Below are 260,127 nucleotides of genomic sequence, written 5' to 3'. Positions count from 1 at the left end.
GTCTGGAACGTGCAGGAGGCAGTGGGGGAGAAGGGCACCCTGAGCAGAGGGGACAGCGGGAGCAGAGGGGTGGCTCCTGGCTCTGCCCCGTGGGAGCAGACACCTGAAAGCATGTCTGTGCGGCCCGAGTGCAAGGCGAGGTGGCAGGTCTGGAGATGAGTTGGAACTGGTCTGCCTGCGTCAGTCACGCCGCTGCTCCGGCCATACCCTGACGTTCTCGCTGCCCCTGTGGTACTCCCGAGCTGCTGTCTGTCTGTCTTCATGTCCCCTGTTTCTCCTCGTCACCCCAGGAGACAATGAATGAAGCCCTGCTCATGGGACCAGGCCTGAAGAGTCGTCTCTATCAGGCCACTAGAACCTAACAATGCCTCCAAAGACCTCCATCTTCTAGAAGCTTCCCTCCCGATCCTCCCTCATCCTGTTAGGACTGTCAGGGGCTCTTTGCTGGGTGAGGAGGAGCAAAGGTGGGGCAGCTTTCCTTCCAAGACCACAGGATTTCCACCCCAACGTGGCTGTGCCCACCGGCATGCTGCACGGCAGCCCCAGGTCCTTCCTTCCCCGGGCCCACAGGAGGGACAAGCGCTGGCATCCTTCTCCAGCCTCGGCAGCTGCTGCGGTCATTCGCACAGTGATCCTTGGAGGAGGGGTTCGGGGAGTGCATCGGAATGATACGTCACCAATTCCTCAGTATTTGCTGTTTGTTTGCTCGTGGCCAGCATAGGCTGGGAACTGGTGACAACAACTAACAGATCTCATTCCAGCCTTGGCAAAACTGAAAGTAAAACACAGGAAAAGACAAAAAAAAAAAAGACCAAAAAAAGTGAATCCATAATTTGGATTATTGGATTATTTTTGTCATACATACCCTTTTAAAGTTAGTAATGTCTAAAATAATTGGAATTGATCTGCATAACGGCATGCTGTGGGCATGTAATGGTGTTATGTAAACAAAAACGCTGCAGCAGCCTTAGGAGACGGAGGAGGGAAGGAGAGAGGAGGGGACGCGAGAGCTCTTCTGCACCCTCGGACCAGGCTGCCCCACACCACGGCCAGAGAGGAGGCAGATGTGCCAGCAGGAGAAGAACCTGCACGGTTTGCAGATCACTTCCCAGCTGCCCCGCAGACAAGATTTCCTCCTAATCACAGTGCCTGCGGTGTAGGGACTGCTTTCCTCCGGAGAAGCTCTTCCATGTGGAATGACCCATCCTCCCCACAGCCCTGGTAGGGAGAGGGCGCGTTTCTGTAAGTCGTCTTGCCTAAATGCATCAGAAAGAGGTATGGAAGCAAAACCGGAGGAAACGGACGCCGTGTTATTCCTTTAACTGCCCTGAGCTCTGGCAAGATGCCATGAAATGTACAGGTTGTTTAAAAATCATTTTTATTATCCCAGACTGACAACAGGCATTTGCAATGTCCCTATTATGATTTTTTAAGCCTTCTGAGAGCAGATGATTTTGGAGGCTCGCTCTGAGGGTTGGCGGAGCCTGTGGCCCTCCAAGCCCATCTGCACTGCACGCCGGGCAGAAAGCCTCAGCCTGGCCCCAAAACGCCTTCTTTACCATGTCATCAGCATCTTCAGGGCAAAGCCACAGGAAGGCAGTTTTGAGACCATTCTCTGCGGATTGATACTTCAAGACAAGAATTTAGTCTCAGAAGCCATGTGATCAGCTCTTTCTTTAACTCTTTTTCAAGAAAAAAATGCACCTCTTTGACCTTGATCTTATAAATTTTTTCTAGCTGTTCACTCCTTAATTTAAAAATTATTTTAATTTTTTAAATCACCTCTTATACGAGCCTGTGTAATAAGCGATCTCAGTTGCTTTAGGAAAAAGTCAGGATATAAATTATCAATTGTGTTACATTTTATTATATTACTATATTATGTATATCATACAATAACATAAATAATATATAGTAAATGTAAATAATGCATATTTAGATAATCAGGATTTTATATTATATAATTTTATTAAAATATAATTCTATTATATATTGTTATATATTACATAAATATTTAAAATATATAAATATAAAATATATATCATATATAAATTGTCTTAATTTATCTTTTAATTAAATGTGGTATGTAGGTTCTCAGAAACCAGTCCTATCCAATCTTTACTGGGATATTCACTCTCCAAAGGTATGTCTCCAGGTATCCGTGGCTTTCTGGAACCCTGCAGGATTTCAGGCCGAGGCCCGGCTGCTCCAGGCTGGCCATGTCCTCCCTTCCCCATAGGTTCAATCTGGGGCACCACAGGGCTTAAGGGGGTCTGCTTCTATGCTCTCCTCACCCTTTAGGGGGTCCACACATCCGAGCCCAGGCTCCCAGGCTGACTCCAGGCTGACACCTGCCAGATACATATAGGTACGTGTGTGTGTGTGCGTGTGTGTGAAGCACGTACATATGCATTTATAAACTTCCCAGAGACCAGTTTGGGGTCCCTAGGTGCTTCCTTCCTCTCTCTGGCCCCACCCCTCTCGGAACCCTCTCCACACCCCATTTCTGTAGTTCCAGGTGGTTAAGGTGAGGTGGGAACCACAGGGCCTAAAGACTACACCCCACTGCCCTGCAGGAATGCCAGCCCAGGATGGCCAGAACCTCCCAGCTTTTCAAGAGAAGCTGGAGATGTCCCATCTTGTGGGACATCTGCATTTTAAAATGTGGGAGCAAATTTTCTTTGAAAACTAATGTGTCCTGCAGGCCTCAGTCATGACCTCTGTCACGGAAGGGGGCCAGCTGGAGTTGGCAGACCCGAGGGTGGACCCCAGTCCTGCATGGCTCACAGAGCCGTGCCCCTCGCAGCCTCTCCCCAGCGAGGGGACAGGGGCCAAAGCCCTCGAGTTGCCTCCCAGCACCACGTTCCAACTCCTCTACTCCACCCACCCCAAAAAAGATTCTGACTTACATTTTCTAACCACCTCCCTGTGTAATTTATTAGAGCATTAACTAAATTATAAATATGTGTATTCAAACAGGGTCCTGGCCAGTGAAATTTTAAGCAACTACCAGATTTCCAACTGTTTTCCACTGACCCATATATTAGAATAGCAGAAGCTATTGGTTTCACGGGGCTCTGGACAGCCCTGGGTCCAGCCGGGTGACACTGCAGTTGTGGAATTTCACTAGGCAACAGGCCCCAAACAGAAAATGTCAGCACTTCTGAGGAATAATATGCAGTGTTTCTGGTACACTCTTTCCCAACCCCTTTCTTCATCCCATTTCTGCTCTTTTATTTTTACCATTCTTTTTAAGTGTGTGCCTGAGTTTTTATGACTATCATTTCAGGAATACTTACCTCCCTAAAATGCCCCTTTCTGACTCATCCCATCACCTAAAATCACCATGTGGCCCCTTCCCTGGAGCAAGGCTCTGCCCTGTTGAAATGCCCATTTTGAAAGGGCAATGAATTTGTGTTCCATCACCGAGGTCTGGTGTTCTAAGAGCAATGCATGGGGCTTTCAGGGTGACATTCAACAGCCAGACAACTAGCCAACCCCAGAGGAAGGCCAGCCAATGGGGAGCAAGGCCCATGTGAAGGTCCTCAAGCTCAGAGAAGGAAATTGGCCATGCAAAGGGATGCACACCCAGGAGAAGCCGGTCTGCCACTGTACCCCTTCTGTGCCACGCAGAATGTAAGCATCTGTTAAGTGAGTAAAAATTGAGGGCCACCCTCCTTTGTACAGCTTTTTACCCCTCTTTCAGTGTCATGGAGCAGAATGGCCCCTTGGAGATCCACACCCTCTTGTCTCCTTGTGTAAGACTGCAGACAGTTGCACCATCTCCGCCCTTCCCGGCGGCCCCTCTCAGAGCCCCTCTCTGTGGCCTGGGCCACTCCACCGCCGTCATAGTCCGTACGGGCATCACGCCCTCGGGATTGAATGCACTGCCTCCTAGAAGCCGGTCAGCCTGATTCTTGAGTCTCCTTCTTTGGGGGTTCGTCCTCCCACAGCTTCCCAGGGGGAGGTGTGCAGGAGGCAGACTTCCTGAGATCTTAGGTGTATGGAAATGTCTCTGCTAACCTGTTATCCCCTCGCCCTTCAGCAGTCACTGACCTGGGTGTAGAGCTCTGGGATGAATCGTTTTCCCTCAGAACTTTGAAGACTTCGCTCCATTCTCTTCCACATCTGATGCTGCTGGTGAGAAACCTGCTGCCAGTCTGATATTTATTTCTTTGTAACTTTTTGCCCCTCTTTTCTCTTTGGGAAGGCCATCCCTCACTTCCCCTGTCCTTGTCAGCTTCTCGAGGCAGCGGAGGAAAAACGAAGAGTAAACTGAGAAATGAGACGCAGGGAGCCAGTGGGAGGTCAGCAGCAGCCCCCACGGTGCCAGAGGAGGCCAAGGCGACGGTGTGCCCCACGGCGACCACCGAACCTGACAGCTACCACCGAATGTGACGGCGACCACTGAACGTGATGGAACGTGGCTGGCCTGCCCACCCACTCACAGTGACGTGGGGCCACAGCAGACACCCAACCCGGTGACAGAGCAGGAAACACATGCCCGGCAGGCAGTTCCCCTCCCGAGGAAGACAGATGGGGCCGCCTGGCCCAGTCACCTCCCCAAACTTACCAGTGAGGACAAGAGAGAAGTGGGCAGCAGGTCACCCCGGTGGTGTCCTTCAGGAGCAGAAGGGACTCTCCCCAGCAGTACTTTCAGAAACCAGACATTGGGCCTCTTGAATTGATCTGCTGTGGCTTTTCTCTATAATCCCTATTTCTTAGGTTTTTGAATACTATTTTCTGGGTGATTTCTTCTACTTCCAACACATGTGTTAAATATTTTCCTCTATTTTTTACCTCACAGCACTTTCTTGTTGGGACCCTCCTATTTTCATAGCCCTGTGTTCATGCTGCATGACTGTGTTATCTTTGTCTTTAATTCATTGAAAATACAAGTGAATCTGGGTTTTGGTTTGAGTTTTTCTTTTTTTCATATTGAAGGTTTTTGTTCTTGCCATTTTGTTTCATTCATTTTCTTTCATTGTGTTGGCAAGACCATCTGCAAAGCAGACCTGAAGAGAGTTGGAAGCGAATGGGACTTCTTGGCAGAGGAGACTGTGGTGATTAGAATCAGAGGGACAGGGAGTGTTTCCAGCTGCCGCCAGATTCCAGGCGCAGCCATCTGCAGAGCCTGGCTCTTCCTCCTCCGCAGGTCCCTCAGCCCCACACGCGTGGCGGAGACGCCGGCTGGGGGAGGGACACGGGTCCACCGGTAGAGGCGGCATGGGGGTCCGGACCACCTCATGCAGCTTCCCTGGGCCCTCGGGTGCTGCTCAGGCTCCAGCCCAGATGTGCCATCCCCGTGTAAGAACGGCCTGGCGGGGCGCAGCCACCTTCACGACCTGCTGGGTGGTAAGCAGAGGTGTGAGAGGGACCAGCGGCCCTGCACTCTTAAAATCCTCATGGGCCGTGCTGATCGCACCAACGCACCCGCCTTCCAGAACGTGCTGTCGTTCTGGTCACTGCTGGCAGAAGCCGGGGGTGGGTAGGCTCCAAGGCTCCCCCTTGGTCTTCCCTTCGTGGTAAGTCCACACTCAAGGATCCGGCACAGGGTGACACTCTGCCAAATACATCCTTCCCGGTGACATAGTCAGGAAGTGGGCACGGTGTCTGGTGCAAAGCGATGAGAACCAGCCGTCTCCACTGTCTCCACGGGCTTGCTGCCTCCCTGTCTGCAATAGGCTGGATGACCACACTAGTCAGGGCATCCCTTTCACGGGGACAGTCTTCCAAGTCAACTCCATTAAAATTGTTGGCTCTGAGCCACTCATTTGTGCCAGGGATTATCCACAGCCCACATGCCACTTGGGATGGGGTTCCCTTGCCAGCCAGGCTGTGAGTGATGTCATCTCTAAACCCAATTCTTGGGCCTCTGCAAAGCAGAAGACAGATGCAAGAGGTGTATTGGTCATCACACCTGTGAAAAATCAAGGGGCAAGGACAGGAGGAGGCGGGGAGAGCCTTCAGATGTGGTGCAGACTGGCTCCTGGGAAGGGAAGCGGGCTCAGGGGAGAAGGGAAGGTCTGCCGTGCAGCTCTGAGCACGTCCCCACGGCCTCTTGGGAGCGCGTGCACAGGGAACATTCCTAGTGGAGCCCCGCAGGCCAGGAACAGTGAACCTGGGGCCTGCTGTTCGCCCTCGCTGTCTGGGGGCACATGTGGCCTCAGCTTGAAGGCAGGGCAGGGCCTGGAGGCCCCCCAGGCAGAGCTGGGCGAGCTGCAGGGTTTCTGGGAGGCAGATCAGGTGGCACACCTCCATGGCTGCCACGTCCGTCTCTGAATGCTCTTTTCTTCTGCGTTTTTTTTTTTAGTGTTTTTCTTTGCTCTTCGCTTCACATCGCCAGCTTTCCTTAAATGACTGCTGGCAACTGCTGCCTGTGCGCTCACTTATTGGAGCAGGCGGCTGAAGCTGCTTGGGGAAGGGGCCGGCGGCTGGCAGAGCTCACGCTGGGGGAGGAAGTCGGGGCGGGGCGTAACTCGGGACCTCGGGCACAGGGCCACCAGGGCCCAGCTCCGGGTACCCAGCAGGGGCCAAGCCAGCTAGGCCTGCCGGAACAACTCAGACTTCTTTAGAGCAGAACCCTCGCTTGGTCAGCTGGTTGTTTGGTGAATTTGCAGGGGAGGTGGGATTGTCTGGGTGGGGGAGCAGTGTTTAAATGCCACATAGTCTGGAGGGGAGGGAATCAGATGGTGAACTTCGACATAAGCCCGTGACTCAGGTGCACAGCCTTCTCCACCCTGGGCGCTCCAGCCCCTGAGGACTGACACCCCCTCCTTGGCTCTGCCCCCGTAAGTGCCCGTGTGACACTCTCCAGCGCCCCCCACATGCACTGAAATCCCTCATCCTCTGAAGGATCCTCTCCCACTCTCTTTATTTTTGTGTTTATAACTGCCAGCAATCGCTTTACTATTGTTCAGTGAGGCCGCAGGCTGGAAACAACCGAAGGCGTGCGGTCCACCTGCCATCTCCCCCTACTTTAAACATGGTTATCATGAGTCATCTCAAATCCCGTTTTGGAAATAAACAAGCCCTGTAATTTATATTTCTATGGCTGCAGAAATCATTTATATTTCTATGTTCCTCTGGTGGTCGCTTTCTGGTTCTGGGCTCTCGGGCCTGCCCCTGGCCTCATGCTGACCCTGTCCCCACGGTCAGCAGTCCTCCTGACCCTGAAACGGGACCGGGACCCTCGGGCTCCCTGCTCTGCAGAGTCCCGTCTGAAGGAACACCCCGGCTGCTGAGGCATCACAGGAAGCCGCAGAAATGTTCTGTGCTGCGTCCCTCAGAATGGCTCCAGAGAGGACAGGCATACTCTAGGAAAACTCCCTGAAACACTCGCTGGGCCTGCTCCCCCACAGTCCCAGCAGGAGGGCCTCCTGTCCTGCCTTCTGGCCGTGCAGCCCCCACGGTGCTCCTCCCTCCTGGGCACCACCCCACTCGGGTGTCAGCACCCCCACTGCTCACCACCGGCCATTCCATGAGGAATCAGACACCAAACCCACACCGTCCCACTTGTCCCAGAAAGACATCCTGGCTGGGGCACCTCGGAGACACCAGAGATGCCAGGGCCCTTCTGACTCCTCCAGGTCTCCAGCTGGAGGCTGCTAGTGAGGCCAAAAGTGACCGGTTTCCCGGGAAAGGGCTGTGACCACAGGGCTGGGAAGACATCCAGTGGCAGCCCCAACACCCACCCAGAGGCAGGGCCTGGGAGAACAGCCCTAAGGGGCCGGGGACACCGACACTCGGTGCTGCTCCATCCCACCCCTCTCCCATCATGGGCCCCACTGTCAAGGCAGGGGTAAGATTCACACACATAAAACGCTGAATGCATGCGATGTTTTATGCCTGCATTGAAAGGGGCTGCATCCTGATACTTCGCTGAATTCCCAAATTTGCATTTAACTGTATGGTAATTCTGCAGTATACGATTCATTCCACCAGCCAGTAGGACTTGGTGAACATTCCAGCGGTGCCATTGCATCCATAATGAGCACATTCCGGAGGAAAGTCATTCCTAAAACCAATTCTGGCTGACCACCCCCTTCCCTCCTCACTGCCTCTTCACTCCACGACCAGCCCCAGCCCCAGCCCCAGCCCCAGTCCTGCCCCGCCCTGCCCAGCCCTGCCCAGATGCAGCCCCAGACCCAGACCCACACCCAGTCCAGCTACAGCCCCAACCCCAACCCAGCCCAGTTCTGCCCCAGACCCAGACCCAGACCCAGCCCCAGCCCTAGGGCTTTGCTCTTTTTCACAGAGAAAAATCTGTGCTACTGTGTGGGAGTGACTGAGGCACCCCTGAGGGGAAGGGATTTCTCAGCCCTAGGAAACACAGACGCCTGCCCTGGGCAGCCATGTGCGCACCCTGCCACCCTGTGCTTCCAGGGCAGGAAGTGAAGGGTGGGGGACTCTTCAGTGTGAGGCACTGGCATGATCAGGTGCTCAGAGCCACTGGCAGAGCTGGGCATGGTGTCCTTGCCCAGGACTTGCCTCGGCAGCAGCAAAGGAAAGCGACTGGAGTGGCAGACCTAGCCTGGAGGTTCAGGTGGGCAGTGGGTGAGGCTCGCCCCGGGTGCCCCTGGCTGCTGCAGCTCCTGCAGCCCCCTGAGAGCCCGGAGCTCCCCGCATACCAGGCCTCTTGCTGAGTCTGACCCTGCCTGGCCTCTCCTGGCATGGCCCTGGACTATCGGCACCCCTTCCCCAGCATGGGCGCCTCACACAGCTGAAGGCTTGGAAGCAGGGGGAGCGTGATGTCTGTGTGGGGTAACCCCCCGCTGGGAAGGGTTGGGGGGCAGGATGGGCAGATCCGGGTGGGGATCCCCAGCAGGGCTCAGTGATGCTGATGGACGCATGGCCATGTGGATTGAGTTCTTTGGAGAAGGAAATGCTACATTTTTTCCACATATTGAGCAACACCCAGTCCTGATTCTCCAGCTAAGATTTCCACAGATGTTCTCTGGACTTGGCCATGATGGTGTTGTAAAGGCAGCTGAAATAGAGCAAAGGTATTCAGGGCTCGGGTAGGGAGCTGGTGACCCTGCAGGGAAAGTATCTGGAAGCAAATTATGAATCACAGTGAGGGGTGGGGGAGGAAGGGAGGGCGCAAAGAGGGAAGGAGGAGGGAGGGAGAAGGAACAGAAGGCTTGTGTTAGGGCGCAGTCACGATACCACAGGGAAACAGCTGGGAGCAGCCTCCGCTAGTGAACTCTGGCAATGGGTAGGGGGCAGATGTCCTCCAACCAGAGCCCATTTTTCAGTCCCTGCCACAAGGCCCCTTTTAAATATTCATATTTTATTCTAACAGGCTCTGTTGGTTCAATCCTTTTAAGAAATCAAGGCCAAGAAGAAATTAGACGTGTAAGAGAGCCACTGGGGGCTGCCACCCAAGACAAGGGAGGGCAGGAGGAGGTGGCGAGCCCACTGCCCATCTGACCAGTGAAAGAAGGGGAAGGAAGGGCTCAGACCCCAGCACAGTTCCAAGGAAGCAGCAGCAGGTGGGCAAGAGTCCTTGTGCCAAAGCCTCCTGTGGAGGGGTTTCCACAGCTCCCAGGAACAGAACCCCAGTGCTCCGGGTCTGCCTGGAAGCAGCCCGGGAAGTGCCACCTTGGGAGTGAGAACTCCCCATGGGACGGAGCCCCCATCCCTACTGGGAACCCTTAGTCACTATTAGAAAGTACCTTGTTGAAGCAGTTTGCGACATTGATCAGCAGCCTTCCCTCCAGATCAGCAACCCCAGGGCAGGCACTCTGTCTGTTGTAACCTCTGGCCCCTAACACATATCATAGGTACTCAAATATCTGTGGAAGGAAACAATGCATGGGGGGAGATCTCGGCTGCACGAACTGTGATATTGAACGGGGATTTTGGAGCTATGGACGTTTAACTGATCAAATTAGAATAATAAATATGCAAATGATTTTCTTGAGTGACAGCTCCAAAAAACTTTTTTGGGGGTATTAAAAATAAAATGGCCTTCCACCCTCATGATGAACATAGCCATAACCTACCCTGGTTATGATGCTCTCAACTGCATTCTTTTCAGCAGAGGGTCTGTGATGTGCAGAACTACACATGGTATTACTTTTATGCTTCCTCTGCTATCACGCCATGCAGCCTGTTTTCTGGCCAACAGTACAGAAGTTGTGCAGATGAAAGCTTATCTCAGACATCCAGGAAGCCCAACCCGAACCTGAGTGATGTCACACAAACAGAGCCCTCTTCACACCAGGGCAAAATATAAAGACACACTGGAGCAAAATCACTGGGAAAACCTGGAAGCATTGTAATCAGAAATGCCCTCTGAGAGTGCTTAACTTAAAGATTTAAAGGTTTAGGTTAGGGATTTGGCAAATAGGTGTCATTTTCCACTTAAGAAAAAACTCTAAATGCAGGTGTTAGCAGCTCTAACAAAGTTCACACTTCTTCATAACACTTCAGTATATGCATTACTCCAGAGGGGACACAGAGCCCTTGAAATGCAAATGACGTGGGGGAGAACAAACCAGATCACTAAGCAGAGAGAACAAGGGTAAGCTTGGAAGCGAATGGCTTTGATGACTTGCCTGGCTTTTAATTTCACAGTGGGAGGCACAGCAGAGGCCGTTCCCTGACCTGGACCTGCGCCCCAGGCCTCCCTGTCCCTCTTGCTGCAGGTCAGCTGCGGGGACACCTCCCCAACGCTGCCTTGGAGGGTTCAGCAGCTACGTGCACGGTCACCTCCTTTCCCACCACAACTCGCAGCAGACCTGGCTGATCGCACATCACATTGGGTGACAGACAGGAGCTCCGCTGAGGCTCAGCCCCACTACTCCTTCCCTGGAGGAAGCAAGTAAGCCTGCCGCAGGCCCTCCTATTTATCCCACCCCTCCCACCCCCAACCCCCTCCAGCAATGTTTGTGCCGCCACTTAGTGTTCCCATGGGGAGACTGAGGTCCAGAAGGTCAAGTGTGAGGTCTGGAATCAGCAGGCAGGAGGCAGGGACAAGGGACTCTTAGCCCTCCAGGAAGGGCTCCCAAGACAGGCATTTCTCTGGGCTGGCAAGGGGGCCGTTTCAGGCCCACCCTTGGGAGAGGCTGCTTGAGAAAGTGGGTGGAGGGCAGAAACAGGGTGCTCAGGGCCCCTATCACAGCTTCATTCATTACCAGCAACCCCCCATCTCCCTGTGACATTAGAATTACAAGCAGAGAGGTAGCCCAGGAGACCCCGACCGGACAAAGGGTTATGGCGACTGCGTGCCTGCAGGCCCAGGCCCGGCACAGCTTGGGGCAGCCTGGGCCGAGCAGCACACATGGGCAGCGCCCCGGGGCCCCCGGGCACAGCAACGGGGGAGGCCAGGCTGGGCCGGATGGCAGAGGAGGGGCACAGGCAGCCCACTCAGCCCTGCAAACGGAAGCTTCTGCACTCATGTGGCCTTTCTTGCCCCTGACCCAAGCAGGCTCCCCAGACTGGGAAAGAACACCCAGAAGAGGAGGAAAAGACCTCCCCTTCCGAATGCCGAGCTCGGAGAGCTAGCTTTGTATTTAAAGAAGAAAAATCTGGAATAACATGATATGCCTGTGGCCCACTTTTGAGTGGGAAGTTGTATTTATTCAACTGTTTCTTGTTACCTCCCTTCCCACCATGACGGGGCAAACCCGCTCTGCTGGACCGTCGGAGGCCTCCAGGAGGGCTGGGTGGGGCCCAGGCCTTGACGGTCCTGGGCAGCGCACCGCACAGGCTGCCTCCCCTTCCCTCCCCCTCTTCTCCTCCCCCCTCTCTCAGCCTGCCCCACCCCCACCCCGCAGCCCCCAGGAGGGTGTTTGCACCCTGGCTTCACCGTCCTGTTTAGACCTCAGCTACGGAGCTCGTCATGCCCGGACACTCGTGTTCCTGCAAACGCGCGTGTGCCAGGGCTTCCCCAGGACCCTCAGCATCTCGCCACCGATTCCCGGCACACCCAGATCCCCTAGGTCAGCACTTTTGCCGAAGATAAAATAAGCATTTTCAGAAAACCCGAGTGTTTCCCGGCGCGGGCCTCGCTGAAACATCCCACCGGGAGCGGGGGCTTGTGCTCAGAATGCTGCAGTCCGTGGAAGGCGCGGGAGGAGGGGCAGGCGGGGGCTTCTGGCCCCTGACCCCGTGCCCATCCTTTCCAGCTCCTCGGCCGCTGCCGCTCCCTCCATACCCCGGCCGGCCGGGAATGCTGTGCTCCCGGGGCCCTCCAGCCAGGGGCACACGCGCCCCACACCTTTCTGAGGCAGGTCAGATGGACTCTCTGGTGCCAAAAATTGCTGTGTGGCGTCACTTGTTCCTTGCACCTACATTGAGGACCTTGTTCGAGTCAGACCCTGCTCCTGACCTGGAGGAGGTCCTCAGTGCCCGGGACACGGCAGGGGGCCAGGCCAAGACCCCGGCCCCCGCAGCTCCTCTCCAGACTGGGCTCCAGACCAGCATCTAGGTCAGTAAGCGAGGGCCTGTGATGGCAGCGTACCCTGAGCCAGGAAGATGAGGCAGGCTCCTGTGGAGTCCCGAGGAATGGCATTGACTGTTCCAGAAGCTGGGTCAGAAAGGGGAGCCGGGTCTCAGGGCCCTAAAGCCGGGCCTCTACTCTGAGTGAGAGGAGGAGCCCTGAGGCTCGTGGGCAGCAGAGGCTCGGGGCCCAGCCCTCACGAGGGGTGTGGCTATGGACGGTCCAGTGCCGTGAAGTGACCGTGACCATCTGACCTGGTCTCTAGCGGACAAAGGCTATCTTTTCAAATCCCAGAGTGAACACGCTCAGGCCATTTCTACATGGCCAATGCATTTCTAATAAAAACATTTCTTTGAGCAGGTGTCGTGCTGCTGGGGAAAAGCATAAGCTTGACCACCAAACAAACAGTCCAACATAATTACAGGTCAGGGGCTGACTGGCCAGGGCGAGCCCCAGTTCCTCAAGTTCAAAGAGGGATGGTAAAGCCAATGCCAGAGAGAGGGCTGAAATGAAGCAGGGGCCGGGCACCTCCTCAAGGCCCCTAGACGTCCCTTCCCTTCCTAGGCCAGGCCTTCATCCACTCCGACTGTGCCCAGAGACCACCACAGCAAGACCAGCGAGAAGAAGCTCAGCCCACCCAGCCAGGCAGCCCTCCACTCCCCCACGTCCACGTGGGCGGCACTGGAGGCAGCAGGGCTGTCCCCGTTCCTCCCCATGTGGGTACCTCAGCTCACTAGTGGACCTCCTGCACGTGGCTGCAGCCATGCCACCGGCATGCAGCCCACACTGCCCTGGAGTCACTGAGAAGTAGGACAGAGCATCTCTGTCAGCTCCCGTTCAAATGTCTTTGAGCATGTGGGGTGAGCTCGGGGGTCCAGGCTAGGGTCTCAGGCCAAGACCCTGGGCCAGGCATCAGCTTTAGGCCAATCCTAGTGGCCAGGAAGGGGAGGCCTAGGTGGCTGCAGCTTCCATATTCAACGGTGCCAACAAACATTTCCCTCAGCGCAGAAGGTTCTGGACAGCGCAGGACGCCGGGCTCCTGGCGCCATCATTCTGCCGGCAATCTCTGCTGAGCTCCCCGTGCATCGCAACACTAGGTCTTTCCAAATGTTTTCTCTCAGGCTGTAGCCTGTCTTTACACCTTCTTACCAGGGCCTTTCACATGGCAAAAGTTTTTAATTTTGATGAGGTCCAGCTTATCAGTTTTTCCCTTCATGCTTTCTGATGCCAAATCTGAGAGTTCTTCACCTCGAGTCCCAAAGGTTGCCTTCTCTGTGTTCTAAGCGGGTCACCATTCTGCGTCTTACATTTACGTGTGTGGTCCGTCGTGAGTGAAATTTTGTGTGAGGTGTGAGGACGGGTCCATGTCCGTTTCTTGTCCGTGATGTCCAGCTGGTCCGCCACTTGTTAGAAAGGCTGCTGTCACTCCCTTGTCAAGAGCAGCTGGCGTACCTGTGTTAAAGCTTGTCATTAGCTCACAAAGCTGCTGGGCGTACTGAGCGTGGGCACTCGGCTCAGGGCCCACTAACAATGGGCACACCTTAGTGTGACTGCAGAAGAAAAGGTCAAGTCCCCCACAGGCCTGGGGGTGCCCTTAGCAGCCCAAAAGCCATTTCTTCTGCCATCCAGCGCCACCATGTCCTGCAGGGGCACACACAAGCCCTGGATGCCCCCCCAGGGCTGGGCTAAAGCTCCGCCCACACGAGAGTGCCCGGGCGTCATCACCCCTTTACACAGGACCCACTGCTGGTCTGGTGGCAGAGGCACAGGGGGAGGGGATGGGACGTCCGTGACTTCCTCCTGGGTCGCACAGGTGTGGGCTTCCCGCCATGAGCTCTGATGTCAACCAGCTCTGGGGCTCTTGACCCTTCTCCACGGAGCCCACATCAGTAGGTCCCCAAAGAGCCCCTCCGAGCATCTGTCTCTGGAGCAGCCTTGGCACTTTGGCACCCCCACTTTTAACACAGGACCCCTTCTGCTGCAGCGGAGGCATTTCCTCTTCTGGCCGCGCAAAGGCACAGATGAACAACAGCTGGGAAACATCTCTGCGAAGGCTCAGGGCGCCGCACCCCTGCCTCTGCCCAGCTCATCGGCCTGCCAAGCACAGAAGGTTCTCTCCCCAGCAGCCCGTCCTGCTGCCCAGCTGAGCCCTTTCACCCGCCCCTTCTTGTCACGAGGAGATAAGCAGGCAGCCTTTTGCACATGGGGTCAGCTCAGCCCCTATGTAGCGTACCTGCTACGTCCCTGGCAGGCTGCTCTGTGCTGTGGCCACAGAGTGACGGTACCATGGGGCATCTCCCCTCCCCAGGCCATGGAGCAAGGCCTGCCCTGCATGTAGTGGGTACAGGACCCAAATGCCACAGGACCTGGGGGCGGGGAAGCCCAGGAATGCTGTCTGAAGCATCCGTTTGTTCTCTGCCAGAGGGAAGGAGGCCTATCAAACTGGGAGAAGGGAAGGAAGAGCCAGGGGCTGGGGGATGGCCACAGCAGGGCATCGTCCAGGGAGGGAGGTTCTGTGCGACTTGAGGGGCCCAGGCCCGCCCCAACTTCCCAACCCTTTGACGTGGGCCTTGCTTGTGGCACTGGGTCCTCGTCACCCAGCGGAACTCTGCAAGGTGTGACTGTCACACCAGGGTGTTACTGGACTCAAGGACATAGCAGGGAGGGTGCCGGGCAAGTAGATCACAGTCACTGGAAACGCTTTACAGTAAGTGAAATGGGGACAGATTGTACATATACTTCACGGATGAGGTTCCACCAGCCCACGGAGCCCACCTCCTGACATCGGGCTGCTCCGTCTCCATCCCCCCAACCCCGGGCTCTACAAGGGAAAGGGTGAGCATTCCAGGCTTTACCAAGAAGCTGAAAATGTGCACCTCGGAGAGGCCACCTATGCAGTCACCAGGAAACGAACCACAGACACCAGCAGACCTGGTAGCTCTGAGGCACAGGGGGCAAGGAGCCAGGCAGGGCCTTGCAGAGTCCAAGGTCAGAGCAGCAGCTGCAGATTCTGGCCCCACGGGATGCTGGGGTCAGATGGGAGGATCCTGGCAGACATCTCGCAGAGCATCCCCCATTGTACCTGGGGTGAGTCCAGCCAGCATGGGACGCCCCCCCATTCTGATGTCTGATGCTGGTCACGTAGTGGCTGCTCTGAGATCCTCAATGGCAGCAAATATAACCCAGCCAGGTCTCTGTCCTTTGCAAACTCTATCCCAAGTTAGAAGGGCTCCCCCTTCAAATCTCAGAAACCCCAGTTCCAGTGGAGTAAAGACACCTCACAGGAGTCCGAGCTCTCTCCCCGCCATCTGGCTCTACTTGGGAGTGACTGCCAGGGGCCATCGGCTCATAGTCTCTTCCGCTAGGTGCCGGAGGTCTTCTCTCAACCCCACATGTCAATCCCAAGGAAGACCCAGATGAGCCCTGCTCGGGCCACGCCCTGCGACCAGGAGGCCAGGACACCCCATTGGCCCAGCTTGGCTGGGGAATAAGCAGGGGAGTCATGATTAGCAGGTGCCCAGGGTCCCATGGAGAGTAGGCCTATAAGGGAGGGAGGCGGGCAGACAGAACTCATCTCCGCACAGAATCTTAGAGGTCTTTGGAATCACCAGGCATTCCCATAGACATTCCTCGTTTGGTTCTCACCGCAACCCCTCAGGGGAGCAGGGTGGGACTGATGGCTGCCAGGGAGGCTGGGTGGCTACACCCACCAGTGTGCCCAGCGAGGCAGGGGCATGAACCCAGAGTGGCACCCTTTCTCCATGACACTGTCAAACTGCTCTCCTGGGGCAGATGCTCAGTGCCCTGCCCATACCCTGGGCATTCCCCTCCTCGCTTGCCACCACAACTCCCTGGCTCGGGGCCTCGGGCTCTCTGGACACAAGAACATGCCACCCCCCGCCACCCACGGCAGACAAAAGTGCTGGGGCCTCTGACCCAGGGGCAGCCCCCAGTCAGTGAGTGCCTGGAGATGCAGAACGCATGCCGCCCTCCCTCACCCCAGGGAGGTACCCCTCTGGGCACATTCTACACAGCCTCCAGGAGGTCCGGCGGCCCTCGGTGGTGACTGGGGCGTCCACACACCTGACTCACTGTCCCACTGCCCTCCTGGTTCCCCCTGGACCACCTCCCAAACAGCAACTTGCAGCCCAATTAATGCAGATGCTCTGTACAGCCTAGCAAACTGTTGTCACTAAGGCAGATGTAAATACATTCCCTACAATGACTAAATCATATACCACTACTGTCCAACCCAGAAGGTAAATAATTCACTGACTCCATGCCTCCCTGCCCACACCCTCAGAGATGGTCCCTGCTAACTGATCAAAGCCCCTTTCTGAGGCTGTGCCCAAGCCCAGGAAGGGGGAGCCTCATGATCACTTAGTCATGTCTGTCACCGGCAGAATAAATGGGGGGTGCGGCAAGCACCTTGTTGCTGTTTGCCATCCCTGCTCCAGCCCATTGGCTTGCAGAGCCCATAAAGCCGTTCGGCAAACATCACTGTATAATGTCACCAGTTCCCAATATAGCTAATTTTCCTTCCCTCCATTGCCAACCTTGCTAAGAGTCAGGTGTACATAAGTACTGGCTGGAAAATGCCAAGTCCCCGGCTCATCTAGTCATTCAACAAAGGAAATGGGGATGCCAAATACAGAGAACAGTTAGTGGGAAACCTGGCCCACCTGGTGAGTGGTACTGCTAAAAATAGGCGTGACTCACGCTTGGCCGGGAGAGCCGAACCGCAGCTCCAGCAAGCCCTCCCCCGCCTCAGCGCCGCCAGCCCATCCAGGGCACAGAGCCTTGCGTCCTGTATGTACAGCTCGGTGTGTGCCAAGCACACAGCCACACAGCCCCCAGCCCCCGCAGTCCCCAAGAGCCACGTGGCTCTGGGAGGGCATCAGGGCTCCGCTCCTCATGTCACACGGGGCACATCCGGGACCATCTGGCCAGGCTCTGAGCCCACGCAGAGTCCCTGCATAAACATGACCCGTCACTTAGGAAAACAGAGTTACATTTTCCATACTGATGAAATAAATCTCTAGGGGGAATTTACAAAAATGTATACTCTGCTAAGAACAAGGTGGTGTTTGCCATTTAGCTGGAACAGGAAGCCCAGGGTCTTTGCACAGCATAATGGAAAGAGAAAAGTGAAAAAATAAGAGAAACAACCAGAGTGAGGAAAAGAGAGTCCAGCTAGGTGCACATTCAGAGTGAGCAACGTTCACAGTTACAGACAGTCCCTGGCCTACACACGGCTGGCTGGGTGCCGGGACTGTGTCCAGGCCAGCTGCTCGGAGCTCGAGACGAGTTGTCCCAGGGATGCTCTGTCATCGGTCATAGTTAGCCCAGTGTCTCCTCTGATGCATAGGAAAGGACAGCCGTTGTCATTTTTCCAGTTCTCTCAACATCATCTCTAGGAGAAACGAGTTCTGATGTGTAGAGCAGGGCAAAGGACCCTCTCTCTTCTTGGGGGGCAGAGGTGGGGAAGGCCCCGTGATGGGGGACACCGCCCCCAGGAACATGGATGGCAGTAGCAAGACTTGGTGGGTGGCCAGCAGCTTTGGGTGTGAACCCCAGCACCCCTCGGGCTCTGGCAGATCTGTAACCTCACCTCTGAATGCCTCCCACCTTCTACTGTTATTGGGAGATTAAGGGCCAGAAAGGATGTCAAGGACAAGTTAGAGGGTTCGGCTCCAAACAAGAGCTTAACAAACAATGGTTGTGATCTTCACTGGTACCTTTCTGTGTGCAGGAAAGAACTTGATGGTGAAATCTGAGCAGGGTTGAGGGGTTTCACTATGTGTTCCCAGAAAAGGACAGGAGCACATCTGTTTTATCCAAATATGGTCCCCTTGCCTAGCCCATGGCAGGCTCTAACAGGATTGGGTGGGTGGGTGGATGGATGGATGGATGGATTCAGATGAGTGGGTGGGTAAATGGCTAGGTGGATATGTAGAAGGATATGGATGAATAGATGGATAGGTGGATGAGTGGTGAGGAGGTGGATGGATGAATGGGTATGGATGGGTGGATGGTGGGTGGGTAGCTATGGATGGGTGGGTGGGAGGATATGGGTGGACGAGTGGGTGGCTGCCCATCCTCACAGTCACAGGCTTGAAACCTCAGAGCCACTGTCTCTTCTCTTGTTCCCCCCATCCAATCAGCCAGCCAATGAGGAAGGGCACTGCAGTCTCCACACACACCCCCAGGCTTTGTGACTTCACCTATGTTCGATTCATGCTGTTTGCCTGAAACCATCCTGTTTCAGTCAGGGAAATAAACACTGGCTGCTCCAACAGACATGCCTCGAGTCACAGTGGCCAATATGTCAGAACCTTCTCTCACCACATTGGTTATCTACTGCTGTGTGCAAACCACTCCAAGATTTAGTGGCTCCAAAGAGCAACCACTCTATCACTGCTCGTGACTCAGAGGGCTGACTGGGTTCAGCTGGGAGGTTCTTCTGCTCTGCATGATTTTGGCTGGCATGCAGTCATCTAGGGCCTTGATTGGGCTGGAATGTCCAGCATGGGTTCCTAAGGTGTTTAGCCCCTTAGGAGGGCTGGCCGGAGCCTGGACTCAGCCGGGAAACCGAGGCAGCTGAGTGTCGTTCCCTCTCCATGCAGTCCAGGGGCTTCTCCCTCTCTACTTGGCAAGTGCAGCAAGGTAGCTGGGCTTCTGATGCGGCATTTTTAGGGTTCCCCAAGTGGGAAAGCACCGGCTGCCAGGACTCCTTAGGGCCTGGATCTGTAACTGGCACGGGATCCCTTCTACCACATTCAGTTGATTCAAGAGAGTCTGGGGTCAGCCCAGATTCAACACGGGAGTTGCACTGGGACATCACTGTGGACTGACTGTCTGATCCGCAGATGATGGTGTCTGGCAGTGGAGCCTCTCAAAGGCAGAGCCCTCATGTGTGGAGTCGGCACCCTTGTAAAAGGGACCCTAGAGAGTGCCCCCAGCCGTTCCGCCATGTGAGGACAACCAGCCAGCTATGAACCAGGAAGCTCTCCCCAAACACGGAATCTGTCAGCACCCTGATCTCGGCCTTCCCAGCTTTCAGAACTGTGAGATGTGAATGTCTGCTGTGCATAAGCCACCCAGTCTGCGGTGTGCTGTTGCAGCTGCCGGAGAAAACCAGCGCAGGTGTGGACGTCAAGAAGCGCGGCTCTAAAGGCGAGCCGGCGCAGCCCTCAGCTGGTCAGTGGCTCCCCCCGTCCTGCAGTGACATCCTCTGCCGTCTGCGGTCTGCAAAGTGACCATGGCAGAAGAAGAGAGAGAGAGAAAGAGAGAGAGAGAGAGCGCTGGCGGAAGTGCAATGGCTTTTAAATGTCTCTTTGAAAGTGAAACATCCATTCCACTCAATTTCATTGGCCAGAACTGATCCTATGACCCCCAGCCTGAATGCAAGGGAGTTTGGAAATGTAGGGGCTGTGGTCACTCTTGGACTGGCCGTCGGAGTCGGTGCCCATCGTCCATCCCCTTGAGCGCATGGTGCTCCCTGTTGGTGGGCACAGGCAGAGGCTCCCGCTCACTGCCGCTGGACGTACAGACAGGGCGGCCTCTGCCGGAGGGCAGCGTGGCCCACCCAGCATGTTGCTCGCTCCTGCCTGGGTGTGGAGAACACGCCATGCATGGCCCCCGTGGCGCTCAGAGCCCGTGGGTGTTCCTGAGCCACGGGAGGCGAGGGCTGAGTGTCCTCACAACACCAACTCCGGTCTCCTTTCCGGAGCGTTTTGCGGTGTTGGCCAGGATGGAGAGGAATTCGTTCCTCTCGAGGGTGGAGGCTGCTGTGTGACCCTGCGGCTCCCGCCTAGTTGAGGAGGAGAACACACAGTATCGTTGTGGGAGGCAGAATCGGCCACATCGGGCAAGTTGATTTGTGCACCTTTCCACAACGCCCTGCGCGATTCAGGGCGCCCTGCGAGCGCCACGGCAGGAAAGCCGAACGGAAACCCGAGACCAGCAAAACCACTTGTCCTACAAGTGAAGGGGGACGGGGCTGAGATCAGCTCCCCCAGAAGAACAGGAAACGGGTCAGTATCAAAGGCCTGCGAGCAGCAGCCGCAAGTGTGGACACGGATGCCGAAACGGATCTGGCGCGGAGCACGGACTCCGCCACTCACTAGCTGTGGGGCGTCGGTGACGTCGCTTGCACTCTCTGAGGGTCACTGTCTGCATCTGTAAGGGGGCCCAAATCACTGCACCTCCCTCGCAGTGGTTTTGTGACCTTTAAATTAGATCACGTGCCTGCCAGGCTTGGGAAGCAGCTGGTAAATGTGGGTGTTGGAATAATGTGCCAATTTCTACAAGTTATTAGGCTGATTGAGGAGGGGAAATCCTTAAAAGCCGTCAGTGACGCCAACAGATCCTCGGAGCGGCGGGGCGAACCCTCCCGGGCCAGCCCGTCGAGCTCTCCAGCGGGATCCTACCTCGCACTGCACCCGCTCCTTGATGAAGGACGTACAGTAGGAACGGGTAGTCTGGACGAACTTGAGGGAATTCAGGCAAACTGCGGATGTGCTGAAATCCAAGCAGGCACCAAAGAAGGGGGACTCAGGTTGGGCAAGAACCAGGCAGCTTTTGGGGAAGGGAGGACCGCCAAGGCCATTCTATGTACTCTGAGTTTCAGATTCATACGAAAGGCAGCCTGGGCTCCCAGGGTGAAAAGTGGCCGGGATGGTTAAAGCGCAGTTCAGGAAAGGAGCTGCTAGGAGGGGGAGGGCCTAGCGAACGAGGAAGGGGCGGTCTTCGGGCATCTGCTTAGCACAGGCCGATCGGCGTTGCCTGAAATGAGGTGCATGTGCCGTCGGAGCACAAGGGATGGTCTCTGAGGTCTTAGGCACAAGCATGTTTTATTTTGTGCTAGAAAAATGCCTGATGAGCACACCAAACTCTTGGTTTGGTGGGGCTTACTACTTAGGAAACTTACAAATAAGGTTTCATTTTAAAAGAATCCATGTTAAAAGTTTTAAGCAAATAGAGGTGGCACATGGATATAGCAAGTCACAAAGGGGCTTGTGGATTAAAGCAGCTCCAGGAAGGTGGCCTTAAAGGGATGGTGGTACAGAGTTCATTATAATACAAGTGTCCTAATGAATCCAGACTCCTAAATGCAAATGTTTTCAGGGACAAGACAGGAAAGCAAAGTGAGTAGAGTGGGCCAGGTGTGGACAATAGGGAGCACTGGGGGCTACGGCAAACCGGAGAGGGCATCTCCACCTGGCTCAGCAACATTCAACTGCTGTGGAGAAATGCCAGCCCAGTGTTGTCAGGTCTCGTGTCCAGAGAAAAGTTGTATATTTTAGATCTTTAGGAGAATTTTTCAGTTTTTTAATGTGACTCACTAACTCAAAAGTTGTAAAGCAGTGGGTGAATGTGGATAAAATGAGAGTTCCTGTGGCCAGGATTCTCACCTGACCCTGGTTGACTAGCTCACTGCACACCTGTCAGCAATACATGGCTGTTGACTCTATATAAAGAGATCCACCCAGTGCTCTGGGCATGACACGGTGGCACAGCTGCAAGGCTGCAGGAGAGCAGAGCAGAGGCTGGGGTGGTGGCAGTGCCAAGGATAGAGGCCTAGAGGATGGCTGTGTGGGATGGCTGTGCAGGCAGAGAGGCCCAGAGGACAGCTGTGCAGGCAGAGGGGCCCAGAGGCAAGGGGAGAGACCAGCTTGCTGCCTGCAGACTCAGTCTGAGTGAATGGGATACTATGACTGACCTGCCACCTGGAAATAAAGTTGGGTATAACCCTTTCACCCCAAAGAGCATTCTGCTGTCAATTTTCTTTGGTCACAGTGAATCCATAGTGAACTTGCCCAGGGCTGAACCCATTGGCAAGACAGTGAGCCATGCAGCATGTCACAGACTGAAGCCTGCCCATGGGCGTGCAACCTCTGGCCCCACCAAGATGGACGACAGACACCCCTACACCCACACAAATGCTGCAGACTGAGGGGTTACACCACTCCTGTTCTCTTAGCAGAGAGAAAGGAAGGGCTGTGTAACCGTGCTCCAGGGAGAAACGGCTGTGCCGGAAACTTACCTGCCTCTCCCCCATAAAAGATGAACATTTTACTGAAGGAGGGTATTTCTTATATTAATAACATAATAATATAAGTTAATACAAAAATATAATATTAATAATGTAAGTAAAAGTATATTTTCCATAAAAATGTTCAAACATACAGCAAAGTGGGAAGAATCTTATAGTGAATATCCAAGTATCTCACCACCCAGATTCTGCCCTGTCGATTCACCGTACCTGCTGTACCACGTATTGCTGCACCCTCCACCCCTCCACCCCCCACCCCCCACCCCCACCCCTCACCCCTCCACCCCTCACCCCTCCACCCCCCACCCCTCCACCCTCCACCCCTCCACCCCTCCACCCCTCCAACCCCACCCCCCACCCCTCCAACCCTCCACCCTCCACCCCCCACCCCTCCACCCCTCCACCCCCCACCCCTCCACCCCTCCACCCCCACCCCCCACCCCTCCAACCCTCCACCCTCCACCCCCCACCCCTCCACCCCTCCACCCCCCACCCCTCCACCCCTCCACCCCCACCCCTCCACCCCTCCACCCCCCACCCCTCCACCCCTCCACCCCCACCCCCCACCCCTCCAACCCTCCACCCTCCACCCCCCACCCCTCCACCCCTCCACCCCCCACCCCTCCACCCCTCCACCCCCCACCCCTCCACCCCTCCACCCCCCACCCCCCAACCTCCACCTCTCCACCCCCCACCCCCCACCCCTCCACCCTCCACCCCTCCACCCCCCACCCCTCCATCCCCCACCCCTCCACCCCCCACCTCTCCACCCCTCCACCCCCCACCCCTCCACCCCACCCCCCCCACCCCTCCACCCCTCCACCCCCCACCCCTCCACCCCCCACCTCTCCACCCCTCCACCCCCCACCCCTCAACACCTCCACCCCTCAACCCCTCCATCCCTCCACCCCCCACCCCTCCACCCCCCACCTCTCCACCCCTCCACCCCCCACCCCTCCACACCTCCACCCCTCCACCCCTCCATCCCTCCACCCCCCACCCCTCCACCCCCCACCCCTCCACCCCTCCACCCCTCCACTCCCCACCCCTCCACCCCTCCACCCCTCCATCCCTCCACCCCCCACCCCTCCACCCCTCCACCCCTCCACCCCCCACCCCTCCACCCCTCCACCCCTCCACCCCCACCCCTCCACCCCTCCACCCCCCACCCCTCCACCCCTCCACCCCCCACCCCTCCACCCCTCCACCCCTCCACCCCTCCACCCCCACCCCTCCACCCCTCCACCCCCCACCCCTCCACCCCTCCACCCCCCACCCCTCCACCCCTCCAGCCCCCACCCCTCCACCCCTCCACCCCCCACCCCTCCACCCCTCCACCACCCACCCCTCCACCCCTCCACCCCCCACCCCTCCACCCCTCCACCCCTCCACCCCCCACCCCTCCACCCCTCCACCCCTCCATCCCTCCACCCCCCACCCCTCCACCCCCCACCTCTCCACCCCTCCAACCCTCCACCCTCCACCCCCCACCCCTCCACCCCTCCACCCCCCACCCCTCCACCCCTCCACCCCCACCCCTCCACCCCTCCACCCCTCCATCCCTCCACAAGAATCTTATAGTGAATATCCAAGTATCTCACCACCCAGATTCTGCCCTGTTGATTCACCGTACCTGCTGTACCACGTATCGCTCCACCCCTCCACCCCTCCACCCCTCCATCCCTCCACCCCCCACCCCTCCACCCCTCCACCCCTCCACCCCCCACCCCCCACCCCCCACCCCCCCCACCCCTCCACCCCCCACCCCTCCACCCCTCCACCCCCCACCCCTCCACCCCTCCACCCCCCACCCCTCCACCCCTCCACCCCCCACCCCCCACCCCCCACCCCTCCACCCCCCACCCCCCACCCCCCACCCCTCCACCCCTCCAGCCCCCACCCCTCCACCCCTGCACCCCCCACCCCTCCACCCCTCCACCCCCCACCCCTCCACCCCTCCACCCCTCCATCCCTCCACCCCCCACCCCTCCACCCCCCACCCCTCCACCCCTCCACCCCTCCATCCCTCCACCCCCCACCCCTCCACCCCCCACCTCTCCACCCCTCCACCCCCCACCCCTCCACCCCTCCACCCCCCACCCCCCACCCTCCACCTCTCCACCCCCCACCCCCCACCCCTCCAACCCTCCACCCCTCCACCCCTCCACCCCTCCACCCCTCCACCCCTCCATCCCTCCACAAGAATCTTATAGTGAATATCCAAGTATCTCACCACTCAGATTCTGCCCTGTTGATTCACCGTACCTGCTGTATCACGTATCACTCCACCCCTCCACCCCTCCACCCCTCCACCCCCCACCCCTCCACCCCTCCACCCCCCACCCCTCCACCCCTCCACCCCCACCCCTCCACCCCTCCACCCCCCACCCCTCCACCCCTCCACCCCTCCACCCCCCACCCCTCCACCCCTCCACCCCTCCACCCCTCCACCCCTCCACCCCCCACCCCTCCACCCCTCCACCCCCCACCCCTCCACCCCTCACCCCTCCACCACTCCACCCCTCCACCCCCCACCCCTCCACCCCTCCACCCCCCACCCCTCCACCCCTCCACCCCTCCACCCCTCCACCCCTCCACCCCTCCACCCCTCCATCCCTCCACAAGAATCTTATAGTGAATATCCAAGTATCTCACCACTCAGATTCTGCCCTGTTGATTCACCGTACCTGCTGTATCACGTATTGCTGCACCCCTCCACCCCTCCATCCCTCCATCCCTCCACCCCCCACCCCTCCACCCCTCCACCCCTCCACCCCTCCACCCCTCCATCCCTCCATCCCTCCATCCCTCCACCCCTCCACCCCTCCACCCCTCCACTCCCCACCCCTCCACCCCTCCATCCCTCCATCCCTCCACCCTCCACCCCTCCATCCCTCCACCCCTCCACCCCTCTACCCCTCCACCCCCCACCCCTCCACCCCTCCACCCCTCCACCCCCCACCCCTCCACCCCTCCACCCCTCCACTCCCCACCCCTCCACCCCTCCACCCCTCCACCCCTCCACCCCTCCATCCCTCCATCCACCCGTCCACATAGACTCCTACAGAGATTTCTGGTAAATTAGCAGGGGTGTAGCTTTGGAAGGTGTCCTGGTCATTTGCCTGTTTTCTTTCAGATTCATAGGCTGGCTTCTGCCTCTGCTCTGTACTAGGGGGAAACAGAAATCCCAGGCCGCATCGTCTTCTAGCTTCTGGAGGGTCAAACAAGGGCAGAGAGTGGCAGAGGGACACGGGCAGGGGAGGAGTCAAGTCATTTCTACTTCTCTCTCTCTCTGCCTAGGTGGTCCCCAACTTGATGACAAGGGACCTGCCAGATCCATCCCTCCAGGTCCCAGCTCCACCTGACATGCCTGAAAGGACCCCAGCATCCACCAGGTAGCCTGCCATCTGGGCACCAGCAAGACCTCCTCCTCCTTGCTCTGTCCCTCTAGGCCCACAGGGGAGAGTGACTTCCCGCTCTCGCTGGTGCCCTGATCGCCTGAGCACCCTGTATTTAGCCTCTCACCTCCTCCCACACCTGCAGAAACACTTCCCTGCCGTGCGTCCTCCATTTGAAACAACCAGCATGGATTCTGCTGTCCTGGTCAGACCCTGGCTAAAACAAGAGGTCAGCGAGTCTGTGACTCCCCATCTCCCGGGAGGCAGAGACCATGACATGGGTAGATGTACAAGGTGCGTGCTGTGGACAGCACGTGTGAAAGGAGGAGAGGGAGCAGCCGCCGGAGGAGAGAGCCTGATGCCAGGGAGTGGGTGGGGGCGGAAGGAGCCGCAGACTGTGGCAGCACGCTGGGGATGCCTGGCCGGCTGTAGGGGGCCCTGCCCCAGGCGTGGCCAGGCCCTCACGGCCCCTGGGCCCAGAGCCAGTCTGCGGCTGCCAGCAAGGGGCAGCCGGGCCACACACAGGAAAGGGCCCTGCAGCGCGTTCCGGCTAGAAGGGAGATCCAAGTGGCCCCCCTCCAAGCTGCAGCAGCGAGCGGCTCTTCTGCAAAGACCATCCAAACTACATCTTGATTGTGTCCTGAAGGAACGCTGCCGGAGTTGAAAGCAAACAATGGGGGCTTTGTCCCGAGAGACCGGTGTCCGTGGTTCCCAGACCAAACTCTCTTCTCCATGGACACTTTTACATAGATGATTAATCACATGAGTCACAGCGGATGGGATGCTTGGGGGTTAGGGCCCAGCTGGGATGAGTTAAATGATCTACAGAATGCAGGGAAATATTTTAAGAGATAAATCTCATCCAGTTGTCAATTGGAACATGGGAAACTATGCTCTAAAATTGATGTCAGCCAGCTCTAGCCACTGGGCCAAAAACCTCCTGCTCAGATGTAGGAAACCCACTCCTTTTAATCACATATAATTTATATCCAACAACATGCACTCATTTTAAATGTCTCTGCCAATGATTTTTGATAAATGTGTTCACCTACATATATTAAGTAGGCATTTTGATGCCTTTCAACAAATGCACACAGCCATGTAGCCCCCACCTCAATGAAATATAGGACATTTCCATCACCCCTAAAAAGGCCTTTATGTCCCTTTCCAGTCAACTCATACCCTGAGCTCCAGACGACTTACCTAAACTAATAGATTTGTCTGCTACGGAATTTCACATAAATGGAACCACGTTCTCTGTGCTCTTGTGCGTGGCTTCCTTTACTCAGCATCATGTCCGTGAGTCACTCAGGTCACTGTGCCCCATCAGTTTCCCACTTTATACTGAGGGGTAGTTTGTTTTCTGTTGCCCAGATGACCTCATTTTGTTTATCCATTCATCTGTTCACAGATATTCCATGATTTCCAGTTGTGGCCAATTATGCCATGAACATTTGCATGCCATGTTCATTTCTCTTTTAACCCATTCCTTTTTTAACTTTTTACTTTGAGATCATTTTAGATTCTCATGTAGTTGTAAGAAAAATACAGATTCTAGACCCTGAATGCCCTTTACTTGTTTTCCAACTTTATCAGTCGACCTTGATACAATTCACTGAGCTTACTCAGATTTACCTGTTCTATATGCACTTGTGTGTGTATGTGTGTGTGTGTGTGTGTGTGTGTGTGTGTGTGTGTGTTTAGTTCTATGCAGTTTTACCACAGGTACAGATTCCTCCTCACCACCACAGTGAGGATGCAAAGAAGCACCATACAAAAACCCCTTTAGAGCCAGAGCCACCTCCCTCTCCCTGCCCCCTAATCCCTCCCAACCACTTATCTGTTGTCCACCTCTATAAATCTGTTCCTGCAAGAATGCTATTTAAATGGAATCCTGCAATTTGTAACCTTTGAAGACTTTTTTCATGCAGCATAATTGCCTTGAGATCCATCCAAGTTACTGCATGTACCAACAGTTTGTTCCTTTTTATTACTGAGAATTAATTCAAAATATCAATTTGTTTAACGTTGTGCACATTGAAAGACATTGCATTGTTCCCAGGTTAGGGCTAATGCACCTCAAGTGTCTATGAACATTTGTATACAGATTTTTCTGGAATAGACACCCCATAGTGCAAACAGCAGGGCTGCTTGGCAAGGGTATGTTTAGTTTTGTAGGGAACCACCCTATTCTTTTCCAGAGGGACTGTACCATCCGACATTTTTACCAACAAGTTTGGTGATCTAGTTTCTCCTCATCCATACCAGCATTTGGCATTACCACTCTTTTTTGTTTTAGCCATTCTTACAGGAGAATAATGGTATCTCATTGCGGTTTTTATTTCCACTTGCCTAATGACTAATGATGGTGCACATCGTTCATGTGCTCATTTACCATCTGTGTGTCCTCTCTGGTGAAATGTCTGCTCACATCTTTAGTCCATTTCTTAACTGGATTGTTTGGGGTTTTTCTCACTTGGGATTGTTTGGGTTTGAAGGGTCCTATATACATTCTAGATACTAACATTTTGTTGATGGTGTTTGCAAATACGCCAAGTGTGTAGCTTTTCTTTTCACCCCTTAACAGAATCTTTCACAGAACAAGGGTTTTAGGTTTGTCACACCCAGTTTGTCCATTTTTTCCTCTTACAGGCAATGCTTTTGGTGGAAAGTCAAATACTCTGCACCTGGTCCCTGGTCTCCTATGTCCTCCCCAGAACTCAAATTGGTGGGAACCTTGATCTTGGACTTTTAGCCTCCAAAATTGTGAGAAAATAAATTTCTGGTGTTTAAGCTGCCCAGTCTTTGGTTTTATTATGGCTCCCAAGTACGCTAATACAAGCAGTAAACAGAAAGGGAGGGAGGGAAGGGAGAGAGAAGGAAGGAGGCTGGCTCATATACTAGCGATAAGTCTCCTTAACACAATACAGCAGAGACAACGACGGAAATCTTTAGAAAGGCCAGAGCAGGGAGTTCTTAGCCTTGATTGTCACTCACAGGACTGAAGGAAAAGGGCCAAATTAAGCGGCAGTTAGAAACTAGAAAGGCTTCACTTAGTATCTGAAAGGAGACGCGTGCTATGGAGTTCCGTCATCCTTCCTACCTCTGTGGAATAAACTCTCAACACGTAAGCTTCTGTTCAGTTTCCCGTCACCCCTGCCTGCGTGAGGCAGAGGGCGAGGCGCCCCGGGACACACGCCCCACCTCCGGGACTAGTGCCACCTGACCGGAAGCTGGTGTGCCCAGGTGGGGGTTGGGGGGAGGCGGCAGGAGTGCCCCCCAGGCTGGCAGGCGTCCATTCCGGGTCCTACACGAGGAGGCCTTGGCAGAGCCATTGCTGACTCCAGCATCCAGGCATCTGAGAGCAGTCGGCCTGCAAAATCAGGCTTAGACATCGTAAGATTCCGAAGACCGTCACGTTGAAACCAGACACCTAAAGACGTGGGAAGCCGTTCAGCAAAAGAATATAAACATTAAAGCGCTAAAACATGCCACTTAGTTCTGCTCGGGAGAATTTGTTATTACAGGTGCCGCAGACACTAATGGAGAGGGATGGGGCAGCCTCACGGCCGCCCAGGCTCCTCAAGCTGGTGGGCTCACCACGGGTCCAGGTCAGGGCGGGTGGGTACGTCAGACGGGCAGGGGTCTGCAGCGGGGCTGAAGTTAAAGCCTGGGCCGCGCGTGGCTGCTTTTCCTGCTTTTTCCTGAGTGATCCTGGGTCCCTCTGGGTCCCCGTCCGACCCACCCCGGGCTCCCTGGTTCTGCAGGGCCAGCCGCAGTAACAGCATCTGGCCAGGAGAGGGCACCAGAGGGCAGCTGGAAGGCCCTGTTGCCAGGTCCCCTCCGCAGGGCCTGGGGCTTGTCATTAAAGGGCGGGGGCCCGGCGCAAAAGGAAGGAGGCCTCCCAGGAGCCCGCTGAGGCAGCTGAGCAGACAGGGGCCAGCAGGGTCGTCGGGCTCCTGCAGCGCTTGCCCTTTGGCACAGTGGCTTTTCCTCCGTTCCAGGATGAGCCACCAGTAGGCACAGACCTGAGGGTCAGGCCTACGGGGACTGAGGGGGATGCCAGCTCCTGGAGGGTGGGCAGTCTGTGCTACTGCAAGGCCAAAGGGGCACCAGCGAGATGCAGAGGGACACCTTCCCTGAGTGGCCCCGGGTGGCCTTCTAGGAGAAGCCCCACAGCAGGGAACACAGGCCACGCTCAGATCTCAGACAGACGCGCGGGGGGAGCCCCAGGTCCACCCACACCGTCCAGCAACCTTTGGAAAGTCGCTTCAACTGACATCCAACCCCCCTGAGCCTCCGTGTCCTGATGCATAAAATGGGAATATTTATAGCAGTGTCCACAAACACGCTGCCACATGCTTGCATTTGTTTACATATATGCCTGCATGTATGTTTATATATGTGCTAGGTGTTTGGAGCACTCCTGAGGGGACAGATCACGTAAGTGACACTTATGCAGGGCCACACCCAGGGTAAGGGCTCCATATCTGGGAGCCATGATGGGCATCACATCGTTGTCACTGGATATTCAGTGGGAGCAGGTGGCTGTCAGCTGGGCCCTGGGTGCAGAGGTGGGCTTCTCCAGAGGCCAGGGCAGCACCCCCACTTGCAAGGCCCTGAGGACCACTCTTGGCACTGCACCCATTTCCCAAGGGGCCCAGGGTCACCCTGCCCCACTCCTGAAGAGGTGGCCTTTTCTTAGAATTAGCAGCCAAGTCCCCGGACCCCACTTTTTCATTCACTCCACAAACATTTGCCGAGCTCCAGCTGTCTGCAGATGCCTTTCCAGGCGCTCGGCATGTCGCTGGGAACCAAGTCAGGCTGCGGTTGAGAGGCAAAGGGATGAGAAGGCTGTGCCCTCTCTGGAGGATCCTCCCAGATTGCCTGCCCAGAAGTGCACGTGGTCGGGGTGGTCAGGTGGCCCCGGAGGAGGTCAGGATCCTGTCACACCACCAGCTGCTGCTGATTAGGGACCCCAAGGAGTTTGGCACAGAAAGGGTGCTGGGAACTCAGAAGATGCTCCAGGAAGCCCAGGGAAGTCTGGGGACAATCCTTGCAGGGCCTCTGGCTGCCCCCCTGGAGGCCCTCCTTCCCTTCTCCACCTGCTCTGGGTCCCAGACACAGACCTGCATCACCTGAATCCCTGCCTCTGGCTTCCCAGGGGGCTCAGCCAAAGGGTACCAGCTGGGGCCTAGAGAGCAGGGAGAGAGGCCACAGTCCCCAGCCCCACCCCTGCCTCCCTGCCTGCAGTGGCCCCACCATGCTGGTGGCACAGCCTTGCAGCTCCAGGTTCCAGAAGGCCTACGGTGCCAGTGGCTTTCCCTACGGCCAGTTCCCGGAGCGGCCGGCCTGGCTGCCGGCTGCCTCAGCTCTGCCCTCACCTCCACCAGGGCTCCCGGGGCAAGTCTCCCCCCAGACCCCGGATCCCAGGGAGAAGGCGTTTAGGGGAGCCCGTGGGTCTGCCGCCTGGAGACTCCCGAGGTCCTGGGAGGGGACTGTGGCTCTGTCCTCAGGCTGGCAGCTTCAGGTCACCAAGTCCTGCTGGGTGGGGCAAGATGGAGCGAAAGCCAGGGCGGGGGACAGAGGGCAGAGGCACCAGGGCTGCCCAGGCTCACCGTCCTGCTGAGTGATCACCAGGGCAGGGGGAAGCCCCCCCAGGCAGGAAGCGCCCATGTGAAGGGACACTGGGGAGCTCTTCCCAGCTTCTCCATGGGGCTCTCACTCAATCATCTGGAACCCAGGGCACATGTTCCCACAGCCGCAGCGGCCCAGCCCCGCGCCAGGAACCGCATAACCCAGGACATGACTAAGCCGCCAACACAGCCAGCCAGCTTCCCATTGTTCCCTGGGAAGCAGTAAACCCAGGGCCCACCCGTCTGCCTCCTGAGAGTTAGAAATAATGCCTGGCGCCTTCTCCCACCAGCCCTCGTGGCCCACCCACCCGTGCCCCTGCCCTGCGGCTGACAGGACCCACGCCCCCTTCAGGTCTGCCCCGTGGGGAGGCAGGGCTGGGCCTCCGCAGGTGGTTCCGCGCCAGAGGGGGTTGCTGGGAGCTGGGTCTTCCCTGCAGTAGCTGCCAGCCGGGTCAGGAGAGGAGGAGCGGCCCCGGGGGGAGGGCACCGGGTGGCTGTGGGCGGGTCCCCAGGGGCCTGCAGGCCTGGCTGTCCCACAGCCGCGATGGGCCCCAGCCAGGGACCTTGACCCTGTGTGTGAGGATGGAGGGACCTCCCTGCACCCCTGCACCCTGGCCCTCTGGAGGCCCACCCACAGCCGGAGTCTGGGCGGAAGCCAAGTGAGTGCAGGGCTGGTGTGGCTCCCTGTAGGTCCTGAACGACCACCGGCTGGGAAGTGATTTCCCAGAGGGTCCAGTGAGCGGGGAGGGCCGGGACCACCAAAAACCCAGGCAGGGGCACTGAGAGAGGAGATCTTTTGTTAATTTAATACTAAAAACAAGTCACACACACACCAAAGCCCCCAAGTAGCTGCTTTGGTACCAACTCTAGGCTGAATGGGCAGGGCTGGGTGCCATGACTTATTTTTGGTGTGATCTGGCTTATTGTGAATCACACGGTGCACGGGACAGGCTCACCTGATGCATCATCCGGTGTTCTGGGTTTCAAGGTCATAGTTGTCACGGACTCTCCTAAATTGCATGGTTTTTGATGAGGATCTTCTAGTAAAAGGGTGTGAGGCTGGGGACTCGCTCCAAAGAGGAGGACACGCGAGGTTGGAGTCAGAGGCCCTGGGTCCAGAGGACTGGACAGCTGTGGGCCTGAATTCAAGGATTCTTGCCACCTCTGTGCTCCTCCCGGCGTGGGGGCTGACGGGGCCACAGTCAGGCACCCCAGGGGACAGACGTGCGCAGGAGGGCGCCTGCATGCTCGTAGGGGACTCGCCCTCCAGCAGAAGCCACATCCCTGGCTTTAATTTTGCATTTGGTTTAGGCTGGCTGGAAGCTCTGGCCGCAGTGGAAAGCCTCTGAGGCCCCAGCCAGATGCAGATGGAGGGGGGAGGGGGCGCTTAGGGGAAGGGGGGTGGGGAGGGACCCCTGCTAGGGAGGGAGTGAGATACAGTTCAGCTGCCCTGCCCTGCCCTGCATGGGGACCCCATTCACTCCACGTGGAAATGTCACTCCCACTGTGCGGGGACCTCATCCACACTGCCTGAAGGCTCACCCGTGCCCTCTGAGCTCAGGCTTCAAAACTTGAGAATGTGTCCCTGTGTTGAATGTAGGGAAATGGAGGCAGAGACGGGCAAGAGCCTGGGATCCAGCGTCAGTCAGCCTTAGTGGGTTTCCGGGCCTGGCCCTGCCACCCCTTTAGGGCAGGAGGTTAGGCACCGAGCACCCTGGGTCCACCAACCTCGGCTTCTGTGGCTCCTTCTGGGAGCGGTGGTGCCTCGGCAGGAAACACCCAGAAGCCTCTTGGCTGTGTGGTACAGGCTGAGACACTGCCCCGCAGGGCCCACCGTGCCCATCCCCAGGCAGCACCTGGAGCAGGATGCCAGGTGAGGCCTGAAGTTTGTCGGGAGGCCTGCTCCAGTCCTGCTGATGTCGGGGGTCGGCCCTGGAGGCAGCCTCCGGCCATCATCCTTTTGCTGTGCCCACAGCACTTGGCAGAGGGGGGGCCCAGTGTCAGGATGTGGGAAGGAGGGGCAGATGGGGGAGGAGGCGATGGGGTTGCATCAGTGTGATGAGCACGTTCTGAGGGTTCTCACACAAACCCACACAAACCCTTTAATGGGACCATCACAGCAATAAGGGAACTATCCACATCAGCACTCGGCAAGCCCGAGGCCTGGCGGGCGTGGCATCGGCCCGGCCGCTCCACTGCCTGCCTCCTTGCATCTCCCCCCCAGCGCCCAGGCTTCTGCTTAGTCGTCTCCGAAATGCAGTCGGTATTGTCACCTACCTCGTGGGTGGTGGTGAGGAGTAAGTGTGGCTGAACATGTGACCCTTCGGAACAGTGCCTGGCACCAAATAGAAGACCAGCCAACCTTCTCCTCCCCATCTTCTTCATTAACTCAGTTGGGAATGTGTTCCAGCAAGCTCAGAAAGCCCGGCTGGCCACAGGCTAAATCCACGGTGCTGGTTTTTCTCCCCCATGCAGGAGCGTGCAGGCTGACTCTCAGCCCAGAGCACAGCCCAGCGATGCCTCCGGGCACCAGGCTGTCTTCCCACGCAGCATCCTCAGCATGTCGCTTTCACCCCTTGCCTGTCTCCTCCTGGTTGCCAGACACCTTCTGCAGCTGCAGGCCTCACCTCCAAGTTCCAGCCAGGAAGCATGAGGCGCTCCTGTTTTGTTCCAGAAGAGAAGATCTCCCCAAGAACCTCTACCCCAACATCTCCATTGTCTGGAAGTGCCTCTTGTGGTCCATCCTAGCTGCAAAGGAGGCTGGGAAAAGCCACATGCTCTTAGCTAATGTATTTCTTCTCTCCATGAAAACAGGGTTCTGTGGGTACAGAAGGGCCATGGTTTTGGGGGGGCCACCAACAGTGTCTGCGGCATGCTGCTATTGGTTCTCCTTCCCTGCCAGGTGAGACATTATTCCAGCTCGCAGGGAAATCTAGGCTTAGTGAGGTTGAAAATCTTCTCCAAGATCACAGAGCTAATGGGTGACATCCTGGTCTCCTGATACTGAGTGTTAATGTTTTATAAATCAATGATTTGTAATTGATTGCTGAGGCATTGCAGCATTGACTTTGATTTAGGAACTCCTATGGGAGGATGGAACCGCCCTGGGGCCCGGCTGTGGGGGGACTGGGATGACCGGGAGCCTGGGTGCTGTGATGGCTCACAGATCAGACGGCCTGCTGGGGCCCAGGCTGTGGAGTGGGGACTGGGGCTCCTCACTAAGTCTCTCTGGGGCGGCCCCTTTCCCAGTCCTTTGGCCACAGAGTGCAGGCCTTCCCTGGTTTTTCTTGATCTCTGCCTGTTGGAGGTTCAGGTTGCAGGTTTCTCTGGCACCCAGTCCAGGGCCGTGAGGGAGAGAAAAAGAAACGCCAGGGAACACTCCTCTTGTGGTCCTGAGGTCCCCAGCCAGTCCGCCTTCCACCTCCCAATCTCAGAGTCCTTTGATCATCGTCTATTGAATAACTTCCAGTTAAACCCCGGGCCTGATCATCAGCAAGACTGCCTATGGTGGCAGGAGATGTGGAGTTCTTTAAGCACTGCCACGGGGCCTCCTGGCTTCACGGTGAGCCCTGAGAGCCAGCTGTCCACTTCCCAAGGATGTGTGAGGTTTTGATTGCAGTTTTTAAACGGACTTAAAATACCTGAAATTTCTAATCGAGTGTCCCCAGAACCCTGAAATGCATTTATGAAGCTAATTTAAATCCGGTGGCCTACCCAGACTCCTGAGCGGGCAGCATCTGAGCCAGCTTTGAAGGTTAGCTCCGCAGGGCAGGACGAGTGGAAGCAGGGTCGCGGCTGACACACGTGTCCCCCGTGAGCTGCAGGCGTGGCCTGTGCTCCAGGAAACAAGCATGCCCGTTTGAACGGTGCCGTCGGGAGGCTCTGGGAGGTGGGGCTAGACATTTCAGCTGGGTTTGGGTTCAGGTGGTGGCGAGGGTGTGGGTCACCGGACAGTTAACGGGAGGACTGGGGTGAGAGTGAGGAGGGCTGAGGGTGGCCGTGGGGACGTTGTTGTCTGGCAAAGGGCTCTTGGATCTGGCAGTGGGTGGGGAGGACTGGGGGAGGCCGACTGGACTCGTCCCTGCTTCTGGGCTGGCTTCCGGTCGGTCTGGCCTCCAGGCCCCGCACTGGCACAGGGGGGCCTGAGAGGGGGAGGATGGAGGCAGCTCGAGTGGTCTCGTGGCAGGTCTCACCTCGGGGAAGGCCGTTCGCTACACTGCAAACATTCCGGAGCATTTGTACAGGAGTTTAAGGGAAATGTGAAGTGCGACTTGGGCTGTTGGCGGTGAAAGTGTGTCGTTCTATGAACAGTGGAAGTGAAGACAGGGTGGGAAGAACTGTCCCCACGGTGCCTGGTGTACCTGTCCTGATTCGGGGACAGCTTGCCCACCACCCGGCAGGACGCGCTGGGGGCTGACTCTGCTGCTCCCCGCTGTGTGCTCTGCCGGGGGGACCACCGGGGTCTGCTGTGAGCTGCTAGGTGGCTCTGCACAGCCTCCCTGCCCATGGGGGGCCCTGGGGTGCCACCGAGCTAGTGGGAGCCCACCCTTGGTAAAAGCCTAGGCTTTGAGACCCTCGGGCCTGGGTTTGGACCTGGACAGATGTATGGCTCCCGGCAAGGGTGTCTGCTTCCTGACCTGCGAAGCCCAGTGGGTACTGTACAGGTCAGGCACCCAGCACAATAGATACGGTATAAATCAGCGCCCAACACAGTTGATATTGTATAGGTGAGACTCCCAGCACAAGGGTCACCACTTAGGTTAGGGGCCCTGACAGAGCTGGGCACTCAGTCAGTCCACGGTGAGGACCGGTTCCCTCATGAATACACAGTCGAGATTTCCAGAGGTGGGCCTCCCGGAGTGGAGCGTCAAACTTCATTGCCCGAATTCTTCCCCTTCAGTTTGAACCACTTCTGCTCAGTTCCTGAGTCCCTGAGAGCGAGAGCTCTTAGTGAAGCTGATTGAGGGAAAGACAAGTGCTCACTGGCCCCTGCCTCACATGGCCTGAAGCTTCTGGAACCCCAGGAGCCTGAGGGGTCTGATTGTTCCAGAGGCAAGGGCTCCATTCTTCCAGAGATTTCTCATTCTTCTCGGCTGGCCTTTCTGGCTAATTAGCGGTCCTTCTAAGCACTTACCCAAATCTGCTTCCTTATGAGTTCAGGTGAGGGGGAAGCACAGACTGAGTATGCAGACCTCACATTTCTGAGTCCTTGACCATGGGGCAGGAACAGGCAAACGCAAGTGCTAGGCTTCTGGGTCCTGCCCCCTAACACGTCGTCCTGGGAGAGAAAGCAGGTGACCTCAGACCAACCCAAGACAGCGGGGGTCTGAGCTGAGCTGGGTGCCAGTGTCTCTGAACACAGTAAGGGCCTACGAATGGTGAAAACACAAGCGGGGGGATGGCCCAGAAGAAGCAAAGCTCTCCGTGGGGCGACACAGCCCCTCTGAACCCCAGGCCCGCTTTCCCACGGCCTCTTCCCAATGATCCTCCATCCCCAGAAGGAGCGAGAACTGGGTGGTGGGGGCAGGGCTGGAAAACACCCAGCAGTTCAAGTGGAAATCAAAGGCTTTATCAAAATACATAATTATGATTACTGAATAGTATTTATTGTTGATGGTGTCCTTTGCTGTACAGAAGCTTTTTAGTTTGATGTAGTCCCGCTTGTTTATTTTTGTTTTTATTTCCCTTGCCAGGGGAAACGTGTCCAGAAAAAAATCACTCATGCTTATGCTTATGAGATTTTTGCCCATGTTTTCTTCCAAGAGTTTTATAGTATGGTTTTATGTCTTATATGTAGGTCTTTAATCCGTTTCAAGTTTACTTTTTTATATGGTCTTAGGGAGTGAACCAGTTTCATTCTCTAGCCGTCCAGTTTTCTCAACACCAGTTATGGAAGAGACTGTCTTTTTCTCATTGTATATTCATGACTCCTTTGTTATATATTAATTGACCATATATATATGAGTGTATGGGTTTATTTCTGGGCTCTCTATTCTGTTCCATTGATCTTTGGATCTGTTCGTGTGCATATACCATATTTTTTGTAATCACTGTAGCTTTGTAGTATAGCTTGAGGTCAGGGAGTATGATACCCCTAGTTTTGTTCTTCTTTCTCAAGATTGCTTTGGCTTTTCAGCGTCTTTTGTAGTTCCATATAAATTTCAGGATTATTTGCTCTAGTTCTTTGAAAAATGCCATTGGTATTTTGATAGAGATTGCACTAAATCTGTACATTGCTTTAGGCACGATGGCCATTTTGACAATATTAATTCTTCCTATCCATGAGCATGGAATAGATTTCCGTTTATTTGTGTCTTCTTCAAGTTCTTTGTCTACAGTTCATCACTGTCTACAGTTTTTGGAGAACAGATCTTGCAGAGTATAGATCTTTCACGTCCTTGGTTAGGTTTATTTCTGGTATTTTATTTTTTTTGACACAGTTCTAAATGGAATTGTTTTCTTGATTTCTCTTTCTGGTAGTTTGTTGTTAGTATATAGGAATGTAACAGATTTCTCTATATTGATTTTGTAGCCCATAACTTTGGTAAATCCAATTATCAGTTCTAGTAGTTTTTTGGTGGAGTCTTTATAGAGTTTTCGATATATACTGTTACCATAATAAAGGTCATATACAACAAACCCACAACTACTATCATACTCAATGGCAAAAGGCTGAAAGCTTCTCCTCTAAGATCAGGGACAAAACAAGGACACCCCCTCTCACCACTTTTATTCACCATAGTGCTTGCAGTCCTAGCCATGGCTATTAGACAAGATAAAGAGATAAAAGGCATCCAAATTGGTAAGGAAGAAGTAAACTGTTACTATTTGCAGATGACAGGAAATGCCTTTCTGAGCTGAGATCCAACAGGGTGTAGGACCAGGCCAGGCGAGGGGGAGGGGGGACACCAGTCAGAAAGGGCTGGAACTCCAAGAGCAGGGAGGGGGCGGCAGGATGAGGTTGGGAGACAGTGGGTGGGCGGTTTGGGGTGGTTCTGACCCTGGAAGAAACCCAGCTCACGGTCAGCATGTGTCCTCCCACATGGAGGGCAGTCACATGGCCCTCTACACTGAAGCGCTGGCCGGAAGCAGGTCCGGTGACACCTCCTCAAAGGCCCTGACTAGGATTCCTGGCCCAGCTGAACAGCCACAGAGCCAAGACGGTGCTTGCAAAAGAGGGATTTTTCTGAATGTTCCAGATTCATAAAATAAAAAAGTTATTCAGGATCTGATGAAAATATAATTTCTTGTAATTTACAGATAGCTTAGAGGAGATGGCTGAGATTTGGGGCAGTATTTTCCATGTGTTCAATTTCCTGTATGTTCATATCAAAAATCCAGTTGCCCTGTTTGCTGCATGCCAAACTTGGCTGAAGGATTTAGACAGGGGAAAATGAGGGTGGCTTTGACTGCTGCCTGCTGGTGAGCTACAGGACCCAGGAGGGGACAGGGGACAGGGGACAGCAGGCCTTTCTGCACTAATCCTGGAGTCTGTATCCAAGAGGAAGCCGGTAGTTTCTGACAATGGAGGGTGCTCCCCAGTGGGCCAGAGACCTCCTCTTCCCTGGGGTTCTCATCTGTGAGCAGAGATCAGGCTAAGTCCAAGCCCAGCCCTCATGGGATTTGCCTGCCCAGCTACCCCTGGAGATGGGGGACTCTCAAACTGTGAAATTAAAGGACCTTCCTCCAAAGACATCTTCCATGGTGAGCTTCCTGCTGGCACGGCCCACACAGTGATGCTGCCCTCCTCCCTGTATCTGCCCCTAAGTCCCCGCAGTCAGGGGCTCCTGGCAGTGACTTGAAGACAAGGTGGGGAGAAGTCCTCTACTGCCCTCTGGTGTCCACCCATCAGACAGATTCTCCAGAGTCCCTGATGGCTGAGTGAGAGGCTCACTACTGGAGAGGAAAGCCCCTGTGTGACCTTGGGTCTGCGCCACCCCCTCTCTGGGCATGAGACCTCCTCATCTGTAAGAGACAGGATTGAACCACACAGTCTTAAGAAAGAGAATTCCAGCCCCAAGCAAGTAAACAAGAAGGATAGCCTCAGGGGCAAGGGCAGAAGTTAGGGAGGCAGAGGTCCCACCAAGGAGCATGCTAGGAGCCCTGCAAAGCTGGGGAGGGGAGAGGGGGTCAGGGCCCCAAGCATAAGGCCCAGGAAACCAAGAATGTCAGGGTGAGGAGGAACAAACCCCAAATCCTGGATAGGAGCTACCCCTCCCCACTACCTACCCCCACTTCTGTGTCCCCTCCTAGTTCTCCTGAACGAGCTAAGTTAAAAAGTCAAGATATTCTGAACTGGATCCTTTGCAATAGAAGACATTATTGAGAAGATTGGCAACATTTGGAAGAGTTCTCATAATTAGATAAAGCCATCTACCCGTTACTGATTTTGATGTTCTGATACAGTTTTGTAGAAGATTGTCCTTGTTGATGTGAAATACACACGGCACACCTGCAACACACAAATGGAGGAAGAGTTCTTTGTATCATTCCTGCAAATTTCTGCAATTTTGAGATTGTTTCAACAATTTAAAATTCCTTAATTCTAAATTTTCTCTTAAACAGTGCATGCATCCTTTGACTCAGCAACTCAATTTTAAGATTTTATTCTACAAATATATTGGTGTAAGTATGTATGTACAATGATATTGATGTATCATTATAAATATGTATATGCCGATGATATTAATTATTATCTACAATACAACTTATGGCAGAAATATTTAAAGTAGCAAAAAATCAAAAGCTAACTGATAAAATAATTCCAGTAAACTCAGGCAGTGGATACTCTGGAACCATTGAAAAGAATGCATCAGGTCTCTACTAATAGTAGTTAATATTTACCAAGCACTCACCCCCGGGTGGGTCTTATCCAAGTGCTTTATGAAAACTGATTCAGAGCAATCCTGTCATGTAGCTCCTCTTACTATCTCCACGGTGTAGAGAGGCTTGAGCCTGGGGGACGTTAAGTAACATGCTCAGGACCACATAGCCAGGAGATAATACCCCTGGCTGGAAGTCCGACTCTTGCCGTTGGTTCCAAAGTCTGTATACTTAATTGACCACACACACAACAATTGGGGAAGAATATGCTAGACACATTAGTAATACTTGCCTTTGGGGAGTGGGGTCAGAGTAGGAGTAAAAGCAGATTTGACTTTTCATTTTACTGTTCATATTCTTTACCATATATAATCATATAACAAACACCATCAATTGGTTTTGTGCATTTTTTAAAACCCACTAATTTAAATAAATAAGCACTGAAGCATAAAAACACTAAAAAAGAAAGACAGTGGGGGAGGGAGAGAGAGAAAGGAACAACTTCTGTCCTTAAAGAACCTACAGTTCTGACACCAACTTTTAAGGGATTTATTAATTTCATAAGCAATAGTACAATATCTGGTAAGGAAATGAAAAGCGTAAAAACCAGTTAACGTGGCAACTGGTTGAGTGTCCTTCTGGGCCTTGCACACCCCAGTTGATAGTGTTTGGTGAGATCCAGTCCTTGGGCGCCCAGGTTCCTGACGTGTCCCATTCGCTTACAGGGCTTCAGGGGGCAGGGCCAGGCAACCCCCACCCCGCTCCAGTCCTACCCTGCGCAGCACTCTGTGGCTCCCTCCCAGTCGTCTCCTGTGACAGATGAGATGTGAGATGCAGTTTCCTCTGCTGTAAAATGGTCAAGTATCTCTATTCACCTGGTAACATTGATTGCTTACGCACTTATTCATATTCCGAGCCTCGTTTTGCAGCTGGGGAAACTGAATTTCAAAAGGTGGTCCTCGGGGAAAGAATGCACTTTCTGTTTGGTCTTTAAGGCAAGTGAAAGGGAGGAAGAGAGAGGTGAGACCGCGACCGCCTGAAGTCCACGGGAGTTCGGAAGCGCAGGTGCCTGGATAGGCAGGCGCGCCTGGGATGGGCGGGGTCTCAGCGCCCCTGAGCGCCCCGCCCGCGCTCCGACCTTGACCCCGCGGCTGCGTGACCCGCAGGATGTTCTCTACGCCCTGGCGCCGCGCGGGATGAAGGCGCTGAGGCCCCGGGACCTGCGCCAGGGAGCCCTTGGCATTCCCACCTGCTCGATGGCTCTGGGCAGGGCGCTTTCCTGAGCCTCGGTTTCCCCACCTGGAAAGCAGGGGTACCCGGCGATCTCCCTGCAGAGCTGAGGTGGGAAGTGGAAAAGGCCCCGCGCTCCGAGGGCGCGCCCAGAGGCGGCCCCCAGCGCGGGAGCCGAGGTGTCCGCCCCGCCCCCTGCCCCCACCCGGAGGTGCCGGGAGCTCCCGGACCTGCGCGGGGCGGGGCGCAGGCCTCCTGACCCGCGCGGGGCGCACCCGCCCTCGCCCGCTGCCCGCTGCCGCCACCGGGCAGGTCCGAGCCCCGCCGCTGCGCCCTGCGCCCTGCTCCCTGCCCGCCTTCCACCTGCGCTTCCCGGCCTCTCCCAGGGCGCCCAGACCAGACGCCCTGCCTCGAGTCCCTCAGGACCGGCGAGAGCGGCCCCCGGGTCTGGGCCACGGCCTGCACGCCCCCCCGGAAAGGAGCCGGTGAGTGGCGCGAGAAGGTCCCCCCAGAGCAGGGGACCCCGGCTTAGCGAGTGTCCGAGGTTATGGGTGCAGCTCCAGGAGTCTGCAAATGCCCCCGGTGGCCGCCTGGCCTCGGTGCAGGCTGGTGAGGAGGGTGCACCCTTAACGCAGAACCCTAAACCCAGGCTTCGCGGATACCCCAGTCTGACGGCTCTGCGTCCTCAGGGAGCCTGTTTTGTGGTGTGATCAAGGCCTGCTGCAGGTCCCCATGCAGGCGGAGCTGGCAGCTGACCTCACAGGACACTCGGGCTGGCCACCCGGGGCCCATGGCTGTCTGGGGGGACCCTCCCTGACTGCCATTCGCGTCTTGGGGGACAGAGCCCAGATGATGTCTTGGTGTGGGAGGAGGTATTCTGGCCCCAGTTCTATTGGAATCATATGTTGCTTGCCTGCAGCCCTCCCCACCCACCGCCACAGTCCTGGCCCACCCACCCTGTAGAGATGTAAGAAGGTGGGTGGGCTTTGGGTATCCTATGGTGGGCACTGGCCCCAGGTCTTTGCCTGAGCTAAACCTCACTTTTAAATCCCCTACGGTTTCACAGGCTCAGACTGTTTCCTACTAACCTTAGCCAAATATTGGAAGCTCCACTTCATTTCCAGTTAGTTTAGGGCCTTTACATTGTCTTTCTTATGTGGCATGTGTTCACAAATCTGATTTACATATTTCTCCCTCAGAGGCTGGAATGCTAATAGGGGAGGTGAGGCCCCACCAGCCCACTCTGGGTGCTGCCCACAGCTGTGAAGGCCCAGACAAAGGCCCAGAGCTTGCAGACCACGGGCAGCTGAGCAGAGCAGTGGCACCTGGGTTCAGCTCACTCACCTCTGACCTCAAAGTCTGTCCCTCCACCTGACTCTTGGCCTGCTCAGCGGACCTCAGCAGGGCCACTTTCCTGGGCAGTAGCCCATGCCCTCCTGGATCCGCAGGCCTAAGCTCCGAACACCTGTAGGTCCCTGTGCTTCCCATAGCCAGAACCAGGCCTGCTGGGAGCCACCCCAAAGGACTGCCTGCGGGGAAGCCATCAGGGGTCTTACTGATCAAGACATTAGTGACTGAAGAGTTAGAACCAGCCAAGTGGGTCTAGTGGGGGGCTTAGGGTGGCAAAGAGGGTTCAGAGCCCTGACGGGAAGGTGGTAGCTTATGTGCCCTGGGATGACAGTGTGGTGACCGCTCGTGTGTGAGCTCGTGTGGTCGGTCAGCCTTCGAGGGCTCTCTTGTTCTTTTAAGAAGCAGCTCCTAGAGGAAGGGCTCTCCTCCCATCCTTTAATTCTAACATCCTGGCATCATACGGGTCTGGACGGCCCCAGTGGGGTCATGGAGCCTGGCTGCTGCCTGTGGTACAGGTGGGAAAGCTGAGACCAGAGACAAGGGGAACCTGTCCCAGGTCACAGAGGTGGCTAGTGCCACACTGAAACGGGAAGCCAGCCCCTGACTCTCAACCCCATCCTGGTCCTGCCACCTCACCCTGGGACCCACCCTGGCTGCGGAGACCAGAGCTGAGGCTTCAGCTGCAAATGTAGAAGCCACATCTGTGCATAAATGTGTCTTACCGGCACTCCCCAGACCAGCGAGGAAGCAGGCAGCAAGCAGGTATGGGCAGCTGCACAATGCCCTCCAGTGCCGTGGCTGCTGGCACCATTCCAGGGCATGCAGGCTGCACCACAGGCGTGCCTGCTGCTCCTGCAGGGTGGGGGTGGGTGCGGGCGGGGGAATCACGTGCTCATTTTGCAGCTGACAAGGGCTGGGGGGGTTGGTTTCTGTCAATGGGTGGCAGGCCCTGCCTGCAGAACTAACCACATGGGCAGCTCTGGGGGCAGCCCCGGGGAAACAGCCTCGGGGTAACAGGGTAGGCAGCAGAACTGGCCCCTGCCTTCCCTCAGGAATGTGCCCCACCTTTATCAGCAAGAGCAACACCACCCGCCCAGATTCCGAGTCTGAGAGCATTCCTGCCATTGTGAGTTGGGTATTTAATGAGCAGCTTTGACCTGCTTTCCAGTGTTACTTGCCCCGATGGGTGACCACTCATGATTGCCATTGTTCCTGGGCTCAGGGGCAGCCAGCCCCAGAGGGGGTCAAGCCAGGTTTCTGTAGGAGGAACCCTTACCCAGATTTCCCTTCAATTTGGCCAAAACATGAACTCCCATCTTTAGCAGATGAAGATGACATTATGTTCAGTGGTCTGGGTCTGGAACGTTCATTTTGTAATGGATTTATATTTATAACTAGTTCCACTGTCTCTCCAACTGGTTAACCTCCATGTCACCCTCCTCTCCATTATAATCTTAAATGACCGGGAAGGCTAATAGTCTCAAAGCCTTAAAAATGCAGTTAATTCTGAGCAGCGGCACAGGCGCAAATTGGAAGTTTTGTTCAGGAACCTCATGACTAGGAGTTATCTACATCGAAATAGATGAAGCAGATAGAGCCTGGTGCCACAGCCCTGCCCGACGCACAGGCACCGGGAGGCTCCCGCAGGCGGACTGCAACACAGCACCCTGCCCCTCTGGGGGCGCAGCAGGGGCCCTGCCCACGTGGCCTCTGGGCGCTGTGGCTGGAGGCGTCTTGGTGAGCAATCAAAATGGGATGTGATGGGGGAGGAGTGAATGACCCTAGGCCGGCTCCTCCATGAGCCCACAGGGGTCCCTGCCAGAGGGGCCCCCCTTCCACCACACCCCAGTGCCCCTCTCAGTGCACCAGCTTGAGGTAAGCCTGAGGGGTTGCTAGCAACACATCCTCAAGATGCCAGTGACTTTGGGTTGTGCATTTTAAATGCTAGAGTCAAACATTTTCTCCATTTAAGATTATTTTCTAAAGATAGTTTTTAAAAAGCTTTAAGCCTCTGCATTTCAATAATTCACTGAATGGGAAAATTCAATCACACTAGATAGAGAACCACGGCACGGACCATTGGCTCTCTACCCCGGGCTGTCCTGGGAACACACTCCCTGCAGCCTGGCACAACCTCCCTCAGCCCCCTGCACCTCCTGCTCACCTGAAAGCAGGACACAGCTGGTTAAAAAATGTTCAGGTAACGTCTGTGTGTGAAGTGCCAATACTCTCTACTTGGTTTAGCTACGGGGGATGCATGTTTCTCAAAATCTGTATGACATCATTTCTGGCTTTAGCAAGCAAAGCCTAGAGAACTCATATCACCTTCCTTAATAACTCAAGAGTCGTCGCCAGAAACTCCATGGTGCTAAGCTGAGATGCAGGGCTACCGCTGAAACAGGGCGGGGAGGTCTGTCCCCTGACTCTACTGGTCTCCCCTGTTGGGTCTCGGCGTGCTTCTGCTGGGCCTCATGCCAGGCAGCCAGCGGGATCTCCTCCCCTCTCCATCCTGTCAGGAGCCCCCTCCCCAGAGAGGCCACAATCCTCCAGGGCCCTGAATGCACCCAATCCTGGACCTCAGTTACCTTTGCTTCTGAGCTGGGAAACCAAGTAGCTCTATGAGAAAGAAGAAACAGGCTTGGAAGGCGGAGGGGAGCTGGCATCCTGTGTGCGAAGGCGCAGCCTCCAGGCGTGGCTCTCCCGCCCTAATGGCCTCTCCACCCATCACTGACTGAGCCCTGAGAGAGCTGGGCCTGCAGGGTTAGATCAGGTCACTCCTCGCCTTTTGTTCTGTGCTCCTCCTAAGCACCTCAGGATTTAAGTTCCCTGCAAAGGAGGCCTGGAGTTGCGAGCTCCCCGTTAGGAGAGGAGGGGAATGGGGGGCACTCAGCTGACGGGCACTGTGCTTTCATCTGTCCTGAGAACAGAACTCCAGTGAATGTGCTACTTGTGATGCAATGTGTTTTTTTCAAAAATAGTAAAAAATGAAGATTAAAATTCATAGACCCCAGTCATCCATCAAAAAAGAACGTTCTGTTCTGATTTTTTTTAAACCAGAAACTATGTGCCCTAGAGGAACATCAAGAATGAGTTTTGTTTTAATGTTTTCTTGTCCAAAATCTAAATTCAACTGTAAATGAAAGCAGTTTGAGTGATTCTGGCCCCTCACAGCCACCCATTAACGTGTCAGGCACAGTCCACATTTTGCTTGAGGGGGAAATATTGAGGGTTTTCTGCAAAAAGGTATTAAAAAATTATTTTTCATCGATTTTAGTTGACAGTGATGGGACTTCTGTGGAAATTTTCATTTTAAATGTCATCTGGGTTCTGTCCAGAAAATGTCCCTTTTCATAATGAGCAAAAGGGAAGTATAGTTCTAGCACAGATGTTTTGTTAACATTTCCACGGTGAACATGTTTGAATGGTCCGCAGACTGAGAGATGCTCCCCAGAATCCAGAAGCAGGTGGAGGCTTTCGGCCGCCAGGGACAATCCCTGTGAGAGCAGCCAGATTGGACCCCGTGCCTGCTGGGCCTGAGAGGCTGAGTTTCATCCTCAGTGACGACGTGCTGAGGTCACACAGTGGTTCTCAAACTCCCTGTACCCACAGCAGAACCCGTCCTGCAAACTGCATCTTGCCCCAAGCCTCACCCACAGCCGCGCCTGGGGCGAGGGTTCCCAGGGAACCGGGAGCACTCCGTGTGCCAGAGAAAGACCAAGTGGCCGTCCTCACGGAGTCAGTGATGACTAATGTGACAGCAGCAGCTGCTAGGAGGTGTGAACAAGAGTCTAACGGTGGCGGGCTGGGGCGGCGGGGTGAGCGGGCCACCCCCTTGGGGAGGCAGGTGGAGCTCTGCACACCCCCTCGCTCCAGGGGCTCTCATTCAGAGCAGATCGCTCCCTGTGGGCAGTGCCCCCAGTTGTATACCCCCGGTAACGTCAGCATCAGCCTGAGCTGTCCGGCCTGTGTCGTTTCTCAGTAGGAAAAGCCAGCAGGAGGGTCCGCCCTCCTTCTCTGCCCAGCCATGCCCGTGGCTGGCCCTGTCCTGTCACCAGAGCTTTGCTGCTCAGGGGTCGGAGGACCAGCTGCATCGGCCAGCTCCAGTGTGGCCATGGACTGCCTGGGGATCTTGTTAGGTCTGCATTTCTGACAAGCTCCCAGGAGATACCGCGGGTCCACCCGCATGCTCTGAATGGCACACAGGTTCTAAGGTTCTGCTTATCTTGGTTTTGGACACTGGGCTTTTCCTTCTGCTGCCCTGATTGGGATCTGGTTTAGTGTCTTCAAATAGGGCATAAAATGGTCTGAAGTTGGCCTTCCTGGTCAGCAGGGTACCTAACACAGGACATCACACAGTGGGGAGCAGTTCAGACAAATCAGGATCTCGGAGGGTGAGGCCTGGCGGTTGGGACTGGTCACGCTCTGGGCGGCCCTAATGCACCCCAGGCTTGAGAGCTCCCACAACTGGCTTCCCTGGGGAAACAGCTGGCCTTGCTGACGCTGCTGCCCAGAGGTCAGGTTCTCCCCTCTCCTCCCAGTGGGGGAGTGCGTAAATGTTTCCTCCCCAAACAGCTTGACCGCATAGGCATCAGGCTGGTGTGACCTCTCACCCTCCTGAGCCTCTCTCCAGCCTGGAGGGCAGTGAAACCTCCAAGGGTGGGGAGGGTCCCCAACTATTCCTGCCTGGTGAGCCGTCCTCCAGGCCGTCCCACCCCACATTCTCAGAAAGGCCGCCCTAGAAGGCCACACAGGATGCAGGGCCACGCCACAGCCTGCCCGTAAGTCTGAGGTGGAGTTGCCTCCTTCCCTGGTGCTCCCCCCACCAGTTCTGAAGCGGGGAGCCCACCAAGGAGCCAGCTCCTCCGCGTGTCCCCGGGAGCACACTGCTGGGGTGCCCTTGGCAGGGCCCGGCTCTCGGACAGGGCGAGGAGCGTGCCCCTTGCTAGCCACCAATGCTATTTGGCGATGGAAAGAATTTAAGGGACCCGTGGCTAGTGTGAGTTCCAGAGGGTGAAAATGGATCCCTTTCAAAATTAGGGTGTGGTGATCTTATACATAGGATCACTTAATTTAAACTACACCCATTTCCACACAAACACTTGCCTGTTTCAGAAAGTCTTTAGCCAGTCCACACCGCCTGGGAAGCGATGCTCTCTGTGCGCCTCTTCCTTGGTGAACTGCCGCCGTCTCAGGTACCGATCCTGTGGTATTGCAGGTGAACCCTGACAAGCAGCAGAGATGGGGAAAAACCTGGATCTTTCCAAGCTCACAGATGAAGAGGCCAAGCACGTCTGGGAGGTGGTTCAACGGGACTTGGTCCTGAGGAGGAAAGAAGAGGAACGGCTTGAGTGAGTGTGGGGCTGAGCCCTCGGGCCGCGGTCCCCCAGCGTCCTCTGGCGGGGCGTCGGCTGTGCGTGGGTTCCAGGGAACCGGGTCTGACTTTCCGGCCTGAGGCGCAGGCGCTCCCTGAAGAGTTTCGGTTCTATTGATCCAGCCTCCAGGTGACGTGACTCCTAAACTGTGACGCTCAGACCACAGTATTGGAAGAACGAAAGAGTTAATGGTGACCAACAGGGCGAGTCCCCGTGCAGTTCAGAAACACCCAGAATGTTGGGATGAAGGCGTTTAGGACAAAGGCTGACTCTCTGGCTCTTTCCAGTAATGACAGGGACCCTGTCACCTGGGATGGCCCTGCCCCCGTGCACCCTCTCTCCAGGACTGAGCAAAAGCACACTGTCACTGTTTGCTCCTCCCTCCACCTAGAGTACTCTGCCCCCAAAACCTCTAATGCCTGGTTGTCCACCAGCCCCTTTTTCACTCTTGGGGTGACTTTTGTGGATGGGCAGGCCTGTTGAGAAGCAGACTCCAGTGCGGGAAGCAGCCCAGCACGTGCCTGAGAGTGCTCCCAGTTGAGGGGGCCGGGGAGGCAGTGGGCGCAGGTCATGGGGGGCCCGGCAACCTCTGCAGGACAGGGGCCTGTCTCTGAGTCGCTGCAGCCTTAAAGCAGGAGAGCGAGACAGCTTCTGAGTTACAAGCTGGGAGGCACTGGCGAGGGTGAGATGTACACTGCAGGCACAGCCGGCCAATGTGCCCAAGCCTGGACGCAGGGTTGAGAGTCTCGGAGGGGTTAGTGCTACTCCAAGGTCATGCCCTGAGGACCAGGGAGGATGGAGCCGCCACCACGTCACTGGGGAGGTTTGGGCGAAACCAGGAAATGGTGCAGACATGTTGACGTGAGGTTGCCCATTAGACTCCGAGCAGGCAGGTGGACACCCACCCTCTGGGCTGCAGCTCAGAAGATTTCGCCATAGTGTTATTACTCCCCCCTGGGCTGCTGTGATGGCTGCATATTTAGTGGCTTAAACACCCAAATCTGTCGCTCACAGTCTGGAGGTCAGAGGTCCTAAAGTCAGGGTGTCCACAGGGCTGTGCTCCTTCTAGAAGCTCTCGGGAAGAATCTGTTCCCTGCCCTTTCCAGCTGCTGGAGGCAGCCTGCATCCCTGGCCCCTGGCCCTTCCTCCTCCTTCAGAGCCACCGGGGAACATCTTCCACGCGTTCTGCTCTCACCATCCGACACCCCTGCCCTGTTTCCCTTATAAGGGCCTGTGATGGCCTTGGGCCCTCCCACATAAGGCCCTCAACACGTGTGCAAAGCCCCTTTTGCCCTGTGCAGTGACCCATTGACAGGTTTGGGAAGTAGAGAGCATCGCTCAGCTGACCCCAGTATTTAATGCCCCAGACTGGAGAGGGCCACTGCCGGAGGGACACGGATAGAGAGCGACCAGCCCCAAGGACAGGGAAGGAGCCGTGGGAGGGCGTCCACCCGTCTGCACCAGTCCCTGAGTGAAACCAGGGCCTCCGGTGTGGTGGGGAGGGGTCGGGGCAGCACCCCTCCGGCTGCCTGGGTGTCCTCTCCCACCTCCGCTCTGCCTGTGGTCCAGGGCCCCCGTGGGTTTTTGTCATGAAGCCGCTTTCAGCCACGGCCTCTGGGGGCTGCCAGCCCCTACTGTACCCACACGGGTCCCCAAGATGGGAGGCCTCGACTGACTGCCACATGCCCAGCAGTGGCCACGGCTGCCTGCCCTACCCTCGGTCCCTGCTCTCTCTGCCCCTGAGCCCCCTTCTCCAAGTTCTCCAAGTTCCCCCTATTCCCCACCACCTTCTTCCTGTGAAAACACCATCGTTCTCTTGCAATTGTCAGCCCCTCCTTCCATCCAGCTTAGCTGAAGTGGGTTTAGCAGAAATTCCTGTGTTTCTTGCACATGGTAGCTCTTCTGAAGCTCTTCTGACATCCCTCATTCCTGGTTCGTATACTCCTTTGGCCATTTCATGTTGCAAAGAGGAGATGTGCCCAGTGAACCCGCAAGTGCTGTGGGGGAAGGGGCTGTGACGAGGACGTGTGGCTTGCTGTGGGTGAACTTCAAGTCCTGGAATATGGCAGATGCTGTGTGAGACACCCCTCCCCATGCCACGTCTGCTGTCTGGTGCTGGGCTGGCTGGGATCCTTCTGTGGGGGCAGCCCCTCCCTGGCGGTGGGAGGGAGGGTGGGAAATGGAGGCTTTGCTCAGAGGGGCCCCTCTGTCTTTGATGCCCCTGCAGCATTGGCTTGGAGCGTCCTGCAGGCTGGAAAGATTGGGAGGCACCTCTAGGGCCCCCACTGGGCCGGGATGATGGTGCTGGAGGGGAGCGAGGTGGGAAGGGAGCCAGGAGTGGCGTGAGCCAGGAGGCGGGGAGCCTCTGGGGAAAGCACCCAGCTACTTTGAGCCAGAATGGCACCCTGGGGCACCTTGAGATGTTATTGCCTGTGTGCTCGTTACTTCCTCTTCCTTCTTTGGGATTTAGTTCTCTTGGAGAACATCAGCCAATCTGTGCACCAGGGCAGCAGCAGGGGGATCTGTGCCAGCACCCAGGACCATGTGTGAGCAGTCCTGGGGTGGGCATGACGGTGCTGGGGGTCTGTAAAGCAAAGCCACCCTGGGAGGCCCCAGAGCAGAGGGCAGAGGGCAGGGCTTTCCCTCTTTAGAACTGCATCTCCCCAGAGCCGGGCAGCCCCAGGCTGGGAAAGCCTTTGGTGAAACGGGGCCATCACTCCCATAAGGCTTGCGAGCAGGTCCCCTTCTGCATGGCTGTGATGCCCACAGGAAGAGGCCAGCTGACACCTGCTGGGCGTACTGAGAGCATCGCTGGAGCCCTGGCTCTCGCCCACATTGTGCACAAGGCCCCCCCACCTGTCAGCACTCTGACAAGGCTGAGGCACCCTTCAGATGGACGGTGCCCCTGCAGGGAGCTTCATTACACTCCCTCCGTCATTCAAATCCTGTGTAATGGGTGTACCATGCAAGTCCTCAAGAAATAAGGCTTTGTGGAAGAGGAAGGAAAAGTCAGAGCCTGGGCCCAGGTGACCAGGGGCTGTCTGGAAAGAGGTTTCCCTATGTCTGAGGGGTTCAGATGACATCACCCCCAAGCATCCCAGCTCCCCGCTAATGTGCCCTGGGCCCTGTGGCTGGGCCATCTCCTGCCACCTGCACCCCTGCCCTCCCCTCGCATTCCCTCCCACACCCCAGCCCCTTAACCCCCACCCACGGGGAGCAGGTGTGCAGGGCTCCCCACGTCCATCCACCTACATGTACACATACATATTTAAGAGTTTCTGCCAGTGTAAACCGCAGGAAAATGCCCAGTGTGACCCCAGGCCACTAGCGTCCTCCTGGTCCCTGACTTCCTAGGCCTGTGGCTCACGGCCCCTGTGGTGGCTTGGGAGGCCCTTCCCTGCACTCTCAGGCTGCCCCTCAGTGCAGCGCCCTGCCAGCTCCCCACCCCCTGCATTTCTCTGACTGTCCTCCCTGCTGTGCACGGGCGACCTCGGCTGGAGAGGCAAGGGTCTAGCCTGGCCTACGGCCTGCGGCACTGCCCTGCAGGCCCACCGGGGGCTCTCCACCAGCTCCTGAGCTCCTGTCCCCACAGCGGCCCTCCAGGCCATCCCTCACCTACTCCAGCCGCACTGCCCTTCCCCGTGGCCCCCTGCTCCCTTGCCAAGCACAGAAGACCCCCAGGCGTGGCCCCCTCCCAGCCTCCGCCTTACCTGTGTGCATGCCCACACTTCCTGCCTCCTCCTGGTCCTGGCCTGTGGCCCGGACCCTTCCCTCTGTGCTCCCAGCTCCAGGGCCATGTGGCTGCCTCAGGAATTCCCTCTCCCCTCTGGCTTCTACTTGGTATGTCAGTGGGATTATCACCATATTAAAGCCAAAACTAACAGAGTAACAACAAAGCCCAGAAAGCCCTTCCTTTGTCCCTATCACCCTGTATTCCTGCTAAATGCCTGTGTATTTTGCTCCCTCCCTTTGCGAGGGTGACCCACCCCCAGGCCTGCACTTCCCATGTCCACCTCCGGCTACCCTGGACTCTCTGGCAGCAGCTCCAAGAAGCCCTCCAGGAGCCCCTTCCCAGCCCCTGTCTCTCCTGGTCCTGGACGCCACCGTCCTCACTGACCCTCAGTGAGTCTGGGTTCGCCCGTGGTGTTCCTTCTCGCACACCCTCTGGACCTCTCTGGGGTTACTTTAAGATCTCCTCTTTCTCCTCCTAGCCCACTAATGGAGGAATAAATTGCCAAAGATTTACCTTCCCGTGCAGTTTGGTCCGGAGGCTTCCACGGCCCAAGGAACAAAGAATTTGTGTGCCATTTAAGCCGCTTCATACTAGAAAGATGAAGCAGTTTATCCTAACCCTGATACCCCGTATTGACAAAGATACAGAAAGAAAAACACAGCCCAGTTAAAACACTATTTGCCTGAGTCTTTGCTGCCCACTACTCCTATGTGGTTGTTTAAATTTACAAATACAATATATTATTCATTTCCTCCATCTCCTTAGCCACATTACAATTTTTCAATAGCCACACATATGGGTAGTGGCTACCATAAAGGACAGGCAGGTATGGAACATTCCCATCATCACAGAAAGCTCTATGCAGAGCACCAGCTAAGGAGACAAAACTTACGATTATCTTAGTACTCCAGAAAAGTGCTTGGTAACGTGCTATTGCTGATAATGTTTCAAACTAAAAATATATAAATAAAAGAATACTTTTTTAATTTGATAAAAGTATTCAATCCAAAAAAAAAGCCATCATTCTATATTAATGTTAGAAACAAGAAAAGGTTTTTATTATCCCCACCAATTTAGCATGTTCTCGAAATGCTGGCCAATGTAATTAGAGAAGGCTGCAAAATAAATTGCATGGACAAGGAAATCTAAACTAGTATCTGCAGATGATGAAAACCGCAAATAATTATCTGTAAAACCAAGAAAAAAAGAATTAGAGTAGCCTGGCTAATTACAAAAGAACATAAAAGAAAATCAGTATCCCCTTTTTTAGACATCAAAAATAACCGACTGAATATATAGAAAAAAATCCTATTCATAATAACAACAACTAGGTACCTAGAAATATATATGTATATAACAAATGTGCAAGAGCCGTATGAAGGATGGTACAAAACATTATTGAATGACATACTTTAATATAACAAAACTTTAAATAAATAACAAGTGATACCATATACTCAGATGGCATGAACATCATACTTCAAAAATGTCAGCTCCTAAAGATTTAATGAACTGCAATCCCAGTCAGATTCCCAAGGCATTTTTGGGGAAAACAAGAAAATGGTAAGAAAAAACAAAGATGTAGTATAAAGTAATTTGTCTAAAAATAATAAGAAAGACCTTGTTCTATAAGATAATAAAAAATATTTTAATGCTATAATTATTAAAACAGTGCGGTCCTTTACAGATGTAAACAATCAAACAAACAGGAAGTCCTAAAATACAGCAAAGTATATATAACAAATTTTAGTACATAAAGGTGGCATTTCATTTCAATAGGAAAGGGACACATTAGTTAAAGCTTAGTGTTAGGATGACTTGACAATAAGCAAGGGGGAGGTTTAACCTTAGTTACATTTTTAATTGATATATTTAAAATGTAAACCATGTAACTATAAAAATTACTAAAAGACAATATAGGTAAATAGGTATATAATCTTGGAATGGGGAAAAACGTGTATGACAATATACAAAGAAATCACAATGGAAAGCACAGATAAGTATTGGCTAAATAAATATGCACATATGAATTTGAAAAGAAAATTTTTGATTTTTAACTTAAATGGCAAGGATGCATACCCTTGATATATAAATAGCTTCTTAAAATCGAAAGATACATTTTTCAAATTATAAAAACACAAAAATTCCAAAGGGTTTGGCCCCTAGTGTTTAACTAGGAAAAGAATAGGAACAGGAAATTAGCCAAACAAGAAATGCACATAACCAATAAACATGAAAAAATAAATGAAAGGACAATAATAGAAAAGAAAACTTAAAGAAAAATACATAACTTTTCACATATTTCCAAAGACTAATGAGAATCCCAATATTCAGCCTGGTTTAATTTTAAGGGTACAGGGAAATCCACAGCTGAAGAGGGGGATTAATTAGTTTCACCTTTGCAGAGGTCCGTCGGGTGTAACACAGCAAAGCCTTAACCGTGTGCTCACCCTTTGAACCAGCAAACTGCCAAAAGTCCTCCTAAGGAAAGAGTCAGAGAAGATGTTCCTCACAGCAAGGATTACAAGAGTGAAGAACTAGTCCAAAATGACAAGAGCCAGTGTCCAAAATTTGGTTAAATACGAAATATAACAGTTGAACAATGGATTACCCAGCACCCATTGAAAATAATGCTGTAGCAATCCATTTTCATCAACGATTCTTAAGATACTAAATGGAAAAGCAGATTATAAAAATAGATGGTTTTATCCCATTTCACTTTTTTAAAAATATGCAGAAAAGTCTAATTACAATAACAGAGGCTCGGCACTCCTTGAACCGGCTCTCGTGTGGTCCACCACACTCAAGTCTGCGGTTTGGCCCCTTCTTTGTTTCTTTGCTGATCTTCCTCGACTCCTTTAATATTCACTTTGGGAGGGTCCAGGGCCTCCGCCTCAGCCCCCTTCTGTCCTCTGTGCACACACACCCCGTGGGTGACCTCGACCAGCACCGTAGCTCTAAATGCACTCCTGACCAGCGCTGACCAGCAGAATGGTGGAAATGTTCTCTGTCTGCACTACCCAGAAGGGCAGCCAATGGCCACCCGTAGCCACCGGGCACTTGAGAGGTGGCTCATACAACTGGGGAACCAATTTCTTCATTATATCTGATTTCAATTAACTGAAATAGCCTCCTGTGCCTAGTGGCTATTGTATTGGACGGTGCAGGTCTAGACAGTGAGCCCCAGATTTACACCTTCAGCCAAGAACTTTCCTCTGAACTTCAGACTCACGTGGACAGGTGCCTGCTCAGCTCCTCGGCCAGGAGGTGTCGTCAGCTTGTCCGCCCAGCGTATCTGCCGCAGCAGCCTTGACCCCTCCTCCGCCTCCTCCCCTCTTCTCCATCTCAGTCAAGTTCCCACGGATCACGGTTGTCTCCCCTCCTTCCCTCTCTCCCACATTTCATGCATGAACAAGCTCCTTTGGCCCAACCATCAAAATAAAATCCCAAATCCACCCCCTGCTCACCCTCCCAGCTAATGCCACACCAGCGGCTGCAGGGCGAGCTCCTCTCCCACCACCCTCCTGCCCTGTTGTCTCTTCCACCCATGGCCGCAGGCATTCCTTCTTCCAGGTCTCCCTGTGCTCCTCCTTCCCATCATTCAGGTCCCTGCTTAGATCAGATGCCACCTCCTCAGAGAAGCCTCCCTGGATTGCCCTGTCTAAACTAGCCTCTGCCCCTCCCAACGCCACCTCTTTCCGCTTAGCCTGCTTGCTCTCTCTGTGCAGTGCTGACTGCTCATCAGACATCCTATGAGTCACGTACTTACTGAGCATCTGCCCCCTGCCCATCTCCAACCCTGTGAGGGCTCTGTTCTCTCTGCTGCTGAGTCACTAGCACACAGGCCAGTACCTGACCAGGGGAAGGCAGCGGGCATTGGGTCCTGACCGCCTGGGGCTTTGTCTGTGTCACCTCATCTAATCCTCAGACGACCTTGCAATACAGCCCCTATTGTTATCGTCCCCATTTACAGGTGAGCGCACAGGATGCCCCTGGTTCCCCAGCTATGAAGAACACCCAGTGACTGTTAGCCGTGGCACTATCTGGGGGAGGGGGGGTCTTGTATTGTTCTGTGTAATTGCCCCTTTCTAAGTGTCCCTTTATAAATTCATGTTACTTGGATATTAGGACGGGTTTTAAGTACAGAACAGATAACCACATGTTATTTGTAACGTCTCCCAAGCACACCACGGAGGGAACGGCCAGTTCACAGCCCCAGCTTTTAACTTCCTCCCTCTTGGAAAGATCCTAGACCCCTATGGACACCCACTCCCCCACCCCACGGACCTGCGCGCAGAGTGGAAAAGCAGCCATCCCTGTGGGTCTTCCGGGCCCATGGCCGATTGTGTATGCCATGTACCGTGCCATCTGCCATGCTCAGTGGAGTCCTTCCCCTCACTGGTTCCTGCATTTATTGAGGTGGCCTCTCAATCGTGTTTCTGTAGAAATTATTGGGTATTCCTAAAACCCAGGGAGAATGAGACTGCAGAGCCAGGGTGGGTGACTCATGCCCCCCGTGAGGACGGAAGCTTCCCGAGCTTGGACGCTCTGTTGTTAGAGGGCACAGCCCCAAAATCAAATATTAGGCCTGTGAACCTTCCCCAGAAGGGCAAACAGGCGGTGAGGTGGATTTGCCGTCTCCGCAAACAGACCAGGTGACGTATGAAAGCTCTCTCAGTGCGACACAGGCAAACTGTGGCTTGCTTTACCGGTAACAGGAATAAGGAAGTTGAAGTCACCCTTAGCTGGGCCCTGGCCCCACAGACAGATGACTCCAGGGCTGAAGAAACGGGCTGAAACAGGAAGCCAGCTGCCTGCCAGGGCCCGGAGAGTAACTTTGGTCTCAGATCACTTAGGAGGTCCCCGAGAGTCTCAGCAGCCGTGACTCATCAGCACACATTTCCTCTCTTGTGTTTGTCCTCCTGGGGTCGTTCTCCAGGACCTCAGGGAGCTGCAGGGAGCCGCTGCTGCTGTCGCTGTATCTCCGGGTACTGTTCCTACGACCCGCAGAATCGCACTTGGTCAGCATTGCCACGTCTGTCCTCCTTCACCAATTACCTCTGGCACTTATGGATAGCTTGGGTGCCACGCTTTTAATAATTTGTCCCTTACCTCTGTGATCCCGATCCCCTCACGCTCCCACTTCCCACCCTTAGGGCCATACTTGGGATTCCTTCTTTGGTCCCCTGGAGCCCAACTTCAAGGTGTTTTCTCAGGAAGGGCCTCGGGGGTGGATTTGATCCTTGGGAGTCTCTTGGCTGGGAGAAAGCTCAGAACGCTGGCGGAGTGACACCACCCACGTCGTGATCCTCCCGATCTGTGTGCTGGGCTGCATGGCAGAGGGGCATGGGGGCTGCCGTGGGAGTAAGCTGACCAGCTGCCTGGGCATGGGGAGGTGATCTGGCTCATGAGGCTCAGCCCAGCCAGCCCGCAGCGGGCCTGAGGGTGGGAAGGAAGAGGCCGCAGGGCCGCAGGAGCCAGCGGGATTCGCGGCGAGAGGCGCCCTACCCGCCCCTGCGGGCTCCAAGGGCGGAGGAAGGGGCCATGAGCCTGTGGCCACATGTGCCTCCAGAGCTGGAGAGGGCCTGGGAGCAGAGCCCCCCAGAGCCTCCAGGAAGGACCACAGCCCTGCCAACACCTTGATTTTTGCCCGTGTCAGACTTCTGAACTCCAGAACCATTAGATGATCAATGGGTGTTGTGTGAAGCCATTACATTGGTGGAAATTTGTTACAGCCGCAAAGGGAACCTGCCCGTTGCTTCTATCTCCCTGCCCTGCAGAGAAGCCACATGCCAGCCTGACCTGTGACCCATTAGAGGGAGCCTGCCGTGTCTGCCCCTGCTGCCCGCGGCTGTCCTTCATCCCCGTGACCCACAGCTTTGTCGGTCTGTGTGCCTGTTGCCAGACGTCCAGCAACCCCTTCGGACCTGCAGTCCCAGCTCCTTTGCTTCCTGCTTGGGAGAGTTTTCATGTGTCCTTACGGTGACCACAGCTTCTGTGGCATGGTCCGAACTCACCCACCAAAGCTGTGCAAAGAAAAGTGGCTCCTTTGTGATCTGTGTAACCCTATCCCCGGGTCCCCGGCCCTCCAGCAGCTAGAACGCCTACACTCGCTGGTCTCTGACCCCCAGCTCTGCTCACTCACACATCTCTCTTAGGCTTCATAGTGACAGACTTGAGGGGTCTTGACTTGAGCCGCCGCCCACTTGAGCGGCCAGGCTTCTTGCTGGTATGTGATGCGGGGTGGAAGGTCAGGTCTGCTTCCAGAATGGGGACCAGCACTTGTGAGCAAAGGGTCCTGGCCCGGTGTTGGGAGCGGCTGGCACCTGCCATGAGACCCCTGGATCCAGCCATCTGCCCCCTGCTGTGGCCTCTTTGTACCCACCCCAGGATTCTGCCAGCCCCTGGCCCTCCAGCATCTCATGCCGCCCTGTGGGGCACAGTCTTAGGGTTACCCAGCGCAAGCAGCAGCAAGCCCAAGCCTGGCCCCCCGACCCTTCCTCGTGCTGCTGGGCCTTGGGGCTGTAGCAGCTGTGCATGGAGGATGCACCACCGACCCCTCGTGTCCTGAGCTCTCCCCACCCACACGTCACCACCCCACTCCCCTCTGGGCCCACCCCAGGAGGGGAGGCACAAGGGCACGGGGCTGCCGGCTGCACCCTGCCTCCAGCACCCTGCTCCTTCCATCCTTCCATGCCCTTCATCGCCGGCAGGGGACATCCACTTCCCTTCCTGTTTGGAAGGGCTTTTTCCTGCCCAGATCCGCCTTCTCCCTGGAGGGCAGAAGGGTCTCCCCTCCGCTCTGCTCAGTCACCAGTCAGGGCCAGCTGGAAGCTGGGGGGAGGACAGCAGTGTGGGTTTCTGGCTCCGGGACAGCCCTCCATGGCCTTTCTGCTCCAGCCATCCCTGTGTCCAGCTCAGCAGCCCTTCCCCTGCTGGGGAGAGCAAACAGCTTCAAGAGCAGAGGTCCTCAGGTGTTCTGGCCTCAGGGTTCCTTTGCTTCCTTAAATTGTTGAGAGCCCCTAAGAGCCTCTGTTCATCCGGGTCATGTATCGGTGTCTACTCTACCAAAATTAAAACTGAGCCTTTAAAAAATACTCATTTGTTTGTTAAAAATCACAGCACTGAGCCCCTTATCTGTTAGCATTAATAGCATGTTTATGGAAAATAACGTTTTTCCAAAACAGAAACATGAGTGAAAGAGTGGCATTGTGCTGTGTCTTTGTAAATCCCTTCCGTGTCTGGCAGAACAGGAGACGGCTGAATTCTCGTACGTGCTTCTGCATTCGGTGTGCTGTCCTATGTTGTGTCAGCTGACGTATTTGGAGGAAATCTAGCCTCACAGATACGTAGTTGGAAAAGGGACATGTAGCCTTTTCAGGTAACTATGGACGTGATGTTTTGACAGTACATGAAAATCCAACAACCGGTAGTTTTCGTGGAGGGAGTCACCTGTGGAATCTGAAACCATGTATTTTCCTCCCATTACATTAAAACCCATTGGTTGGTCTTGCACCTGGAAACAGATCTTATATCCGTGTGCAGCTTTGTAGCACCATGCGGACTTTCCCAACGTTGACACATTTCGTTATATAATGAAAAAATCACATTGTCACTACCACCAGGGATCGCATCAGAAACCTCTAAGTGATAAAAGCTGTCAAGTTCATGGTGGCAGATAGAAATTTTCCAGAATTCTTAATTGTGCTTGAAAGCATGAATTTTGTCAATGGCAACAAATGCTGTCACTTGTTTTATTGAAGCCACAGGCTCACTTTGTTTATTTTTGAGAAAATGTCTGGAAAACACCTAAGTCAGAATAGTGGATTTCTCCACTGTTCTTTCAAATAAAAATGATGCTTCACGAAAAAAATTTCTAATTTGGCTGGAACTCCAGCAATTGCCTATTCCTTTCACCATGGCATCTCTGGTGCTGCCGTGTGTGGCAGAAATGCCTTCTGTGTGTGCTTCTCATGCCATCACACAGAGCGTTAACATACTCAAGGGTTAAGGTTTAATAGGATAAAGAACTTTCACTGCTTCCCCGAGGCCAAACCTTCAAGGGCACGTTTCATGGAAGGCATGCTGTCCTTGACCTTCCTTCTGTGACCGAGGCAAGGACTGCGGGCGTGGTTTGAGCCTCTCCCCCGATCTGAGCCAGTAGCAGTTTGTCCCACCACTGCTTTTGCATCTCCTGTGTGAGTGTCAAGAGAGAAAAAGACAAAGACATCTGAGTATTATTACGAATATAGTTTGGAGCTTGTGGACCCTCTTGAGGGGTCTTGGGAAGCCGCAGAGGTCCCCGAACCACACCTTGAGGACCACCACTCTAAATCACTGGGCTAATATTCTACAGTGGAAATTCTGTCCATTTTCTTCCCCACCTTCAGTTTCCCTCCTTTTCATCTTCATCTTTAGCCAGCTCTTCTCCACCTCAGTGAGCATCCCCGTGGACTTCCCCTCTCAGCCCAGTTTCTTCTTCACCTCCTACTCCTCCCCCTTAATCCCATTTAGCACACCAAGCAGACGTGTTGCAAGTCTTCTTCTGTTGCTGTTAGTAAATCACATTTGGGTGACTGTAACTTGCAGCTGCATGTTGGGTTTTTGCCTGCTGAGGCTCCTGCAGTGGAGTGACATCTGGTCAACCAGTGTTTGTGATAGGCAGGGTGGCTGGACTGCTCTGGCCCCGCTCACCTCCTCCCCGTCTGAAGCTCTAGGTCGAACTGATATGCCCTGCGGCCAGCAGGCATCGTCTGGCGTGACTGCCAGACCATCATGGGGTCTCCCTACCCCCCTTCCTGTGCCCCAGCTAGATGTCATGTTGGATGACATCTGAAGCAGAGTATAATTATCCTTTATCCCCACATCCCGCTCTAGACATAGATCAGGGTGCAGCGGCCACTCCAGGACTCTTCTGGGCTCTGACTTCAGAGGACTTGACATCCTGGGATGCAGCATGCCTCCACATCTTGCTTCCTGGTGTGCAGGGGGTGTGATTCTGCCTGGTTAGAGAATGTGGGACACTCACTGGGGGACGCTGGACAAGGCCCTGTGCAGAGTGGCCTCTAGCTTTCCTGACCGATGCAGCTACAGTAAGAGTGGGCATGGAGCCGACTAGGCCTCCCCACCTGCTGCAGGTCCCTTGTGCTCCTCTGTTTGAGGCAAAGACTTTACCTTGTCCATGCTGCTTTATCTGGACTGTAGTGAGTGGATGACTGTATGCCCCCTAGATTCTTGCCACCACTTGGCCACTTTTTCTTGGTTTTCAAAGCTGAAATGGGTCTTATTTTTCTGTCTGTCCTCAAGAGTATTTCAATGAATAGTTGGGGGAGGGAAATCAGTGAATTGCAGCCAATACCCCTTTAAACCAGAAGTGGTCTTGCAGAGCTTCCTAGGGCGACTCCCCCCTCTCCAGCCTCTGCCATGCCCACCCCAGGGTGTCCCCCAGAAACCACAGGTGCAGAGTTCTCAGAAGACAATGGCACCTATTGTCTAATTTTAGTCACTAAGAATGGATTAATTTGATCTCATCTAAAACTGAAAGTATTATGTTTGGCACACATTTTCTGAAGTCCAGAACAAAAGGAATGTGTTCATTATCTGGAGGTACATTTGTCTAGTCAGTTTGGCGGGTTCACCAGGAAGACGCGTTCCTGAAAACCTGATGGTCTCGGAGACTGGTTTTCCTGGGACTTGGGGTGCTGGTGATTCCTGCTCTGGACCCCGCCCAAGCCAAACCACGTCAGCCTTGCCTATGGGAACAAAGGTGGGGACACAGCTCCAGTTGCTGCCCTGCTGGGAGGGGCCCAGACCCCGTTGCTGAAGAGATCTCATCTGGCTTTGCCCTCAGGACTCTGTGCACCCCTGTAGGAAGGGGCCATTGACCTGTCACCTTTCTCAGTAGGTTGCCAACCTGACCTCCACTTCCCTGGTGTTGTTCTCGGCTCAGAGCCATTAACTCAGGCCAGTGTGGCACAGCAGATGTGCCTGGCCTCCCAGGAAGGACCAGCAGCCTCCAGTGCCTTCTGAATGAGCCTTATCTCTGCAGTCTCTGTGTCATCTGCCGCTGCTCTGACCAGCCCATGAACCACTTGAATTTTTCTCTCCTCTCTAACCAACTCCTAAATAATTAGAGTGGGCAGCAGACTGGTTCTGTATAACCCCGTGGCCTCACCAGGCTGCCCTCCCATGACTCCCCTGGCCCCACCCCTGCCACACTCTCCAGAGCCACCAACGTCACCTCCTCCAGGGAATATGGGACACAGGGTACTAATGATTACAGGTCCACCCTCATCCAGCCAAACATGGTGCCTGAGCACAGTCTCTGAGCTTTGGGCTGTGCATGAGGAAAGCTCAGGATTCAGGCCCCCAGCTGGCAAAGAACTTGGGCTTCAGGGACTCTGTCCATCCTCTTCCCCTAAACTGAACTCTCTGAGGTTGCACAGGCAGCAATGGGAGCTACCCCAGCCTGTGAGCGTCTGAACCTTTATGGTTCCTGGCCCTTTGGCAATGAATAAAAGTCATGCAACCTGGAAAAAAATGTACAGTTTGAAACCGCCGTAGGAATATTCAGGTGCAATTCTGTCTCTGTAACACCGATGTGTCTCGATTCCAGCCTGCCCGAACTGTGCCCGTTTGCGCCCAACCTGCTAGTCTCCCCCTGGGGAGGATGCGGGAGTCAGGCTGGCCCGCAGGCAGGAAGGGCTGCCTGTGGGTGCCTTTCCCCGATTCTGGGTCCCTGCGTTCCGTGTCTGCACGGGTACAGCCTGCCACAAAAACAAGGTGTCCAATATATTTCTTCTTGTTTCCAATATTTTCGCAAGGGGATTGAAGGGCAAGATTAAAAAGGAAAGCTCTCAGAGGGAGCTGCTCCCAGACACAGCCCACCTGAACGAGACCCACTGTGCCCACTGCCTGCAGCCCTACCGGCTCCTCGTCAGCCCCAAAAAGCAATGCCTGGACTGCCGCCTCTTTATCTGCACTGACTGCAGCCACGCCCACCCGGAGGAGCAAGGCTGGCTCTGTGACCCCTGCCACCTGGCCAGGTGAGCCCGTCTAGAGGTCAAATACCCACCTGGTATTGGGTGCAGCATGTCCCTTCTTCAGTGGGGCCTCAGCCACGCGTCATCTCCCTGCAGAGTTGTGAGGATCGGCTCACTGGAGTGGTACTACGGGCACGTGCGAGCCCGCTTCAAGAGGTTTGGGAGTGCCAAGGTGATCCGGTCCCTCTGCGGGCGGCTGCAGGGCGCAGGTAAGGAGTGTGCAGGGGAGGCTGGGGGCCTCTCTGGGGGTCTCTGCTCGTTCCCAGGCATGTGTTAATGTTTCAGGACCAAGCAGACCCTCTGGAATGAGTATGGGGTTGTGGGAGATGGTGGGAGTGCTGTCAGTCCATTTCTGCTGTTTTATATGAGTTTGGCTGCTTTTTGTATGAGAGCAAGCCTCTGCAGCCCCCTGGCCTGGCCTGACCCTCTCAGAAGCCCTGCATACTGTTGACACCCCCACTATTTGAAATCGGATTTTTTTCCAGTGCTTTATAGCAAAGTCAGAGCTCACAGCCAAGGTTCTCAAACCCAGTGACTAATCGAGTAACCAGGCCTCTTTCACACCACGTGGTCTCCAGGCCTTTCCCCTGGGCCACTGGATTTGGGGCCTAAACTCTCTCTTTCCATGACGATCAAGACTTAAAGAAGTTGATTGTAACTAATAGTTTGTTTTAATATTTTGAATCCAAGTATTTATTTCTTGATAACTTTAAAATCCAGACTTCTGTCTGGCACTTAATGTGTGTTCACCTATATTGCCCACCTGTAAGCTATTTGGGAAGAGAGGTTATTTCAGAGGAGGATGTCAGAAATCTGGAGTCCAGAAGTTTCTCCTGGGCTTGAACAGAGATAACGGGGCAGTGTTTGCAGGGAGCACTCGCCTTGTCCCTGTCTCTCAAGTCCCGGGTTCTGCCAGTAAGTCTGGCCAAGCGTCTCCCCCTGGGCTGCTGCTTCAAAGCTGTATCTCTACCTTGAGCTGGAGCCCATCAGGAATTTCCAGCGCCCCTTGCCCTTGGCCAGCCAAGATCCAGCAGAGGATCCTCCCAAAGAAACAGAAGGAGGGTGGTCCAGCCCCCTCTGCAGGGCTCAGGGCTGGGAACCACAGGTACCACGGGCACCTGAGAATCTCAACCCCAGAGGCAGCCACGCTCAGCGGGAAACCACCCGCCGCATCAGAACCCCTAGGACCTGGGCCTCGCCCTGGGAGGTGCTGATTTCTAGGGACCTGGGTGGGCTTGGGAATCTGCGTTATGTAGGAGTTCATGGAGATTCTGATGCCAGCCGTGGTTGGAGCTGAGGAGGAACGTGCCAATTTCAAAATCATCCCCATGAAGGACCAGGAGGTGGCGCTGTGGGGCAACAGGCACCCTGATTCACAGCCGCTGCTGCAGCCCCAGGGAAGCGGGTCTCAGGTGCCCAGGGTGAGGCCCCAGGAGCTGCGTTCTCTTTGCCCAGCACCTGTGGCTACAGCACACTGAGAAAGGGAAATGCTGGGAAACCTGTGCCTTTTTAAACAAAATATGCAAACTGGAAAAACAGAAAAAGACAGAAAGAAAAGGGACAATTAAAGTTAATGTTTTGAAACCCTGGCCCAGCCAGGGCTCAGCGTAGCCCAGTTGCAGCCCGGAGGGTCTTCTCTCCCTAATGCAGAGCAGGGGGTTTCCTCTGAGTGACGCTGCAGGGTGATGGGCATGTTCTCGCAAGGTCCCGTGGCAGGACAGGCAGGTGCCTGGGCGCAGGCTCAGTGGCACGGAAGGAAAAGAAAGGACACACGTCCTCACGCACGAGGTCTCTTCGGGGGATGTCTTGCTTCTCAGCCCCTTTTCTTTGGTTACAGGTTTACCTGACAGAGTCCGTAGCTCACCTGATGCCAACAGTAAGTCCTTTGGGCTCAAATGGTTTTATTTTTGTTTCCACCATGCTAGCATGAGTGGCCAAGAAACCTCTGTTCCATGTCAGGAACCTGGATAATCCTTTGGGTTTTATTAAGTATGACTTGATCTCAGTAGATGAGTTAGTATTCAATCCCTTGTCCCAAGTGGAGAGGGAGACATAAGGAGTTGGCGTCCAAAAAGGTCATGGAGATCCTGCTGACATTCAATGGGGCAGGGGACACCACCCTGACAGGCGACACCCCAGGCCTCAGGCCACGCCCCCAGGCCCCTGGAAACCCGTCTCCACATTCCCTTGGTGGTTTGGGGTGAGTTTCCTCAAGTCTGTTGCTGTCTAGAGAGAATAAAAATAATCACCAGGTCTGTCGCCCGAGCCCTCTGAGGAGGGGGCACCAGCCGACTGGTGCTCGTGTCTTGGTTCAGGGGGTGCGGGAGGAGAGGGGCTCACGTGCACCCTCAGGTGCATCCTGGGTCCTGCTGGGTCACACTGGAGACCTCCCCACCCGACGGCGCGGGGAGTGAGGATGGGGACACAGCGGGAGGCGCGCAGGAGCGGCAGGGGGCTGGGCCCGCGGCCGGGGGCTTCCAGCTCTAAAGCCCCAGCACCTGCTGCTGGGTCTGCCTGGGTAGTGATGTGGAGGAGCAGACACAGGCCAGGGAGGAAGCAGGCAAAGAAGGGAAGACGGAGGCGGTGAGGGGGCAGGCTGGGCGCCAGGTGAGGAGGACCCTGGGGGTGGAGAAGCAAGCCAGGAGCCCTGGGGCTGAGCCTTGCCCCCCAGTGGGGCCCAGGGCTGGGTCTGCTGATGAGCAGGCGGTTTGCTTGGGAAAACATGGTGCCTCCAGGCTTCCCCACCACCACTCCAGGGCCTTCTGAGTGCCTGAGAAGCCGTCCTAAATGTAGGGGGAATGTCTGCAAGCATGACTGCTGGCACAATGGGTGCGGAGTGCTAGTTTTAGGCTGTGACTCAGCCCGCTGCCAACGGATGCTTGGGTAGGCCTTTGAAAGACCAGCAGAGGGCCTCGCCTGGGTGTTACACGGTGGGTGGGTGAGTGGATGGATGGATGGGTGGGTGGACGGACGGACGGACAGACAGGTTTGCAGGAGGGTAGATGAATAGATGGATGGACAGATGGACAGGGAGATAGATATGCAGAGGGTGGATGGACGGGTGGGCAGGCAGACCGACAAGTGCTTTGCCGGCAGCCTTTCTTTCCCTGGGTGGAGTCATGCAGGCGTCTGTTGCAGGCGAACCTGAGCCAAGCCCCGGAGAGAGAAGTGGGGACAGTGAGCCAACAGATGAGGATGGAGAGCTGGACGCAGTGGCCCAGGGCCCACCCCTTGGCAGCAAAGTAAGTCTTCCCCTGGCTCCCCACAGGTCTCCCAGCTGGAGCCTGGGGTGCTGATGTCCTGAGCACCCAGTGCTGTCCACGACTCCGCTAGTTACTGCAGCGTGAGCGCAGACGCCACCTCCCTGGCCTGCCTCGTCCGTCGCAGAGCTCCAAACAGGAGCGTGCTTCCAGCTCCTGGTCCCACCATAAGAAACCCCACAGCAAGACGTGGGTGGGCAGAGCTGCAGAGAAGCCTGCCTGACCTGTCAAGCCGGGGGCAAGCAGGGGTGCCATGGGGCACACTGGTGTCCTCTGAAGGTGACCTTTGTATGTTTCAGGGATGTGAACCCCTGGGCTCACCTCTGTGAACTTCTCTGCTTTTCATTGTAGCCAACTGTGAGCTTTGTTTTTATCAGAATTCGTTTCTGTTTTCACTTATTTTTAACTTTTAGTGATAAAGACAAGCAAGGTAACCCCCCGGGCTTCCCGGGTGGGACAGCCAGCAGCGAGCAGCTTGGGGGTGGGGGGCAGAGATGATGGGCTTCCCTGAGGCTCTGGGGGTGGGATGGTCTATGAGATGGGACCCTGGCCAGGTCTGCCTGGCTGCTCCTTGGGGAATATATTCATCTTTTTTATGAGAAAAGTGTATTTGTGCCACTTACTGAGCCTTAGATTGCTGTCCAGTGTCTGGAATATTCCCTACACAACACACTTAAAGATCAAAGCTATTATGAGGAAGAAGTTGTAAGTGATCCTGTGCTCTTGCATCTAAACAACACGGAGTTCCCAGCCTCCCTAGGCAAGAGCCTCATTTGCCTAAAACCCCACAACCCCTCTCAAGGGCAAGAAGCACCTCACAGCTCTGCCCCTGCCTGCCCCCAGGGCTGCAGCCCATGGGCCTGTGCTCCACACGCTTGCCCGGCCTCCTGCCCAGCAGCAGCCAACGGCTGCTCTTCTGCTCACCTAGCAGGTGTTGGGGTGCAGGTATTGCGGTGTGTGGGGTGGGCTCTGGGCAGCCCCTTGGAGCTCCTTTGAGTTTTCTTAGAGCACAAGAGGTGGCTGTGCCCCGGAGGCGCCCTGCTGCCCGGGGGAGGGGCAGCTGGCACTCCCCTGACTCTCTCACCCGCCCCTGCACCTGCGAAGAAGCGCCTCCTCTCCGTTCACGGCTTGGACTTTGAGGCGGACTCCGATGACTCCATTCAGTCTCACAGTCACCCCCCGAGCCTGTGTTCAGTCCCAGCAGCCACGGACGGCCTGCAGGTCAGTGGGCTGTGTGTTTGCCCCTGTCCCTCTCAGGATAACCTGAGCAGCAGGTGCCCAGACGCCAGGTGGGGGGCTGCTCTGAGAAGTAGTCTGATGCAGGGTGGTCATACCAGGTTCAACAGGCAGGGAACAGTTTAGGGTGGGGGGGCATGGGATCCAGAAACTTCACTCTCTCCAGTCTCCAGAGATTCTGGGCTGGCAGCTTGGAAAAGTGGGGTGCAGGGCAAGAACCAAGGCCAGACAAATGAGTCAGGGGTGGGTGCCTGTCCCAGAAGTAAGGCAGCACCTTCCCTGCAGTCAAAGGGGTCCTGACATGTGCCTGGACCTCTGTCTTCTTAGTAAGGAGCTTATACTGTATTGCCCAAGCTAGGATGGTCTCGCGGGTGACAGAGGCCGGTGCAGTAATCACAGCCACACGCGCAGCACCCACGGGGCCATCCTGGAGAACCAGGGCATGTGCTCACCCAGCTCACTCTGGGGAGCCTCCATGAGCCCCCATTCCCTCACCTGGAAGAGGGGTGGTAGCCTCCGCCTCACAGGATCACGGTCAGGACTGGAGGCCTGGGACACTCACATGCAGCCGGGGCCCAGGGCCCACGGGTGGCAGCCCCCTCAGCAGGAGCCCTGAGCTCTGGGGGTCCCCTGGGCTTAGGCAGGCCTGGCCAGAGCTGGGGCAGGGCTGGGACTTCCCAGGCTGATCTGTAGGCCCCTGTGGAGCTGGGGATGGCAGGGCAGGGGGCCAGAAGCTTTGGCAGTTTGGTCTCTCGTGGCCTCCTCGGTCTAGGAACTGCCCCCTTCCGGTCCCCGCCCCCAGCACAACCAGGCCAGAAAGGAGCTGGGGCAGGCGGCTTCCTGGACCTCTCCGCACCCTCTTTCCTTGGGGACAATGGCACAACAGGGAGAGCCCTCTGCCACCCAGGACAGGTGAAGGACAAATAACTGCCCTGCCCCCTGCCTCATGGCTTCGGACTGCGGGCTGCTCTGAGCCCTGAGGCTCTGGAATGTTCCACACCCCTCCTGTTCTGTGTGGCCTGGGGTACCAGGAGCTCCACCCTTCCAGATGCATGGTGCAGAATAGGAATTAAGTGCTTTCGGCATGATTTCTGAAATTAAAGGGACCTGAGCTGCAAGAGGCAGAGCACTGGGTGTCTCGGGCACAGTTAGTCGGCACCTGGAACCCTCAAGACACGGGCTGGGGGACACATGTGTCAAGGCACTGCGCCTCCTCGTAAGGCCCCCTGTGGCTGACAGGCCCTGTGTGCTCAGGCCCCCACAGATGAGCCCTGTGCAGACGAGGCCCGCTCCCTGGAGGCTGAGGTCCCAGAGGAGGCTGACGCCAAGGCCTCTGGGTGCCACCTCTGCCCAGAGGAGCAGGCAGATAGCCTCTCACCTGCTGGACAGAACGCGCTTGCTGAGCCCTGCCCACCCTGCATGATGGCCCTGGGGACCACTGCCACACCTGGTAGGTGCCCTCAGACATGCCGGATGGTCTGCATGGGGAAGGGGGTCCCTGGAAACCTGCCCTGCCACCCCAAACTGTGCAGACACACTGGCTGAGTTGCAGTAGCCGCTTTCTTCTCTGTGGTTGTCCAGCATATGCAGTCCTGGCAGACGCCATGGACACCTGCTCTACCTGGGCTGGGTGCTTCCCTTGTAACGCTCAGGAGTCCCAGCCTTGGCACCGGAGCTACACACGGCCCTGGCCACCTTTGAGGGAGGACGTTCAGCTGCTGTGCAGGAAGGATGTGCAGGTTTCCCTGAAATAGCTAGGATCACCAGTGACTCGGCCAACCGTTCCAACCATGGGCAGGGCAGCTCCAGACCTGGGACTGGCAGGCTGCCACCGGGTGCTGCTTCCCCTGGTCCACCCTGAGCTCCCAGCTGGAATTTGCTAAAATCTAGATTTGTTTAGTTTAATTTTGTTGTCAGTTTGCTTCACAATGAAATCCCAAATTGCTGCCTTTTCCCATGCCCTGTAGGAGTGTGCGCGCTGGGTTCGGGAGTTCAGGCACCTAGTGATCTAGGAGCAAATCAGATCACAGGGGCAGCACAGGCCTCCCGCTCGCACGCACCTGCCAGGCCGTAGCTCACAGCCGGCTGTGGGAAATGTGGTTAAGACCCCATCTGCCAGGAAATCGGTCCACTTCCCATTTTCCCCCTTTTCATTATATTATAGGGACCATAATCTCATAATCACACTCCGATTAGGGTCCTGGAGGCATCTGCAGGGAAGGCAGGGCTTTACTTCACCCTAAACAATGAGCAAATGAATCTGCATCGACCAAGCCACAGGATGGAAGCAGACAGACTTCATTTCCTCCCACAATCCCTAATCACACCAAACATGGACGGGGCACAAGGGGAGGGAGAGGCCCAGAGATGTATCACTGTGCACAGAAAGTCCACTGCTCCGACCAGCCAGCCGCCCTCTTACACTGATTCTAAAACAGTTTCACCTCATCTCCTGAATGAAAGTATCTCACAGTCAATGTGGTAAGAAAGGAGCGTGCTGGCCTTTGACTGGCGGTGTGGTCTCTCTCTTAGTTGTGCGTCATACAGCCTCCGAGGTCTGAGATGCAGTGAAATGTGGCGTGCTCCTTGATGAGACCGCCTACCCTCCGGCCTCGGTTTCCACACTGTAAGAAGGAGTTAACGCCCCAGTCATCGACCGCCGCAGGCACTAGTGTGATGGCTCTATCCGTCGCCTTCTGCTCCATCACAAAGTATCACAGACTTACTGGCTTAAAACCCACATTCATCATGTCACCATGGGCCGGGAGTCCAGCAGTGACTCAATGTGTCCTCCGTAAAAAAGCGTTGCTGGGCCAGAGCCTCACCTGGATCTGAGGGCCCCCTCCCAAGCTCATTCAGGTTGTCTGCAGAATTCACCGCTCCAGCGCGGCCCACTGCACATCAAGTGTGGAAATAGCGTGTGCACACATGGCTTCCTGGTGTGCAATTGCACATGCTGGACCTCCACGTGAGGCCAGCCCCGTGTGCTTATCCTTCCCTCCACCTCCAGGAGTGGCTGTGTGCTGCCATCCAGGCCGCCTGGAACTGCGGTGGGTGCTCTCTGGTGAGGACGTAGAGATTGCTTCTCCCTGGCTGGGGCCCAGGAATAAGCATTTTAAGCCACACCATGGAGGACCCATGCCACAAAAAGTGTGCAAATCATGGGCCTGGCATACAAAAGCCCCATACTGACCAGTGTGGCAAGCCTTCTCCCCTTGTGGACACTGCTAGGGACCCAGGTCGGCCACACTTCACACTCGTGGAATTCGGGGTGATGAAATTAGATGCATGTGCTTTGCCAAAATGGCTTTCAACTCTTGGAGCCCCAGGGAGAGTGCTGGACAGGGACCTCCATTTCCTGAAGTTCTTTGGAGACATGGCATCTGCCCCACCCTTATTTTAGTTTGAGGATATCAGCCCCATCGTATCAAAGGGACGCCATCATGTCTTCATTGTCTCTGCTCATTTTTCTTTATTGGGAAACATGTCCATCGGCGTTTTCACTCCACTTAACTCAGACCCACTCTCACTCCAAAGGGACGCATGTCGTCAGGAAAGAGCAGCTCCCCTCCCAGTCCCTGGCCGACGTGGACACCTCCGATGAGGAGAGTGCCTGGGCCCACAGCCTGGCCCCCCACCATTCCAGACCCAGACGCCGGGCTTTGCCTGGGAGCCAGGTGAGTGGCCGAGCCAAGTTCCTCTTGTGGCTTCTGTGGGTGGGACCTTGGCACCTTAACACCAAGTCACATCAGAGGAAGTAAAGCTTTCAGTGTTTTAAAACTGTGAGATCACACAAGCTTACTTAGAGATACATGAGGCCAGTAAGATATACATTTTTTACTGAAGTGAACCTCATGTAAATTAACCATTCTAAAGTAAACTGTTTGCATGCATTGAGTACTTCCACAGTGCTGGGCGACCACCGCCTGTCAGGTCCACAGCATCGTCATCCCCCAGAGGAAAGCCACCCCCCACTAGCAGTTACTCCCCACCCCTCTCCCCCAGCCCCTGGCAGCCACCAGTCCCTCTCTGCCTCTGTGGATCCGCCTGCTCTGGATATTTCATACCATCCGAGTCATGAGTCTGTGGCCTTTGGGACTGTCTTCGTTACTTAGCATGACGTTTTCAAGGTCCATCCACACTGTAGTGTATCAGTGCTTCATTCCTTTGGATGAAAATACTATTTTATGTTCTATCAGGCAGTATGTCTTTTACAAGAGGAGGAAATCATGTTATTTTATACCTTTAGCAGACTTCATAGAGGTTTTAAGAAAATTCAGCTTAGAATATTTAATATCTGTCCAGTCGGTGAGACTCACTCACATTGCAGACATTGATTATGAGACAACTTATCACAAGATTCCTTTGAGTATACCCTGGGTTCCCTTTGCTGAATTTCAATCATGATCCTGTTTACAGACAAAGGACTCAGATTTGAGAAAGTACATCTTACGGGGGGGGGGGGGGGGAGGCAATAGTGTTTTATACAAGAACATCATGACCCGGTGACACAGACTCGTAAAGTCTCTGACGACTGTCAGGCCTTGGTGCCTACGGCTGAGGTCCTGGGATTGGGGCCATTTTGTAGCTGATGAATCTAGAAGCAGGAAACTGGAAGGAGGGCAGGTGGGTGCAGATTCCTGAGCCACAGCTAAGCGGAAGTTAGCCTCATGCAGTTTCAGGACCTGGGTTAGAGCAGGCCCAGCTCCCTGTGCATGCTCATGTATGGCACAGACCTCCTCCTGGGCCCCCTGGGAGACTGGGGGGCACTGGGGGAGCTTCCCTTCAGGGAGCCATGGCTCTGGACTGTCAGCTGGAAGGATTGACTGAATGTTGAGCATGTTCAGGAAAGACCTGGAAACAGATGAAGGAAGTGGACGGTGCACATACAGTTGTGGTTGCTGCAGTCCAAGGGGCAGGGGAGGCGCTGCTCTGCAGGGACTTGGGCCTTCCCAGCCCTCTCACCTCTCTGTGCACTCAGGCCACTTGGGAGGAGTGTTGGGTGGCTCTGCGGCTGCAGGCACGGACTGCTCTGCTGGGGCCCTGAGCTAGACCAGCTGCCCCGGGCATCGGGGAACACGCAGGGCCCTGGAGCCCTCCACGCCTGCCCACCCTCAGAGCGGCACTTCTAAACCCAGGCCTCAGACATGCCCGTGGGGACCAAGAGCACTCTGGAACAACGGCTCACTGGGGCTGACCTGAACAGCCCTCCTGTTGCCTGTTGCGTCTCTGTATTTGTACTCAGTAGACTTCCGGTGAGGGTATTAAGGAAGACTCAATAAATAATCACTCATGCCAAGAAAAGGCCCAAGAGGTCCATGGTACGAAGGATGCTTCCTCGGGGTTGACATTGAGGAGGGGCCAGGAAACAGCCGTGGTGGGGCGTGAGCCCCACTCGGCGGGCCGGCCCCAGGGCCACGATGCCATGCTCAGGGGCAGACACTGACTGGGATTCCCCACGACAGCCTCACCTCTGGCAAATCATGGCCGTACGTGCCGATCCATGGCCTGTGCCTGCACCACGTCTGTACATTGTAAGTCTTAGTTTTGTTGCTCACAGGTTGAGAGCACCAGGAGTTCACGCCAAGTCTTAGGTCTGCCCGGGTCTCAGCAGCGTGGGGCTTGTCGGGGGGTGGGGGGCGGGCAGATGCCACCACCAAGGCAGGGGCGCTTTGGTGGAAGGGAGGAGGCACAGCCCCAGGGACGTGTTGTCCACGCTGCCCTGGAGGCCTCCACCTCCCGAGCCCTGGATGGGGCCTTGCTCAGACAGCCCCCTGCACCCCAGAGCTCCCCTCCTGGCCTGATGCCTCTGGCCACTCCGTGGCTCCGCTCTGCTCCCCACGCTTCCCCAACCCCCGATGAGAAATTTCCAACTTCTGTTCGTGGATGTTTTTCTTCGTTTTTCACCCTGGAAGTGACATTTCACGGTGACAGCATTGGCGCTGTCGGCCAGGCTCTTCCCCTCCAGGTCTGAAGTGGCGGCCACGTGCTGTGTGCGCGCCACACCCCTCGGGGAGGCCGGGGCTGTCTGCTGAGCCCCCCACCGAGCTAGTGATGGCGCCTCCTAGATGCCCAGTGCGCTCAGAGGTGGTTTCAGTTACCAGTGGCCCCTCGAGGCCAGGGCTGAGGACCAAGGGCCAGGGGCTGAGGGCTGGGGGCCAGGAGTTAAGGGCTGGGGGCAGGGGCAGAGGGCTGGGGGCTGAGGGCTGGGGGCCAGGGGTTAAGGGCTGGGGGCTGGGGCTGAGGGCTGGGGGCCAGGGGCTGAGGGCTGGGGGCCAGGGGTTAAGGGCTGGGGGCTGGGGCTGAGGGCTGGGGGCTGGGGCTGAGGGCTGGGGGCCGGGGGCTGAGGGCTGGGGGCTGGGGGCCAGGGGCTGAGGGCTGTGGGCTGGGGGCCAGGGGCTGAGGGCTGGGGGCTGGGGGCTGGGGCTAAGGGCTGGGGGCCAGGGACTGAGGGCTGCGGGCTGGGGGCTGGGGCTAAGGGCTGGGGGCCAGGGGCAGAGGGCTGGGGGCTGAGGGCTGGGGGCCAGGGGTTAAGGGCTGGGGGCTGGGGCTGAGGGCTGGGGGCTAGGGGCTGGAGGCCAGGGGTTAAGGGCTGGGGGCTGGGGCTGAGGGCTGGGGGCTGGGGGCTGGGGCTGAGGGCTGGGGGCCAGGGGCTGAGGGCTGAGGGCTGGGGCTGGGGGCTGGGGCTGAGGGCTGGGGGCCAGGGGCTGAGGGCTGGGGGCTGGGGGCTGGGGCTGAGGGCTGGGGGCTGGGGGCTGGGGCTGAGGGCTGGGGGCCAGGAGCTGAGGGCTGCGGGCTGGGGGCTGGGACTGGGGGCTGGGGGCCAGGGGCTGAGGGCTGGGGGCTGGGGGCCAGGGGCTGATGGCTGCAGGCTGGGGGCCAGGGGCTGAGGGCTGGGGGCCAGGGGTTAAGGGCTGAGGGCTGGGGACTGGGGCTGGGGGCTGGGGGCCAGGGGCTGAGGGCTGTGGGCCGGGGGCTGGGGCTGAGGGCTGGGGGCCAGGGGTTAAGGGCTGGGGGCTGGGGGCTGGGGGCTGGGGCTGAGGGCTAGGGGCCAGGGGCTGAGGGCTGGGGGCTGGGGGCAGGGCATGAGGGCCCTCCTCACCGAAAGCCTCAGCTGGCGCTCTTTAGGCAGATTTGCCCACTCAAGGCCCTCGTTGCTCTGAGGATCAGGCTAATTACCTGCTGAGCAAAAACATCTTATGCCCTGCGTCCCTCATCCACTTCCCTCATCCACAAGGTGAGCCGCAGATGAGATAATGGCAGGAAAGAGGCATCTGCTGTGCCCGGAAGCAAACTAAGAATCGATTTTCCATGTCCTGGTCTGGGAGCTAATGGACGCTGGTGACTCAGGATCCGAGGAAGCTGCACCTTCGGCCACTCTCGGTACCACCTGGTGCCTCCTGACCCACAGTGGCCAAGGCTCAGCCAGTCACTGACTCAGTGTGACCAACCTGCCGTAATTAGTCCACACGCGCTGTGCTGATCGGGGTCGGCAGTGATGCGTCAGCAGCCTCAGCCCTGGCATCTCGTGACCGTGTCACTCCTCTGCCTCAGTCACCAACCCCCCAGGCCCCCTTCCCGTACTGCTCCCAGCTTTGCTTCATGTTCCAGAACCCCAGTGTCAGAAAATGGGCCTCACAGGTGCCCCCACCCCAAGTCACGTCATGGCTGGCGGCCTCGGCTTTCCTCCCGCCGCCTGGGAACTCGGGGCCTCCACGGTGGCGAGGGACGGCATCCTGCTGTGGGCTGGGCTGTGTCCTCCCGCCGGCTCCCCCTGCACCTGCTGCAGGTCTTTGAGCTGCATGAGCACATGTCAGTGTGGAGCACCTGCTGACCCACCTGGGGGGGCCCAGCAAACGCCCGGGGTCCAGCAGGTCCCGGCCGGGCAAGGAGGAAGGGCCCCGAAGCCCCTTTGCTAAGGGAAGTGAGGTGCCACCACCAGCTTCACAGGGAGAATCGCTTGAGGTTCCGCCTTTGAAAGCCTGTGCGCACGGGTGGCGCAGAGCCGGGCTGGTTTCTACTGCGCAGCCCACGCAGGGTCCTCACTCAGCCCAGGCGCCCTGCCATCCCGTGCCGTGAGCTCAGGCACCTGTGGGCCCAGCAAAAGGTGCCAGAGAACTCCGTGGGTGGGGGATGGTAACAGCCTTCTGAGCAGGTGCAACCAGGGAGGGCTGGCAAGCCAGAGCAATGGGGAACCGGGGATACCCCACCCGACCCGGTCCTGATGAGAAAGTAAGACAGCCTAATGCAGCCGTGTGTGCGTCTGAGACTGACAGGCAGACAGCCGGGGTGTCCGTCCCCAGGCCCAGGCCCTGTTCCATCTGAGCCACAGTCGGTCCTGTGCCCAGGTACCCTCTGAAGTGCCTACATCTGCCACCACCCATCTCCCTTGGGGCCAGGGCTCTGGAGAATCAGCCCTGGTTGGAGCTGGGGTCGGGGTGGATGGAGGCGGTGGCTTGGCCCTGAGGGCTCCCCCTGCACAGGCCTCGGGAGGCCTGGGACTGAGGGCCTCCGCCCGGGGGGGGCCATGCCGCCTTTACCCAAAAAGGAGCCCTTTGCTAACGCCACTAGGGGATGGAAGGACCAGGCAGACCATTTCCTTCCCTGGTGTTTAGATGTGGAGACTGAGGCCTAAGCTCCAGTGGGTGGGGCTCCAGAGCCTGTCGCTGGCAGGCAATGCGCACTGGGAGCAAAGGGGGGTTCTGGGAGAGTCACTCTGCCCCTCATGTGCTTCAGGAGGGACCCCCTCACCTGAATCTGTGTCAGGTGTCCCCACCACAGACCCTGTGGCCCCACAGGACCCCAGAGCCTGCCCCTCGCCACCCAGCCCCCAGGCTGCCCTCGCAGCCTGCTGGGTGCTGACCCACATCCCCCCAGCCCCGGGCTCTACCTCACTGGCTGCGCCTGGACATCTGTCGCCCATCTCCTTCACCCCAACTGCTGACGTCCCTTAGCGGTGCAGCGCCCAGAACCGCTCCCCTGTGGCCTGCCTGACCCTGTGGCCAGTGCCCCACCCCAGACGGACTGGAAAGACAGGCTGTGCCCCACTGAGCCCCTTGCTCCGGTTCTTGCTGGACCCCCCTCACTGCGGCCTGTTCTGGGTACAAATCACAGCCTTGAGGACAGTTAAATCAGAATCAACTGACTCAGCACAGGGGCTGCCCTGTGGGCCCACCAACTCTGCATGAGTTGATGCCACCTGGGGGATCACCTGGAGTCGGGTCAGGGGCTGGACCCCCGAGAGGCCTAGGGCCCAGGAAGAGCAGAGAGAGCCCAGAGACCTGGGTCACCAGCACCCCGCTGGCCTCCCCTGGCCAGATGCAAACATTGGGCTGTGGTCTTGGTTTGGCACCTTCAGGGTGCTAAAACCCTAGGAAGTGGCGGGGGTCCCAACTCAGGGGCAGAGGGAACAATCGTCCTCCTGCAGCGAACGTGCACACCGAGGAACGCTCACTGTCCCGTTCACAGCTGGGTCTTAGACGGCCCTGGGTGCCATCAGGATCCCAAGAATGCCCCCGCCCCCGCAGAGCCTGGTTCTGGAGGGGGCACTGCCTGCACAGGTGCTGTGGACAGGCTCACGTGGAGAATGGATGGAGATGTCCGTCTGGCAGAGCCCTGCCTCTGAGCACGGTGCTCACCGTGCCCTGAGCCCGGCCCCCCTCACGTCTTCATTTCAGTGTCTAGTTGGCAAGGAGCCCACAGATGTGGACGCAGAAGAGGCGGCCCTAAAGAGGAAGCTGGAGGAGTTGACCAGCCATGTCAGTGACCAGGGCACCTCGTCCGAGGAGGAGGGCATGGATGAGCAGGCAGAGCTGCCCGGGAGCACCTCCGTCGAGGGCCTCCCCGGGGTGACCGCAGAGGTGAGGCCACCGGAGCCCTCCCAGCAGGACACAGGACAGGTAGGGCCAGGGAGCACCAGTTTGTGCCTAAGTCACCAGCCCACCCTGGGGAGGCAGGCAACACCTGGTGAGCCCTGTGGGCCCCTGACAAGGGCATGCTGGGGGACCGAGCACAGGTCACGCCGGGTGCCTAGTGTCTGGCTGACCAGCAGCTAAGAGAAAAGCGCAGAGAGGACGGGGCCTGTCCTGGTTCCAGCCTGTAGTCTCTCCTGCTGGCGGTCATGCTCGGCGCCCCCTTTCCTAGGTACGCACAGCAGCAGGCCAAATGTACAGACTGGAGGAGACCCCCCGGGGTCCTCAGGACCCCATGCAGCCTGACAGGACCCCCGACAAGGAGCTCTCGGAGCTGGAAGGCATGGTGGCCGTGGCAGCCTCCGAGGTGCAGCAGGCGGAGAGCAAGGTACCCCCCCCGGCAGCAGTGGACAGTGTGCTGAAGGGCTCACACACCCCCAACCCCGGCACCCCCTGCCCACCCACCTTCTGCCTTGGCGAGGGTCAGGCAGGGTTTCCAGCCATGAAGAGTGGTGCTGACACCTAGCCCTGCCTGTCCCATGAGGAGGGGCTTCTCTGGAAACAGACTTAGATTTTAGGGGCCCTGGGGCTCAGGACCAGACTCCAACCCAAAGGTCATCCTGTGACCCCAAGTGTAGGTCCAGAACTTGAACGTGGGTGAAGAGTGTGTTGGTGGTGTACAAAGGTAAGGAGGCCAGGGCCTCCCAGGGACAGCCGAGGCGACTGGGCTGTGCGGTGCTCCTTGGCCCTGAAGACCAATAGAGAAGAGGGCTCTGCCCCCTGACTGCAGGGGGTCGGCACCCACTGCCCCTTCTCACCTACACTCGGCAAGTGCCCATCTGTCCCCAGGAGGAAGGCGCACATCACCAGGGCTGTGGTGGTTACCGGCAGCAAGCCAGCCCAAAGGCTTGGCATTCGTTTCTTCCTTCTTGTTGGGCACACAGTTCAAACTCCTGGTACAAGGCAGGCACTGTGTAGGACACAAAAGATACAGCTGTGCTGACATCCGGGACCAAGCCCCTGCCTTCAGCGAGCTTAGTTTGGAAGGAGATAGACAACACGTGAACCACCTCGGAGACAGGCTCAGCTCGTGAGGAGAGCGGCGAAGACGGAGTGGGGGCCGCCCGACAGAGCCCTCGGGTGGGGGCGCGGAGCACAGCTGGTCAGGAGGGCTTGGCCTGTCCAGGCGTCAGCAGCGAAGGCCTGAGACTAGAACAGAGGGTGTGGGGGGGTGTGGGGCAGGCCTGAAGTGGGGCAGAGTCCAGAGCGCCCTGAGGGCCGCAGAGAAGATTTGGGGAGCCATGGTGGGGATCTGAACAGGGGTGAAGAGGCCTAGTTTATGCTTCCAGAAGCTTCCTCTGGCCACTGTGCAAGGAGTAGTCTATGGGGGTCAGAAGGGAGGGAGAACCAGGGACAGGCCCAGCAGGGGCAGGTGAGGCCAGGAATCAGGCTCCGCCAGACTGGGGCTCAGCCCTCTCTGTAAAGCAGAGCTCTGTCCCTTGGAGACCCGTCCCTCAGGGCCACAGGGCCACTCCCCTGTCACTGGCCCTCCCACCATCCCCGGAAGTCAGCTGGTGCACAGCCAGAAAGCGCACAGAGCCCCCTGTCCTCCCGCCTGGGGGGGACCCACAAGGAGCCCCTCCCCACAACTGAGAACATGAATGAAAGAGAGCCCGCCAGGAAGTGCACCTGGTCAGGACCCCAGGCGTGAGGGGAAATGCAGTGAAAACAGTGAGCAGGGGCAGGTGCCCTTTCTGTACTGTGGCGTCAAGATGGACCCTGCGTGACTTCCGTCTGTCTGTCTGTGTCCCCCCAGGTTTCCGAAATCGAGTCCAGGATCGCAGCCTTGCAGGCCGCAGGGCTCACCGTGAGGCCCCGGAGGAAGTCCAACATCCCGGTGAGTGCAGGCCCAGGGCCTGGGGTGGGGGAGCCCCGAGACCGGCCGGCAGCACAGGCCACCCGCCTCCTCAGCCCGGAGCCTCAGGTCCCAGAGCCGCACGGGGGCTGCGCCACGCCGGGGCTCCTTTTTGTTTATTGTGGGTTGTTTCTAACTGAGGAAGGTGCTCTGTGAGGGGCCCCTCAACTCCTGCTGTGAGAACCTGAAACACGCCACGTGCGCACACAGGTTAGAGTCCAAACGAAGCCCCCTGAAGAGCTCGGGTCGCACTGCTTCAGCAGCAGCCGCCCGGGTGGGTGTGACTAGACAGTCGGGGGCGGGTGTGTGAAGGGGCGTGCCCCACAGCAGACGGACCTGGGTCCTTCCCCCCGATTCATGGGGGGAATCCTCCACAAATCACCCTGGGGACGGATCCGGCAGAAGGAAGAAAGACGTTCCCAAGCAAGTGCCTGATAGGGTGAAATTCAGGACGCCCAGCTAAACTTGAATTTCAGGTGAACAATTAATCATTTTCCAGGATAAATATATCTTGTGCAACATATGGGACATACTTACACTAAAAATGGCTGCTTTATTTATCTGAAATTCAATGCTATCTGGGCATCCTGTATTTTAATTTGCCAAGTCCGATAGCCCTGATCACAGAGCACAGGAGGGGCGTGCTGGGGGACCGAGCCTGGGAGGGTCATGCTGGGGGACCGAGCCCTGGAGGGTCATGCTGGGGAACGGAGCCCCTGAGGGGCGTGCTGGGGGACCAAGCTCAGGACAGGCGTGCTGGGGAACGGAGCCCCTGAGGGGCGTGCTGGGGGACCAAGCTCAGGACAGGCGTGCTGGGGGACCGAGCCTGGAAGGGGCGTGCTGGGGGACTGAGCCCCAGAGGGGCGTGCTGGGGGACCGAGCCCAGGAGGGTCATGCTGGGGGACTGAGCCCAGGAGGGGCGTGCTGGGGGACCGAGCTCAGGAGGGGCGTGCTGGGTGACCGAGCCTGGAAGGGGCGTGCTGGGGGACTGAGCCCCTGAGGGGCGTGCTGGGGGACCAAGCTCGGGATGGGCGTGCTGGGGGACTGAGCCCGGGAGGGGCGTGCTGGGGGACCGAGCCCTGGAGGGTCATGCTGGGTGACGGAGCCCCTGAGGGGCGTGCTGGGGGACCAAGCTCAGGACAGGCGTGCTGGGGGACTGAGCCCAGGAGGGGCGTGCTGGGGGACTGAGCCCAGGATGGGCGTGCTGGGGGACCGAGCTCAGGAGGGGCGTGCTGGGGGACCAAGCTCGGGATGGGCGTGCTGGGGGACTGAGCCCGGGAGGGGCGTGCTGGGGGACCGAGCCCTGGAGGGTCATGCTGGGTGACGGAGCCCCTGAGGGGCGTGCTGGGGGACCAAGCTCAGGACAGGCGTGCTGGGGGACTGAGCCCAGGAGGGGCGTGCTGGGGGACCAAGCTCGGGATGGGCGTGCTGGGTGACGGAGCCCCTGAGGGGCGTGCTGGGGGACCAAGCTCGGGACGGGCGTGCTGGGGGACTGAGCCCGGGAGGGGCGTGCTGGGGGACCGAGCCCGGGAGGGGCGTGCTGGGGGACCGAGCCCTGGAGGGTCATGCTGGGGGACTGAGCCCCTGAGGGGCGTGCTGGGGGACCAAGCTCGGGATGGGCGTGCTGGGGGACTGAGCCCGGGAGGGGCGTGCTGGGGGACCGAGCCCTGGGGGGTCATGCTGGAGCCCCCCATGAACTCCCATGGAGCTCCCATGAACGGAGCCCCTGAGGGGCGTGCTGGGGGACCAAGCTCAGGACAGGCGTGCTGGGGGACTGAGCCCAGGAGGGGCGTGCTGGGGGACTGAGCCCAGGAGGGGCATGCTGGGTGACGGAGCCCCTGAGGGGCGTGCTGGGGGACTGAGCCCAGGAGGGGCGTGCTGGGGGACTGAGCCCCAGAGGGGCGTGCTGGGAGACCAAGCTCAGGATGGGCGTGCTGGGGGACGGAGCCCCTGAGGGGCGTGCTGGGGGACCAAGCTCGGGACGGGCGTGCTGGGGGACTGAGCCCGGGAGGGGCGTGCTGGGGGACGGAGCCCCTGAGGGGCGTGCTGGGGGACTGAGCTTGGGAGGGGCGTGCTGGGGCCTGGCGTGCCATCCCAGCACTCCCAGCCAGGCATGTGGAGACAGTGTCCAACCTTATGCCCTTCTGGCCCACCTGTGCCTGGAGGGCAAAGACGCTGGAATAATGCACAAACTCCTGCCTTGTCCTGCAGATCTTTCTCCCCCGGCTTGTTGGGACATTTGGCCGGCATCCTGGGGATTCAAACACAGGCTCTTCAGATGAGGTTGAGGTATGTTACTCCTCCAAGCTCTAGAGGTTGGACAGAGAGTGAAAAATTGGCACAGCTTTTCCGGAAGTGGGACAGTCCACCAAGCGGTAAAGCTGAAACATACAGACATCTGGAGCTCGGCAAGTCTCTCCAGTCGGCTTCCCGGGAGGCGCACCCTGAGGGTCGGTGTGGCAGTGTTTGTTGGGGCAGGTCCAGGAAGACCCAGCGGGAGAGTGGGAGGCAGGACAGAGAGAGAAAGAGGCAGGACACGCATCCGACCCCACGCAGGGCGTCTCTGACTCCAGGTAATGTGCCCCTGGCGTCCTGTTAAGGGCACAGTTGCTGCCGTACCCTCCACCCCCATCAGCCACTGCCTATGTACATTCCTGAGCCCTGCCCTGCCCTGCCCTGCACAGGTACCGCGGGCTCCAGCGGCCTGGGCTCAGCCTCCGTCTAGGAGACACTGGTGCTGGCTGTAGCCATGGAAGCACCTGACACCAGTGTACACGAAGTGGCACGGGGATGTGTGGGGTGTGGGCTGAACCCCTGCAGCCTGCAGAGCAGGAGGAGGGCAGCACCACTAACAGCGGGGTGTGCAGGGGAGGAGCCAGGCTGGAAGGCAGCAAACCTGGGCCCCAGTGGTGTGGCTGGAGACGCCATTCCCGGGCCAGAAAGGGTGGCCCGTTCTAGGTCCTGCCTGCTGCCTGGTGCCCCCTATGAGCCCCTGGAAACATCTGGTCACTTCCACTTATCATAGCACTGGGTAGCATTTTACAGTTAAAAGTCATATTTTTTCTCCATCCTTCCGTTGGGTGTTGACAAAACCTGGTGAGCAGGCACTGACATGACCCTGTTGTACTAAGGATGAGCAAACTAAAGCCTGGGGAGTTTGACGCACTCGATCAGGACCACACAGACCACAGGGACGGAGGGGGTCTCAGCGCAGACCTACGGGCCCTGCCTCCCCCCCTCTCCTGGGCCATGGCGCTCCCTGACATGGCCAGGGAAGCGCAGCCCTGCAGGCCTCTGCAGCCAGCCTCCGGGGCAGCCCGCAAAGTGAGCCAGGCGAAATCCCAGGAGCAGACGTCGGGAAGATTTCTAGGGGAATGAGGCATTTTTTGCTCTCTCACCATCCATGAAGAGGCAAAATGGGGAGTGAAGGACCCCAAGCAGAGAGGCATTAGCAGGAAAGAGAAGGAGGAAAGGTTGGGGACCAGCAGCCACGGGCAGCTGGGGGTGAGTGAGGTGCAGCTGACCTGCCAGCATCCCTGTCAGGGGCCACTGGCCCAAGTCTCCAGACAAGGCCGAGTCCAGCGGGGATATGCAGCCTGCCACGTCGCTGCGGCGAGGCTGTGAGCTGGGTCTGTGCGGCCGGGGTCTGTGCCCTTTCCGCCATACCACCCACACTGGCAGTTTGCCAAAGCTGAGCATCCTTGTATTCTAGCATTTGGGGCCTTACTCATTGATAATGTGCATTTTAATATTGTCAAAAGTTCAAATGTTGCCAAAAACAGAAGACAGCTGGCCTGCCTACTCAGGGTCTGGAAGAATGAAGAAAAGTCCACCATTAGCCCCCACTGTGCCTAAAGTTTACAGCCTTTTCCTGAAGCCCAGAGACATCTGCTTCCTTCCAGGTGATGGCTGCACCCCATCTTCTGAGGCAGAAGCTCAGGAGCTCCCCTGGAAGTCAAGGTAAGAGTCGGCTGCTTCCCTCACCCCCACTGGGGAGATGAGCTCGGGGCATGAAAATTGCCAGCCAGGTCATCAGTAGGGCACAGCGTCTCGTGCCCCTGCTCAGCCACACACACAGCAGTGCCCGACCACCCTCAGGGGCCTTCCAGTGAGCTGGCCTTCGGATACCTGGGATCTGCGGCTGTAAGTCCACAAAGGTGGGGGTGACGCTGGGGTGTTTTCCTTGTTGTGGTGTAAACTGTCCTGATACAGTGCTTGGCTCCCGACCTTACACAAAGCACAGAATATAACTTAGCCCTCCTTGATGTACTGGTGACAAGGACATCAACTTGTCCCAGGGAAAGGGACATGTGGCCACCACCTCCACCGCACGTAGCCAGGCTGTAGGGGTGCTATGTGCACTCACCGCTGCTCCCCTCGCAGCCTGACCTCACATCATGGCAGGGGAGGCAGTCCCTTCCCAAGGCAGGTCCCGCCCTCACTGCTGAGCCATTCTGCCATCACAGTGTCCCCTGCTGTCCCTGTGTCTGAGCTTTGCCCCCACCACCCCATCCTCCCAGCTCCGCCCCAGCCACGGTCCCAACAGGGAGCTCTGTTCATGTGCCTCTGCCCCCCAACCATCACTGGCTCCCAGCCACCTGCAGAACCAAGTGGGATTCTTAGCGCAGCCTTCCAGGTTTCACTGTCTACCACACGCTGGAACCCTGCCTGCCCCTGGTCACCTGCCCGTGGGTGCACTGCCAATCCCACTGGACAGCACGCTTCTCAAGCACACGCCGGCTTCAGGGTGCCCCGTGCTAGGACAGGCCCCCGTGCCCTTGCCTGGCCGCGCCCTCTGCCGGGAGTGCCCCTCCCTCCCTTTGCCCCGACCCCTGACCTTTGAAGTCCTTCAGCCCAAGCCTGATGCCTCCCCCAGGAGGTGCTCCACTGCCTCCGTGGGGCACGTCTTCCCGTGTCCCTGTTTGCACGCTGCTCACCTCCGGGGTCACACCAGCCACCCCGCCTCCACACCAGCTCCCTCTTTATACCCCCGAGCTCCCAGCCCCATGCAGGTTGGTCCAGTGCCGAGCCTTTGAGATGAACCTCTGATTCAGGGCCGCCAGCTAGGTGGATGACTCTGGCAGAGGGATGCCCTGCCGGGGGGCTAGCTGAAGGTTCCTGGGGTACCATGCGCTGACCCTGACTTCCACCAGGTCTCATGGCTAAAACCCAAGTGGAGGCTCATGAGAAGCAAGAGAACAGTGGGGAGCTCTTTGAGCCCCCTTTATGACTGGTTTTGCCCAGTCGAGAGCCCCTCACATCCAGTGCCAGGCCCCGTGAAGCTCACGGGCTGCGGTTGCTCACTCATCTCATGTCCCTCCTGCCACCCTGACCAGCCTCGGCGGAGTGCAGCTGCTCAGTGGCCCAGAGGTCAGCCCACACACAGGCAGGTCCTCACGCCTTCATTGTCAAGGTGGGGGGGCCACACATGTCCTCACCGCTCAGTAGCAGTGACGCCTGGGTTCGCGATTCCCTCAGCAGCGGCTGGCCCAGGAGCAGGGACATGTGGCAAGGCCGGGCAAAGCGCACCCTGCCCAAAATGGAGCAATGAACGGCTGGATGCTGGTCAGGCAGCTCTCAGAAGCCAGCCCTGATTTGTACCACTGGCCAGTTTCTGGGGCGTGAATACCTTCATGGTGGCTGGTTTCAAACCGCCCCCCATGACGTCACTGAACTTGGGGAGGAGGCGCGCTCCTGCACCCCGTGGGGTGCCGTGGGGGGCTGAAAGGGAAGGAAGGCTTCGCCAGATTGCTCACCTACGGCCATGAGCACAATGGACAGGGGTTTTGAGGCCAAATGCCCCAACTACAGAACCAAAGCCCCGAGGAGGGACCCTCCGTTCTAAGGGTCAGGGTCCCAGGACCCCCTAGGCCATCATCATGCCACAGAATTAAAGGAAAGGCGAGGTTGTGCCCCAGACACTGTGCAGTGCCGTTCCCTGTATTGGCCGTGTGAGCATTTCTGGGGCACAGGGAGGGAGGGTCTGAATGCGTGCTGCAGCGCAGAGCAGAGAGCTGGACTGACCTGTTATGTGCACAACCGCCAAAACAAAACTGCTTTGCTAAAAAGGCTTAATGCTGTGAAAACTTCTCAAAAGGGGATGTAGCCACTTTTATGCCGCCTTTTAAACTTCCTAGGAGGCACAAACACTCCTTTGGGATAAGCTTATGTTTAACAAGCTCCCCGGCTTCTGTTTTCCCCAAAGGCAAAGTCAATGACTCCTTTGTCCGGAAATCAGTGTACCGTGGGTCCTTGACGCAGAGAAACCCCGACAGCAGGAAGGGGACGTCCCACCACAGCTTTGCGGTAAGGGTTTACCTCGGTTCCTGAGGCATCTTTAAAATTCTGTGACCTGTCAGATGTACATATTGACATTAACTCTTCAGAGTAAAGAAAATGGGGAGAAACTGACAGATAAAACCAGCAAAAGATTTAGGGAAAAACAAAACTTTTCTTAAAGGTACCAGAGTCCCTTTAAAGCACCGACGATGAGGTCCCCGCTGGCTCTGGGGCAGGTCTCGGGGACAGTCGATGACTCAGTGAGGACACCTGCCCCGCAGCCCCACCAGCCCACCTGGCGCTGTAAAGGTCGCTCAGCAAACCGCGTGTGCAGATGGCCAGGTCAAGGTTACTGTCCCCCGACTCTGGTGGGAGAGGGCTCCCTGCAGAACCAGCTTCCCAGGTTCCTCCCAAACCCCAGGACATATCAGGGTCCAGACACCTCACTCCCAGAGGCTCTCCACACCCACAGTCCCCCAGCACTTTACTCCTTCTATGAACTCCATTTTTAAAAAGGATTTCAAAGTATGTCATAATAGAGATTTACAAAAACAGGTGCAAGACTGTAACACGACCAAGCTTTGTGTCGGCAGATGGGGAGGGGGACACACGTTTTCCATATGGCCCTCCTCAGGCCCCACAAACAAGGGCACATGTGTGAGTGGAAACAGTGAAGGGCTGACCCCCTGCAAGGCCCCATGTTAGCCCAGAAAGAGGCCATCTGGCCCATGGCCAGAGCGCAGCCATCCCTGATGGAAGACCATGCCGATAAATATGAAACCCACCAGTGGGACCTGACAAAGGAAATGCTTCCAAATTAGACTGTAGCTCCCCATGTTTCTGAGCTTTACATTTTTCAAGACTTTCCATCCCTACACCTCAGTTGATGAGGGCCAATGTCATTCACCCAGATTCACAGCTGGGGATACAGAGGCAGAGAGGGGTTGAGTTAAAATCCTCAGGGGATTGGACTAATGCCTTCTGATCAACACATCCGTGTGTCTATGCATGTAGCTGTGTGCACTCTGTGTGTGTGTGTGTGTATGCCTTCGTGTGCATACTGGTCTGTGTAGTTGCCCATGGATATCTCTGTGTGCACACCCATGCATCTAAGCTTGGGTCTACCTGTGCACACACCCATGTGTTCATATGGCCCTCTGCCCACCACGTGTGTTCTGTGCATATGCCTGTGTCTCTGTGTGTGTGTGCAGGCCCACATACATGTATCTGCACACACTTACATGTGTATATGTGTTTATGCTTCACAGAAACCTGTGATGACCCACCAGCCTTAAAGGGGGAGGCTGGTCAGAGCAGGACAGACAGACAGAGCAGCCCTGGCCCCTGCTTCCCCCACTTTGGCTATCACGTCCCTCCATCTGCCCTGCACACAGTCCAGGGGAGAAGCAAGAAGAAATGCCATCCCTAAGGGAACCCCAGCTGGGAGATAATGGTGGTTCACAGCCCTTCACCTGTTCACCCACCTCCACTGATGACTGCCAAGCCCCCCACCCCTGCCCCACTACCCCGGCCAGCCAGCTCTGATCCGGGAAAAACACCTAACTCATGCGTCTTTCCTTTGGGACAATTTTGTTGAAACGTTTTGAAGGACACAAAGACCGTTTCCCGTGTGATCTTCTACTCCTTTCACTACCGCCTGGAATGGAAAAAGGATGGCTCAGTGTGGCACCAGCCACCTGTGTGTTCTTGGGCCATGTACATGGAAGTGTGGGCTGGTGTGTGTGTTTCTCTATGGACAAGAAAATTGGGCATCAAAGCAAGTGACCAGCTGAGTAGTGGGGGAGGGATAGGCCCCCCCAGCCCCCTCACACGCACATCTCTTCTGTAAGCACATCTACTCTGTGGCCAAGGGCAGAGCACACACGGTAGCAAATGGGCATCCGGGCAGTGCCTAGAGGCAGGTACCAGGACCTGCTGGGAGAGGTGCTGGTGGAGCTCTAGGTAGGCGGGCAGGCACTGGGGCTCCAGCCCAGCACTGCTACTCACTGGCACAATCCAGGGGGACAGAGGGCCAGGGCCAGTTAACAATGCCTGCCAGCCACTCGCCGTTGGTTCCGTAGAGAAGCTCCAACTCCTGCTGCACCTGGGACAGGCTGGGACTCAGAGTTCCTTCTGGGAGGCAGTGTGGCTCACCCAGTTTTAAGGGGAGCCCTCTGGGACCCTCCAGGAGTACCCTTGAACACAGAACAGTAATTGCAGCTCCCACTCAGAGGGCTGCCAAACCCTTCACAGGGACTAGTTTATTTAATCCTCCAATTAAGAATAGGCCCATTTTGCAGAGGAGGACAGGGAGTCCTGAGTGTGAGGCAGCCTCCCTGGAGCTAGGCTCTACTTACATGGTCCTCCGCTGCTTTCTAATGCGGCTTTGGGAAAGCTTTGACTTTTCTGTCTCAGATCACATGGTGTTTGTGTTCAAATGAAACAGTAACCAAAAGAGATGGAGAAATCACGTCCCAGAGCCTTTGATAATGGGCCTTTCTCCTGACCTGTCTGGGGGCCTGCCCCACTCCTGTTGCACAGACCTTACACCACTAGCTTTGCAGTCCCAGGGAGCCCGGGATGTCGCAGCCCCGCAAAGGCCACGTTGTCCACAGGCTGACCCATGGCAGCTCCAAGTGTGATTGCAGCTTTTCAGAAATCTGCTTGAGTTGACCCGAATGACCAGGCTCCAGGTTTGTGGAAAAGAAGGATCTCACACTCCATCTCAGGCTGGAAGCTGGTTAAAATGCACAGCTCCTAAGTCAATGCTAAAGCAATTAAAGGATTCCTGTTGATCAAAGGGAGTCCATTCTTTCCTTTATGTGTACCGTCCTTATTCACAAAGTCAGTTACCGTCAGCATGAGTTCCTGAGTTGAAGAAGACATGAGCCCTGCTGGCTCTGAGCACCCCTGACATTAACATAATCAGGACAGTGGACCAGGCACCAACCACGTGCACCCCTGAGCTCCAGGGCCCCCTGCCTCCATTACTGGCCTGGATGCAGCGAACTTCCAGCCCCAAAGCATTGGTGTCCTTCAGAACGCCCCTTCCCCGGGGCCTGGAACCATCACGTAGTGCCAGTTAGAGTCAGAGCACAGACTCTCCACCCCAGTGGCACACAGCGGGGCCCGACAGGGTGCAAGGTCCACCACCTTCCCTAATTTGTGGGTACACGGCAGGAGGCCAGGACCTGACTCTCCTTCCCAGCCTCCTGGGCGGGTCCCTGCCCCCTGCCTGTCCCCCCCTGCTCCCAACCCCTTCTCAGTCCCATCCAGTCCCTTAGGCATGGCAGACCAGCTGCCGCCGCCTCCTCCAGCATCTCCAGATGAACTTGACCTTTACCCCAAATGTCGTTGTGCCCACTAACATCCACTCCACCCACCCAGGGGCTCAGGCAAGGTCTGGGGCCATCCTTCCCTCCTCAAATTCAACCCCACATTCTGTCAGAAAAACCTGCCACACTGCCATCCACGTCCACAGAAGCTGCCCGCCCCTGCTGCCCACCCCTGCTGCCCTTCCACTTCATCCGCTGTGTGTCCCCGTTCGGGATGCATTTTCATGCCAGACTTCCACCTGGTTATTTTCCATGATGTCCAGACCCGGCCTCGCTGCCCCCTGCCTTCTCTGGTCTCTCGTGCCCACCGGCCATGCTTGTTCTCTGATTGCATCATGTCACATCCGCTCTGATGCCTCGCGGGGTCCAGGGCATTCTTGTTCTCGAGACCTCCGTTGTGACCTGTGAGCTCCCATCCCTGGGAGAGCTGGCCACTCTGTCTGCTGTGCCCAGGGCAGCCCGCCCAGTCAGGAGGCCACCACGAACCCTGCAGCTGAGGCCCGCTCGCCTTCATCTCAGAGCCCCTGAGAGCCTTGTGAGGAGTCAGTCTCCCCAGCCTGGGAACCACCAGCATTGCTGGTTCCGGGGACGACGGCCAAGCTGGTCAGCCTGCCTCTGTGGTCCGAAGCCCCTCTGCCCCTGTGTCCCCCCGCCGAGGCTGCCGGCCCCGAGGTCTAGTCCCGGTCAGCAGATCCGGCCACATCCATGCTTCCTTCCTGTCCATGCTGCTGTCGCAAAAACAGTTGGATGTTTACTACCTGGCCTAGGCTTTTGTCACTGATTCTGCAGCAAGGACAGTCCCCAGGCACAGCCAGGGTGAGGGAGAGCTACACAACATCTCTCTAACTTCCCGTCTCACAGCCCCCCAGCAGCCCCCCAGCAGCCCCCCAGCAGCCCCCCGCCCCAGCTGCCCCTGCCCCCCGGGGCATCAAACACCTCCCGCAGGGCCTCCTGGGAGCCGGGGACGTTCATTTCACTCTTTAGCTCCTCCAGGTTTTGTCTGGTGAAAGGAGCCAGCACCTCACACTAACACATCATCTGGGCCAACACCGAATCCGAGTGTCTTGGAAGGGGACCCTGCAGAAGCTGGGACCTCGCTGTGCCGTGCGCGCTCCGCCCAGGGCTACAAACCAGGGCACTTCAAGCAGCACACCCCCGTTCTCTCGCCGTGCTGAGGCCCCAGGTCCAAAGCCTCCCTCCAGACGCTCCAGGAGAAAATCTGTGCCTTGCGTCTTCCGGCTCCAGGCAGGAGAGGCTCCTGCCTTCCTGGGCTCGCGGCCACGCAGCCCAGCCTCTGCCTCCCCGTCACACGGGCTCCTCCTCTGCCGGCCTCACACCCCTGCCGCCTTTCTCCTCTGCGGACACTTGTCCTTGAATTCAGGACCCTCTGGAAGACCCAGCAACCTCATCTTGAGCTCCTTACCCCAATTACGTGTGCAGAGACCCTTTTCCCGAGTAAGGTCACATTCCCAGTTCTGGGACTTAGGACACAGATATAGGTTTGGGGAGACACCATTCACCCCACTATAGTAAATTAAGAAATCTGTTATGATTCGCTTACAGAAATCGATCAGTGGAGCCCCACCCGGAGACTGTAAGGGAGGATGGGGGGCCCAAGGACAGCACCCTGCTCTCGGAGGCCAGCAGCCCCTCCCCTCGCCTCCGCCAGAGGTGTGGGAAGAGCTCCCTGCCTCCAGGCTCTGATCAGAACCGCTGGGGGTGGGGGGACAATCCCGAAGCACACGGAGGCGGGTGCAGCCGAGATGCCCTCGGCCGGGCCTGCAGCCCTGGGCTCCTCAGGTCCAGCGTCCCCCACTGTCACAGTGCCCTCTGTAACCTCTAATAGCTGCTGCTGGAGACTGCAGTTGGGGAAGGGAGGCAGCCTTTCCCTTCCAGGGAGGCTGAGGTCTGCTTGCACGCTGAGCCGGGGGCTGGAGCCCTGCCTCAGTGCCTGGGTGCCCCCCTCCGCCTGCCTGCCACAGCCCCTTGGTGGCCCCAAAGTGTCAGGCCAGCAACACCACACTGACAAAGCTACTTTGCTGGAAGGGGAGGGCTCACTATCCCCCTACACACTCATGCACACACGCACATGCACACACCCCAGAGCGTTGCCACGAACCTGCCTCCGGCACCTGCAGTGCCACGTCTCGGTTGCCCCAGGCAGCCCGGGGACTGCGCACACCTGTGGGGACCGCCCAGCGGGCCCACCTCTAAGGCAGGACCGCCGCTCCTGATCCACCGCGGGCACCACACCCTCCTCGCAAGAGCCACCAGGAGCCTTTGGCCACGCTGCCCCTGAGCTGCCCCCGGGAATTCTGATGGCATCTGTCCCCAGAGCCCCTACCCCACAGCCCAGGGGCCAGCCCTGCACCTCCGCCATCCCCGTGCTCCTTGCACCACCCTGCGCCCCCCAGACACAGATCGCCCAGGGAGCCCACCAGCCACGGAACCTTCATCTCTGGGAAGGACGGCCATGGGGTGAGAGAGAAGTGGCGTGACCGACCCCCTGATGGGTAAGGGGCCTCCCTGAAGCCTTCCCTGACGTCTGATGGAGCCACAGCAAGGGGCACATTGCCCCCCTGTATCCGAGGGGAGCACCCAGGAGCTCTCCCCGAGACAGCCTCCTGATTACCCGCAACCGCGTGGGCGTGACCTTAGAGCGAGTTAGGGTCTCTGGTCCAAGTTAAATGATAGAATGTTATGCAGTTATTTTAAATGGCACAAATACACAGATTTTTTTGAACAACTTGAGGACACGATTGTTAGATGTAAACAATGAGATTCAAAGCATGTAAGCCTGATAAATCCCCAGAAAATACATGAGGAAGCCCCAGGAATGAAATATACCACAGGTGACAGGTGATTGGCCTCTCTGATCCTGGGCGCTTTCCTTTCCCATTTTTGTCTATGTTCAGTTATTTCCAAATGTATATACATTGCTTTTATTATAAAATTAATGTGTTTAGCACTGATTTTACAGTAAAAAAATAACATTCATTTTGCGACAAACTTGTTTTTATTTTAATTGTAATTGATAATTAATTATAAAAGCACTGCAAAAACCTAGAAAAAATATTTGTTAAGTTACAGAAACAGGATGAAAGGGTTTGCAGATAGTGGATTCAACAATGAAAAAAGCCCCAAGGTGACAGACAGGACTGAGGGCGGGGAAGAGATGAGCCACCGAGCGGGGCTGGAGGCTGGTCCTTGGCCCGGTCCGCTGGAAGCAGGAGGAGGGGAGACCCTCAGGGCGGCCTGTCTGTGTCGGGCATCCTGCCCAAAGGCCACCTGGAGAAGGGAGGCTAATGTGTTTTAAAGCCACTTGGCCCAAATGAAATTATACAACCCAGGAAGGGACAAATCATGTCACTGGTGAGAGTCTTTTAAAAGAACAAGCCTCTCCTGATGCCACCCCGGGAGGGAGGTGGACGTGATGAGAGCGGGGGTGTCAGGGGCTATAAGAGGGGTGAGCTGGGCCTGCCTGGTCGCCGCTCAGACCACCCTGGCACCCGTGCCATCCTCCTCGGCACAGTGGTGAGTAGCACCTGCCCTGGGGGGTGCAGGCTCTCTCCCCTCCGGGCAAGGGCCAGGTCCTGCTCACACCGGGTCCTGGCCACGCTGGGCAGCTCTGCCTGCAGCCGCGTGTCACCAAGCAGGATGGGCAGGTCTGCATATCTGAGGGCCACCGGGCCTGCCCTGAGCCCTCCATGCTCAGCCGCTGTCTATGGTGGGGACAAAACGAGAAGGTGTCCCATGCAACTCGGCTGGGAACGCAGACCAGGAGTCCCGCTGGGCTGGCAGCAAACGTCACCAACGCTCCAACTCTCAGGGGGACAGGGAGCTCCAGGGGGACCAGGGTCCAGGTGCTGCTGACGTCCTCCCAAGACGATTTCCCTGACATGGGGCCTCACCCGTTAGACATGTCTCTTTGTGACGCTGTTTCAGAGTGGCACCTTCATTTCCTCTAAGCTGGAGGGCACCACCCTCCCCGTGTGTGACACCAGGTCTCTGAAAAGGAGGGAAGTGGGCCTGTTAAGTCACTTGGGCGAAGAGCACTTCCCATGGGGCTCAGGGACGGGCTGGCAAGCCGCTGTGGGCAGTGAGTCCCCTGAGCATGTGGGGCTCTCAGGCGTCTTCCGATGGCTCCCCAGGAGAGCCACAGGGGGCCGGCCCTGCGGGAGGGCTCCCCAGGCCTGTCAGAAGGGTGCTGCTTGGGAGCCCAGGGTGGGGGCGCACTTCGCCCCCAGTGCCCTCTCCTCCCCCGTCTACAGGGCTGTCAGGCCGCAGGTTGGATCTGGGGTCACGGGAGGGTAAGTGCTCTTGGTAAGGACAGAGGGTGCTGACCAGTCTATGACGGCCAGCTTCCCTGGCGTCCTCCAGTGGGCATGAGGGCAGGATGGAATAGGTGGCCCTGGATGGCCAGGAAGTCCGGGTCCAGGGCAGGCAAACACCCTGCCCCTGAGCCCCAGCCCGTGAGCCTGGTATCCCCCGGCCATGTCACGGTTGGGCGAGCAGCCCTGGCCTTCATACACGCGCACATCCTCGCACACCTGCACCACCGCTCCGCCCTCCTGCCCCAGGTTGCGCCATCCCGCGTGGCATCCACCTCCAGCTGGGCCTCAGCGAGGAGCAGGGATGAAGGGGTTTCCGGCCTGGTCTGTGTGCCTGCTGCTGCTGGACCTGGCCCTGCAGGGGACTGCGAGCCGAGCCCCCCAGCACTCCATGGAGACCCGCAGTGAGTATATGGCCCCGGGCACCAGCTTCCCTCTCACCCCCTCCTTTCAGAGGCCACGGGTGGGGCCTGGCCACCACCTACCCAGGGGCACAGTCCTTGCTAAGTACCCCAGTTTGGGGAACTTGGTCTGCTGTTTGCCAGGCCTCACCCCAGAGTGGCCCTATTCCTGCTCCCTGATGCCCCATCCCTGCCTGGCACATGGTTGAAGGGTGGCCTGGGGCCAAGCCAGCCTTTCCCACCCCTGGCACACCTGGGGGATGGGCAGGAAGGGGGCATTGGTTAATTTGAACTCCCCATTTCCTGAAACCACCCTGCCACCCAAAAATGGCCTCACCAGGCTCCAGATGCCCTCCTTTGCAGGTGGGACTTAGCATGGCCTGGGCAAGTCGGCTGCTGTGAACGGAGGCCCTGGGGATGCTGAGCACGTGCACCAGGCCCTGCCGCCTGCAGGTGCGCACGGCCACACACGGGTCGCATCTGCAGGCACTGCCCAGGCTCTTTCCTTTCCAGCGCCTGACATTGACCCTGCCTGGTACGCGGGCCGTGGGATCAGGCCTGTGGGCCGCTTTGGTCGGAGGAGAGCAGCCCTGCAGAACGTCCGGAAGCCGAGCCTCTGGCACCTGCTGGCTTGCTTCCCCCTGGAAGGGGGCGCTGAGCCCTCCCGGGATGGGTGACAGTGACTCCAGGAGTGGCTCCCAGCCACCACCACCCCCACCTCCACAGGCTGCTTCCCCTTCGATACTAATAAAAGCAGCTGGCCTTGGTTAGACGCATCTGTGTGCTCACAAACCAGGGGCTGTGCTCCCTCATGGGATGTTAGCTGAGAGGACACCAGAGCCCAAAGGCCCCGTGACTTGCTGAGGGCACCCAACACCAAGCAACCAAGCAGAGGAGCTAGGGGCACCCTTGGCCACCTCAGCCCATAGCAGCCTCCACCCAAGCCACCCTGAATGGCTGCCCAGGCTGTGCACTGCACAAGGCCAGGGGCACTGCATACCATACCCTGTGGGAGGTCCCCAGAGGAGCACAGCACAGCCCCTCAGCCTGCCCTGGCCCTCTCTGAGCCCCAGGCCCTTTACCAACCTGGTTGGTACTCAGAAGAGAACAAGACCATGGGTTGCTTGTTTCCAGTCCACAGCAGAACAACTCAAGCCTAGATTGCTTCCACTCCCCACTGGTCCCTTTCCGCCTGTTTCAAATCACCCAGGATGCCTTTATGTGCTGCCTCAGACGCATGCTAACTGGGCGACTATCTGGGCGACTGAGCCCAGCCCTTAGCTTCTCTGGGCCTCAGTCTCCACATCTGAACACCCAGGACAGTAGCACCCACTTCACTCCTAAGCTCAGGGAATGCAGCCCCAATACAGTGTGGGTGTCTGATGGGTATAAACCCCCTTCCCCACGACCCACGTGCCATCCAGCATGGGGGCAGGAGGCCTGCGCCTGCTTGGAGGGTCTCCTGAGCCCTCCCTGACAGCAGGACTCCATCTGTCTGTCCACACTCAGAGGACCCAGTGGCCTGGCCCCAGGACAGACCCACAGGACTCCAAACCCAAGCCTTCTCTGCTGCAGCTGCAGGGAGGCAGGGACCCCCGGCTGTCCGCCAGCCAGCAAAGGATGCAGGGCTGGCCCGGGCCACCCACCTGGGGCTGCGCCAGGGGCTGCCTGCCTCCCCAGACACAGGGAGGCCACAGGGAGGGCAGAGCCGGTTTCCTCCTGGGGGGAGACCGTCACGTCGGCACCTCCCCCAGGAGAGAGTCTGCAGACCAGAAAAGCGGTTTGGCAGTTTCCTCAGAAAGCTAGACGTAGACTTACCATGTGGCCCATGCCCCCCTGGCTGCACACCCAGGAGGACTGAGGACAGGTGTTCCAACAAATATTACTGCAGGAATGTTTAAGCAGCACAATTCACAGAAGTCAAAAAGGTGGAAACAACGCAAATACCTACCAACAGATGAAGGGATCAGCAAAAGCAAAAATGCATCAATGGGCTGTTCAGCCATAAAAGGCATGAAGGTCTGCCCGGTGCCGTAATAGGGGTGAACTTGAAAACATGCTGAAGGAAGAAATCAGACACAAAAGTCCACATACTGAAGGATTCCATTTTATGAAATGTCCAGAAGAGGCAGACCCACAGAGACAGAGAGGTTAGTGGTTGGGGGATTGGGGGGCGGACCCAGGTCCAAACTCTGGCTAAGAACGCAGGACGGGGGCTCACGGGCCGCCTCCCCCTGGGCCGGCAGTGCCGTCTAGGAGCTTGCTGCCTGCCCACTGCCCTGCTCCCGGCCTGCTCCACACCCACTGCACCCCCCTACCCCGAGGCAGGTTTGGGGATGGGACTGAGATGAGGTGGGTGGGTGCTGGCGCAGAGAGAGCCTTCCACACACAGCCCTTTCCTTAGATCTCTGGGGAAACAAGTTTTTCTCTTGTTGGACACACATTTTTGAGTGCCTGACGTGTGTCAGACACTGTACCAGGCATGGGGCACCCCACAGAAGGACAGACACAACCTCTGCCCTCAGGGCATTGTCCACCTTGCCTGAATATTAAGTCCACCTGGGAGGGCTCAGCACTCCCAGGGCCCAAGGCACCTGTGGACAATTTACTCAGAGCCCCTGGTGGGCGGGGGAGTGGGGGATGCGGGGAGGGGCGAGGGGTGCTGCTTAAGGAAGCTCCCAGCTGATTCCACTGCAGTGTTGCCCCCCACCTGCCAGTGGGGGAGGGGGGAGGCCACGGGCAACCCGGTTCCGGGAGATCCACACGTCATCCAGCCTGGGGGCCATGAAAGATGCCTGGTGGAACTGAGTTCGAGTGTACGTTTTAATAAATTCTAGCACGGCACTAGCTGACCAGACAGGAGGGAAATAGGCATAGATGTACCGCCTCCTACAAATACCATCCTTATTTCCCCTCATCAATCAACGCGTCCGAAATGCCCGAGAGCTTCTATTTAGCAGAGCTAATACTCAGGACCTGCGACCGGAGCCGCCGTTTGCCTTACATGAGGCTGGAGCGCCATCTAGTGTCCGTGGGCAACCTCGGCCTCCCACCGCCTCCGTGGCAGGTCCCACCGGGTGGGGTGCAGGGCTCACCCCTGCTGCAGCCCTGGGGGAACAAACAGCACGAAGACAGAGCCGGCTCGCCAGGGCCTCACACCTGGGGCGTTTCATCTATGAGGGAAGAACCACAGGAAAACCTGCAGCTTTACTCCAGAGAGAAGCGGCACCGCACACAGCTAGGTTGTCAGGTTTTCCCAGTGAAATGGTCTAAGAAATCAGTGTGAGTGAAAACCAAGGTGGTGGTTTTCTCAGAAACTATTGTTTCCTTTAGCTTTTCTCGAAAATCATGGCATAACAAGCCTTGTCATATCTGCTTTTGTGCAGAAAGACCACAGGAGACTTTTTTTTAGAATAAGCATCAGGAAAATCTGGACACGAGGGACACCTGGGCTGTCTCCAGCTCCCCGGGCAGAACCGCTCGCCAGGCACCCAGCTCCCTGCAGTTAGCATGAGCCTGAGGCCCAGGCCTGATGGACGAGGGAGGGAGCCGCGGGCAGACCCCGACGGGGCCGCGCCTTCTGCAGGAGCAGAGCCGGGCAGAGACGACCTCGCTGAGACAACGCCCGGTCTCCACGCCCTGGTCACCCCTGCAGGGGCTCCTCACCGCCTGCACCCCACCTGAGGCAGGGCTGGGGGGGCCGGGGTGAGTTCCCATGCAGGGTGGATGAGACCAGGGAGCGAGCCTGCGGGGGTGCGGACTGAAGGAGCCTCCGGAAATGCGAGTCACGCTCGCGGGAGTGCGGGGTCACCAGGGCCGGGCCTCCACAGTTGTCCTTCTGCAGATCCTCCCAGATAGAGCGAAGCTGCACTTTGTAATTATAAGGATACCCAAGCCTTATTATGCAGATCTCCAGACCTGCTTCTCACAGTCGCAGAGGCCAGGGCGGAAATCAGCATCACCCCACCCCCATAGCCACCTGTGACTCACCTTGACACTGGGGCTTACTTCCCAGAATGGCCGTCGGGGCCTCAATGAGTGTAGGCGGCGGTGACCGGGCGAACACGTGACCTGCCACCACCAGAGAGATGCCTGTGCCCGCTTTCGTCCCAGCCTGCCTCTTGGGTCCACCTTATTTACTCAGCGTGAGCCCTCCTAGAAAATGTGCCATAACAAACACCCGCCTTGCAAACTCACCAGAGACCAGATCATAGACAGTGGTTTAATTTGGGGAGAAAAATGCATAAACAGTACAATTTACACCAAGGTTAAAAGTCTGAGTCCTGGGCTGGTGCCCCGCCCACCCCGGCTGCCCTCTGGGCAGTGCCTCCGTCTGCGCCTGCTCCCTCCTCTCCCACCCAGAACCAGGGAAGCCCAGCACGCAGGTGCACCCCGCCGCCCAGGAGGAAGGTTTGTTCCTATCCGTGTCTTCCTCCGGCCCGTTTCACTCCTCTGCACCTGGCGGGGAGGCAGCTGAGGGACAGCACCCCAGGCGCCCGGGCATCAGCTGGTGTCTGCAGAGGCGAGGCTGACACAGTCTGGGGGCCATTCCACACAGGCTGCTCTCCTGTAAGTCCCGGCAGGCTTTGGGGGATGCTTATCCTAGGACACCCAGATTCTGGAAGCTCCAGGAGCCAGCGTCGATGGTGAGTCAGAGTCAGTACCACCAGCAGCACGGAGTGGCAGGGGCACCCTCAGGGCCAGTGGGGCCCTCCTGGGGGGGCACTCTCTAGCGGGCGCAGCACCTGGCCTGCCGGGCCAGCCCTGCCTTCAGAGCCAGCCGCTCATCTCCCTTCGGCGCTGGGCCCCCCTGTGCCTCCTCTCTCCGCAGCAGCTCCCGGGCTGTGAGGGACAGGAGCAGGTCGTCCAGGGAGGGTCGACCCCAGCCTGGCCCGGCCCTGCTCTCTCAGCAGAGCCCTAAAGCCCAGACCCCAGGACTCCTGCCCACTGCCCAGTCCCTAGGGACATCCTGGTGGGCCCCATGATGGGGCGAGAGGACCCCGTGAGGCAGAGCCGGGATGAGATCCCCACCCCTGGCTGGGCCCCCACTCACCCACAGTGCTGAAGACCTCGGTCACCTGGTGGTTCAGCCTGGCCGAGGCCTCCATGAACAGCAAGCGCTTGCTCTCTGCAAACTCCTTCCCTTCCTGAGGGAAAATCCCGTTAGTCATAGAAAGGGGAGCTCCCCAAGAACGCTTAGTAGCCGCCTGACGCTGAGACCCAAGACAGACGGACCCAGGCAACAGCCGCAGCCAGGGGAGAGCTGCTTTGGGGTGCTCCTGGCTGAGGGGCATGCGTGCCCAGCAGGGCCGTCCCACTGCCGCTGTTCTGCAGCTGCCCCAGCGCCCTCGCCCTAAATGCAGTGGGAGGCAGGCGCTGCTGCAACCAGAGCAGTTGGGGGGCTGTGCATCTGCCCCCAGGAGGGTCCCCCTTACCCAGATGTGAGAAGGGAAAATCTGTAGCAGCCGCCCCACCCCCGGTTCCTGAGTGGGAAAGGGAGCCTGGCCGAAGGACCCGCTCTCTCAGATGGACAGCCAACTTTCGAAGGGCCTGGGCAGCACAGTTGACCACAGGGCCAGCCACAGGGTGGCAGCTTTGGGTGGGAGGGGAGGGCTGAGCTGCTCTGAGGCGGGGAAACCCATGGGAAACAGGGGAGGGCAGGGCCAAGAGGACCCTGAGGCTGGAGGGAGGCTGGGGTGTCAGGAAGAAAATACAGTGGAGGGAGTGGCCAGGTGATTCACACACAGAAGCTTCTAGAAGCGCCTAATTTTCTTAAGTTGTTTGCTGGGCTGGGCTACACTACCCGGGGTGCACTCCTCCAAACACGCAGAGAAAGTCCGCCTGGTCCACATGGCCTTTCCTGGCTCAGTTGTTGCCAGAATCAAGGAGCTGGTCACGGGTCTGGGTTGGGGTGATGGGGTGAGATAAAAACAGCCACAGAGGCAGACATGAGTGGGGTGGACAATTATGCAACACTGGGTATCGGAGTCAGGGAACCTTAAGACGCAGTTACCTGCAAGTCCCCAGGGGAGTTGCTCGCAGCCTGTCCTACATGAGATATGGACGTTATTACTTGTACTTTAAAGGACAGGTGACATGGCATAGCTGGAAGTCTTGGTGACTTCAGGTAGTGTATATTGACCACATGAATGAAACCCATATGTCCCACTAGCTGGTGGGCTCCAGGTGGAGTCACTTTAATGGTTTGTCCTCAGGTCCAGGGAGCATCTAGTCCTAAATGGCAGGCCCCCAGAACTCCCCCTGCCAGTTTGTCCTTGAGGGCACCCAGGATGGAGTCCACGGTCGTCTCATTCCCGTGGAAGGAGCATATCCAGTGCATTGAACTTGGCTTGTAAATTCATTCTCTCATTCCAGGAATCATGCTCCTTGGGGAAATGACTGACTCCAGAGCTGGGGCAGAGAAAGGCTGCGATGAGCCTGCAACGACGTGGTGAGCCACAGAGTAAGGACATGAGAGGGCCCGGTGGGGGACGAGGGGGAGCATCAGAGCCGGCCTGGAGGAGCTCTCCCAATGGCCAGATCTGGGACAGATTTTCCTGAACCAGGAAAAGGGGGAAAGTGGTAAGACCTGAACAAGCTCTGTAGAGTAGCTAACAGTCCCGTATGAATGTTCATTTTCGGACTTGATCACCGCCCCGCGCTTGCATAACACGTTACCATTTGGCGGAGATGGAGGAAGTGTGTAGGGGAACTCTTTGTACTATTTTTGCAACATATTTTATACTTCTGAAATTTATTTTAAAATGAAAAGCCAAAAAATGAATTTAAAAAATGCACTGCCTGTGAGTCAGCCTCCCCTCCTCCCCCTGGGCACCTGGCAGCTCACAGTGCCGGAGGCCCGTGTCTGTGGCACTTTGCCCTCCAGACCACCGAGGCCCAGCTGTGCGTTGTGGGAGTTCAGAATGAAGAAGAGGCCAGGGGGTGACCTGGGGCCTGGGGGACTTGGCCCCGGAAGGGGGTGCTGGGAAAGCCGACAGAGGCTGCTGCTGCCCCAGGCCCCTCACACCCCGGCGCCTGGACTGCCTGCCTCCTGGTGGGCTCTCCACCTACGCACACCTATACACACATCTACACACACACACACACACACACACACACACCCCACTAGCACCACACTTCCCACTGGGTTCTCATAGCACGTCGCCCAATCACAGCAGCATTATTCTGCCGTTGGTCATTTTATAGAAATACGACTTTTTAATTTTCTATCCTTTGGTCAGTTTCTAGCAGAGATTTGGGTTTATTTGTTTGTCCCTTCTTTCATAATTTTTTAACACAAAGAAAAAGATCTGAAAACCCACATTACTCATAGCACGATGGTGGGTGGGGAGGGTCGGGGATCCCCCTGGCCCACATAACCTGGCCAGGGGCCCCACATGGCCCCAGGCTGGACTCTGCCAGCTCTCGGGGCGGCTGATTTGAGTGGGGCTCACAGCACTCCCACACCTGGGGACTGACCACCTCTAGGTCTGACCTTTCCAGGAAAGACCAGAAATCTTTGCCCAAAAAGGAATTTTAAGTGGGACTCGTGTGTGAATGTTTAAGAATATGCATGCAAGTGTGGTGTGTGACCCATGCATATGTTGGGGGCCACGGAACGGCCCTGTCTCAAGGCCCACCTGGAAGGTGACCTCCCGTTCCTCGTCGAGGTCCGTCTTGTTGCCCACCAGCATTACCACGACTTCTCCTGGGGAGATCTCCCTCTCCAGGTCCTTCAGCCACTGTTGAGCCTTGCAGAAGGAATCCTAAAAAGGGAAAAAATTGAAGTGGTCTTCATCATCTGTCTGGGGAAGGAGAAGCAGGTGCGGACGGCCACGTTGCGTATTGTGGCACAGTCCCCAACTGCCACGTGACAGACCCTGCAGCTGTGCCGCCCCCAGAGGGGGATTTCTCCAGCTCCCGTGGTCCGGGCCGCACAGTCACTCCATCCCCACCCTGCCGGACCCAGGAGGCTAGAGGCTGTCGGGGGTTCCCAGTCAGACCTGGGGTTCCCGAGGTCCCCCAGCCCTGGTGCCCTCAAGGACCACATTGGGCAGGAGAGTTTGGGGGAGTGGCTATCCCCCAACCCCTGTTCCCAACTGCAGCACCCAAAGTCCAGGTAATGGGGGCTCCCACCCTGGGCCCCCGGGAGCCCTCTCCGCTGGCCCTCCTGAATTCCTCCACACACAGCTCTCTAATACACGCTTCCCTTCCTGCTCGCATGCCCAGCGCCACCTCCCCGCCCACCCCACCCCGACAGGGCTAATCCCTGCTTCTGCCTCTGCATCTCAGCTACAGCCCTCCTGCAGGAAGCCCCCCAGCACGCTGGGCGGGGTTTGGTGCCTCCCTTCCCTTCTTCTCTCAGGATCTGCTCATCTGCACTAGGGTCTGCCCAGTGGTACTCTGTGTAGGGCATGTGTAGCCAGGGGCTGTACCCTGTTTCTGTAATAGCCCCCTCCCCAACTCAGTGGGCACTCAAGGAATCTGGGAGGACCACAGAGGGGCACAAACCCAACTCTGCAGAAGGAGGAAGGGTTGTCAGGGAGGGCTTCCTGGAGGAGGTGACCAACTTTCACTGATGTGTTCTCTGTCTGCTACATGAAGCACCAGCACAGGCCAGTGACATAGTGCCCTCAGAAGGGAGTGTCCCTGTGCCCCAAGAACAGAAAGCAGATGCCTTGTGAAGGATGGTGGGGCATGCCCGGGCTGAGCCTCACCCTTCTGGTGATGTCATACACCAGAAGTGCAGCGTTGGCCCCCCTGAAGTAGAGGTGGCAGACGCTGTGGTACTTCTCCTGGCCAGCCGTGTCCCAGATCTCAAACTTCAGAGACACTGCACCCAGGTCCACCAGCTTTGTGAAGAACGCACCTGGAACGGAAGCCCAGAGGGAACCTCACTGACCATGACAGGCAGTCACAGGGAGGCCAGGGCTCTGGGTGGGCCGGCCCCAGCCCTGGCTCTGCTCTGCACACTGGTCAGGGACAGCCAGCCACGCGCTTCCCGTCGCGCAGTCAGGAGGCCGAGCAAGGCCATCTTCTGGACGATGGCGGTTTCCGTGTAAAGCAAAGCGTTCCCGTACTTTGCTGCAGACCCTTCATGGATTCCACAGAGGCTGTGGGAAGACAAACCCCCAGGGCCCTAACTCAAAATCCTCTGGACTGCGTGTGACACGGGGTCCGACACGTCCCTGCGGGCTTCCAGAGATGCAGCTGGGAGCCCCGAGGACCCTCCGCATCCTGCCGCAGGGGCCACTCAGCAGCCAGACCACCGTGCAGGGGCTGCTCGCCACCACGCCAGCTCCTCTCTGAATCCTTCCTGGCTGCCTCCTCGCCTCTCGCTGCCAACCTCCCTCTCCACCATCCCCTCTTCTTGGGACCCTTCCTCTGCCCTCCAATGGGTCACGGGGGTCTCTGAGCACCAGCCTCTGGGGCCTCTTCCTGAGGGCGTCCATGACAGCTTCCCATGCTCCCCACACACCCAGCGGCACAGGTGGCCTTCCGTGTTCTTGTCTGCTGCCCCAGGGGACAGTGAGCACCTGGAGGCAGGGACTTTCATTCAGTAATGCTCCTGCCTAATAATTAACACGCAATGAAAGACCTACCCCACACGCTTTCATCTGACATACTGAGCAATCCCCCTCCCACTGGAAGATTTGTTTCCCCTGAGCTTTACTTTCCAAAGTGATGTGATTTTGAAGTCGTTCTTTAGTAGCACCCAGATGTTCTGCCCCATGGTGTCTGACCTACATCATACAGACCCAGACCAGGGATGGCGGCGGTCGGGGGTGGCCTCCAGTCAAAGCCACTGCCCTGCCCAGACCCTAGGCTGGGTATGGAGCCTGCTGGGAAATTCTGGCAAACATAGCCATATGTCTGAAATTAACGCTTTCCCTGCAAGACCAGTGTGTTAGTGCCCTGGGGCTGCCCTAATAAAGGGCCACAAACTGGGGGGGGGCTTAAAAAACAGAAATTATTCTTTCAGTTTTGGAGGCTGGAGGTCCCAAATCAAGGTGTCCCCACAGCTGGATCCTTCCGGAAGCTCTGGGAGAACCTGTTCTGAGCCTCCCTCCCAGCTCCTGGTGGCTGCCGTCACCCACCGGTGCTCCTGGGCTTGGAGATACATCGCCCGTCTCTGCCTCCATCTTCACACAGCCTCCCCCTGTGTCTCTGGGTCCCCTCCTGTCTTTATTAGGGACACGGACCGCTGCCTTCAGGGCCCACCCACAGTCCGGAATGATCTCATCTCAATACCCTTACTTACGCCTGCAAAGACCCATTTTCCAAATAAGGCCACATTCACAGGCACTGGGGACTAGGATGTGGACATATCTTTTGGGGACACAGTCCAACCCCTCTGAACTAGGGGTGAGTCTGGGCTGGGATTTCACTGCAGGCTGGGTGAGGGCAGGACTATCCCTCACCAGAATCTAGTCTGGGTAGCTCCTGAACGAAGTCACTAACCCCATTGCTCTGCGTGCCGCTCCTGCTTTCTCCTGCGTGTGGATGAACCTGAAGCCAGGTCAACGTCCTGGGTGTTACGGACTGGACGTGTGCCTCCCAACGTTCACGTGCTCAAGCCCTGCCCCTCGGTGTGATGGTGTTAGGAGCTGGGGCCTTTGGGAGGGAATAGGGTTGGATGAGGTCAGGAGGGTGGGGCCCCAGGATGGAATTAGTGCCCTTATAAGAAGAGACAGAATGCTTGAGCTCCCTCTCTCCTTCCATGCGATCACAAAGATGAGGTCATGTGAGCACAAAGCAGAATGGCAGCCACCCACAGGTAAAGAAGAGGCCTCAGGGTGAAAGATGCCTGGCTGGCACCTCAGTCTCGGACTCCTAGCTTCCTGATCTGTGAGAATAGACCTTTGTTGTCTGTTGTCCAAGTCCCGTCCGTGGTGACTTCTGATGGCACCGGAGCGACTGGGACACTAGGCCAAACGCAGCTGCAGTCAATCTCGGCAGCAGGACTAATGGCTCCCAGCACACGGTCAGGGCTGAGCAGGGAGAAGCCACCTAACGCAGCAGGCGCCCCATTAGGACTGAGGCCCTGAGGGTGAAGGCCATGTGCAGGCCTGGCACGGAGGTCCATCAGCTGCACCAACCTCACCAACCTGCTCAAACCTTCCAAACCTCAGTTCCTCTTCTTTATCAGAAGCCAACAGTGCCTCTCCCAGGGCAGCCGCCAAACCCGTGAGAAGAGATGGGAGGTGCAGGGTCGGATTCGGCGCCCCTTCCTCGGCTGCCGTCTCTGCTCTCCCCGACTCACTGGCTAGGAACGCAGGCCTTGTGCCCACACCCTTGGTCTGTTCTCCATCTTGTCGGATCGTACTTCTGAATTTCATTTTGATTGCATCCTAGAAGTCGCCGCTGCCAGGTTGTACATGGGTGTAAACAGGTTTGCCCCTCCCCTTAGCAATCTCTGCTGACATTTTCCTTTTCCACTTTGAAAATGAGAGCCAGAGGCTGAGTTTAAATCAAGGTAAAATCCCAACAAATTTCCCAAGAGTGCAGGGTTTGCAGTCCAGGCAATGAGGAGGCCCCGTGTGGATGCTTGCAGATGCAGAACCTTGTCTTCCCCGGGGGAGGCACGGGGCCCCCAGGGAGATCCTGGGCTGGTGTCAGAATCAGCCGCCCACCCAGCCCTGTGGGCTCCCCGGCTCCAGCCTGGCAAAGAGCCTGCATTTATTGTCTGCCTCGTTCCAACACCCACTGGCCACTTTCTCTGCATCTTCTCAGCTGAAGTCAAAAAGTGATTAAAAAACAAAATTCCAAGAAATCCAGACTGACTTCGTGATTTTGCCAATGATATTGGCAATGAGGTTTTTTGCGGGGTGGTGGGGGGGGAGAGGGGAGCAAGGACGAGGACATTTTCATGTTTTAGAATAACATTGGCATTTCTATTGGGCCTCAGACTGACTAAACCGGGGCGCCTGGCCGCTGCCTCATTTCGTGGCCCCATCAAGGGGCTAGACTTGCCCACGGAGCAGGTCTCCCTCCCCCTCTGGCCCCCTGCAGACCTGAGCACAGTGCCCCGGTGACGGGACACTTCCCGCCCCTGCTCCTCAGCTCCGCCCTCGCTAGGGGCGCTGGAAGTGAGGGACTTCGACTCGGTGAACTGCAGCTCCCGGACTGAGCAGGGAACGGACTGGGCACCGCCCTCCAGCTGGCATTTTCCTGCCCCCAGCTAAAAAGTGTCTCTACTAAATGTTAACGTAATGAAAGTGATTTTGCATTTTTAACTTTTAGTCTTAATAAACAGCTGATTCTGCTCATTTAAGCCTTCTGGGGAGCATGTGTCTTTGTAAGCTACATGCTGAGGACTGGGTGAAGGAACACGAAGTGGGTTACTTCCCAGAGGCCACTGAGGCTTCAGCAAATTTAGTTTAGCAGGAAAGCAGGATTGTAGCAAAGTTGAACTGTGTTTGGTGCCTTTCCCTCCCCACACGAGGCCCCGGAGGTCCAGGATTCACCAGGGCTTCCGTGAGCGAGCACACACACAGGCACCGGCTGCCACCCCCACCTCCACCCCACGGAAAGACATCACTAAGTGCAGCGCAGAGAAATGAGCTGAAATTCCCTCTACTGCGGCCATTGGGATTCCAGGGTGAGGGGTCTGTGGGAGCTCTCGATGGTCCAGCCCACCCCACCCGACCCCGACCCCCGGCCACAGCGGTCACTCCTGAGAGCTGCCCACTTCCCCTGCTGGGCCCTCCCTGGTGCCACACCAGGAGTTCAAGGCTTTTCTGGTCTCCGCCCAGCAGCCAGTCCCCAAAAGGCTGCACAAAATCCCTTTGGGATTCCCACTCTGGCTCTGCTTGGGGGACACAATCATCTGTCACAATTACAGCTCCTGAATCCCTGCAGACCCGCTGAGCTGAAACCTCACCTGTTCTGGATTCCACGGGTGCCTGACCGAGATCCCTCATCCCCTCCCTGCACCTGCTGCGCACAGCCCGAGGCTCCCGGAGAGTGTGGGAAATTCCCTGTCCCCGCGTCCCCATGTGCCCCTGCAGGGCCCATCAGCCCTGGCCTGTCCACTAGGAGACTAACAGAGGTCGCCCTGTCCCGTCACTTACATCCCACAGTAGGCAGGATGTTCTTGAAGTCATTCTTCACGAACCGAAGAGCCAAGCTAGACTTGCCCACAGAGCCGCTTCCCAAGAGGACCAGCTTGAACACACAGGGCTGGCCGGGGACGGCACCAGAGCGGGGGGCCCCAACTGCCTGCGCCATGCCCTGCAAAGAGACACAGTGTTTGAAGGAGGTTAACGTCTGACACCAAATAACCTCAGTGAGGTCACCCCTGGGCTTCCCTGGCCAGACGCAGACAGTAATGCACAGAACAGAGCTCCAGGTCCAAGGCTGCCTGGGTTCATGCCCCTGTTCCACTGAGGCAGGATGTGGGTGACTCGGGTGGGAGCAGCGTCTCAGCTGAGAACTGGTTGGGGGCACACTCTAGATCGAAACAGCTGCCCAGCCCTGCCAGCTCCTGCTAGGGTGCCCTACCACAGACCCAACCCAGAGAGGGTCCTAGGAGCAGCCATTCCCTCCAGGAACCCACCCATGGTGCAAGAATTCAAATAAGTTTGAAAAAGACAGATGCACCCCTATGTTTATCGCTGCACTATTTACAATAGCCAAGATATGGAAGCAACCTAAGTGTCCATCAGTAGATGAATGGATAAAGAAGATGTGGTACATATACACAATGGAGTATTACTCAGCCATAAGAAGAAAACAAATCCTACCATTTGCAACAACATGGATGGAGCTAGAGGGTATTATGCTCAGTGAAATAAGCCAGGCGGAGAAAGACAAGTACCAAATGATTTCACTCATATGTGGAGTATAAGAACAAAGAAAAAAACTGAAGGAACAAAACAGCAGCAGACTCACAGAACCCAAGATTGAACTAACAGTTACCAAAGGGAAAGGGACTGGGGAGGATGGGTGGGAGGGGAGGGTTAAGGGTGGGGAAAAAGAAAGGGGGCCCTACGATTAGCATGTATAGTGGGGGGGGCACGGGGAGGGCTGTGCAACACAGAGAAGACAAGTAGTGATTCTACAGCATCTCACTACGCTGATGGACAGTGACTGTGAAGGGGCATGTGGGGGGGACTTGGTGAAGGGGGGAGCCTAGCAAACATAATGTTCTTCATGTAATTGTAGATTAATGATACCAAAATAAAAAAAATTTAAAAAAAAGAATTCAAATCAATTTCTTCCACAGATTTCTGACCCATTGGTAGAAAAATCAAACTCAAATCCAAAGTAAAATAAACAACTAGGAAAGCATCTGAAAAGTCAGCTGGTCCTCCAGAAATAAAATATGTGGTCTGGAGATTCAATTCCACCAGCCAAATGGCAAATCAAACCCAAAATTCTGAATGGAGGCACCAGGAAACATGACAAAAAGATGTGCCCACGTTCGGGTCCTACCAGAGGTCACCCACGAGCTCCACAGTCACAGAAACTGGGGGTTTTGCCTCCCCAAAAGCTGCTGGATCTGCTCGCTGCCGTCTCTCCAAGCTGATGGTAAACTTCTGTCCTTCACAGTGTTGCCCATGGCCCCCGGATCATGTGTCTGGTTCCCATCAATAACAGTTAATAAAATGGAAGCCTCTGCGATCACAGGGCCTACAGCTCGCGGTCCCTCTTCTTGAATGGAATAATCCCGGTACGCCATAGAATCGTGTTGTGTTGACTCATCTCTTGCTGGGCTGTGACCTCCCATGAGAGCAGGGGCTACGTGCATGGATCACACAGCAGGTGCTCAATAAGTACCTCCTCGGCGCCCACAGGAATAGCTCCTCAGGAAGCCCCAGCTGGACAGACATGCTGCGTCCACACACAGTTGCCAAGCTTTTCATGCCAGCCCAAGCAATTACTTGTTTCTTGCTGTAAGTACTTAAGGATCCTGCTTAGAAGCAGATATCCCACGGATTTTGTACCATGATTTCATTTAGAAAGTTCAAACACCTCACAACAATGCATTTGAAAATTGAAATATGAATAAAACTCTTGTTAAGTCAAAAAAATCTTAGCCCCAAAGCATGTCTGAATTAACCAAAATAGGGGGAATATGAATGAATATAGCATTACTGTGACACCGTATACCAGCATCTTATTCTTCTGGCAATAATACCAAAGAGAAATAATGTTCGCTTAAAAATGTTATTTTACCATCACTATAAACGCATAATTGTCAATGTGAAAAAAATTATATTATCCATAATTCTACACCTTAATACAACCAGGAATGGTATTTTGCCTACTTTCTTCTAGTTTTTTTTCCTGTAAATGTTAAAAACAAACCAAAGCCCATCACTTTAACTTAAAATTTTATGTATCCTACCTTTATAAAATAACACCATATACCAAAGGCAGTTTTCCACATTGCTGTATTTATTATATATGTATTCAACATATACAGTCAACAGATATATGTTGAATGGCCATTTAACAGTCAGACAACTATTCCAATTTGCTGAACCATTTCCCTACTCCTGGATTTTTTCTTGGTTTTAATTTTTTTCTCTGTAATAAATAAGACTGCAATAAGCTTTCTCATGTATAATTTAGTGTAATAGCATGTTGTAAGCTTCCCATAATCAGAGGCTGGAGCCCTCTGTTTAGAGAGAAAATTGGAAATGTGACTCCTGACTTGGCCTCTCAAATTCAATCAAGATGGGGCTATTGAAGTTTTCCTAAATACACAAATTTTCCCAAGAATGCAATATTCATGACTGGGCTTAATAGAGACCCCTCTCTACCCTCTTGATTCAGGGCTTTTTCATTTCTCACAGGCTCCTGTCCCTTCCACCAAGACAAAAAAAAATGATTGCAATCCAAACGAGTGCTTTGTTGGGGGCGTGGGAGTGGGCATCCCAGGGAAGGGTCTCATCACTTAGCACAAAGAACCCCGAGATTACTGGGTAGTTGTTCATCCCCATGCCAATCTGTATTAAGTGAGCATCTGGACCCATTTGAAATGGATTCCTTAAAGGCTTCTGTTCATTATCCGGTTTACATTCAAGGCCTTTAACTAGCGTTTTCCCAAAGGCCACTATTTAAGCAGGAATCTCCTTCCAGAGAAACGGACCTGGCAAGTCATCAGGGATCCCAGCTAAGGCGCTCTGGCCCCCAGTAGGACAAACTCCTCACCCTCACTTTGCCCTTTTGATTATGCACACACAGACACACGCATAGGCACACACAGATATGCTCACACACAGACACAAACACATGGATACACACAGACACACTTAGATACAAACACACGCATACACACACAGACAGACACGAACACACACAGAAACACACAAACACACACAGACACTCAGAAACAAACACAGACTCTGAGATATAAACATGTGCACAAGAACAAACAGACCCTGATAAAGGCGCACACTCGCACAGACATTCTGCGCAGGGCACAGAGGTTTAAGCAATGACTCACCTGTTCCGCAGGCAGTCTGACCACCTGCCACCCGGGTCCTGCAGGGCCCCTCGTCTGTCCCCTTCCTCCCTCCTGGCCTGAGGCAAGGTCTGCCTCCCTGCGCAGGTGGTGGCCCTACAGGGACTGGCGGAGGCCTGCTCACACAGAAGCAGCAGCCCCGGCCAAGGCAGTGCCCAGCCCCCAGCCTCCTGCTTCCTGGGAGGCTCCCGGGCAAGGTCCACCGCAGGCATGAGGTCACCTGGGGCAGGGGCAGGGCGGGAGGCTGGCCCACAGAGCAGCACTACCTGAGCACCCGTGGAAGTCACGCGCTCCTGCCCCGGTGTTGCCCGCCTGCCGAGGTTCTCAGCTTTGTTATGGGTCCCATTTCAATGTCTCCCTCGGCTCCTTCCTCATTTCTGAGTGGATATTTGTTGCACTTGAAACCAGCAGCCCAGGAGAGAAGGAAGCCATAACAGCTGGGGGCCAGCTCTCCCAGGGCCCTCTGCCTGGAGCCGGAGGCCAGCAGGAGCGGCTGGTCCTGGTCAGATGTCTGGAGCCCAGCAGGATGCCACCGGAGGCTGCATCCCCCAGTGCCCTCCTCCAGCTTTGTCACCCTCCATCCCAGCAGCGCCTGCACGGGAGTGGGGGTCCAGGAGCGTGACAGAGGGAAGGCACTCTCATCCCCCCTGCTGCTGGGAGATATCTCCCTGGTCCCCCCACACCCCGTGGGGTGCTGGGGTCTTATGCTAGATGGCATTCTGCATAGGTTCCCTCAGGGACTCTGCTTCACCCACACCTCCCCTGGGGCAGGTGGATCCTTCCTCCTCGCCATGATCTCCTCTGGAGTGTGGCTGCCTCCCGGGATGCTGCCGGGGTCACTCCGTCACTGTGCAGACCCAGAACCCCTCTCCCCTCTTGAATGGCGCCCCCATCCCCCACCCGCCCCAGGCCAGGGACCACAGGTCTGAGTGACAGTGCGTGCTGCTCTGCCTGTGACCCCGAGGGTGGAGGGTCCAAGCATGAAACAGACGAACATGCTTTTCTCTTTTAACATGGGTGGGCTTCTCCTCGTTATTTAGAAGCATCAACCTTTCTGCAGGTTGTGCAGCAGAAAGGCACAAAATGGCAGGGAGTTGTAAATACCATTTTATGGCAGGAAAGCAAAGAGACAAAATAGTTAATAACCAGTCTTACATCCAAAATGGGAGTTTTCACCTGCAGTCAGAAAATAGGTTTGAAAGCCAGGTCCTGTCCACAGGAAAGATTTTTGGGGTCCATTAAGCTCCCATAGATTATGTTAAGGAGGGACCCAAATGGAGGGCAGAGGAAGGGACTGGGAAAAGAATGGGGACTTGGGGTCACATGCTTACAGCCACACACATGCCTTTCCCGCCAGGTCTCAAGGGTGAGGGGGCTTGCAAAGACTGAGGTGATCTCTGAGGAGCCCAGGAACCCTGAGGCCAGCACCTCCAGATATGCCCGAGGGGAAGGTGGAAACCCCTAGAAAAGCCCTCATCCTGTCCCAAATGTCCCATACATCCCCTACCCCACTGCCCTGAGGCCACTGGCCACACTCCTGGGTCACCAGCATCCACCTCGGAGAGGAGCAGATGCAGGAAAAAGGCGTCCAAGAGGCCAGGCGTTTCCCCTGACTCCTTACATTACTGCAGGAGACAAGCCACTGGACTGCACTAAAGTTGAGCATCTCCGCCTCAGTTTTCCGGTAGAGGAGGGCTCGTGGGGAAGTTCTCTTTTATTAATACGAAATAAAACTCCACTAAGAATCCTGTGACTTGTGGCCCCAGAGAGCTCAGGGATGGACAGAGGAAAGAGCCCAAGAGTCATGGTGCTCAACACCACACCTCCGTCAGCCCCCGAGTGCACACTGATCAGCAGGCGTGTAACAAGCTGCCACAGACAGGCTCACAACACACACTTACTATTTCACAGTTTCTGTGGGTCAGGGGTCTGGGCACAGCTCACGGGGTCCTCCACTCAGGGTCTCACAAGGCTGCTGTCAAGGCGCTGTCCTTCCCGGAGCCCGAGGTCCTCTCTGAGCTCGCCGTGGCTGTGGGCAGTTAGCTCCTTGCTGCTGTAGGACTGAGGCTCCATTTCCCTGCCGGCCGCCAGATCTGCGCCCAGCTCCTAGAGGCCACCTGCTGTTCCTGTCACGTGGCCCCTGACAGCCCTCTCTCACGGGGCAGGTTGCTTTGTCAAGGCCAGCAGGAGAGTCTCTGATTCTAGACCCTCTTTTAATTGGCTCGCCTGATTAGGTCAGGCCCCCAGGCACAATCTCCCTTTGCATTAACTCAAAGTCAGCTGAGGAGGGAGGGACCTTTGTTACATCAGCAAACCCCCTTCACCTTTGCCGTCACACAGCCTCATCTCGGGAGTGACATCTGTCAGATCTACATCCCTGGGCACACGCAAGGGGAGGGGATTATACCAGGTGCAGACACTAGGAGCCGAGAGTCTTGGGAACCACCTAGAATCCTGCTTACACCAATGTCTGAACCAAAGTGCACACAGGGAGACCACGCCCACCCAGGTGACAAAGCAAAAGCTGCCCCTCAGCACACTGCTGCTGGATGGCAAGGAACCCAGCTGACCCCAGACAACAGGACCTCCTCCCACCTTGCAAGGCCCAGAGGCACTGTGAGAGTCTAGAAGCCAGACAGTAGGGAGGGCCTGGGGGGGCTCGCCACTTCTCTGGTCTTAGGGTTACCTGCACAGCCCATAACCTGTAACGGGCAGGATCCTCCCGCCGGGGCCTCAGCAAGTCATTCCCCCTCTCGACACCTGTGTCTCCTCACCTCCAAGTGAGGGTCTGGACCAGATGGCCCCAGACCTCCCTTTCACCTCTGGCCTCTACATTAAGACCTCACCACAAAGCTCCACTGGGAGAGAGCCCCGGGCACTCACGTTCCAGTTGGAGGCATGTTCCCACGGGGACACATGGAGTCAGGCCGAGGCCCCCACCAACTCGCTGGGGGAGGATGGAGCCTCAGAGCACAGCCGCCCTGCTGCACAGACCCACAGGAACCTGGGACTGTGCACACCAGGCTCATCGTTGCCGGAAATCAGTGGAAATAAAATGTAAGCGATTTACTTACCTGACCTCAATATTATCTTTATAGGTTGCACCAACTTTTAACTTTCTTCCTTGGCACTTTATCAACTTTTCTGAATTGGCATTAACAGGGGCAATGTCCCTCATGCCCCTTAATTCGACCCATATGCAAGCAAGCACACTCATGTGCACATATTTCCCTTAATGCAAAATTATAGAATTTTGGAGCCAGAAGGGATCCTGGGGCTAATCTGGTCCAAGCCCCAGCCAGCGTCTGAGGAATCTCTGTAACCCCCCTGCCAACTGATTCAGTCCCTGCTCAAACAAACACCTTCAGTGCTGGGGGATTTCCAGCCTGAGGCAACCAGGCGGGGGGTTCCTTTCCACCCATTTGCCCCCCTGGGTCACTTGGCTAATTCCTGACCTCCTGCTGCATACACATTTCTGAGGTTTCTGCCAGCTGCCCGCCCAGATCCGCAGCCCCTTGCTCCTGGTAAGGAGACCCCGGGCGTGGCTCAAACTGTCCATGCAGCTCCCTTCAGTAGACATGCCCCACGACCCTCCTGTGGGAACTTCTGGAGGGCAGGGGCACCCCCGTTTCCCCTGGGGCTTCCCTGCCCCAACTCCTAGTATCACACCAAGCTCGTAGTTTGGTAGGTATCTGAGGTACAGATCTTCCGGGATATTCTTATCTCCTCAGGCCTTGGAGATAAGCAGGAACGGTCACCTGCCTCGCCTGGACAGCTTCACCCTTTCTTATCTCAACGGAACATTCCATCAGGGACTTCTGAACACCAGGTTACATTCCTCAGCTCAGCAATCAGGTTGAGGCTTGGCTGCCTGCCAGGCTGGGCAGAGCAGAGACCAGTCAAGACAAGTCCTGCCCAGAGGAGCCCAGGGGACTCCCGGTGACAGGCGGCCGCCCGGGGTTCCTACTCACTCCCGCAGGGGCAGAGGGCGCAGGCCACAGGCAGCGCTCACCTGGCAGCACAGGAGGGGAGGGGCCGGGGCCGGCTCCTCCCAGGAGGGGGTAGAGGATGTGCCTGGCAGCCCGGGGAGGGGGGGCCTCGTGAGCCCCGGAAGCAGCGCTGCAGGGAAAATCACAAGCGGGAGGGGTGTGAGCTGAGGGTCTGAGTGAGGTGGGAAACCGGACAGCTTTTGACCAGAGGACGTTGTTGTCTGACTGGCATTCGCAGAGTCGCCTCACTGCAGCTTTGAGGGGAGCAAGGCGGGTGCTGACAGGCTCATCAGAAGGCCCTGCGTCGCCCGGGCCAGAGACACCCTGGGTGTAGACCAAGGAGTAGTGCTCAGGAGTGGTCCGGATCAGGATGCTCTCTGAGGGTGGTGCCGGGAGAACTCCCTGAGGGATGCGATATGGGGTGTGAGAGGAGTGGAGACGCAGATGACCTGGGGTTTCGGCCTGAGCACAGGCAGATGGAGTTGCCATCAGCCGAGATTGGGAAGGCCCCAGCTGGAGTCTGGACACGGTAAGGTGGGAAGCCCACGGGGCACTGAAGGGGAAATGTGAGGGGGGCCGTCTGGGGCAGGACGGGGTTTGCTAGATACCTGAGGTTCAGGTCTTCCAGGATGTTCTCACCTCCCCAGGGCAGCCAGGCCTGAACCAAGTGGAGAGCTGTCACCCCTGGGGTCCACTCCGCATCTCCTGTCGGCTGCTCTGCGTCTCTGTGCTCAGAGCAGCCCACAGTTCTGGCCCTGACGAGGGACTAGCCCTGCACGGCTGTCGGCCGCATGAAGGGAAGGGCAGCTGGCCAGTATTCTGTTGAGCAGACCCTGTGCGTGCTGCTCCCCAATGTGGCTCGGTGATTCTAGACCCGTGTGGGGTGTTTCCAGAATGCAGGTTCTATGCCCAGATGGTTTTGCAATGACCCCTCCTTGCCACCCCCACTTGGAGAGTCGCTGCACATTTGCAAATAAAAGACCCCAGGAAGTCCTACAGTGGTACAATCTGTTCAACTTTATTTAAACCAGCATTTCCCAAATTTACTGGAGCCTAACTGCGTTTTTTGTGAGATGCTTGTCATCGTGCCCTGGAAATAGGGGGTCAGAACATGCATGCGGGGGGACCACCTGACCTGGTACCAGCCCCTCTCCTGGGTGCTCTCTGACAGTGTGTCCTGCCGTGGGGCTCTTTGGGCCACTTAGGGGCCAATGCTGAGAAAGTCCTCCCTCCCACTGCACTAGGGACCCAGCGCCAGGCCTGATCCTGCGCCCTCCTAACCCTGAGGGTCCTCTGCTCTGCCAATCCCCCTGACTTGCTCTCTGCACACTTTATCGACGCCCCACTTAAATTTACTGCCAGAACTACACCAGACTCCCGGGAGCTGTCTGACCAACAAAGGAAGAATGGAGGTCGCCTATCATTTCTCTTGCACCATAGATTTCAAAACCCCTTCATTAAGAAATTGCCAAAACCCTTCCCCAGACTGTGCCAGAGATCTCCAGGGCCCCCTCATAGAAATACCTTCAGGGAGCTTACTGGGTATGGAGGCGGTCAAAGAAAATATCACAAAGTTAGATAATAATAGAAACATTGAATTATTCACACCAGCACTACAATAAATGTTGCATTAACAGTACCTGGACAAGCCCCTGGGAGTACAAAGGATAATTAGAATCATTAAAAGCGCTAGGCACCTGCCACCCTGGCCCCCACAATGGCCCTGAAATGCCGTGGCCACATCAAAAGACGTGCCCATCCAGAAGTCAGGCAAGTGAAGGCAAGTATTTGATCTGCTTCCATTGACCTGTCTTCCGGGTTTGCTGTGAAGGATTCTTCTCCCTAACGTCTGCGGCCTGAGGAGACGGGTACCTTCCCCAGAGCACAGCAGGGCTCAGGACACACCTTCCCAGGAGGCTGAGCCAGGGGAAAGCCCCACAGATGAAGATTCTGGGCACCAGGACCGCGGAAGCCCTAATAGCCACAGAGCTGCAATGGACAGGAGTGAGAAGGCGTCTTCCCAATGTGCTGGAAAAGGTTTTGCTTCACCTCCAAGAGCGCCAGAGGACAGCCGCGTGCCTGTTCCCAGAGGACGTTCGGTGAATTCTTACTGAGCTGGTGAGGGAAGGAAGGAATGGTGGGTAAGTGAAAAAAACGTCAGGCTTCCCACCCGAAGGAGGATTAAAGGGCCTTGTGAACAATGGGTGGATGGTGCACTGCCTTTAGGAGCTGAAATGATCTGAGTGTGCTTCATTTTGGTGGTTTTCCCCACAATCCATTCATCAACCACCCAGGAAGACAAAAGCAAGATCTTGCCCAAGACTGGGAGGCAGAAGTTAATGATACACATGCACACAGTGGGCTCACACCCACACGAGTGTGCACACAGCTCACGCCCACACAAGCGTGCACACCGCACACCCAAGGATGGGGGCCTGGACCATCTCTTCCTTGCTGTCCTCTCAGCTGGGCACTGGCAAGTCTCTGTCCCCTTATCTGGGCCATCCCTCCTTCCTGGGATCAGCCGTGGCCCATCCTCAGCCCAATCCCTGCCCATCCCCCCAAGGCCGGAGGCCCTGCTCCTGGGAAGACTCTTGTCTCTGTGCCATGGGCAGCCAGTGGCTTTGGTCAAGAGCCAAGGTCTGGTGCTGAGCAAGGATCCCAGGGCCCCTCCTCAGAGTGACAGGACTGGAGTCCTGGGGAGGACACAGAGATGGTTGCAGGGGGAAAAAAACACGTTCCCTCGACCCTTCTGAGTTCTTGGCTGAGACCCCTGTAATGAAAGACAGACGCAAGAGGAAAACGACAGTTCATTACACGCACGTGTACCTACTGTATCAGGGGGGGGACCCAGGAAAATGGAGAACTCCGCAGGTGGCCTAAGCCGCCAGCTTAAACACCATCTTGGCTAAAGCCAAGAGGCAGAAAGGTGTGGGGGTCCGTCCCGGGAGGGGAGCCCCCAAGGCCCAGGCTGCCGGGCAGCCTCCAGCAGGGCCGCTCCCACGTGGGGCTTCTTCGATTTGGACTCATCTCGTGCTGGGGCGGGGAGGGAGCCACCTAGCACAGGGAGATTTCCCTTGTACCTCTTACAAAGGCAAGCTTCCCCTGTCTCCTGAGCTTTCCCTGTGTCTGCTGTTCCTCAGTCAGCTCAGAGTAAGCCTCGTGGCACATCCTGCCGCCCTTCATGGTTTGATATCTGCGCCCTTCAGGCAGCGAAATCACGGCCGAGGGGCCCATGCAGAAGCAACACTGTGCTGTGCAGCTTCCCCACCTGGGCTCGGCTTCTTCCTGTGGGAGTAAGTCACATCCACCAAGAAAGAAAGTGTCCTTCCTGATTTTCCCAGAGAAATGCTCCACTGCAACGGAGTAGGAGCGCACTCGACTCATGACTCCTTTGCAGCCTTGGGACCCACTGGAGACAAGAACCAGCTCCTGGCACCTCCGTCTGCTGCCTGCCACTCACTGCACGCAGCAGGCGCTCTCCTTGCCGCACTCTGCCACGTACTCTACAGGGTTGTTATTTCATTTGATCATCCCAGGGATCCTGTCTTGAGCTGTGATTACATTTTTCTGTGAATAAGAAAAACACTTTATAGGAAGAGAACCATACAGTCTTTGTTCAGCTTGAGGCAAAGCCGAATTTTATAAACTGCTAGTAGCAAATTTACAAACTGTTCTTTGTCTGGGGATGTGGATATAAAGAATTCAACTTGAGCACAGGATGCAAATGCGTAAGGGGCAAACTATTTTCCTATTATGTTCCTAAGATAGACTGGATGCTGGCACGGAGTACTGCATCTTGGCCCAGAACCCTCGCACACTGTTACAACTAAAAGTAAAGCCAGGCAAAGCATAGGGCCCTCTAGAATGTTTTCAATTGTTCGGTGCTATCATAACTCATAAATTTCCAGCAATTTTCTCACAAAAGAACCCTCAGAGCATTATTCAGCATAACAAAATCTTGGTGAAATGTTTGTGCTATTTAAAATTGGCAAATTGAGGACACACAGTACTTTTTAAAGTCACTGCTAAAGATATGGCAAGCATCGCCCTATAATAATGACAAATATCTGAAACATCTGAGCTAAATTTCTGCTTCAGAAGATTAGGATTGAGGAATTGATACCGTCAGTGTTTGCTCAGCGGTACAGCGACCCCTCCAGGGGAAAGCTGTGTTAGTTAACGACCCACATCGCAGTGGGGGAGCGCCCCGACTTCCCACTCAAAACCCCGCCCCAGCTGTAGGGGTACGTGCAAACTGTTCAGGCTGCACAGGGACCAGTCCGCGGCTAAAATCGCTGTGCCATACCAAGTGGAAGACAGCAGTAAATCCAAACAGCCCCCAATACCCTGGCTGTGCCCTCTAGGTCATAGACGTATAGGAAAGGTTACAGGGAGAAGGACCGGGGGACACACGATTAACTGCGGGGGTTGGGGGAGGGAGGGAGCTCCATAACTCCTTGCCCACTGGCAAGATGAGCAGACCTGGGCTGTGGGCAAATCACCTCCTTATCTTGGTGTCCTGAGGTTACCTGTGGTCCTTCACAGGAAGACAACTGGGGCTTCTGAGACTGCACAGCAAATGGTAAGGGGACAGAGATGCAGCCGCTCCAGCTCCTAACTCACCCGGCAAGTGGGTATCAAATGTGCTGAACACCAACCATCCCTTCATGGCACCTATTTATCCAGCTTTTCCACATCCCAGAGGAAGTGACATGTATCAGGGAAGTGCTAGGTGGTCCTTTAAATCCCAATCCTTCGAAAGTCACTACATTAGAACCACAAGTTTAACTGGATGCCTAAAGGGCAGATGCTTTCTTCTGCTTGTATTTTCATTGACTTGGTTGGTTTCCCATCACCATTTTTAAAAATACTCCTTTTTCTTATTGAAGCATAATTTGCAGGAAAGATGCACACATCTTAAGTGTGCATGCACTTATACATGCATGCAGGTGTGTGTGCACACATTCTATGAGCTGACAAATATGTATGTGCACATAACGTAGGTGACCCACTAGTCCCAGCCTTCTTGGGACTATCCCTGTTGTAACTGAAAGTTTGACGCCTCGGAAAGCCCCTTGTTCCCAGGTCAGCCTGGATGGTGGGTGACCCTACATAGCAACCACCTCACTAAAGATACAGAGCATTGCCATCACCCAAAACAGGCACCACACCCACCCTCCAAAGACATGCATTGTGACTTCTATCACCAGCTTATTGTCACCTGTTCTAGAATTTTATATGTATGTTTTAGTGTTAGCTTCTTTCACGCAATGTAACTTTTGGAAGACTCATCAGTGTTGCTGCCTATCTCAGGGGCTTGTGAGCCCCTGTTACTGAGTGGTACTGCATCTCGCGATGGACATTGGGCTGTTTTCAGCTTTGGGCTATTATGAACATTCCTGCACATGTCTTTCTGGGGGCCTGTTCTTGCTTGCCTTGGGTAAATGCCAAGGAGTTGACTGACTGGACCTAGGACAGGTTATATTTTAAGGAACCTCCCAAAGAGCATGCCCAAGTGGCTGCCCGATCCCGCCCTCCCACCAACACTGTGCAAGAGGTTCAGTTGCTCAACACCCTCACCCACATGTGGTCTTGTCAGTCTTTCTGGTTGCACACCCCCGAGTGGGTGTGAAGTGGTATCTTATTGTGATTTTACTTTGTCTATCCCTGCTGATCAGGGGGCTGAGCACCCTTCCCTGTACTCTCCGGCCACCTGTGTGCTGTCTTACACAAGGTTCCTGTTCGCCTTCAAGTCTCTCGGCCACTACCTAAACGATGTGTTCATCTTCTTCTTAGTCATTTGTCAGAGTCTTTTTATATTCTGGAGAGAAGAGCTTCAGCACATCTATGTCTCATGGATATTTTCTCTCAGTCTGTGGCTTTGTTTTCATTTTCATAATGGAGATTTTACATGAGCAGAAATGCTTTATTCTTAATTTTGATGAAGTCCCATTTATCAGTTTTATATTTGGTGATTAGTGCTGTTTGTATACTAAGAAATCATTGTCTACCCAAGGCCTCAAAGACATCCTTCTATATTTTCTTCTAGAAATTTTACAATTTTTGCTTTTAAGATCAGGTCTAAAATTTATGATTAAATACTGTGTATGGTGTTAGGTAAAGGTCAAACTTTATTTTGTCTATGGAGATCCAGTTGTTCTGGCTACACTTATTAAAACAAAATACTTTCCTTTTTCCATTGAATTATCTTGGTGCCCTGGTCAAAAATCAGTTGCCACTGTGGTAGCCTGAATCCCCAGAATCTGGATTTTATCTGTCTGTCTTTTAATTGCTTTTTTTTGTCTGTCTCTCAGTTTGGGTAATTTAATTGACTGCTCCTCCAATTCACTGATCTTTTCTTCGGCATCACCCCAATCTATTCTTAGTCTTACCCAATGAATTTTTAATTGCAGATATTGTATTTTTCAGTTCTACAATTTCTGTTTCGTTCATTTTTAGAGTTCCCAAATTTTTCCTGAAATTCCCTGTCTCTTTATCTATTATATCTAGCTTTCTCATAGTTATTTTATACTACTCATCTACCTTCAACATCTAGGTCATCTGTGAATCTTTTCTGATTTTTTTTTTCCTCCTATGAGTTTCATTTTGTTGATTCTTCTGATGTCTAGTAATCTTTATTGTATCCTGGACATAGAAGCCAATACACTCTGTAGACTCTGGGTTCTAGCAGCATCTTTTGAAGTGTGCTGACTTTGGTTCTGGCAGGGAGTTAAGTTACCATGATCCTGCATGTATCACCTTGACCTTGACTTTGTTGAGACTTGGTTCTAGGTTTTGTTCCTGTGTGTCTGTTTGGATTTTTCTGTCCTAGCCCTTAGTCCTCAAGTGTGGTCTTCCTGTTTAGGCCTGGTCCTTCCGGGGTTTCAGTGAAAGGCTCGAGGGGTTTGCAGCCCTCTAACTTGCTAGGACTTGAGTTCCTAACCCGATCTCCCCAACACTAGGCAGCTGTTGAAATCTGTGCTCGACTCTTTCAGCCTCCCGGCTGTTGACTTCCTCTGGCCTTCTTGGAGCCTCGCCCCACACGTGCACAGGATGCAGCCATGGGTCCGGGATCAGTCAGTGAGCTCTCCCTCTTCTGCGATTTCCTTACTAACTTTCTAGCTACACTTGCAACCCGGGCGCTAACATCCCACTCCCTGGTCCAAGAAGTTGAGTTCTATTCCCAGTGCACATTGAAGGCTGGAGAATGTCCTCTGGGGAAGCGGAAGCCACCTCTTTTACCTCCCTTACTTCAAAGGCTGTATCCACCCCAGTCTCTCCCTCTTTTGATTACTCTCCAGGGCTTGCAAATGGCTGTTTTTCATATTTAGTTTGAGATTTATAATTGTTACTGACAGGAAGGTTGGTTTGATATAAGCTTCATCTCCACTGGGACCCAAAAGTCCTCTGAATTAAAACCAACTGAATTAATAGTTAATAAATCCCATGCTAGGAGAAAATCGATTTCATTGCTACTCAATAAGTATTTGTAACATTCCTCTTCCACAGTAAAAGGAAAATTGGCCTTCACATCCTATTTTATAAAGCACTTTATGAAAGGACTCTTTATTCAATGAAGCCACAAACATTCTCTAAGCACCCATGGGGCCACAACGCTGAACAAGGCTTTGTGAACAAGGGGTGAAGGACAACCCTGGCTCCAGGCCTTGGGAGCACTGGCCTGAGGGGGCTGCCGAGAGGGGCTGGCTGAGCTGCTGACACCGTGTGCAGTTTTTCTACCCAGAGACACACATGGCATGTGATTATCCCAGTGTCACATCCTCCTACCAAGGCACCTCGTTTGTGTCAGATTCCTGCCACTAGCTAGCACTCAGTGAAGGATGAAATTACTACTGTAATTACAGCAAACAATTCCACAAACTTCAGCCTTTTAACTGTCACTCGTCACAAATTACCATTTCACACCTACCAGGACTCTGCAGAATGACGGCAAAAGCCACTAGGGAGCATTCTGAAGTTCAGGGTGTGCCACGTGGCAACAGTGTATTTTAGAAGATGATTCTGGCTCTGGGAGGTAGGAAGGCTTGGACAGGGATGGTAGCATGGGGGTCAAATGGGCCACGGATGGACTTCAAAGAAACCCCTTTTAAAGTTATACTCAAATGTCTTGTTCAAATGCCCCCCTTTTTTTAGGAAGAGGAATACAGCTTTCATCAGAACCTCAAGAGTTCATAATCTCCCCCAAATTTAAGAATTACTGGCCTAGAACCCAGACCTTTTTTTTACCATGGATTCAATCACTACACATTTTTAAATAACTCCCAAATACTTACATATTGATTTATGTATAAATTATGTTCATAATCTATCATCATTAGTTAATATATATATCAAGGCACAATATCCATGGAAAAGATGGGAAATGTAAATTCATGTTTCAAATTGTTTTTGACAATTACTAACTGTTCTCACCATATCTAATAATCTTATAATAAGGCCAATGAAGAGCTTTTATTTGGAGTTTTCCTGGTTTTTGGGGATTTGGGGGAAATTGTCTTTTCAAGAATCTTTTAAATCCTTTGAAGCCATTTGTCTACTCTTTGAGGTTTGGTGGAAGCTAGGTTATGTGATCCACAAATCCATTTAACCTTGTTCATGCAAATACATCAAAATATTGTGAAATGATCTGATCAGAGAAAACACCTCTATTGGCCCCTGGGACTACCTTGTGTGTCATGGTGACATGACACGTGGCCACTTAAAGTGAGGTCATATATCAAATATTAATGTTTCATATATAATTAAGTTTAAAATGCATATTAATAGAAGTTCTAGGATATTCTTCCTGTACCCCCATGGATTGGTTCATGCACCCCATGCTGGAGACCCCAAGTCCAGAAGATGATCAGTGCCAGTGATCCACAGGGTGGTAAGGTGAGCAGGTACAGGCTGTTGTCATGGAAACAAGGATGCAAAAGGGGATCAGAAATGATCAAACAGAGATGAAGGAAAAGATAAATTTGGACTTAGGGGAGCAGGAGGAGACCAAGATGATTCCAGAGTTTTAACTCCAAGAAGCATGAAAAAGTACTTTGGAGATCTGGGGGTTCAGGTCCAGACCACAGCAAAAAAGCGAGTATCACGGTAGAGTCAAATGAATTTTTTGGTTTCCCAGTGCCTATGAAAGTTTTGTTTACACTATGCTCTAGTCTGTTAAAGTGGGCAACACTATTATGTCAAAACAAACAACGTACATACTCTATTGCTGAAAAATGCTGACTATCACCGAGCTTTCAGTGAGTCATAATCACCGATCACAAATCACCGTAACAAACGTAATGATGAAAAAGTTTGAAATACTGTGAGAATCACCAAAATGTGACACTGAGACACAAAGTGAACAAATGCTGTTGGAAAAAATGGTACCAACTATTGCTTGGCAAGACTGCCACAGCCTTCCATTTAAAAAAAAATGCACTTCCTGCCGAGCTCAACAATGCCTGTGCTGGGAATTGGTGGTGTCCGGGGAGCAAGAGGGCACTCAGGATGGCACGACTGGGCAGCAGTGGGGAGGAAGCCCAGTTCCTGTCTGAGTACGATTAGGACACCAGCCACGGCCAGCAGGCCACTGGGGACAAACCACTAGCCTCCCAGCGCAGGCAGGGCAGAAGCCAGCCCTCCTTCTGGGCGTGATGTGGGCTCCGTGTTCTGTCCACTACCTTTCAAGCCACTCCTGTGAGGGGCGGCAGACCTCCCAGCCTTTCTCCAGCTGTGATCCAAGGGCACTCCTGCCACCCTCTGCCAACTGGAAGGGCGAGGCAGCGGTACAAGCACAGACCCACCCGAAGGCTTTCTCCCTGAACCAAGGGAGTCACCCTCACGGCCCGCATGACCGCCCTTCTGAGGGCCCGTCGGAGGAGCTCTGAGTGACCCTGCACACCGGATGCATTCAGAGAGGCCCATGAACTGCTTTCCCGGCCAGCTCACCCTGGCCTAACAAGACCCAGAGGGAGCCCTGTGCCACGGAGGGCGATTCCATGTGGCTTCCACTGTGTGGCGCCCCTCACCACGGCTGCCTGGCTACCCCACTTCCTCGTGGACGCTTCCTGAAGGTGGCACCCTTGTCTTTGTGAAGGGCCTGGGTACCTGGCTGGGAGATGACCTGATGCTCTCACCCTGGACATCAGTCCTGAGGAAGCTTCTCTGTCTCCTGCTCTGAAGTAGCCCCTGTGGGTGGTGTGATCGCCAGGGAGGGGACAGGAGTCACAGGAGGGGGCTGAGCAGTGGCAGCGGGACAATCCCAGGAACCAGTCTTCTCGGGGAAAACAGGCTCAAGACAACCACACGGGAGAGGCTAAGTCCGGTGGGCAAAAAGCCGTGGCTTCTCAGAGAGCCCGTGGCTCGGCCTGATGGATGGGGTCTCAGAGGCCTCTACCTCCCTCCCAGCGTCTCCCTGAGAACAGGGCAGACTGCAAAGCTGCCTGATGTGTCTGCCCACCTCCTCCGATGCCCTGGCAGGGGCTGCTGCCACCACTCATTCCAGACCCAGGCCTTTAGATTCAGGAGCTGGGGGAGGCCTTATTGACTGCCTGCGTCAGCCCTGTAGTGCCCTTTTCCACGGACTGCCCTCTCCTTGACAAAACAGGCATTGGTACCCCATTTAAGTGCAATAACTGATTCTAAAGTGAGAAGCAGCCAGTTTGAGAGCACATACTTGGACCGTGGCCTGGGAGGTCATGATGTCACAGGAACCTCCAGAGGGCCGGCAGCACTGGTCCTGATAATTCCTGAAAGGGGTCTCTTTCCCAGGGGTGGGGGGATGACTGGGGAGAGATGGCAGGTGGAATTCACCTGTGTCAGAACACTGCCTAGGACTGGAACTATTCAGAAACCCTTCCGGCCAGTCCGTGAGGCAGTGAGTGCCCTGTCTCTGGACAAAACCCAGCTGGAACAGTGAGGAGGAGGGCTGGGAACCAGACCCAGTTCCCCAAGTCCCCCAAGTTCAGCCATACGCTCTCAGCACGACTGAAGCCTTCAGTCTCCAGCGAGGGTGGGTGACAGAGCGAAGCAACGTGGGTTCCCGCTCTCCGCCCGTCGGCCAGTCATCACAGAAGAGTTTAAGCGCTGAACAGTGGCTCCAAGTGGATGAGGAGCAGTGAGGAGAGTAGGGCAGCCCTGGGGGCTGGGGGGATGCGTCCCAGGAGGGCGCCGCTGGAGCTTGGAGGTGGCTTTGGGCAGGATTTCCAGGTATCTCAAGTACGTCCTGCCAGGCAGTGGCCGAGTCTGTGTCCTTCACGGTTGTGCGTCAGCTGCCAGAAGGGCACCGGCCAGGTAGCAGGTGCGGGTGAATGAAGGAGTGAAGTGATGGGCACCGACTGAGCAAAGACAGTCATCACAGTGCGTCGGGCGCTAGGGACGCGGGGGGCCACTGCCAGTGAGGCGGAGAGAGGAGCAGGAGAGGGCTTCCTCCAACCAGGACTGCGTCACCTAGGGAGTGCAGCGTCCCGGGGAAGCAACAGGAGTGGGAGAGGCAGCGGACCGATCTCCCTCCAGGCCTGCACTGTGTCCGGCATCCTCAAGCTCTGGGAAGACAGTGAGGAACAAGGTCCCAGCCCAACACCCGGTGTCCCTGTCCTCCCCACCCCCTGCCATTTAAGTCCGCTCAGGTGTCCCCGGCAGGCCCCTGGGTGTGGCCCCCAGTCCTCCCTCCCTGCCCCACCTTTTCTCTGCCAATAACCCTCCCCGCCACTGCAGTGCCTCGCCTTCCCTCCTCCATCCAGCTCCCAGTTTGCTTCCCGAGAGCCTAAACTAACCTGGCCACGTTGCTTGGCTAGAAACATCAACTATATTTCTGGAGGGAAGACGATCATAGGTGACTTGGGCATGGCCCCCTCCCTCCCACTCTTCCCCTGGCATCTTAAGGTGCACCCAGGCCCCAAATATCCCTGGAGCTTTTGGACCCCGAGCTCTGCCCAGTTACTCTCTTCTTCCCTAACTGAATACTGACAGCAGCAGTTACTCACTGTCACTCCTGGACAAAAGGCAATGGCTTTGCAAACCTTATCTGACCCTGTACTGTACAGAACAGTAAAGAAAGTAAAACTCAGGTAAATTCATTCCTCATGCAACCACTTTTTGTGAAGGGCAGCTAATGGCAGGCCTTTTGCTAGAAGCTGGCGACACAGAAGTGAACTGACAGGTCACAGAGGACATGCATGTGAAGAAAGAAACATCCATCCACACAGTGCTTCTGCCTGGTGCTGTGAGGCTCAGGAGGACGGCCAAGGTCACGCAGCCTGGCAGTAGTGAGTGCGAGCTGACCGGCCCCTCTGTGACTCCTGGGCCCCAATTCACACGGGGCTCAGGTCTGAACCACGTCCCTGCACCCACCCCTCCGTGTAAAACCCCTGTGCAACCCAATCCCCGCAGCCTTCGGGCGGCCCCCACGGAGGTCGCCGCTCAAAGGTCCCCCGCCGCCCAGGATGCGCCTGTCCCCGATTCACCAGCAGGGCCCCCCCTCCAGCGCCCCGGGCCCCACCCCCAGGCCTCTCGGCCCCAGCCTCCGGGCGCCTCTGAACCTTCCGTCCCTGGCACCCTAGCCCGTCTCTCCCGTGCCCACACGCCAAGTCCCCGGCCATCCTGCCAGCCAACCTGCCACCACGCCCACCCCGACGCCGCCCGCGGGACCCGGCGCCCCGCTCCCCGCGCCCCCGCCCGCGCCGTGACGCCATGACGCCGGCGAAGGGCGGGGCGAGGGGCCGCGCGGCCCGAGGGGGGCGCGAGCGCGGAGCGGCCCCGCGGCAGCAGCGGGTGGCGCGCCTTTGGACATGGGCACCCAGGGCTCGGGGCGCAAGCGGCTCCCCAACCGGGAGCGGCTGAACGCGGAGGACGACGCGCTGAACCAGATCGCGCGCGAGGTGAGCGGCGGCGGCGCGGGGCGCGGGAGGCTGTCAGGGGAGCTGTCAGCCCGTCCGTCGGTCTGTCCGCTCCCGTCCGCGCGCGCGGGGGCGCGGGAACCCGGCGGGCCGGGCGCCTGGCCTCGGGCGGCGACGCCGCCCGCACAGACCCCCGCGCCCCGCGGCCTCGGCGCTGCGCCCGGGCCGGGAATGGGCTGCGGCGCCGCGCCAGGGGTCGGCCGGCCACGGGGAGCGCGGTGCCGCAGCGTGGGGGTGCCGGAGCCCGGCCAGGGAGGCCCACGGACAGCCCCCGTAGGCCACGCGTTCCTGGCGGTGTGGCCCTGCTCACGTTTGTCGTCGGTTGTCACACAAGGGGCAGGTTGGGCACGAACTTGGGGTCCTGGAAGGTGCCCGAAACCGGGTGTCATCCAAGTTTCCTGGTCAGAATGTATGTGAAGGGTGATGAACTTTGCGTGGCAAATGAAAGGGGTGCAGCGTGCATATCCGAACAGGGGCTTTCTCCCCCACAAGGATTCAACTCGAAGGTCAGACAAATCGGTGACCTCTGGAACGAGGCACCGCAGATTGGGAGCAGTAGCCAGCCTCTTTGGGGAGGGGGTCCCATGGGCCCAGCGTGCACAAAGAGAACTTGGTTTTTCACCATGCACCTTCTGGATTGTGTATGTGCGGGCGCCAACTCATAAGGAATGTATGTGCCGGTGCGTGCAACCCTCCTGCCCTCCTCCAGGTGTTTGGGTTTGAAGGGAGGGCGTGGTGTTGGTAGTCTGCATACCGTTACTCCCCTGTGAGAAAGCTTCCAGCTTCCAGGCGCGGGCTGTGCTGTCTGGTTGCATCCATCAGTTATTTATTGAGCTCTACTCTCTAAGCAGTTCTTAAGTGGTTTTACTTGTAAACACCTGATTTTGCTTTTATGGACATATGGCTGTCAATTAGCTTTCATTGAATATTGAATGAATAAAGACTTTGGGGTTTAAGCTGTAGAAGGAAAAGAGCTTTACACGCCAACTCCTATTCATCCCTTAAAGCCCACTGTAGATAGGTGTCCTCTGTGAGACCTACATCACCCTCGACAGAAGTCTCCTTGCCTCCACGCAGCTCCTCCAGCTCTTGCTCTCTACATGTGGTGTAGAGATCATGTTGCCTCAGCATTATTTGTTCACCTGTCTGTCCCCCTATAGAAGGTGACAGGCAGGCAGTGTCTTACTTTTGTAACCCCATAGCTCAAAAGAGCCAGACACATAGTAGGTGCTCCCAAGGGTCTGTTGCATTTAGTAAACAGAAGAAGAACAAGGCATTTAAAGCCCATTTGGCTAAATATAGACATTTGCTAAATGCGGTAACTTGAACGTAATCCCACCCTGTGAAGACTGTCATCTGTGAATGTATCTGACCATAAGCCCAAGCAAGTGTTGTCCGCCAGGCCAAAGGGTCTGATGATCTGTGGGCCTTGTCTTCCCGTGGGTGGTTACAGACAAAGGAATGAAAGCTTCCAAAGTCTACCTTGTGTCTGCTGGTTTTTATAGAAATAGACTGAAAGGAGAGGCTGGGGACGCTCCCTGTGCTGACAGCCTGGAGGTCCTGAGTAACTGGAGTTGTTACAGAAACTAACAAAATTGTCTTAGGTTCAGTACTTTCTTATTTGCCCATCAACTCAGCAGATACGTGTCATGCTCTCCAAACCTCCATCCTGGGGGACAGATTCAGAGATGAACTTCAGAGGATCTGCCCTTGAGGAGCAGGGCCCAAGGGGTCTGATCTATAGATCAATAACAATAACAGAAGGAAGGAAAAGATCTGATTTCAAAGGGCCATGGACTTATGTCCTGAAGGTTTGGAAATCAAAGAGTTATAATTTATTGATGGGACTTCCATGACAGTGCATCTCCCCAGCCAGGCCCTGTGGCCAGAACAGTAGACTCAGTGGCCCAGACCAGTCCCCATGGCAAGGGAGGGTGTGGGGCCTGCCCTGGAACCAGTCGGCCCATTCTGGAAACGGGGGGAGTAGGCCTCTGAAGCCCTTGGAGAGGTGTGGGGGCCTGAATGAAAACTGGGGAGCATTTGAGAAGATGGCAGAGGTGCGATGTGTGGGGACAGGTGTCTAAGAAAGTGTGCTCTGGAGAACAAGTGGAGCGTCCTGGGGGAGACACGGGAGGCCTAGCCTGCCAGGGCCTGGGGCAGGGTGAGGGAAGGGCCTCCTGGGCAGGAGCCGGTGGTGACCTGCACGGATTGAAGGGACACATTCATATTCCTGCAGTTACATTCCATTTGCCTCAAGGCCCATTTGCAGTAAATGGAGCTGTGACCGCACAACAAGAGGATGTGTCAGCACAGCGAGCATGCTTCTTACTGGCTCATCTGGGGTGGAATTCAGGCAGGATGTCAGGAGAAAGGTCCGGCAAGCACTCTGCAAAGCTCCCCACCACTGACAGCATGAGCAGTGTTTCCACATCCTGGGGAGAAGTGTTTAGACACAGATACATTTTTCTCTCCTACTGGGTTTAACATCCTGCTGATAAGTTTTGGTGGCATCCCAACTCTTCATTCAGCGCTCTGCCACTGAGTGAAATGATATTGCTGTCACTGGGCCCAAAGCAATTCAAAGTGTCCCCCTTGCATGGAAAATGCCTTTCCTGAAAGGGAACACCTATTCCCCCCAAAAAGGAGTAATGTGTAAATGCATTAGAAATGAATCTCTGTGGGTCCCTTAACCATCACAGTGAGCTTATCATCCCTCCGTGGCCACACGGGGGTCCCTCCCTCCCTGGCTGGGTGGTTCTCTTCCAACAGCGTCCCCATAGCCTCCTCTCCCAGAGTGCCCCACCACGCCACCGTCCTCTGGGCACACAGTGACACCCGCCCAGACCCCCTATTAGCAGTGCTGACTTCCTGGCCTGTGAGCCCTGGCTGTTCGGGATGGGTTCACAGCCACCAAGGGTACGATTTCTCCCACCCTTGGGGCAGCCTGCAGCTATTGACAGACGGATATGAGAACACAAAAAGTCCCCTCCCCTTGCCTCAAGGTGGAGCCAGCTTGGGGCATCCACGGGTTGGGGCTGATGGCAGACTACAGCTGAGGCTGCCTCCTTCTCCACCCCTACTACTGCTCCCCTCACTCTTCTTCTGCTGACAGTGCTCCCACAATAGACCATGTCCAAACCCTTGCCTCAGGCTCTGCTCCTAGAGACACCAATTTAGGGCAACCCCATGCCTCATTCTGGGAAGTCCTATAAATGTAGAACATTCTAATTCTAAATCCCCCTTTAATTTTCTGTCTCCCCACCCCGTCCTGCCCAAATAGCCTTCATCCATCAGCCTATCTCCTTTGCTCCTCAAGCCTCAAGGCCATTGAAGGCCAAGTTGGGGGTTGGGTGCACAAGGTTTTTCAGATCAGCCTGGAAATCTGGTTCACTCTGGAACTCCCACTCCACCTTCCTCCGGCTCTGGTGGGACCAGGTGGTGCAGGAGTGAGCCTAGTGGGCATGACACACACTTCTGCTCTCTCGGCCGAGGCCCCAGCCTGCAGGAGAGATGACACGGGGACCAACATTACCTGAACTTGGCCTTGTCCCTGCAGCCTGTTCACTTCATGTGGACTGTCACCCTCACCCGCAATTCCCAGACAAAATTGCTTTTCTGAGGGACCAGTGGGCAAAAACCTATTGGGCACTGACTAGCTGTGTCCTCTAGTGTTGGCGGTGGTTTGGGACCAAGGACACGGTCACGCCACCTCCTTCCAGGAAGTGCAGGAGGTGAGGGGTGCTGACCACCCCGCACGGTACCGGCTGTTCAGCAGGAAGACCTGTCCTGCCCCGAGTTCCAACACCACCGCCAGGGAGTACACCCAGGCCCTGCCCTAGCTGACCTGCCTAGACACACACACACACACACACCTTGGTGTGTGTGACAGGCACTAGGAATGTTCCAGGCGGGTTTTTATCAAAGTCTGGGCTATCAGAGGAATTGCAAACACCACGCCTGTGACCTTGGGCTGTTTCTGTGATTCCCGACAAGATGGTTCCACTGGAGGTGGAATCAGGAACTCAGCTGTGGACAATCCCTCTGGTCATGGATGACTTGTGGGCCCCACCCCACAGCTGTTTCTATCAGAGAGCCAGCTGTCTCCATTTCCCATCCCTGGGCAAATCTGTAACGATTCGATGGTAGTGTGGTTAGGATGTCATTTGTATGTGGATGACATGAAGAGGTTGCACAGTGGGATGGAAATCGGGGGAACCTGGATTCTAGCTGAGCCTGTCACCCATGAGCCTTGGCAGGGTACAGCCCTGGAACGGGGAGGGATTGGAACTGAGGTTGCTTTTAGGGCCCACAATGTGCCAGACACTCCACTCTGTAGTGATACCGAGCCCCATGAGAAGAGGTTGGAGTGTCTGTCTGACTCGGAGAAGCAGGCTCACAGATTCTAGGTGACTTCTGTAAGGTCACTGGGTAACTAAGACGTGCCGGTTCATCCTTCAGGCTAATTCCTGCATTGGTTTCTTGGCTCCGTCCAAGGCCCTGTTCCAGGCAGTGTCCTGCAGTCAGGCCAACGTGCCCCTGTCTCTGGGACTGCCTGGCCTCTGAGAGTCGGGCACACACTGCGGGGAGAGCGCCATGTTCTTCTCAGCCTTGCTCTCTCTCTCCTCTTCTCTTGTCATCCTCTCATCTTTTAAGAGTTAATTTTTATTTAGAGTAATTTTTTTTTCCTCTGTCCCATATTCTCAGGCCATTGTCCACACAGGAGCTGGGTGATCCTTTTGAAATAGGTCAGACCACGTCACGCCTCTGATTCAGACTCTCCCATGGCTTCTCAGGCCTCTCAGTAAAAGTGAAGTTCTTGGGGGCCTTACAAGACCCTGAACAATCTGTTGATGATCTTCCATGTTTATAAATAACCCACATCTGCACGAACTGGTGATTTTATTGAATTTTAGACATCATCTGCAGTTTGGAGGATGAGGTCTTGCTCAGGCCTTCTCCCCAATTTCCTCTCATCTTTATTCCATAGCTATTGTCATTTCAGGTTAAATAAATAGTCACTGGCAGAACAATAGACTGGAGAACATGATGGGGGCTGGCATCAGATTTTCTGGGTTCAAATCCTGATTCTGCCACTTTCTCCATGACCAAGTGCAAGTTACTTAGCCACCTTGTGCCTCAGTTTCCCCAAATGGTGGACGGTGAAAATTTAAGAGTACATATCTGACAGGGTGCTTATGAGGCATTTCATGAAAAGTCCTCAGAGCAGCAACTGGAAATGCTCAGTAAACGCTAGTGGTGGCAACAACGTCACACAATAGTGTCAACTGCAGAGCCAAGTGGTGTACTCTAATACTTCTTTCCTCCACAGGTTTCTGCATTTTCTGGAGTTATTTCTGTTTTCCAAATCTATCATATCTAATTCTTCAAAAACTTCTCAGCAGAACCCCCCCCATGCTATTTTCTATTAATCTATTCATCGGGTAATCTATCTATTCCATTTTATTCCCTCCTGGAAATCTACCTTCTGAAGACCTCAGCCCTCTAGACCCAGTCTGCTCTGGGTGGTCTGGGGACTGGCTGCACCTGTCATTCCTTTTGTTGCCTTCCTAAGAATACCTTTTGCCACTTTTCTGTTGTTGTTATTATTGTTGGATCCCATTTGCTGTCTTCTCTCTTGGACTACTCTCTCATTTGGCTGGAACACATCCCTCAGTAGCTTTCTGAAGAGAGAATGCCTGTTCTAAATGCATATCTGAAAACGTCCTTATCCCACCCTCATGCTTGATTGATAGTTTGGCTGAGTATAGAGTTCTAGGTTAAAAAAGACTTTTCCAAAGAATGGGGAAGATTTCTATGTATTTTTTAAAACAATTTCCAGCATGTATTGTTAACTGAGAAAAAGTAATGTGCAGAAAGTGAAAATAGCATGCTCTGAGAATGGCTGTAATTTGCCTGGATTTGCGTAAGAAAGCGCTGGCAGACACACAATAAAAGGAGTGTGGGATGTAAGTGGAAGCAGATTTTTTAACTGCAACTTTTTATACTCTTTTGATATTTGAACCATGTGACTGTATTGATTACCTATTCAATAACATATACTAAAAATATCAAAAAAGCAAAACTGGAAACTATTCTCTACCACAATTTTTATTTTATTTTAGCTTTCAGGATTGCTTTGAGAATTTCGCTGCCTTGTATATTTTCAGTTTCTTGTAGGATATCTGCCTTTACTCTCTAGAAGCTTTTAGGATTTTCCCTTCACCCTCAGTGTTTTGAATTTTTTTTTTCCATTAGTGAGCATTCATTAGGTTACTTCAATCTGGAAACATGTACCCTAGAATTCTGGGAACTTTTCTGGATTTTTTTTTCCCTCCCCCCCATTTTCTCAGTCCCTTTTACAGGAACTCCTGGTGTTGGGATAACTTCCTTTTCATTCTCATGTTCTTACTTTTTGTCTTTTGGTGATACTTTTGGGGAGATAACTCAACTTCATCTTCCACTCCTTCTACTAAACTTATCCATTGCATATTTAATTTCTAAGAGGCTTTTTTTGTTTGTGTTTTGGTGGTGGTCTTTGTTCCTTTCCTATGGCATTCTTTCTTGATTCATTCATACAGTGCCTTCTCATGTCATTCTGAGGATATTCATTTTGAGCTTTTGTTTTTTCCGGAACTTGTCTTTTGTTCCCTGCATTACAGTCTGTTTCCTTTGTGCTCTGCCTGTTTCGGCCTCTGTCTTTCACCTTGAAGGCTCTCCCAAATGTGTGGTGATCCCTGGCTATGCATCAGATACAAAACACAGTGAGAACAATTTGAGCAAAGGGCAGGAAGGGAGATGCCACGGGATGTGAGCAGGACACCACCAGGGGTGCAGAGGGGTGTCTGAAGTGTCGGCACCAGGCAGTAAGTACTTCCTCAGGGCACAGGCACACAGCCTGGGTCTGAGCCCAGGTCCCCCCTGCTGAAGGCCAGTGCCCTTATCCACAACGGTGTCGGTGTTGGAAGGAAATGTTTCTTAATGCTAACAAGCCAGACTTCTCAGATTTGGTGTCTGTAGGTAGAGTTTTCCTTTCTGTCTGGATTAAGAGAGTAGTAGGGATTAAGAAGAAAGTTGAAAATTAATCTAAGATTTATGCCAGGGAAGAATATTTCATTGCTAATGTGCCTACAGCCTAAACCAGTACTCTTACTGAGAGCAGAATAAAATATCAAATTAGGTGAGCAAACAAGGGGTTACAAAAAATAAAATTTGGGCATCAGGGATAACTCATTTATTTGTTTGGAAGATTCTCTAAAATCTGAGATGTAAAACAAATATAAAACACCTGGAGAGTTTAGGTAGGCAGAATGTGATATGGTCTTGGCCATGGGTGAACTCTCGGATCAGCAAGTATGTAAGACCCAGACCGTTCAGTGCCTCCACTGGTGGATTATATTGCAGTGTTTCCACACACTTCCTGGCTCAGGGAAGTGAATGAAGAATCGCACGGTGGTCATAAAAATATTTAAACATAAAGAAACCAGGAGATCTAAAGTTGTTCATTATGCTTTTAATGTCCATCACATAAGGTTGCCCACTTTTTCTGCCCTTAAACTTGATTTATTTTTATTTTTCATCTTCTTTTACGACTACCCTTAGGCACAAGGAAAGATGTGGAATTTTCTGGGTTGATATTCAAGGCGATGGGATTTCCATGTTGACATGACTCCACCCTGATGCCCTAACATACTGCTTTAAATTACCCCAGATACATTTTCAAACCATCCAGAGTAGTGGTGGCTAGTAAGGCTTTCTGAGATGGGGGAACTGCTCTATCCCTGCTGTGTTCCGTGGCAGCCACCAGCCCTGGGCAGCTGTTAAGCCTGAAATGTGGCCAGTGCAACTGAGGAATAGCACTTTTAAATTGTATTTAATGTTAATTCATTTACATTTAAATAGCCACGTTGGCTAGTAGCCACAATATTGGACAACACAGCTTTATAGCAATGATTTATTCTTTGTGGAAATATGTCATCCTAGAGGTGTGCTCTCTAATATGGGATGGTTATGGAGTCCCATGGGGCTGTGTCTCAAGATCAGGCACAGAGAGGAGTGACACGGTGGTGCAGGTGGACAGGCTGACCTGCAGCCAGAGCTGCACCCGCATGGGGAGCGAGCGCATTGCTGCAAGGAACATGGCCGGCCTTTCCGAGTCGAGTGACCATAGCAAGTTAATGTACCCCGGTCTCCTGTCCTTTCCGAGTCGTGTGACCATAGCAAGTTAACGTACCCGGGTCTCCTGTCCTTTGTGAAGGAGGCGCGGTTGCAGTGGTGAGTGAAGCCCTGGACATACAGACCAGCTGCCTGGTCCCTGGTGCGTGCCAGTTCAGCAGTGGCTTCTGCCTTTGGTGGCTGTGTTCATCTCCAGAAAGAGACAGCGGCCCTGCTGGACTGCCTGGATGTGCCCAGGAATCCTGCGTCAGGGGCAGGCACGGACCCTCCCTCGTGAGGTGAAGGCTGAGGTGGGACGTGGGCGCGTCTGTAGGAAAGATGTGAGGGGAACAGAGGACAGACCATCTCCTGTGCGTGCGGGGCTGGCCGGCCCTGGGGGCTGGTCTGACACTCTCAGTAAAAGCTCTCAGGGCTGCTGTGTCTTTAATGCCCAGGACCCCTTGGCCTCTCATAGCTTAGAGCGCGGGTGCAGTTGAGCACGAGATCAAAAGGGCCCTCCGTTTTCTACAGTATTTTTGCTTCTTGGTCTTGAATTTAAGAATCAGCTGTAATCAGTCACCAGATTCTTTGAGCTGCTTCACCGTCAGGCAGCCAGGCCTTGGTGCTGGGCCGTCGGTTAACTCATGGAGATAATGGGCCCCTCCACCCAGGTCTTGTCCTGCGCTGGTTATCCTGGGGCTTATCTGACCTCTCAGAAGCTCCTGGATCACCTGCCTATTTTTAGCCTGAGCCTGGAGCCAGCTCTGCAGTGAAACGACGCGTGCACGGTGATGAAGTGGTGGCCGCACGGTCTTACAACTCCGTGTTGGTTTCTCAAGCTTTTCCTCCCCCTTTTCTTTTGTGTCAGAGTTTCTCAGCCTCAGAACTATTGACTCTCAGGCCAGAGAATTCGCTGATGTGGGGGGTGTCCTGCACATTGGAACACATGCTGGCTTCTACCCACCAGTGACAACCAAAAATGTCCCCAGACACTGACAGGTGCCCCTGGGGCCCAGGGCCGACCACCGTTTCCCGTTTTCCACCACGATGCCTGCTCACACCTTGAGCTCTGAACCACTCGCCTCAGCCACAGAAACCTCGGCTCTTGTCAGGGGACGTGGCTGCTCCGCAGCAGGGTGAAGGCCCTGCTGCCCAAATCGTGTCCTCCGTGGACTTTCCCCCCAGGCCTCCTGGGAATTAGGAGGAGGGGCTGGGGGCCTGGAAGCTTGGCCGGGCAGCTACAGGCTCGGGATGGTGGGGCGTCAGCGGCCAACATGGTGACCCTCTCGTGTGTTCCAGAAGGCGCTCAAGTGGATGGCAGGGGCAGGGGCATGGGGAGAGGCTGAAAAAGGGGTGACAGAAGGGACCCTGAGTTGCAGGGACAGCAGAGAGTTCTCGCTGCCTCTGTGGAAGATAGGTTGGCCTGAAAGTGGCTAGTAAGAGGGGGTCTTTTGAGTGACATCCTACGGGGCCGAGTGGCCCCTTTCTGTGGTCAGAGACACCCTTTCCCTGCTGATCTGGGGTGTGCCTGAGGAAACTGGCCCAGCGGGGCCATGATGCAGGGCCATGATGCGGGGCGTCGGCCTGTGCTCACTGCAGCTGAGCCTTGTTTGTCTCTCCAGGACAAGGCCCCAGCCGGAGGGCTCGGGGCGCTCCAGGTACGACACGGTGGCCAGTGGCATCGACATGGCCAGTGCTGGGACAAAAGCTAAGAGCCAGCTCTGCCCACAGGCCAAGCGGCCACAGGGTTAGCATCCAAGCCAGTGACAGTCGAGTCCCCACACTGCCCTCTGGCTCTGCCTGGCATCTGCCAGCTTCATGCTGGGTTGCTGGCCAGAGACTGAGGGGAGAATGTGGGGGTCGCTGTCTGGGCATGCAGCTAGGCACTTCCACCTGCAACCCCACTGTCTCTGGTTAGCCCTAAGGGCGGCATTTCTATGGGTACCTGCAGGCTGGGAGAAGGGAAGCAGCCTGGAATAAGCATCAGGTCAGTAAATGGCCAGGCCTGGAATGATGCCTCTGTCCAACTTGAACACCCCCAGGTGGGCAGGGAGCCCATGCTGCCACACCGTGGCAGGAGCCAGGAGGCCTCTGTGGTGGGGCATGGCCCACACACACCTGCCTCCATCACTTGCTCACCCGAACCCCCAGGTGTGCTCAGCAGGAGGGACAGGGAAGACCCACCGCTCAGCCTCACTAGTCCGGTGGTGCTGGCAGTGTGCCTGTACTCCAGACCCCCTAAGGAGGGCCCCCAGATAAGAAGGGGGCTGGGTGTCAGACAACAAAAAGACCAGTGACAGCACATTGCCACAGGATTAGTCATCCCCACGTCTTCCAAAAGGCATTCACAGCCTTTTGCCATTCACAGCTGAAATTCTTAAACTAGATCACTAGACCACGGGCCTCTGCAGGGCCCCCTCCTGCACACGTGGGTCTTCACCCATAAACCACATGTGTACAGGGACCACCTGCCTGCTGCCCACATTAAAAGACATCCAGATGGAGACAGAGGCCTGGCTCTTGCCCTCAGCTCCAGGCTCTAATCCAGGCTCCACCTCAGGCTCCAGGCTCCAGGCTCTAGACTCTACTCTAGGCTTCAACACCAGCATCAGGCTCTAGGCTCTACCCCAGTCCCCTGCTATAGCTCCAGGCTCCAGGCTTCAGGCTCCAGGCTCTAGGTTCTACTTCAGGCTCCAGCTCTAGCTTCAGGTTCCAGGTTCCCAGCTCTAGGCTCTAGATCCAGTTCCAGCTCCCCCTCTAGGCTGTCTGACTGGATCAGGGTGCCCAGGAGCAAGTGCCACTCAGCTCTGGCCTCCATAATTATAAGGAGGGACAACGCCCACCACCTGTGGCACATACTTCATGTGAGGCCCAAATGAGGAAACATTTGACATAATGCACACAAACACTAAAGGCTTTGCAATATAAGGTGTAACATGGTGGTCGTATTATTGTCAGAAAAGTTCACAATAAACTCTTAACACCTACATGTTTCAGGCAGGTTTGTAGTTGTTGCTGAACCTGGAGCAGAAACAGCCCATCACCTGGACCTCATTGGCCCCTAGAGCTGTGCATTCTTATTTTCCCAGAACACTCTGGGTCTCTTTTAATGGAGATGTTGCTTTCTTCTAAAATTAGAGGAAGCTGGTGCAAGCCTAGCGTGTCTGTCAGGGAAGATGGAAGGTAGAGGAATGGAGGGAAGTGCACAAGCCGCGGACCAGAAGCTGTCCACAGGCGGCCCTTCTCTGGGCTTCCAGACCCCTGGTCTTTTCAGGCCCACAGGGAAGTGATGAAGAAATAAACTGGAGTCACTGCCACCGTGACAGCCACAGACCCCCACCAGCCCCACGTGTCAGGGAGGGGCCCGGAGGGGGCCAGTCCGGGGGCTTTGGCAACCTTCTCCAGTCATCACTGACATCCTTTTATGCCTCAGACCCTCCAGTCTGCCCCCAGGTACAGTCTGCACAGCCTAGAAAGGGAGTGAGTGTTGGAAGGCCCCGTCTCACGTAGGAGAGCAGCTTCTGTTCTCTGCACGCTGTCCCTTGTGACAGGGTGTTACTGAATCAAGCCTTTTCTCAAGGGCAAAGGATGGCCCTGGGCTCCTCAGCCTTTATTTGGACTTGGAGTAAATGGTATCTGTTTGGCTCTGTGCCTTCCCTTTTGTTTTGGGGGTGTTAACTGTCCAGGAAACCTGCACAGACCGCTGGTGCCTCAGGGGAAGAGTCAGCTCAGCCCATCACCTAGATGGTTCTGGCCGCTCGAATGGGGAGCTCACAATGGCTTCTCTGAAACAGGAGCTGTGGAGTTGCTCCACCAACTTTGAGAAAACAAAGCACATCCGTTGGACTTTAGGGCACTTGATTTCCCCCCGGCTCAGTGGTTCCCAGATTGCGGCCTCCAGACACAGTACCCACGACTCTTGGAACTTGTGGAGATGTTGCTCATCAGGCCCCATGCATCCCACTGAGTCGGGACCTGGGCTGAACTGGCCCTCTGGGTTCTGGGAAGCCCTGCAGGGGATCTGATACTCAGCAAAGTTTGGGAAGTGCTGCCTCAGTTATGGGGATGCTGAGGTGAAGAGCAGCATTTGCACTAACACTCCTGATTAGGATAGTGCAGCTTTTTCCTACCCGCGTGCCTGCGGGGACAGGGGCTGGCTTCAGTAACAAATGTGAATGCTACAGAAACCTTCAGCCCCAGCAGGGTGCTCCGCCTCCCCACGTCAGCGTCCACAGTCCCCCGGGTCTGCCCTCTGGCGCACAGCAGACGCCAGCCGCTGTGCTAAATGTGAGTGAGTGAGCGAGCCTCACATGGGTGAACACACGGGTGGATTCCCAGTGACATTTGAAAGTTCAGATTCTTTTGATGCCAGAACAAGATTTCAAAGATGATCAATGGTCACTTGAGTGTGAATGAAGACCTACTGGAAACCTGCAGCAAACAGAATCTCATTGGGCAGGACGTTCTTTCTCCAGAAGGGATGTTTTGACTCCAGCCTCCCCATGGCCAGCATAACTAGCCACCTTGTCCACCTTTCTGCGACGGTGTAGAAGGAGAGATAAAGCAGGGAACTTTTGATCCTTTTCCCTTTCACCCTTACAGTTGTTCCCCCATTCCAACCTCTCGTGTTTCTCCACTGACCTTTTTCATAATGCATGCACTTGGGAAAACTCTCGGAATGATCCTAGTGGGGGGACCTTGGCTTCATTGGGTGGCGCATGGCGGTCAGGTTGCTCCACACGTTGCCAGTACAATGAGGCCGCCTTCCCTACAAAGGCATTTACTGTATCCAGGAAAGTCCTCCCAGGGCTGATGGCCCTTTATCAGGGGCTGAAGCACCTTGGACTATGTTTGTAGAACATTCTCCTGTGTGGCTTCCCTTTTGGGGTGCTTGGGCTGGAGGAAGTTAGGTGTATAAATATGACCTGCCAGGTGCAGTAAATGTCTGTCTTAGTGTGACTCTCGCCTCCCGTGGGTGCTGAGGCTCACTCCCCCAGGGGGCACCTGCAGCAGTGGAGACATTTGGAGGAGAATGATATTGGTGTCACGTGTGAGAGGCGGCTGCAGGGCTGCAGATGGAAACAACGTGGAAATGTCCGAGCTGTGCCTCATAGAGCTGGGATGCTCAGCTGAATGGGTCTTTAAGAGAAGACAGAACCTGTTCCAAGCAATGTTTTTTGTTAGATTACTACAGGCTCTATACAGATTTCCCAGTTTTTCAGTGACTCTTTGCCTTTCCGGGGTCCCACACTGCGTATGTCGCCATGTCGCCTTTGTCTCTTGTCTGTCATGGTTTCTGGGACCTTCCCTTTCATTCCTGACTGGGCTCCCTTGAAGAGTAGCAACTAGGGCCTGTCTGAGACAGAGCTTATGGGTTTGCAGGAAGGATTCCATGGAGGTGAAGTGCCCTTTTGCTCACATCACATCACATCGGGGGCATGTGATGCCAAGACTTGTCACCGACAATGTGACCCTGAGCCCTGGGCTTCGTGGGGTCTGCTGGCTCCTCTGCTGTCAAGTTACTGTTTTTCCCTTTCCCCACTCTGTTCCCTGGAAGCAAGTCACTAAGTCCAGGCCACACTTGGGGGAGGGAACGTCAGCCTCATATCCTAGAGGAAGGAGTATCAAAGAATGTGTGATTCTATGCAAAAACCTTCACAATAATTAGTAGATTTGAAGAGAGATACTTTGCGGCTGGGCAGGAACCCTCTGCCTCCCTAACGTTCATCAGTAGATAAGTAATTCCTTTTTAAGTGTGAATAGCAAAAGCAGGTTATTTGGTATAACCAGCGGTCTTGAGAGCAGGGAGTGGGAAGCCCTCAAACGTGCTGTGGTGCCTGACGGGCCTCCTCCTGGCCCAGCCCCGGGGCCTCTGCTGTTTCTCCTGCTGTCGCGATGCTGGCCGGGTCTCCCAGTCACCTTTAGTGTCCTGCTCAGTGCTGTGCGAATGGATGCACAGAATCTGCCGACCCCACGCCTGGGCCCCTTTGCCCCTTTGCCCCAGAGCCACTCAAAGGGACGAGCTCTAAGCAGCATCCCATGCTCTGGTCTCCTCGGTGCCAGAGCGGCCGTGTGCCCTTCCTGCTGGGAAAGAGATATGCTCGGGAAAGTAATGCTATTAACTTCCTTTTTTTTTTTTTGAGAGAATGGGTCAGGCTAAATGTGGATCATTGTATGACTGGGGGTCGTATGTGCATAGTGACTTTCTTCATCTTAACTCATTGTCACTTTTTGTAATCTAGTCATTTACTGCCTCAGCTTGAGATGAGATCTCAATTTTTCAAAAGACGAGTTTGGCTTGAAGGTGCTTTTTGATATATGGCATCGGTAAAGAAATCTAACAGCCAAAGCTAAACCAGGCAGTAAAGCCTAAATAACTGCTCTTCAGTGGACATATATTTTGTTTATTGTGTTTCCTGCTTTCTACTGTTAAAATGTGTAAAGAGGGGAAAAGTCTAAGGAAAGAAGGGAAAATATAATGTCTTTTAGAAAAAATATCTTAAGTAATAGCTGTAGAATGTGAGGAAGACCAAAGAAAATTCAGACCAGACCAGGCTACTAAAGATGAAATGTCCAGGTTGCAGAGAATTATGAATCTTTCTCTAGAAAATGTCAACTCTAAGTGTGCACAAGGGACCATCCGGCAGATTCCGGGGAGCCCTCAGAGTCAGATAAGCTTTGGCCTCGCTCTTCCCTCCTCTGATCCGGTCACTTTTTTTCCCTCCTTAGCTTGTTCAGTCGCGGAGGGCGCCCACAGCGGCAGTCAGAGCGAGCGACAGCGGCAGTCAGCATTCGCTGGGCGCTGGGCGCCCTCCGATTCACTCACTGAATCTTCAGTGCTGCTGAGGGGCTGTGTGGACTGAATGTGTCCCAGCAGGCTTGTATGTAGAAGCCCAAACCCCAGGGTGGCTGCCTTTGGAAATGGGGCCTCTAAGGAAGCAATTAGGTTTGAATGAGGTCATGAAGGTGGGGCCCTCATCCAATAGGATTAGTGTCCTAATCAGAAGCGACAAGAGGGAGCTCTCTCCCTGCGGGCATACAGCAAGGTGGTGGCATCCACAGGCCAGGAGAAGAGTAGTCGCCATAACCCACACGTGGTCCTGGGTCTCTGGGCTCCTAAACTTGTGCGGGCCACCCAGGCTGTCATTTTATTATGGCTGCCAGAGCAGACAAAGACAGGCAGTGCTATTATTCCTACCTCAGAAATGAAGAGGTGGCTTCCCTTACTGGTCTGTTGGTTTTCCCTTTTCTCCTAATAATCCAGCTTTATATGTTTAGTGAAATGCTCACAACAGCTCCTGGTGGTTCACTTTACTGTAAATCTACCCTCTGTCATTAGCATCAGGCTCCTTTTTCTGTTTGACTTTTTTCACTTTGAATTCTCCTTCAGTGTTAGGACTGGTGTTAGTATTTGAAACCCTTGTCTCAACAGGATAGGTGGGGTTATGATGTAGTAACAAACACCCCAAATCTTGGAGGCCTCAAATGGTGAGCATTTCTCTCTTGCCCACCCCAGATGCCCATCCTAGGTCGGAGTGGCCTCGGCTCCTCCCAGCCTCACAGAGACAGCCCCACTACCTTCTCAAGGACTTGCACTATCACCTCACAGTGGGCAGAGGCCACGGTGACATGTTCACTGGCTCTGAACACCTCCACCCCAAAGTGGCATGTCATTTCTGGGCACAGACAGCAGGAAGGGTGCCAGGCTGACTCCTTGAGGCCTTTGTAAGAAGTAGAGAGGAAGGAAGAGTGGCCCCCAGGTGCAGGGCTGGGGCAAAAGAAGGTGCCCCTTCCCTGGCTGGTGCCGCCCCACAGCTGTGTGGCTGGGTGGTGAGCAGTTCTGGACTTGCCTTCACCCCTTCGGCCAGCCTGCAGCTGCGGGGGCTCCCAGATCCTGCCCTGGGCTATGCCTTAACTGTGCTGGGGTGAGCTTTGCCTTCTTTAAGCCGTCAATGGGTATTTCCGTGGGAAGCTGGGGCTGCTGGTGAGGCTGCATTTCAGACTGTTCAAGTAGGAGCCACATCTGAATCTGGGGGAAAACTTACCCCTTCCTTTGATGCCCTGGGACACCAAGGGCTGTACCTGACCAGCAGCATCTGCCCCGGACCCTGAGCAGCCCCTGGGACACTGTCCTTCTGCTTTGTTTTGCTCTCTGTTTGGGCTTTAATATCACGCCGAGGTTGCCCCCATGTGGGTGGAACTTCTGTTCGAATGGCCCAGGACCTCTCACCCGGCTGTGGTGCCCCGTGCCGCGCTTGTGTTTTAAGAATGCAGGGGGCTAGAAATAGCTACACTGCCCACCACGTCTTCCCAGCAAGCTCTTTTCTGACACCCCAGTGCTCCTCCTGTCCCTATCTGTAGGGATTGTCCTTGTCTGAAATTATGTGGCAACACATCACTGTTGTTTTTCAAGTGTCCACCGTGTTCTCATAGATGCCGTCAGGTCAGCAATCTGATTTTAATTTCACTCAGACATTTGTTTTGTGAACTTGGCAAGTCACGGAGACTCCACTTTTCTTTGCCTCTCTTGTCTTCCTGTGAGCAGCGACTGAGACCCCTTTCCCTAGAAACCAGCTGTGCCCGTGTGTCCCGCCAGCCCAGCAGCCTGGACCCGGAGGGATGAGACCCTGCCGGGTGGCTCAGAGTGGGTCCCTGTGAAGCAGGGAGTGGTGTCGGGACCACAGCAAGGAAGGAAAAAACACTGAAATCAAGCAGTCTATTGCCCTTACCTCATTTTCTCAAACCCCTGAAAGATGTCTTTTCAGGATTTTGTCCCTTTTGCCCTCCTGGTATGATGCTGCAGTGAGATGCGTCAGCGCCACTGTCCTGGCTCCCCCAGGGCTTCCCAGAGGCCCAGAATGGGTTCCTGAGAAGGGCTGTGGCCCACAGCCGCTCTCAGGCTCCACATGCAGCTGCTGGGCTGCCGGCTTCTGCAGGAGCAGGAGGAAGGCTGGGCCGGGGCCTGGGCACCCAAGGCCCGCTGTGGACCTCCTGCCCGGCTCGGAGCAGGTGCCCCCGTGAAGTGGGCCCTACTTAAGTAGCTGTGCTCTGCTGAGAACACGATGATGTCAGACGCAATTACAAGTCAACCAGAGGGCACTCTCAGTGTCTTTGGAGATTTCATTTTCTAAAAAGAAGATGTTTTTCAGGCCACTGTCAGTAGCTGACTGTAAAGGATCTTGACTTTTTTCTTCTTTTTTTCCATTTTATTCCTCTGGTCGTCGCCTCATTCTGCCTCCCATGGTTCAGAACAGCGCCGGAGACCAGCATCACCCTGGCTTCCAGAGTCCTGGATTGTGTTTGCATTCAATTGCCTGTTCATTCATTTATTCATTCCTTCTCTGATTCAACAAATAAATGTTTGACTAGCGCCTACAGGTACTGATATGCTGGGGCCAGAGAAGGATAAGAGGTGGTCCTTGTCTCAGCAACCTTTCAAATGCAGGCAGACCTGCTTCATGGCCCTCGCTGTGCTTCGCAAGTAGTGTGTTTTTTACACATTGAAGACTGGTGATGTCAGAGGAGGAAGTCGCTGCCGATGTGGTGGAAACAGGAGAACGAGAATCAGAAGCAGAGCCTGATGATGGGGCTGAACTGCTGCATCTCCAGATCAGACTAACAGCTGAGGATCTGCTCCATATGCGTGAGCGAAGGAAGTGTGTTCTTGACAAGGAATCTCCTCCTGGGGAAGATGCCGTGAAGATTGTTGAAATGACAACAGGATTGCGAATATAACATGAACTTAGTTGATAAAGCAGCAGCAGGGTTGAAAGGATTAACTCTGGTTTTGAAAGAAATTCTGTGGGTAAAATCCTATCAAACAGCATCAAATGCTATAAAGAAATCACTTCTGAAAGGAAGAGTCAATTGCTGCAACCAGCTTCATTGTTTGTCTTATTTTTTTTAATGAACATCCAAAAGACAAGGGACAGCAAATGTTAGCGAGGATGCGGAGAAAGGGGAACCCTCCTACACTGCTGGTGGGAATGTAAGCTAGTTCAACCATTGTGGAAAGCAATATGGAGGTTCCTCAAAAAACTAAAAATAGAAATACCATTTGACCCAGTAATTCCACTCCTAGGAATTTAGCCAAAGAAAACAAGATTCCAGATTCAAAAAGACAGATGCACTCCTCTGTTTATTGCAGCACTATTTACAATAGCCAAGATATGGAAGCAACCTAAGTGTCCATCAGTAGATGAATGGATAAAGAAGATGTGGTACATATACACAATGGAATATCATTCAGCAATAGAAAGAAGACAAATCCTACTATTTGCAACATGGATGGAGCTAGAGGGTATTATGCTCAGGGAAATAAGCCAGGTGGAGAAAGACAAGTACCAAATGATTTTAGTCATTTGTGGAGTATAACAACCAAGCAAAACTGAAGGAAATAAACAGCAGCAGACTCCAGACTCCAAGAAGAGACTAGCAGTTACCAAAAGGAAGGAGGTGGGGAGGGTAGGTGGGGAGGGAGGGAGAAGGGGAGTAAGGGGCATTATGATTAGGACACATAATGTAGGGGGGTCACTGGCAAGGCAGTATAGTACAGAGAAAACAAGTAGTGACTCTATAGCATCTTTTTATGCTGATGGACAGTGACTGCAATGGGGTGGGGGGGGATGTGATAATATGGGTAAATGTAGTAACCGCAATGTTGCTCATGTGAAATCTTCATAAAATTGTATATCAATGATACCTTAATAAAAATTAATTAATTAGTTAATTAATTAATAATAAGTAAAAATGGCCACAGCCGGCCCCACCTTCAGCAGCCAGCCGGCACACCAGCCCAGGGCCAGGGCCCTCCACCACACAGAATTATGGCTCGCTGGAAGCTCAGGGGATGGTGAGCACTTTTCAGCAATAAAGTATTTTAAATTAAGGTGTGCACACCTAGCCGTAATGCTGCTGCACGCATCGTAGACTACAGTATCGTGTACACATCACTTTTCTATGCCCTGGGAAACCGAAAACTTCACCTGACTCACTGCAGCATTTGCTTTATGGTGGAAGGCCGGAACTGAGCCTGCGTATCTCCGAGGTCTGCCTGTATCCACCTGTCCACTGGGCAGAGCTTTACTGATCATGGCTCCTGTGCCTCAGTCACAGCGGTGCGCAAGGCAGTCTCCACCCCCTGTGACTGTAATGATAACCTTTTGAATGGGCAGCTCTCTAACATGTAAGGTATAAAAAGAGTTGCAAAGAAAAGCAGGGGGAAACATGGAAGGAGGCCAGAGGGGGTTGCTATTATAATGGGGTGTCAGAGGACTGCTCCCTGATAAGGTGATATTCCAGGCAGAGAGAACAGCAGGTGCAAAGAATGCAGGTTGAGAGCAGGCCTAAGCGGGGAGGCTGCATAGCTGAGTGGAGTGAGTCCAAGGAAAGAGACAGTGGGGGGCTGCGTCCTCTGCAGCCGTCTAGACACTGTAAGGCCTGAGCGGCAGCTCCTAGTGAGACGGGTGCCTGTTGGATGACTCCAGGGAAAGACTGGCCTGGTCTGGCCTGTGCTTTAAGAGGATTCTTTATGGTGTCACGTGCAGGAACACCATGGTTGACTGTGCGGGCTGTGCACTGCCGAACTCCAAGCCCACCACTCGGTCTGGCTCCTGTATGAATGGCCATCACCTGGCCATTCAGAACAAGACTGGCCCTGAATGAGAAGCAGAGCAGGGAGCCAGGCTGGATGCAGGAGCATGACCGTGGGGAGAGGAGGTGGTCGCTGGGCCAGATGGAGCATGGGGTGGTGAGAAGTGGTCAGGTTCCACGTGCCTCCTGCCAGCAGAGCCCACAGGGCTAGTTGATGGAGTGGATGTGGGATAGGAGTGAAAAAGAGACACCAAGATGCCCCCAGGGCTTTTGCCCTGAGCTGCTGGAAGAGTGGACCTTGAGGCTTGACAGAAGCTTGTTGAGAGTTAAGTAAATGTTGTTTTTAGAGGGAAAACTTTGCCGTCTCTCTTGGCAAATCTGTCCCGCGCCCCACACACTCCTCTGAAATGCTCATGGGGTTGCACTGGGGTGTGGAATTTTGATTAGAGAACTTCAGGGGCTATTTCATAGTCCCTAGGGTGTTAATTGCCACAAGGTTTGTTGCTCTTTTAAGTTGTAAGTTTTTAAAAATAAATTTTAACAACAAATACTTTAACAATAAATGTAAACAATTCCAAAAATACTTCCAAATTAGGGAGATGAGTACAATGAACACTCAAAGATCCATTGCCCAGATTTAACAAGATTTTGCCATATTTGCTTCATCTAGCACTTTCCTTTTTCTTTGCGCTTAGTAAACCAATTCCAGACACGGTGTCTCTTCACTCTTACACACTTCAGTACATATGACTTAATATCAGGAGCATTTTCTTTTATAACCACAATGCTTTCACGATGAGCAAAACTGACATTAATTCATTGTATCATCTAATACCCAAAATGTAATAACATTTCCTAATCATCATTTTACAATTGGTTTCTTCAAATTCAGATCTACACAAAGGCCACACATCATGGTTGGGTACTCTGCCTCCTCCGTGTCTTGTCATCTATGAAAGACCCCCCTTCCCTGCCGTGTTGTGGAACCCAGGTCGCTCCACCACCAGGCTGTCCTACAGTCGGCTTCCTTCTGGTGTCCTTTTACTTGTTCCTCTCTTCCCTGTATTTCCTGTCAATAAATGTTGGTCCTAGAACAGCACTGCCCAAGAGAAATGCATTGTGAGCCACCAATGTAGTTTTATTTTACCCACATTAAAAAAAGTCAAAAGATATAGGTGAAAACTAATAATAGGTTTGATATAATCCAATATATTCCAAATAGTAGCATTTCAACATGTGACCAATGTAAAAATTATCAATGATATTTTTGCATTCTTTTTGCCACACTAAGCCTTGAAATCACTTTATTTTGCACTGTCAGCACATCTCCGTTTGGAAGCTCACCTGCTCAGTAGCCACAGGTGGCTGGTGTGATTGGGCAGTGCAACCCCAGGGCTGCTCCAAAGGCTGTGTGCTTCCCTTCCATGTCACGTCAAGACGTCCTCAGTGGTGGTGCCACCTTTAGTGTTCAGTGGGTGCAGGTGGTGAAAACAGATCCTTCCATGGGAAACTTGTCCACCCAAAAAGCAATGAGGCTTCCACTTTCTGAGATGGGAAGACTGGGAAAATCAGGGAGTCAGGAGCTGAGTTTTCACATGTAACTTCTGAAACTCCTGTTTGACATCCACGGGGACACATAAACAGGCAGTTGGATATGAGTCTGGAATTCAAGAGTGAAATCTCAGCTGGGGATAAAAATTCTGGAGCCACCAACGTATTAATGGTACAAGATTAGCTGAGATCAGCAAGGGAAAAAAGACCAGTGTTGAGAGGTCGTTAAGGTGAAGAACCCGCAGGGTGGCTGCTGTCCCGGACGCCAAGTGAGGAGCGCGTTTAGAGAGGACGAGGATTGCCTGTGTCAGGTGACACCCATGGGTCAGGGAAGGTGAGGGCTGAGAAGTGCCTGCTGGGTTCGGAGGTGACTTTGATGAGAGCTGGTTCAGTGAGGAGTGGGTGATCAGTGGCATCTGTGGAGGTGGGTGCCTGACTGGAGAGAGCTCAAGGGGGAAGGGGATTCATCAAAAAAATAAACATGATCCACTTCTGGGCACACACCCAAAATAATTGAAATCAGGATCTAGAAAAGATACCTGTACACGTGTGTTTATACAAGCTTTATTCACAACAACCGAGAGGTGGAAACAACCCAAGTATCCATCAAGAGAAGAACGGGTAAACACAATGTGGCCTGTCCATACCATGGTGTATTGCTCAGCCTTTAAAAAAGGAAATCCTGTCACATGCTTAAACATGGATGAGCCTTAAGGACATTAAGCTAACAAGCCAGTCACAGAAGGGTAAATACTGTATGATTCCACTTGTACAAAGGCCCTAGAGTGGTCAGTTCATAGAGACAGAAAGTGGATGGTGGGGGCTGCTGGGAAAGGAGTCCAGGGAATCAGCGTTGAGTGGGTGCAGAGTGTCAGTCTGGGAGATGAAAAGGTTCTGGAGGTGACGGTGGTGACATTTGGACCACAGCACGAATGTGCTAATGCCACAGAACCATACATTTTTAAATGGTTAAATTTCATCTTATGTATATTTTACCATAAAAGAAAAGGCAGGGGCTGGGGGTGGGAAGCTGACGCAGGGCTGGAGGACAGGAGCAAAGCAGGCAGCAGGTGTGAGCCACGTGGGAGGTGGGGATGAGGACGTGGGCACCAGGACGAAAACAGAGAAAACGGAGTCACTCGGCAAAGGAGCGTAGCCGTGTAGAAGGTCGAGGGCAATGCATACATGTTGTATGGGAGAGGAAGTGATGGCTCAATGGCTCCGCTGCTTCTCCATGACCACCTTGGAGGCAGCAAAAAACCCAGGAAGCTCTTGATACAGTGTAACTTTGAGGCTGGAAATGCTTCCAGGGAGGCGTCTACACAACAGACCATACCAAACACATTGTATGAAGCAGATGCCTTTGGAGTGATGGAAATTTCTAAAATTAGATTGTGGTGAAGGTCGCACTGCTCTGTAAAGGTACTAAACCCTTGAATTGTGCCCTTAATGCAGAAGAATTTTATGGTGCAGACATTATACCTCACATAATAACTTAAAATACACACACAGATGATCGTGCTCATCTTGGATCCCTGCTTGTCCCTTACACAGAGGCACCGGCCCGTCACTCCATCTCACTGCGGGGTCACCGGGAGTGACCATACCTCCCCCTCTCTGAGCCATCTGTCCAGTCCCTTCCCAGTTTTGGAATTGGAAAGCCTTCTAATCTAGACGTGGTGACCTCATCCAAGGCAACGCCCTGAGTGCCCAGCAGCGAGCCAGCTCCTGAGATGCAGACTCCATGCAGCCAGGAGCCATCGGATGACTCCAGCAGATGGCAGTGTGCTCGGCTGGCTGGCCCTTGGAATGGGCAGCCCTTGGGGAGATTTGGAGGGGGGCGCCGGCTGCTCCATGCCCTGCCTGTCACCCCCATTTCCACCCAGCCAGCCAGCAGCCGCTGGCTCAGCAGAGAGGAACTCGGCAATGCAGGCCTGCTGGCCGGGAACTTAAACCTGCCTGAGACACTGTCTGAAAATAGTCCTGAGCCCAGCTTGTTTCCTAGCCCATCATCACCTCATCACCTTCCATCCTATCACTTGGCCCGTGGATGCAGGGAAGGCTCACAGGCCCGTGGTGTTTATTAGAGAGGAGGATTTCGGGTCTCTTGGTGGCTGGGTGGAGAGCAGCTGTTCCCACCAGGGTTCTGACTCTATAAAAGGTACATATTCAGAAAGCATGACTGAGGCTCCGCCCAGACCACACAGGGACAGCTGCTCCGTGCTCGCCGAGGTGGAGGGCATGAAATCAGATGGCCAAGCACTTAGAGCTGGAAGCGCTCATCTGTACACTGACTCCTTTACTGGGAAAATGAGCTGCAGAGTGCCCTCTGACTTGCCCAACGTCATAAGCGCTGTGGTATCAGGACGTTCATAATTTTTCTAAGAAACTGAATTCATGGTGGCAACATAGATGACACCAAAATCTCACTTTATTGGGTGCCAAATGGTATTCCAGTTGATCTGTAAGTTAGCTACAAATCTGCCACCTTTGCAACAGGTGAGAAAGCAGGTGGGGTGGGGTGACTGAATCCGCAAACTCACCAGAGGCTGATCTGCTTGCCGGGGTTGTAAGTAGATCAACAGAGCTCATCTTCTTAACTCTGTAGTGTGACTTAACCCAACCCTGTTCTGGGTAGTCACCATAGAAAATAGCACAATACGTCAGGGTTGACTGAAATCCAGTCATATCAACAAAAGAAAAAATACCCAAAGGTATTTTTATATCTTTTGCTATCCCCAAATATCCATACCCTCAGTTGAAATAATAAAAGACAAAACAAGAAAAAGAGTACCTTTTGTCTCATGAGATTGCTATTATTGAAAAAGACTGTAATTTCATAAATGGGGTAGACTCCCTTTCTGCTCTCTTCTTACTTTCCAAAATGGAAGTTACGGGCTCCCGGTCTGAGATGTATTCATGCAGTAAGCTATCAGTGTTGTTACTGAGGTTTTTCCTGTCTCATTTCATTTTGTTTTGCCCTTGGTTCTCTGGACCTGCAATTTGTGTTTAGGGATTGGAAGAATGGGGAAGTGGGGAGGTCTACCTGGTAAGAATGACATATGTAGCCTTTAAAAAAAATTTTGATTTGGGGGGGCATGTTATATTACGTATGAAAAAACTAAAAGGAAACAAAAATTGCTTAAGCAAATCAGTACCACCTCTATGGTTCCCTGTTGGTCATTTGGGATTGCAGACTTCTTTTGTATGAACTTAAGGATTACAGTAAGAAAAATTAAAGAAGGGGTAACAGCTATTATATTGGCAAGGATGAGGCATGGATGTAAGATACTTGGATAAATTTACTCATGTTACATTAATAACCCCTTTTTTCGGCCAAGTTGAGATACATGATTTATGACCCCTATTAAAATACCTTATGGGGTCAGTAAATTCAACTAATATTTATTAAGCAACTATCTATGCAAGATTTGGCTAGATTTTGAAAGCATTTGCTCTTGACTGTGGGCCTTGGACCTGTCAAGGCCACAGGCCCAATACTCCTGTACACACACCAAGCATTGTCTAAGACAGACTCGCAGCCAGTTTCTGACAGAATGTCCATCTGATGCATGTATGGCTACTTATTTGTAAACTATACATGTACCACCACAATAAAAATTAATTCATATTACAGTACAACTAAAAATAGAAACTGAAAAAGGAGACACATATAATTAGAAGAGCATGCATTTCCCTTTATAAAAATAGGCCTATATAATAAGAATAAATATGCCTTGACTCATTTATAGATGCTGTTGTGATTAATAGGACAGGCAAAGGAGATTCAATATATGCAAAGTTGAAGTCTCCAAAGAAGAAAACCAAAATAAATGGAACAGAATGGATATTTCAAAATATAAATAAAACATTCCAGAAAAAAAAGAAGATTTGCATCTACACTATGTCCCAGAAAGCACAGTCATAGTACCATTACTACTGAGCCATAGTCTAACAAAGTTTCCAGACAGACATAATAAAGATTTCCTTGGGAAGCTAGGCAAAAAGATCAAGTCCCATATAAGGGGAAAAATACCCATGCAGGCCCCAGACTTCTCTATGGCAACATTGAAAGGACAGGTACTTGGAGCGAAGCCTGCAAGGCCAGGGAAAGGCAGTAGGACCAAGAGGGGCAAACCCCAAACTTAAAGGAGAAGGAAACTTGTATTTATTATATCTGCATAGGACTTCTCTGAAAGGATATGTAAGGAAATACAATTCCATTTCTGAAAAATGCAGGAATTCAGGAATATCACTCCCATAAGCCCTTCCAGAATAAACTATTGAAGACAACGTTTTCCATTTAATATTGCCTGATGGAATCACTTGGAGATCGTTGTAAATCCCTATGCCCAGGCCGCAGCCCACACCGATTAAATCATGAGCTCTGGTGTTGTTTTTAAAAACCCCCAAGTTTGAGAATCAGTGCAACCCAGAGATAAGTTAAAAACTACACAAAAGGTCTCAGTGAGCATTGCTCCTACTGAACTGTAGGACTGAGACTGACACAGGCATGGAAGTGCTCTAACCAGGAGGACCAGCTGGAGAACTCTTCCAACACGGCAGAATCCATTAAGGTGGCTGGGCACAAAGTAGTGCAGAGAAATCAGTAGCCTCCATACAGTCATGCAATAACCAGTTAAAAGATATAATAGAAGAAAAGGCTCTACTTTTAATAGCTGCCAAATATGTAAAATACCAAGGAATAAGGTTAACTTGAGAATGATTGATGTGAAGGATTCTTTAAACACTGCTTAAAGGTGCCAAAGTTCTCAACAGCGGGAAAGGCATACCATATTCTTGGATAGGATGACATAACCTGAAAATATGAAGCTTCCCCATGTTCATCTACATAATGAAAGTCCCAATAGAAATAGCAATAGGTTTTCTTTTGGTACAAGATCACCTGATCCCAAAATTTATATGGAAAAGTCAACAAGTAATAACCAGAAAATTGCAACAAAATTTAAATTAATATGGGGGATTAGCTTTAAGTCGTTAAACACGTTATAAATCCATGAGAAATCTGTATGATCCTAGAAAAACTCATGTGGAAGCAAGTCAGTGGAACAAAACAGAAAATGCAGCAATAGATCCAAATAAATAATCAATGAAGTTTTATATATGGCAAAAGGCACATTTCAAGCCAATGGGAAAAGACAATGTATTAAATGACAGTTTGGAGCAAACCATATGGAATTAAAGTCAGGTAATGCTTCATAACTTACATTGAAAACATTATAAGAAAATTCAGGATTTAAATATTAAAAGAATGAAACCATAGACTTAAAAGAAGAAATAATAAGAATTTTTAAAAAGTTACCGGAGAGCTTTCAAAGATAAGAAAGCAGAAGTTACATTAGAAAAGATGCTTAAATTTGTCTTAGGTAACATGGATGTGTTCATTATGAAGGAAGCCAACATCAAAAATGTCAAAAGACAGTCAATCAGCAGAAACATTTTGCAGCTTGTTTCACTAAGGCCAGTCTTACCGGCACGGAAAGAACTCTAAGAATCATTACGAAGACCAACAAGGCAAGAGAAGGGTGGGCAAGAGAAAGCCGGGCCCTGCCCACCGCTCCGCCCTCTGGAAGCAGGGCCCCAGCCCCTGCTGCGGCCGCGCACTGCCCGGGCGCCGGGGGCAGGGGCTCCTGGGCGTGGGCGCGCGCGCCGAGGGGCAGCTCTTGCACGTGGTTCCCGGGACGCCCGGCCTGGCGCGGGTGACTTACAAATAAATACAGACCCAGTCACCGGAGTGAGGGGCGTGCTGCCCTTGGAGAGGCCGGGCTCCCCCGGGCGGCCGGCGGGAGGCAGGAGGCCCGGAGCAGCGGGGTAAACTAGCTCCTTCCCCAGATGGCTGCGGAGCCGCGTTCGTACCCAGCGCAGAGGCCGGGGAGCCGCCGGCAGGCCTGATGGCATAGCATCCACGTGGTCCCGGAGAGAGTCGTCGGGGCGGAGTGGGTGGGGGGCACCACTTGTCAATGAAACTGGCCGGGACGTTGGGGTGGGGAGAGGAGCGGAGCCAGAGGGATGGATTCAGGTCGCACAACCCCTCAAACCACAGCCAACCCCTGGGTTGGGCCCCCAGGCGCACGCACACACCCACCCGGTTCTGCGCCCTGGTTGATTCAGGCCTTAGGTTCTCACGCCTGTGGCAGGGCAGTGCAATGCCACCTGCGGGGACGTTTGCACAGGCGCTGTGTGGGAGGCTGGGTACCAGTGTCAGTGCCCACCAGGGTGGGAGCCACCCGCATGACTGCACCGCCTGAGAGCATTGGCAGAGAGTGGGAGCCGGGCCCTCTCTCCCGCCGCCGCCTCTTTGGGAAATGCCTCGCCTCAAGGGCAGGCAGGCCCTGTGCCCCCCAGCCTGCGGAGCGCCCTCCCGCGGCTCCCTGGGCCGGGCCTGGACGCAGGCCCCACTGCAGCTCCCCTGGGGCTGGGAACCAAAGGCAAAGTGCCTCTGGGGCCCGCAGCGCGCCTTGGGGCTCCGGACAGGTGCCCCTGGAGTGGTGGCGCTGTTGCCAGGCCTTCCATGACTCTCCGGTATGAGGGAGGGTTGGCCGCCCCGAGTTCTGGGAACACAGTGGGCCAGCTAAGCCCTGAGGTTGGACCACCCCTCCAGCCTGCCCAGGAACCACAAGCTCCCTGACACTCGGGGAAGAAACGCGTTTTTCCCCCAAAGCCCTGCAGATGGCCGTGCTGCCCTCCCAGCATTCCCCCCCTCCTTCTAGGTCAGAGTTCAACCTGGGACTTGGTTCTCACTTGCTCTTCCTCACCCGCCCCCCACCTCCGCGGCTCGCTCTTGCCCCATCCCTGCCCAGGGCAGGTAGCTCTGTGGGCATCTCTGTCGTCCCTGTTGAACCTCTTGGGCAGAAGCGGAAGAGTGGTGGGGATGCTACAGCCCCGTCGGGTCGGAGGAATTCCCCGACGCAGCCCGCCCCGGCCGGGAGACGCACAAGTTGGGGCTCTTCCGGGAGGGGGTCTGTCCCAGGTGCACTGCAGCGGCGCGAGACGCATTCGGTGTGCTCTGCCCTGGGACAGCCCCGGAAAAAAACATGGCAATGATTTTCTGAATCCATCAGCGGCAGTTATGTGGCCAGAATGCATGGCAGAGGCTGTCCCCACCCAGGGACCTGTAAGTCCCCAGAATAGGAGTCACCAAGATTCTTTGGGGCAAAGCGTAACCTCTGGTTGAGGATAGCGTGCCCGGGTGGCCTGTGACAGCATGTGTGTGTTGGCTTCCTGAGGCTGCTGCCATCACAAGCTGCTGGAGTGGGTGGCTTAAAATGACAAAAACTCATTCTCTCACAGTTCTGGAGGCCAGAAGTTTGACATCAAGGTGTCGGCAGGGTTAATTCCTCTGGAGGCTCTGCGGAAGAGTCAGTGCCTGGCCGTTCTCCCAGCGTCCGGTGGTTGCCAGGAACCCTTGGCACGCCTGGGCTTGTGGACGCAAACCTCGTCTCTGCCTCTGCCCCCACGCAGTGTTCTCCCTGTGTGTCTGGGTCTCTGTGTCCAAATTTCTGTCTTATAAGGACACCAGTCATTGGATGAGGACCCACCCGGATCCAGTGTGACCTCATCTGAGCTTGATTGCATCTGCAAACAGCCCATTTCCAAACAAGGGCATATTAATAGGTTCTGGGTGGGCAGGAATTTGGGGGGGACAGTATTCAAACTGGTACTGTTCCTAAGGATCACATGTATGATTTTGCTCTTCACGGGTAGAATGTGTGGTGTGTGTCACGTGCTCTTAGACCCTCAGACAAGAGAAGGAAAGCTATTTTTTCATGTCCAACCACAGAATGTATTTTTTTTCCTTTCTCTTGGAACTTGAAGAAGTATAACTGTATAACAATATGTCATAAACTTACCTGAAATACTCGTTTGTTCTGCAGCAAAATCCATTAATAATACCTTATAACTAGGACAGTTTTATGCTCCCATTCTTGATCTGGCTATTTATAGTGAAACCTATTTTCTCTGAACTAAGATGCATTGGTTAACATTAACAACTGGAACTGGTTTACCTAAAATGACTAGAATTTTTGGTTTTAAAAATGACTGATAAAGATTGTGGCTGTTCTGCAGGACAAGGAGGGGAGGTTTTCAGCCTGACTTCCAGGCCTGATGATGCCTGGGGAGGATGGTGCGATGTCGTGGTACCATTTATGGAAACTGGGGAGCTAGTGGGTCAATGGGCTGGTGTGGGGCACAGGGAGGAGCTAAGCTGGGGAGCCAAGAGGCAGAAAGCATCTCCCCACCTAGGGAGGGAACATGGCAGTGTCATGGCTGCAGAAGGATCCAAAGGGACACACACAGGATGTCCCTGAACCTTGCAGTAGGGGGGTCCCTGGTGGCCTCAGCCTGAGAGAGGTCATGGAGGTGGCAAGCTGCAGCAGGTTGGGAATGAAAATGGAGGCACCCAAGATCAGGGGTCAGGTTTGTGGCTGAGGGACCCGTGGCTTTCCTGGCTTCCCTTTACCCTGGTTCCACTCACACCTCTGCCTGCTGAGTGGCTGCCCGAGGCCTTGGCTGATTCCTGCTTTTCAGTTCCTGATTCTGCTACGGAGTTCCAGGTCCTTCCCTGAGCATTGACATTGCCTGGTTTTTAGACCCGTTTGCTGCCTGGGGGAGGGTCTCCTGCATCTCCTGTTGGGTGCCCAGGCCTGCCCATACAGTAGGGACCACTGCAAGGCGGAAGGCTATTCTAGGAGCTGAAAACCTTGTGAAAGTCATGACTGGAGTTTCCTGAGGACTTGCTACACGCCAGGCCTTTCACCTTCATCTTCCCAACAGTGCTCCGAGATAGGTGTGGCCAGGGACAATAGCAAGCAGAGACCAGAGGCCCCTGGCTGGAAAGTGGTGAGGCCATGCCAGAGGCCAGGGTCGGGATGCTCTTCTGCTATCTCATGGAAGCTGCAAGGAGGCAGGGCTTGATTCTATATTAAAAGGAATTTTCCAGAAAGTAATGGTGCTCCAAAGCTGAATGGGTCTCTCGAAGTGGGGTTTCACTGCATTCTCTGAACTTTTCTGTTTGAATTTTTTAATTTTGAGCAAGTAACATCTTATAAAATAATCATTCTACATATACTTTTTCTGTCAATAGCCACATAATATTCCATCTATATTTGCCACAAGTTATTGATTAAGCCCCTCTTTTCCTCTGCTATAAATAATTTGGAGAGGAATGTCCACATGGAATCATCTATTGTAGGCCTCTGATTGTTGCTGAAGGTGAAATTGCTGGGTCCGAAGGATGGGAGCGCTTATGAAGACTTCGGAGCCTACTGATTTCATGCCTCCTTAATTTAGTTTTCTGTCACATGGCAGAATTTCATGACAGCCAAGAATTTCCATTCATAAAACTGAGTGCAGGGTTTTTCTCTGGAAGCTGATAAAGGCCTGCAGCTTATCATCCACCCATCCCACGGTGCTGACTCAGAAAGATTTTTAAGCTCCTGACATATCTTAAAGAATACCCAAATTTTAATGATTCACAAAATATTTAAATAAGCTTCTTACTATTAAATAAGGAAGAGTTTCTTATTGTAGAAAAAACTATATTTTTTGAAGTTAATGAAACTAGTCAAAGGAGTCATATGAATGTTAAGGTAAAATACAATAGCAATTTTGTTGAATAAATAGAAACACCAATTTCCTTATTTTCAGGAGTGAATTGTTCTGATGTTTTTTGGGTTTTTTTTTTGGTATTGTTAATGTACAATTACTTGAACAACATTATGGTCACTAGACTCCCCCTAATATCAAGTCTCCCCCACATACCCATTACAGTCACTGTCCATCACTGTCCATCAAGACACTGTAGAATCATTACCTGTCTTCTCTGTATATACTGCCTTTCCCATGTTCCCCCAACCCCTGCTACATTATGTGTGCTAATGCTAATCGTAATGCCCCGTTTTCCCCCTTATGCCTCCCTTCCCACCCATCCTCCCCAGTCCCTTTCCCTTTGATAACTGTTAGTCCATTCTTGGGTTCTGTGAGTCTGCTGCTGTTTTGTTCCTTCAGTTTTCCTTTGTTCTTATACTCCACATATGAGTGAAATCATTTGGCACTTGTCTTTCTCTGCCTGGCTTATTTCACTGAGCATAATACCCTCTAGCTCCATCCATGTTGTTGCAAATGGTAGGATTTGTTTTCTTCTTATGGCTGAATAATATTCCTGACGTTTTGTGTTTTTTTTTTAATTTAAGAGCCTGTGATTTTGAGGAAAACATGTATAAATGAAGTACTCTGTAATCTACAAAACTTTTTTCACTGGTTCCAATTACAGGCCAGGGTTGCCTCTACTCTTCACATAGAATGAGCTTGTTCACAGAGGTAGCGATAAACCAAGATACCGTAACTTAATGCCTTAGTTGTCATCAGCACAATATTTAAAATCAGGGTTTTATTCTGAGTAATTTCATGCCATGAAACTGCCCAAAGGTACTATAAAAGTAAAACAAATATATGCTCTTTATAAACCATACGAACCTTAAGAGTGGTCGCTTTGTAAAAGCACCAGTGTGAGTCTGTGAAGGGGGCTGGGGCACATTCTCAGCACGACTGAGCTGCCTGAGTAGCAGACAGAAGCCCCTGCAGTCTGTGGGGGTGATGCCTCTGCCCTGCAGCAAGAGGGGACACACGATCTTCGCTGTCAGCAAGGACCTCAAACTGCAGTCCACACCAGAGTCCTTTGGGGCCGGGTCTTCCTTGCAGGCTGGATACACAGGACTGCCTCTGACAGTCTTTGGATGGTAAGTGCTAAGCGTTTCCATGGTAACGCATGCCCTGCTCTCCTGTGAACCCTTCCTTAACCAGAGTGTCTTTGGTCCGAAGCACCGTGGAGCTCGCAGCCTTCCTGCAAAGGCGCCCAGGGACCCTGGTGCACCACCAACTAGCCACACGACTTGGGCGCATGATTTCACCTTTTGCGCCTCAAGGTCCCTACTTGCAAGATGGCTCTGATTCTTGGGCTTGATATAAGAATTAAACAAGAGACTCCAGATACAGTGCTGGGCACAGAGCCTGGCACCTGGCAAGCTCTGGAATCAGGCTCCTTTCCTGGGATTGGGCACATGGGCTGTCTGTAATGGACTGTGGACCAATCTGTAAGGCAGTGCAAGCGTGCATGGCCATTATTACTGGTTTTAGATGTAAGATTATGAGGCAGTCCCTACTAACGGGCAGTTTATGTCTTGCCCCCCTTCTTGGGCACTAGGAATTTTCTCTCCTCCTGGAGGGAGGGGACGCCCTGAGAGCAGGCTGGGAGGGTCCTCCCCAGGGCAGATGTCTCCCTAATGTCATTAACTGCAGCACCTTCTCTTGCGTTTGGACAGCAGTATCTGTGGCTTGGCCTCCACGGTACCCATCTAGGGACTGACATGAATGGCCCAACCAGGTGCCAAGCAGAAGCCGTGCCCCCACCGACTTCTTGACCCCATTGGCTGGGACCACTCGGTCTGCCCCACTGCCTGTCTGCCATCTGCTCCGCCCGAGGGGCCTCTCCCCTCTGTCACACCTGCAGATGTGCCAGACCATCCCACCCACACCCACACACTCCATGTCTTCCCCAGGCCTGCTTTTGAGCTCTGACTGATGGCCCCAGCACTGAGCATCCTTGTCCCCTGGCAGCCCACAGTCCCCAGCCTCTGAGCCAGAGCACCCCACACCCGCCCTCTGGGACTCGCCATTGGGTCTTACCTGAGAGGCCTGCTCACCTCATGTGGTTGCCTCGATAGCCTCCCGGTCTGTCTGCTTCCGAGACTGACCCCACCTCCAACCTGCGTTCATCCTGGCATCCCAGTGATCCTTAGAAATGCAAACCTCATGCCACAATTCCCCTCTTTGCCTCTTTGCCGTCCTTAGTGACTCTCAGCAGCTTCCAGGACAAACTAAAATTCTTATGATACCTGAAGGCCTCTTAGCCACCTCCCGAACCCCATCTCTGGTCTCCCAGCAGCAAACCGAGCTGCTGAACAGTGTCTCCCATCACTTTCCATCCTTCCAGACTCAGTTGCCCCTTCCTCCAGGAAGCCCTCCCTGACTTCCCTGGGCTGGGGTAGGATCATTTTATCCTCACAGCATTTATGTGGTGTTTTGTCCTGAAACAAGTTTTTTGTTGTTGTTGAATAAATGGAGAAATTACCAACAAAGGAGATTACTGATGATAAAAGGAAATGTTTATTATATTAGTTGTAGTACATGTTTATTGTAGAAAATAACAAGGAAAAGTCAGACAGTGATAGAAAATAAAAATTAGGCCCCATGCTGTGACCAAGCTTGAGAACTGTTAACATTTTATTTTCCTCTATTCTTTGATCTGTGGACAATTTTGAACTGGTCTCAATTATATGTTTGGAAATACCACATTTATTTTAAGGAAAGAAGTAAGTACCACCCTGTACTGAAAGCTCTGAGAAATGTTTTAATGGCCACAGAATATGGCATGGAGGACGCAGCGTCGTGTCTTCATTTTCCCGCTGCTGGGCATTTCTTCAGGGTTCGTGTCTCCTTGCTGTTGTGAGTAACACAGCAGTAACATCTCTAAGAGCCAAATGATTTATTGTACTTTCCTTAAATTAGAATATTAGAAGCTGCAAATATAGATTTAAAAAGTATAAACATGTGCTAGATCCTGATACTTGTTTCCAACTTGCTTTCCTGAAAGGTTGTATCAGTTTACACTTGCACCTGTGTTTCTGAAGGCGTCTTTGCACCACAGGATTAAGTGCTGTGATTATTTTTAGCCTCTGTAAATTTGATAGCTTAAAACTGGTGGCACTTTGATTCTTAGTTTTTTGTAGTTTCTTTTTAGGATGGTCAAAATCTGACTTGGAGTGTTAGGTTTGTGTGTGTGTTTTGTTTTGTCAGTTTGTAGAATACCTATGAACCCTTTTCGTAGCTTTGCGAATATTTTTTCTTGGTGGAGGTTAGGAGTTGCACATTTTCCTCATTGCCTGAAAGAAATATGCTTAACCAGGTGCTTGAAAACCTAAAACAGATTGTCCACCGAGCTTCACCTTAGATGTTGAAGCAGTCCTGGGATGTCTCACAGATGAATGAGAGCTGAGAAGTGAAGTTAAGTAGGATCAAAATGATGGCTCCCCCTGGGTAAAAGCTTCAACACTCTCTTTAGAAATAGCACAATCTCGTGCAACACAGACTGGCTGTTCTTTCACATTGTTCCCTAGGAAACAGTTGCTGGCGAGCAGAAGCTACCAGGTCCCCTTAATTTCTACCCACACGTGAGCTGTGTTCACTTGACACAAAGCATCACACATCGCTACCTAGAGAGTCGGCCTGAGTCAACTTCTGGCAGGAGACCAGGAGACTGGACAGTATTAGACACCAACTCATTTAACGAAAATCTGCAGGAAGGAGGTGGTTTTCCTCTGTTCTTAGACAATGGACAAATGGTAGTAGGCGGCTGTAATGCTAAAAGGGAGAAAGTAATGCATGCTATAAAGATTGGGTTTTTCACAGAGACAAAGAAGTCTAAAATGTCCCGTGTAATGCTGTTTGCTGACGCTGTGACGCAGCTGGCAGGGCGGAGAGCGTCATCACTGACATGGAGATCTCTCTGTTCTAGGAAGGCTGCGCCCTCACGCCTCAGTGTGTCTGCTTGGCAGTGCGGCCCGGGCCGGCCTCTTGTCAAGGCGAGAATAATGACATCTCCTGCTGGGAGCAGCGGCCAGGCCAGATCATGTTTGGAGGCCCCTTCTGACTGTAGTTTTAAGAAAGAGGGAAAAGCATTTGTCTGATGGAGGCAGGGATTGGGGAAGGAAGCGCCAAGACTTCTGAGTGAGAGTCCCGCACAGCTGGGCTCTGGGAATGGCTGCACAGGTTTGAACCTGTCAACTTAAATACCTTACTCAGTCCCATGCTGTTTCCACAGTGGTGCCCCAAAAATAACAGTACTGACATTTCTGGGGTGTAGAGGCTTAAAGGAGAGAACCCATACAAAGTGCCAGTGCGGCATGGGCACAGCCCCTGGGTGACCATCTAAGAGCAGATTCTGCGCACCACGTACGACTGGCTTCGCTGCCCACTGCTGGCAGGACCCCGGCAGGTGGCTTACTCTGCCCTGGGGTCCTCGGCCTAAACTGGAGTGTGATTTTCTCTTGATAGGCCTGATGTGAGAAAGAAACACAGAGCCTGTCAAGCGTTTAGATGCCTCTGGCACTGTGCCAGCTCTCATTTTTCTCACCAGCCTCACGTAGAAATGTCTTCCTGGAGCGTCCGGCAGAGGGGGTGGGCCCAGCACTGGGGCCGAGAGGTGCTGACAGCTTCAGGGGGCAGCCCCAGGGCCTCCTCGCCTTGGAGGGACCATCCCACCCCTCTTGTTTTGTCTTCAGAGAGCATAGGCGGGGCCCAGTCTGTAGCAAAGCAAAGGGCGGAGGGAATCTGCCAGGGGAACCCCTCCCGTCCACGTGGTGGTTATTACTGTGGTACCGGTAGCCCCTTTGCACGTGATGAGCAGTGAATTCATGTCGGCTCTGGACCCACGCAGCACCCTACACTACACACGTATCCCACCAGTGGCAGGGGGAGCTTAGGAGCTGCCACCGAGGGGCAAGTCTGAGAGCCAGAGGCTTCTCAAGTCGGTTAGGGCACTGAAACACTTAATCTCAACCTATGAAAACAAACCCAGGCACAGCCCGAGAGCTAGTTCACATGTCAGAGACCCAGGACAGCCCAGAATAGGTTCTCACTGGCTTACAGGACTGCTGGACCCTTAAGTCGGACACTTTCCAGTGAGAGGTTAACCATTACACCGACAAAATTTGCGTTGAGTCTTTTATATTGTAGCAATGACTAAAGAGGAATGCTGTCGGAAGAGGCGGGACGCAGAGGGTATGGGGCTTGGATAAGGCGCCTGGGCTTCTCCTGGCTCCTGCCCCCCAAGCCTGCGGGCCCCTCTGGACAAGCTGGACAGGGGTTGGGGCTCACCACCAGCCCGTTAGTCTGGTCAGGGCGACCAGCTTTATATGTGGGCAGCCCTGGGCGTCTGTGTGTGCACATGGCTGCGTGTTTTCCTTTGAAATCTGTTAGACCATCTCTCCAAGTTACATATCAATGATACAACTGACCCATCTGGCAAAATATCCCTTAATGCTTTTTCTGTTCACCAGGTTGAGTTTCTTTTCCTCATTTTGATTTCTGCATCTTTCACTAAAGGATACAAGTGAAATTGTGTTGATTCCTCCCAGTTTCTAGAATTCTGGAGAAGCGCACAGCAAGCCATTTCGGTCTCAGGACCTGCAATCACTGGCAGACCCTCTTTGTAGAGGAAGGGTCAGCACCCTCAGTTTCTTGTTTCATTAGCAACTTTTTAAATACAGTAGACAATATAGAACTTCTTAAAATAGAGATGGAAAGTATGGTTCCTGTGCAAAGGAGTTGGATTTTTGTGTCTCATGAGGATTTAATATTTGAAAAAGGGGGAAAAATTGAGTATAAACAACATATAACAATTCTTAGGTATCCTTTAAAATCGTATCACTTGTTCAAAATGGAAAGCGGAAAGCAGAGAATTTTCTGCACCCCTGTAACATAAATTTTATCTTGCCCTTAAAAAAACATTGACCTAAGTTTAATTCTGCTTTAAATTGGGTTTATTATTCTGGCTATTCTAAGAGAATAACTATTTTATTCTATACTGAACTAAGATCTTACAAATATCTAAAAATGGATGATCTAATTTTAAAATACTATTTCCCTTAGCTTGAAGCTCTAAACAAAACCTCTCAATGTGGTTCATCTTTTATTTTCAAATATTGCTAAAGATCAGCCACAAAGTACTTTTAGTGTCTTTAAAAAATGAAGTTGCAGTTTTTCAGTTCAGAGCATGATGCAATTCTTCTACAATACGGTGGAAGTATTCTAACTTTTAGATTAAGGGGAGGCTTACAGTGCCTGTGTATTCACTCTGTGAGACATAAAAGAGAGATCTGACATCTACATTGAATAAAACCGGCACATACTAGGTTTCTAAATTCTTCAGCTGAGAGTTAGGCCCACACTGATTACACTGTTTTAGTGGGAAGAAAAGAAACAGGGGGATCCACTCTGAAAGGTTTAAAGTCACCACCAGGAGGCGTAACAGACGGCTGTTGCTGGTCTGTGCGCTGAGGGGACAGTGGTAGCCTGCGTGGCAGGATGCCAGGGCCGCATCTAGAAGCACCTGGCAGACATCAGGGAGGAGTGTGGACTTTACCCCGTTCTCAAAGGGAGTCGTGCAAAGGCCTCCCAAGGAGGGCTCACCTCCTTCCCAACACCCCTGTGCTCACGGCTCATTTCCGCAGAGGGCAGAACTGTGTTCTCTGTCTGCGTCCCCCACGCCTGGCACGGTGTGGGGACATTTCCATGTAACATGATGACACATATCACAGTTGTAAGTAATTACTTGTGCAGTACTCAACATCAGCGTTCCCTCTAGAAGGTAGAATTGCCCCTTGTTCATCCCTGTTACATCCACAGTGGCATGGAATCCAGCACGGAGTGGGCGTTCCACCCATATGTGGTGAATGAATGACCCTGGCAGCAGGGTGGGGTGGGGCTCTGTGGGAGAATTCTCCTCATTCTGAGGACACACGCTGAGGCCTGACTGATAGAAGGCAGCCCCAAGGGAGTGCCTGGAAGTGACGTCAGGACAGGAAGCTGACTTGATGAGCTGCGGTGGGGAGAGGAGAGAACACGGCCTTCGAGAAGAGTGCCAGCAGCAGCTTGTGTGGCGTGGACTGATACCACTTCCGTGGGCACACCCGGCAAGGGCCGTCTCATTCGGTCCTTACAACAGCTTTACAGGATTGTCACTGTTACTGTCTGTCCTCTACAAATGAGGGACTATAGAAAGCCTTCTTGGGAGGCGTGGGCTCGCAGTGCTCCCCCGGGGGAAGTGCCAGGGGAAGCCTCCAGGCGACAGGAGTTTCCGTTTTTGGACATGTCGAGTTTGAGATAACTTTGGGACACCCGGGCATAGCTGTCCAGCTGGCAAGTGGGCCGAGGTCTGGAGAAGTCAGGATTAGAAGTATAGTCCTGGTGCTCAGGGACATCTGGGTCATGGCCAAAGACACGGGGCCAGTAGAGCCCAGGGAGCAAAAGGCATTAGGGGAAAGAGCTCTGCAGACCAGCCAGGAATCCTGGAATGATCCCTGAAAGAAGAGAGGGGACACGAACTCAGCAGTCCTGGCAGGTTTATTGCTGAACCTGAGAGGCCCCCTCTGTCGTGCCCAGCAGAACAAAGGAAAGAGGGTCTCTAACAGGTCAAGAGGCAGTTTATGGCCAGGGTTTTCGGTGGGCTCTCTGAGGGGAGGGGTCAGGGGAAAGGTGGGCTGTGGCCTGCTGACGTGTCCTCTGGAGGATGCTTGTAGCCTAGGGAAGATGACACCCAGGTCTCCCTGAGATGGTGGGTGGGCTTATTCGAAAGGTGGTACTCAGGTCCGATTCTATCAGTCCCCACCAAGTGTGCGGGGCGAGGATGTCAGTGCAGTGCGCTCTCTGTCTTTATTTTCTGTGGCTTTCTGAAATAGGTATAAATGTGATCCATAAAGCACAAAATTACTATTTACTGTTTGCAGGAGTGGTTGGTAATATCAGTTAAATGAGAGAGATGCACAAAGGCATGAATTTGCATTATTATTATTTTCTCTTTCAAAGCATAGAAAAAAAAACCCTGGTATCAATGATCATGTGATTTTTTTAAAGCAAAAATTAAAGGAGACAAAGAATTGGGTTTTACATCTCAAAAGACCCAGAAGGATTCTTAACCTTGGGTCCATGAATACCCCCAGGGGCCTGTGGTTGGATTTTGAGAGATCTCTGAAACTGGAGAGGCAAAAAAGAACAGCATTACCTCCAACGTGAATCTAGACGAAAACATCAGTAATGTTGAGGGATGTGTGACTTGGTCATCAGTAGAAACCCAGATGTTTTATGTTGCTTCACATGGCAGAGACAGCTGGGGAAAACGCACGTCACCATGTAACGTGGCAGATATGAAGTCCTGCCATTGGATGCACTAAGCAAGGGGCCCACGCGCATGCCAGGTCCCAGACCCTTCTTACACAGCTGGGTGCTGGGCTGGAGTGCGGCAGGCCTCGCCTCACCTGGGCTCGCCGACAGGGCCTAGAGGGAGCCCGTGAGTTCAGAGGAAAGGGAAAGAAGCTGCCCCTCCCTGCCTGCTTCCTGTTTTCTGTGAGTGTCACCCAGCAACGCTCTGCACCCTGGCAGCCGCTCTCGCTTCCGTTTCTAGTGTTTTCACACTCGCAGAAACCGCCTCCACGGGGCCCTGGCAGAGACTGAAGCACTGTGCTCGGAGGGCTGGGTCCCCCCTCCAGCCTTTGGGGTGCAGTCGCCCAGCCGTGCTGCTCCCAGAAGAGCACCTCTGTGTCTGCTGAGGCCCCTCTGCCTTCTCAGTCACCCAACACCTGCTCCTTGGGGCCCCTGTGTTAAATTAACTGTTAGCATGACTGGTGTCATTCCTCTTGTCCTGATGGGACTCACTGATAGACTATATCACAATTTTAAAATATATTTTGATAATGTGTTTCAGCATAATCCATTTTCTTTGTAATGCTATGGACTTTGTTTCAAGCATTTAAGAATACTATTGTGAGGATGGCCGTGGGCTCCAGCAGCCTGCCGGGGCCTCCACTGCACAGACGTGGGAAGAGCTGCAAGTGGCAGCCGGCCTGATGAGCTGCCATCTCTTTGGGTAGGTTTAAAAGCCTCTAGGAACATAAAACGTAAGGGCTTTTTTTCCCCATTCTTTCCTTTTTTTCAAATAAATTTACTAAGGAAAATGAACTTTATGTAATTTTTTTCGCCCCTTTAAAAGTAGTACATACTCTCAAAAAAAAACATCGGAAACTAGAAGGAAACAAAAGGTTAACCTTATCCTCATTACATAGAAGGCAACCGTGGCTATTGTGATGATTTCCTTGGAGTCTTTGCTGTTGTTTATGTGTTGTAGATACTGCCGGGGAGGGAGGTGTGTACCCGGAGCTGCGGGCACTCACTCTGTCATAAGCATTTGCCCTCTATTACATACTTGTCATTAAATGCCATCTTACAGCTGGACAGGAGGCCATAAAGCCCACGTGCCAAGGCTGACGTAGCCATTTTCTTATGATGCAAAACTTTGAACGGATTATTTTTGTATCGCGGTAGAATATATATAACATAAAATGTATTGTGTAGGTGTACAGTTGAGTGGCATTAAGCACATTTACATCCTTGCACGACCACCACCACCATGCAGCACCAGAACCCGTTCATCTTCCTGAACTGAAACTCTGTTTCCATTTGACCACGACTTCCAGCCCTCCTTCCCCCAGCCTGTCTCTATGAGTCTGATTAACTTAAATTTGCACCATTGTGTGTTGTTTCTCCAATAAGAGACGGTGGTAGAAAGGCTTAAATGTATATACTTAAAGGAACAGTATTTGCCTGATGCCTGCTTACCTTCCTTTCCTCCTTTTAAAAAACAAAATTAAATTAGCAACTGTCAACACAGAATGCCACCTTGCCAGTCCCAGTTGTTCCTGTTTTGCTGACAATATTTGAAAATCCATGTAGGGTCATGATGACTGAAATCTTTACATGTCTGTGAATTTCTAATGTGGAAGGCTCATGGTGAGGAGATGGTCTAAAACAGAGATGTGCGCTGGAGGGATTCTCTGGAGATTTCTTCCCACCCAGATTTCCTGATCTTTTGTTTGGCCAATATCATGTGGACACAGTAGGACGTCACACCTTCTAACTTCTGTTTTCTGGGGAAAACTGCATGCTGACTTTCCTTTTCCTCCTTTTTTTTGAAATTACAGAAACAGTAAATTTGATTTTTTAAAATTGCTCCATTTTTTAGAATTATGGTAGAATACACATAAAATTTACCATTTTCAGCATTTTTCAGCATATAGTCCAGCTGCATCAAGCACACACACACTGTCACACGCCATCCCCACTGGCCCCTCTTCTTCCCAAACTGCAGCTCTGTCCCAAGTATTCACCAAGTCCCCATCGCTCACTCCCAGCCCCTCTCGACCCCCTCCCTCTTTTCCATTTCTGTGACCTGGACAATTCTAGGGACCTCATGTAAGTGGAATCACACGGTATGTGTCCTTCTGTGTCTGGCTGATTTCACTTAGCATAACACCCTCAAGGTGCATCCGTGCTGGAGCACATGTCAGAATGTCCTTCCCTTTTTAAGGCCCCATAATGATCCATTGTATGGATGGACCACATTGTGTTTATCCATTAATGGACACTGGTTTGCTCCCACCTATAAAAGAATAAATGGGTTTATATATTTAATATGAATTGTGGGAAATTTCAGTGTGGATCAATATAATGATAAAATGGGTCCTAAGGGCCCTTTTTATCATTCTGTTACCTGGTATTATTAAGCCCACATGAACCCTTTACCACAGGCCCTTCGGAAATGCTTCCCCGTGGCCACCAGGAGACAGCTGCCAAGTGGGCCCACCCTGCCAAGCCCTGTCTGCTTCTCCCCTATTTTTCCTGTCCTTCACTGCGTACACCCCTTTGCCTTCTTCTTGAGATAAAGATGCCAAAAGATAGAGATAGTCCTATTATACTGTTTTCCAAATGTAGGACATAGATCTTAAGTCATCACAGGATATTAAACCTGAAAGCTTGCAAAATTTGTCTTTTCAATACTCTCAGCTGTCTCAGCCCAGGGAGCTGATTTCTCCTTTTCAAAAGCCTGCACTGCAGGAGAGTTTACACAAAAAGAGAAGTTCATGAGCTTCTATTGCCTAATACCATTCTCTGGAGACATAGTCATGCCTCCTTATCTGGCCCATGAAGTTCAAGTCCAGCCATATAGATCAAAACTCTTCACTAGGAAGTGCCGGGTGCCTGAAAGAAAATAACTGTCACAAAGTTCAGGCCTCTTGCTCTAGAAAAGGGATATGGCCGCTCCTCCCAGAGCCTCATGAGCTAGAATTTCAGTGAATACTTCAGTTTTGTGGGTTTAACAAGCTTCTGTGTCCCCCTGCATTAGGCTGTAGGATGCGGGCGGTGCTCTGAGCTGCAGAGACAGAGGGCTCAGGGAGAGGCCACGCTGGGGCCGGGCAGGAAGGCACGTGGGTGGGGGGCGGTTGGTCTGGGACCAAAGAACTCCCAAATCCCTTTGTAAATGGGGACTGGTTACATTGCATTCAGATCCAATGTTTAAATACTAATTACAAGTAAGAACTCAATCAATCCTTATAAACTATGAACTAGGTACCACTATTACTCCTATTTTACAAAAGGGAAAACTGAGGCATAGAGAGAGGTTGCATAACTTTCCCAAGGCCACCAGCAAGTTTTAGGCAGAGGGAAGCCGTCTTCACGTGGCCCTGGAATCTCAGCTTGAGCTGGGCGTCACTCTCCCCACAGAAAATCGTATTCTAATGCCAACAATACTAACATTTCGCTGACTTCAGTGCTGTTCCTTTTCCAGGGTGCTTTGCCTGTTTATCTTTTATTGGTCAAAATCAGATTCTAGTCTGAGGCAGGAGTGTCTCGTTCTGAGACTTGTCATTCATGTCCTTTCAGGTTCCTTATCAAGTGACGGACAAGATCCCCTGTTTACTTTATAGGCAATTTAATTCTATTTAAAGACTAACAAGCCTCCAGTCCTGTCCTATTGCAGTGCAACACTAAGTTACAAAGCTGCTCTGTCCTTACTATTTCCTCAATTGTAGAGTATCCAGTTTAAACAGAGACCAGTAGCCCAGGGCTACTGCAGCACTGTAATGACAGGAGTGCTGACATTCAGACAGGAAAAAGAAATCGGCAATTTAACTACTGAAAAGGAGCAGATAAAATGTGTATGTCTAATCCAAAAAAATCAGGCTGAAATTGAGAGTTGGTGGTGATTTAAACAAAGATCCATAACATTCCCATATCCTGCAATAATAACTTTTAAAAAAATGCCAAAAAATTCAGATACCATTCAAATTTAGGAATAAAGACTCTACAGGGCCTACAGGAAGAAACTAACAGTATACTCAACGACACATTCAATTAGAACTGGAGAGACCTTGTTTCTGGATGACAAGACTCAAGATTAAAAAGCTGTTAATCTCTCCCCAAATAATTTACAATGTAATTCAAATAAAATCCCCGTTCAGGGAACAAGGTTGGTTTAAAGTTTAACAAGTGGACTCTACAGTTAATTTGGGTGAGTAAATAGTGAGGCCAGCCAAGAAATTTTGGGGAAAGAACAGTGAGGGTGATTTTCAACTTTTGTAGCTTACAGTTTCTTCATACAAAATCCTACCTCCCTGTTATACTTTCAGTGGGTCCTTTGCTGCTTCCGGAATAAAGTTCAAGTTCCTTAATGTATTAATTTTTTAAAGAGTGTTCTAACAACATCTAAGGGTATTCTGGAAAGCAATATAATTCCCACGATTCCATCACTTAAATAGAGCAGCTCTTTTGTTTATTCTGCTTCCTTCCAGTCTTTGTGTGTATGTATACATTTTTACATAGTCGCATTCATAATCTGTTTGTCCAAGGACCTAGAACACTGAAAGGTTGGCTTTGGGAATAGTAATACAGCAGTGTCAAAATTCTGAAGTGGGGTAGCTGCCTGAAAGAGTGCTCCACAAATGCTGGTTAAAGCTTTAAACCTAGTCCACGTTAGCTGAGACTGCTTACAGCTTCTCTACACCTGTATGTAAATGGCAATTCCAGGGTCCCTTAGCTTGCGGGAAAGATAACCCGGGTACTGCAGAATAACAGACAGAATGTGCTGCCAGTTCTCAGGGATGGTACCTCTTCACACCAGACTGGGGTCCCACTGTTCACTGCCGCCCTGTCTGCCAGCCGCGTCCCTCCCACTTTACACAGGAAGCTGGACGAGGTCACGGGAGTTGACTGGAACAACAAACTAATAAAAGCATTACAGGGATTCCAGCCAGATTTTCTCCCAGACCTCTGCTATGGAGTTTGAGGGCCTTCTGCACAAATCGCACATCCTGTGGAGACCGGCAGGTTGCCTGCGCCCACCCCAGCCTCACTCTTCAGCACACGCCCCTTTTCGGTCAGGCCTTCCCACAGGGGCCTCGCTCAGCTCTTCGGCCTGCTCACTTGCCGTGCTCTTCCGTCCAGCCCACTTCCACCATCACACCCTCGGCCTCGGTGTGAGGGCGCCATCTCGAATGTCAGCTTCAAACTTCCCTCCTTGCAGCCCCACCTCCTGTTCCCTAATGTCTGGGGCTGACTTTCCTGCACTTCCTGACTACAGTGATTAGCCCTGCTTCTGAGCTCTTGCCTGGTGAAACAGGAGGGCCACAGATTTTAAATGGTATTTGGAAAGAGTTCTATCTGGACCATTATTTCCGTGCATCCTGAGCTAAGGATCTGTCGGGGCATGCCGTACCTGCGTAAGTTGACAAGGCAACGTGCTTCTGCCGTGTGGGTGCCTTGATGAAGGCACCAGCACCCCAGATCAGGGGTTCTGATCTAACTAGGCACCATTTTGCCTCCCAGGAGACACTTGGCAACGTCCAGAGACAGGAGCTACCGGCGTCCGGTACAGAGAGGCCAGAGCTGATCCTCCGAGGATGCACAGGACAGCCCGCAACAGAATTGTTGGACCCAAAATGTCAGTAGTGCTGAGGTTAAGAAACCCTGCTGTGTATTATAGGAGCGTTCCATAAAATCTGATTGCACATTTAATACAGACGCCCCCGTGGAAGTGGGGATAAAAGGAGGGGGCTTCAGTATAACCTGAGTGGCTAACATCAAACCCCCTGCTCAAAAGAAACATTTCTAAAGTCTCCAGTGGGCTTAGAAGACCACGCCTTTCCATTATTCAAGGTGGGTCGAAGCTGCCGGGTGAGACGTTGGGTATAAATGCACCTTTAATTGACCTCCTTGCTGGTAGTCAGAGATGACGTGGTCAGGAGTGGCTATTTGATCTCCAGTTATTCCAGAATTTCCACTCCTGTGCCAAACATGTCTCTCCAGCTGCTGTTCTTTGCTCTTCCTTAAACTTCCCTTGAAGTTCATCTAAAATCTTCACTTTTGAAAGGTGAGGCTTTTATGTTCTATGTTAAAGTCTTCTGTAAAGATATCCAGTTCATACAAATTGATGATAAAGGAGCTGCCGTGATCTGGGACTTTTCTGGACTCTAATAGTGGGTGGCTTTTCCTTGTACTCTATTTCAGGGGCCCGGGTGCAGAGGGGAAAACCCTTACATTGGGGTGTGAGCATGTGCTCTTAGTGGGATGCTGAGGGTGCCAGAGTCTTTATTTTCCTTTAGGAAAATTCCTTTTCTCAGAAGGGTTATTTTAGGGATGCTGTTTTAGAAATTCCTGTATCCTTAGGTAGGAAGGTTGCTCACTTTTCCTGATGTTTTTTTCTGTCCTTATGTTGTCTCCAAGTCAAGCTGCTTAGTAGGAGTGACTGATTTTTAAACTTTTGAATTTATCATAGGTGCCCTTAAATTTCCTTGTTTGCTGTGGGTACTGTTTAAATCCAGATTACAGAGTCCTGTGGCCCCCACACTTCCTGTCTGTGAATGACATTGTCAGTCACGTCTGTAACCTGACTAATTTCTGGTTTTTTCAGCTACTAGGGTAAAGACTTATTTCATGGCTCTATTAGGAACATTCTATCTTTTCTAGACTATTCAATTCATATGCCAAAGCCAAATAAATGGATGAGTATCTAGAAAAAAAATATTGCTTTAATTTTTTATATCATCATTTTCTATTCCTAATTATGCATTTAAGCATACATATTGGTTTCTTTCTTCTCAGTGGGGTGTGCTGTCCACCAGTGAATACAAATATTGAGAGTAAAGCTTATTTTGTCACTATTCTGAGCAAAGGCATTTTGAATTAACTATTCTGAGAGCACGTATAGATGGTTTTTCTTTGCATTAGGTTGACTTAGGGGGATTTTCAGAATTATTTCTATATGGCTGAGAAATGCATAATGAATTTTAGTTGTTCTGTTTTCAATATTTTTAGAAAATAACCAGTCGATATTTGCAGTGTGTTGTGTGATGAAAAACAGAGCTGGTTCTCCTAGGAGACACTTTATTGAAGGCATGTGTGACCATCTCCTTGGAGGGCATATGGGAGAGGTTTCTGTGATCTCTCAGATCTCCGGTCTGGCCTTAGGGTCCCCAGTTCTGAGGGATGGAGTGGATAAATGGCTACTTGTTGTCAGGATTGCTATGGCCTATTCTTGGACACTCTTGGCAATGAGCTTAATTACAGAATAAAAGAGATTAGAAGTTGTCTTGAATGCAGATCAGAGCTCACCCTGGGCTCCGGGGAAGAGCCCCGGCAGGTGCTGAGCATCACCACGAGGCCACTGGAGGCTTTGTGACAGGCCTTCCCGTCTCTTTTCCTCCTGCCCTTCATCCTCCCTCAGCATCATGGTCCGGCCCCTGCACCAAGTCTGGACTTCTTGTCATCTGCTCTCCCCTGGCCGCTCTGGTGCTCTCGTCTGCATTTAGCCTGGCATCATGCAGATCCTACACGTCCACCCCTCACCCCGCCCCCCTCTCAGGCCTCTTTCCCACCCCCACCTCACTTTTTCTCACTGTCCTCGGACTCCTGCCTTCCAGCCTCCAAACAGGCTCATCCCCTCCTTAAAAACAGAGGAACACATGAGAAAATCTTGGTCCTCCCCTTGATCCTGCCTTCCTCGCAGACTGCAGAACACCATTTCTCATACATGCCCAAATCATTCTAAATGTTCACTGCAGAATTTCAGCAATAGTGTGCAATAGCCAATGTTTTTCTACATGAAAATTAAAGGCTTTCTCAAAGCCCTGTTCCCTTCACTCCATCTGCCCAGTTTAACACTGACATTCACACCAGACTTCTGGGAACTTCTGTGAATGGCTGCTTCCAGGAGACACCTCTGTTTTCCGCTTCTCATCCCCCGTTGTCTTGGCTCATCCCCGACAGGCCTTTTATTCATTACATGTGGGAGTCCCAAGATTCCTTCCTCAGCCTCTTCCCTTACATGAAAGCTGCTTTTTCCTCATCCCCTTGGACCAGTTGGTACTTCTCATGCTGAACAGCTGCTGGGCATCCCACCAAGGCTTTCCACCACCACTGCAAATCCAGCCTAAACTCAGACTCATCACCTTCCTTAGAAAATCCAAAGGGATTTTTAAAAAATCTATTAGATGAAAAAGAAGTGTCGTGATCGCTGGGTTCTTCATTATGCAAAAAAAAAAAAGTCCTAAAGATATGCCATTTTTAAAAGTGTCTATTCCCAATTGCTATGAAAATATAAAATACTTAAGATCAGTGACAGACAATGATAACTCATGAAAGTCCTCATTTTATTAGGAAAGTCACCGACCCATCCATCATTCCTGATGAGAACATGTTCCTGTTCCGAAGGGCCCCTCATAGTCGGGGATGGGCGGAAAAGTGAGTCCCAAGTCATGGGCAGCTGGGAGGGTGAAGGGCGCGGTGTCTGACCAGCAGGGGGGCAGGTGAGCCCGCGCAGAGCGCCTTGTCTGCTGGAAGCCAGCTCCCTGCTGTTCTCCAGCCACTCTCTCCACCACATGCTCGGTGAGGGTCCTGGCCCATGAGCCAAGTTCACTGTGGGCCTGAGCTGGCGCAGCTGACTGGGTGCAGCTTCTACTGCAGGATCTGTCTCCCCCATGGGAGGCCCCTGCTAATGCCCAGCTCATACTGGGGGAGCCAGCTGCGGCATCGACCTGGGTGTGTGCACTGCGTTGTCAGCGCCCCTGGAGTGGGAGAGGTTTGCTGTCTAGGCGAGTCCCAAGGAGACAGCTAGGGCCATTCACCTAGCCAGTCCGTTGACTGCCTGTTCCCGGTGAGAACTCCCGCCGGGTTGGGAAGGTTGGGGAGGAGGACCCTGTGTCAGGCTGTGTGCTGGATGCTAAGGGCTCTGACTTTTAGTGGGCATTTGGGTTAAAGACCTGCCTTCACCCTTCGCACATAAGGCAAGCTCTTCACCCTTTGTGGGCCTCAGGGAGTGGATTACGTGCTTTGTAAGCTGAATGGTGCTGTGCATCTGGGTAGTCATTTCATGAACCACCCAATAACAAGAAGTGCTTCTGTGATATTCGTCAAAAGTTTCCGTATAATATAACAACATAAATGTAAGCTCACTGAGAAGTATTTCAAGATGTTATTTTGCTGTAATCAATAAGGGTGGTGATTCATGTTCATGCAAAATGACTGTTAATAGCTATGATTTAGAAAAATGGTTTCATGTCAGTTATCTGAACTGGGAAGGCTATTCCCCCTCCCCCATCTGCTCTGGCTGGGTCTCCAGGGCTCCAGCACTCAGAACCAAACCGCGGTGGGAGGCAAGGCTAGCAAACCTAAAAACAGACCAACACCACAGAGACGAGCAAACCGAGTTTGGGTGTGGCCAGACTGGTTAAATGTTCTGGCATTTGCTGGTTAGCTATGATTCTGATGTTCCCAGAACAAAATCAGACCATTCTATTTGTCTTCTGTTCTTTCGTCAGGAGTCCCTTAGAAAATGAAGGTCCCGCATACAACCTGGTCATACATTGGAGAACTGCTTTTTAGGTTTTTGATATTTACCCTCTTTTGGGAAGGCACAGAAGATCACAAGCATGGTGGCTTTTAGATGCTTGGTTCAGCATTTCCAGAAAACGTTAAGTGCCCTCTCAGTGCAGAGTCCCTGGGCTTCAATAGGGACTGAATACTTGCACGTCATTAACTGCCTGGTGGCTTGAAGGGGTGGGGAATTCAGAGCCAGCCCATTAGAAGTGGATCCTGACCAAAAGAGGGGGAAGACTGAACCTGGGTCATTAGCTTCACAGATCTTTATATAGAGACCCTGGCCCCGTGCTGGCCCAGTCCAGATGAATGGCCACCTCTTCCCGAGCATCCCTGGCTCTCCCTCCTGGCTGCTCAGACCAATTGAAGGCACCCTGGGTTTCTTCTGCTCCCAAGCATTCAAACCTGGAGCTTCCTGTCTCATTTCTCCTCACCTGATCCTCCTCGGTGGTTTTAGCTGTCTTCTTCAAGGTAAAGGGTTTGTTACTGTGCCCAACTGCTGCCCGAGCTCTGGATACTGGGGAGAAGACTGTTTCCCCTACTCCAGAATGTGACCTCCCACAGCCACACCCGTCTTGGACTTCTTCGCGGACTTCCCAAAAGCCAATACGTAGGTTTGCATCACTCATTAATTAGCCTCCAGTGGCCTTGCTATGAATGTTAGAAAAAAGAGGAGCTGGGAAGGGAGCTTCAGTGAGGGACCCTTTTCATTAGAGACCTACTTACATCCAATTAAAGGAAGACAACTAGACTCTTTACACTTTATTCTTGGGCCCTGGGATCTAAATCATAACACCAAGAAGCATGAATTCAGCACTCCACCTACAGCATAGGACGTGGGCACTTGCCCCACAGCTGAGAATGGTTCTGAGATCGGCAGTCTCACAGGACCAGCTGGGCTGAAACACACATCAGAAGGCAGCAGGCTCCATCTAGATGGATGTTAGAAGAGCAGTTTTCTCTAATGTACTCCTGTTTAGTGGAATAAGAATGTGCGTTTACTATTATCATGTTATTGCTGGTATTGTTGGTTTGTTCCTGAGACTAAAAGCCGTCAGCTAGCTGCTTCTCCATGACAATGTCCTGCCACCCAGGGCTTCTGTGTCCAGCCCCACCCACTGCCTCTCTGGGTATTCCCACCTCTTGGCCATTTTAGCCCATTGTTGCCCAGCTTCCTTCCTGCTGTGGCGAGGTGGTGAGGACAGGAAGGCCCCAGTGCCTTGGGTGGGGCCTCTCTGTGGGCAGAGGGGAGAGGGGGCTGAGAGGCTGCAAGGCAGGCTGGTGTTTCCATCAGGCTGGCAGGCAACCTCACTGCTTCACATGAGACTCAAGACACAGGGACCAGGGGACTTGCTCATGGTCCCATAGTAAGTGGTAGAACCAGGAATTGAATCAGATGGTTTAATTCGAGCCCACTTACTCTACCCTCTCCTGGGTGGTTTTTAAGAAGCCAATAACGACATCCCCAGCAGGCTGGGGAAAATGCAGCTGTCTCCAGGAATTGCTCTGTGACAGACAGAGCAAGCGAGCCCGACTCCTTCGTCTGCTCTGGGAGATGTGGTCACAGGGCCTGGGGAGGCCTGTAGCTCTAGAATGTGATGGGAACATTCAAACTGAAGTCTCGAAGAAAGCTATTTTATTAATTGGCTATCATTCCCATCTGTAAAGTTGTTGCTACTACCAAAATTTTAATTGCTTTCCATGATAACGCTGTCCCAGAATTGTTTTATGTAGTTTATTTTCTCCAACTCTTAACTTTACAGAATCAAGAATTTTAATACACTAACATGCAAAAAGTGTTACAGCAAGAAAAGAGGTATAGCAAGAAAAAGGAAGGCATTTCAATCTCTTTATAAGTTATTTTTGCCAACCTAACGATAACTATCCATCAAAACCTGCACTGTGCACACCAATCAGAGTTGAAACCTGCTTAATGTCTACCACTGCGACCTCTGTTAGCCTACCCTCTTCCTGGGTCAGGCCCTCCTGCCCCTCAGAACCTTCTGCCCACCTATCCGCCTACCCTCCCGGGCAACCCTTTCATCCCGAGACGCCTCCCCCAAAGCGCGGTGCGCAGGGGCCCTCTGGCCACAGTGGGTCATGCGCCAACATGTTACCAGAGAATTAAGTCCGGGTGGCACAGAGTTGGAATTTAGGGGACTGTAACATTTAAATGTGAATTTGTGGTCTCTCAATACTTTCTGGAAACGCCTTGCAGAGAATTAGGCCAAGCGATTCTGTTCGAAGTTCCCGTTTTGGGGCGGGAAGGTGGTCCCAGAAGAGCCTTTGAAAACGTGTCCCCAGGGCACGGGCAGGAGGAGGGGGCGCAGGGAGGCCCCAGGCGCCGCAGGCTTCGGGCCTGGCCAGGGCAGGTTAACATTCCGGTGAAAATGCGCGTCGCTTCCGCCCCGTGTTTCTGCCCCAGCACGGCGAGGTCACGAACCGTTCCGCGCTCGGTGGAGGTCCTTAAACACCGAGCCACGCGCGTTCAGCGACTGGGAGAAGCGCGCGCCTGGAAGTGGGCTCCCTGTCCCCGAGCGGCCGCTGCCTCGCCCGGGGCCCGCGCCCCGCCAGCCCCCGTTTTCTGCCGCGCCGGCCGGCAGAGCGGAAGGCGGCGCGGGGCGCGCCAGGCCCTCGGGCGCTCGTATCCGCGGCTCGCGCCGAAGCCGCGCCCCCTCCCGGGGTGGCGCGTTAACGGGGTGCCCCGGACGCAGGTGCTACTGTCCGCAGAAGCCCAATCTGGCCTCGGTCGGGGCACGTCGCCGCGCGGACGTCTGGGTTCGTCGAGTAGCCGGCCCCGCCCGCGCAGGCCGCGCCCCAGGCACCCGACCCGGCGAAGCGTTCTCCCGCTGCCCCTCCTGGGCAGACCCCGAACCCGCCTGGGCCCCTCCTCGAGCCCTTTCCTCCCAGAGGCTCCCCACGCCCTCCCCTCGCCTGGGGGCGGGAGGCCGGGCAGGGCCGGCTGGGGCCTTTTCTCCCCGCCTTTCCGGTCCGGGCCGGAGGGGTGGCTGGTGATTGATAATCCCGCCCCTGGGGCGCGCGCGGGGGCGGGGCGGGCGGGGCTGAGCGGGGAGCCCGGGGGCCGGGACCCTCGGGGGCAGCGCGCACGGGGAGCGGGGGAGTCGTGGGTTGGGGGTCGCGGGAATGCGGGAGCGCGCGGGAGCGCCGAGGGCGGAGTTAGGGGAGCCGGGGGCGGGGCGGGGCGGGCACTTGGGGGCGGAGCCCGGCCTGTCTTCCCCGGGCTCCCCGCTCCCTGCGGGGCGGCCGCGGCCACCTGCGCCCCGCCCCTGCGGCCGCGCCCAGGCCCGGGAACCGCGGAGGCGCGCCTCCGCCTTGGGAAGGGCGAGTTCCCGTCTCGACCCGCGGGCAGGTCCCGGGATGCGGCTGCGCTGAGGGCCCTCCGCCCGCCCATCGACGAGCCCGGCCTCCCTGAGTGCCTTTCCCGGCGGTGAGAAGGTGGGCTTGTAGCCGGGCAAGATGACCAACCCTGCGGCCACGCAGAACAAGGAAATAGACTGTCTGAGCCCAGAAGCTCAGAGACTGGTAAGAGGAAAGCACGTTTTCGAAACTCGGGTCTGACTGCGAATGTACGGCCCTTGGTGTTCTAAGGCCAAGGGCAGTGGGCACCTTCTGCCGCAATCCTCTGGGGTGTGGGTGGGCACCGCCTGGCCCAAGGACCCCCTAAATGGACGTCCCCACCCGAGATTGTGCCGTGGGAGCTGGTCCTGCCCCTCAGCTCCGTGTGCGTGGTTCCCCGGGGCTCTGGACAGCGCATTTTCCTGGACGACGCCCCTCAGGACCGAGAGAAACATGCTCGCTTCCTCCTGCCGGTAGTGTCGGCCTTGGGCTCTGCCCCGCCTCGGGACGCGGCTGTGAATCCAGCCGAGGTCTGAGACCCGCGCGTAGCCTAGAGTTATTCGGAGCTGCTGATTGGGTATTTTACAAAACACAGCGCCTGGGAGCTGGTGCCCAGAGCTGGTGCCCCCAGTGGCTGGGGTGGTTTGGAGCGCTTGTCGGGCCCTAGACCTTAGGGCCAGTGGGGTTGAGCCCGATTTCTCCGGCTCCCCAAGGACCCCAGTCCACAAATCCGGCTTGGCTGGGCTCCCGGAATCTCCGAGTCTGGACGGGACCGTCCATGCGTGAGATCTCGCCGTGTTCCAACTCAACACCCAGTATTGGGGCCATGGATATGATGGTCGTTCGGTGTTAAAATTGGGCTGAGCGTGACGTGGGGAAGGTCTGTAATTCCCCGTTTTCATGCAGCTTGTGGATGACCGTGAATAGGATTACTTAAAGATGAAAGGGTGTACTTTGGAAAAGAAACGTGTTTTCAAGTTAGTACTTGCAGAGAGAGACCGTAGATTTCCACTTTACCTGCCTTTGTGGGTTAAAGTGTGAGCCCCCAAACAACTACTCCTTCACCTAGTAGGAATCAGTTATCCACTGTTTTGTGGATAATTCAAGATGATTCAGACCGCCCTGACCCTGGGAGCTTACTGGGAAGTGAGAGCCGTATAGAAGCAGGTTCTGACTAATGCATACTTGGAAGTCACTTTCCTTGCTGAGGACTGTCAGGTGGTCTTTCATGCCTGTTTCAGCGTGCTGCTTCCGTGACCTCACTTAAAGTTTTGGGCGTGGGCCAGACCTTTGGAGCTGGTTTATGTCTCTTAACCCTGATTGGTTTCCAGAGGGGCGCCCACAGAGAGATCCTTGAATCAGCATCAGGGGAGGACCTGTGGAGGAAGGAGGGATGGGAATGCTGTTGAGAGAGGCTGTGTTCCCAGGGAGCTGCCCGGCCAGCCACAGATGGCAAGAGCAGGGTGCTGCTGACCCTGGCGACAGCCTTCAAGCTCAGAGGGTGAAGTGCTGGGCGGGGAGGCCGGGAAGGAGGGAACGGGCGAAGGAGTGTGTGAGGAAGAGGCACACAGGCCATCAGAGGAAGGCTTAGAAATACCACCTGGAGGCCCGGCACTGGCCACAAGGTCCCTTAACCCTTAACTCAGCTGTGGATGGATCTGGTTGAGATGCCTGCTTCCCAGAAATGCTGCAGGGAATACGTGAGCGTAGAGCCCTGCACCGGGCACAGGCGTCCCCTTCCCCCCAGCCCAGGATCCAGAACGCTCTGGAAACCAAAGGTGGTTTGTTTATTTTTGTTGTTAAGTCCACGGCAGAATCCATTTGGCAGTGAGACCTGTCCTGGCTGATGGGAGGCTGTTCTCAGTCTTAACCCTCTTGGTGTGGATATTCAGACATTTCTTTGTGGCCCTCTGTGTGCCTGATTAAGGGCTGACCCCTGGGTTGGTGCTAAGGGTATGCCGTGTGCATCACCTTCCGAAATCCAAGAATGCTGAATTCCGAAACACATTTGGTCCCAGGGGTTTCCAGTAAGGAGTGAATCTTTCAGTGCTTTTCTACGTAAATAGTAACAAGAAATTTTTTTAAGTTGGACATGGGGAACAGAAGTAAAACACAGCTCTTGTTTTATGAGGCTAATGGTTTGGTTGAAAGGAAACATGCTGAGTTGCTAGTCAATGGGGGGGCACGGCTGGAAGTGGGGGCGCCTTAGATGGGAGTCACACAAGCCACCTGGGAGGTACAGGGTTCCAGCTGGAGACTACTGGGCATTTCAGACTGGTGCATGCCAGTGTGTGTTCTGCATTAAGTGGCCCTGTGTCCTGGAAATGGGGGTCTCCAGTCTCCGAAAAGAGGTCTGGGGGCCACATCCATGTGAGAGAGGAGCTGGGGTTGGCAGGAGGCGGATCTGTTTAGCGCTGCTGCGCCCAGCAGGGAAAACAGCCAGCTCTGAGCAGCAGTCCAGGCTCCTTGCACAACTTCCAGCAGGCCCTAGAGCTAAAGGGAAGGGCAGTGTAGAAACCGTGCACTTCTGTAACTTGTGTAACTTCCCCATGTTTGTGATGAGTTGTGTCACCTCTGGTCTCTCTCCACAAACGGATTAGCACTAAGCCCTCCCAAACCACTACTCCTGTCCCAAGGAGAGGCCGTCAGGGTAGGACGTGGCACAGTCTCCCACATCCCACATCACTGGTACCTGTGCCAAGGTGTCCAAGTCTTGGTGAATGTGGGGGGTGAAGTCAGTGCTAATAAGGTGGTGGGCCCTGCCGAAGCTCAGTCTGAGATTTTGAGTTCTGGGATCATATGGCTTGTTTTAGTTAAATTGTTTCAACAAGCAGTTAAGATATAAAAATAGTAAGTTAAGTTGTTTCTCATAGGATTAAGAGTGTCCCACTGGAGTAAAGATGGAGACTAAATTTCCCTTTTTCTTTAAGACTTAGTTTCTGTTGGGCCTGAACTACTGTCACATAGCAGGAGCCTCCTTAGCAAAAATTTTTCTAAAAACCTGTAGCCTAAACTGCCACTTACACTGAGCACAGGAAATCAAGTTATAGATGTCAAACAGTTTTCAGGCCACGTTGATTAGAGTATTACCTGATCAGAGGGAGGCCCTTATCTAGTTTCTGCAGAATTGGAAGGCTAAGGTTGGCATAATGTGTCTGCTCCTCAAAAGGCAATGTTCAGGAGAAATTTCTTATCCCTGAAAAATCAGGCTACATGACTCAGCAAAGGAATTGTTTATGACTAGTTACTCATATGCCAGTGTTTCCAAAATATCTGTTCGTGTTTAGAAGTATTAATCTTGGAGCCTCAGAGGCCGTAAAGTTTGAATTACTAACCAGTTATCAAAATAAGCCTGTTACACCTCACTGTATGTTAGACATGGGGTAGGGAGAAGACCAATTTTTATTACATTACTGCTTTTACTCTGGGCCACCCAAATTTTGTTTTTTGTTTTTTGTTTTTAATACACTTTCATGGAATGGATTTATTAGAACTTTCATTATTGAAACTTCCTAGATAAAATTCAGTAAGTTAGCTTCTTTCTTCCAAGTTAAAGCATTATTTTGACTACATCCATAATTTAATAATTCAGAATTGTCATGCATTTGATTGCAGACCACTAACTACTGAAATCCCCTTCTTCCAGCCAATTCCAAACCAAACCAAAAAAAAGAAACTCAAAAACACAAATGTGTGTCTGAGAGTCATTCATTTCATTCACTTGGGGGGGAAGGCCAGAGTTTCAAGTGGTTTTCTTCTTCATACTGTAACTTGACAGCTTTAAAACTGTCATATGGTTTTGCCTTGAATCTAATGTACAGCTACTTAGTAGTAAAGAAGTAATTTAAATGACTGTGATGAAGATTTACTTTTAATCTTAACCGACATGTTCCGTGTATATGTTTGTCTAATAGAGCTTATCTAAGCAGCATCGGTTCTGATCGTCACATCCGTTTTTCTGTGGCACTGGGGGTGCAGTCTTCCTGGGGCAGAGAAATAAGAAGTGGGCCTTTGGTGTGGACTGGCATCAGCTCCTCCTTCCTGACCCGCCCCCCTTGTGCTTGTTCTCCTGGTGGGGGCCTCAGCACACTTGTCTCCAGGTGTGCCCTAAAACCCGGAGCTGTATTCCCACAGCTGGGCTGGAGGCCATTAGGAGACCCATGAAAGCAGGGACAGAAGGTAGTGTCGCCCTGTTCGGCGTGTTCCAAAGGTCTTTCGTAGCCTTAACCTCTGAGGAATTACAGTTATCTCCTCCACTTACAGAGAAAGAGGAAACTGAAGCCCAGAAAGGTCAGGGGACTTTCCCAAGCCACACAGCTCAGGGATGCTGGGGCCCTGTGACTCACAGCTGGTGTGATCACTGTCACCACTGAGTACAGTGCTTCAGGCAGGGTCTGGCCTGCAGTAAGCGTGCAGCGGGCTTCACAGTCCTGGGGTCTCAGCCCCACTATTAGGCCTGAAGGATTTCTGTACTTTTAACCCTAGGACGAAGTTTTAGCTGCTGAATGCCTATTGAGAAAGACTCCTTTCTATTTTATCATGTTATCAAACGATCCCTTTCTATTTCTGGCAATTTCCAGACAAAAGAACACTCAGTGAACTATTTTTCTAAATAAGGAAAAGAGTAGTAGAAATGAAAGAGCTGAAAACATTTGCTTTTCTGTTTTTCCCGAACTGCTCCATGTGCCGGCAGTCAGCACACCCCAGGAACTGCTGGTCACAAGCGCTTTCCCTGTGTGTGGTGAGTTCCTCCCCCACTGCATCCAGACGGGCTCCCTGGGGACAGGAGCCGTGGTGTCTGTGTCTTTCCCGACTGGTTCTAGGAGTTGCTCTCGAATATGGGAAAGTTGCCCATGGTGTGTAGGCCCTGGTGCTGCCGGAGCGTCCAGCTTTATTCTGGGAAGGAACGATTTCAGTGTTCGGTGACACCTTAATGGTGTGGGCTTTGCAGGGAAGACCCAGAGTGGGGCAGGGGAGGGGAGGGGAGGGGAGCCCAGGTGTGTTGGCCGGAGGGACCCCGTCACCTGCAGAGCCCGCTGCTCTCACCTGTCAGTGACACACATGGCTACCTGTGGCTATCACGCTCCTGTTTGTAGTACCAGCATCCGGAGGCTGCCAAAGGGAATGTGAACATTCACTGACCTCAGAGGAAAATTTTTAAGTGATGAACAGCAAGAGGAATAACGTGTTTGCATGGAGGATTCTGCGCAGCGTCCTTACCCATCAGCATCAGCGTAGGTAGTTGCTAAGATGGTTTGTGAAGTTTGAATAGGTAAATGTTGTTAGTCATTCTCTCGATAAACTAATATGCGTAATTTGTTCCTGATTAATAAGTTTGATATTTTGGTATATGAGGTACTTTTAAGAAGTGTATTTATTCTTCTGAAAAACAAAGGAGAGTTCCAGTAGCAAAACCGGGAAAGAACTCTGTGGACAGTCTCAGTGTGCAAATATTTTACTTCTAGAGTAGAGACAGGATTTCAGAGGCCAAGGAAGCTCCTAGAGATGAGGTAGCCTGGCTCCCCCGGCCCCTCCGATGAGGGCTGCGGTCAGAAGTGATGCAGTCTGTCACTGCCGAAACAGCTGGTAAGCGGTGGGACCCACACTGGCAGCTGGGTCCCCAGGCCCCTCTGGACTCTCTCCACCTGGGAAAACTCAGAGCCCTGCTGAGAACACAGCAGCTGTGGCCTCGAGGGAGTCGGTGCCCGTTGCTTCTTGGGCTTTTGTGCCTGTTTCCCCAAAAGCTGAGGAGGGCGTGCCTGCTCCTCAGGGCCCGTGGACCCAGCCTTGCAAGGTAAAGCCTTCTCTGAAGGCTCCCGTTTTATCACAGAGCTTCATGATAATTTCAGTCTACCCCATGACAAATTGCAGTTGAATTTCATGGAAACTTGGTGTTTTAAATAACCAGTTAAACTTTAGTCTTTAACACTGTGTCCTTCAAACCTTCAAGTAACATTGATAAAGTGTGGCATGTTTCTTCTGTGGCCTAAATGCCGGCCCCCAGACCTGTGCCTTTAACCTGTGGCCCAGCTGTTTCAACAGATGTCCTTGGAGTAGAGAGGGTCAGCCCATGTGCCACTCCGCGGTTTTAAAACTGTGGTTCCCAGACCTGTGAGACCCCATACCCCTTTTTTACAACAAGCTTTTGCATCCTCATTACAGACCTGAAGTGAAATTCATAGGTGTAAAATCTACCAGCACACATAATTTCAAAACAGTATAATGTTTTAATTGTAGCATTAAAAATAAATGAAGGTAAATTGCAATAATAGAATATGAGTCTCAGTACAGAAATACTCAAGCCCAGGTGTTCCAGAAGGCAAACATACAGTCAGACAGATGCATCAGAGGTACAGACGCAGCCTGACACAGACATGTCGTACTGAGACCGAGACACCACACACGGTGTTGCTGTCAGTGATCTGACCTTCAGGAATGGTCTCTAACTCTTGGGCAAGTTCTGAACAAAACCAACTATAATCTTCCTCAATTTCCATGCTCATTGCATTCCTGGAATATTCAATGTGCATTAAAACTGCAAAACATATTTGGTGCTTATATATATAAAGTTTGGAATCAGTTTATAGATCTGAATTATAAAGTGATTTTCCTATCTGCCTGACTAGTCAGTGGGAAAGTTCTTCATTATACAGGCCTGTCTGAATGTAGGATGGTTGGCCTGCCATGTCCTACCCCCAGATGCCAGTAGTGCCCCCCTTCTATCACTGTGACATCTTAACACCCCCACAAAATGCCCTCTGAAGAGGTAGCACTGTCCCCCCATTGACCATTGTCATCCCAGAGAGCCTTGCCCTCCATGGTGACCATAATTAGGTGTGGCCCGTAAGAGTAGGCCCCCTTCTTGGGGAGCTCACTGTAATTGCTTGTACAAGGGTTTTGTAAAGATGAGCATTTCTTTTGAGACTGGAGTTAAAATGCGCATGGCAGCCGAGGACCTAGGGCAGTGGGAGCAGGTGCAGAAGCCTGGTGTGCTCCCTCCTGTGCTGTGCAGAATGCGACCCCCGATTCCACTTGGCTGCTTTGAATAGCAAACTATTTTTAGAATCTACTGCATATGAGCGGTTGGTGTTTACCCGGAAAACACAGGTTGATGGCTGTAGCTACTTCCTGTAGCAAAGGTGGCTCAGGAATGGGATTCTGTGTCACAGCCTCGTGGTTGCCCTGCACAGCCACTGTCTGCTCCAGACCAGAAATGTGCAATCGGATGCGATCACACGGCACTTCCCACGGGCCCATGTGTGTCCACCAGCAAATCCAAGATGCCAAGCCTGTCCCTTCAGAAGCCTGTACCTTCATCACTCCGGGGTAGAGTCACATGGGGACAGAGTCCCCCTGCTTGTTCCTAAATAAAACTGGTTCTTTGTCATGACCTCAGGTCTCAGCTGCATAGTATTCTTCTGACATTGACATGCATGAACTTTACATACATCCTTCAACTTTTCCCAAGAGGTTATAAACTATAGTTATATCATGTGGCCTGAAAAATAATGTACTTTTTCAAAAACTGCTTGATTCTAAAACCTGGAGGCCAAAATGAATGCATATAATCAATATTAAAACATGCTCCTATGTGTGGAATCCTGTGCAGCTGACAGATCTCTTGTCTCTCTGAACAGCCCCACATAGCATCGTTTCCCCTTTACATCTCAGGAACAGACCAGGGAGGCGGCAGTCCCACGTGTCCACATCCCAGACCTCCCTCCACTGACCCAGGCCGTGTTCTCAATGTGGGTGACATTTCCCCCAAACAGCCATTCTAGAATGTGAGCACCCACCACCGGGGAGCCTTACAGTTACTCAGGTGCTAGTCAGCAATGCGCAGCAAGTGTCCCCGGGGGTCTGTGTTGTAGATGTGGGAGCCGGCTTCCCGAGCCTTTGCAGACCCCTCAGCTCTCTGAGCTGAGGTGGAAGAAAGGATGAAAGTGCATCTCAGTCCCTCTTCCAAGAATGGCCCTGGAGATGAGCCTCATAAACCCCTTCTGGCTTCTGTGTAGGATTCTGGAACCCCTGGGGGTAACTACAGAGTTTAAGAGCAGAGTAAGAACCTTTTCTAACTGCAGAATGAAAGGTCTTGGGATGTAGGATTCCACACGATGCTTGTATCCCAGGAGAGCTTCAAATCTCTGGGCATGTACAGACAGAGCCCATCCCTGAAGTCCCGTGAGGCTCAGGCAGGTGACTGAACCCGCCCCCTTCAGCGCTCTCTCCTCTCCAGGCGGCAGGACTTCTGCTCCACCAACCTTCTGTTCTTTGAAGAGCACCGAGTGGGGACTTCCAGGTAGTTAAATGGGTGAGGGCCACCCGAAGGATACAAATGCCGGTAGAGGTATACGCGGCAGAACAACCACCCTCTAGCGGTGGGAGCACAGTGTTGGTCTTGGGGGGGCCCCTCATTTCCTTCCTTAAGGCCCCCAGACATCACTGGAATCAGGGTTGAGGGTAGGCGGGGTGGTGTGTGGCTGCCCGCAGAACCTCCAGCACAGGCCCAAGGCCCGGTAAGGGTGGAAGCCACTGGGGTGGCTCTGGGCAGGGCTTGTGGGGAGGACTTCCTACTCCGGGGCCTCCCCAAGGCCTTTCTCCTTGTGTTTCTAGCTCTGCTTGGCCTCAGTCCCCAGGCAAGCGGGATTGTCCCTGAGCTCCCACGTTATCTTTAGATGACTGCTTTATTGCAGCTGGGAATTCCTGGCGCTCCCAGTAGGATGCCTGTCTGGTCACAGTGGGCCGGGGGCGTCTGACCATTCATCCCGGTGCCTCCTGGGGCCTGCCTGCCTCTGCCTGGTGGAGTCACATCTGCTCCAAGTCTGGACTAGAGCCGATCAAGACTGAAGCAACTCCCACACGCCTGGGACCTCACCTCACTCTCCAGCCTGGCCCAGGTCTGCGCTGCTCCGAGGGCATTTCAAGGAGCTAGGTGCCTCCCCAGCCTGCCTTTGCCCCCATCCTCTGTAGCCTGGACCCTGGGGGCCTGTAGACTGGCGCCCAGCTGGGCAGAGACTGGCTGTTTTAACGGCTTGTTAGGAGGCCCTGGAGGCAGACCTGTGCTGCTTTGTGTATTTCTAACTTGTAGTACCAGGCAGGGCCTCTGCGTGAGAATACCTTAGTGTTTGTCTCTGGTGAAATAATGCAAACGCGGAACTTCAGAGTCAAGGGTTTTTTGAATTATTGTGAGGCAACTCTGGTGCTAAATAGTCTTCTCTTCCCAACCAGCTCCACAGCCAGGGTGCCGGCTCAGAAAGCCCAGTGCCTGCTAAGCTGTGTCTATGGGACTCCAGGCCCGGAGGAGGGCGGGCTGGGTCCCCAGGAGGGGAGCTGGCACTCACAGTCCAGACCAGGGAGCCCCGGGGCTCATCACCAGAGGCCTGGCAGGATCAGCTCCCGGGCTTGCTCCAGCCTCACACCGCGGGGGAACAGAGGGCAGAGGGCTGGAAAGGGGCGATCCTGTGGCAGGCGTGAGCGGCAGAACTTCCACCCTCTAGCAGTGGGAGCACAGTGTTGGTCTTGGGGGCCCCTCATTTCCTTCCCCTCACTCCCACTCCTCCTCTCTGCCCCCCTCCCGCTTCTTGCCTTTAAAAACTTTTGCTATTTATTATGAAAAATGTCAAACATACCCAAAGGTAGATGGGAGGACAGAGAACAGAGGTCCCCACACCAGAGCCAGCGCGAGCACGAGGTTCCGCCTCGGGCCTGTGTTGGGGCCTCAGTTCTGCAGCTTGCGTGGAGCTCACAGGGTCCCAGGCAGTGCTGTGCGCCCAGGAGCGCACCCGAGAGCCCGTGGCCCAGCCCCAGCTGTCAGCTTAAACTGCCCCTCCAGGTTATTTTAAGGCCAGTCTGAGGGAGAGCATATCATTTCATCCTTAAATATTTTAGTGCACATCTTAACAGAAATGGTAGGGAAAGAGGAGGTGGGCGCAACGCTCCGCCTTCCCCAGAGCCCCTGGGTGGGGGGGCGCTCGTCCCCACCTTTGCTTGTTGGCCCCTTGTGGGAAAGGTGGAGGACAGCCATGGACCCTGAGGGCCCTGCTGACGTGCCCCTGGGGTGGGAGCCGCTGCTGGAGGCACCCAGTGCCCTGAGGTCACATAGAAACAAGCTTGTCCCAAGTCAATCAGTGGAGCACCCAGGGGACTCTAATAGGAGCCAAAGAATGATGTAAATCTGACAGCTTGTTAGGAAATGTACACAGCTGTGTGTTCCAAATTTTTTGTTCTTTAAGCCCTGGAATACTTTGTATCCCAAATTCCATAAATCCATGTACATTTCTCCATCCCTTCCATCCTACCAGCTTCTTTTGACCGTCATCCCCGTTGAGGTTGGGAGCTTGGGGAGAATAATGTGGAGGCACGCCCCAGCCTGACGCCTCCCAGACTCGCAGGTATGCAGGTGACAGTGAGAACAAGTGGGGGTGCTCAGGTGTGGGTGAGCGTCCTGCGTTCCACTGGCACCTGGGAGGTGGCCTGGTGGGGCGGTTCTTCAAGGTTTTCTGGCTTATAGGACCACCTGGGCCCCTGACGCTCCCTCCAGCACCCTCTAGCATTCCACACTGCTCCATCCTTCCCGTTCATGGGCTCCTTGGCTCAGAAGCAGCCTCTGCTCACTTCTGGATCTCACAGTGCCCTCCCACCCCTGTTCCTGCATCTCCCGTTTAAGCCAGAGCAGTATTTCTAAAACGAAAGTCACACCATGCTCTGTTCCCTGTTAAACTCTTCGTTGGTTCTGCATTCCTTCAAGATAAGGCTCCAGACTCAGGGGCTGAGAGCAGGGGCCCACACCCCAGGCCCTGCAGACTTCTCTGCCTTGTCGTGCCCGCCAGCACTGGCTCTCTCCTCTGTGCTTTTCAGGGTTTGGCTTAGGGCTTGCGTCCTCCAGAAAGCCTTTGCCACCACCCAGGACTGGATTAAGTTCTCCTCCAAAGCAGCCCTGGCACATTCTGACCTCCGTGTAGCATTGTCACTTGTACATAGTGATCAGTTGCTTTCTCTGCATCCTCTGAGACAGGACTCAAACCGCAGTTTGCACGCTCTCCTCCAGCTGTGTCATGCCGTGGCCCCAGGCAGGTGATGGCCCTTAAACTGCACAGAAAGTGAAAGTAAACAGTGGAAACAGTCACACGGCTGTGACCTCAAGCATATGAGTTCACGATTCACAAAAGTGGCGGGTGGTGATGGGTTTGTCCTGCAGCACAGAGCATGGGCCTGGGGCACATGAGCCCCAGAACTAAGCCTTGACCATCTGTGGCTGGAGGGCAGGGCTGGCCTTCCAGCACAGGGTGGACGGGAGTGAATTCCTGCCTGCATATCAGTGTGGTGGGCCATAGCTATTTCATATTCCTTGTTCATTTAATGACTTTAACATATCAGATACTTTCTCTGGTGCCTTTACAGTGATCATCTGAGTGGTCACTGCCTCTCGTGCTGTGTGTTGGGCTGTGTACTGTTCTTCGCAGTGTCAGTGTTCTAGGACGAGGCATCTCAGGCTAGTGTCAGAGTTGTTCTGCTGGTAATTCATGTGCTCATGAAGTTGGCTGTACAGTATCCTGTGGGTTTGTTAGCCAGATCACCCCAGAAGCAGGCATGGTCACTGTCACTTCCTGTGTCTGAGGCGTTTTCTCTCCATGTATGAGTCACATGAGAATCCTGAGATGTACATGCTTCACAAGGTGGTGTTTTCAAGGATTGGAAATTATACCGACTCACAAATTTTATCTTCTTTATGAATTCTAATCATAGTGGAGATTGGCCACAGTCTTGGAGGTTGGCTGGCTTGTATCCTCATAAGGAATTTATTCTGTAAAGTGGTTCCTTCATCACTCCAAATCCAGGTCCCCCATAGTGAGGGTTGTTAGTTTTTAGTCTGTTGGCACCATTATTCCATGGACAGAACAGATGTGGAGCTGGACCTGAGGGCCAGAGGGGAGGGTGGGTCCTGATGGAGCCCTTCACTGGGTGGAGGGAGGCCCCACGGGTAGCTGAGGTCTGGGGGGACATTATTTTGGAGGCCTGCCTGTGCGGTGGGGAGGCCACCCTGGGCAGCAGGGACTACGTGCTCACGTAGGTGGTCTGTTCAAGGGTATTTGCCCCAGGTCCAGGCAGAGCTACACCAAAGTAGGTGAGGGGCTGGACAGGCAGGCTGGGGAGCAGGTGGGTATGCGGGTGCTCGTGCAGGTGCTCAGAACCCCCACCAGGTCACAGAGATACTCTCGCGGAAAGAGCAGGGGTCCCCTTGGACTTCAGCTCCTTGTCTTGGTTACCTGTTACTGCGTAACAAACCTAGCCGCTCACAGCAGCACATTCCCTTGTCTCGGTGTCTGTGGGTCGGGGCACTGGGCCCAGCTTACAGGGCCCTCTGCTCTCTCAAGGCTGCAGTCAAGGTGTCAGCCTGACTGAGTCCTTCCTGGAGCCCGAGGTCCTCTCTGAGCTCACGTGGCTGGTGGCAGAATTCAGCTTCTTGCTGTTGTGGGACTGAGGTCCCGTTTTCTGGCTGGCTGTCAGCTGGGTCATGCTCATCTCTTACAGGCCACCTGCAGTTCCCTGTTGTGAGGCCCCTCACAGCCCTCTCAGTGCGGCAGCTTGCTCTGTCAGTGCCTGCAGGGGAGTCTCTGACTTCCACAGCCTCTTTTAAATGGTTCACCTGATGAAGCCAGGCCCACCTGGGATGATCTGTATTTTGATTAACTCGAACTTAACTTATGAGGGGCCTGAATTATTTGTGCATTTCTCTTTGCCAGATAATATAACCCTGTTATGGGAGTGACATCTGTCATACAGTTCTGCCCGCACTCAAGGGAAGAGGACTATGTAGACATGTATGTGGGGGGTGGGGACCTTGGGACCCTGTGGGGCTCTGCCTGCCCGCTCCTCTGCCCCGTCCCCTCTGGCAGCCCCCACTGCCCCAACCCCTTTCCTCTCCTCACGTTCTCATTGCTCTCCCCGCTTCCTCCCAGTGCCAGGACCCTGTTCCTCCCTCCCACCGGATGGGCTTCAGCTGCGTGGTCTGTGCGGGCTTAGACCCCAAGCCCCTGCCTCCTCCAGGAAAGGCCGGGGAGGCCAGCTGCCCGCCGGTGAGCAGGGGCCTCCGGATGGCCCGCCCGGGCTGACCTCAGCATGGCGAGATGTCCGTCCGAGGGACCTTCCCTTTCCCTCCCCTCCGGCCTGTGGGACCTTTTTATAGACCTGAGGGGCCCTTTGCACAATGTCACATGGTTTAGAAAATTGCAGATGGCATCAAGGTATCAAAGCTCTGATGCAGTTGTGATATTTGACACCCCTTGATTTGAAGGACACAGGCTGGGCTGATGAAGGAACCACGTGAAGGAACCAAGTTATGTATGGAGTAAATTCCTTACAAGGACACGAGCCAGCCCAGCTCTGACAGATCAGCTATGGTCAGTTTTCGACTTAGAAAGAAGATACTTCTGTAATTCAGTATGGCTCCGGGGTAGAGACTGGAGCCGAGGCGCTGGGCCACCTGGCTGCCCTGGAAGCACACGGGCCGGCTCTGACGGCCGCATTTTAAGGTCATCTAGGGAATAGTGGGGCACCTGAAAACTGTCTCCAGAACTCCTGGTGGGAGAGCTGTAGGTGTATTCCCAAGGAAATTAATTCCGGTGCACAGGGGCCAGTTTCCTCACCGGACTGTGGGGTCATCTGAGATAGTCATAGACACAGCATTTTAAATGCCTTCACTTAGCATACAGCTCAACAGCTATAGGTTGGTGGTTAAATGGATGCAGATTTTTTTTTTTATGCGACGCTTCTAACAGCTTGAACTGCTCCACTTTGGTCTCAGTTGTCTTGAGAAAAATGGGCTTCCCAGCACTGCAGGTGTTGAGGGGGAAGCACAGCCCAGGGAATGAGAGGTGACCAGACAGGAGTTCCAGAAAGTGGCACTGGAGTCCCAGCCCCGTGCCCTTGGATGGGCCTGGGCGCCTGTCCAGGCCTCTGCTTCCTGCTCTGTAAAGGGCGGGGTTGAGCCAGTGACCCGTGGTCACGTCCAGCTCCGGTGCTTTGCTCCACACTTTAGCCTGTCGCTCCAGAGGCAGTCAGACTGTCCAGGCCTGCCACGTACGGGCTTTGTGACCTTGGGCAAGTTTCTTACCCTCTTGTACCTTAGTGCCCTGGTCTACAGTCTGGGGATGGCATAGACTGGGAGGAGTACATGGCATAATATATATAAAGCCCTTAGAATGGTGCCCACTTGGCATTTGGTGATCATTTGATCAGTGCTAGTGATCAGTACTGAAATTCCTACAACTGTCACCCCTGACAACCCTTTTACCTCTTAAGAGTCTGTGATGCTGAAATTTATTAAACACAGAGTAAGATTTTTTCTTCAACAGTGTCGTTGTTAAATATGTTCTCAGAAGTTGCCGCTGGCCTGTCTCCTGATACAAATTCTGGGTCTGTTTCAGGCGGAGGCCCGGTTGGCAGCGAAGCGTGCAGCCCGCGCCGAGGCTCGAGAGATCCGCATGAAGGAGCTGGAGCGGCAGCAGAGGGAGGTAACACTTGGAGTCCTTCGGGGGTTCTTGGCACAGACGTTTTATTTTAGGTACACTGGCGGGCAGAGGCCCTGTTGTGGACGCACCTGCTCGTTTGACATTGCTCATGACCCGAACCCACTTGAGCATCTGACTCCCGTTCAAGGTCAGGTCAGGGAGTGCGCATAGCACGGATGCCAGGCGTGCCTGTCCCAGACACTCGACCTGTAGGGTCCCGAGAGGGGCCCCCTGCACAGAGCCGCTTGCCTGTGCAGACCTGCCCAGCCGCTTGCCTGCATAGACCTGTCCAGCCCAGCTTTCTGGCTGAAAGGAGCCGCAAGGTGCCGGCACTGAGCTTCCTGGTCCAGCTATTGAGGTAGAATCCAGTCCTCTGAAGTAAATGTGAAAAAAGAACAAATTATTTTTTTAAACTAACCAAACTGTCTCATTTAAAAATATTTCCCATGATTTTTTAATACTTTTTGATAGGTTTTATGATGCCTGAAGCCCATGTGTGATATAGAGACCAGAATAAACACCATGGGTGAAATTGCCCCACCGGGAAATGGATAGAAATGTGTTTACACACCTGTTAGTGCTGTTGGCTACTTACTCACATAATCTTGGGCTGGAGCCAGCATGGCTCCATGGGGACAGCATGAGGACTCTTGAACCTGCCCTTGGAGCAGGGAGCTTTTCCATGACCTTGAAGTGAGGTGGGAAATGAGGCGTGACCCTGTGCATCAGGTCTGCTCTCCATGGGCCATGCCTGGAGGGAGCATCTACTAAGTGCGACCCAAGGGTTTCTCGTTCAGACGATTTGAATTTATCAGGTTGGGGAGAGTCAGCCAGCCTCCTTCCCAGGGCTGAGTTTCATGCACAGTCTTGTTTGATTCACATAGCTAAATTTAAAAAGTTGAGCCGGTATTTCAAAACTTGTGAGACTTTTCAAGTTTTTCAAAAACCATTCCAGATTCTGCCGCATTCCCAAGGTTGCATTCCTTGTAGGGTGAGGTCCCTGCCACCAGCCTGAGGTGCTCATTGTCGTTACCAGCCAGAGGAGTTTGTCTGTGCAGCAATTTGTAAGCAGGGAAGAGACATGGCCAGATTTGAATTTGGGGAAGAAAACACTACCATGGGGTTTAAAGAATGAGTTAAAGATTACTAGAAACTCAAGCCCAGATGTTAGGAGAGTCAGACCACAGTCCCCATGACGGGCAGGCAGGCGTCACCAAGGCAGCCCCACAGTGATGGAGACAGAAGGGGACATTGTTCCCAAGAGAGAGGCTACACCACAGTCACTGGGAGGGACCTGAGCAGGTGAGAACAGCCACTCTTCAACCGGACTTTAGGAATCGCTTGCCTGGTGTTTACGTGGGAGTAAAGACTAAACAAATATTTGAAAATAGGTCACCACTGTCTCCCTCGGTGTTGGAGATACAAATATGGCTGTATGTATATTTTTATTACATTCTGCCTCTAGAATTAATTTAGTACTTTAATTTATTGTACTTTTTCCCTCTTAACTTATTCCAAGAAGTATGGGTAAAGCATCTTCACAGTGCCTTCCCCCCCAGAATCACATTTGTCATTGAAAAATTAGAAATAGTCATCTCTGAATTTTTGTGTTCATTATCTGGACCTTACGATCGCAGTGACACTTTATAAGTCCCGAGGATGAGCATGAAGCACCTCCCCACCTCATTATGTCAGTGAAGGGTGATGTTTGGCTCTAATTGGGATGGAACCTGATGCACGCTCGGCCACAGACTCCGTCCGAGGAGGGATTGACAGTCGTTCCAAGAAGCATTTGCAGGAAAGTCTCTGGAGAGAAGTGTTTAGACAGGGAGGTGAGAATAGGAATAGGTCTGCTTAGAGGTCTTTGTCACATACCTGTCTGAGACAGCGCACCCGTGTTTTAGGGGCCATCCTGACCCCAAGCAGCCTAGGCTTTTTTATATTAAGGTGGTAACAGATTTTTGAGAAGAATCTCCCCAAAATTTTCTTGGTTTGCCACAGCTGAATGAGTTTGAACTGTGCGTATTTTGGGGGGCCAGAGGCCATCCTCTCAGGCCTGGGGCTGGAGCTGAACCAGTGGACTCAGAGGAGAAAGGTGACAGTGACTCTGTGTAGGGCCCCACCTTCCTTCTCACTATGGTGTCAGTAATCACTGTATCATTTTTCTCTGTATAAGAGAAAGTTACTTTCACCAAGAACACAGATGTGACATTCCTATAAAATCAACACAAACACGAATTATATGGTATATACATACATATGTATTTTCCAAATCATACACTTAGATAAAATCTGTCTTACCTGATTGTGGGTAGAACTGATTTAAACGCATACCTGATAACATTCACAGCTTATTACTCACAAGGTGCTTTGGCAGAAGTTCTTGATTTAGAAAATAAAAGATGAAAGGAATTAAGCCAGGAAAACTATTTGAATGGCCTCCTTTAAAAGCAGAGGGAATGGAAATCCTCTCCTCTCCCTCTTTAATTCGATGACATAACAGGAATCTGTTGCTGAACTCTTGCATTTCAGTTGCAATATTTCAAGCTACCCAAAGACAAACTTTTGGTCTTTCAATTTTGGTATCATAAAACTGGGATGGATGTCAGCAGGGGGAGTGTGATATGTGGAGGGTCCCAACCACCGGCCACAGTGCCTAGTGAGGCTGAGGAAGCCCCCACTGCACCCTCGGTACAGGGGAGTCCCCGGGGTTAAATAACCCGTGACCGCTGCAGGCGGTTTGGAGGTGGCGACATTCAAACCCTGACCTCTGACCAGCACCACAGCCACCTTGGGCATTTGCTGCCTGCTCAGGAGCTCCTGCTTTGCTGAGCAAGGCTGATGAAAACCTGGGAAACCCAGTTAAACCTGCCCCTGTTTGCGTTCGTGGGTCCCACATGCAAATAAATGTCTTGGTTAGCAGACAGCAGTGGGACTTTGAAATGCCCTGTTCTGACATTTGATGCACTGCCTCTGTAGACATCTAAGTGGTGCCCAGGGATCAGATGTGATGTTTTGTCATGAGGTGAGTTCCGTGGAGCATCTTATGGATGGTTTGGTGATGTGGGTCCTCAGCAGACACTCCCCTGCAGCAGTGTCTTCAGAGGCCGTCTGAGCTGAGAGGGCCCCGTGGAGAGCCTGGCCTCCCGTGCGGACAGCTGAGTGTCAGGGGTGGGAAGCAGGGACACTAACTCAGGTCCGCACAGCCTGTGGGGATGGCAGGAGTGGGGGTGAGAGCCAGGTGGGGAGGCTGAGGCATGGCCGAGGCGCCCAGCTCTGTCCTCTGTGTTGACCCCGTTCGCCCAGCAGGAGCTCTGGCTCATACCAATGAGTTTTCCTATCATAAATTTAGGGTCTTTGCAGTATGACAGCATTGCTATTTAAAGTTTGCTTCTTCAAAACAAGGGATTTGAAAGGTTTAAAAAAGTAGATGAATATTTTATTCCTAGTCAAAGAGGAACCCAGACGTTGGGGGACGGTCACTCTCAGTCCATGAGGGGATCTGCCCGAGTTTTATTTACAGGCAAGGAAAACAGACCTGAGAGAGATCAGACCGTTTTCCCTGCAGCCAGGAAAATGCTGAGCTCAGATTCAGACTAGATCTGAAAAGGCTGCAAAGCTTGTGGTCTTCCTGGTAGACCCTCTGCCTGAAAATCAAACATAGGATCAACCATGAAAACAGAAGCACTGGGCAGGGGCGGTGTGTGAACGAGGGATTCAAGTCCGCGGTGAGCGTGCTGCGCCCCCAGCAGGAGGGGCAATGGAGCGGTCCACATGACCCTAGGCACTTTGAAAACTTGAAAAACAAGTTTTCCATTGGTGCTGAGGGCATACAGCTGGCAATTTTGTTAGCAAGAGTTTTCCTGGGAAGCGGTAGCTGTTTATGTGGCTGTGTCTCCCTTGGCCCACGTCAGGGGTTGGGGGTGAACCTGTGAGTGCACGTGAGCCATGAGCGCTCGGGTCTACGTCAGAGAGGAGGGAGCCCAGCTCTCGGGTCTAAGCCTGTAGGTCCGCTGACGTGCTGAAGGACTGAGGCAGGTGGACAGACCGCACCTCTCTCAGCCTGGCCCTCGCATATCCTGTCTCTAGGCCTGACTGTTACTGGACGTAGCCAACATAATTTGCAGTTATACAGTCTGATAGCCTGAGGCACTGGCATTTTAAGTTGTTGATTAAGTGGAAATGAATATGCTCTGAAAGACCAGTGTTTAGTAGGGTTGATATTTTGGTGCAAAAATTAAGAAACGTGATCCCTGTTTTCACGGGGTGTTGAGCCATCCCACCTCCACAGGTGTTTCTGAGCAAGGGTTTCCTTGAGAAGGAGGTCAGATCAGCTGGACGTGAGAGCCTGTGAATGCCTGGAAGGGCAGTGCCTGTGCCTGGGGGCTCAGGAGGCAGGAAGCTGCTGGCCCAGGTGGGGCCGTGGTTGAAGCACACCAGTTCCTGGGATCCTCCTCAGCGGTCATGGAGAGCGTGCGGACGGGAGAGGTGAGCAGAGGTGTCGGCATTGAGCGTCAGTCAGTCATCAAGCCCCGCAGCCGTGGGGACATGCGGACCCATGGCCTGGTTGGCTCCATCCCCCCGCCCGGCCAGCCCCAGCCCTCCCACCAGTGCGGCTGGTGAGACTGGAAGGTGGCCTGTGTGGGCTGTGCTTTGGGGGCTCTAGGGGACTCAGTAGGGAAGACTAACATGTAAAGACTCTTTGGGAAGCCTAGGTGAAGCTTTTACTTCGTGTGGGGACCTGCATTAATTTAAACAATGGTGGTGTGATGGTGAGGTGCCCTGATGGCCTGCGTGCACCCGTGTGGTGGCTGCTGACGTGGTGAGTGTGTGCTGGGCTGCTGGGCTTGGAGCCATCATGGCGATGGTCCTCCCTGCTCCCACCTGTAAGGCTGGAAGCACCAGCTATGGCAGTGCCTCCAACCATGCCTGAGCTGGTGAATGTTTGTTGAATGAATGAATGAAGCAGAGGTCTCGGTCTGCCTAGGGATCTCTCCAGGTGAGGAGAAATCTCTGAAGCAAATTGATGTCAGTGTCTGATACTAAGCTTTCTCAGAAGTACATTTCGTTCTAGTCTAGTGATCATTGTGTTACGTGGAATTTTCCTGGCATTGTTTGGATCTGCATGAATAAGAACGTGAAAGCATCTTTCTTCACTATTTGTAAATTTGACCAAATGACTTTCTAATTAAGTTTTCACAGTTTTTTTAAAAACTTTTATCACCGTGAAAAGAAATTTTAAATTGAAGATGAAGTGCTCTTCTGCATTAATGGTAATAGTTTATACAAACTTCTGCATTAGAATGATAGAAGGATTTCTTTAGAAATTCATGTGGATATGCCCATGTCTCACCAACATGTCTAAAATACAATGTAAAGTTAATTACTGATTCTTTCCACGAGATTTCACAAGTTAATTTTAATTCATATTTTACCAGTAATCGCTGTTTTCTTTTTTTCAGTATGACTTTTTTCGTATTTCTAGGTACTCATAGAGCCTTTCTGATGTTTCTACTTCTGTAATTGGATGTTTTATTGTTCTCCCTTTTTCTTCTGCCTTTTTCTATAGATCTATCAAGTTCAAAAGGTATGCTCTTCCTTCTTTCTTTTTTGCATGTACTGTGTTTTCCTTGCCAAGGGCCTGATCACCTTTCAGAAATAACCTTTCATTGAAAATACATAGAAGCCCTTACTTATTTCTTCAGCTGCTTTGCTTATGGACTGGTTTGAATTAAGTGCTGAGGTTCCCCACTCCTGCCCCCACAGAAGCAACTGTCAGACACATTTCTGTGTACTGAAGGCTTTTCTCATTCATTTTTCTCAAGGAAATAGAAAATGGTTTCTTTGAGAAAAATCAAATTCAAAGACAAAATAAAATCACACTCCGGAATTTGGGAAACCTTTTGAAATCAAATATTCAAAGAGGAAGATTAACCTTCTATATAGAATGGTATTTGAAAACCTTTAAAATACCATTGCAAATTACCATGTGTTGAGAGATTATTGCATAGTGATTTTAAAATCTAAATACAAAGGAAAATGATGATATAATGATGAAATCCAGTAGCTTAAAATTAACCTGCCCTCAATCCCTAATACCCAGAACGCTACCGTACCTCTCTTGCTTCCTCATGTTTTGTAGAAGCAGCTAAGGTTTAGAAATACGTACACTGAACAGTCCAGACACAAAAGTTAACAGAAAAGCAGTCAAGTCAGTGACTCCTGATTCAACAGTAAGGAAGGAAGGAGTGAGGGGCTTCTTGAGAATTTAGAGGGTGTGTATACAGTGAGTCGTTCCCATATATGAAATGAGTTTGTTACTTATAACATCTATAATAGTTGCTTTATATAATCTATTTCATTTATAGATAAGGAAGAATGATATTTTTCTTTTACAACAGCTAAGAAAGTCAAAATAAGGTGACCGTTTCAGAGGTTAGAACACTAGCAGTAAATTTGGAAGTGTGCCCGGGATTCCTCTGCCCTCCGCAAATCTCACTGCCTTTCCTTCCTGCCCCACCCCTCACCCTGCATGACCTCTACCCACCAGGAGCCCAAAGAAATCAGTTAAGTAGGTGCCAGAATCTGTTTGTACGTTGTTAGTTTTTGTTGGGTCCAAGTACTGAATGTATTTTGAAGCTCGATCCAAACCAGACTTAGAGTCTCAGTAAGACTTCAACAGACAGAAGGCTAGGCTGGCAAGACTGGGGACCCCTCGCCGTAACATGGTTGTCCAAAACCAGAAGGGGGACTCTGTCTGGTTGTTTCCACTTGGATTCATTCTTTTCTGGATCTGGTTCCCTATTACTTTCTTTTTACCAATACACCAGGGTTGCATTGTTAGAAGTTTGTCAGAATGTTGATTTATATACGAAGTAAAACTGGAGGAAGCTCAGGAGGCCCTCAGTGGAAAAGCAGATACAGACTCTTATAATAAAGAAGTACCCGTGGGAAGGGACGGCTTTCCTCAGCCCTGAGATCTGAGAAAGGAAGAGGAGGCAGCGAGCGTTGTCTCCCAGGCCATTTGGCTGTTTGGGGAAATGGTTTCTCTTCTCTTGAATCAAGCTATTTCTGAAAGTCAAGCACCTTTTACTTTAGTCTGGCTTCTCTCTGCATGACTCACTGGCTAATCATAGTAGTTTTCATTTGAAATACTGTGTGCTTTCTGGAGTTTGCTGTGCTTGCCTGCTAGCTAACATCAGAACTACTGGTTAATTGCACTTACTGTTTCTAGGGGTTTTTTTCCTCCCTGCAGTGACAGAAAAGGAACCAGAGTTACAGCAGCTATTTATAAGGCCACCGGGAGATAGATGAAAGATTTTGAGTATTGGTTCTTGTTTTTATCACAAAAGGAGCGACAGTTAGTTTGCAGTATTTGATATAGGCATAGAACTGGCAAAAGGGAAACAGAAAAACTGATAATACAGACTTCTTTTGAGATTTAAATAAATGTTTGTGAATTTTATATAGGCCCCCCTCCTTTTTAAAAACATGGTTTCTTTCTGTCTTTGTGGTTTGACCATGAGATGGGGAACTAACATAAACAGAATACAAGAAGCTTTAAGCTGTTTGTTGCACTTAAATTAAGTCTCACTTACGTTAAAGCGAGACATTGGGAAGTGTTACTTTTTATTTCCTTTCTTAATTTATATTCTAAGGAAAGTCACAGGAAAAGATTTGGCTCATGTACTTTTGATACTGCAACTCAGTATTTGTTGAATTCTTAGAGCCTTGTTAAATTCTTCCTCTTTTTCCCCCCTTCTAATTTTCCCCTTGCCTCCATCTCCAAGAGAAAGGGCAAGACCATCAGAGAGAGAGCCATCTATTTAAAACCTGGCTGCCCTTCAAATTAAGCTGAAACTAAATGAAACGTAGCCGTAGCATGTTCTGGACATCATAAAACAGTTTCAAAAACTGTCTTGCACTTCCCGCATCCACTGTGATTTTTCTTCTCACTATAACATTTCTCCGTATAGGAGGAAAATCATACCTATGTCACAGGATGTGAAGGTTTGGTTGTTCCTTAATTTCCTTACGGAAAATCGAAGGAAAAGTGAGAAGAGCAAAACCATTTCCATTGCTTGAGGCTGTACCTGGGTTCCCTCTGAACTTCGGGATTTCTATGTTTAGTAACAGTAAGAAGCCATTTGGAAGCTGCTTTTCTAAATTTAACTTGGACTGCTGTGGTTTAGACAAGCAAGGCAAAAACATGGCGGCATCAGCTAAGACAACGCGAGCAGCTTCTCCTGCACCAGGACCTCCTTCCTCTGCAGGCTCGCAGGCATCTGTTCTCAGGGGCCTGCTCTGAAGACGGACAAGGGGGACATGCCCCTGGACCTGCATTAGCATAGACGTTAGGTAGCTGAGCAGCATCCCGGCTTCCAGGGGCCATGGGGCAGTTTCTCCCCATTTCTGCTACATTTTCTTCCCATCGTAGCGACACAGGGGTGATTGCAGCCTTCGCTTCTCTTCAACAGCCTTTATTCCTGGAGTGCATCTGCCCTGAAGCATGATCACTACAGGGGCTTGAAATGCCACTGGGCTAAGTCGCTATCCCTGGTCTCTGCGGAGGCGCCCCCTCACCCAGGAGCGCCGGTCCTGGGCTCTCCTGGCCTCTGGGTGTCTCTGCACCAGCTCACCAGCTGCGCCCATCGCCCAGTGGCGCTTCCCGGGGAGCCCGAGCATGTTGCTGAGTGCCTTGCCTGGGCGTGGACTTTCCCTGCGTGGCTGGGCAGCAACTTGGAAATGCATGTCGGGATATTTTCTTACCCGTTACCATTTCACTTCTTGACTAATTTTATTTCCTTTCTGCCTCTAGAAATATTATGGGCTGGATACAAAATGGGGTGACATCGAGCAGTGGATGGTACGCCTTGAATACAATTTTAAGAAACTTAAATGGTTTATAATTTGATTTCTTATACAGTTTAGTTATATTGATAGCCAAATTTAACACTATAATAATGGGAGATTTTCTTCCCGGGACTTGGGCATCTGGCCTGATTGTTTACATCCACCGGAAGCCTGGTTAGAAATGGACCAGGCTGGGCATTTTTGTCTGGTCTGCTCAGTGGCCACTGACTCCCGGAGTCTCCAGGCTTTTGGTTTGTGGGCGTCTCCAGTGCCCCCGCCTCCCTGACCTCCTCCAGTTAACGAGGCACCGCAGGCTGGCGTGTGCCCCTCCCCGTGGGGGCACTTGCCTGTTTCCACCCTGTCTCACCGAGCTCTAGCTGGAATGGAGTCCATGCCTGCTCCATCTCCTTCATTCTCGACCAGTCAGCTGCCCCATCACCCTCGTTCCAGCCTTTATCTGGCTTTGCTGTCGGGTCCCCTCCTTACCTCTTCTGCTCTGCCTGCTGAAACCACTGTTCTTTGGTGAGAAAATCCTGTCACCCTCTCAACCTGCTTCCCAGAACAGCTCCTCCTTCTTCTAAGCCGGTGGAGAGCCGCTCTCCCCTAAGGCCCCATCTTCCTGACCCTCTCAGGAGGATACGGGGCCCCTCGGCATGGCCCCTGGAGGGGCAGCTTCCTGCTTGCTGCCCAGTGGTCCCAAGAGAACGTGGCTTCACTGCTTTCTTTGTTAACTTACCCACGTTCTTCCCACCGCCTCCTGTCCCTGACGTCGTATTGACTGTCCTCACGGGCATCGTCGCATGCTTCGAGCATTGAGGACCTGCCCAGTATGGAAATGTTCTATTAACGAACTTTCCTTTCTACATAAAAGGATCCAAAGGAAATGTAGTGTTGCCTCCTAGAATCTTTGATACCTATGATGATATAAAAGAGACCAGTTCTTGAAATATAAAAGAGCACCCGCGTCCTCTATTGAAAAAAGTTACTAACTTCAGACTGTATTATGGGTAAACCATCAATTTGGGGCTTATATGACCCAGACAGATGTATTTTTTCAAATATTAAGACACAGTTGAAAGATGCACCATTGTTTCATATACTACCAAGAAAGGAAAAGTGCTGCTAATTATAATGTGAGCAGCTTTGATTATAAGATACGCCAACTCTAGAGCTGTCCAAAGGTGAAAAGCAGAATGCACAAAATACAGAAGGGTGATGTCCTTATTGGATCTTTTATGGAAACGATTTATCCTCTGATTCCCAAAGAGAGTAAGGTTCAGAATGTAAGAAAAAAAGTAGGTTAAATGGACCACATTATAAAGGTAAAAAAGACCCAGCTGTCCCCCAACACACACTTCAAAGCCAAAATGAAATATGCCAATTACTTGTCTGCTTAAGTTACCCACCCACCCCAAAAGAAAACCGTTCCCTCAGCGGTTTAATTGAAACCTTGTAACAAAAGCAAAGAAAATGTTGACTTGCCATTTGTATCAGAAATACCTGTATGTGTCACAACTGGATTATCTAAGCTTGTGTCTGCCTCTAACCTGTTCCTACTGTTTCTTCTGTTGCTTTGGTAGGAAGACAGTGAGCGATACTCGCGTAGATCCAGAAGAAACACCTCGGTCAGTACCGTGTTCATTCACTACTTAGGCATTTTGAGTGAAGTCTGATTTGTAGTTTCAGTGGCTGAAGTACATACACTGTGTATATGCATATATATACATATGATGTTTTTGAAAGAATTACTATTCTGATATTATACCCAAGCAAAGACTGTGAACTCAGCTTTGAGCATTTTGACCTCACTTTGGTGAGGGGATGGTATTTAAAGAATGTCTGAGTATCAATATATTCACGACTGCCTTGTCCTTTGTTTGCTATTCAATATCCATGAAAAATTTGGAGATAATATGCCCTGAGGCTATGAATTCGTTTGTTACCAGGGAAGTAAATAACCACTTTAATGAAATCAGTTTAAAGGTGTTACCCAGAAACAGTCCTCTGTGAGGGAGGTGCACAAACATTCTGTGCCAGGACCTGGGTGTGTGTGCCCTGGGATTTTGAGGTGCCCGCCCTGTTCTGTGTGCAGGTACTGGTCAACCCGCCCCTTTGCAGGCAGGCCTCGGTTTCTTTCTGTACCTGTGATCACCCCATGACTGTTCTCACCCTTTCTCTCACTAGGCTTCTGATGAAGATGAGCGCGTGTCAGTGGGCAGCCGCGGCAGCCTGAGGGTCAGTACCCAGACTGACTGTTGCATGGTACAGTGTGTGCTCAAAATGCTTTGCTCTTTCATCTCTGCATCCTCATTTCTGGTTCATTATCCCTGAAGTCTGGTAGTCGATAGCTAGCTGACAAGATGCTTATTTAGAATCTAATCTCTGGTGCGATGTTTCTCTGTTATTGTAGAGAGATTACTAATAAACGCAGGTGTCTTGTCATGCCGTTCTGCCAAGAGTGGAAGTCGTGATGTTCTTATCACAGCCCTGCTGCTCCCTCATTCAGTCGCCCAGCACTGCTAATGCACGGAAGGGATGTGAAGGCGCGTATTCTGTCCTTGAGGGAGTCCGCTGGCCTGTTTGCAGATGTCCCTCCCTCCCGCTTGGTGTGGTCAGTCAGTTAAAGTGACTCTAATCGCAGGAGTTACTGCTAAGTGGTGTTTCTGTGTAGCTCCCTGGTAGCTGCTATGAGCAGCCTGCTGGAAGGTTAGAGCAGACTAGACCCATCAGGCCCCGGTCTGCTCGCCTTCACCGTCTGTCCTTCCATCAACTGTGATCAAATCCTTCAGCACTGACAGCTCAGCAGTGGATAAACACAAACACTTATTTTTCCTTTAACATCCAAAAATCTTCATAATTATACTTGAAAAATACTGTGTGCTTTGGGAAGTGAAGTTGAGAAACTGCGTTCTGCTTAGTGCTTTAAGTCATTAAATTAATCTGAGCTTGTCAGTTTAATTTACCAGAGAGCTGAAACTGCATGTGGCTGCTGGAACTAATTAGGTCTCAAAGCAGCCACTCTGTTTTGCCTCAGGACTGTATGCAGTGGAAGTCTTGTTTGTAATCATGACAATTAAACCATGATATCACTCCCAGACTCATTATATACACACTCAATGTGCCTTTGATTTGGCTGTTTCTAACAATGAACTGTAAGGTGATGCGCTTGCCGTACAGTTAAGCAGTTGTCATTTCCCTGGCAGGGCCCAAAGCAGATCCAAAGTGAGTTTGCCAGAAAGTCAGGGCTTAGATGGGAGGTCAGTTCAAGAGCTTCCTTGCTCTCTGAAACTTTCTCTTTAGCCATACAGCGGTAACTTCCTCATAGAGCTGCTGACATGACTCACCCTGGAGGAAGTAGGAGTTATGCAACCAAAATATTACACGTGCAAAACTCAGTTTGCAGAGTCTGTAGACAAGGTACAGAAATGATGGCTGTTGAGCCAGCTAGTAAAAGGTAGAGGCCTTGAAACCAAGTGAGGAAGATACTGTGTGAAGAGGGAGGGTTATGAGCAGGTGAGCATAGACCAAGGACTGACCTTTGGCCTCAGCACCACGGAGGACATCTGTGACCTTCACAAGGGCACTTTTGATGGAAATGGTGGGAGCAAAACCTGATTAATAGCAAGAGAGACTAGGAGAGATACTGGAGACAGAATCCAAATCTACCAAAATACTGTTTCAGATCTATGGTCCTCCTGAAATTGTATTCAGGGTTTTGAGTGTACTTGAATCTTCTGGGAAAAGAATTTGTCACTTCCTTAAGATTCAAGGAGCGTTTCCTAACCCCAAAGAGTTTAAAACTGTTGTAATCCTAGTGCATATTAGTATGTTTATAGCATTCATTTCATTTTTAATTATTTTAACCAGAAATGAGTTACTTTTTTTGCTGGCACCATTCTTTGCCAGCATATTGAGTATATTTGTTTTAAGGTAAACAAGTTTATAGAGGGGATATGAAATTTGGATGTTAAATAAGAGACTTGGAGAAAGTGGAAAACCAGCGCCGGGTGGGATTTCCATTTTTGGCTGTGTGGTTTGCACACTACTATTTCCGTAAGTACTTGATCTAAAGAAATAATCCTCTTTAAATGCCACAGACCTTGAGAACTTGGACCCTGGAGATGAGTCAAACCCCTTAACTCTTACAGGTACAAAACAAGCCCAGAGCAATTAAAAGGTTTCTCGGGACCTCGGCCCTCTGTGACAGTGTCAGTCCCCAGGCTCCTCGGGGGCCGGGAACTCTGGCCTCCCCTGTTGGTGGACCCAGCAAGGCGACCCCACTGCCCTGCTGAGAGGAACTTCATCTCATTCCATCTCTGTAGGGCCCACTTGTGCATATTTTGTGCATTTTAATATTTGGAAATCTTTAGTGGGCAAGGTTCAAAGACCACATATTTTATTTCTTGGCTTTCCCAAAACACAGGCTTTCTGCATTCAACTGACAGTGATGATAAACCCTTAAAAAATGGGGGAAACTTTACTTTCTTAGTGTTTATATGGATATTCCTCTCAGAAAAATCTAGATTTTAGATATCATTTTTCATTTTCCTTATTGGGAAATTGATAATGATGCACCTTTCACCCGATTTTTACAGAGGAGGAAATAAGATTTGCTCAGTGTTTCATGAGTTACAGCCACATTGGCCACAGAAGTTTTATTTAATGTGGTTGGGCTTTATGGTAGCTGTCATTCTAATGTAATTCCTTTTGTAAATACACATGAGATCCTGAAGGTCATGAAGAAATGTAATTTTGTTAAGATTTTCGAGATTGCCTGTGCTTTATGTTTTGTTATGTTTTACTCAGCTTCTCAATTGATTTGTGGCCACCCTTTTTTCCTCCTCCATCCTTGCTCGGACGGTCGCAGCCTGATTTGGAGTATGGGGCCCCCTACACCTGGGTGAGATGGTTGGCTAGACCTTGCAGTGTGATCCTAAGAGTTTGTTGTGTGACAAATAATAGCCTGTGTTGTATTTACTAATCTCATGGGTGTCTAAACAGCCAAGCACATCTTTGTCCAAAAAGAGGCACATATCACCCGCCGGTGTCCCTGGGGGACTGAAGCCAGCAGGGCACGTGCTCCCACCAGAGTGAGCACTCTTCTTCCCAGAGCCCAGGTGTAGCTCTTGTCGGACTCGGGAACCCAGGCCTGGGGCTCACAGGGCTGGAATCCACTCGGCAGCCATTTCTGAGCACCGGCTGTTTGCCGTGCACTGGGCCAGCAGCTGTGGGTACAAATGGAAAAAGCGTGCTTTAAAAAAATGCCAATCAAATCAAAGCTTCTACATTTCCTTTGAAAGACTTTTGAAAGTCACTTTATCTAGTGAGAAATCCATTATTTTCTCATCTGGATCCATTCAAATGTGAATGTGCAAACAGACGCTTTGGCCAGAAAGTATTCCATGAGAAAGACAGCAGTGCCAGTAACACCACTGAATGCTTTAGATTTAAACTTGAATTTCCCTTCTCACATCTGTCTGGAAGAGTTCGGTGCCTTCTGAAAACCCATAAGCTTAAAACTACACAAAAAAGAGGAAAAATTTAATGGCACCAGAAAGTACGCTCAGGGTTAAAGTAATGCAGAATGAAGTTATCCTAGCAGATTACACCCTTCTTCACTCTAAGGACTTCTTCTAAAAGCATTTTGAGCTTCATTCATTGCCCTGCATTTCAAAATTATGTGGCAAATTCCTGCTTTGAGAATGCGCTTGTACCTTTAAGCTGGTAATTTAGAGTGCTAAGCATCTGCACAGCACAGTTGACCCCCGCGCCTCCTGGTGGGGCTACTGTTCTCCACTTAGCAGCCTGGAGGCCTGAGGATGGAGGGAGGGGAGGGGCTGGGCATCTCTGCGCAGTTGTGGGCTGAGCCCCTGGCGGGCAGGAAGCACGGACACATGGCCCAAGTGAGGACGTGCCCTTCCTGGGCTCTGCCTCAGCACTGTGGGGACCCCGAGGCTCTGGCTGCCCTTCCACTCTTTGAGCCATGAAATGTGCTAGTCGTGTGTTTCCAGATTTTTAGCCTCCTTATTTTAAACTCTAAGTTATATTTAAGGGCCAGTCCCTGGAGGAACACATGATATCTGCATTCGTAATAGTCAGGGACACTTTTTGGATTTCCTTTTTATTTTCAGTTTTCATTCTTTTTTAAAACTAAATTGAAAGCATCAAGTATTACAGTTAAGAGTTTTGATTTTGCCTTTCTTTCTTTGTTTGCCAACTCTAACGCCCTTGAAGGCGGTCTGTCTGCTGAGTCAGTAGGGAGAGAATCTAACACCGTTAACCCAAGAAACTCGCAGCTGACTTACGCCTGGTCTCGGGTGCTTTGACAGCCCTGCACAGCAGTTGGCGTTCTGACTGACCGCAAGTTGCCGGTTGGATGGGACACTTATCCTTGCATGTTACTATCCTCTACAAAGTGCAAAATCGTGACCGCCTTCTTCCTTTTCTTTTCTCTTAGAGTAGCACATCTCAGCGTTACCGTGTATAAGATGCACCTGGGACACTTTTTAAAATGCACATTTCTTGGCCCCAACTCCAAGTATTCCGATTTCCTAGGTCTGAGACCCATGGTCTTCAGAAGACTCCAAGCCACTCTGATGCACGGAGTCTCACGTTAGGGTGATGGAAACAAACTTCTGTAGAGCAGAGCTAGTTGGACATCAGAGGTGTGACTTAAGATGCAGCTGATATGCTGTCCAGGGACTTTTTATTCTGTCACTACAGTTAAAATCTCCTTACCTGCTTACGCCACATACAAACAGCTCCACCCACCTACATGCCACACATAAAAACCATCCCAGGGGAGAAAGTTGGTGGTGGACTTTAAGATCAAAGTACTTTCCACTAGAGAGATGCCAGTGAGATCCTATAGACTGGGGAATTTGTTCTAGAATTCCATTACAACTGAAAAGAGTGGGTGACCCAGAGAACCTTGGAAGTCAGAGCAGGGAAGGCTAGGGGAGAGACAGTGATGAATGAGGGCATGCCTCTGCCCTCCCATCCTTGACCCCACTCTGCTCTATGCTGCAGGCTGTCTTAGGAAGTAACTGAGAGTCCCAAAAGGAAGAGTACATCTAAAGCAGAATGTATTTTATAAGCACCAAAGGAAAGCCAGAGGGTTTATATATGTAATATAGTTTACTTCCTCGTTTATTACTCAAGTGAAAGTCATCTAAAGTTGACTGATGTTTTATATTCATTTTTTCCAAAACTAGTTTCTAAACAGGTATCTAGGGAATAAGATTGGAGTCTGAAACATACAAGTCCTTGACATGTATTTCCATATCAAATAATCTTGTCAAGAGAAGAAAGGAAATTCGATTGAATAAAATTCCCACCCATCTCTAAAAGTATTTTTACTATCAAATTTATTTCAGGCATGCTTTAATGTTACTCACAGTCTTCAGATCTACTGTTGAGAAATTTCCATGTGCTCCTCGGTTTCATTTAGAAACTCAAACTGACTGACTTGTTTTTGAGTGGAACAAAATACAAAGTCAAGGTTTTATGGATTTGGATTAATAATCTGTCTGGAAATTCATTTATTTATTCATTAATGTCATAGCTGCAAAGTATGTGCTGACCAGTCTCCCCTCGCCCAGCCCTTTGCACAAGGCCAGGATCCCGGGTCTCCTGGGTGTTGGGCACCTTCCACAGGTGGTCACTCACCCACCGGTCAGCACCTGCCTCCCCAGGGCGCTGGCATAGGCACTTGGGATGCCCTCAGATCCAGTCCTCACACTGGGGTATATACCACAATGTGCACATTTTCACAGCCAAGGAAGTGGAGGTTCCAGTGGATTAAGCAACTTGCTAAGGTCATATGACAGAACTTCCGTTTGGAATCTGTCCTCGTGTCCATGAGCCCTGGCATCTCCTTTCATTTTACCAGTTGTATGGACTGCTCCTATTTCTGTCTCGAAAGTCAGTTGTGTCCCTGACACTTGACAGCTGTCACTTTGAAAGCAGGAATTTTCTTACAGACGAACAAGGGCAGATCTAGAAAGCTTGAGCTTTGGCCTGGGGAAACTTGGTCTGGGACTTGAGAGGAGAAGGCAGAAGGTCACTCACTTAATTGAATCATTCTTTTTCCTAGAGGACAAATCATGAAGCCATGAAAGATATCCTCAGATTTCATTTTGGAAAATAAAGTAGGGAGACTGGATGAATGAAAAACTAACCCAGAGGACGCACCCCATGAGAAACATTTTTCCCAGGATGAACTTTCGCATTCAGTTAGAGATTGGATAGAAGCTATTTCTGAAACTTATGAATATGGCTTCACAATGGACCATAATTGTCAAGGACTTACCTTAACCAAAAACTGAAAACTGATTGACTCAGGCCGAGTCCGTACCCCTTTGCCTGGCATCGAGGCTTCACTCAAGCTAGCGCTGCCACAGCACTTCCATAAAGGGAAACAGGGGAACTTCTAGGAAAGCAGGTGCACCCGCGCCCACAGGCTTCACTCCTCGGGAGGGACTCGGCCATGCCTGAAGTCCAAGAGCGACCCGTAGCTACGGGCAACACTGAGCGGGCTGATTTGGTGCCTGGCTGTTGATGTCTCCTGAGCTGCCCTGGAGCAGGGCACAAGCCTGGAGGCACTGGGGGCCTGCTGAGATGTGTGCTCCTGGGGGCTGTCACTCATCCCCCCCACCAAGAAAGCTCTATTTATACCCAACTAATCCTTACTTGCTGTTCTATATCTGTGTCTTCATCTGGGTACTAATGTAAGTTTTCTTCTTTTCTTCATTGAAACAGACAAATGGTTATGAAGGAGAATTATGTGGACCGCAATCCCTGAGTAGAAGATCTGGCAGGGTTAGTATAGTCAATTTGCATGACACAAAATTCAGACAGGTTGCTGCAAAGCTTTTAAAAAATATTGCTAAATTTAGCTTCTCTGTTTTGTTTTGTTTTTTCTGTGTTACAGTGGCTTTTTTTTTTTCCCCTCGAGCACAACAAAAGCTAATGTTTTCAACTGGTAAATGTTTTTAGAATACAGCATTCTAAGTGTTAGTGTAAGAGATTGATATTGAAAAGAATCTCTCAAGTTTAGGAAGATCTAGAATTAACTATTAGCTCTTTCATCATATGTGTATAATGTACATATTAAGTATATTCAGCTTTTAAAAACACTTACATTTGACATTTTCACAGCTGTGCATCCACACCTCTCATTTGTAATTTTGAAGACACATGTACTAGAGCCAGTGTTTTCCCGGATACAAATAAATGCCTAGAGTGCCCGCAGATGAGGGGTAGGAGGCAGAGGAAGGGCAGGCGGGCTCTGCAGTAAAGGGTGAAGAAGAACGCGGCCAACAGCGGGAGGGTGAGAGAGGTGGGGAAGCCTTTGGACTTCCCAAGGAGGTGGTTGGGGATTTCAAAAAGTTGAAGTGGATACATTTTAATTAAGTTTCATGACCTGCTGCAGATCTGTTATACATTAAATCATCTAAAATCTTCCTATTACATTTTCATCATTTTTTTTTTCTGGCAGTGAATTTTACTAGTTGCCCAGAATAGTATTTCTTTTAATTTGTCTTCAGTACATTATATCAAGATATATCATATATACACTTAAATTATATTTTCAGGTTTCAGAGGGGTAGCCCAACCCCCTCCTAGCTTTCTGAAACAGGCTGATGAGGTCTTCACCCTCATCCCTGGGAAGGACTGCACACACTTCTATTCTGTTTCATCTAAGCTCTTGTCATTCCAGACCAAAAATTCTTTCTGGTTTAAAGGCTGTGTCTTCCTATTTAGGTTGCATTTCACATTGACAGCCTTTGGACTTCCTCCAGTTCTGTTGTTTTTCTTTGAGGCAATACAGCACTCCGAGGACAGAAGCAAGCAACACACCATTTTGTTCTCGTGGGATGCTGAGAGTTTTGCCTCCTGTGCTCAGTGTTCCTGCTGACTGTTGGTGCTGGCAGACCAGGGCAAAGGCTGCAATGTTCTCTGTGGCCCTAGACTGCTTGTTGGGTTTATACTGAGTAGCTAGCAAGTTTTCACTGTAAGGCTGGAGTTTTGCCGTAGTTGATCACAAAGAATCATCCTTTAGAGCTGCATGTTATCTTATAAATTCTTTAGTCCCATTCCACCCAACATAACATTCTTCTCTAGAATATCCCAAACAAGGAGTGCCAGCATGATTGTGACAGTACAAGGCGACATCTATGTTGTACCTATAGCCATATATTTTATTCTTTGATTTTTTTTGTGTTAAAACAGTAAAAGTGTGTCTTTCAGTTTAATTTAAGTAATACCTCTAGAAATCAAACACAAAAGAACTTGATTATAAAACTGGTTACCATGGAGTGAAACCAGACATAAGACTGATTTAATAAATAATGAGGAAATACAGTGATTGAAGAACCAAATAATCTACATCTAATGCAGCATCTGATACAGGAAGATCCCAGAGCAGAAAACTCCAGGAACCGGATGAGGATGGACTTGGAGAAAAGATTGGATGGGAGTGAGGGGTTTTATAGATATCAGAAATACCAGTCTATGGGAGGGAATAAAATGACCGGACTGATATAAAGGTCTGGAAATACCTGTTTCCTCTAGGGGGAACCCACAGTCTCCATGAGAGGGGAAGTGTTCGATCGTTTTGATCACTGTTTATACCTCCATCTGCAGCGTTTACACGTATCACCTCCCCATCCAGATTCTTGGTTGGATCTGGTCTTTATTAAGTATGTAGTAACACACCATGCAGACAGCTGTGGGACATTCCGTCCTGGGGACGGTTCACAGCTGGAAGGGGTCTGCGCTCTAAGGCTCCACTCACCTCCTGGAGCTTGGGCCGAGCCACAGCCCTCGAAGGGGCTGGGCTGAGGAAACACTGACAATTTTGCATTAAGTGCAGCCTTTTGAAGGTATATGATATGCGAAGTCTAGACAAGGAGGCTACAGATGGTCCATCAGGAGATTTAGCAATTCAAGTAATGCAAGAGATGCAAAATTGTGAGAAACGGTGCTAGTTAAACCATAAAACATCCCTGAGACATAAACCCTGACACAAAATATAGCTCAGAGCCTCTAGTTGTTGAGAATCTCTGCTGCAGCAGAGTGCCTCGATTGATGAGCTGCATCCGCATTCGCACAATACTGATACAGCTTTCGTTGCGTCGTTTTATCTGTGCCTTTTGGCTGGGGCAGGTGGTGCTTTGGGGATAACAAGGAAGCGCTCATGTCACTGACAGTGTCTTCTTTGGTGCTCAGAATTCCAGCTACAGCGGGGACAGCAGATTCTCTACTTGGTCAACATCCAGAGAAGAGAAGTTGGTTGGTTTCCATTTAAATCTTTCACATCCCATCTTCAGAAACCACAGGTTTTGTGGCATGCAATCTTGTGTGTGTGAATGCAACCCTTTTTCTCTTTTAATATCTGTTTTATGAATTTTCATTTGGATAGATGTTAAAGTCAGTTTCTGAGCAGTAATTAACTTGGCATACTTAGTTCAGACTTACCCACTGTCTTGCATTTGAATTCATATCCAAATGCTTGAATTTGGGTACAATGAAAGAATTTTTGTATACTTTGTAGTTAGAAGTCATGAGAAAGAGAAGAAAAGAAAAAAGCCTTGAAATTCTTTACTTGATAGTCCTTGACAAGAGAATTGCTTTGTAGGGTGTGTGCAAACTTGGTGGCAATTTCTCAGGCATGGACTAGACTTGGAATGCAATCCAGTGACACCCAGAATGTCTGCACAATAGAGTTCCTTTCATTCTTTAAGAACTTGCATCAATCTTGATAGGCAAGTATTTCTAAACTCCTTAAGAACCCTGTTAGGTAAGGCTCGTTTGTCCCAGGTCATTCTCTCAGAGTCACCCAGCAGACATTAGGGAACTAGTTAGGTAGGAAGATCACAAAGCCCAGCAGGTGAGGTAGGTACCTTGGAAGCATTTACTTCTGCAACAGAGAACAGACCCGCCTGCCAGAGACACCGTCCCAACGGAAAATAGGAGGATGGGGAGAAACTCATTTAGCCAGCAAGTGACACTACAGAGGATGCAGGCTGAACCTTAAAGAACACCCAGGAGGAAAAAAAAAGAATAAATAGAAAAATAAATAGAAGCTAAGCAAGTCGAGCCAGAGAAGCCTTAACTCCTGGCCCTTCCTTCCTTCCCCACCTGCCAGTCCCTCTGCGGGGGCTCCAGCCCTTGCTACTCGAACTTGAATTACTCATCAAAGCTCAGCATGTGTCTGACCCATTTAAATTCATTTAAGAGAGATAACCTCCATCCACAGTGTTCAGGTCAAAATTAGAGCTGGTGCATTCAAAACACGAAGCCCTTTGTGTCCCCACCAGTATACTGGCTGACAGCTTGTTTTGCTCACCAAGCCACAGGTTCTTCCTGCTAATCGCTGTGCTCCAAGGGGCCTTGTCTGTTCCTGCACAGCACACCAACTGGTTTAACTATTTAAATCTAGCAGTGGGAAGGTACCAGTGTGGTGTGTAGTACTGAAGACTCTTCTGAATAAGTCCTGCATCTCTCAGATTTGTCAGAAGCCCCCCAGGACATGCCGCTGCAGTGTTGGGTGGAGGCAGGGGCCACTTGTCCCACCCGGGCCTTTGCTCTTCGGTCCCACAGGGGGGTTGACAAAATGGTTCCATACAGGGCATTCTCCCAACTATTGGAACAAGTTTCAGTGTTTGTGTTAGATATTGGAAAGTTTCTCCCTGTCCACCCCAGAATGCCATTGGCCTGCCGCTCAGGTCATTTTGGTATTGCTTATTCAGGGCACAGGAATTCCGAGCACAAGTTAGGCGACCTTGAAGGGATGGCAGAACGAACATCATAAGGTGCACCAAGTTACCGGAATGGAACCACATCCTTCCCATGGACTGTTCCGTGCTGGCATGATGAGTAGAATACTGCCAGCAGAGAGATCTGGAGCAACTAGCTTCTCTAAGCGTCCTTTAATTAGGAGAGAACATTTTATTCAGGATTAACTATTAATTTATATCATAGTATCCCCCAGAAACGTATAGACTATTTGTCTCAGAGTTATACCACTGAATTTATCATGTCTTTGCTGACTCCTGAACACATGTGCATCATATAAATTCCTTACCAAGGTGTTGGGGAGAAAGAAATGCCCTCTGCCCCTCGCTGTTCTTCTCACTGGTCTAAGGATCAAACTGACGTGAGACAGGTTAGCAGGAGACAAAAGTCAAAGCTGAACTACCTACATAAGGGGAAGCCATAGACCTGGGTTCCAGAGACAGGGAGAGGGAGGCATATATGCCATCCCTAGCGGAGGAGAAGGGGAAGGAGTCTAAGACTTCAAAGGAAAAGGCAAGTAATTCAGTCCACCACACCTAGGTCACATTATAATTCAGCCATCGGCCTTGATTGTTCTCAGCTCTGAAATCTGCATGTCACAATGGCACACCTTGGGGCGGCCTGCCCTTGGTGCCTACAGATCATCTCCAATGAAATACTTTATTACATAAAGGTTATCTGTAAATTCTTGGTTTTGAGTTTTCCACCAAAAAAAAAAAAAAAACTTAAAAATTTAGAACTCAGATTACAAAGACCTTTAAAACCCTGTGCTCTTGCTAGCAATTAAAATTATCGAAATCTGTTTCTGCCTGGGTAGGACTCAAAAGTCCCAATTTGCTCCCAGGTGGTAGTTTGCGGGTTGACTGGACTGTCGCTGCCCCCTGACCTTCCTTCTTTCTCCCTCGCATGCTCTTCACCGGTCTTGCTGTAGGAGACAGTTTTGTGTGACTTTACAGTCCTGAGGTACCTTTGAGGTGACACGAAGCTGTGAGCCTTTCTCTCCTCCCGCCCGTTTTGTCTGATTACAGGGACTGTCTGGCTCTGACCTCGGGCTTCCCAGTAGCGGCCTGGCTCCCAGACCCCTGTCTGCCCAGAATGGAAACCGGGTCTGTCCTGTTTTCACATCGCTTTCCCCTCCTTCTCTTCCTTCTCTGTATCACTTTAATTGCTGATCAAATGCATGCAGGTCCTTCAACCTCTTCTATCTGAAGGCCAGACGGCAAACGCATGTGTTTCAGTTGGCTTGATTAACTTGCTAAGGCTTTTCTCAGCCTTTTAAAACACACAAAATAATTTAGATCCTTATATAGAAGAAAAGTAGTTTAGGAAAAAGGGGCCTCTCATTTATACTTCCACAAGCACAAGTCCAAAAAATTGGTCCCTTGGGTCTCTCCTCCTTTTCCAGCAATTGTTCCCCATTTGGGGTTTCATTTGTTTTCTTAAAAATATTTTTCTCTTGTAAATGTGTCCAGGAAGCAATTTGGAAGGCTTTTGTGCATAATCCGACTCCTCTGTCTTTGGGAAGTGGGGAGAACAGCGCTCCTTCTTTGGCCGGCACTGCCGTTTCCTGTTTTGATAAGCCCAGCCTGGCGGTGCGAACAAGTGTCCGGGTCTCATGCAGGGAAGTCAGGACCAGAGCTCCGAGCGCAGATCATGTTGTGGAGGCTGAGTGGTCATCTCCTTGCTGGGTGACTCATTCCTGGTCACGCACACTCCCCGCCCGGCGCTGCGGCCTTCACAGCCTCTGTCTGTAAATGAATCATGCTCCTGTAATGAGCTCAGCCCCGGGCTGCACCGGGGAGCTGCCTTTAAGTTCCAGCACACCCTGCACAGGCACTGGCTGGCTGGGTCGTGTTCCGGGTGAGGATTGCCTTGTGACAGGGAGGCACCCTCCCCGGCCAGTTGAAGCGACCTCACGCTCCTTTTGTATCTTTAAGGCTAAGGCTGGGGTCCTTGCGGGAAAATAACAGTACTGTTTCTGCTGCATGCTTCCTGTGTGGGAATGTCCGTGCTTCATTAACCTGGGGTTTCGAGTTGTGGCTGGCTTGCTCTTGGTGGCGGTGGTCACCTTGTCACCAGTCTTTCTCACCTGGCCTTTTCTTCCAGGAGCGCCTGAAAAGAAATGACTAGAATATAGCTGCATTTCAGGGGTTCTGGGGAAGTTCACTGTTTTGAAAGTTAAAAATCATCTTATATTCAACTTTCTTGTAAATTTGGACTTGCATGTATCAGCTCGACTGCAAACGCGGTGCACACACACTCGTTTCTTCCGACGGCCGCACCGTGACTGGCCTCCGTGATGACTGCCACACGCGTGCCTTGTCACTGCTGCTTGTCGCTGTTGTTTCCAGGCCTTTAAAACCTGCCGTTCCCTCTCATCCTCCTGCCCTGTCTGCACAGCGCTGCCTGGCCGGCTCGGAATTACCGGGTGTGACTGCTCCCCGGCGGCCCCCGCACCCCCTCTTCTGTCCCCTGGCCACCTCACCGCGCCTGCGCACCCGCCGCCTGCGCGCCCCTCTGGGGTGGGGATCCCCCTGTTTGCAGCCCTGATACGGGTGAATCACTCCTTCACGTGGAGCTTATACGTGCAGTGTCTGCCACTCCCCTTTGGCCAGGTCTGGGTTTTATTTCTCCAGACGGCCGACAATAGCTGTGTCACCACTTAAGCCGCTAGGAGAGTATAGGATTGTTGGGTAGGAATGGAGCAACACTGATGACATACTTTTTCCCTTTGGATATTAGTCCATTGTACTATATTATTTAGGTCATTTCTAGTTTTAAATAAAAGGTACTTACACTATGCAGGAAACCTAAATATTCAAAGTTGGTATATTATGCTGTTAGTAAGTGTCTTGCCAATGGGTTTCAGCCCTGGGCAAGTTCACTATGGATTCACTGTGACCAAAGAAATGACAGTAGAACGTTCTTGGGGTAAAAGGGTTATACCCAACTTTATTTCCAGGTGGCAGGTCAGTCACTAGGATCCCGTCCACTCAGAGCGAGTCTGCAGGCAGCAAGCCAGTCTCTGCCTCTGGGCCTCTCTGTCTGCACAGCCGTCCTCTGAGCCTCTGTCCTCGGCGCTGCCACCACTCCAGCCTCTGCTCTGCTCTCCTGCAGCCTTGCAGCCGTGCCACCGTGTCACCCAGAGCACTGGGCAGAGCTCTTTATAGAGTCAATAATGCTGCATTGCCTACACATGTGTAGTGAGCTAGCTAACCAGGGCCAGATGAGAATCCTGGCCACAGGAACCTTCACTTAATCCACAATAAGTTTCTGAATTTCCATGAGGTTGCACACTTATGAATTAGATATATAACTGGCTGGGCAAACCAGCTGTGTCTTCAAGGTGAAATGGAGAAAATTGAAGTTCCTTTTTGCTGGGCAAAATTTGACAAGGCCATTCTTGGTATTGTAAACTCCTGTTTACCCTCAGCGATTAGTTACATAGGATTTTTAAGTTAATCACATACTCTGTTTTCTATTTAGAAATTTTCAAAGAATTATAAAATATTAAGCTGTAATTAACATCTGACTTATTCCAAAGTCACTTCATGTTAGGATAATTTTCTACACATCAAGTATGAAAATGCCATGACAAAATTCAGGATGTTTGAAATAACTGCTTGTTTTAAATCTGAATTGACAAGTTTTTACTTAGAAAGGACTGTTTTTCAGAATAGTGGATTTAAAGGATCTGCCAGAGATCATGCTGCATGCCAGCAACTGAAACCTCTCCGAGTTTTGCACGTCCTTGTTTGGCTGCACAGCCTGTGAAGGCGGTTTTGAGCTTTCCCTACATGCTTTCCATTGGGTTGAGTTCAGGACCTGTTCCTGGCACGTGTCGATCTTCCTGCGCTTACATTCTAACGGTTTCCGGGTGCTGATGGAGAGAGGAAGGCGCATTGTGCTGACAGTCTGCTTTCCTCGCAGGCGTCCGTGTTCGATGACAGCAGTCTCGGTGGGGCTCGATGGGGCCGTGCCTGCCGTTCCCACGCTGTGAGGCACTTCCTGTGGTTCCCAGATTTTCTCCCTCTGCTGCATGATGCTAGGGTGGCTCGCTGGGCACGGTTCCAGTGTGGAAGATAACTAACCAGAGTTACAGGGAGGAAGCACTGTCTCATCTCAGTTTTCCACATGAGTGTTGTGGAGAGTGTGATTTACGAAGCCTTTTGTTGTTAGTTTAATGAGCTCACTCATGGGTTTGCTGTGAGGTCAGAGGGAGAAGACTAACCTTAACTGAGTTGCATCGGCTCTTTCCCTGCAATGTGCTGACAATACTAACCAGTAACAACATGGTCTTAAAATAACAAAAGGAAGAAAAAGAATTCAACAGCCCAGAAATTATTTTCACCTCTGGATAAGAGAGGAAGATGAGCACATTTAAAGACTCAGAATATTACCCATATGTAATTTTTTTTTTGTAACTAGCACAGTTTATTTAATCTGTCTTTTGGAAATTTGAAATTTTTTTCCATGTTTTACTTCCTTCAAAAGTGCCTTTTAACCTTTTGGGGGGGTATCATTAATATACAATTACATGAGCAACATTGTGGTTACTAGATTCCCCCATTATCAAGTTCCCACCACATAACCCATTACAGTCACTATCCATCAGTGTAGTAAGATGCTGTAGAGTCACTACCTGTCTTCTCTGTGCTATACTGCCTTCCTTTGCACCCCCTACATTATATGTGTTAATCGTAATGCCCCTTATTCCCCTTATCCCTCTCTTCCTACCCACCCTTACCTTTCCCGTTGGTAACTGTTAGTCCATTCTTGGGTTCTGTGAGTCTGCTGCTGTTTTGTGCCTTCAGTTTTTTCTTTGTTCTCATTCTCCACAGAAGAGTGAAATAATTTGATAGTTGTCTTTCTCCACCTGGCTTATTTCACTGAGCATAATACCCTCTAGCTCCATCCATGTTGTTGCAAATGGTAGGATTTGTTTTCTTCTTATGGCTGAGTAATATTCCATTGTGTATATGTACCACCTCTTCTTTATGCATTCATCTACTGATGGACACTTAGGTTGCTTCCATTTCTTGGCTATTGTAAATAGTGCTGCGATAAACATAGGGGTGCATATGTCTTTTTCAAACTGGGCTGCTGCATTCTTAGGGTAAATTCCTAGAAGTGGAATTCCTGGGTCAAATGGTATTTCTATTTTTAGTTTTTTGAGGACCCTCCATACTGCTTTCCACAATGGTTGAACTAATTTACATTCCCACCAGCAGTGTAGGAGGGTTCCCCTGGCTCCACATCCTTGCCAACATTTGTTGTTTGTCTTTTGGATGTTGGCCATCCTAATTGGTGTGAGGTGATATCTCATGTGGTTTTAATTTGCATTTCTCTGATGACTAGTGATGTGGAGCATCTTTTCATGTGCCTGTTGGCCATCTGAATTTTTTCTTTGGAGAACTGTCTGTTCATATCCTCTGCCCATTTTTCAATTGGATTATTTGCTTTTTGTTTGTTGAGGCATGTGAACTCTTTATATATTTTGGATGTCAGCCCCTTATTGGATATGTTATTTATGAATACATTCTCCCATACTGTAGGATGCCTTTTAGTTCTACTGATGGTGTCCTTTGCTATACAGAAGGTTTTTAGTTTGATATAATCCCACTTGTTCATTTTTGCTTTTGTTTCCCTTGCTCGGGGAGATCTGTTCATGAAGAAGTTGCTCATGTTTATATTCAAGAGAGTTTTGCCTATGTTTTCATCTAAGAGTTTTATAGTTTCATGACTTACATTCAGGTCTTTGATCCATTTTGAGTTTACTTTCATGTGTGGAGTTAGACAGTAATCCAGTTTCATTCTCTTGCATGTAGCTGTCCAGTTTTCCCAACAGCAGCTGTTGAAGAGGCTGTCATTTCCCCATTGTATATCCATAGCTCCTTTCTCATATATTAATTGACCATATATGCTTGAGTTAATATCTGGACTCTCTATTCTGTTCCACTGGTCTATGGGTCTGTTCTTGTGCCAGTACCAAATTGTCTTGATTACTGTGGCTTTGCAGTAGAGCTTAAAGTTAGGAAGCGAGATCCCCCCCGCTTTATTCTTCCTTCTCAGGATTGCTTTGGCTATTCAGGGTCTTTTGTGGTTCTATATGAATTGTAGGACTATTTGTTCCAGTTCATTGAAGAATGCTGTCAATATTTTGATAGGGATTGCATTGAATCTGTAGATTACTTTAGACAGGATGGCCATTTCGACAATATTAATTCTACCTACCCAAGAGCATGGGTTGAATTTCCATTAGTGTTCTCTTTAATTTCTCTTAAGAGTGTCCTGTAGTTTTCAGGGTATAGGTCTTACACTTCCTTGGTTAGGTTTATTCCTAGGTATTTTATTCTTTTTGATGCAATTGTGAATGGAATTGTTTTCCTGATTTCTCTTTCTGCTAGTTCATCGTTAGTATATAGGAATGCAACAGATCTCTGTGTATTAATTTTGTATCCTGCAACTTTGCTGAATTCAGATATTAGTTCTAGTAGTTTGGAGTGGATTCTTTAGGGTTTTTTATGTATAATATCACGTCATCTGCAAACAGTGACAGTTTGACTTCTTCCTTACCAATCTAGATGGTAATTTCCCTTTTTAAATTCTATTGTCTTTCCACCTCTTCAAAGGATTTGAAATGGTAGGCTCAGCTCTCATCACAGAAGTATAGTAGCTGCACAAAAAATACTTGTTGAATGAGAAAATGAGTGAGCAAATGAGCAATAAAGGTGGACAGGATGGAAATGTGGGTCAGTATATGAAAGTGAGGAAGCTAATCTGCATGTTCTGCAGACCAGTTGAAAGACTGTCAGTCCCACTGAGTACTTGCCGGTGGCTGATGCGTCTGCAGGCCTAGGATCCCCCACAAATCCTATAAAAACGCTTCCAACCCCCACATGAAATATGATGGTTGGCTAAGAAATAGTTTAAAGTGCTTTTATAATTTTGCTTTTAAATTAATAGTTCTGGTCTATATGTGGCAGATAAAAGCAACTAAATGAGTTTCTTTGATCGTAGAATAAACAGCATACTAATTCATTAAGAGAACGAAGTGTTTCCCCAGCACTAGGTGGTTTTCTGGGGTGGTCAAAGTGGGAGTTCTAAAGCCCTGTGGGATGTATGTCTCAGATTCCCTGAATGCCACCTTGGTGGGCGGACTTGGAGTAGCTGCCCATCCGAGCTTGACCCTCAGGAGGCAGCCGGTGGGCACTGCTGATGGCTCCCCCTTCCCCACCCCTGGCCGCCATGGCTGCTCTTTCTGTGTCTGCAGCCTACTGTAGGACTTGCCTGCGATCATGGCTTTAGGGGATTTAAGAAAATGAAAGGTCTTCCCTTCCTGGCAGCACAGATGACTGGAACAGGGCCACAGGTCCCTGATGGCAAGCCACGCAGGAGGAGGAAAATAATTCTCCCCACCTGACACCATGCTCCCACGCAGGAGCTCAGCCTGTGTTTGCCGAATTAAATTGAACAAATTGAACCAAGATAAAATCCTTCAGAAGACATATTTGACAGCAAATTAGCAGGCGGAGTGGGAGGGAAGGTTCGCCGAGCTCCGTTGTTTGCCGTCTTTCCCAGCCTTGACGTCGCCTCTGCGTCTGCACCAGGTTTCCCCCGGTCACCGGTGTGGCCGCGTCAGGCTCTCCATCCAGCTTGTGTTCATGACCGCTGACAAATGGGCAGGCCGGCTGTGAGGAGACTGCGGCTCGGGTCCTGTCCTGTCCCTCAGTGCAGGACACAGCCAGAGGGACCCTCTGATGCGATCTCCGAGCCCAGGCTGCGGGGGCAGGCCTGGTCCCTGGTGCCTCTCAGGAAAACTCATCCCCATCTCCAGCGCACCCAGCCTCTGAAACCTCCCGATTCTCCCAAGAAGTTAGCCTCGACCACAGTGTGTGTTTACTATTAAACAACTTAATTACAAATAAGTGGTTAAGTGAGATTAAATAGTTAGGTATAACTATTTTGATTTCGAAAACCTTTTGATTTTATATGCTCCATCCCATTATTCAGTTAAGTGACCTCCTCAGTTGTTGGTCACGCTGGGAAGCGGTTGTCACCCCCAGTGCCGGCTGGTCCAGGAGGCAGGGAAGTTGTTTCTAGCAGAAAGTGAAAGCAGGGACGAGCCCAGCCAGCAGGCATCCTCTGGCGTAACCCTCCGCGCCCCTGCGTGGCCAGTGTCCTTCATTCCAGTCACAGATGACAAGCTTGGTGACTTGGCCAAGATCTCACAGCCATAGGGTTGGGGCCTGGGCAGGGACTCCAACCTCTCCACCCAGCGTCAGCCCCAAAAAGCCACGCTAACTCCCAAGCTGAAGCTCCCCCAAAGGTGGACCTGGGTAATACAGACTTCAGACTTGCTATTTTCTGCGTGGTCAGGTCGGGTGGTCAGAGCCATTTTTGACAAGGAGTTGGGAAACTTGGGCCGGCGAGGAGCTCCACTCTCAACCGCCCGTCGTGTCGCTCGCTGCACTGAAAGCCAGACAGCGACTGGCCTAGAAAACAGTAGGGTTTGTCTATAGGACGCAGTTCACCTCTCTTGTATCAGTGAGCCAAGAGGTGAAATTCTTCTGCCGTAAAATGCTGACATTAGGTATTTTGTGTTTTATTTTGGACAGTAAAGCTAAACGGTGAGACTCGTAATTTCCTGCATATGCCGTATGTGGCAGTGACTCCTGTGTGCATTGTATGAGCAGCTGGGTCATCTGTGCATCAGAAACAGCGTCTTACAGGGCAGTGTGAATGTTCAGTGACTATCAAGAACAGGAATGAGTACAGATAGGAGAGGAGACTTGCTCATCTTGACAAGGCTATTTATAGTCTAAAGCTGGAGTCTCTCATTCAGCAAGTATTTTTGAGTGTGCACTGTGTACATGAGGTGTCCCTTCCTCTGGTCACAGAGAATTCAAGGAACAAAATAGACACGGACCCTGCCCTCGGGGGAATCCTATTGTGGTAGAAAAACAGGCTAACTTGGCCATAGCGTTCAAAGCGAGAGTCATGAGCACCCTTGAAGTCCCGTGGCCTCCATGCTTGCCGCGTGCGGCCCCGCAGGCCCCTCAGAGAACAATCCTCAGGCCGTGCCGTAGTCTGCTCGAGGCCTGTGATCCTGAACAGGGTTCAAATCCTGCCTCCCTTCCTCCCTTCCTGCACACTGCTTGCCTCAAGAGAAAAGTAAGATGATTTAAAAAGAAAAAAAAAAAAGGCCTGAAAATGTATCTGGGACCAGAACAACTGAATACAAACCAAAGTTCGGAGGACGTACTTCCAGATAAATCGGTTGCTGGAGTTTTCCTTTACCAGAAGAGAGAAAGTTTACATAGATGGATAGACCCGGTGGATGCAACTGTACATGCAGCCAGAAGAGGTAATCTCACACTTAAAAAGAGCCGTGCCTGACTTTGTATTAAGCCAGATCTTACTTTGTTTCCACTTGGAAAAATAGTAGAGAAAGCAGGCTCTTCGATTGCCAAAAAGCCATGCGCCTTGATCGGCTCTTCACATTCTGCGCTGGATTGGAGGGCAGCTCATGTTCTCAAAAGCAGTCATTTCCACACGATGAGGTGGTTTCTGCACATAGCCAGGCATGACCCCACACCCAAGCTGAAGGGATGCTCTTTGTTCCTACTAACCAAAAATTCTGTGTTCTTTTGATGTTATGATTAATCTCTAAAAATTCTTAGTGGGCGTTTCTTTGCAGCTGTGAAAGGCATGGTCTTCTTTTCCCAGGGGCACCTGTGCTCCATGCTGACCTCCCTCCTCTGCCTTGCACGTGGCTGACCTCTCCATCTCCCTGGAGCGCGGTCGGGTGACTCTGCCCCATTGCACCTTTGCTGACCCTGTCCCTTTGTTTCTGTCTGCGCGTCCTGGCGGCGGGCTGTGTGGGCAGCCCTCGGAGCCCAGCGGCCACCTGAACTCCAGCTCGCGCGCCTCCTCCAGAGCCAGCTCGGCGCGGGCCAGCCCAGTGGTGAGTGTGCCCCTGCCCGCGCCACTCGCCTGTCCTTCCGCCGCCTCCCAATAGAATAGCACTAGTTGGGGATGTCAGACCTGCACTGTGGAATTTCTGAAGGACCCTGTAAGGAACTGTTAACGGCACTTGGAGTTGGGGTCTTACCAGGAAGACGGAAACTCAGTATGGGAGGCGGAGGGCAGGGTGGCCGTGCCTACTGGGTGTGGGTTTGTAGTGATGAAAGATCGGAAGGACTGACCTCTGCCATTTTGTAAATGCCATGGGGCTCCCCAGTCCCCCACTGCTTCTCGAATTGTTCAGTATGTGTGTTTGTTTCACTCCTGCTTGTCCCTCAGCATGACACGACACAAGTTTTGCTTTGGAAAATCGGTGGCCATCTGTCTAGTCCCGGTCCTTTAGGTCTCGGTATTCTGTGTTTTCGCCATTTCAGTTTCCTCATCTGAGGCTTGCATAAGGATGCCTTCTACACATTCTTTTAACAGCAGAGGTTTTGCAGTTCAGGGCTGCCCAGGTTATGAGGATGGGGTGGTGGCGGGGGACAGGTACAGTGGCAGGGAAGGGCGAGAGAGGGGGCTGCGTCCGGTGATGCATGCGTGCCCTGCAGGAGGGAGGATGGCCCCAAGGCCAGCGGTGCCCCACTTGATAAGCCCTGGGCTCAAGAAAGCAGAGCAGGGCCAGTAGGTGTCTTGTCTCCTCTCCCCAGCTGTAGAGAAGCTCGAGTGTGGTTTGTGACTTAGGTACCCAGCCCCACTGTTAGATGTGTTGGTGCTCAGGATGTAGCAAGTGTCCTGGTAATCAAAAAGGAGGCAGTGGAGCTGAGATTTCCTGCTTGTACAGATGCATGTGTTAGGTGCTGGTGATGTTTGTTTTTTAAATTCAATACTGTCTTTTAAAGCCGTGAGGTTTCATACCAAAAGCAGGTATCATCCTTTTCTAAGGAAGCAAATGAAGGGATCCCTGGACCCTGAGCCTGTATTGCTGAGTAGAGCAGCCTCAGTGCCCCTGCCCAGACTCCAAGGCCAGGGCTGGAGCCACTCATCCCTAGGCTTGCACTGGTGTTCTGCTGACAGGAGGAACATGTTGCTGTCCATCATTTACACTTTGGGGGGCAGGAAGCCAGAGATAGATGGTGGCGTGCGTGTACTAGAACAGGAGAGCTGGTCTCTGTGCAGATGAGACTGCCTCCTCTGCGTAAGGTGCAGACACTTGCTGGTGCACCTCTGAGGCGCCCACCCACCCTCAGCCCATGTGAGCCCCCCAGCTGGGAGACCAACAATGAAGAAGATAGAAGAGCCGTGTCCTGAGCTGTCCCAGGCATGTGCAGCGGACCTCGGTGACAGATTCCCTGCAAAGGCTGGGGCTCACCACTCCATGCAGGACCAGCAGCAAGAATATTAAGATGTTCCGTTCAGTGTCACGTGACTTCCGTTTTCAACAAGTTGCTTCCTAAGGGTGTCACGTAAAGGACCAGAGCACAGAGTCTGTGAATGAATGAATGCCTTTCAGGGCGGGTGGTCAGCCTCTGGCCTAGCCACGCCTCCCTTTGAGTCGGGCTGTTGATCGCGTGTCCCCTGCGGTGTGGCAGCCCTGAGTCCATCGGCTAATCTCCATGAAACCTTAGGACCCAGAATAAAGCTTTTCCTTCATAAAGCTTTTCCATAAATCAGTTTATGTCCCTCTTCCTTACAAATAACACTCACACTCACTTTCTGGAGAGAAATACAAGTATCCACAACTGACAGAAGGCCTGACTCTCAGAGGCTCCCAAACCCCCTAGTCGCCTGCCCGCATGGCTCAAGTGAAGTGTGGAATTGTGAGGCCCGTGGTTGTTGGGCATCTCTGGGTTTATTCATGCATATGATGAAGTCACAGAGGGACAAGGCTCAGGCTAGTCACTTAGACTGAAGAGGTTGAAATGAGATACATATTTCCTTGTCATGTGCCTCCAAATTTGTGAAAACTTCACTTCCATGCCGTGGCTTAGAGATGACTACAGCCAGAGGCGCGCCTGAGTGCACCCAGCGTGCCTGGGGTCTCATGACAGTAGGCAGGGCCTGGCAAGGTCTGGGGCCCAGGTGCCCCCAGACCCAGAGCTCCCCCACCCTCGAGGATACCACTTTTCTCCAGGTGCCATTGTGGGGAAAAACCACTGGCTGGAGGACTCGGAGCTTTGCCAGTTCTAAAGCTGTCTTTTAATTCTCTGAGTTTATAGCTGAAGAGACTTATCACTCTGCTCACATATTACTTCCTGCTGAGTTCTGAATGGAAGGTGGGCAAAGAGCCCAGTGTACAAGACTATCAGGTATTTGAACTGATTTTCAATTTATTATGGATAATCAGTTTCAATCGTGTCTTCCCTGTGTCACCTGCTCTTTGACAAAGGTCAGTTGGTTGGGCTGTTGACACATGTAGTGAGTAAAGGTCGGCATTCCTCAGGCTGTGTGACACAGGCCGTCTTCCCACCCATCGGGACACCTCATATGAGTGGGGTCCTCAAAGCTGAAGATGCCTGTATGTGGCCCCCAGAACGGCAGAGGCATCTCTGTGACACACAGGGCACTTCCCCGGGACACGGTTAGTGGCTGTTGAGCATCTCGAGTGGAACACAAGCAGCAATCCGGGTACCTGCAGAGGTTCCAGAGGATGGGGCTGAGCCGGCCCTGTTCTGTGAGCTCCAGAACTCGCCGTCGTCTTACACGGAGTCTGCACCATTTCTGTTTCTGCCTCTGGGGTGGCTGCTGTGGGTGCTGTGCTTGGAGCTTGCTAGGCCAGCAGAGTGTTGGTGGCCATACTGGGCCTTGTTGACCAGAAAAGAGTCAGGAAAGTTGTGCTGGGATGGGACCCCTGGTCCTCCTGCATGGGGGGGGGGGGGCAGAGCCAGGGAGAGGCCCACGGGGCCAGTGACCCAGCAGCCTGGCCCCTCAGCAGCACAGAGCAGGAAGGGAGTAGGGAGTTACAAGCCCAGGTCAGACGTCCCAGCTCTCGCTCCTGGCTGGGGACCTCTGGCCGGGCACGTAAACTTCCTGAGCTTTACCTGGAGAGCTGGGGTGATGACACCCTTAAGAAATAAGACAACTGAAGAAGCAGGCACTGTTAAGTTCTCCTCTGTGAGTCATCCGGGCACCGTGGCATGTGGGAAGTGCCCCCTAGCCTGGTGATTCATCAGGGAGCAATATGAGAGAGGACAGGGAGGGACATGTGCTATGGGGGCGGGGGCAGCCCTGGAAGGCTCCGAATGTGGAGGGAAGGCTGAGCTCAGAGCAGCCTCAGCTGCCAAAGGCCCCACCCCTGGGGAAAGCGGAGAAGTGCCTGCCCATCTCAGTGGGACAAGGCTTTCTGGCTCCCACTCTGTGGGTGAGCTTCATGCTCTCAAGTCCAGGGTGCCCTTGAGGAAGTTGTAGTCCATTCATTCAGCCAATGCTAATTGAGCATCTAGAGTGTTCTGGGCCACAGTGATGAGCAAATGGACCTGTCCCTGCCCTCACAGACACAAATGGGGAGATGGACACTCAGCAAATGGGTGCACATGCAATTTAAAGGTCAGCAACACGGGCTCCAGGGGAGAGGCAGGAGGCTTCCAGAGAGCTGGAGTCGGGAGGGCTGGCCATGCAGGCCTGAAGTGCACAGCCAGGCGGGGGCCCCACCGGGGAAGCCCACGCCCGTGGGTCACCCCCAGGAAACCAGGGAGGCTCCTGCGTTTCTGAGACATCCGTCAGGAGCGTCCGGAGTGGAGGCAGCACGCGTTGCCTGTGTGTACTCAGAGGGAACGTGAGTGATGGGCCGCGCGTCCAGCCCATTTGAGCTGGAAAAGCAAGAGGCTGTAGTGAACCATGGTTTATGTTGCCTGAGGACGTGGGGGCTGGCAGGGACCAGGTGGGAAAACAGGTCTTGAATTATGAATACGAGAACTCAAGGACAAGTCTTTCAGGAGAATGTCAATATTATTTAAAACCAAAATTTTCCACTCGAATGGTAGACTCCACTGCAATTTATATTTGAAGGAAAATTACCTTTAAAATGGGTGTTTTCTGAGCATTGTTCACTACTGTCACCTTGTTTCCTGAGAGGGACCGTGCAGCGACTGCCTCTGTGACCCCATTTCCCACCCAGGGCCTGGGACTGCCTGGCTGGGGAGGGACACAGCAGGGAAAAGTTCCTTTGTGCCCAGCCCCTCTGCGGTGGGGGGTGGGGGGGAGGTCTCCATGCCCACAGGGTGTATCCTGTCTCTAGGAAGGTAGGCAAGCCTCTGGCAATACAGGAAACCTGGGATTTTAAGCTTGGCATCACGTTCAGTGAGCCAAGACAGTAAACTCATCTAGACATGATGTTAGAAGATTGGAAGTAATAAAATATTTAATATTTTACTTGTAAGCATTTTTTTTTTAAAGGAAGAGTTGCCATAACATAAAATTTCACGGACAAGTTTTTAGAATTGACCATTTCCAGTAGATTTTAAAAGATGTCTTTGCATATACTCAATTGTGCTTATAAAATACTGGCATATTTCATAAACCTGTTACTACCGTGTTTTCACATTGACCTAAAACGTTTAGTATTGCTCAGGAAGTGAGAGTAATAAAGCTAAAAAGCTGCTTAATGTGGCACTCTTGTCCTGTCACAGATGAGGAGTCTGACGTTCACAGAGGTCTGGTGGCTGGGGCAGGTCCCGTGCTGGTAGGCCAGAGCCTCGGGAGCACATGTGCCCCACGCTGCTCTGTGTCCACGCCACGGGGTTCCCAGCCGTGTCCTTCAGCAGCCACAGTGGTGTCTAAACATCCTTCCATCTATCCCTTTCCTTGTATGTTATTTTCAGAGAGAAAGTGCTGTGCTTTTTGTCAAAGTTAAACATTCCTTCTGGGTTACCTGTTCCTTTGTTTAGGGGACGGGGTTGGGGGTTGATTAAAGTGGGTGCAGTGCCTGGTGCCGCACTGAGCTCGCACAGGCCGCCATCTAGTGGGAGCTCGGGGACTGCGACAGCTCTGTGCCCGTGTTGCTTTCCACGGGCTCCTAACCGGTGCCCGAAAGGCTGGCGAGTCAAGTATCCGTTGCAGTCAGGCACACACGCGATGTGGCGGCCCTGGGAGCCAGGCCTCAGGGCTAACCTCAGATCAGTGGCTGGTTTTGCAGTTGCCTTCCATGAGATTAATGGAGTGTTTTGTAGGGTTCCATCGGGCCTCTGGGTTGGCTGATTGGCTGTCACACTGCTGTTATTTTAGGAATTGCTTCAGGGATCCTGCCTTTGGAGAGAAAGTTGAAGGTGTGAGGAGTTAGGAGGAGAGAGAGTGGCCGTTAGTGAGCCTCCTGGTTAGGGACAGGATTCTGAGGGCAGGGGCATCCAGCCAGCGAGGGCCTGGGTGGGCACAAGACAGGAGTGGCCATCGTTACAGATCACCTACACCTGTGCTCTCCTGCGCACAGCACTGTGCTGGCAGCGTATGCATTGCGAGCCGCCCGGCCATGGCCTTGGACCCTGCCATGCAGATCTCCCAGCCTGTAATCTGGACCATCTGTGATGGCCAACTTGAACACCCTGAGCATACCCACCTGCCTGGCCCAGTGGCTGCAGGGCACCCACCAGGTCTGCTGCGTCAGAGACGTGATCTTCACTTGTCACACGCACTGCAGGGGACCCCCTGGCGAGGAGATTTAAGAATTCCCAAGCTACCGGAGGTGGGATTGGCAACACGAAGGGAAAAGCGTTATGAGCGGTCAGCTTTCCCAGAGTCGGGACCGCTGAGCATGGGTTTTTCCTGTGCCCCATGACCTTCCTAGTGGGCTGGTGGAAAGGAGCCCCTCACTGTGCCAGAAAAAGAAAGAGGAAGTCGACCTCTGCTGGATGCTGAGCAAAGAAACAACTAGAACTCATGCCAGCCGCAGCCTCTCGACCCCAAGACACCCACATCGTGCAGGGTCTCTCGGAGTCAACGCCGGTGCCCCCTCTGTGGCTCCGTAGGCTGCTCTGGGGGCCTCGGGGGCACGCCCCAACAGGAAGGATGTGTAAAGCCAAGTCCTTGGGGTCCCACTTCTTACCCGGCAGACTCTCCCGTACCTTCACCAGCCTGCACGCACCGGCTTCCCCCGTCTAGGCATCAGCCCCAGGATGTCGAAACCAGAATGTTCACATTGGCCCCGTGACGCGTGAGGAACGGAAACAGCTGCAGTCGGCCCCAGGCTCTCCCTTTCCTGCAGACCGAGTCAGCGGCAGCCGGAGTGGAAGCCCCGCGGTGCCGAGGCCCTGGGCTGCCCGCACCCTTTAACCGCAGTGACTGGCGGGTCGGCACATGTGATGCGCTTTGGCCTCTGCTACACTGAGACCTACCCACAGAACTGTAGAAGCCTATAAATAAACCCCTTCACGTGCAGTTCATTGGCAAATCCCTTATTAAGGGTCTTTCCGTGGTCGGTGTGTATTTTGCTTAGATGTCATTATGTTCCTGCGGAAATTGTCCAAGTTGGAAATCCACACAGCCAAGTTCTTCCTGGCACACTGCGCTGCCCGTGGGTCATGGCTGTGTCTCCTCTGCCTGGCAGAAGCATATCAGGGAATCTCATTGGCAAAGCAGTTTTTAAGCTAACAAAAGAGGCTAATGTTTTATTATTTTCTTACCCTCTAAATCCATGTTATCCATCTGATGCTTTTCAATAATATCTGTCCATTTTCCTCTGTAGGTTGAAGAGAGACCAGAAAAAGATTTCACTGAGAAGGTAAGGAATTTCTGGGAGACTATATTGTATAAACCACAGGGGGCCTACTTTCTGGGTGAAACTGACAAGCGAACATGCTACACAATCTCTAATAAAGATGTTCACCTCCGTGTGGCCCACCAGTTGGTGTGGCATCCTTTAGGGACCCCCTAGGAGTCACTTCCAGTATGTGTGCAATTCTGCAGAACAAAGGAATCTACAGCGGGCCCTGCTGTGGAGCTTAAGGTTAATCCAGACAGATTCCCAGGCGTCATCCACAGGCCCCCACAGTGGGCTTCCTCCCCGTAATCCCACTGAAGATTTTCCAACTTGGAAACTGAATTCAAAGAAGGGTACAGTCACTTCAGTCTGTCTGAGTTCGTTCTGGTCCTTGGCACCTTCTAGGGGTCCCGGAGCCTGTCCGGCCTGTCTGCAGCCACACTGGCCTCCCTGGGTGGGACATCCTCTCGGAGGGGAAGTGGGGACACCTCCATCTCCATTGACACCGAGGCATCCATTAGGGAAATCAAGGTAAGGCTCTCTACCGACTGATGACCTAGAGGAACTTTTATGAAAATAAGCCTTCAATATAAAAAGACTTAATCCATAAAGTTCCTGACTTTTCTTCTTTGTCCAGTCTCCCCTGCCTCCCATAAACACACTGTTCTTAAAACACCAAGACCCAGCTCAGCTGCGGTCTCCTGCAGAAAGCCGACCCTGCCCATCCCCACCCCTTCCCCCAGAATAGGCAGACCCACACTGGCCCTCTGCGGCCCCTCTGCTCTCTGGGCACACTGTGGTGAGTGTCCCTGCTGTGCTGCCCTGCGGCACTTGGCCCTCTGCATGCCTAGCGTGTGTGGACATCCAGTGTCCGTACTTAGAATGTGTTGGACCCTGATCGCCCACTCCTCCCTCCCCACCACCTTGCCCTGGAGAATCCCCACCTCTGGTGGTGGTGCCCTTTCCCTTCTGTTTGTGGAAAGCCTGAGGAGACCTCAGCCTTGTATTTTGGAGATTCTTTCTTCTCTCACTGGAATGTAGACATGACACATTGTTACATCCTTAACACGTGGCACAGGGCCAGGCAGGTGGGAGTGCTCAGGGTGTGAGAGGTACGGTATTGTTTGTTAGAGTAACTGGGAGCCTTGCATCTCGAGAAGAGACACCAAAAGAAGGTTAAGCTACTAGAAATTTGAGTCTCTAGTGAGCAGAGCCGAGGTCAGAGGGGGACTTAAATGTTTGGATTTGGCTTCATTTGTGAAGGAGCTTTCCAATAATTAAAACTGGTTAAGAGGGGAGGCTGCCACTGGTGTCTGAACAGCTGGGTGACCGTGTGCCGGGAGGCCAGGAAAGGGATTTAGGCATCGGCGGGAGTGGGTCTCCTGCAGATGCCGCCTGACTCCTGCACTATGTGAGAATGATTTTTGGCCCTTCCTGGATGTGCCCCGGTGCCCCCCTCAGCCTCCTGCAGCTCCTTGTTCGTTCCTTTGGTACGTCAAAGTAGACTTGCTGCAACCATAATTCATCTCTGCTCTTAGGTGTGAGCACCATTCATTTGTTCAGCAAGCACTTACTGAGTCTGTCTCATGCCGGACACCAGAGTGAGGCGGTGAGCGGGGCAGCAGAGACTCAGAGTCTGTAGACACGGGAACAATGCTCTGCGGTTTCTGTCTTTAGGATCAAACTGTATCTAGCGCAGAGTACGAGCCCAGAGAGCTTGAATGAACTACTGAAGATGAGTAAAACGATTTGTTCCATTTCCAGGCTCTTTCCCTATTTTATAAAACGATGCAAAATCATGAGATATATACCTCAACATATAAAATTGTGTGAAATTATGAGACACACCCAAATTTTAATCTTTGTAATACTGAAATTTATCTTATTTTTCCTTTAGCACTTACTTAAAAACATGAAAAGAAAACCGCTGCTCAGGTTGCCCAAAGAAGGGAAACTACCCAAAAGTGGAAAAGCTTTAGGGAATCCCTCTTTGTGGTCTTGGTTAGCTTTTCCCCTTGACTTCGTTTGCCTTTTTTGCCATTTCTCCAGGAACTCAATGAGTTAAAGGACCAGATTCAGGATGTAGAAGGCAAATACATGCGGGGGTTGAAAGAGCTGAAGGTACCAGTTTACGGGCTCAATGATATTAACCCAGCTTAACTTTCAAAACCCCTAAAGAGGACATTCGAACTGCATGCTTGCTCCAAAGAGGGCCCCCAGGCTGGAGAAGAGCTCACCACGGCAGGAATGTCTGCACGGGTGTGTGCACACGTCCCATCCCCCGGTGCCGCTCTGGAGCCAAGACTTGGAAAGTAGTCCTCAGCAGGAGAAGTTACTAACGTGTTTTCTGATGCATGTCTCGTACTCACCCTCCCTCCCTCCCGGTTTCTCACTTCTCACAGAAGCACACCATACGTTTGAAGGATTTTGTTTTCTGAGCTTTCTGTAGCAGTTGCATACACATGATGCTTCATTTAATTTACCTCTCAGAATATCTCCCGTCTACCAATAAGGCAGTCCTTATTGCTATGCCTGTGAAATACCCAAATTGTTTGCAGACTGTAAAATTTTACTAATTGAAGCAGTGTCTGAATGTGCAGTGCATCATCTCAGATTTATTTGAGTGAACACACAGTACTTTGAGAATACGGAACCACTGCCTTGTGCCAGCCAGGAAGTTTAGTCACTGCATCCCCTGAAGGTAAAGTGAACAGTCAGGGACTGTGTTCTCTGTCTTCGCTTAGGCAGCTTATAGCACATCATGGATCTAGCAATAGATGCCAAACTTGTTATTTTCTTTTCGGTTCCCGGGAAAGTACCCGAAAAGTAGTCTGAGTTCAGTATCAGATGATGTGTTTGTTGTAACATGACTAATCACTTTCATATTTGTCACCTGTCTTTAGAAAAGGGGGGAATTATGACTGGCTTTCAGCTCACATGGAAAGGGAGCCACTGAACCAGCCCGGGAATCACTGGCCCCAGGTTTTCAGTACAGGCTAGACCAGCAGGTGTCCGTGAAGCCTCCTTCCTCGTGACCCCTGCCGCCCCTGGCCACGCAGTGCCCCCCTCCCCTTAACTTTGGGTGGCTCACACCCCAGGGGTTCTCTTCTCTCCATTCGCCCAGAGTCACCGTCCCCTGAGCCAAAGCACTGCTGTACTGACTGCAGGACTGTGAGCCGTGGGAGGGCCGAGTTTACTCTGCAAGCCTCCCTGGGCTGGGCTTTAAAAGGAATGACCTTTGTCTTCCCAGCACCTACCCAGCAAGACTTTAATTTTCCTGTGGGTTGAAAATCGGATATTCCACTTACTGCTCGCCTGTTCCCAGCCACAGACAGGAGTGAGCAGCAGCTTGTGCTGTGCTCCCCCGCCATCACGTCCTGGCTCTTTCCCAAGTCCTGGGCACAGACCTTAAGTGATGACTTCAGAGACCTGTCGAACAGCGCAACCCACTAGAGCAGGTTCCCGAACCGTGCGGTCAGGACTCTGCTGCCCCAGGACCTGAACCTTTTCCCTCCCTCCATCGACCTGTCCCAATGACTGTGTGAATTGTTTTCATCCCTGGACACAGTTCATAACTAATTTTCTGAGCAGTGAGAATTTGATCAAATTGAAAACGGGGAATTTCTGTGCATTTGAAATTGCCATGTGTTTCTTATTCTGGTTTACTTATTCCAAGAAAAAAAGTCTAAATTTAGGCTGAGTTTCTTGTTTTGTTTTATTTTAAGGAATACTAAACTAATCTTTGTTTTTGTTTTCTTACTACAAATAAAAACTACGCCCTGGTTTCTGCAGGACTCACTAGCAGAAGTTGAAGAGAAATATAAGAAGGCTATGGTTTCCAACGCTCAGCTAGACAACGAAAAGACAAATTTCATGTACCAGGTTGATACCCTGAAAGATACGCTGCTGGAGCTCGAAGAACAGCTGGCCGAATCCAGGCGACAGTATGAAGAGAAAAACAAAGTAAGCTTTAGTGTGAGAAAGGATGGTGTATGTAGATCACATATAATATATACATATATACATAGTGATTGTGTATATGTATATATGTGTGTATATAACATACACACATATATACATATATACACACATACATACAGTTGACGCTTGAACAACACAGGTTTGAACTACACAGGTCCACTTGACATGGATTTTTTTCCGTGAATATATTGGAAAATGTTTAGGAGATTTGTGACAATTTGGTGAAACATTTTCTTTTTTCTAGCTTATTTTGTTGTAAGAATGTATTACATAATATGTATAACATACAAGATGTGTTAATCTACCGTTTATGTTACAGTAAGGCTTCTGGTCAACAGTAGGCAATGAGTAGTTAAGTTTTGGGGGTGTCAGAACTTACACAATGATTTTCGACTTCACAGGAGTTGGTGTCCCTGACCCCCTCATTTAGGGTCAGCTGTATAATGGTTCCTTTCAACAATGGTCCTCTGCTTGTCCAGGAAGCCCAAATGTCTGGAAATAAGAAAGCCTTGCTCTTTGCTAAGGAACTTGAAATGTTGATACATACAATTTAAATGTTGACTAGAGACGTTTTACAAGGAGAACATTTGTGTCTGGCATGTAAGGTACAGTCATGCCCATGGGAAAACACACCTACGGAAAGCCACCATGTTTGGACAGGCATGATTGGGTACGTCCACACTTCCCAGTGATACACAGCCCCTGATTTTTGTTTTGTTGTCACTTAACACTGTAGAGAAAGAGTTGGAAGTAGCAAAGATTTAAGAAAATTCATTTATTTTCCACCAGTTGGGAAAAGAAACACTCCATTTAACAGTTCAATACCTTCATTAAGCTCAGTGAAGTATAGAGTGTTATTGAGCTTTCTTTAAAAACACCTGAAATTAACGTGTAAATTTATGGTATCAGCAAAGAGCATAAGCATATGTTGAAATGAATGACAGCGGGCTGTTTGGTGAAGGCTGGGCTTAGACATTCTTTGTGAGATACAGAGCAAGGGATACTTGCTTTTCATATTTCTGAGAATTAGTTTATCAAACCCTAGAATATTGTCCAATTTTTCAGAATTGCTGAGATAATGAAAATTTAATTTGTAAGTTTCATTATCTTTTTATTTTTAAAATAGCTATATCCTCTAAATTGCAAGGGTTAAAAACCAAGGTGCCAGTACATACATAAAGGCCTCCTGTGACTGCTGTAGGCTTGACTTGGAAGCTAAAGAAGTATTTATTCATGAAGCTCCTGAGAGCTGAACTCTGAAACAAAGGAGAAGCTTACCAAGAACTCCCAGGTCTGAGCCCGGAGAAGCTGGGCCATCTGCAATATTATCCCAAGCTGGGGCCCACGGACCCACCAAAGCCCAATAGGGCCTTGTCCCAGCTAGGGGGTACCCATCCTTCAGAAAGCAGGTGAGCAGACAAGAGAAGCTCCCATGAGCTCCCTCCTGAAATAACCCAGCCCACACATGTAGGGAAGGTGTGCCCGCTGCCCCCTGAGCTAGTGGCAGGTAGCGGGGTACCAAACCGCCGTTAGGGGCTGTGTGCTGCTGTGACCGGGCAGGGTGGGGCTGGGAGAGCCACTCTGTGCTGGCAAGTGACTTTGCTTCCCCAACCTCCTCCTGTTTAGGCCCTGGAGTCCAGGGTCAGCCATCCCCTGTTATGAGATAGGCTTGCCAGGGTAGACAATACTTATCCCCCTTTTCATCCTGAAGAGTATTCCTTGTCATACTTGAATGTAGTCCTCTGCATAGCTGCCTCTGGCCCTCAGCACACAGCCCTGTGGACACAGCAGGCACCCTGGAGGGGGACCCTCCCTCAGCCACTGTTCACCTGGAAAGAAATCAGAAACCTGTCAAGTGCATCAACTCCTCAGGTTCATTTTACAGTAAATTATAGGGGTGTCTTCTAGAAACTGCAGAGAAATGGGTTTGTGTTGTTAAAAAGGCCTTGGAAATGCTGACGGCCTGGTGACAGGAGCTGTGTTCCGAGGTGAGTGTGAGTCACGGGAACATGAACCAGCGGGACAGGAAGCCGTGGCCGCGGCTGCATGGTGCCCCCCTCCTCCTCCGCAGGAATTCGACAGGGAGCAGCACGCCCACAGTGTCCTGCGGTTCCAGTTTGCTGAGGTGAAAGAGGCCCTGAAGCAAAGGGAAGAGCTGCTCGAGGTGGGTGGTGGTTCGTCTTTCTTTTTCTTTTGTTGGTTCCTTACTGAAGTTACTGAAAAATTGAGAGTTGAGGCAGATGCCCCAGGCTTCGGGAACCAGTTCCCTTCACTGTGAGGAGTCCCACTCTTCGCTGACGTTGTTTGTCTTGGGAGGTACGGCAGCCCCCAGAGCCGCCCACATCCTGGTCCTGGAGCCTGTGGACGTGCCACCTTACACGGCAAAAGGGGCTCCACAGATGGGACGAAGACGGGAAGATGGTCCCGGGTCATCCCAAGTCATCTCAGGGTCCTCACAAGAGGGAGGCAGGGGGTCTCAGGCAGAAACAGGTGGAAACAAAGGCCAGAGCAGTGTGAGGAAGGGGCCCCGAGCCAAGGGATGTGGGCGGCCTCTAGAAACCAAACGAGGGGAGGAAATAGATTCCCCCGAACCTCCCAAAAAGAACCCAGCCCTGCCCACACCTGATATTCGCCCATAAGGCTCACTTTGGACCTGTGACCTTTACCCAGAACTGCAAGAGAACAGATGGGTGGTCATTTGCCACAGCAGCAAATAGGACTGGTTTCGATTTGATGATGTCTTCAGTGCCTGTAAGTCAGACTCTCACCCAGGCAGGATATCTTCCTGCTCGTCTTGCAGCTGTGGAGGAGAGGGAAACCGAGTGAGCACAGGATTCATGAGAGAAAAAAGGCCGGTTCTCCACATGTTGTCTCTTGACCCCTTGACGGCCAGAACTCTCAGGTTATCTAGCCCCGGAGTTTTTCTTCCTGTTTAATCCTTTATCTGCTTTCTTTCTGTCTGTTCCTATTCTTCAGGAAATCCGACAGCTACAGCAGAAACAGGCGGGTTATATCAGGGAGATTTCTGATCTTCAGGAAACAATAGAGTGGAAAGACAAAAAGATAGGGGTAGGACTCTCCAGTGTTTGAAAACCCGTTCACCTGGGCAGTCTGCTTAGCAAATTTCGTGCTTCTAGAATCTTTGGTTCGCGCAAACGCTTGTATGAGTACGCATGCAACCCCTACATGACACAGAGATAATAAATGCAGTGAATACATTCACTTACCCATGTTGATATTAACTGCTGTTGAAGCTGACTTGTGCTGTGGAGATTCTCGTTTGTCCACAGTAACCGGGCTCTCCACCTCCACTGGGAGCGGCCTGGTGGCACAGGGAGGGGCCGGGAAGGCTCTCCGTGGCAGGCCTTACGTGCACAGTCTCAGCCCTCTTGAGGGTCCCTGTCCGGCCTTGCCTGGACTCAGAGGGGTTTAAGGAGGCTGCAGATGGCAGGTGTGTGCCCCACGTATTCCCACCTTGAAATCTTCCTGGGGAGGCCTTGGGCCCTTCTCCCACCACAGGAAAGGAAGGGGCAGCCCAGCTGCCTTTGGGAGGGATGAGTGGGAAGAAAGGCCCCCCATTCACAGACACAGCCGTGCTTCCTGAGGACAGATAGCTCCAAGCTGCAGCGCTCACACTGCTGGCCATGGCACCACATGTAGCTCTGCCCATGGTCTCCACACGTTTGCGCACATCTTCAGTGCATGCACATCGTGACTTGCTTTGACTTTAATGTTCTTATCAACACTGACTTAGGATTTTGTGGGAGTTAGGACCACTTTATGTTCATCTGTGACAAACTCCAAGAGTCAATGTAGAAAAATAGTCAAAGTTGCCAGAATAGTTGTTGCTTGGGGGTTCTTAAGCATTCTTCATATTCTTCATTTACACTTCATTTAAGTGGGTCCATCCCTTCTGTCCATCCTCTCTCAATGCTATGAAGCCGCAGACAAGCTAGAAAATGATGCAAATGAAATAGCCTCCTTCACACAGTTCATGCCTTTCAGGGAGCACGAACTGTGACATTTCTTGGCTGGCGTGAGCTAACTGAGAGGCTTGTCACCTGCGTCTCGTTTGTGTCTTCAGCATGTTCTGTCTAACGCCTTGACTCTTCAGTGTTTTACGTAGTAGCCGCCGCCGCCTTGTTCCTGCTCCTTAAGCCGTCTGCTTACCTGGGTGAATCTTCTCTCTCTTTGCTCTGCTGCACACTCAGGCTTTAGAGAGACAGAAAGAGTTCTTTGATTCCGTAAGGAGTGAACGAGATGATCTCAGAGAAGAAGTAGTCACGCTGAAAGAGGAATTAAAGGTATGAATGAAGCTGAAGTACAGTAAAAAAAAAATCCAGGGGACAGCAGCAAATGCCGGGATTCTCAAGAGTGAACACGTTTTGTACTGGCATGAATTTTACGCCCCTGATTTTAGTTCTGTTAATTAATTAAATCCTAGGTTAACTGACACTGAAGTGGCCTGTAAAGTGAATGTAGATCCAGGGAGGTGTGCCCCTTGCCTTGAGATGTTTATTAGCCTATTTGATCTTGAAAGCAGTTCTGATTTCCAAGAATTTTTTTTAATAGACTGTTAAAATTTTTTCTCATACTTGTTAGTAAGCTCTCTGGGACATTAACTCAGAGTTAGAGGATGTATTTGTTTCTTTGTATTAAAGGCTAATTTAAGGACTTGTTTAGCTGGGCTGTGGTATGCATAAGGCTCGCTGATTAGCCTTGAGACCCACTGGATTGTAGGAAAGTCCCATGCACTACCTGGGCCATGTCAAGGGGTCTTCGCTGCTGGCTAGACACGGAGTAAAAAAAAACCCGCAGGCAGCAGTAGAGGGGTCAGAGCTCTGGGTGGGCAGTCGGCACTGTGGGAGGCAGGGTTCAGAGAGGGTACAGCCTTGGGCAAATTCTTGCCTGTCAATGGAAACAAATCAGTGTGGGCTGCTTTTATTCAGGGGCGAAGGCCAGAGCAGCAGACCAGAGGGGCCAGCTTAGAGCTCAGGGTCATGATGCTGTCCTCACCAAGGCTGTGAGGACAGTGTTGGGGAACCCCTCCAGCCGAGAGGGGGCGCTGAGGGCAGCAGGGGTCGTGAGGGCATGAGGGAGGGCTGGTAAGGAGGGCTCCTGGAGTGGGCTAGTGTCGCTGGCGTTCAAGTGTCTCACTGTGCAGTGAGCAGGGGTTGTGTTTCTTTTGAACATTCCAAGCATTCTAGCCACTTTTTAATTCTTCCTGTAACGTAAATGTCATTCATTCCTTTCAGAACATGTGCATATTTCTTTCTTTATGTCTGTCTCTCTCTTTAAAGAATGCAACCAGAGTTTCTAAAGTAGAGGCCACTTTACAGTGGTTTGTCCGTGCCCCACTCTGTGGCAGCCTGCAGGCCATTCGCTGCGGTCACAGACACGCCCGCTGGAAGTGTTGGCAGCAGCCCGAGGCCCGGCCCACAGCGTGTCAGGGGGGCCGTTGGAGGCGGATGTCCCGGTTTGCATGTCTTGACAGAGTGCTTACAAGTGTGGGGCCTGGCTCTTCTTTACCCTGTAGAACTTTCCTCTACTCTAGGACAAATAGTTTCTTTTTTATTGTTCTTACTAAAATAGAGTTTGACCTAGTATCACTCAGCGAGCACTACGATGGGCCTGTTTTTGTTCCCAGAAACACGGAATAATCCTAAATTCAGAAATAGCTACCAACGGAGAGACTTCAGATACTCTAAGTAGTTTCGGATACCAAGGTCCAACCAAGATGGAGAAAGAAGAGCTGAATGCCCTCCAGACACCAGGGGACGAGATGCCAGGTAAGTACTTGCTTTCCTGGGGTCCAGGCAGCATTGATTCACCTTCCATGCATTATTAAATTTGAAGTAATCATCACTGATCAATTAACAATCACACCGCATGCCATTGTTCTGTCACTCCACGGGGACTTCCTCGCCAGCCATGTGACCACCCGCACGTGTTGTCTGGCGTGCCTCTCTGTTTAGTGCTTACCACCTGGGGCTGAAGAATACGTTTCTCTTGCTTCTCAAAGCCGCCAAGTGAGACTGTGGATGCAAGGAAAACGGTCTGAACACTAGGTGACAGCTGGGACAGCACTGTTCGGTTTCCTGAGACCTGTGCTGCCAAGAGTGGCTGACTTAATCTGTGCAGAACCGTCTGAGGGTCGGGCAGAAGAGCAGAGGCTATAGAGTAATTTAGTGGACGTATTTGCAAGCCCACAACATGCACCCACACACCACTCAGCACGTTGGGGGCACAAGGAGACTGGACAGCAGACCATGTCCTGGTTACCACCCCCAAGCTACCGCTCGGGAGGGCCAGGCAGCCCTGGGCGCAGAGCGCGGTCAGTGCGGAGTGTGCTCCTTACCGGCAGGAATCTAAACACACTTGCCCTTTGTCAGAGGTTGGGGCTTTGGACATCATGCTTTTGTTTCTGGAAGAATATAAATTGGGGGATCCAGTAGATTATAGGAATATTTTATACAGTTTGCAAATATCTGAAAAGATTCACCAATCAACATCTGTCATAATATTTGGCAGTGGGATCCACCCTCAGAATCTGGGGTGCAGCCTGAAGTGACCCCCCCCAGATGTGGCCTCACTTTCCTCTGGCTTCCAGTTGGGGTCCAGCTCTTTACAGTGAGGCTGGAATAAGGTCAGGGTCCTTGACTTTAATTTCCATTTAAATGATTTCATCCTGTTTATTTTTAGTTATGGAAATGCAGACGGCTGTAGGCCCCGGATTCTCAGGACAGGCTTCCTCAGGCAGTACCCTATTACCTCTAGGACTGTTAAAGGGTTACAGCTCTTTTAATGGGTTAAAGTTGTGAAGGAAGATAAAATAAATCCATTAATTCCCACCATACCTTTCTGTTAGCTACCTGAGCAGCTAGGAATTTGACCAGGCTGCTCTTGTTCAAATATACATTTTATAAATCTTTGATAACCGCTGTGAAATGAACCTTAAAAAAAATAGCAATACCAGTTTTGAAAGTGATCTTCAAATGTTTTTGATCACAAATCCTTGTCTGTAAAGAATTTTGGAAACTTTCCAACATATATGCTTATTGCTCATTTATATATGTCTACTATTTTGTTAATATAAAAATAGACATTATAAGACATATATACCTGTAGAAATTTGTAAAGGGTGAAGCAAAACTAACTAAACACAGGTGCTGCTACTTTCCCCATTTTTCCTGGGGTGTGTGCACACCTCCCCCACGGGGAGACCACTGGGTTATAAAAGTATCAAGCTTTGACTTTCAGTAATATGGTAGCTATGATGCTGGGGTTATGTTTGGAGAATCTAAAATACAGCTGTTCATTCCAAAGCCATAACATGTTCTTTAATTCATGATTCTTCAGTTGGTGAATGATTGAATGGCCCAGTGGTCATCCTGACCTTAGTGTCTGCTCCTGCCGGGAAGCCCCCGGCCCCCCGGGAAGAGAGCAGAGGCACAGACTGTGTTCCTAGGAAGACAGTGACCAGCTGGTGCGGGTGGACTTCTTTTTTCTGAACTGATCCCAAAGTATCTTCCTTGAGGTTGGCCTTGAGGCTGAGTTTCTTAATGTGAACTGAATGTTTACTTTATAAATATTTTGAAAGTTGCTTTTCGGGCTGTGTGATGTGCAGTAAGTGTGACGGCTGGAGGGGTGAGTAGCCCAGATGTGTGTTTGGAAGTGAGAATGGGGAGCAGAACCTTAAGTCGTTCTTAAACCCATCATTTTGGATTGTTCGGCTGCCTGATCCAGAGCTCTTCCTGTTAAAACTTAACTTCACCTCTGAAATCAGCCCACACACAGTGGCCCCTCTTGCCTCCGAGACGGGCAGTGGCCTGCACTGATCGAACATTGCTAATGCAATGGCTGCTTGCCGCACAGACCTGGCAGGGGCTTCTGTTTGCGTGGTTCTGTGATGACTCTCTCTCTTCTTAGGAATGGGGTCGGGGGGATGAGAACGTGTGTTTACGCTGTGATATATGTTGAGTGGTCACCACATCATGGGGTCCCTTCAATTTTCTCAATGGTCTTTTAGGAAGAGCCAATGAAGTGGAGGTGAAAAATGAAATTGTGGAGAATGAGGGGAAAAGAGAAATCTTGCAGCATACTGAGCAAGAACAGCACAAAGAGGACCCAGTAAAGGATCATATGGACACAGAGGTGTCCCATCCTGGTGAGGATGCCGAGGACCAGAAAACCTCCGAAGACAGTGCCTCCTCCCTAGGGCTGTTAGCAGGTGCCGCACACAAGGAGCAGGTTCAAGACCAAGTTCTAGAGAACACCCCCTTCCTGGAAGAAGCACAGCAGGCTCAGTCACACGAGGGCACAAACACGCCCCACGACAGGATAGGAGCTCCCCTTGAGGTGTCCAAATGTCTGAGTGAATTAGACGGTGAAATCCAGGGTCCTGTGACTGGGCAGGAGAGTTGTAATGCCTCGGATAGCAAAAACCGAAGTGAAGAATGTGCAGAAAAACAGGAAAAAGACAAAGACGATTTTAAAACCAACTTGGGAGAGGCCAGCACAAAACCATGTCAGGACCCTGCTCCTTTACAAACAGCTGAAGCTGGCAGTGCAGACACTGGGGGGCAGAGTGTGAGCCCCATGGGAGGTGTGGGGGGGGCAGGGCTAACTGGATCTGGGGAGCAAGTGGGCACAGTAGCCTCAAGCCCTCCCAGGTATGACGATGGCACCGAAGGTCATGACGGAACATGTGCAGTCGGTGGCCCCCGAGAGTGGGACCCGAGCACGGGGCACGACCTAGAGAAAGAACTTGCCGTCCAGGAAGTGGCTGAGCCCAAGGGGGTCCCGAGTCAGAGCACAGAAGTGGGTGGGGAAAACACCGAACAAGAGGACAAAGAAAGGGAACCGAGGGCTGAGAAACTGACGCAGACCGAAGTCCCAGGCATGCCTTGTTCTGCAGCGGCCCTAAGCAGTCCTCAGGGGACAGGTCCCAGCACAGTGGATGCTGGAAGTGAACCCGCAGACACGAGAGAACCTGATGAAGAAAAGAGTGACCAGCAGGCAGACGCACTGGATTCGTCACAAAAGAAGACAAAAAACAAGAAAAAGAAAAACAAGAAGAAAAAAATACCAGCGGCGGCCGGAACCCTTAACGAGGTTAAGAAAGAGTTAACTTTTCAGGACCCAGATTTAAGTGAAGTTAAGGAGGAAGAGCAGGTAGGATTTACTGACAGAAGTCCAGTCGTAGAAGCACCAAGTGAGGTCACTGAACATCCCCAACAGGTTGTAGCAGGAGGCGGTGAAGATGTTGACTGTCCAGAAAATCCTAAAATTGAGTTGGATGGAAAATTTAACCAAGATGATGATGTAAACACTCAGGCAGGAGAAGTAATAGCTGAAGGAGACACGTTACATTTTGAAGATGCTGCAGTTCCGTCATCAGGCACTCTTGCCAGGGATAAAGAATTAGATGAAGGTGTGACAGAGGATAATGGCGAAGAAGACGCCACCGCTCAAAGCAATCCTCCGGGACCGGAGAATGAAGAGGCGCCTCGCAGGGCCCTGCTCGAACGTCCCTCAGGGGATGTGAATGATGCCTCCCAAACAGAAGGTACAGAAGGGCATGAGATGTCAGAATATCCAACTCAGGTAGTCAGGGGGGCTCCCGATGGCACCGGTCCAGAGGGTGACAACCTGGCACCAGCCGGGGAGTCGGACAGCAGAGGGACACAAGGCAGGGGCGAGAAGGGCAAAAGCAGGGAAGAGTGCTCCCTGTCCTAGGCCGGGGGCGGCGTGTTCGAGGGGGCCGAGGACTGCCCAGTAAGTCCCAGCCGAGAGGCTTGTGTCCGTCACCCCCGCTGGGGAGGTTCACGGATGTTCTAGATTGAGAGAGATGCACCGTATGACACTTGACCACAGCACTAGCTACTACTTTCAGTTAGAGATCGTTACTCATAGATTGTATTTCATCATTAAGGTTTCACCCCAGAGTGGAAAGACACAGCTGTCATCAGCTGAAGTTCCTGATTGAGAGCGTACTAGAAGGTGGTATCAGACACCTGTTCGAGTAATGCTGTTGGCATTTCTGCTTAAAATGGGAATCAAAATATTTAACATTTGCCTTAAACTGATAGGAATGTGGATATTCTCGTCCAGAACGGCATCTAATTGAAATGACCAAATAGCATTCTGAGATTTCCACATTATGAGTGTAGTTGATAATTAATGAGTCTCATTCAAATATATGTATTTTCTTATTGGATTTTGATCTGCACATTATAATCTATATGTTATTTTATTTTTGAAAATAAATTTTGAAGGAGATAAATGGCCAAATAGCATATAGGTCACTGAGTGATAGGATTTGCACCTTAGAACAATAACTAATCATGGCAGGGATACCAAGTAAATGCCTGCCAGCACTTGAGAGAGCTCACCTACCTGCCTTTACCTCGCCCAGGTCGAGTTTATCTCAGACCAGTACTTTCAAATCTTACTGTTGATGATACCTGAATTTACTTTGTAGGAAATTCAACTTCACTTCTTGTCAAGTGGGTACCAAAGTTATTTTATACAAAGATTTTTTTAAATCCTTTTTTGTGAAAGAGATAACACATTGCAATTGCATTTCCTACTGTAGTATTTGGGTGGGGGAGTCATTTCTAAAATAGATTTTTTTTTACCTTAAAATCACTTCTCTTTGTAGTTGTCTGATCATTATTCAGAAGAGCAGTACAAAAGGCTACTATTCTTTTGCAAGCTGCTGATTAGGCTGTAACAGGATGTTTTAAAGAGTTAAGTTACTTTTGGTATTTGGGCATAAATAGTCTCCTTGGTTGTTTCTCAGTATATTCTTATTACAAAAATCTTGTTTTGATTTTCCTTAAGGAAATTTATATTTTCTGTATAAAGAAGCATGTAAAAAAACCCATTGTCAAGTTAAATTAAAAAGTAATTGTAAAATACTAACATCACAAGGGAATGTTCATTGGGTGTGCTGTTGACACTTTATGAGATTATATGAATTCATATTACTGTTACAGGATATAACTGAGTGCAAAAGAGCAAAACCTCAATGGAATTTGAGGCAAACATAAGTGTTATTATGCAATTGAAATAAAAACATTTTATAATTTTACAAGCCTGTGATTCCACTTTTTGGGTTATTTGAATTCTGACTGTGGCTGCTGTTGCACATAATCCCCTCTTCAAAGTAGTATCTCTTTTTCTGGGACGCCAGTTGCCAGTTGGAGGTTTGTATTGCCAGTAATGAATGACTGTCTTCTCCTGGCGTCTAGACCCGGCCTAGTGTTGGGCCAAACTTGGGAGAACTGAGAGGATCTTCCCCTCCTGTGAGACTGTTGAGGTTCTGATGGAAGAGCCCCAATGGGAAGGACCTCCTTCCTGTGGCTCTGCTTACCAGTGCCAAGACTTGAATGTTTTAGAGAGTGTGATGAAAATAAATATTGACTCTTTCTGCATAAGTGTCCTAAAGTAGAGACCAATGGGACCGAGACGTCCTCTCCACTTGTGCCTTATAAATAGAAAATATGAGGCTTGCTAGGGGATCAGGGCCAGGGCTGCAAAGGACTTTAAAGGGTTTAGCCCATGTCCCTAATGTTAGCAAAGCTGCATTCCTACTGGAATGCTCCACTGAGAAATGGCTCTCCTTACTGCTCTAAAGGCCTCTGGGGGGGGTGATTCAACAGGCAAGCTCACTGAGCGGCAAGGTCACCAGACCATTTTAAGTTCTTTCCTTCCCATTACTCAACAGCATATGTAAAAATAAGCTAGCCAGCGAATAAATATTTTTGATCACTTCATAAATATATGGAAGGCACTGGGCCAGTGAACAAACAGACAGGGCCCAGCATCTAGTGGGAGTGGACAGCCGAGAATTAGGCAGTTGGCAACAAAGAAGCAAACAGGAATGAGCACCACCAACACCATCTCTGATAATCTAAGGACCTGCATGGTGCACACCAATTACTCTGCTCCAAGGGATGACATCATAGCCCAGCACGGTAACTGATGTTCATAGGGAACTGGTTACCTGTTCCCTATGTATATTCTGTTTAAGGCAAAGAGGTATATAAGGCAATTTGGAAAGATTTCAAAGTCAGAAGATTCAGACTCAGAGCTAAGGATTGAAAAGTTAGCTGCCAACCACATCCCCAGAGACTGTTGAGGTTTCCCCTTCGTGCAGAACAGAGGAATTGGTTGCTGGCACTTTAAATCAGAAAGCTGGGCTCTGTTTCAGCCCCAAACCAGAACATGCCTACTGGATGTAAAATGTGTATGTTCCATTATAATGAAGTGTAATTCACAGAATTTTGAATTATAGCTTGTTGTGTTGCAATATACAAAGGTTGGGAAGCAGTAAAGATTTTTAAAGAGTTTGTAGGGATGTGATGTGCTCTGAGTACTTTGATGTTTGGTATTTACAGTTAACAGGAAATCTAATGATGTGAATGTTTAAATTTCCACTGTCACTAGGATCCTAGAATACTCCTGTGAGTTACATGGTTTGGGGTCCCTGTTTTCTATGGGTAGACTCCTCTCCTAGGAGAACGCCTTACACAGGATGCCACCATGGCCATCGAGACAGGAACACAGCACTAAGGTTAATTCCAAATGTCCAGGTTCCAGGAGGAAAGGAAGGGGTGGGTGTGCATGCATCATGTGAGACGACGTGCTTATTCAGCAGGGCAATCATACACAGAGAAAAACCCCTCACTCTCTCCCTTCTCCCACCCACTGCCTCTGTTACATCCAGACTTACATATTTTTCAAGATGTTAATGGCCTCAGCATGGCTGATGTAGATAGTTCTCATCTGTGCAGACCTCGTGGACCCGTAAACAGGAGAAAAACGAGTCATCTTCAGCAGCCCGCCCCTGCTCTGCCTTCCGCAGGAAGGAGATGCTAGGGAGCTGGCCCCAGCCAGAACGAAGACTGCCCTCGTGAACTACAGTCACCCTGAGGTAGCTCGAGGAGGGAGTGGATTTCTTGAGACCTCAGTCTCCCCCGCATTACCTTTGGGAATTTGGAGGGGAGAGCAGAGCTCATGACGGCTGAAATTAACCCACAGAACGAAATTTACCCTCCTGGTGGCATATGATAAGCAAGCTACCTCCTCTCGCTGTGCTTTACTTTGCTCCCTGGAAATGGGGTTCAAACCTGTCTCTAAGAGTTGTGAGGATCAGATCCAGGCAGAGCACTAGAAAGTGAGTGCTCAGTGACTGTGGTCATCGCTGGGGGTTGACCTTGCTGTCCCCTGGGCAGACGAGGTAATGACGAGCGAGCCCAAAGCATGCCGGAGGACAGGCTCAGAGAACCCCAACACCTGCTCCCACTGGCTGCCTCAGGGTGTCCCATGAGGCTTCACCTCCTTGTTTCTCCTTTTGCAGGCCTCTAGGATGCATACCAGGAAATCGGTTGGAATTTAATATCCAAAACCTAGATTTTGTTTAAAAAACATAATCCTTTAACAATATTACTGAAATTTCTTTAATAGGCAGCTCATTTTAACTTCCCAGTGTAAAAGAAAATTTAATCTGAGACATTGTGACTTCATTTCTTTGAGCCTTGCTTCTAAAAACTGCAGCCATGGTTGTTTACATCTGTTTATAAATTGGAACCAATGATGAGCAATGCCACTTAGTAAATATAGGAGAGTAAGATCCCTGCAACACGCTTACCAAGTGTTAGTGAGCATCTCAGTGATGTACCACTATTCACTCAACAAATCAAATTGATTTTTAAAGCTATGAAAAAGCAGTTATTCATTTTCTCATATCAAATTTCCTTTCTCTATTTTCTTAAAACTAGTTTTAATCTGCAATTCTGCTTTAAAATTTCCTTAAAAATTCCACTTCTCTCCATTTCTCAGTCTCACCGTAAGACTATGGTCAGATTACCCTTATTTCTCATTTTTTTGCTAGCCCTATTATGACATGTTAGCATTGATTTTTTCACTTGCTATCTGGGATATTTGAAGTTGTCTACTGAAAAAATATAAAATTGTACTATAGATATATAAGCTTCAAGATCACTCATATATTCAGTGTTTCTTATGATGCATATGTTTTTTTGTATATAAGAATATAAAATAGTGTTGAATAAAAGCTGGATTTATAACTAAAAATATTTTTTGCTGCAGTCGGGTTTATAGAAGAGAAAGAATAAAATACCTGTCAGAAGTAATTTGGCTGTATGTAAATTAACAGGCAACTCAAAGAATCATAAGCTAATCCTGTATCATGCTCAACATTTTCTGGTTTCCTGTATTTTGTAATGTGCCTTTCAAAATAACAACTTAGGTGTTTGGAAAAATCAGAGAAGCACGTAACTTGGATTAGGATGCGGTTGGTGATTTTTTTTATATGGAAACACATGCATTTTAAATGAATTACTCCCACTTCCCATGGCTAGTCAAAAGCTGGGCTCATGAGAGCGCCGTCCCCTCAGAAGAGCAAGCCCAGAGCTGGGAGCCCGGGTCTGACTTGGCTCTGGGTCTAGATTTGGAAAAGCGATGGGCGCCGCGGCTGGGGGCAGCCCTGAGGCCTCAGGAAAGCTCCTTGGTGGCGCTGGGTGTTGCCCTCTCACCTGTAGAAGAGGGACATGGTGGCGGTGCTGCCTTAGGGCTTCTAGAACAGCACCTGACCTGACGCAGAGGGAAGACACGGCACACGCTGGCAGCCTGCCGCCATCACAGCCTCCTGGCTTTGCCCTGACACTGGTGTAAACCCCTAAGCCCTCAGCCCTCCCCAGGCCTTGGTGTTGCTCTTCGTACTCCTTCAGGGAGATGTTTGTGGGACCTCTAGATGCTCATGTGTGTGCACGCTTACATATCTGGGGTGGGAGGAATGACAGGGTCCTAAACTATTCCTGCCTTCTTCCTCAAAAGAGTAACAGCCCTTGACAAGTGGGTTAGTGGGTATGTTGTCAGCAGACATACAATTCCTAAATATATAGTCAGAACCCCGATGCGGGTAAGTCCATGAAAGAAATGAGAAAGAAATACCTCCGTGATGTCAACTTGGGAATTCAAGGCTAACGAAAATGCTGCTGTTTGATGCGGCTCTCAGTGTGTGGGTACCTTGCTGATGATGTCACACTGTGAAGCCTGTGAGGTCTTGTGTTGCAGTGTGGTCTGGTCCTAGCGCTCTTGCATGCTAACCCCAAGTAGAAGATTAGCCTGTTTGCATGCGGTCGGATGCTGCCCCTGACGAGACAAGCATGTGAGGGAGGCTGACTTCTTCCCCGTCCTGTCTGTGACCTCATCACTGTGGTACGTGTGTAATGCCGTCATCATCACTCTCACTAACCCGAATGCCCATTCTCCAGGTTAGTGATCTGCTGAAAGGGCAGGGCACAGATTCACCTAAACCTCTTATCTTTCTGATTCCTTCAGATATTAGGTTGAAAAAGCTTGTTGACGAACGGGAATGCTTGTTGGAACAGGTAACAATCTTTTTATTATTTGACGAGTTCTCCAATGGGGCGCCTGAAACCATGAGCCGGAGCCCCGCCCTTGCTTCCGTCATCAGGGATCCCTGACGCATCCTGCGGGGAAGCTGTCCCCACGCGGCAGGGGCTCTGTCTTTATCCAAGTAGAACACCGGATGGCTTAGGAGGCTCAGAGAGGATGTCTGTAACACTCAAGGCCGTGGAATTGAATTCAAATCACTCTACATCAATTGCTGCTTAAAATAAATATTTACGTGGAAGGCCTAGATTCGCCCCTGGGAGGCAGGGGCATTGCTGGGGCGGTGCAGCACCAGCTCTCTGTTCCACGGAGGTCCGTCTTAGAATCTCTGTGAGCAACACCCCTGTCCGGCAGGTATGTCTTTGTTGAACATGATCCGAGTTATTTTAACTATGGTTTACTTCCATTACTCTCTTCCACCTCAAGAAATGCGAAACAGTTGCCCCATTTGGTCTTTTTTGTATGCGAGATAGTTATTAAGTCACTCTACAGCCTCTTTCTAAGGAAACTCAGTCCCTCTCATTTTCCTTCACAATCCTAATCAAAGGTATTTGCCTGACTTTCTACAATTCTGTTGAAGATTTCTCTCAAAATTGGGGAAACAAACTAAATATTGTAGGAGGATTTCTTGAAGCGCCTGTGATCTTTCAAAGACACGTGTCCATCAAAATTCTGTACTTAGAAAAGCAGTGTGCCCCAATGGCCGGGATGTGCTTGGCGCTGGGCTCTGCTCGTGTCAGTGTATGTTGGGACTCCCAAGTCCACAGAGATTGGACGTTAATAGGACATGGGCTGGGAGAATACCCATTGGACACCAGAGAATTCTGCAGGCATGCTCTTACTGCAATTCCAACTATATGTGTCTCTCTTAGAAGAAAGCTATGTGGAGGCTAACCCCCAGAAGGCAGCAACTGCAACTTGATCAGGTTCTGTGGAAAAGCACCCTGTTCTGCTGGGGACTCAGTGACAGTAGTTCTGTGCCCAGAAGGCTCCATGTGGCCCTTCCTGGCTTCTTAGCGAGTGAATCAAAGGCTAATAGTGTGCTGACTTGATACCTCTTCCATAAATATTCTAAGTATTTTATGTACACTCTCCTAAATGCAAGAGGAATTTCAACCTTAAAAATAACATTTTTCCCAGTGTTACAAAACATTTCATGCCTGTTACTGTAAATTATAATTCCATTTTCATTATACAATTACTTTCTGAGAAGAATACTAACTGGCAGAAGGTTTTCCATGTATTTATTTGGGTTGGTTTGTTTATTAAAGGCTCCCTATGTGGCTGGAGGGTTGTAGAGTGTGACCTTCTATTCCATCTCTCAACGGCTTACCTGTGTGACCCTGTCTCTTTGGCATTAGAGGCACATGAAACGACTTGAAAGGCAGCGTCTGATTGTATTTAGGGGAGTTGGTGTTTCCTTTACTCACCGCTCCTTTCTGGTAGGCTCTAAACTCAGCATTTCAGTCTTGTTCAGACTACATAAATTAACATATTTTATTGGTGGATGTTTCCAGATTAAGAAACTCAAAGGTCAGCTGGAAGAGAGACAGAGGAACGGCAAACCGGACCATCTACGCCCTGAAGATGATGTCTTAGAAAACGGGACAGACGTGCATGTGATGGACCTACAAAGTAAATGTCAACCCTGTGTAAAAGAGACCCTTTTACGTGTGTACTTGTGCTAGAGGAGAAAAACTCATGCAGAGAGTGCCTGGTGTTCCCCATACTCCCACAAAAGCCCTGAGTACGAAAAGCACGAAGAGGTTTCTTTACATGAGAGAACAAGGTTGGGCCGGTGGGCAGGGCACAGATGTTTCTGTCTGAGCCTAAGAAATAGTCCAGGTGCCCAAAAACACGCAACAAGATACCACCATATGATGCACGGCAAGAAACCGCGTTTCACCATGCTGGGTACAGCTGTTTTTTGATCTGGTGATTATATGGAAAAAACGGAAGGCATTTTTCTATGCTAGAAAACTAGAAAGAAGGTTAATGGAGGTAACATTAGGCCTAGCTGCTCCCGACTTTCCCCTACCCCCTCCATCTCTTCATCTTTGTTCTCGTGAGCTCTCACCTGGGTACATGGGGAGAGAGCGCTCGCTTCTGTCTCTGCTCGGAGAGTTGTGGGACCACAGGCCAGAACTTAGAAGTTTGCAAGACAATTACAAAATAAAGGCTTGCCTCCCAGTAACTATTGTTCTCACATTTTAAAAGCCCAAGAGCTTAACAGATTTTCCTTTTCTATCAACCTTTAGGGGATGCCAACAGACAGATCAGCGACCTCAAATTCAAACTTGCAAAATCCGAGCAAGAGATAACTGCATTAGAACAAAATGTACGTGCACACTTGTAAGCAGTGATGGATGGCTAAGTTGATGATTAACTGAAGTTTTCTTGCTGGAACTCGTCCCTGAAAGGCTGAGGACAAAAAGAGGCAGAGATTTATAGAACCAACAAAGGTCCTTAATATATTTCTTACAGAGAGAAAAAGTTAAGAAGGAAAGGTCATTATCAGGATTTAGGTTGATAGAATCAATACTAATCCTTCATAAACTGCCGGAGTCCTGCTCCAGCGGGTCCAGGCGTCCCCGAAGGTGAACGGCATCGGCGAGTGAGTGAGGGCACGGACACCAGCAGAGATGCCAGGCTGGCCGTTGACTGACAGAAACTTCAAGCATTATATAGGGATTGGTTACATAAAGTCACCATAAAATCATCGTAAAGCATGCATCCTTAGGTGTTTATGGCATAATCTACCTCCCGGAATGTTCCCCTGCTCTTCCAACCATGAGAGGTCATCCTGGTCTTTTCCTCAAGATTTTTCTGTTGCTCTTTTACTTTTGGATTTTAATCTCAGGTTAAATTTCTACATGACAACACAATGTTTTCTAAATGTGTCTTAAAACTTGTTTAATCTAGGAAAGGTCATCTTAAAATTGGTCTCCCACCTAGACTCGCTGTGGGGCGTGTTTTTTCTATAGTTCCCCAAAACCACTTACAGTAGAATGAGCGGCACTCGTTCTGGCGATCTTGGCTGTAACAGCGCCTCCCATGACCCCCACAGGAATGGCTCCTAAGGAGACTCTGCCAAGATGTTTGGCTCCTCCAAACAAGGCTCCCGTCTGCTCTCTTGACCCATACCTTATCATGGTCATCTCTTATTTCTCCTGGGGGCCAAGTTGGCCTGCGAGTTGTACCCTGAATTCACCTGAACCTTCTTTTATTTCCCAACCCAGGTATAATAACCCACCGGCCTGGGGGGAATGTGTAGGGTTTAATTTTCTCTTAGATGAGGGACTATCTTGACACAAGCCGGGTTTTTATGATCGCTCTACGGTTCCCAACAGTCCTTCCCCGGGGGCTTCCTTCATTGGCTCATTCTGAGGCCCTTTCTTAGGAATGGCCCCCAGGGGCATTTTCTGATTCATGGGGCTGTTTGGACTAGGGGAATAGTCAAATTAAGCAACAGAAGAGATATCGTCAAGCTCCCCTTTGGCGGCTCGCGGTGCGTTAGCCTCCTGGGCTGTGACATCAGGCAGGCGGTGTAGGTTGGCTCCCAGCAATAAGCAATGGTCAGTTGTAGAAAGTAGCTGATGTGGCCAGGCAGTTTTTTCCAAATTTTGTGGGTTTTTTAATAATTTATTTAATTAAAAAGCACTTCATGTGGGGACATTCCTCACCCGGACTGTTTGTCTGCTTCTCCCAGCCAGGCAGCTCCCTCTGGTACCTAGATTTGGCTTACTTATGTCTGGCATGCTGAGCAAATTGGGGGCCCATTATGTTCTAACCAAAGGGAGAGAGAAAAACAGGTACTTTTTCCCGCGTCAGTTGTGGGTATTCTTGGCTGGAACTTTTGTAGAAATAAAAATGAGAACAGCACACCTAGAAAGTGACGAGTTCCAGAGCACGCTTTGGGGCCAGCAGAGTGTCCAGGAGGCCGTGGCTGCGCCCGTCTCCACAGCAGGCCTGGCTGGGAAGTGCCAGCCCAGAGCTGCCCCCCCCCACCGCCGTCTGTCGGCGCCTGGCCTTTCCTCTTCCCTGCACGCTTCCCACCCGCCTCCCCAGGAGAGATGAGACTGCAGCCGAGGTCCCCGGGGAACCTTTGCAGGGCCCTACCCTTCCCCAGCAGAACAGCCCCGCAGAGAGGGGAGACAGCGTCACGGAGTCAGTGCTGTGGGGAGCGCGCTTTGGGACCAGGGTCAGAGAAGAAGCAGGTCCCTGGGAGGTGTCAGCACCGGGCTGCTCAGAAATAGGAGCAGACAGTCGGCTGGGCTAGACCTTACCTAGCCCAGATTGCTAGATCATAATTATTTGCTTGGTCTGTTCTCCCATTTTACTGAATCGTACCCTTTGATCCCAAATATGGGAAAGCAATTGGAAAATGAAAATAAGCCTATCAATGTATACATATGGTGTGTCTCTTCCTTATAGGTAATAAGGTTAGAAAGTCAAGTATCACGTTATAAATCAGCTGCTGAAAATGCCGAAAAAATAGAAGATGAACTTAAGGCTGAGAAACGGAAACTCCAAAGAGAGGTATATTTTCTAGGCTATTTTCAGGAAAAGAATGGGTAATGACATTCTGGTTGGGCCAGCAGAGGGAGGATTTCCCACAGGAACGCCTGCCCCTGGGTTACTGACTGTCACGTCATGCCACACTGCTCTGAGGGCCGCGCTGACGTCATAAAGGAGACCGTGGGCCTGCCACGTGGGAGCTGAGGGCCAGGATCGCCGGCAGTCCTTCTCCCGTGGCTGTTATGCCACCAGCATGTCATTCTTACTCTGGGCCCTTTGTAGACGATCTTTTTTTTCCCAAGCTTCTCTCAAGTTCTTTTTGTCTTTTGTTTTCTGCAGTTTCACTCTAATGTGGTGTAAATGCATTTGTTGCTCTTTTGTTCTGCTTGGGATGTGTTGTGTTTCTTGGATCTATGAAGTTTTTTTTTCTAATTCCATTTTGGAAGAACTTCCACCACGATCTCCCTAAGTAATTCCTCCTCCCTGGTTCTTCTGTGCCTCTAATCAGGGGGTCAGACCCTCTCATTGCTACCCTCTCACTCTTAACAGCTGCCGTTCTATTTCCCATCTCTTCTCCATCTGTTGCACAAAGCATTATTTTTGCAAAGTTCTTTCAGTTTGCTAACTTTAGTTTTTTTACACTGTATTCATTCCTCTTGTTCTGTAGACATGTATGTGTCTTTGTTAACCATATGCTTATTTCTTTAAAGATGTTGTGCACAGCTGTCCTGTTTTTCATGTCTGACAACTAAAACACAGGCAGCTCTTCGGGGGTCTGATTCCGTTGTTTATTGCTCCCGCTGCCTCAAACAACCTGTCCCTGTGTATGTTTGGTGTTTTGTGAGGCTATACTTGATTTTAATTTGTGGAAAAACTACAGTCATGACTTGGGGAAGTTTCCTGCAAAGAGGGCTTGCTTCTGCCTCTGACCCTGTCTGCTGGTGAGAGGCAGGCAGGGGTTTATTAACCTGTCCCAGAATGCCAGCCACCCTCCTTGAGGGTTTTAGATCAGCAGCAGAGGCACAGACCCTGTTCTAATGAGGGCTGTCTCCACAGCCACAGCTCGATATTTACCCCTGCCTCAGGCTCCTGCACTAGCCCTCTGCCTGCTGGTTCAGACGGCTCCCTGCTGATGAGCCTTCTGCTCCGACCCCCAGGCTCTGTGGCCCTGGCTCCCAGGGGTGACCATCTTGAGCTCAGGCTTCCCTGCTTTGGTTTCTGGCCCCAAAATCCTTGCTCCCCGCTGCCCAGGGCTGCGAGGACCACCTCCAGCAGGTCCAGGCTCAGCTCTGTTTGTCTCACTTAACCCTTTGTGATCAGGATCCCAAGACTGTGCCATATCTGGGTCTAGTTGTTTCAGAGGAGGAAGGTCGCCTAGTTACTCATGAGGCCAGAATCTTGTGTCTTGTTTTACTTTTTAAGCACACACACACACACACACACACACACACACACACACACACACACACACATTTGTATTCAGGATCTCCATGGGTGCAGGCTGTAATTGCATTTTTCAGTGGGATTGAGTTTTGGTGATCCTGTTCTAGAGGAAACAGGTTCCTCAAAGCTGCCTTTTTTTCCTTCTTTGTTCCCAGCTTCGCTCTGCACTGGACAAAACAGAAGAGCTTGAGGTGAGCAACGGCCACTTAGTGAAGCGTCTGGAAAAAATGAAAGCAAATCGGAGTGCACTATTGTCCCAGCAGTAAGCACCAGCCCACCCAGGACCCTGGTCAGCGCTTGCGAAGTGCAGACTTGTGGGCTCTACTGTTAACCGTCCGGGAGCGCTGCTGCGTCCCCTGCTTGAGAGAGCGCCCAGCCCGGTGAGCACATGGCCCGAGCACAGGGCTCCTCTGGGCTCCCGACTGGCTCACCCGGGAGCCCCAGCAGCCGCCCGTGCCTCTGTCTGCAGAGCCCGACCCTGGGCTGGGCTGCCACTCTGAACCTGCAGGTCATTGAATAAGCACACTGGGCCCTGGAAGCCCCGGGTCCCGTGGCACAGCAGTCTCCCATTGCCGTTCCAAACAATCAGAGTAAAGGTTCAAGGGGGGTTTGAGTTTTATTTTCATGTGTCTTGCTGAAAATTAAAGGGAAATGTTACAGTGTTGGGACTTGCTTTCATGGCAGAATCTACAGTTTGAGCAATCTCAGTAGTGTCTCTTAGTCTACGCTTTCATACACAAAACACTGTGGAACCACAAGCCATTACCAGGCAAAACTCTTTAACTAGAACAAGGGGATGGTCTAGAAGTAAAAGTGACCTTAAGAAGACTCTTTACAGGCAACAAATAAAGCTTTTCTAAGAGTTTTTTGCATCTGTTCAATAAGAATACTTTTTTCCAGGGGAGTCAGGCAGTAGCTTCACTGAAAATGACAGCTTTTCATTTGCATTATTTAATCCTTATATTTGGAATTGAAGTTGTTAACTTCTTTTAAAGAATGTACTGCTAGAAAAATTAAAAAATGAAATGTCAAAGGCTTCAGCAATGTGGTTTTTATTTTTTCCCACTGAGAAAGAAGACTTTCATTTAACTATTTCATATTAATTGTTCTTTATATTTTGGATCATCTTTTTTATGTTTTAAGCATATCAAATCAATAAATTTTTCTTCCCCAGTTAAAAAAATATATATATTCACAGGGAATGAGGATATTGCTCTTAGAAGAATCCGTGCTCTTAGAAAAAAGTAAAGGTAAGGAGTAGGAGAGGCAACTGCAGTGTCTTAGGACAAAAGGAGAAAAATTTGGCAACTTGCTTTTTAGTTACTCTTTATATATGTTATGTTTCAAATAAGGTTGGTTAAGCAGGATATTGGTCAACTTTGTAGGATATTAGCCAGTGGAAACCAAAAGATAATATCTAAAACTCCCCCAGGGTTGACACTTGGAGGATGCAGATATAGAGGACATGAGTGGGTGTACATAATTAAGAAAGTGTCCCCCACGTAGAGCTAGACGTCATTAGGGTCTGTCCCCAGCACTGTCTGGATCTGGGAAGCACGAGATCTGGTCAGTTGATTAGGTATGAGAGTCCGTGTCTCCTCATTCAGAGGACAGTTTGCAGGTCATATCTTGCTGAGTTTCTATAGGTAAAATCGTCCAGTCCCCAATCCACCCAACGGTGCCCGCAGACCTATAGCTGCTGCATGTTCAACCCCAGTGCTTTTTTGCAAAAACCTACCCAGCCCTGACCGCATAGAGCTCCAACTCTCCCCAGCAATGTGGGTTTATATGTTCTAACAAGTCTTAGGATGGTTGCTTTCAAAAGATTTCTAGATTTGAAATTCGACTTAACAAGCATTATGTGTTCCAAGTCCTTTAGAGAATGAACCAGCAGCTATGCCTCAGCCAGGGGCTGGTCCAAACCAGAAACCACCCAGGAATTTGAACAGGGAGAATGTTATGTCGAGGATGGTTAACCTGTAATCAGAGAGTAACGAGTAAGGATGGAAGGAAACTAAAGGACGCCTTGGAGCTGAGGGTTTGTGCCCAAGAAAGGGCCAACTGGGATTGAGGCCACTGCGCAAGGGATAGGGTTGAGACAGGTCGTAGTGTGCAGGGGGCTGGCGCCAGCAGGCAGAAAACCAGGGCTGGGACTGGCCCGCAAACTACAGGAGGAGGGACACCACTGGGTGACATGCATTGCACACCCAGGCACTGTGAGCAGGAAGGAAGGAAGCACAGCAGGAGGAACGAGGAGGCAGAGCCCGGCTTCCTGCAGTGTCCCCCCAGCACACTCCCATCTAACCAGTAAGATGTCCAGCCAGCTTGCAAGTAATACTAATAATGGGAAACACTTCTACAGTGCTTGGACGTGCCTGGCAGGCAGCTGCTGTTGCATATTTTCACTCATCTGGTTTTCACGAGAGCCTGTGAAGTCACAGATAGGGAAACCGGGACCCAGGCAGGCTGACTGGCCTGGAGCCTCACAGCTGCTTAGCAGAGGGCTGCGCGTCTCACCAGCCCCGGGAAGAGGTGGCATCTCCCAGATCCGTGGCTCTGAGGAAGTCCAACCTTTAGTCTCAGCCACTT

General features: G+C 52.1%; 4 protein-coding genes and 2 long non-coding RNA genes across 57 annotated transcripts; 5 read left to right on the top strand and 1 right to left on the bottom strand.

Annotated features, from left to right (window-relative positions):
• Positions 1-8,440: 8,440 nt before the first annotated feature.
• Positions 8,441-11,540, top strand: LOC130684214 (uncharacterized). Its single transcript, XR_008998401.1, has 4 exons — positions 8,441-8,545; positions 9,305-9,494; positions 10,582-10,828; positions 11,432-11,540. It is a non-coding gene; the product is annotated as an uncharacterized LOC130684214 (long non-coding RNA).
• Positions 11,541-15,044: 3,504 nt separating this feature from the next.
• On the top strand, positions 15,045-27,335 carry LOC118920273 (uncharacterized). The gene is made up of 3 exons (XR_005027845.2): positions 15,045-15,155; positions 25,806-25,900; positions 26,049-27,335. It is a non-coding gene; the product is annotated as an uncharacterized LOC118920273 (long non-coding RNA).
• A 14,603-nt stretch (positions 27,336-41,938) lies between these two features.
• Positions 41,939-88,494, top strand: MLPH (melanophilin). 2 transcript variants are annotated; one of them, XM_036901086.2, is made up of 16 exons: positions 41,939-42,077; positions 48,158-48,290; positions 62,871-63,092; positions 63,186-63,298; positions 64,927-64,965; positions 66,228-66,331; positions 67,454-67,570; positions 68,840-69,035; positions 71,123-71,262; positions 77,263-77,445; positions 77,729-77,884; positions 79,313-79,393; positions 81,623-81,700; positions 83,314-83,371; positions 85,617-85,717; positions 86,959-88,494. In XM_036901086.2, the coding sequence occupies exons 2-16, from the start codon at positions 48,181-48,183 to the stop codon at positions 86,983-86,985; spliced, it is 1,725 nt and encodes a 574-aa protein (XP_036756981.2). In that variant the 5' UTR covers positions 41,939-42,077; positions 48,158-48,180; the 3' UTR covers positions 86,986-88,494. The 2 variants fall into 2 exon arrangements, with proteins under 2 accessions (XP_036756981.2, XP_036756984.2); XM_036901089.2 differs by lacking the exon at positions 77,729-77,884.
• Positions 88,495-91,117: 2,623 nt separating this feature from the next.
• PRLH (prolactin releasing hormone) lies at positions 91,118-94,439 on the top strand. The gene is made up of 3 exons (XM_057504350.1): positions 91,118-91,538; positions 93,606-93,760; positions 94,271-94,439. Exons 2-3 carry the CDS (start codon positions 93,661-93,663, stop codon positions 94,432-94,434), a joined length of 264 nt encoding a protein of 87 aa, XP_057360333.1. The 5' UTR covers positions 91,118-91,538; positions 93,606-93,660; the 3' UTR covers positions 94,435-94,439.
• Positions 94,440-97,965: 3,526 nt separating this feature from the next.
• RAB17 (RAB17, member RAS oncogene family) lies at positions 97,966-112,266 on the bottom strand. 2 transcript variants are annotated; one of them, XM_036901091.2, is made up of 6 exons: positions 112,133-112,266; positions 106,831-106,990; positions 102,475-102,626; positions 101,398-101,523; positions 98,811-98,904; positions 97,966-98,599 (listed from the first exon to the last, which is right to left on the bottom strand). In XM_036901091.2, the coding sequence occupies exons 2-6, from the start codon at positions 106,985-106,987 to the stop codon at positions 98,487-98,489; spliced, it is 642 nt and encodes a 213-aa protein (XP_036756986.2). In that variant the 5' UTR covers positions 106,988-106,990; positions 112,133-112,266; the 3' UTR covers positions 97,966-98,486. The 2 variants fall into 2 exon arrangements, with proteins under 2 accessions (XP_036756986.2, XP_036756985.2); XM_036901090.2 differs by lacking the exon at positions 112,133-112,266 and adding an exon at positions 110,214-110,367.
• Positions 112,267-126,930: 14,664 nt separating this feature from the next.
• On the top strand, positions 126,931-258,197 carry LRRFIP1 (LRR binding FLII interacting protein 1). 50 transcript variants are annotated; one of them, XM_036901140.2, is made up of 25 exons: positions 126,931-127,101; positions 193,758-193,844; positions 199,411-199,428; positions 202,660-202,707; positions 204,275-204,319; positions 204,879-204,929; positions 207,562-207,594; positions 211,455-211,514; positions 213,927-213,989; positions 216,524-216,601; positions 219,426-219,491; positions 225,385-225,462; positions 232,135-232,170; positions 232,555-232,680; positions 234,199-234,270; positions 235,942-236,112; positions 238,202-238,294; positions 239,107-239,199; positions 240,342-240,434; positions 241,778-241,919; positions 251,503-251,552; positions 253,095-253,212; positions 253,836-253,915; positions 256,012-256,116; positions 257,694-258,197. In XM_036901140.2, exons 1-25 carry the CDS (start codon positions 127,012-127,014, stop codon positions 257,802-257,804), a joined length of 2,007 nt encoding a protein of 668 aa, XP_036757035.2. In that variant the 5' UTR covers positions 126,931-127,011; the 3' UTR covers positions 257,805-258,197. The 50 variants fall into 50 exon arrangements, with proteins under 50 accessions (XP_036757035.2, XP_057359360.1, XP_036756989.2 ...); XM_036901145.2 differs by lacking the exon at positions 126,931-127,101 and adding an exon at positions 179,190-179,517; XM_036901146.2 differs by lacking the exons at positions 126,931-127,101; positions 207,562-207,594 and adding an exon at positions 179,191-179,517.
• The last annotated feature ends 1,930 nt before the right edge of the window (positions 258,198-260,127 follow it).

The sequence above is a fragment of the Manis pentadactyla genome, chromosome 6 (assembly GCF_030020395.1).
Source record: "Manis pentadactyla isolate mManPen7 chromosome 6, mManPen7.hap1, whole genome shotgun sequence".
Classification (NCBI taxonomy): Eukaryota; Metazoa; Chordata; class Mammalia; order Pholidota; family Manidae; genus Manis; species Manis pentadactyla.
The sequence above is the reverse complement of the archived record's forward strand: the minus strand, read 5'-3'. Positions and strand labels throughout refer to the sequence as shown.

Excerpts from the sequence above, each read along its gene's own strand:
- LRRFIP1 (XM_057503377.1), top strand. The coding sequence starts at position 127,012 with ATGGGCACCCAGGGCTCGGGGCGCAAGCGGCTCCCCAACCGGGAGCGG. Across the intron at positions 232,681-234,198 it reads CATCCATTAGGGAAATCAAG|GAACTCAATGAGTTAAAGGA; the intron begins GTAAGGCTCTCT and ends CCATTTCTCCAG. Across the intron at positions 234,271-235,941 it reads GGGGGTTGAAAGAGCTGAAG|GACTCACTAGCAGAAGTTGA; the intron begins GTACCAGTTTAC and ends TGGTTTCTGCAG.
- PRLH (XM_057504350.1), top strand. The coding sequence starts at position 93,661 with ATGAAGGGGTTTCCGGCCTGGTCTGTGTGCCTGCTGCTGCTGGACCTG. Across the intron at positions 93,761-94,270 it reads GCACTCCATGGAGACCCGCA|CGCCTGACATTGACCCTGCC; the intron begins GTGAGTATATGG and ends TTTCCTTTCCAG.
- MLPH (XM_036901086.2), top strand. The coding sequence starts at position 48,181 with ATGGGGAAAAACCTGGATCTTTCCAAGCTCACAGATGAAGAGGCCAAG. Across the intron at positions 63,093-63,185 it reads GACCCCTGCCACCTGGCCAG|AGTTGTGAGGATCGGCTCAC; the intron begins GTGAGCCCGTCT and ends ATCTCCCTGCAG. Across the intron at positions 64,966-66,227 it reads TAGCTCACCTGATGCCAACA|GCGAACCTGAGCCAAGCCCC; the intron begins GTAAGTCCTTTG and ends CGTCTGTTGCAG.
- RAB17 (XM_036901091.2), bottom strand. The coding sequence starts at position 106,987 with ATGGCGCAGGCAGTTGGGGCCCCCCGCTCTGGTGCCGTCCCCGGCCAG. Across the intron at positions 102,627-106,830 it reads CATCCTGCCTACTGTGGGAT|GTGCGTTCTTCACAAAGCTG; the intron begins GTAAGTGACGGG and ends CTTCCGTTCCAG. Across the intron at positions 98,600-98,810 it reads CGAGGTCTTCAGCACTGTGG|CCCGGGAGCTGCTGCGGAGA; the intron begins GTGAGTGGGGGC and ends TGTCCCTCACAG.